The sequence below is a fragment of the Hemitrygon akajei genome, chromosome 31 (genome assembly GCF_048418815.1).
Source record: "Hemitrygon akajei chromosome 31, sHemAka1.3, whole genome shotgun sequence".
Classification (NCBI taxonomy): Eukaryota; Metazoa; Chordata; class Chondrichthyes; order Myliobatiformes; family Dasyatidae; genus Hemitrygon; species Hemitrygon akajei.
Genome location: NC_133154.1, coordinates 19,339,139 through 19,627,496, shown reverse-complemented (window position 1 = coordinate 19,627,496; position 288,358 = coordinate 19,339,139). Strand labels below are relative to the sequence as shown.

Below are 288,358 nucleotides of genomic sequence, written 5' to 3'. Positions count from 1 at the left end.
TTGAAATACATTGATGGTTAGTCTTGGACTCCAGTTCCAAATCTGCCAATGTGGTGCTGGTGACAGCAACACTGTTGGTTGGTAGAATGGCGAGGACAAGGATTTTCTAACTTTCCACTTTATTCAATCTCCACATCCCTTTATTCTACTGGTGCATCCCTTTATTTTACTGGTACACAGAAATTAATGATTTGGAGTCTTAAGATGATCTGCTGATTCAAAGGTTTCTGAGCGAGGGCACTCCTCTGCATCTTGCAAACGGCTTTGCACTTGATCTCTGACTCCCCATGTTGGTTTGGAAGCTACTGTTCCTTCCTCTATGCTGCCCAATAAATCTTGAAGTGAGACGTGTAATGGATTCTATTACACATGGGATTCTGATGAAAGGTAAGTTTTCTTAAATATTAAATCAGTTTCTTCAATCTAGAGTTACTGCCTGACCTGCGGAATGTTTCCAATAAATTTTTGCTTATATTTAGGTTTACAGCATCCTTAGCATTTTGCTTTTGTTATGATCAGACAGTAATGTTTATGCTTGTCTTTAAATTTTGCTAGCTATTAAGGATGTACTTACTTACTGTCCTTTATGCCGCGGGTGTGTAGGGCAGCAATGAAGGTCCTCTTCAATGAAAGTATTCTTCATCGCTGTTCCCTTAATAATTGTTTTTGACCAGTCAGGGTTGCTGGCCCTGAGCTGAACCCCTGAACCCTGGAGGACCAGTGGACCCCTCCCCTTTGAGCTGTTTGGGGGGTGACCCTACCAAGAGTTACAGCACAAGGTCCTGACTCCAGCCAACATAGCTCTCCGAGTTACTGAGGCACGTAAGCCTTCAAGCCCTATGACAAAATTGCGGTCCTCTTGAAGGTGCTGAGGATGTGAAGGGGGGAGAAATGCTTAAACATCTGAGGAAGGGAGGTTAGAAATGGATTTTCATTTGGCGCAGTCCTGTGCCAAAGTGTTGAAGGATATACAGAACTCAAGTCACCAATCAGCAACTGATTATCAGGATAGCTAAGTAGGCCAGTCCTGTTCCTGTGGGTCTTCATTACTTTGAACATGGACAAGGGGTCTATGAAAGGTTAAAGGAATAAAATTGCTGCAGAAAACTGATGAGGCCCACATACTGCACTTAAGGTGTTGTGATTCCTTTAAGAGTTCCCTCTAGAAAGGTAATGACACAATGCAGCAGAGGAATTTCGGGTCTAAGGGTTGCATAGGATCATAAACATAACGAATGCATATAAATGTCAAAGTAGGCTTGAAGAATTATGTAGATATGCATTGTGATCTTGCTTTTATATTAAGGGTTTAGAATAGTGCTTCTTATGCTTAGATTGATCAAGGACATTTTTTTAAAAAGAGAAGCCTCCAAGGACCTGTAATAATAGTCGGGGCAGTGTGAGTATAAAAATTATATTAAATAGAGTACAACGCATTGGAAAAACGTAGCAGGCTAGGCTTCATCTGTGAAAAAGGAGAAAGTCATGTTTCAGGTGCACAAGCCTTTATCAGAACTAGGAAAGAAAGATCTTAGAATCCTACAATGAGGAAACAGAGTCTTTGGCCCAGAGGGTCCATTCTGACCAAGCTGTGAGTTAGCATTCAGCAGGAGAGAAGGCCGGGGAGGACCAAGAAGAACAAAGGGAAAGTTTGTGCCACATTGAGTCAAATGGTTTAATGGTGGCAGTCACCAGAGCATTAGTTCCTTTCTATTTTTTAGTTAATGGTGGGACCTGAATGGCCGGCTGGACGTACGCGACATTGATAAGGAAAACTGAGCCAACATGCTAGAAGAATTTGCTGGAAAAACTAAGCAGATCATGCAGCATCTGTGGAATGAGCAGTAATTAACATTTCAAGTGAGGGATCCTTCACCAGACGTATGAGAGAGAAACATGGGGGTAACACTTCACTGCTAGACTAACATATTGCTCTCTCGAGTCTGATGTAGAGCCCCTTCATATGAAATATTAATTCAAAGTTCAAAGTACATAAATGTCACCATATACAACCCCGAGATTCATTTTCTTGCAGGCATAATAGAAAAAAATATAATAATAGAATATATATAATAAATATATAATATGCATAATAATAGAGTCAATGAAAGATTGCAACAACTTGCACATTCAACCAGTGTGCAAGGACAACAAATTGTGCAAATGCAGAAAGAAAGAAATGAGAATAATAAATAAATAAGCAAAAAATATCGAGAACATGAGATGAAGAGTCCTTGAAAGTGTGTCCATAGGTTCTGGGAACATTTCGATGATGGAACAAGTGAAGTTGAGTGAAGTTATCCCCTCTGATTCAAGAGCCTGAAGGCTGCAGGGTAATAACTGTTCCTGAAGCTGGTGGTGTGAGTCCTGAGGCTCCTGTACCTTCTTCCTGATGGCAGCAGCGAGAAGAGAGTGTGTCCTGGGTGGCGGCAGGGGCGGGGGTTGAGTCTTCCATAATGATGTGTCAATGCTTCATGTAGATGGGTTCAATAGTGGGGAAGGCTTTACTCATTTTTTTAATATCTTTCCACAGATGCTGTCAGACCCGCCGAATGCTTTTCACTATGTTCCCCTTTTTTTCAGAATTTCAGTATCTGCAGTAGTGTTGATTTTCATTCTGTGTCCAAAAGATGTTTGACGTGGGAAATGATGTCACAACGGGCTGAGAGTTATCATCTCTGTCCTTTCACTCTCATTCCCTTCCTGCCCTCACATTATGCTGGCCTCACCTTACACTCATAAAGTCAGTTTGACATTTAGAGAGCAGCTCAAAATATCAAAGGCTCAAAGGTTCCATAGCGTTCTCAGCATAGTCACATTCTTTCAGAACTAGTTTTTTAAAAATCAGCATATATAGGAATAATAAATGAGTAGGTAAATATTGTACAGAGGCAGGTACTTAATATATAATTTGATTTTATCTACAGCATTTATTGTCAAAGACTGAAGTATGCAGATACGTTACTTCCATCAGTACAGCAAATATAGACAATAGACAATAGGTGCAGAAGTAGACCATTCGGCCCTTCGAGCCTGCACCGCCATTTTGAGATCATGGCTGATCAATTCCTATCAATATCCGGTTCCTGCCTTGTCCCCATATCCCTTGATTCCCCTATCCATAAGATACCTATCTAGCTCCTTCTTGAAAACATCCAGAGAATTGGCCTCCACTACCTTCCGAGGCAGTGCATTCCAGACCCCCACAACTCTCTGGGAGAAGAAGTTTTTCCTTAACTCTGTCCTAAATGACCTACCCCTTATTCTCAAACCATGCCCTCTGGTACTGGACTCTCCCAGCATCTGGAACATATTTCCTGCCTCTATCTTATCCAATCCCTTAATAATCTTATATGTTTCAATCAGATCCCCTCTCAATCTCCTTAATTCCAGCGTGTACAAGCCCAGTCTCTCTAACCTCTCTGCGTAAGACAGTCCAGACATCCCAGGAATTAACCTCGTGAATCTACGCTGCACTTCCTCTACAGCCAGGATGTCCTTCCTTAACCCTGGAGACCAAAACTGTACACAATACTCCAGGTGTGGTCTCACCAGGGCTCTGTACAAATACAAGAGGATTTCCTTGCTCTTGTACTCAATTCCCTTTGTAATAAAGGCCAACATTCCATTAGCCTTCTTCACTGCCTCCTGCACTTGCTCATTCACCTTCGGTGACTGATGAACAAGGACTCCGAGATCTCTTTGTATTTCTCCCTTACCTAACTCTACACTGTTCAGATAATAATCTGCCTTCCTGTTCTTACTCCCAAAGTGGATAACCTCACACTTATTCACATTAAACATCATCTGCCAAGTATCTGCCCACTCACCCAGCCTATCCAAGTCACCCTTAATTCTCCTAATATCCTCATCACATGTCACACTGCCACCCAGCTTAGTATCATCAGCAAATTTGCTGATGGTATTTTCAATGCCTTCATCCAAATCGTTGACGTAAATTGTAAACAGCTGTGGTCCCAATACCGAGCCCTGTGGCACCCCACTAGTCACCACCTGCCATTCCGAGAAACACCCATTCACAGCTACCCTTTGCTTTCTATCTGCCAACCAGTTTTCTATCCATGTCAATGCCTTCCCCCCGATGCCCTGAGCTTTGATTTTACCCACCAATCTTCTATGTGGTACCTTATCAAATGCTTTCTGAAAATCGAGGTACACTACATCCACTGGATCTCCTCCGTCTAACTTCCTGGTTACATCCTCAAAAAACTCCAACAGATTAGTCAAGCATGATTTACCCTTGGTAAATCCATGCTGGCTCAGCCCAATCCTATCACTGCTATCTAGATATGCCACTATTTCATCCTTAATAGTGGACTCTAGCATCTTCCCCACCACCGATGTCAGGCTGACAGGTCGATAGTTCTCGGTTTTCTCCCTCCCTCCTTTCTTAAAAAGTGGGATAACATTAGCCATTCTCCAATCCTCAGGAACTGATCCTGAATCTAAGGAACATTGGAAAATGATTACCAATGCATCCACAATTTCCAGGGCCACCTCCTTTAGTACCCTAGGATGCAGACCATCTGGACCTGGGGATTTGTCAGCCTTCAGTCCCATCAGTCTTCTCATCACCGTTTCCTTCCGAATGTCAATCTGTTTCATTTCCTCTGTTACCCTATGTCCTTGGCCCATCCATACATCTGGGAGATTGCTTGTGTCTTCCTTAGTGAAAACAGATCTAAAGTACTCATTAAATTCTTCTGTCATTTCTCTGTTTCCCATAACAATTTCACCCAATTCATTCTTCAAGGGCCCAACATTGTTCTTAACTATCTTCTTTCTCTTCACATACCTAAAAAAGCTTTTGCTATCTTCCTTTATATTCCTGGCTAGCTTGTGTTTGTACCTCATTTTTTCTCCCCATATTGTCTTTTTAGTTAAGTTCTGTTGTTCGTTAAAAACTTCCCAATCATCTGTCCTCCCACTCACCTTAGCTCTGTCATATTTCCTTTTTTTTAATGCTATGCAGTCTCTGACTTCCTTTGTCAACCACTGAGGCCCCTTTCCCCCCTTTGAATCCTTCCTTCTCTGGGGGATGAACTGATTTTGCACCTTGTGCATTATTCCCAAGAATACCTGCCATTGCTGTTCCACTGTCTTTTCTGCTAGGCTATCCGTCCAGTCAACTTTGGCCAGCTCCTCCCTCATGGCTCCATAGTTTCCCCTGTTCATCTGCAACACTGACACCTCCGAGCTGCCCTTATCCTTCTCAAATTGCAGATAAAAGCTTATCATATTGTGATCACTACCTCCTAATGGCTCCTTTACTGCGAGATCGCTTATCAAATCCTGTTCATTACATAACACTAAATCCAGAATAGTCTTGTCCCTGGTCGGCTCTCGTACAAGTTGTTCCAAGAATGCATCCCGTAGGCACTCTACAGACTCCCTATCCTGTGGTCCAGCACCAACCTGATTCTCCCAGTTCACCTGCATGTTGAAATCCCCCATAACTACTGCGACATTACCTTTGCCACATGCCAATGTTAACTCCCTATTCAACTTGCACCCAAAATCCATGCTACTGTTTGGTGGCCTGTAGACAACACCCATTTGGGTCCTTTTGCCCTTACTGTTCCTCAGTTCTATCCACACAGACTCTACTTCTCCTGACCCTATGTCCCCCCTTGCAAAGGACTGAATCTCATTCCTCACCAACAGGGCCACCCCACCCCCTCTGCCCACATTTCTGTCCCTATGATAGCACATATACCCTTGTACATTCATTTCCCAGGTCTGATCTCCCTGCAGCCATGTCTCCGTTATCCCAACAACATCAGAGTTACCCATTCGCACCTGGGCTTCAAGCTCATCCGCCTTATTCCTGACACTTCGTGCATTCAGATATAGAATTTTTAACCCATTTCTCCTCTCTCTGTTTGAATCGCTGCCTATTGTGCTTAACCCAGCTCCCCGAACTCCCATCAGGCTATACGCCCCTAGAATTTTGTTGTCCTTCCTACATTTACTTATTCTTTCAACACATTTAACTCCATGTTCCGTCAGACCATCCCTCTGTACTCAAGTCCTCCTTATCACTTGTTCCGCCCCATCTTCCTCTACTACACACTTAATATTCCGGAACCGTGTAGTCCCCACCTGTCCTTTATTCTTCCTCTCGCTATCCTCTCTCACATTCTGGATCCCCGCCCCCTGCAAATTTAGTTTAAACCCCCCCCAAGAAGCTCTAGCAAACTTCCCTGCAAGAATGTTAGTACCGCTCCAGTTCAGATGTAAACCGTCCCTTCGGAACAGGTCCCACCTTCCCTGGAACAAGGCCCAATTATCTACAAACCTGAAGCCCTCCCTCCTGCACCATCCTCTCAGCCACGTATTAATCTTTATAATCCTCCTGTTCCTTGCCTCACTCGCACGTGGCACAGGTAGCAATCCTGAGATTGTTACCCTGGAGGTCCTGCTCTTCAGCTTTGCACCTGTATGTAATAATAAGGATTCTTTTATGCTCTCGTGCTGATCTCAAACTGTGCTAGGAATGAGAAAAGGATGCCTGGTTGGGCCTTAAGTTTCCCCGAGGTGACCAGTATCATTAAACAATATTGAGCGATCTTTTCCTGCCCTGCTGAATACATAGAACATAGAACAACATAGGCTCTGTGGCTCATGATGTTGTGCTGATCTTTTCGCCTACACTAAGATCAATCTCACTCCTCCCTCCCACATAGCCCTCCATTTTTCAATCATCCAAATGCCTATTTAAGAGCTTCTTAAAAGCCCCTAATGTACTCCTCCTGGCAGAGTGTTCCACACACCCTCTGTGTAAAAAATCTTACCCTTGACATCCCTCCTATACTTTCCTTCCTCCCTGGAAAAAGTCTCTGGTTATCCATTTGATCTCTGCTTCTTATCATCTTGTACACCTCTATCAACTCACCTCTCATCTTTCTTTGCTCCAAAGAGAAAAGCCCCAACTTGCTCAACCTATCTAAGACATGCTTGCTAATTCATACAGCATCATATTAAATCTCCTCTGAAGCTTCTACACCCTTCCTATAATCTGGTGACCAGAACTGAATGCAATATTCCAAGTACAGTCTAACTAGGGTTTTATAGAGCTGCATCATTATTTTACATCTCTCGAACTCAACTAATGAAGGCCAACAAACCATACACCACCATTGGTGGATCTCAAGATCCCTCTTTTCCTCCACATTGATAAGAATCTTGTGATTAGCCCTGTATTCCCCTTCAAATTCTACCTTTCAAAATGAATGACTTGACACCTTCATGAGCTGAACTCCATCTGCCACTTCTCAGCCCATGTCTGCATCTTGTCAATGTCCAGTTGTAACCTACGGCAACCTTCTACACTGCCCACAACACCACCAACTTTCGTGTCATCTGCAAACTTACTAACACCCCCCCCCCCTTCCACTTTCTCATCCAAATCATTTATTAAAAACCACAAAGAGTAACGATCCCAGAACAGATCCCTGTGGAACTGACCGGGCAGAATACACTCCAGCTACAACCACCCTCTGCCTTCTACGTGCAAGCCAATTCTGAGTACTGGCTACGATTCTGATCCTTGAGGCCAGTCTCATTTGCAAGCACCCTTTCCAGCCGTGGTCTGAACAGAATTCAACAGTACAGCATTAGGAGAGGCCTTCTGGCCTACAATGCTCTGTCAAACTAATTAAACTAGTTAACAAATGCCTAACTAATTCCCTCTGTCCACACAATGTCCATGTCCCTCTCTTCTCTGTATTTGCTTATCAGAGAGCCTTCTAAACACTTTGATTGTATTTGCCTCCACCGCCAACATTGGTAGCAATTCCAGGCACCAGCTCTCTATATAAAAAAACTTGCCCTCCACCTACTCTTTGATCTCAGCTCCTCTCACTTCAAAAGTGTGCCCTCTAGTCTGAGGCATCTTGACCCTGGTAAATAGATACTGGCCGTCTATTCCCTTTATGCCTCTCATAATCTTATAAGCGTCTCTCAGATCTCCCTTCAGCCTCTGCCACTCCAGAGAAAACAACCCAAGTTTGTCCAAACTCTCCTTACGTCATCTAATCCAGACATCATTCTTGTAAACATCTTCTGCACCTTCACTGAAGCCTCCACGTCCTTTTATAATGGAGCAACCAGAATAAAATGCAATACTTCACATACTGTCTTTGTAACATGGCTTCTTGACTCTTGAACTCAGTACTTTGGCTAAGAAAGGCAGGAATTCTTCACCACCCTATCAACTTGTGCAGCCATTTTCAGGGCGCTATGGACTTGCATCCCAAAATCCCTCTGCCTCTGTACATCAACACCATTAAGGGTTTTGCTGTTAACTGTGCATTGTCCCTTTACATTTGATCTCACAAAGTGCATCACTCATACACGCTGGTTCAAACTCCATCGCCTTATATCCGCAACTGATCTATATCTCACTGCATCTTTTGGCAATCTTCTACATTATCCCACAATGCCACTAGTCTCTATACTGTCTGCAAACTTATTAACTAATGCATCTACCTTTTCATCCCAGGGAATTTCTGTCACGAATAACAGGGGTCCCAGTATTGATCCCTGAAGAACAAAGCAGTGACAGACTTCCAGCCATAATAAATCCCACTAATCATTGCCCTCTATGTTCTAAGAACAAGCCAAATTTGAATCCAAGCCTCTTAACCTTCTGGATGAGCCTACAATGAGGGATCTTGTCAAACATCTTCCTAAAATCTAAGTAGATAGCGTCCACAGCTCTACTTTCAATCAGATAATCTGCTCAGATCCAAGTCATTGATAATCTAATTTTGGGCAATCCTTGGTGGACCATCTATACTTCTCCCGCACTCGCATATGAATGGCCAAACAGAGCTGAGCAGATCGATGGTTCCTCTCCTAATGTCACAATTGCTAGACTGAGTGTTGGACAAGCTGTTGTCAGCAGAGGAATATAGTTTGAAAAACAAGTTTTAACGTTGTTCCTTTGCCGAGAATTCGCTCATCTCCCATTTATTTAACCATGTACATGTCTGACTTACTGTGGCTGAATCAATATCCAACCCAAATGTGCTGAGTATGCCCTCCAAATGGAGTTATTGATTTATTTATTCATTTATGGGATATGGGCATCACCAGCTAAGCCAGCTTTTATTGCCCATCCTTATTTTTAAGAGTCAACCACATTGCTGTGGGTCCGGACCAGACCAGGTAAGGACGGCAGGATTCCTCTCCTAAAGGACATTAGGGTTAGCCACGTTGTGTCCTGCCACAGTGACCTGTCCTTTGTGCATAACATTCCCATGTCGTGGTGTCCTGCGGCAATGTGAGTTCAGGTGTGGACACCAGGCCCACCTGCCGGTGTCCTGCGGCAAGGACTGATCTCTTGTAGACAACAATCCCACCTTGTGCTGTCCTGCCACAATGACAGTTTGGCCGTAGACAATACCCCCAGCTGATTGTGTCCCCAGATGGGCTTTTACGACAATTTACGAAATTTCATGGTCATCAGATTTTTTAAAATTGAATTCAAATTCACCATCTGCCCATGTGGGATTCAAACTCATGTCCCCAGCGTATAACTGGGTCTCTGGATTACTGATCCAGTGGTGATTACCACTGCGCCAAATCGTAGAAAAGAAACGTGGGCTTTTGTAGTCAAGCATTCTCAGTGCGGAGACCAAGAGTGCAGTCCGCACTAATTATTAAACATTCCTGGCTGCAATATATTCACCTTTGGCCTTCCTTAAGTGCTATCGAGAAGGTGATGTTGAGGCAAAGCCTTTCTGGTGGAGACGCTCCCACAGTAATGTTGAGGTTGGAGTTCCAGAACTGACACCCGGTTATACTGAAGGGCTCGCAACATATTTAGAGGTCAGGCAGTGTAACTTGGAGATGAAGCTGGTGGCAGTGGAGTACCCATAGCCTTACTCTTCTTTCCTTCTTGGTGGTAGAAGTTGAAAGTTTGGGAGTACGTCCAAAATATGTAATGCATTGCTGCAGCCACTGTGCACTGTTTGATTATGAGAATGTTCGATAAGATGTCATTCAAGCAGGTTCCTTTGTCCTGGATGCTGTACAACCTTTTCAAATTGTTGCAGTTGCATTCATCCAGCAAAGTGAAGAGCATTCCATCAGACTCCAAACTTGTGCCTTGTAAACTTTGGAATGACAGGAATTAAGTCAGGATACCCAGCCTCATACCTGCTCTTAGAGTCAAGTATTTGTGTAACAGGTCTGACTGAGATATAAATGATTTAAGCTTATCGTTGTCATTGGTATACACACATAAGGTGTAAATGCCATGCAAATTTAGTTTCTTGAAGCAGCACAGTACACAAGATGAGGACGAACTTAATTTAATTTGTACACAGCTTACACATCTGCAAAGTAAACAACAAAATAAACAGAACAGTGCTGGTGCAGGATTGAGAAGGAGAAAACAATTATTGTTCCTAGGTAGGGTTAGGGATCTTCAGGTCAGTTCATGAACCTGATGGCAATGGATAAGAAGTTGTTGTTGAATCTTGAGGTGTAGGTCTTCTGGCTCCTGTAGCTCACTTTCAAGGGCACTTCATCTCATGTTCTCAATATTTATTGCTAATTTATTGATTATTATTATGTGTTTGCTTTTGTACCTGTACAGTTTGTTGTCTTCTGCACACTGGGTGAACACCCAAGTTGGTGCGGTCTTTCATTGATTCTGTTACGGTTATTATTCTATCATGGATTTATTGAGTATGCATACAAGGAAATGAACCTCAGGGTTGTACATGGTGACATATATGTACTTTAATAATAAATTTACTTTGAACTTTGACTACTACCCTTTGACAGTCCTGAGAAGTTGAGAATCTCTGATGATGGATGCTGCCATCCGGAGATATCACCTCATATATATGTCCTCAATGTGGGGAGAGCTGTAGGCACATAGCCCGCTGTAGCATGACGCCACTCTCTGTCAATGCTAACCCCCAGGATGTTGATGATGGTGGTGCTGGCAACAAGAGGACATTGAATATTAAGGGGAGCTGGTTAGACACTGCCCTGTTGGTGATGGTCGTTGTGTGGCAAGTTTGAAGTCTGCATGTTATAAGCTGCTAATCGGTCCATGTTTTAAATTTGTTTATTTCAGGCACGGTACTGTATGCTCAATTTGCTGGGGTGCTGTGAATGAACTGCACACCGTGCAGTCATTCTCACTTCTGACCTTATCATGGACGGAAGGCCATTGTTGAAAACATCGGCAGATTTTGAATCTGGGACAGTGTCCTAAGGAACTCCAGTCGTAATACTCCTGCAGTGATCCCCCAAAAGCTGCCGAGATGTCAAGGACAGTCACTCTTACGTCGTTCAGCTCTCTGGATCAAGGCGGGTAACGAGGTCTGGAGCTGAGTGGTTTCGGTAAAATCCAAACGGATGTGCAGTGAGCAGACTATTGGAGAGTAAGTGTTGCTTTGGTAGCACTGCCGATAAGCTTCTGTCACTTTACTGCTTCCGTTGGGCAGAAGCCACCCGGGATGAAGCTCCCCAGTCAGCTAACGTGTAGGAAATGGAGCATCATTCTCAGACAGGGGCAGCTTGGCCTTTCAAAACCGCTCTAATATTTAGAATGTGCTGATCAGAATCCTGGTGCACCACAGCTGACACAGATGCCTACTATAGAGGGCGACCTCAATCTTTACACTCTAGGCCAAGACCGTAACCCATGAGTGAAACGGCAAGGAAAATGGAAACAATCAATGCATTTCAAAGTTCAAAGTTCAAGGGAATTTATTGTCGACTTACATATACGACCCTGAGATTCATTTTCTTGCGGGCATACTGAGTAAGTCTAAGAACTATAGTAGAATTAATGAAAGACTGTACTCAACAGGGCAGACAATGTGAAAAAGACAACAAACTGTGCAAATACATAAGAGGGAGGAAAAGGGATGTTTTAGTTGAAGAATTAAGAGAATGCGCTCTTCCTGTTCCCAAACAGGGCAGTACAGAAGAGCATTCAAGTACAAAAGGGACCAGGCCTCTTTTGGACTAACTACATAAGAGAATATCGTTTCTCGGTTAAGGGGACCAAAAGTGTGAGCTATGTTCCAGATGTGGCCTCGCCAACACTCTGCCCAATCGCAACAGACCTTCCTATTTCTGAACTTCAACTCCTTTGCAATAAAGGCCAATACACCTCCTTCTCTCTTAACAACTTGTTGCAAAGCCCTGCTAAACTTTTGAGAGCCATGCACAAGAACACATAAAGCCCTCTGTATTTCTCTTATTTGTAGTTTCTCAACGCTTAGATAATAATCTGCCATTTGATTCTTCTTATCTAATCTATAACCTCATAGTTTCCTTCACTAAGCAACTTTTGCTGAGTTTTCACCCACTTAAATCTATCTTCTGCTGCAGAGTCACAACATTCTCTTCATAACCTGCCACCCTTCCTCCCATTTTTGTCTTCAGCAACATCACCTGCAAGTCATTAATAGAAACAGTAAGTAACTCAGGGCCAAGACCCGATCCTTGGAGTACTGTACCAGTCCAACCACAAACAAGAGACAATCTGCAGATGCTGGAAATCCAAAGCAACACACGCAAAATGATGGAGAAACTCAACAGACCAGGCGGCATCTATGGAAAAGTCGTCATTTCGGGTCGAGACCCTTATTAGTACTGTATTAGTAATGGTTTTCCAACTTGAAAAATGCCCATTTATTCCAACTCTGTTCAATGGTTCCATTTAATATCAGAGAATGTATACAGTATACAACCTGAAATTCTTACTCTTCACAGACACCCACGAAACAGAAAAAACCCCAAAGAATGAACGACAGAAAAATGTTACCCCCCCCACACCATACCCACACAAAAGTAACAGCAAACCATCAACCCTCCCCCATCTGCTCACCCCCACTTGTTCCAGCAGGCAACTTCAGCGCCCACCATCCACCAAGCAAGCAACAGCAAAGCCCCCAAAGATCTCATGATCTACAGTCCAAAAAACAACAGTCCATAATCCAGAACTTCAATATGCCACAGGCTCTCTCTCTCTCTCACTAACAAGCAAAAGGGAGACCAAACAGATCGCTGTTTCGATGTTACAATCTGAAGTGATGCTTGTTTGAGCTCATCCGGCTCGAGGACCAGCGGTCTCTTCGCCCTCCCATCCCCGTCGAAAGAAAGAGAGGGAGAGAGAGCGCGATCGCTCGAGTGCAGAGGCCTCCGACAGCCGCATTCACTGTCTCCATGTTCCGATCTCTGCGTCGTTCCAGTTGGCGACACCGGTGAGGAATCGATTAGTCCACCAGGGGCCGCCAGAGGCCACACCCTGAAGGCTCCAGGGGTGCACGTCTTCCTAGCCGCTCCTGGAGATAACGAAGATGCTAGGCGGCTTGGCGTGCTCCAGAAATGGGAACCCACTGCAGTTTGAGTGCAGCTGCAGATCACGAACTCCAACAGGACCCCAGCCACCAGGAAAAGAGACATTGAAGAGAAGGATTTAAACTGTTTCGCAGATGAGCTTGAAAAAGTCACCCTCTGGTGTCAGCTTAGCTCCTCCCCAGAAAACTCTTTTTTTTATTTTTAATTTCAACACATTTCCTCCAGAACTTTGAGTTCTTAATTTATGCATCAGCCTTATTATGAGGCACCTTGCTGAATGTCTTTTGGCCGACGTTGACAAGCACTCATCTTTTTCATTCTTAACAGTCACATCGTTAGTGTTAATTCTTGGATTGGCAAGGTGTTTTAAAGTCTCCTCTAAGAATGCAAATGATGAATTCTCTTGTGCTCTGAAAACGAGTGGAGTTTGGTGACCTAGACAATCTCAAAGTCAAAATCACAGGAGAAATAAGTAAGAAATGCACGATGACAAGGATAGGTATGCTTTTTGTTATAGGGGGAAATGTTTGATAAATCAGGGATATATCCCCTAATGAGACAATGGTATTTTAGTGGGTATTTGCAAATTAGACATCAACTATGGAAGACAACCAAAGGAATTCTCATCAATAAGTTAAAAAGACTCTTGAATGTTGTTCATATGTCCCTTACCAACACTGCTGCCTTTCACCTTTGGAAATTCTGACTCCACTATCGCAATGTTTCCCCTCGTATTTGGGTCAAGTAAGGTCAAGGGGATTTATATATTCACGTGGAGACTGAAGAGCAGCCCACAAAATGCTGGAGGAACTCAACAGGTCAGGAGGCATCAGTGGAGGGAAATGGATAGTCGATGTTTCAGGGTCAATATCCTTCCGTCTGTCAGAACCGGCTATCTTTGCTGTAACCGCTACTGATTCCCCAGGCGCTATGACAGAATGAATGGACTCTTCATTGTCGCATACTGCAAGTGTGTAATATCAAGTGCCGCTACGTCATGACTGGCTGAGTTTGAAAATGGCACCAGCGCTGCTAAACACCGCGTAGCTTGTTCTGATAAAGCTGCACAGTATGAAGACTGAACATTTGAATCCAGTCAAAGTACAGACCCATCGCCCAATCTCTGCCCACCTATGTATATATGATTTGCATGTCACGTGGCCCACACCTGAGATGCTGTATAATGCTATATTCAACACTATGTGAGTGTCCCTATATACTCCCTATATTCAGCCTCATTCTACTCCCTTCCCTAGCTGCCACTCTCCCGTTTCATCCCTAAATACATGCCTTATGCTCACAGACCCTACTTAACTCACCAATGGCTTAATCCAATTTATAAAGCCACTGTCAGAACTTTGAATGATTTTCTGAAGGAGGTTATGTTAGCATTGGTATCAGCGGCCTATAAACTGCATCGTTACATCAATCTGGACTGTGCAGGTCTAATGTATCTTTGCTTTCTGTGTCACAGTCTAGTCAGGCCGATTGCTGTAATCACCCTGAGTTCCTGTTACCAGGTCCCATTTGAAAATAATATTCCCTCCTTGATCTGCACCCTAGGAAACAAGTTTCCTCAAATCTACAAAACAGACTTACTGACGTGTTCAATCCCTCACGTAGCACCCGAGGACTCATTTCTCCCCACGTTCCTTCTTAAGCATCTATTCATTGCCCTGCGGCTGGCAGTGCTAGTAAATTCCCGGATCAGTTTCCCCCCCTGCCTCCTTCACAGCAAGAGATCAGCTCCCGACACCTGGCGCCCAGCACAAAATCAGCGCCGAATTCCCACCTGGTCTACACTGATCGGCACAGTTATGAAGAAAGCACGACAGCGGCTACGTTCCACTGCGAGTCTGGGGAGACTTGGTAAGTCCCAAATTTCTACAGATGTATTGCGGACAGCAGACGGTCTGCGTCACCGTCTAGTATGGGGACGGGGGACACTGTGCAGGATTGAACTAGGCTGCAAAGAGTTGTAAACTCAGTCAGCTCCACCACGGGCACTGGTCTCTGTAGTATCCAGGATATCTTCAAGAAGCCATGCCTCAAAAAGATGGTGTTCATCATTCAAGACCTTCACCACCCAGGACATGCCCTCTTCTCACTGCTACCATAGGCACACACTCAATGAAGCAGAAATGAAACAGCTTCTTCCCCTCTGCCAGCCGATTTCTGAATGGACGTTGAACCCTGAACACTACTTTACTAGTTTTTATTTTCTTTTTGCACTATTTATTTAATTTAATTTTTAAAAATATATACATCTTCCTATAAATTACAACAATAATTATGTTTTATTATTAAGTATTGTAAGGTACAGCTGCCACACAACAACAAATTTCATGACACGTGCCAGTAATATTAAACCTGTTTCTGATTCTGACTCTGATCTCCCACGCTTCCACAGCCATCGTGCGTGCATGGCCCTGCCTAGGTGGTGTGGCCACACCCTGCTCTGCGCTCCTTCCGATGCAAAACGCTCCGCCCGCGGTCCATCGTCTGCGGCCCCACCAGGGACCTGGGGACACCGCAACCTCCTGGCCACTGTGGGGCAGCGGAAGCTGAGACAGAATGCTGGAGAAACTCAGCGGGCCGAGCGGTCGCGGCGGGGGCAGAGGGTGGTGGGTGAAGCCTTCGGGTCGAGATGCTGCACCAGGGACTGAGAGAGAAGAAGAGCGGTGATCGGTGTGTAGCGCTACATATGGAGCCGGCAGGTGATTGGTGGAACCGGGTGGGGAGGGGATGGCGGGGAAACGGAGCCAAGTGAGGGTGTGCAGGAGGAGAGCATCAAGAGGTGGCTCCCTGATATTGGAAGCTTCACTGTTCATACCACTGGGTTGAAGGTGCAATATGAGATGCCTTTCTTCCAATTTGCATTCAACCTTGCTATTGCCATGGTCAATGTGGGATTTGGGAACAAAGTTAAAATGATGGCTCAAGTTGGTCATCAAAATCGACACCAACATGGAGGAGGCCCCATTGTGAGCACCAAATGCAGATTGGAGGAGTTCCTCGCTTGGAGGGACTGTTTAGGTCCTGGATGGTGGCAGTGGGATAGCTGAACAGACGGGTCTTCCCTTCTCCTGTTGCAGGGGAATGTGGTAGGGGTTGGGGTGGGAGAGATGAGTGAACTAGGGAGTCCAGGACAGAATGGTGTCTGCAAGAAGCAGATACGGGGTGGAAAAGAGGAAGATGTGAGAGGCAGCGGGGTCTTTGGTGCTGGAAGAAATGGTGGAAGATACTGTGTTATATGCAAAGGTTGGTGGTGTAAGGTGAGGTTCCAGGGAGTTCTCCTTGGGGAGAGGGTTGGTGAGGGCAGACATCCAGGAAATGGAGAAAATATGGACCAGGGCTCTATCAACTCTGGCAAGAGGAGGAAGTGATTCTTCTGGAAGAAGGAGGACATTGCAGTACGTCCAGAACGGACGGCTTTATCTTGAATATGGTAGGATAACAGGTGTTTCATTTTGAGAAGTGATTTTATAGGGCAGACGCAGCTGATCCCTCACAGATCCAGAGGCCTTCATCCAAACCTGATCCCTGATGCTGTCCTGGCGGAGTCTGCAAGCTCAGCTTTTCACTGCATGGGTTTCCTCTGGGTCCTCCTGTTTCTTCCCACAACCCCAATGATTGTGGATTGATGGGCTGATTGGCTGCCGTAAGTGTGTAGAATCTGGGGCTGGATTGTGGGTAGTTGATGAAGTAAATTGGGTATTGGATTACTTAAAAATGATCAGTGTGGGTGACCTCAGTCACATATCCCATTGCAAGCTTTAGTACTGCAATGTGCAAAAATACACATATATAGCTAGGGTGCCTAAGACTTTTGCACAGTACTGTACATGTCAACGTGGAGTGGAGAGTGAGTTTGTAAATCTAGCAGGAGCAACGAAGGGTTAGGAATGGTGAGGGTGGAGCACCGTGGGAGGGGTGTGGGACAGGGGACAGAGAAGGAGTGCCGGGGCAGAGAGTGGGGGCTGGTGCAGGCGCAGACACACCCAGCCCTGCGACACCAGTCAAGGTTATTTGATTCCAAATGTAGCATCTGTGCCCCCAATTTACCCCCCGTTCGCCTAGGGTGAACCGCCGTCGCCCCGCCAACAGTGCAATACTTCAGTGTAAACACTGTATAATGCCCCCCCCCCAGTACATGCTTGCAACACAAATTTTAAACAATACATCAAAGGCGAGTAAATAATTACAACTTTATAGTTATTTCTTAGTGATGGGTTAGTAGAAACAGATAACCTAAAGGCGCCAAATCAGTAAGTTTATCAGTTTGTCCACATAATACTTTAATATGTTGGAGCTCACTCCTCCGGTTCCATCCACAACGACTTTCCGAGCCTTCGGCCACCGTCCGAACCGCCGATGTCCAGTATCCGCTGCCCTGGAACCGCTGTCCGCTCCTCACATGTCCGTCTTCCCCGCTCGCCTCTCGAAAAAGACCGCGAACTCCCGCTCAGCTCACACATACAAGATAGCATAACAACTCTCCATCAGTTAGTTCTCTTCTTGTCTGCAGTTATAACCCAAACATTCCAGATACAGAAACCCATTACAACATTAAGCAAACTTACAGAGAAGCCATTTTGTTAGCCTGAACATTTAACACCACAGTTAATGGTACTGAGAGCCCTACACAAATAATTGGTTTATTGATCATTACTGAATGTCTCTCTGGTGCTTCCTGCTCCCGCCCAGTTTCCTTCTCCTTTTCCCAGCCTTGATTCCCCTCTCCCTGCCCCCTTCCCACTCTCAATCCACAACAGAGACCCAGATCAGAATCAGGTTTATCATCACTCACATATGTCATGAAATCTGTTTTTTTCTCTCTCTGTGGCAGCAGTACAGTGCAATACATGAAATTACTACAGTACTGTGCAAAAGTGTAAGGCTTCCTAGCTATACCTAAACGCCTTAGATTTTTGTGCTGTATTGTATATGGGCTTCCTACTATTGCATCTCTCTGTGACGAAGTGAACACTACTTCTTTCATCAAGGTGGGGTCCAAAACAAGGAGGATGGAATCTTAAAACCATTTCAAGGCCAGTCAAAGTGGTGCCAGAAAGTAGTTTCCACTGAAATGCTCGTGGGAATTTTGGAATGTTGTCTGCAAAAAAAAAAATCCTTTGAAGTTGAGAGTCCATTCCGCATTTCTGAAATGAGATTGGTGGATTTTTATTAGGACTTTGTGGGGTTGGGGGTGCAAGGTAGCATATTAGTTAGTGTAATGCTATTACAGCTCCAGTGACCTGGGTTCGATTCCTGCTACTGTCTATGAGAAGTTTGCACGTTCTTCCTGTTGTCGAGTGGGTTTCTTCTGGGTGCTCTGGTTTCCTCCACATCCCAAAGACGCATGGTTAATCAGTCACATGGGCTGAATTGACTGTAAGGGCCGGTTGCTTTGCTGTATCTCTGAACTTAAAAAAAAAACTTGCAGACTTTTAGTGGAAAAAACACAGCTCAGCTGACTATGAATCTAAAAGTGATGTAATCTTAAAATGGTCTATTTTTGGCACAGTGAAGGCTATCAATAGTTTTGTTTGGCGGATTAAAGAAAACGTTTCCAACCTCTTCTGAGGTGGATTGCAGTGTTCCATCCCAAAGAGGTCTCTGGTCCAAAGGTGTATGTTGGTGAACATCAATACTACAAACTAGATATCCCGTTTGACAAATAAATTGCTGGGAAGCAAGACACATAATTAAAACTGAGTGACTGTTTTTCTAATATCTAAGGATGGGACAGCATAACAGTTTTTGAAAATGGAGTAAGAATTCCCTGAGTGAACATCCTGCACATCCCCTTATTCCCGACCCTCCCCGTCCCAGCTTGTGTCTCCTCTTAGTGAAATTATTATATGACAGCAATAAAGCAAATCTTCCATACAACATCGAGACATGATAAAAAAGCCTCACTAGTGAAATAAAAATATGTAAATAATAGCAATGGTTATAATTAAGCAGTTGCTGCTCTTCAGAAGGGCCTGTCCTCTGTCATTGTGCTGTCTACTCTGTAGTGTTTCCGTGGGTTACATTTTGAGTGGTAATCTTTTGCTACGCCTGTTTGCCTTTCAATGGTTTATTATAGAACACATCGCAATCAAGGTTGAAATATACCCGCACAAACAATAACCTTCATTCCAGAAATAATGAGACATAACTTTTCAGGTGAGCAGACTGCATATCATTGAAAGGTCTAGTTCAGTGAGCGCTGTGGTGTCAATCAGACATAATATGAACCTAATTGCCCTTGCCAGATTTGCGCATCCAATCCCGTTTATGCTCATCCCCTGAGAAGTAGCACACCACATTTAGGCAACTGGTACTCTACGTACATTCGATCAGACATTAGCAGAGAGAGTGGGATCCTGAGCAGAACAGGGGGCCATTTAAAAACAAGTCTTGTTGGGAATGAGTCATGCTTCAACTGCGGGTGAAAGAGGGCAGGCTCGGAGCAAAGGGAGCTATTTAAAGACAACAATGTCTGGTTGAACCAATAAAAAAGAAGCAAGGTTTAAGTGGAGTGGCCAGTGTGTGAGCGCACCAGGCTTAGAGTGGTCAGGCTCCAGCATGAACAGCTGGAGACTCCAAGTAATTTTCTAGATTTAAAAAAATTCTCCTTCTTTGTCTGTTGGTACATAGTTAGTGCAGTGAGAATGGATCCAGTGTTAGTGGTGTGTACCATGTGTGAACTGTGGGAATTCCAGGAGACCTTCATTCTTCCTGATATCTGTATTATATCTGCATGAAGTGTATCGAGCTGCAGCTCCTTGGAGACGATGTTAAGGAACTGGAGTTTTGTTTCCCTGTTTATTCATTTTGGGAATGTGGGCGTTGCCAGATAAGCCAGCATTTGTTTCCCATTCCTAGTTGCCTTTGAGAAGGTGATGACGAGATACCTCCTTGAACCGCTGCAGTTCCTGAGGTGTAGGTACACCCACAGTGCTGTGAGGGAGGGAATTCCATGATTTTGACCCAGCGACAATAAAGGAACGGCGTTATGTTTCCAAGTCGGGATGGTGAGTGACTTGGAGAAGGATTTCCAAGTGGTGGTGTTCCCAGTTATCTGCTGTTCTTGTCCTTCTAGATGGTGGTCGTGGGTCTGGAGGTGTTACATTTGAACGCACAGAGTAGATAGAATAAGGTAAGTCTTGTCATGCAGGTAGAGATTAGCAAGTATGACAATACGGGCATCACTGAGTCATGGCTGAAAGATCATAGTTAGGAACTTAATATCCAAAGGTACATATTGTATTGAAAGGACAGGCAAGTAGGCAGAAGAGTGGGTAACTCTGTTGTAGAAATTGAAATCAAATCCTTAGAAAGAGGTAACATAGGATCGGAAGGTATAGAATCTTTGCGGGTAGAGTAAAGAAACTGCAAGGGTAAAATGATCCTATCGGAGTTACATACAGTGATGTGGGCTACAATGGGAGATAGTAAATGGATATAAAAAGGGCATTGTTACGACAGTCGTAGGGGATTTCAATATGCAGCTAAACTGAGAAAATTAGGTTGGTGCTAGATCTCAAGAGAGGGAATTTGTAGAATGCCTACAAGATGGCCTTTTAGTGCAGCTTGTAATTGAGCCCACTAGGGCAAACCACAATTCTGGATTAAGCGTTATGTAGAGACTCAGATTTGATTATGGAGCTTAAGGTAAAGGAACCCTTAAGAGACAGTGGCAATAATAGAGAATTCACCCCACAGTTTGAGAGGTAGAAGCTAAGTTAAGATGTATCAGTGTAACAGTGGAGTAAAGGGAATTACAGAGGCATGAGTCAAGTCAAGTCAAGTCAACTTTATTGTCAATTCGACCATAACTGCTGGTACAGTGCATAGTAAAAATGAGACAACGTTTTTCAGGACCATGGTTTACATGACACAGTTCAAAAACTAGACTGAACCACGTAATAAAAAAACACAGAGAAAGCTACACTAGACTACAGACCTACACTGGATTGCATAAAGTGCACAAAAACAGTGCAGGCATTACAATAAATATAAAAAGGGATGCAAAAAGTTTTTTCAGATCTATTAAGAGTAAAAATGTGGATACTGGACTGCTGGAAAATGACTCTGGAGAAGTAGCAATGGGGGACAAAGACACTGCAACCAAACTGAAGTATTTTGTGTCAGTCTATGCTGTGGAAGACACCAGCATAATGCTAGAAATTTGAGAGTGTCAGGGTGCAGAAGTGAGTGTGGTTGCTATAACCAAGGGGAAACTGAAAGGTCTGATGGTAGATAAGTCACCTGGACCGGATGGACTACACCCCAGGGTTCTGAAAGAGGTCACTGAAGAGATTGTGGAGGCATTAGTAGTGATCTTTCAACAACACTTGATTCTGGCACGGTCCCAGAGGGCTGAAAATTTTCAATGTCACTTCACTCTTTAAGAAGGGAGGGAGGCAGAAGAATGAGAACTATAGGCCAGTTAGCTTGACCTCACTGGTTGGGAAGATGTTGGAGGTGATTTTTAAGAATGAGATCTTCCAGGGTTCTTGGAGGGACATGATAAAGTAGACCAAAGTCAGCATGGTTTCCTTAAGGGGAAATCTTGCCTGACAAATCTCTTGGGATTCTTTGGGGAAGTAACAGGCAGGATAGACAAGGGACAGTCAATCAGTGAATGCTGTTTACTTGGACTTTCAGAAGGCCTTTGACAAGGTGTTGCACATAAGGCTGCTGAACAAGATAAGAGCCCATTGTATTACAGAAAAATACTAGCACAGATAGAAGATTGGCTGACTGGCAGGAGGCAGAGTGGGAATAAAGGGAACATTTTCTGGTTTGCTGCCGGTGACTAGTGGAACAACTTCTTTTCACATTATATATCAATGATTCGGATGATGGAATTGATGGCTTTGTAACCAAGTTTGTGGACGATGTGAAGATAGGTAGAGGGGGCAGATGGTGCAGAGAGTCTGAAGAAAGACAGGCAGATTATGAGAATGGGCAGACAAGTGGCAGATGGAATATAATGTAGGGTAGTGTATGCTCATGTACTTTGGTAGAAGAAATTAAGGCATAGACTATTTTATAAATGGGGAGAAAATTCAGAAGTCCGAGGTGCAAAGGGACTTGGAGTCCACCCGTAGGATTCCCTAAAGGTTAACGTGCAAGTTGAGTCATTGGTAAGGACGGCAAATGCAATGTTAGCATTCATTTCCAGTGGACTAGAATATAAAAGCAAAAGTGAAATGCCAAGGCTTAATAAGGTATTTGTCAGGCCACACTGGGAGCATTGTGAGCAGCTTCTGTCCGGCCACACTGGGAGCATTGTCAGCAGCTTCTGTCAGGCCACACTGGGAGCATTGTCAGCAGCTACTGTCAGGCCACACTGGGAACATTGTAAGCAGCTACTGTCAGGCCACACTGGGAGCATTGTGAGCAGCTTCTGTCAGGCCACACTGGGAGCATTGTGAGCAGCTTCTGTCAGGCCACACTGGGAGCATTGTGAGCAGCTTCTGTCAGGCCACACTGGGAGCATTGTGAGCAGCTACTGTCAGGCCACACTGGGAGCATTGTGAGCAGCTTCTGTCAGGCCACACTGGGAGCATTGTCAGCAGCTTCTGTCAGGCCACACTGGGAGCATTGTGAGCAGCTACTGTCAGGCCACACTGGGAGCATTGTGAGCAGCTACTGTCAGGCCACACTGGGAGCATTGTCAGCAGCTACTGTCAGGCCACACTGGGAACATTGTAAGCAGCTACTGTCAGGCCACACTGGGAGCATTGTGAGCAGCTTCTGTCAGGCCACACTGGGAGCATTGTGAGCAGCTACTGTCAGGCCACACTGGGAACATTGTGAGCAGCTTCTGTCAGGCCACACTGGGAGCATTGTGAGCAGCTACTGTCAGGCCACACTGGGAGCATTGTGAGCAGCTACTGTCAGGCCACACTGGGAGCATTGTGAGCAGCTTCTGTCAGGCCACACTGGGAGCATTGTGAGCAGCTTCTGTCAGGCCACACTGGGAACATTGTGAGCAGCTACTGTCAGGCCACACTGGGAACATTGTGAGCAGCTTCTGTCAGGCCACACTGGGAGCATTGTGAGCAGCTTCTGTCAGGCCACACTGGGAACATTGTGAGCAGCTACTGTCAGGCCACACTGGGAGCATTGTGAGCAGCTACTGTCAGGCCACACTGGGAACATTGTCAGCAGCTACTGTCAGGCCACACTGGGAGCATGGTGAGCAGCTTCTGTCAGGCCACACTGGGAGCATTGTGAGCAGCTACTGTCAGGCCACACTGGGAACATTGTCAGCAGCTACTGTCAGGCCACACTGGGAGCATGGTGAGCAGCTTCTGTCAGGCCACACTGGGAGCATTGTGAGCAGCTACTGTCAGGCCACACTGGGAGCATTGTGAGCAGCTTCTGTCAGGCCACACTGGGATCATTGTGAGCAGCTACTGTCAGGCCACACTGGGAGCATTGTGAGCAGCTACTGTCAGGCCACACTGGGAGCATTGTGAGCAGCTTCTGTCAGGCCACACTGGGAGCATTGTGAGCAGCTTCTCTCAGGCCACACTGGGAGCATTGTGAGCAGCTACTGTCAGGCCACACTGGGAGCATTGTGAGCAGCTACTGTCAGGCCACACTGGGAGCATTGTGAGCAGCTACTGTCAGGCCACACTGGGAACATTGTGAGCAGCTACTGTCAGGCCACACTGGGAGCATTGTGAGCAGCTTCTGTCAGGCCACACTGGGAGCATTGTGAGCAGCTACTGTCAGGCCACACTGGGAGCATTGTGAGCAGCTTCTGTCAGGCCACACTGGGAGCATTGTGAGCAGCTTCTCTCAGGCCACACTGGGAGCATTGTGAGCAGCTACTGTCAGGCCACACTGGGAGCATTGTGAGCAGCTACTGTCAGGCCACACTGGGAGCATTGTGAGCAGCTACTGTCAGGCCACACTGGGAACATTGTGAGCAGCTACTGTCAGGCCACACTGGGAACATTGTAAGCAGCTACTGTCAGGCCACACTGGGAGCATTGTGAGCAGCTACTGTCAGGCCACACTGGGAGCATGGTGAGCAGCTTCTGTCAGGCCACACTGGGAGCATTGTGAGCAGCTACTGTCAGGCCACACTGGGAGCATTGTGAGCAGCTTCTGTCAGGCCACACTGGGAGCATTGTGAGCAGCTACTGTCAGGCCACACTGGGAACATTGTAAGCAGCTACTGTCAGGCCACACTGGGAGCATTGTGAGCAGCTTCTGTCAGGCCACACTGGGAGCATTGTGAGCAGCTACTGTCAGGCCACACTGGGAACATTGTGAGCAGCTTCTGTCAGGCCACACTGGGAGCATTGTGAGCAGCTACTGTCAGGCCACACTGGGAGCATTGTGAGCAGCTTCTGTCAGACCACACTGGGAGCATTGTGAGCAGCTTCTGTCAGGCCACACTGGGAGCATTGTGAGCAGCTTCTGTCAGGCCACACTGGGAACATTGTGAGCAGCTACTGTCAGGCCACACTGGGAACATTGTGAGCAGCTTCTGTCAGGCCACACTGGGAGCATTGTGAGCAGCTTCTGTCAGGCCACACTGGGAACATTGTGAGCAGCTACTGTCAGGCCACACTGGGAGCATTGTGAGCAGCTACTGTCAGGCCACACTGGGAACATTGTCAGCAGCTACTGTCAGGCCACACTGGGAGCATGGTGAGCAGCTTCTGTCAGGCCACACTGGGAGCATTGTGAGCAGCTACTGTCAGGCCACACTGGGAACATTGTCAGCAGCTACTGTCAGGCCACACTGGGAGCATGGTGAGCAGCTTCTGTCAGGCCACACTGGGAGCATTGTGAGCAGCTACTGTCAGGCCACACTGGGAGCATTGTGAGCAGCTTCTGTCAGGCCACACTGGGATCATTGTGAGCAGCTACTGTCAGGCCACACTGGGAGCATTGTGAGCAGCTACTGTCAGGCCACACTGGGAGCATTGTGAGCAGCTTCTGTCAGGCCACACTGGGAGCATTGTGAGCAGCTTCTCTCAGGCCACACTGGGAGCATTGTGAGCAGCTACTGTCAGGCCACACTGGGAGCATTGTGAGCAGCTACTGTCAGGCCACACTGGGAGCATTGTGAGCAGCTACTGTCAGGCCACACTGGGAACATTGTGAGCAGCTACTGTCAGGCCACACTGGGAGCATTGTGAGCAGCTTCTGTCAGGCCACACTGGGAGCATTGTGAGCAGCTACTGTCAGGCCACACTGGGAACATTGTGAGCAGCTACTGTCAGGCCACACTGGGAACATTGTGAGCAGCTACTGTCAGGCCACACTGGGAGCATTGTGAGCAGCTTCTGTCAGGCCACACTGGGAGCATTGTGAGCAGCTACTGTCAGGCCACACTGGGAGCATTGTGAGCAGCTTCTGTCAGGCCACACTGGGAGCATTGTGAGCAGCTTCTCTCAGGCCACACTGGGAGCATTGTGAGCAGCTACTGTCAGGCCACACTGGGAGCATTGTGAGCAGCTACTGTCAGGCCACACTGGGAGCATTGTGAGCAGCTACTGTCAGGCCACACTGGGAACATTGTGAGCAGCTACTGTCAGGCCACACTGGGAACATTGTGAGCAGCTACTGTCAGGCCACACTGGGAGCATTGTGAGCAGCTACTGTCAGGCCACACTGGGAGCATGGTGAGCAGCTTCTGTCAGGCCACACTGGGAGCATTGTGAGCAGCTACTGTCAGGCCACACTGGGAGCATTGTGAGCAGCTTCTGTCAGGCCACACTGGGAGCATTGTGAGCAGCTACTGTCAGGCCACACTGGGATCATTGTGAGCAGCTACTGTCAGGCCACACTGGGAGCATTGTGAGCAGCTTCTGTCAGGCCACACTGGGAACATTGTGAGCAGCTACTGTCAGGCCACACTGGGAGCATGGTGAGCAGCTACTGTCAGGCCACACTGGGAGCATTGTGAGCAGCTTCTGTCAGGCCACACTGGGAGCATTGTGAGCAGCTTCTCTCAGGCCACACTGGGAGCATTGTGAGCAGCTACTGTCAGGCCACACTGGGAGCATTGTGAGCAGCTACTGTCAGGCCACACTGGGAACATTGTGAGCAGCTTCTGTCAGGCCATACTGGGAGCATTGTGAGCAGCTACTGTCAGGCCACACTGGGAGCATGGTGAGCAGCTTCTGTCAGGCCACACTGGGAGCATTGTGAGCAGCTACTGTCAGGCCACACTGGGAGCATGGTGAGCAGCTACTGTCAGGCCACACTGGGAGCATGGTGAGCAGCTACTGTCAGGCCACACTGGGAACATTGTGAGCAGCTTCTCTCAGGCCACACTGGGAGCATTGTGAGCAGCTACTGTCAGGCCACACTGGGAGCATTGTGAGCAGCTACTGTCAGGCCACACTGGGAGCATTGTGAGCAGCTACTGTCAGGACACACTGGGAACATTGTGAGCAGCTTCTCTCAGGCCACACTGGGAGCATTGTGAGCAGCTTCTGTCAGGCCACACTGGGAGCATTGTGAGCAGCTTCTGTCCGGCCACACTGGGAGCATTGTGAGCAGCTACTGTCAGGCCACACTGGGAGCATTGTGAGCAGCTTCTGTCAGGCCACACTGGGAGCATTGTGAGCAGCTACTGTCAGGCCACACTGGGAGCATTGTGAGCAGCTACTGTCAGGCCACACTGGGAGCATTGTGAGCAGCTTCTGTCAGGCCACACTGGGAGCATTGTGAGCAGCTACTGTCAGGCCACACTGGGAGCATTGTGAGCAGCTACTGTCAGGCCACACTGGGAGCATTGTGAGCAGCTTCTGTCAGGCCACACTGGGAACATTGTGAGCAGCTACTGTCAGGCCACACTGGGAGCATTGTGAGCAGCTACTGTCAGGCCACACTGGGAGCATTGTGAGCAGCTTCTGTCAGGCCACACTGGGAGCATTGTGAGCAGCTACTGTCAGGCCACACTGGGATCATTGTGAGCAGCTACTGTCAGGCCACACTGGGAGCATTGTGAGCAGCTTCTGTCAGGCCACACTGGGAACATTGTGAGCAGCTACTGTCAGGCCACACTGGGAGCATTGTGAGCAGCTACTGTCAGGCAACACTGGGAGCATTGTGAGCAGCTACTGTCAGGCCACACTGTGAGCATTGTGAGCAGCTTCTGTCAGGCCACACTGGGAGCATTGTGAGCAGCTACTGTCAGGCCACACTGGGAACATTGTGAGCAGCTACTGTCAGGCCACACTGGGAGCATTGTGAGCAGCTACTGTCAGGCCACACTGGGAGCATTGTGAGCAGCTTCTGTCAGGCCACACTGGGAGCATTGTGAGCAGCTACTGTCAGGCCACACTGGGAGCATTGTGAGCAGCTTCTGTCAGGCCACACTGGGAACATTGTGAGCAGCTACTGTCAGGCCACACTGGGAGCATGGTGAGCAGCTTCTGTCAGGCCACACTGGGAGCATTGTGAGCAGCTACTGTCCGGCCACACTGGGAGCATTGTGAGCAGCTACTGTCAGGCCACACTGGGAACATTGTGAGCAGCTACTGTCAGGCCACACTGGGAACATTGTGAGCAGCTACTGTCAGGCCACACTGGGAGCATTGTGAGCAGCTTCTGTCAGGCCACACTGGGAACATTGTGAGCAGCTACTGTCAGGCCACACTGGGAACATTGTGAGCAGCTACTGTCAGGCCACACTGGGAGCATTGTGAGCAGCTACTGTCAGGCCACACTGGGAGCATTGTGAGCAGCTTCTGTCAGGCCACACTGGGAACATTGTGAGCAGCTTCTGTCAGGCCACACTGGGAGCATTGTGAGCAGCTACTGTCAGGCCACACTGGGAGCATTGTGAGCAGCTTCTGTCAGGCCACACTGGGAGCATTGTGAGCAGCTTCTGTCAGGCCACACTGGGAGCATTGTGAGCAGCTTCTGTCAGGCCACACTGGGAACATTGTGAGCAGCTTCTGTCAGGCCACACTGGGAGCATGGTGAGCAGCTTCTGTCAGGCCACACTGGGAGCATTGTGAGCAGCTACTGTCAGGCCACACTGGGAGCATTGTGAGCAGCTACTGTCAGGCCACACTGGGAGCATTGTGAGCAGCTACTGTCAGGCCACACTGGGAACATTGTGAGCAGCTTCTCTCAGGCCACACTGGGAGCATTGTGAGCAGCTACTGTCAGGCCACACTGGGAGCATTGTGAGCAGCTACTGTCAGGCCACACTGGGAACATTGTGAGCAGCTTCTGTCAGGCCACACTGGGAGCATTGTGAGCAGCTTCTGTCAGGCCACACTGGGAGCATGGTGAGCAGCTACTGTCAGGCCACACTGGGAGCATTGTGAGCAGCTACTGTCAGGCCACACTGGGAGCATTGTGAGCAGCTACTGTCAGGCCACACTGGGAACATTGTGAGCAGCTTCTGTCAGGCCAAACTGGGAGCATTGTGAGCAGCTTCTGTCAGGCCACACTGGGAGCATTGTGAGCAGCTACTGTCAGGCCACACTGGGAGCATGGTGAGCAGCTACTGTCAGGCCACACTGGGAGCATTGTGAGCAGCTACTGTCAGGCCACACTGGGAACATTGTGAGCAGCTACTGTCAGGCCACACTGGGAGCATTGTGAGCAGCTACTGTCAGGCCACACTGGGAACATTGTGAGCAGCTACTGTCAGGCCACACTGGGAGCATTGTGAGCAGCTACTGTCAGGCCACACTGGGAACATTGTGAGCAGCTTCTGTCAGGCCACACTGGGAGCATTGTGAGCAGCTACTGTCAGGCCACACTGGGAGCATTGTGAGCAGCTTCTGTCAGGCCACACTGGGAGCATTGTGAGCAGCTACTGTCAGGCCACACTGGGAGCATGGTGAGCAGCTTCTGTCAGGCCACACTGGGAGCATTGTGAGCAGCTACTGTCAGGCCACACTGGGAGCATGGTGAGCAGCTTCTGTCAGGCCACACTGGGAGCATTGTGAGCAGCTTCTGTAAGGCCACACTGGGAGCATGGTGAGCAGCTACTGTCAGGCCACACTGGGAGCATTGTGAGCAGCTTCTGTCAGGCCACACTGGGAGCATTGTGAGCAGCTTCTGTCAGGCCACACTGGGAGCATTGTGAGCAGCTTCTGTCAGGCCACACTGGGAACATTGTGAGCAGCTTCTGTCAGGCCACACTGGGAGCATGGTGAGCAGCTACTGTCAGGCCACACTGGGAACATTGTGAGCAGCTACTGTCAGGCCACACTGGGAACATTGTGAGCAGCTACTGTCAGGCCACACTGGGAGCATTGTGAGCAGCTACTGTCAGGCCACACTGGGAACATTGTCAGCAGCTTCTGTCAGGCCACACTGGGAACATTGTGAGCAGCTTCTGTCCGGCCACACTGGGAGCATTGTGAGCAGCTACTGTCAGGCCACACTGGGAGCATTGTGAGCAGCTTCTGTCAGGCCACACTGGGAGCATTGTGAGCAGCTTCTGTCCGGCCACACTGGGAACATTGTGAGCAGCTACTGTCAGGCCACACTGGGAGCATTGTGAGCAGCTTCTGTCAGGCCACACTGGGAACATTGTGAGCAGCTACTGTCAGGCCACACTGGGAGCATTGTGAGCAGCTACTGTCAGGCCACACTGGGAGCATTGGGAGCAGCTACTGTCAGGCCACACTGGGAGCATTGTGAGCAGCTACTGTCAGGCCACACTGGGATCATTGTGAGCAGCTTCTGTCAGGCCACACTGGGAACATTGTGAGCAGCTTCTGTCAGGCCACACTGGGAGCATTGTGAGCAGCTTCTGTCAGGCCACACTGGGAGCATTGTGAGCAGCTACTGTCAGGCCACACTGGGAGCATTGTGAGCAGCTACTGTCAGGCCACACTGGGAGCATTGTGAGCAGCTTCTGTCAGGCCACACTGGGAGCATTGTGAGCAGCTTCTGTCAGGCCACACTGGGAGCATTGTGAGCAGCTTCTGTCAGGCCACACTGGGAGCATTGTGAGCAGCTTCTGTCAGGCCACACTGGGAGCATTGTGAGCAGCTACTGTCAGGCCACACTGGGAGCATTGTGAGCAGCTTCTGTCAGGCCACACTGGGAGCATTGTGAGCAGCTACTGTCAGGCCACACTGGGAGCATTGTGAGCAGCTACTGTCAGGCCACACTGGGAGCATTGTGAGCAGCTACTGTCAGGCCACACTGGGAGCATTGTGAGCAGCTTCTGTCAGGCCACACTGGGAGCATTGTGAGCAGCTACTGTCAGGCCACACTGGGAGCATTGTGAGCAGCTACTGTCAGGCCACACTGGGAGCATTGTGAGCAGCTACTGTCAGGCCACACTGGGAGCATTGTGAGCAGCTTCTGTCAGGCCACACTGGGAGCATTGTGAGCAGCTTCTGTCAGGCCACACTGGGAACATTGTGAGCAGCTACTGTCAGGCCACACTGGGAACATTGTGAGCAGCTTCTGTCAGGCCACACTGGGAGCATTGTGAGCAGCTACTGTCAGGCCACACTGGGAACATTGTGAGCAGCTTCTCTCAGGCCACACTGGGAGCATTGTGAGCAGCTTCTGTCAGGCCACACTGGGAGCATTGTGAGCAGCTACTGTCAGGCCACACTGGGAGCATGGTGAGCAGCTACTGTCAGGCCACACTGGGATCATTGTGAGCAGCTACTGTCAGGCCACACTGGGAGCATTGTGAGCAGCTTCTGTCAGGCCACACTGGGAGCATTGTGAGCAGCTACTGTCAGGCCACACTGGGAGCATTGTGAGCAGCTTCTGTCAGGCAACACTGGGAGCATTGTGAGCAGCTACTGTCAGGCCACACTGGGAGCATTGTGAGCAGCTTCTGTCAGGTCACACTGGGAGCATTGTGAGCAGCTTCTGTCAGGCCACACTGGGAACATTGTGAGCAGCTTCTGTCAGGTCACACTGGGAGCATTGTGAGCAGCTACTGTCAGGCCACACTGGGAGCATTGTGAGCAGCTTCTGTCAGGCCACACTGGGAGCATTGTGAGCAGCTACTGTCAGGCCACACTGGGAGCATTGTGAGCAGCTACTGTCAGGCCACACTGGGAGCATTGTGAGCAGCTACTGTCAGGCCACACTGGGAGCATTGTGAGCAGCTACTGTCAGGCCACACTGGGAGCATTGTGAGCAGCTACTGTCAGGCCACACTGGGAGCATTGTGAGCAGCTTCTGTCAGGCCACACTGGGAGCATTGTGAGCAGCTTCTGTCAGGCCACACTGGGAGCATTGTGAGCAGCTTCTGTCAGGCCACACTGGGAGCATTGTGAGCAGCTTCTGTCAGGCCACACTGGGAGCATTGTGAGCAGCTTCTGTCAGGCCACACTGGGAACATTGTGAGCAGCTACTGTCAGGCCACACTGGGAGCATTGTGAGCAGCTTCTGTCAGGCCACACTGGGAACATTGTGAGCAGCTACTGTCAGGCCACACTGGGAGCATTGTGAGCAGCTTCTGTCAGGCCACACTGGGAGCATTGTGAGCAGCTACTGTCAGGCCACACTGGGAGCATTGTGAGCAGCTTCTGTCAGGCCACACTGGGAGCATTGTGAGCAGCTACTGTCAGGCCACACTGGGAGCATTGTGAGCAGCTTCTGTCAGGCCACACTGGGAGCATTGTGAGCAGCTACGGTCAGGCCACACTGGGAACATTGTGAGCAGCTACTGTCAGGCCACACTGGGAACATTGTGAGCAGCTACTGTCAGGCCACACTGGGAGCATTGTGAGCAGCTACGGTCAGGCCACACTGGGAACATTGTGAGCAGCTACTGTCAGGCCACACTGGGAACATTGTGAGCAGCTACTGTCAGGCCACACTGGGAGCATTGTGAGCAGCTTCTGTCCGGCCACACTGGGAGCATTGTGAGCAGCTTCTGTCAGGCCACACTGGGAACATTGTGAGCAGCTACTGTCAGGCCACACTGGGAACATTGTGAGCAGCTACTGTCAGGCCACACTGGGAGCATTGTGAGCAGCTTCTGTCAGGCCACACTGGGAGCATTGTGAGCAGCTACTGTCAGGCCACACTGGGAGCATTGTGAGCAGCTACTGTCAGGCCACACTGGGAGCATTGTGAGCAGCTTCTGTCAGGCCACACTGGGAGCATTGTGAGCAGCTTCTGTCAGGCCACACTGGGAGCATTGTGAGCAGCTACTGTCAGGCCACACTGGGAGCATTGTGAGCAGCTACTGTCCGGCCACACTGGGAGCATTGTGAGCAGCTACTGTCAGGCCACACTGGGAGCATTGTGAGCAGCTAATGTCAGGCCACACTGGGAGCATTGTGAGCAGCTTCTGTCAGGCCACACTGGGAGCATTGTGAGCAGCTTCTGTCCGGCCACACTGGGAGCATTGTGAGCAGCTACTGTCAGGCCACACTGGGAGCATTGTGAGCAGCTTCTGTCAGGCCACACAGGGAGCATTGTGAGCAGCTACTGTCAGGCCACACTGGGAGCATTGTGAGCAGCTTCTGTCAGGCCACACTGGGAGCATTGTGAGCAGCTTCTGTCAGGCCACACTGGGAGCATTGTGAGCAGCTACTGTCAGGCCACATTGGGAACATTGTGAGCAGCTACTGTCAGGCCACACTGGGAGCATTGTGAGCAGCTACTGTCAGGCCACACTGGCAGCATTGTGAGCAGCTTCTGTCAGGCCACACTGGGAGCATTGTGAGCAGCTACTGTCCGGCCACACTGGGAGCATTGTGAGCAGCTTCTGTCAGGCCACACTGGGAGCATTGTGAGCAGCTACTGTCAGGCCACACTGGGAGCATTGTGAGCAGCTACTGTCAGGCCACACTGGGAACATTGTGAGCAGCTTCTGTCAGGCCACACTGGGAACATTGTGAGCAGCTTCTGTCAGGCCACACTGGGAGCATTGTGAGCAGCTACTGTCAGGCCACACTGGCAGCATTGTGAGCAGCTACTGTCAGGCCACACTGGGAGCATTGTGAGCAGCTTCTGTCAGGCCACACTGGGAGCATTGTGAGCAGCTTCTGTCAGACCACACTGGGAGCATTGTGAGCAGCTACTGTCAGGCCACACTGGGAGCATTGTGAGCAGCTAATGTCAGGCCACACTGGGAGCGTTGTGAGCAGCTACTGTCAGGCCACACTGGGAGCATTGTGAGCAGCTTCTGTCAGGCCACACTGGGAGCATTGTGAGCAGCTTCTGTCAGGCCACACTGGGAGCATTGTGAGCAGCTACTGTCAGGCCACACTGGGAGCATTGTGAGCAGCTTCTGTCAGACCACACTGGGAGCATTGTGAGCAGCTACTGTCAGGCCACACTGGGAGCATTGTGAGCAGCTTCTGTCAGGCCACACTGGGAGCATTGTGAGCAGCTACTGTCAGGCCACACTGGGAGCATTGTGAGCAGCTTCTGTCAGACCACACTGGGAGCATTGTGAGCAGCTACTGTCCGGCCACACTGGGAGCATTGTGAGCAGCTTCTGTCAGACCACACTGGGAGCATTGTGAGCAGCTACTGTCAGGCCACACTGGGAGCATTGTGAGCAGCTAATGTCAGGCCACACTGGGAGCGTTGTGAGCAGCTACTGTCAGGCCACACTGGGAGCATTGTGAGCAGCTTCTGTCAGGCCACACTGGGAGCATTGTGAGCAGCTTCTGTCAGGCCACACTGGGAGCATTGTGAGCAGCTACTGTCAGGCCACACTGGGAGCATTGTGAGCAGCTACTGTCAGGCCACACTGGGAGCATTGTGAGCAGCTTCTGTCAGGCCACACTGGGAGCATTGTGAGCAGCTTCTGTCAGGCCACACTGGGAGCATTGTGAGCAGCTACTGTCAGGCCACACTGGGAGCATTGTGAGCAGCTACTGTCCGGCCACACTGGGAGCATTGTGAGCAGCTACTGTCAGGCCACACTGGGAGCATTGTGAGCAGCTAATGTCAGGCCACACTGGGAGCATTGTGAGCAGCTTCTGTCAGGCCACACTGGGAGCATTGTGAGCAGCTTCTGTCAGGCCACACTGGGAGCATTGTGAGCAGCTTCTGTCAGGCCACACTGGCAGCACTGTGAGCAGCTTCTGTCAGGCCACACTGGGAGCATTGTGAGCAGCTAATGTCAGGCCACACTGGGAGCATTGTGAGCAGCTTCTGTCAGGCCACACTGGGAGCATTGTGAGCAGCTTCTGTCAGGCCACACTGGGAGCATTGTGAGCAGCTACTGTCAGGCCACACTGGGAGCATTGTGAGCAGCTTCTGTCAGGCCACACTGGGAGCATTGTGAGCAGCTACTGTCAGGCCACATTGGGAACATTGTGAGCAGCTACTGTCAGGCCACACTGGGAGCATTGTGAGCAGCTACTGTCAGGCCACACTGGCAGCATTGTGAGCAGCTTCTGTCAGGCCACACTGGGAGCATTGTGAGCAGCTACTGTCCGGCCACACTGGGAGCATTGTGAGCAGCTTCTGTCAGGCCACACTGGGAGCATTGTGAGCAGCTACTGTCAGGCCACACTGGGAGCATTGTGAGCAGCTTCTGTCAGGCCACACTGGGAGCATTGTGAGCAGCTTCTGTCAGGCCACACTGGGAGCATTGTGAGCAGCTACTGTCAGGCCACACTGGGAGCATTGTGAGCAGCTACTGTCAGGCCACACTGGGAACATTGTGAGCAGCTTCTGTCAGGCCACACTGGGAACATTGTGAGCAGCTTCTGTCAGGCCACACTGGGAGCATTGTGAGCAGCTACTGTCAGGCCACACTGGCAGCATTGTGAGCAGCTACTGTCAGGCCACACTGGGAGCATTGTGAGCAGCTTCTGTCAGGCCACACTGGGAGCATTGTGAGCAGCTTCTGTCAGACCACACTGGGAGCATTGTGAGCAGCTACTGTCAGGCCACACTGGGAGCATTGTGAGCAGCTAATGTCAGGCCACACTGGGAGCGTTGTGAGCAGCTACTGTCAGGCCACACTGGGATCATTGTGAGCAGCTTCTGTCAGGCCACACTGGGAGCATTGTGAGCAGCTTCTGTCAGGCCACACTGGGAGCATTGTGAGCAGCTACTGTCAGGCCACACTGGGAGCATTGTGAGCAGCTTCTGTCAGACCACACTGGGAGCATTGTGAGCAGCTACTGTCAGGCCACACTGGGAGCATTGTGAGCAGCTTCTGTCAGGCCACACTGGGAGCATTGTGAGCAGCTACCGTCAGGCCACACTGGGAGCATTGTGAGCAGCTTCTGTCAGACCACACTGGGAGCATTGTGAGCAGCTACTGTCCGGCCACACTGGGAGCATTGTGAGCAGCTTCTGTCAGACCACACTGGGAGCATTGTGAGCAGCTACTGTCAGGCCACACTGGGAGCATTGTGAGCAGCTAATGTCAGGCCACACTGGGAGCGTTGTGAGCAGCTACTGTCAGGCCACACTGGGAGCATTGTGAGCAGCTTCTGTCAGGCCACACTGGGAGCATTGTGAGCAGCTTCTGTCAGGCCACACTGGGAGCATTGTGAGCAGCTTCTGTCAGGCCACACTGGGAGCATTGTGAGCAGCTAATGTCAGGCCACACTGGGAGCGTTGTGAGCAGCTACTGTCAGGCCACACTGGGAGCATTGTGAGCAGCTTCTGTCAGGCCACACTGGGAGCATTGTGAGCAGCTTCTGTCAGGCCACACTGGGAGCATTGTGAGCAGCTTCTGTCAGGCCACACTGGGAGCATTGTGAGCAGCTTCTGTCAGGCCACACTGGGAACATTGTGAGCAGCTTCTGTCAGGCCACACTGGGAGCATTGTGAGCAGCTAATGTCAGGCCACACTGGGAGCGTTGTGAGCAGCTACTGTCAGGCCACACTGGGAGCATTGTGAGCAGCTTCTGTCAGGCCACACTGGGAGCATTGTGAGCAGCTTCTGTCAGGCCACACTGGGAACATTGTGAGCAGCTTCTGTCAGGCCACACTGGGAGCATTGTGAGCAGCTACTGTCAGGCCACACTGGGAGCATTGTGAGCAGCTTCTGTCAGGCCACACTGGGAACATTGTGAGCAGCTACTGTCCGGCCACACTGGCAGCACTGTGAGCAGCTTCTGTTAGGCCACACTGGGAGCATTGTGAGCAGCTTCTGTCAGGCCACACTGGGAGCATTGTGAGCAGCTACTGTCAGGCCACACTGGGAGCATTGTGAGCAGCTACTGTCAGGCCACACTGGGAACATTGTGAGCAGCTACTGTCCGGCCACACTGGCAGCACTGTGAGCAGCTTCTGTCAGGCCACACTGGGAGCATTGTGAGCAGCTTCTGTCAGGCCACACTGGGAGCATTGTGAGCAGCTTCTGTCAGGCCACACTGGGAGCATTGTGAGCAGCTACTGTCAGGCCACACTGGGAGCATTGTGAGCAGCTACTGTCAGGCCACACTGGGAGCATTGTGAGCAGCTTCTGTCAGGCCACACTGGGAGCATTGTGAGCAGCTACTGTCAGGCCACACTGGGAGCATTGTGAGCAGCTTCTGTCAGGCCACACTGGGGGCATTGTGAGCAGCTACTGTCAGGCCACACTGGGAGCATTGTGAGCAGCTTCTGTCAGGCCACACTGGGAGCATTGTGAGCAGCTACTGTCAGGCCACACTGGGAACATTGTGAGCAGCTTCTGTCAGGCCACACTGGGAACATTGTGAGCAGCTTCTGTCAGGCCACACTGGGAGCATTGTGAGCAGCTACTGTCAGGCCACACTGGGAGCATTGTGAGCAGCTTCTGTCAGGCCACACTGGGAACATTGTGAGCAGCTTCTGTCAGGCCACACTGGGAGCATTGTGAGCAGCTTCTGTCAGGCCACACTGGGAACATTGTGAGCAGCTTCTGTCAGGCCACACTGGGAGCATTGTGAGCAGCTACTGTCAGGCCACACTGGGAGCATTGTGAGCAGCTACTGTCAGGCCACACTGGGAGCATTGTGAGCAGCTTCTGTCAGGCCACACTGGGAACATTGTGAGCAGCTTCTGTCAGGCCACACTGGGAGCATTGTGAGCAGCTACTGTCAGGCCACACTGGGAGCATTGTGAGCAGCTACTGTCAGGCCACACTGGGAGCATTGTGAGCAGCTTCTGTCAGGCCACACTGGGAGCATTGTGAGCAGCTTCTGTCAGGCCACACTGGGAGCATTGTGAGCAGCTTCTGTCAGGCCACACTGGGAGCATTGTGAGCAGCTACTGTCAGGCCACACTGGGAGCATTGTGAGCAGCTACTGTCAGGCCACACTGGGAGCATTGTGAGCAGCTTCTGTCAGGCCACACTGGGAGCATTGTGAGCAGCTACTGTCAGGCCACACTGGGAGCATTGTGAGCAGCTACTGTCAGGCCACACTGGGAGCATTGTGAGCAGCTTCTGTCAGGCCACACTGGGAGCATTGTGAGCAGCTACTGTCAGGCCACACTGGGAGCATTGTGAGCAGCTTCTGTCAGGCCACACTGGGAACATTGTGAGCAGCTACTGTCAGGCCACACTGGGAACATTGTGAGCAGCTTCTGTCAGGCCACACTGGGAACATTGTGAGCAGCTTTGGGCCCTCATCTCAGAAAAGAAGTGCCGGCATGGAGAGGGTCCAGAGGAGGTTCAGGAGAATGACTCGGGAATGAAAAGGTTAACATATGAGGAGTGTTTGATGGCTCTGGGCCTGTACTTGCTGGAGTTTAGAAAAGTTTAGAAAAATACGGGGGGGGGGGGGGGATCTCATTGAAACCTATCGAATATTGAAAGGCCTAGATAGAGTGGGGATGTAGAAAGAATGATGTTTCCTATAGTGGGTGATGCACCATCAATAACTCTCGGATACGTGAGGCGAGATATAGGCTTTTATTGGCTGGAAGAAAGAACAAGCAGCTAGTGACAACCACACAACATCCTGGAGACTGAGGAAGGGTCTGTGCCTCCAATCGCCTTTATACCGGGGTCCGTGGGAGGAGCCACGGTCCGTGGGAGGAGCCACAGGAGCAGTCAGTGGGGGGAGGGGGGGGCGTGTCCAGACAGGTATATGTAGTTCACCACAGTGGGTGAGTCTAGCACCAGAGGCTCGGCCTCAGAATAGAGAGATATCCATTTAGAACAGAGATGAGGAGGAATTTTTAGCCAGAGGGAGATGAATCTGTGCAATTCATTGCTGCATTTGGCTGTGGATTGGGTATATTTAAAGTGGAGATTGATAGGCTCTTGATTAGTCCAAGGTGGGAGACTGGGATTGAGTGGGATAATATTCAGCCATTAAGGAATGGCAAAACAAATGTGATGGGATAAATGGTCTAATTCTGCTCCTATGTCTTATTGGCTGGAAGAATATTGGTTTTACATTGTCCTGGATACCTATTTATGCAAATCCCGTATGTTCATATGAGACCCATATCCCTTAATGCCCTTCCTATCTAAGACCTGCCCAAACACATTTCATATGTTGTATTTGTCTCTGGTACCACATACCAGATAATCACTATTCTATGTATGAAAGATTACCCCTGAGATTTCCTTTAATTTTCTCTGGTCCACACTATTTCCAGAATCAACTGCCCTGCAAGGCAGGTTCTTTTTATCTATTCCATCTAAGCCTTTCATAATCTTATAAGGTCCATCATGTCACCTCTCAAAGGTTCGAAGTTTCATTTATTATCAAAGCATATATCCATATACAACTCTGAAACTTGTCTTTTCCAGATAGCCACAATAAAAAGAAAACATGGCAGAGAGAAACATCAAAACCAAACCCCCGCACAAAAAGGAATGGCATCCCAATCATCATTCCCCCCCCTCCACCAAAACCCCCAACCACCGCCTGCACAAAACGGAACAGGAGCACTGACCCCCCCCCCCCAAAAACACCCTCCCCCCACAAAAAACACTAACAGAACACAACAGAGCATCAAAACCAAACCCCTCCCCTCGCACAACAAAACAGAAAAGGAATGGGCAATTAATAAACACAGAGTACAAAAAACATAACTTTGAAAAGGTCTACAGCCCATAAACACAACAGTCCAATCCATTAACTCAGAACTACAATACCATCCTACGATATCACTGAAAGAGAGGGACACCACACGAGGTAGAGAGGCCTACCTGCCTGCCACAGTGAGCCTCCTATGATCCAATGAGAATAAACACAGCCTATCTAATCTCTCCTTATAATTGCAGCCCTTCACTTCAGTCAAAGTCCTGTTGAATCTCTTCGGTATTTTCTTTTTTGCTACATGACCTTCCTGCAGAATGATGACCAGAGTGTTTAGTGTATGGCTATGAAAACAAAATTCCTGGAGTTTCCTTTTTAATCAGGCAAAATCTCATGCAATCGAGTGCAATATGAAGAAGGTTTTGCACACATAAAATCATGACATCACAAACATAAAAGCATGACATCACACACATAAAACGTGACATCACAAACATAAAAGCATGACATCACACACATAAAACGTGACATCACAACTCATATTCATTGCTTCAGCCTATGAAGAAAAGGTTTTTTCACTTTTCTATCCACTTTTGTCACAACTTTTATGGAGCTGTGGATTTGCATCCCAAGGTCTCTCAGTACATGCATTTTCCTGAGGTCCATGCTATTTGCTCTGTATGGCCAACCAGAATCTGACCCCTAAAGTGCATTACATCACACTTGTCTGTATTAAATTCCGTCTAGCACAGCACCACCAAACTGATCTGAGCAGCTCTACCCTAGACAACTTTCTGCACAGTCTACAGCTCCACCAGTTTTTGTGTAGTGCTCAGCCGATCACATAATCATATACAAAAACCAAATGCTGGAAGAACAGTGCATCAGGCAGCCTCTGTGGAGGCAGAAAAATTGTTGGTGTTTCAGTATGAGATCCTGCATCGGAACCCTGAGTATCCTTATATTCTCATTCAAATAATTTATACATATATATTACAGACTAAAGGCCCCAGCACTTCTGTGATACATTACTTGTTACAGCCTCCCAATCAGAAAAGCTCCCACCCACTACTACCACCTCTCTCCTATCCCCCAGCCAGTTTTCCAATGCACCCCTGATTCCTTTAGCCTTAACCTCTGGGTCAGAATGCCATGTGGGACCTTGTCAGAAGCTTACATGTAAACCATGTCTACCACTCTGCCTTCATCAATTTTTCATTCACTCAAGCTGTTTAGTACACTTGAAGACAGATTTCCAAAGATCCAGACAACTCATTGCTGTTGACGACAAAAATCTTGACTTCATTATTGAATTTCCCTGCTTGTTCCATCCTCAACTAAACACTGCTACAGTAGCTTTGTGTCTGGTATGACAGACCTTTCTCACAAGCTAGATATTTGTAGTGCAGCTTTAAGTCACAGAAAAAAATCATTTTTCTCAATAAAAAGTGGCTATTAGTTTCCCAACAAAAATAAATGCCAATCTTTGGTTCAAGGGTCAGTAAAGACGTTCCTCAGAAGCTTGGGCACTTGCAATAAGAAATGTGACTTCAGACCAATAAATATCCATAAAATTTTGTCTAGAGTTGATCTAAGAGATAGTTTAGAACATTCAAGACTCAAAGCATCAGAAGTTTTCAGTTCCACATAAATAGTAAACGTGAAAATGTTTGCAATCTTCAAAAAACATAATGAACAGGAGCAGGCTCTCCTGGATAATCAAGTCTTGACTTCAACATCAAACAATGCTCATTGTTTCCCTATTCTTGTCAGCTTTCATGTCATTTAAATGCCTGCTAATCTCTGCCTTGAATATATTCAATGACACTGTCTCCACAGCTGGGAGAGAGTTCCCAAGACTTACAGCCCTTCAAGAGAAGAAATTCTGACTCATTGTTGTTTAAAATGATTGACTCTATTCTGAAACAATTCTCTCTTGTTCAGATACCCCCGGAATCAGAATCAGGTTTATATCACTGACATACATCACAAAATTTGTGGCTTTATGGCAGCAGTACAATAGATAGAATATACTTTAAGTTACAGTAAGAATATATATATAATAAAATACAATTATGTATCTATCTATCTATCTATATATCTATCTACACACACACACACACACACACACACACACACACACATCTATAGTTGGCTGCGTGGACACAGTATGCCAAACGCCCTGCTCTACGCCTTACGTTTCTATGATTCTATATAGGCTCTGGGTTTACATGTTAGTCTGTAAATACCAGTTTACCAAAACAATACCCCCATGCATTGCCTTTGCCAGAATTCTTATTCAGAATAAAGAGCAGGTTGGATGCATTTCCAAGTTAACCTTACAAGAATTTATTTCCAGATCATCAGTGGTGTTAGAAATCAGCCACTGATCGTTCTACTGAGGTGGAATCCAGGCTTTTTCCTGGCCCGAAGTGTCAACGGTTCATTTCCCTCCGTAGATGCTGCCTGACCTGCTGAGTTCCGCCAGCATTTTAGTGCGTGTTGCTCTAAATATCCAGCATCTGCAGAATCTCTTGTGTTCACCAAACTTGTTCACTGAAACAATGAAGTGTTTTGAAGCAGGCTGTTTTTTCTTCCCAGACAGTGATTTGTTTCTCTATAAATACAAGTCACTGACCTGGGGAGCTGTACACGTCAATAGCTACGGGCTCTAACCTGCCAGAGCATTCTCAGCTTCAAATATGTGACTAATACTGCATGTGAGAACAAGGGCTCCTGGTATGTTGTTGTCAAGTTCTGCTGTCAGGATCTGGACTTATTCAAATTGACAGAAAGATGAAACAAAAGACAAAGAATGTTTATAGCTGCACCGCCTCAACATGACCATCGTCTCAAGACCTCAGTAAACTACTTTCAGACTGCAGTGACTCTTGACGTTTCGACACATTCCCAAGGATACGAACTTCACCATTGTCAATGAAAATTCCAAATGGATCTGACAGCATTCCAGGCTCCTAGGTAATTGCATTCAAAATGGATATTAGAAGGAAAGCTAGGAGGATTAAGGATGGGAAAGGCCTGCTCTTGGGTGGCACTTTCGAGAATCACAAAAAGCCTCACAGCCGATGGATAATTTTTGAAGCTGGGGTCACAGCTCAGCTCATCACAGAAACCAGCCCCCCCCTCCGTGGATTGTGTCTGTGGTTACAAAGGTGTATGGTGCATTGGCCTTCATCAATCGTGAAATTGAATTTAGGTGCCGAGAGGTAAAGTTGCAGCTATATAGGACCCTGGTCAGACCCCACTTGGAGTACTGTGCTCAATTCTGGTCACCTCACTACAGGAAGGATGTGGAAGCCATAGAGAGGGTGCAGAGGAGATTTACCAGGATATTGCCTAGATTGGGAAGCATGCCTTATGAGAATAGGTTGAGCGAACTCGGCCTTTTCTCCTTGGAGCGACGGAGGATGAGAGGTGACCTGATAGAGGTGTATAAGATGTTGAGAGGCGATGATAGTGTGGATAGTCAGAAGCTTTTTCCCTAGGGCTGAAATGGTTGCCACAAGGGGCAGAGGTTTAAGGTGCTGGGGAATAGGTACAGAGGAGACGTCAGGGGTAAGTTTTTTATGCAGGGAGTGGTGAGTGCATGGAATGGGCTGCCAGCAACGCTGGTGGAGGCGGATACAATAGGGTCTTTTAAGAGACTTTTGGATAGGTACATGGAGCTTAGAAAAATAGAGGGCTATGGGTAAGCCTAGTAATTTCTAAGGTAGGGACATGTTCGGCACAACTTTGTGGGCCAAAGGGCCTGTATTGTGCTGTAGGTTTTCTATGTTTCTACATCTATACTTCCCTCTGCCCCAGTAAAGCAATCGATATAGTGAAAGCCGCCGGCTATTCTGAATATTATTTTTTCTTCTATCAGGCTGAAGATACGAAATTTGAAAGCACGTACACTTGGCTCAAGGACAGCCTTTACTCTGCTGTTATAATACTATTGATTGGATCCTTAGTATGATAAAGAAAGACTTCTGACCTCACAATCTACCTCTTTACGACCTTGCATTTCATTGTCCAAGTGTAGCTGATACACTTTACTCTGTATTTTGTATTTTGTATTACCTTGTTCTACCTCAATGTCTGGTGTGGAGATTTGATCCGTATGTGAAGTGTGCAACACAAGCTTTATTATGCACTCACTTCTGCACTATTATCATGTCAAAATGTACATCTGGGTGTCAAAGTGGTTTTGTGATGTGTTTGGTGTGGTAGTGCTCGTCACTCTCACTTCAGTTTCCACCGCTGGCTAGCAGTCTTGCGAAGAGGAGAGCTGAATGTGTAAGTCCCTCCCTGCCCGTACACAGCCTCTCCAACAGCAAGCCTCAGGTAGTGCCTCCTCGCTGGGGGCACTCGGAAACTGAACTCCTTTCAGAGTCAGGCTGAACTACAGAGGACGGGAGGAGGTCTGGCCCCTGCACATTTACCACCCAGGCTCACTGGTGTGTGGACACGCCCTGGTCCTCCTGAACCAGATCCCCAGCTATGAGCAAATAGCCCCGCTGCCTTGTGGGCAGCCTCGGGAGAGACGAAGGCTACGGGAGTAAACCCAGACAGCAAATCCGGAGTGGAGTCCCTAAGGTGGCTGGACGTCATTGACGTCCAGTGGCTCCTGCAGCCAAGCTGGTGACAAACGTATTGCTTCATAAGCTTTCCTTTGGACTACACCGGTGAGGCCAAGAGGGGCATCTCAGGATCTCCATACCTTCCACCCAGGCTTGTGATGGTCATCATCACCCATTGTCCTTCAAGACAGACCGATGCCAACCAACCTTCAGGGTCTCTTCTTCTCGTGTCCTCAACATTTACTGCTTAATTATTTATTATTATTTTTCTCTTTTCTTTTGTATTTTTCAGTTTGTTGTATTTTTTGCACAATGGTTGTTGTCCATCCTGTTGGGTGCAATCTTTCATTGATTCTATTGTGCTTCTTGCAGCTGCTAAGAATGCTCGCAAGACAATGAACCTCAGGGTTGCATATGGTATCGTATATGCACTTGGAAGATAATCCTTTCACTATATCGCAGTGACAATAATAAACCAATTCCAAATATTTTAAGCTAATATATTCCCACAAAGTGTGAAATGAGTTGTTTATAGGTTGATTGGACACCATTGCAAACTCCCTGCAAGGCCTCCATAGTGGCTTTTAAAGGACACAGGAACCCTAAACAGAGAACTCTCTACTCCTGGTACTTACAGCATATCAGATATATATTATTATACATGTATAACATCATTGCATTAACAATACGGCTTATTACTATGTAATGGATCAATTCCGCACAGGGCCCTGTTCTTTTTAAGTCTGAAAGTAAAGATGGACACCATTTTTAAAATGATTAGAAGTGAAGGTATCCAAAGATATCCAATTCGATGAAAAAATATTGTGTTCTGCCCGATTAGGCTCTGAATTATTTTTCATAACTTTTGAACTCAATGCCTCAACCAATAAAGACAAGCATAAGAAACAGGAGCGGGAGTCGGCCATCCGGCCCGTCGAGCCTGCTCCGCCATTCAATAAGATCATGGCTGATCTGGCCATGGGCTCATCTCCACCTACCTGCCTTTTCCCCATAACCCTTAATTCCTCTACTATGCAAAAATATATCCAACCTTGTCAGACTCACCATATGCCCTCTTAACCACCCTGTAGGAGCCATGTATCTGTTCTCTAAGTGTGTTGCGTGGTTATTGTTTATTACGGTCACTAGTCACATTAGGGGGGGGGCGTGGTAAAAGCAAAGGGAATAAGTTAAATATTCTTCCTTACTTCATGGCAGTATGTAGCTTGGGATCGGTGGAGGTCAAATCTTTTGCTGAGATAACCCTCAATAATTCTTAATGGTATGTTTGCTAATTGCTTATAAAGGATCGAATAAAGGGTTCGACTTTGGGAGCAATCATTGGAGCTGTGGGTGCAACAGTCTGTACAGTCACAGGAAGGCAGCAATTGGTTTGTTTTGATTTTGGATTAGTTTTGCTGCCGCATTTCTGTCAACAAAAGTTTCAACAGTTATACCAAACGAGCATCAGCATTTGATATGTCTGAGAAATCAGAAGCACCACAGACAGCCTGGAGTAGTTTGTGGCAAACAACGACCCTTTGTTGATTCATGTTGCATGCTTTTGGGTTTGAAACACAGTTTTGAACAGTGATCGTTGCCGTGTCCAACTGGGTTGGGCTGAAAAGCTGTATGGTGGTGTTTGCCTGAACTGTTCGACCCTTGATTCTGTTGAAACGCTGAAGACTTGCATTGCTTCCAGTGTTGAAAGTTGAATCGAAACTGCCATTGTCTTGTCTGGTTTGTGCACTTGTAAGACAAAATGAGTTCAGCTGGAAGCAGTGACCTTGAAGCTAAGATTAAGAGAGAAACTTAATCCGGTGGGAGAGTGAAATACTTACAAAATCATAGGACAGTCTGTGACTACATACAAAGAAGATGAGTTACAGGATGACAATGGCATGTCTAATGTACATGCAACATGTTCTGCAGTTACCAGCAAAACAACCTGTGTGTTCGGTATCACAGCGGCACGCAGTAGAATGGTGGCTGATTTAGCGGAGTTATACACAAGGGAACAAATATCGAGGGATAAACACGCTCTGGAAAGAAAAAAATGGAACGGCTTTGAAGAAACCAGGAACAGATGGAGGAGCTTAAGTTGCAGGAAGAAATTGCAGCCAAGATGGCCAGAGCGGAAGTGCTGAGGGCTTCAGGTGCTGTGAGGGCTAATCATGCTCCAGCAGAGCACTACTGTGGAAAGTGAAACTGAGCCCAGAGCTGATGGACGGGATGCAGATTCGAAACAAGCCATGAACGCAGCAGTGAGTAACGCCCTTGTAATTAATGGGGGCTGGCGATCATGATTGTAAACTTCCTATAATTCCAGTTCAGCTGAAGTCTAAGAAGAGTAACAAGACTGGTTTTATCCTTTCTTGAATCAAGGGAGTACCGCAGCGTTCTGCACAGAGAGCCTCATGAACAAGTTCAAACTGACAGGAAAAAGAACGTGCATCCTGCCAAAGGGTCTCGGCCCGAAACGTCGACTGTTTACTCTTTTCCATAGATGCCGCCAGGTCTGCTGAGTTCCTCCAGGACATTGTGTGTGTTGCTTCTCTTATGCATGGTAAGTCAAGAGAAGATCGAGCACAGCGACACCATTTCAGGATTGGAAGTGGCTGGCTTAGATAATGAAAATATTATGAACTGCCTGACATATATACACAGGAACGAATGCCTGTCCGCATAGGGAATATTCCGCGTCAGTGAGATCCTCGGAGATGGTCTCACTTGAAGCATGTTTACTTGCCAGAAATTAAGTCAGAAATCGAGCTGCTGATAGGGGTGAATGTGCCTGAGGCACTGGAGCAAGCGATTTGCAGTGTTAACAATGAACTCTATACAATTAGCACAGTGCTGGGTTGGATTGTTAATGGATCATTGAAAGGAAACTGTGGGGATGGAAGAGACCACACTTGTCCAGAGCTGACAGTGAACGGGACCTCAGTTCTGCACTTGGATAAGCTTTGGCAGCAGAGATTCAAGACAGATTTTCCTGAATGCAGTCAAGAGGGACAACCTGGGTTGGTAGGAGAAGATCATAATCCAGGACAGACTGCTTACCAAAAGAGGACATTTGTGTAAATGTTGAGATTTTGTGTCTCCTGTGTTTGATAGCATGTAGTTGTAATTATTCTAGTATAATAATTAGGAAGCTGAGATGTAGGAGCCATGTATCTGTTCTCTCCCATGCATTATATTCTGTGTTGTGCATTTATTGTGGTAACTAGTCACGTTAGAGGTGGGCATGGTAAAAGTGAAGGGAATAAGTCACGTATTCTTGCTTATTTCGTGGCAGTTTGTAGCTTGGGACTGACAAGAGGTTGAATCTTTTGCTGACCGCTGAGATAACACTCAATAATGCATAATTGTACTTTGCTGATTGCCAAAAGAGGATCGAATAAAAGGTTTGACTTTTAGAGCAATCATTGGAGCTGTGGGCGCATCACACAAGTAGGAAAGTCCGTACAGTCGCAGGCAAGCGGCAGCTGTTTTGCTTTGTTTTGGATTACCTTTGCCACTGCACACTCTGTCACCCTGTGCAGCCACTTTCAGGGAGTTATGAACTTGGACCCCAAACCCTCTGCTCTGCAACACTGTTAAGGGTCTTGCCATTTTTACACTTGATCCACCAAGGTACAACACTTCATACTTGGACAGGTTAAACTCCGTTTGCCATTTCTCTGCCCTATATCCTGTTGTATTCTTTGCCAGTCATCTAGGCTATCCACAGCACCACCAATCTTCATATCATCTGCAAACTCACTAACCCACCCATCTACATTTTCATCCAGGTTATTTCTAAATTAGTTGAAACAAGCTCTGTAACTCCGAAGGTCTGCATCGCAGAAAGAAACTCTTCAACTCTGTCCCAAATCGGTGACCAACTCTGTCTTGATGCCATGCCCATCACTACTTAGTGGAATATTATTTCAGCATCAACCTGGTCAGGCACGCCCAAGATCTGTCCAGATGAAGGGTTTTGACCTGAAATATTTCTTGTCTTTTTCCCTCCATGGATGCTGCCTCACCTGCTGATTCCCTTCAGCTTTTTTGGTGTTGCTCCAGATTCCAGTAATTGCAGTCTCTTGTGTCTCTGAGAATCTGTATTGATTGTTACACATTCTTAGGATACTTCACCCCCAAGAGGACTACAACCTTACTGTGGTTTGGAGGCTTGCGTGCCTCAATGACCCGGAGAGCTATGTTGGCTGGAGTCAGGGTTTTATGCTTCGGCTCTTGGTAGGGCCACCCATGCCAAAACAGGTCAAAGGGGAGAGGCCAGACTAAGGGTGGTCCACCAGTCCTCCAGGTTTAGGGGTTTAGGTCACCTACCAACCCTGACGGATGAAGCAAAATTGTTATGGAAACAGCAATGAAGAATCCTTCTACCTCTGAGTAACCAACAACAGAGATGTAGGACCTTCAATGCTGCCCAAAGTGCCAGTGGTGTAAAGGGCAGTAAGTTAGTAACAGGCAGTAAATAAGTCCCAACGAAGGTTCACGAGTAACCTCAGCTATTTCTTGTAGTTGTTAATATGGCTTTTAGAAGATTGGAAATCTTTACCAAATTAGACGATTTTACCTCTGAGAGTAAATTCAAATCCTTACAGGACGGAAGAGAGCCAGAAAGCTCTTTTTTTTAATTAGATTAATTTATAGCTGTGCTGTATGCTGTCTTCATTTGCTAACTGCAGGGTTGTTTGTCGATAGGTCTTTTTGACTAGCTGACTGGACATTACAGATGTGCTGACACACAGCCAGGTGTTAGGTGTGTTCACACTGTCAGATTTCACTGGGCTTATGGCCCCTCAAAGCTTCTTAAAAGGCAAAAGCAGTATTTTGGAACTAAGTCAGTTTTATCAGTAGAGACTGAGAAGCACTCTTTAAAACTTCAGAAGATAGTGTGTTCACTCCGGAAACATAAACCATAATCTAAGAGCACACTGCCAGTCCAAGTCTGAGGGGGTCTCACTATCAGAGGTGTCATCCGTCAGATGAGATGTTAAACCTGAGTAATTAAAAAGGCAAAAATCCGATTATCTGAATCGCTGGTCTATGTGATTCTAAATGAATCTGAGAAATAGATGTTGCACATACAGTAAGAAACAGGAGCGGTGTTGCCCTCTGTTCCCCTGTGTCTATTTCTTCATTCATAGGTCAAGGCTTTTCTTCTGGTCAAGTGCCAGTTTCTTGCACTAGCTCTGTATCCCTTGGCTTCCCTAAATGCCTGAAAGAGTCTATCCATCCTGAATGCACTAATCGACTGAGCTTCCACAGCTCTCTTAAGTGGAGAATCCCAAAGATTCACTGCCCTCCTGGTGACAAAATGTCGCATTTCTTCCCTGAATGGGAAACGCCTATTTTGTGACACTGGAATATGAATATCACGTCTACTGTGTCAATCCACATAACAATTGTGCAGTTGTTAATAAAATTGCCTCATCCTAAAATCTAGAGAGCAGGGACACGGGTTGTTTAATCTCTCCTCATACAGAAAAGTCACCATATCCAGAATCAACCAGGCAAACCTTTGCTGCACTCCTATCGTAGGCATATCTTTCCCTGGTTATCATCGCGTGGCATTGCCAGCTACCTTTGGTGTTTTTGGCAAGGGCAATTTACATAGTTGTAGCGTGGGGCCGTGGCTCATTTGCCAGTCGAAAGCTGCTTGCACCGTATCGGCGTTGATTGGTGAGTTTAACAACTGTGGCCACTCTTTCCCCATGGTTGGCTTGCATGCCAGGGCATCAGCTTCTGGTTCCGAGCGCCTTGGGTGGGGTTAAGAGTAACACAAACAGGAGGTTCGCGCTCTCTGTTTTCCTTTGTCTCTCGGGCACTCTGCACAGAGCCATTGGGGAGGCACGCACTTTCAGCTAAATATCTGTTTGTTCAATATTTAGCTCTGGGGGAAAGAACTGTTTGGTCATTTTTTTACTATTTGTAAATAATGATTCATAGCTTATTCATAGTCAGTGTATTTTGTCTCGCTCACCAAAACTGTGAGCCTGCTTCCTCATTACAATAGTATCATCATTTATGCATCAGTGTGTCTGTCTAACAAAATTAGGTTAGATAGAATTTAATCTTTATTTTTTCATACCAGTACTCATCCTTGCCTGTATTTTAATGTGTGTTCATTTTTTTTACAAAACTGCACTTGAACCATTGAAACTGTAAAATGCAACAGTATGTTTTTTAATGGAATAAGTACATTTAATGCAGGAGCAATGTTTACCATATGCATCCCAAAATTCTTTTTCTACAAAAACATCCACAAAAACAGAGGAGTGCCCCAAAGAATGAATGACAGTCAAAACTCGGAGAGGCAGAGTGAAGTCAAGATGGCGCTAAACGGCGACTCCTTTGCTTGCATCTTCGGAAGCAGCTCTACTTCTATCTTTGAAATCTACTTTTCAAGGTTCCTTTGAAGACCCTGACCTGGAGTTACACTCTGACCTTGGTTTTTTGCAGGAATGGGACCCGCTCTCAGGGTCTCACAACCGGTTGCTTTTTGATATCCCAAGAAATACACTGGCTTTCAAATTTATTTTTATTACTAACGTAAGGTTTGTTGGGGAAAAGCTAAATATGATTAAAACTAAACAAAAATAATCTCCTTAAGCTTCCTGAGACCATAGTGGTTAGTGGACTTGTGGTTTATTTCCCACCGCTGTCTGTAAGGAGTTTGTATGTTCTCCCCGTGACCGCCTGGGTTTCCTCCCACAGTCCAAAGACGTACCAGTTTGGGGGATTAATTGGTCATTGTAGACTGTCCGGTGGTTAGAGTAGGGTTAAGTTAGGGCTTGCTGGTCAGTGTGACTCAAAGGTCGGGAAGGGCTTATCCTACGCTCTATCTCAATAAAGATCCCCAAAGGGGGAGCGATTTAAAAAAAAAGTTCTGCCAAATTTAACAATCCAGAATAAAGTTTAGTGCTAGAGAACGTGGATAGCCAATGTAATGCATTTTTTAAAGAAAGGATGCATATATTTAAATATATGTGATGCATATATTTAAGAAGGGATACGGAACATTACCAAAAAACTATGGATGAATCAGCTTGAAACCGGTAAGAGGAAAATAATAGAATCCTCACTGAAGCAAGATATTGAAAAAAATGTTCAGAAATCAAACTATAATAACATGGGTTTTCAAAGTGGAAACTCTTACTTGAGCAACCTCATAGGGCTCTTTGAAGTTAGAGAGAATAGGATAATGACAGAGGACGAGATTAACCCTGACTTGATTCTGTAATGTTTTGGTAAACAGAGTTGAAGAAAGTAATGGAATGGAGAGTTATCTAGCTGTGAAATAAAATGGGACAAAAGTTAATGGCTGTTTTTATTCATTTTCACGATGTAGTTGCAGGTGCTTGAGGGTATGTGGTGGTGAGCCAATTTTTGAACCACAGCAATCCTTTACAGTAGATGATTATTCTAAGACAGCATTTCAGTCGAGCTGAGGGATCTCCCAGGTGTTCTGGACAAACATTTACCTTGTAACCAGTGTGAAGTGAAATAGTTATCTGTTGATCTCACATTGAAGCTTCTGGGATTGTGCCATATGCAGACTGATGTATTGCCTTCATTAACAGAGTCACTCCACATCACTGGCCGTAAAGCACTTTGGCAACTTGTGAGACGGGCACCATAGGAATGCAAGTCGTTTGTTTTTTTGCACAATTTTTTAGTCTTGTGTTCACTTGCAATTGAATGAATGGTCTAGCGGGACCCAGATATTCAGTCCAACTGTTTCTAGCTGCAAGATTTATTATAAATCCTGTGCTCGATGCAGTCTTAAAACAGCATTTCACTTCCAAAGGCACTACTACCAGTGCTGGAATTACAAGGCAATAAACCTTCCCTGCTGTTTTCAGTTTTGCTCTCTCTCATCGTAGCGTGCATTAAACCACAGGACAGAAGATGGGTGTGGGAAGTTCTGTGCCGAGCTTAATGGTCTCAGCCGGGCTGTAGTGGAAGCCAGCCTCGGTTTAAAAAGCTGCAGGTTTTCAAACTAATTCTCCCTTCATCATAGGAACAAAGGAAATCAAACAGGAATAGCCATTCGGCCCCTCACTCATGCCCTGTCTTGAGTAAGATTATGACTGATCCTTTTGCTGCAGCAGTCTTTCCTGGACTATCCCAGGATTGGAAAATAAAGAGTGGAGCAATGCGTCTGACGCAAGTTCAATTATTTTCGTGTTCCTTTGTCTATCATCACACATTGGCCAACACTGCAAGATTGATGTCCCATTCACAGGCTGAGGACGTCTTGAAGCATTCTACCCAGTTTTGGAAATATTGCAACATAGGGAACAAGAGTATGATATTGTTGCACGGTACTCGAGTCAGCACAGAGGAAACTCAGTAGGATGAAGGCACTGGAGAGGCTAGATCTTACTTTCCTGGAATGGATGAGGTGAAGAAAAGACATGGTTGAAGTTATGATGGTAATAGATAAGAGCAGACTCTTCCTCCTTATAAGAGATGAATAAAACTCGAGGACATAGACTTAGGGCAGGGGTTCCCAACCGCCTGGGTTGATGATAAAAAAGATTGGGACCGTCTGATTTAGGGAAAGGGGAAGAGACACAGACAGGATCTGAGAGGAATCTTTTTATCCAGAGATTGGCGAGAACCTGGAATGCACTGCAAGTGTCACAAGCAGAGGCATTGACTACACTTAAAGGAATGTTGAAATGTTAAATTACCAGGCATAAAAGGCTATGGACCAGGTGCCGGATGCTGAGATGAATATGGATGGGGTTTCTCTGGTCACCACAGGCATGGCAGTCTGTTTCCATTGAAACTCGTATCAACCAGACTGTGAGATGGAAATCCACCCCTAGTTGCTGCTGCTAAATGGAGATGACAGCGTGATTACTAGGAGATGATTGAACACAACTTTAAAAGTTGTTGTGTTTTTTTGTTTCACGGACTCTTGGTTAGCCCCTCCCATTCCGGACGCAGCGATTCAGATTGACGGGCCCACAATACACCGCCAAGATAGGACGGCTGAGTCTTTTATAGCCAAAGGCTGGGGCGGGTTTGCTTCATGATAAATTCCTCATGGTGTACAAATGTGGTGGCGCTGTCCCAGTCTTGTTCACCAGATCTGGAAGACCTCGTGATCAAGAGTCACCCATGTTACCTGCTGCAGGAGATTTCAGTGATCATTTTGGTAGCGGTGTACATTCCACCTCAGCCAATGTCAAACAGGCTCGAGATGATCTGAGCGATGTGATCAACATGCATAAAACTGCAAACCTTCATTATGGGGGATTTCAACCAGGCCAGCTTGGAAAAGTCGCTTGGAAAAATCATCATCAACAAATCACATGGAGTACAAGAGGAAACAACACACTGGACCACTGTTACACTACCATCGCGAATCCCTACCGTGCTATTCCACACCCGCACTTTGGAAAGTCTGATCACCTGGTTGTACTTCTACTCCCTGGGTCTAGGCAGAGACTGAAGATTACAGTACCAGTAGAGAGGACCAGGAATTTACGGACAAGGAAGGCACAGGAGCGCTTACAGGACTGCTTGAGTCAGTGGACTGGTCTGTATTCAGGGATTCATCTTTGCATCTGGATGAGTATGTCACATATTTTACCGACTTCATTAAAACCTGTGTGGATGAGTGTGTGCCCACAAAAAGTCACTGCACATATCCAACTCAAAATCCGTGGAAGAACCAAAAGGTTTATAGTCTACTGAGGGCTAGATCTGTGGCACTTAAGTCTAGCAACCCATATCTGTACAAGAAAACCAGGTATGACTTGCGCTGGGCTATTTCAAGAGCTAAGAAGCAATTGTGAGCGACTAATAAACTCTTGTTGGGCTTCCAGCTGGGTACAGGTATCGATTATGACTGCCGTTTCAATGACAAATTCTGCCATCTTCATCAGGGATGATGCCTGGGCATGTCTAGTCTGGTGGTATTTATACCCCCGTCATCAGTCCCTCCTGATTGGTTGGTTCTAATCCAATCAGGTTTCCGCTCTCCCACCTTGCTTATATTTGAATTCCAGTTCTTACTTAGAGCAAGACCTTCGTCTTTGTGAAAATTCTTTTCCTCTAGTTTTATTTCAATGGCTTCCTTTACCAGGCAGTCCCAAAAGCCACTGGCATGGCAAGGTAGTGGTACTTCTCTATATTACTGAATAAATGTTGGATTAATACCATCCACAAGCCCATAAGAAAGCTCAAATCACAGCTTATGCAGGTGAAAGATGACCTGGGACTCAGGTTGGCTGGCATTTATAGGATTCCTGTAAATGTGGAACAGCGTATATCAGCCAGATGGGATGCACGGTGGAAACCCACATCAAGGAGCACAGGAGATGTATTCATTTGTTGTTCCTTTATTCAAAAAAGAGAGTAGAGATAGCTCAGGAAATTATAGACCAGTGAGTCTTACTTCAGTGGTTGGTAAGTTGATGGAGAAGATCCTGAGAGGCAGGACTTATGAATATTTGGAGAAGTATAATATGATTAGGAATAGTCACATGGCTTTGTCAAGGGCAGGTCGTGCCTTATGAGCCTGACTGAATTTTTTGAGGATGTGACTAAACATATTGATGAAGGAAGAGCAGTAGATGTAGTGTATTTGGATTTCAGCAAGGCATTTACCCCATGCAAGGCTTATTGAGAAAGTAAGGAGGCATGGGATCCAAAGGGACATTGTTTTGTGGATCCAGAACTGGCTTGCCCACAGAAGGCAAAGAGTGGTTGTAGATGGGTCATATTCTGCATGGAGGTCTGTGACCAATGGTGTGCCTCAAAGATCTGTTCTGGGACCCTTACTCTTTGTGATTTTTATAAATGACCTGGATGAGGAAGTGGAGGGATGGGTTAGTAAATTTGCTGATGACACAAAGATTGGGGGTGTTGTGGATAGTGTGGAGGGCTGTCAGAGGTTACAGTGGGACATTGATAGGATGCAAAAATGGGCTGAGAAGTAGCAGATGGAGTTCAACCCAGATAAGTGTGAAGTGGTTCATTTTGGTAGGTCAAATATGATGGCAGAATATAGCATTAATGGTAAGACTCTTGGCAGTGTGGAGGATCAGAGGGATCTTGGGGTCTGAGTCCATAGGACGCTCAAAACAGCTGCACAGGTTGACTCTGTGGTTAAGAAGGCCAATACGGTGTACTGGCCTTCACTAATCGTGGAATTGAATTTAGGAGTCAAGAGGTAATGTTGCAGCTATATGGGACCCTGGTCAGACCCCACTTGGAGTACTGTGCTCAGTTCTGGTCGCCTCACTACAGGAAGGATGTGGAAACCGTAGAAAGGGTGCAGAGGAGATTTACAAGGACGTTGCCTGGATTTGAGAGCATGCCTTATGAAAACAAATTAAGTGAACTCGGCCTTTTTACCCTGGAGCAATGGAAGATGGGAGGTGGCATGATAGAGGTATATAAGATGATGAGAGACATTGATCGCGTGGATAGTCAGAGGCTTTTTCCCAGGGCTAAGATGGTTGCCACAAGAGGACACAGATCTAAGGTGCTGGGGAGTAGGTACAGAGATGTCAGGGGTACATTTTTTACTCAGAGTGGTGAGTGCATGGAATGGGCTGCTAGCAACGGTGGTGGAGCCGGATACGATAGGGTCTTTTAAGAGACTTTTGGATAGGTACATGGAGCTTAGAAAAATAGAGGGCTATGGGTAAGCCTAGTATTTTTTAAGGTAGGGACATGTTTGGCACAGCTTTGTGGGCTGAAGGGCCTGTATTGTGCTGTAGGTTTTCTATGTTTCTATGTTACTTAAACTTCTACTTCCATCTACCTGCGCTGGGACTATAGCCGTCCATACCTCTACCATCCATGTACCGTCCAAACTTCTCTTAAATGTTGAAATTGAGCTCCACTTGTGCTGGCAGCTTGTTCCACACCCTCAGAAGCCTTCGTGTCAAGATTCCCCTCATGTTCCCCTTAAACTTTTCACCTTTCACCCTTAACCCATGACCTCTGGTTGTAGTCCCACCCAACCTCAGTGGAAAAAGCCTGCTTGCATTAACCCTATCTACATCCCTCATAATTTATCAAATCTCCTCTCAATGTTCTATATTCCAAGGAATAAAGAAGTAACATTCAATCTTTCCTCATAACTCAGGTCCTCCAGATCCGGCAATATCCTTGTAAATTTTCTCTGCACACTTTCCACCTTTCCTGTAGGTAGGTAACAAAAACTGCACACAATACTCCAAATTAGACCTCCCCAATGTCTTATACAACTTCAACATAACTTCTCACCTGCTGTACTCAACATCTTGATTTACAAAGGCGAAAGCTATGACCTTATCAAACTGTGCCACCACTTTCAATGAATTATGGACCTGTATTCCCGGATCCCTTTGTTCTACTGCACTCCTCAGTGTTCTACCCTGGTTGCTTCTACCGAAGTACAAAACCTCACGCTTGTCTGCACTAAATTCCATCTGCCATTTTTTCAGCCCATTTTTCTAGCTGGTCCAGATCCCTTTGCAAGCCACGATAATCTTTCTTGCTGTCCACTACATCCCCAATCTTGGTGTCATCTGCAAATTTGCTGATCCAGTTAACCACATTATCATTCAGAATCCCAGATCATTGATATAGATGACAAACAGCGAAGGGCCCAGCACTGACTCCTGTGGCACACCACTAGTCGCAGGCCTCCAGTCAGAGAAATAACCGTCTGTTACCACTCTCCGACTTCTCCCACAAAGCCAATGTCTAATCCAATTTACTGCATTATCTTGAATTCCAAGCAACTGAATATTCTGGACCAACATCCCATGCGGGACCTTGTCAAAGTCCTTGCTAAAGTCTATGTAGACAACATCCACTGCCTTCCTTCATCAACTTTCCTGGTAACTTCCTTGAAAAAGTCCATAAGATTAGTTCGACATAGCCTACTCCACATGAAGCCATGCTGACTTTCCTTAATCAGTCCTGTCTATCCAAATACTAATATATCCAGTCCCTTAGAATACCTTACAATAATTTTCACACTACTAATGTCAGGCTCACTGGCTTATAATTTCCTGGTTTACCTTTAGGGTCTTTCTTAAACAGTGGACCAACATTGGCTATCCTCTGATATCTCACTTGTCGTTAAGGATGATTTAAATACCTTTGCTGGGGCCCCAGCAATTTCTGCACTTGCATCCCGCTGTGCCCGAGGGAATTCCTTGTCAGGCACTGGGGATTTATTCACCCAAGTTTGCTTCAAGACAGTGAACACCTCCCCCTCTGTAATCTGTACGGGGTCCATAAAGTTGATGCCGCTTTGCCTCACTTCTATAGACTCTGTGTCCGTCTCCTGAGTAAATATAGATGCAAAAAAAATCATTTAAGATCTCCACCATCTCTTTAGGCCCCACACATGGATTACCATTCTGGTCTTCGAGAGGACCAATTTTGGCCCTTGCAATCACTTTACTCTTAACGTATCTGTAGAATCCCTTTGGATTCTCCTTCATTTTGTCTGCTAAGGCAACCTCATGTCTTCTTCTAGCTCTCCTGATCTCTTTCTTAAGTGTTCTCTTGCATTTCTTAAACTCCATTAGCATCTCATTTGTTCCTACCTGCCTATACCTGCTATGCACCTCCTTTTTGTTCTTAACCATGGCCTTGATATCTCTCGAAAACCAAGGTTCCCTACACCTGCTACACTTACTTTTTATTCTGACAGGCAGATACAAGCATTGTAATCTCAAAAGTGAAGTGAAGTATAACTTTGCCAGAAAACAGCCTGTCCCAGTCCACACTTGTCAGATTCTTTCTGATACCATCAAAATTGGCCTTTCGCCAATGCAGAATCTCAACCCAAGGACCAGACCTATATTTTTGCATTTTTACTTTAAAACTAATGGTGTAATAATTACTCGATGCAAAGTGTTCCCCTACACAAACTTCTGTCACCTGTCCTGTCTCATTTCCTAATAGCAGATTACGTATCGCACGTTCTCTTGTTGGCACTTCTATGTACTGATTAATGAAACTTTCCTAAACACATTTGGCAGACTCTATCCCATCCAGTCCTTTTATGGTATGGGATTTCCAGTCAATATGTGGAAAGTTAAAATCACCTACTATAACAACCTTATGTTTCTTGGAACAGTCTGCGATCTCTCTACAAATTTGTTCATCTAAATCCCTCCAAACTGTTGGGCGGTCTGTAATACAGCCCCATTCACGTGGTCATACCTTTCTTATTACTCAGTTCCACCCTTAACACCTCACTAGATGAGTTCTCTATTCCGTCCTGACTGAGAACTATTGTGACATTTTCCCTGACTAGTATTGTCCCCCCCCTTTAATCCCTCCTGCTCTATCATATCTAAAACAATGGAACCCTGGAATATTGAGTGGTCAGTCCTATCCCTCCTGCAACCAAGTCTCACTAATGGCTACAATATCATAATCCCAGGTGTTGATCCATGCTCTGAGCTCACCTGCCTTTCATTCAAATCTCCTTGCTTTGAGATATACACGTGCTCAACCTTTTGATTCCTGATTTTGTCTGAGATCTTAACATCACAACACTGTTCTGGTTCCCATCCCCCTGTAACTCCAGCTAACTCTCTGTTAGCTATTTCCTCTGATTACTACGCTTGCATAATGAAGGTCTCATCATTTATTTCCCTTCATTACCAGTAACTCTGGTAACCTTTACCCATCCCACGGTGCACTCTCGCAGTTTCAACAGATTGCGTTTCAACACAGTTTGCAAAGCAATTTAGAGTCCAAGGGTATGCTGACATCCTGCAATCATGTCAAGGAAATAAGGACAGGATGCTCCTCTTGACTGGTGGAAATTATTCATAATGGAAAGACTGTCTGTATGGACACCAGTTGATGAGGGGTTAGGCCTAACTCTGATGCAACATTGGTTGAGTAGTCCAACTGGCCAGCATTTGGTAGGTGGTCTCTTGGGTGAGATACTCAAAGCTGAAGACAGTGGGGTTGTCTTAGACAATTTAGGAACCTCAATACCTTCCACATCATGGAGGATCTCACTCCAAACCCTGCTGCCTGCATCCTGACTCATACCAAGACCAAGGAAAGCCAATTCACTCTCTGAGATCATGCAGACCTCAGTGGGGCATGGATTCAGTTTTATGTAGTTCCCACTCTTCTTCCTGATCCCCCAGGGAGTCTCCTACTTTTTCTCTCCATAAATTCCTTCAACACAACATAACCCAAAATCTTTACTTGTCAAATTCGGATCCCTTGAGCATTGATCTATTGACAGCCATGCCTTCATCTCTGGAGTTCTCTCTCTCTCTCTGGTCCTCTCCTCTCTTTGGCCGAGTATTAGGTAATCCACTGTGGTATTATCATATATAGTCCACAACAGCCCTTTAAAGCATCTAACATGTTAAAAGTACACTTTAACTAAATATTCATTTACAGGATGTGAACTCCAAGGCTATCATTTATTGGTTATGCTTAATTACCCTTGAGAAAGTGCTGATGAGCATTTGTCTTGGGTCATCTGCACCAGTACAAAAGAAAAGCTTGCTAAGCCACTTCATAGCCAGTCACATCATGATAAGTCTGGAGATACGTTGGACCAGACTAGGTTGAGGCCAGCAGATTTCCTTCCCTAAGGGACACAAGCGAACCAGATGGGGTTTTATGACAATCTGCTAGTTTCATGCTCACCATTACTAATGCTAGCTTTTTAATTCCAGATTTATGTAATTAACTGAAGTAATTAACTGAAGTTAAATTCCACAGCTGCTGTGCTGGGGTTTGAATTGATGCCTCCGGATATTAGCCCAGCCCTGTGGATTGCTAGTCCAGTAACACATGGCTCTGATGCCATATATAAAGTTCTCATAAGGTTGTCTGTCTTCTCATTTTTACAAGAACCCCATGTCTAAGTTATTAAGAGGATCTCAGATACGCTATGCATCTGTCCAACTACTCACCCTGAAGCACACAGCACAGGGATTTAAGAGGCACATGGAAAAGAGGACTCACAGATATTCAACTCACTCCTGACTTCTTTGTCAGATCCCATTAATGAAGTAATATCACATGTCGAAGTGCAGAGCGAGCTGATCAGAAAGGAGCTAAGCTATTCTATGGGGAGCAACTGTGAGGGCCCAAGGTTGCAGACTATTGTCTTATGACTGATGGCAGTCTCAGCCAGCTTGGAGAATTCCTGAGATAAATGAGCTCTGACAGAGATGGCCTTGTTGCCATGGCAACGTCCAACTTCAGCTTCATAACAGAGGGACAACTCTACCTGTTGCTATCAGGGGGAGGAGCAAATTTCTGTAATCCTGACAATACTGGCCTCTGCGGGTTCTCCATCGAACCCTTAACACTAAAGTGGATGTTTAACCAATCTAATTCTCCAGCCTCAATAAAAGGCTGAAAATTGAAAATGTATACAAGGTATTTGATTGAGACAATTAATCTTTCCATCAAAGCCATTCAATCTACCCAGCCTCCAAGTGAAGTATTTTAATTCCACCTGTTGGGGAGGGCCACTGGATGATGGGTCACATACCCATCAGACTGATGTCCACCATCATTTGGGCCCAGATTTCTGGCCAAGTAGGGGTCAGCAAAGTCTTTCCTTGCATGTGATGTAGGTGAATGGTCCTAACTTATCAGTCCTCCTTTGGTTATTTACTCCAGATTTACTCATCAATATAAGATTGCTTAGGAATAGCTAATCTGATGAAGCAGTTCCTCCCTGATCTCTTCCCAACCTGCCACATGTTTCAATCCCTTGCCTTTACCCTGTTGAATCCTTTATCCACTAAACCTCCCCCACACTGCAGAGGTACAGCTTGTAGAGCTGGTGTCTCACACCTCTAGTGACCTGAGTTTAATCCTGATTTTGGGTGCCGGCTGTGTGGTTTCCACGTGACCACATGAGTTTCCTTGGGGTGCCCCAGTTTATTCCCACGTCCCAAACACCTGCAGCTTGATAGTTTAAATGGCCACTATAAATTGTTCCTGGTGCAACCATGGGTGATTGAACTTGTGGGAATCAAGAGAGTTGAGGAGAAAGTGGGGAGATTAAAGAAAAAGGAGTTAAGATAAGATTAGTCTAAATGGTTCTTCATGGTCGATTGGAACAACGCTCTATCTCTCTATGACTCTGAGTAGTATTCACTACTTTTCTATACTAACTCCCTCCATATTCCACTAACCCCTAGATATAAACTTTCCATCAAAGCCATCCAATCTACCTAGCCTCCAAGTGAAGTATTTTAATTCCACCTGTTGGGAGGGCCACTGGATGATGGGTCACATACCCATCAGACTGATGTCCACCATCATTTGGGCCCAGATTTCTGGCCAAGTAGGGGTCAGCAAAGTCTTTCCTTGCATGTGAAGATGGAGTGCTGTTGACAAAGTATGAGTTGTCTAATTTTAATTCCTGAGGTAGATCAAGGTGGAAGGGAAAGGGACTGGGCCCACGATGAAGATAAATCTTTTACTATACATTTATTTCTTCACCATGGAAATATTCTCCAAGACTGAGCAGGAAAGACATATCCCAAACATTAACTAGGATGTTATACTACCCTTGCCATCCTCATCCCTTCTAGAAGTCCACTCGCATGCCAACCTCTGTCCCTGTCCCCAGCATCAGGGAGCTGCCATCTTCCTCAGCAAAAGCACAAGCAATAGCCCTCCAATGCATAGCTGAGCATTGACTCAATCAAGAAGAAGCCATGCCACCATCTCTACTTCATGAGGAATTTGAGGAGATTCGGTGTGTCACCAAAGGTTCTCGCAGGTTTCTATAGGTGTACAAAGGTGAGCATTCTGGCTGGTTGCATTGCAGCCTATGCGATGCCCAGGATTGCAAGAGGCTGCAGAGAGTCATAGACTCAGCCAACTGTACCATGGGCACTGGCCTCCCCACCCTCGAGGATATCTTCAAGAGGTGTTGCCTCAAGATGGGACGTCCATCATTAAGAACCCTCACCACCCTGGACGTGTCCTCTTCTTTTTACGGCCATCAGGGGGGAGGTACAGGATCCACGCTCAACAATTCAGTAACAGCTACTTCCCCTCTGCAATCAATTTTCTAAACAGCTCACGGGAGCCTGAAGACTCACACTCAACAATTCGGGAACAGCTCCTTTCCCTTTGCCATCAATTTTCTGAACTGTCCATCTATGAAGAACCAAGAACTCATTATTCCTTTTTTATTGTACCATTTATTGTGTAATTTATCATGATTTTTTATCTTTGTGCTGTACTATTGCTGCAAAACAACAAATTTCATGTCACAGAAGACAGTGATAGTAAACTTCATTCTTGCCAGCACTGAAAAGATGAAGAGCTGAAATTTGCAAAATGTGTTTTAATGCTGAGACTTCATTTTTTGTGCGTGTGTATTTAATATTGCAGTCCAAAAGAAACCATTTCCATTTTATCACATTGAAAATGCTGTTTTTGCAGCCTTGGGTACGAATTCTTCGTACTTACCTAGTTATTTTTTGGAGTTGTGCAGTACAAAAGGAGGCCTCTGCCCGTCATTCCAGTGTTCACTCCTTGAGAGAGCAAACATGTCAGTCTCACTCCTCTGTTCTCCACAGCGAATACTTCCTTCTTAAACATGAATCTAATTCCTTTTGAAAGTTGTTATTGAACCAGTTTCTACCATCCCATCAGAGAATATACTCCCAATCATAAAACATCATTCCATCAAAATATTTTCCTTCCTGTCATTTCTTGTTTTTCTTTTCAATCGTTCAACATTAAATCTGATTATTAACCAAGCCATTTGTCAAAGAGGCCCAGCGTATTGAAAATGGAAGAATGCAGAGCATGTTTCTGAAAAATATTCATTTTCTCATGGAATGACAGCGATCTATAATATAGCAGGAGGCTGTTCTGGCACTATTTGGAGTTCAGAGAATATGGGAGGTGACAGGACTGGATGAGATGGGATGTGGTGGGGATTGTGCAAGGTTATATAGTAGGGGTTCCCAACTTTTTTTAATGACATGTACCCTTTCTATTAACAGAGGAGCCTGTAGACCCCAGGTTGGGAACCCCTGCTACAGAGGGATTTGAGTTCAAGACTGGTAACTTTAAAGTCACAAAGAAAACTCTCAGTTCTCTATTTAAGTGCTGGCCAGATCTGCACCGAAATTTGCTCTTGTAGCCTTAGCAGCTTCACAGACAGTCTCTTCCATTCAGGGGTCAGAGCTGGCAACTACCCAGAGCCCTGCCCACATCCAGCTTGCTGGAAAACTCCAAATCAGAGAGGAAGGCATCCCTGCGACTGCCGCGTTCCTTTACTCTCCTTTGTTCGAAAGTAGAATCGGAATGATACAAATTCAGTTTAAAGAACTTTAAACATGCCTCTGTTTAAATAATTCATGCATATATAACTGGTTAGGACACTGAATAATTGATGCAGATTTTAATACTTATTCAGTCACTACGTTTGAAAGCGAGATATTCTAATTGTTAAACCTTGGACTTGTAGAAAATATTCAGGTTTGATTGAAGACACAACCCCGCTGATATGTTACATAAAGGGATATGTATCAATTTTCTCTTGCCATTATCAAGAGAGTGGAATCTTCTCCAACACAATAATCAGTGAAGCTTTGTAGCATCTTTGCTGACAGCATTTGCAAGTTGTATTGAGGTAACGTGAAGCAAGCTTTCCTTAAATAAGAAACTCTGAACTATTCTCCATAATATATTAACATTCAGGGCCATTGTATACCACGTAGAGCAGGAATTGGTTAAAAATATTCAAGGGCTGTTACTTACTGTGAGCCAGTTGAAAACTTTCAGCTTTAACCTGCAATCCTGAGCACGTGGGGGAACACAGCAGTCCAAGCAACTCATACAAAATGCAGGAGGAACTCAGCAGGCCAGGCAGCATCTATGGAAAAAAGTATAGTCAATGTCTCGGGCTGAGACCCTTCCGCTGGACCGGAGGGAAAAAGATGTAGATTGGGATACCATTTTGCCGAGCACCGGAGTCCGCCAGAAGAAGCGGGATCTCCCAGTGGCCACCCATTTTAATTCCACATCCCATTCCCATTCTGATATGTCAATCCATAGCCACCTCCGTCATCACGTTGAGGCCACACTCATGCTGGAGGAACATTGGTTTTAATTTCAAGACGGGACTCCAGTTTTAATTCAATAAACACAAGAGATTCTGCAAATCTGGAAATCCAGAGTAACAAACACAAAATACTGGAGGAACTCAGCAGGTCAGGCAACATCTAGGGAGAGGATTAAAGGACCAATGTTTCAGGCCAAGGACCTTCACAAAGGGTCTCCAACATTTTGTGTGTCATCTGCAATAGTGAACGTCATTTCTGAAACACATAGACAGACTTACGGTGTGGTGCAGAAGCCAAAGGATGGGAGAGAAGTAAAATTTTTTAGAAGAATTAAAACAAAAATTCCATGCGCTTCCAGAAAGATCAAGCAGAGGCAGAGGAGAACGGGCTATCGCGTTCTCCCGGGACAGGGTTTAAGTGGGTAACTAAAGGTGAGTAATAAAATTGTTCTTAGGACTGGTTGGATGGGCAATTAACCTGCACACAAGAATTAGGATCAGGGATTTGTAATGAACTCACTCTGGAAGAACTGCAGCAGCTCAACAAGATGGTACTCTGCCACCTTCTCAAGTGGATTGAGCAATAATGCTGACCTTACCAGTGATGGCACATTCCAAGAAGTGGGTTAGGGCAGCGTTGCTGGTGGAGGAAGGGAAGACCCTTTCTTTGAAGAAGGAGGACATCTCCTTAGTTCTGGAATGAAAAGGCGAATTCTGGGAGCTGATGCAGCAGAGATGGAGGAATTGAGAGAAGGAGATGGCATTTTTACAAGTAACAGGGTAGGTATATCTGGGTAGCTGTGAGAGCTCCTTACCTGCCCATCACCTCCCTTTGGTGCTCCTCATCCTTTTCTTTCTTCCATGGCCTTCTCTCCTCTCCATCAGATTCCCCCTTCCCCAGTCCTTTACCTCTTTCACAAATCGGCTTCCCAGCTCTTTATTTCACCCCTCCCTCTCTCCTGGTTTCACCTATCACCTTGTATTACCTTCTCCCCTCCCCCCCACCTTCTTACTCCGACTTCTCATCTTTTTTTCTCCAGTCCTAATGAAGAGTCTCGGCCCAAAATGTAGACTAACTACTCTCTTCCATAGATGCTGCCTGGCCTGCTGAGTTCCTCCAGCATTTTGTGTGTGTTGCTTAGATTTCCAGCATCTGCAGATTTTCTCTCGTCTGAGTTGCTTTCCTTGCCTGGTCTCAGCAATGGACCACATGCTGCCTCTCCTGGGAAATCACCTTCCTTGTTTTATTTTGAAAGAACTCTACATGCAGCAAGTGCCTTAACAAGTTGGCATAGCCTCGCTAATGCACCAGTGAGAGACCACAGGGAGCTTGCTAAAAGTGGCTGATAGTCCACACTCAGCTAGGCAACAGTGCATCTTTCCTACTTCTTTCTCTACCTCAGCAAGCCCGGTCAGCAAGGCCACCAACATATGGATGCCTGCACCTGCTGGGTCTGTTTTTACCACATTCGCTTTGGTACAAATACTAGGAAGTGCCAACCGCCTTGCAGCTTCAACAGTGCCAGCGCGTCGGGACATCAGAAGTCTGTGAATACCGTGGGTTCCGGCTGCCAGGGTTGTCCTCTGTTCATTATGGACCCCCTTTCAGGGCGACACTTCCTGTGTGACATGAATACTGCTGGCATCACCAATTGATGAGAAGACCAAGAGCAAAGAAACCTTACCAACAACAGCGGGACCAAGACTTGTAGGGCATGACGGGTGAAGCTCTGCTTCAGTGGGTGACGTTACCCATGAGACTTTGATCTGGCTAAAGTGGCTAGACCTCTGCTTGGTGCAGGTTTCCTGTATGCTCAAGGACTGTTAGTTGATCTTAAGAACTGCCAGCTCATAAGTGTCAAGGACTTTGGGTTATTCCCCTGCTCCCCCAGTAAGTTCCCCACAATGACTCTGTCAACATCGCAGATAAGTTTGCTGGGTGAGTTCTCAAACCTCACCAAGCCCAGATTCTCCACTACTGTCACAAAACACGGGGTCAAGCACCACATTTCTACAACTGGCCCTCCAGTCCATGCCCGCGCACATAGACTGGATGCAGAAAAGCTGGCAACCATGAAGACCAAGTTTGCCAACATGGAAAGACTTGCCATTGTACACTGGTCAAATAGCCTGTGGTCTTTGCCCCTCCATACGGTCCAAAGTCCAACGCTGGTTGCCGCCCATGTGGTGTTTACCGATGCCTTAATGAGGCCACCATCCCTGATTGTTACCCAGTCCCACACATCCAGGTGTTTTGAGCACGTTCAGCTGGAAAGTTAATTTTTTTCCAAAGTCGATCTAGTTAAGGGCTACACACGAGGAAATCTGCAGATGCTGGAAATTCAAACAACACACACAAAATGCTGGTGGAACACAGCAGGCCAGGCAGCATCTATAGGGAGAAGCGCTGTCAATGTTTCGGGCCGAGACCCTTCGTCAGATCTACCATCAGGTGCCTGTGTGCTTGAGGACATTCCAAAACTGGCTGTGATAACCCCATTTAGCCTCTCTGAGTTTCAGTGCATAGCATTTGAGCTGAAAAATGCAGCACAGACTTCCCAACAGCTGATGGACTCTTGTATTAAACTTAGATTTGTTTACCTGGATGACATGCTAGTCACCAGTGCATCCAAATCTGAACATGTATCTCATCTCTGCCACCTCTTCAATCACTTAAGCCAAGACGAGCTGATTGTCAACCCTGCTGAATGCCAGTTTGGACTGTCAGCCATTGGCTTTTTCAGCCATTGCATCTCCACTGAAGGTGCAAAATCCCTCCCATCAAAAGTAGCCACTACTATGGATTTCCAACCACCCCACACTACTGAAGAACTACAGGAGTTTTTAGTTATGGTGAATTTCTATCACCACTTCATTCTGTAAGCTGCTGGACTTGTGCTTCCTACTTAAAGACAATACCTCTAATCAAGTGTTTGACTGGTCAGTGGACATGACCAGGGCACTTGAGGATACCAAGTAAGCTCCTCCCAACGTGACCCTGCTAGCACACTCACTCCCCACTGCACCTATAGCCATTACTACTGACGCCTCAGACTACGCTGTGGGTTCTGTGCATGAACAGTTGATCGGAGGCATGTGGCAGCCGCTCGCCTTCTTCAGCCAGCAACTCCGTCCCCCGGAAAGGAAGCCTCTGTCTGGCAGTCCGCCATTTTCGTTTTCTTCTAGAAGGTCACGGTATTCATTGATCACAAACCCCTCATGCACACGTGACCAAGATATCAGACCCATGGTCTGCACGGCGGCAATGTCACCTGGCCTACATATCAGAGTTCACAACTGATAAACGACATATCAAGGGGAAAAATAATGCTGTGGCTGGGTGCCTCTCATGGCCAGCCATGGAGGCCATACACATAGGAGTTGACTATGCTGGTATGGCAACCAGCCAAGTTACCCGAGGTCCAGGCTTATCAAACAGCAGTCATGGGAAATTTTGGGGAAGCAGGGGTTTCTGTCCCATGTGATGTCTCATTCGATCACCCCTGCCCCTTAGTGCTCACAAACCGGAGGCGGACTCCTTACTTGGCCTCTCGCATCTGGGCTGGAAGAGCTCACAGGAACTGTTTGCACTAAAGTTTGTGTGGCATGGCCTCAGAAAAGACGTGCATGACTGGACTTCAGCCTGTGTGGAGTGCCAGTGGGAAAAAAATTTACTGTCATGTCCAGGCGCCCTTGGCACCTGTTCAGGTCCCTGATGACAGCTTGACCTTGTCCTGTGGACTTCGTCGGTTCTCTTCCCCCCTCCTGCTGTTTCACACGGCGCCTTACCACGGTGGACTGTACCACCGGCTGGCTAGAAGTCGTTGATGATGGCCACAGAAGTGGCTTAGAGATTCATCAGCTTCTGGGTTGTTCAGTTTGGCATCCCATCTGATATTTCTTCTCACTGTGGTCCTCAATTCATATCAGGCCTCTGGTCTGCGATGGCCCAGAACCTCAGCATTAGGCTACATCACACCACGGCATATCACCCGGAGTCCAATGGCCTATGCAACTGGTTTCACCACATCTTAAAGGCTGCTCTGAGAGCTTCCCTGATGGATGAGTGTTGGCATGATCATCTCCCGTGGCTCTAGCTGGGACTCAGAACAGCTCCAGAAGAGGACCTGCAGTCATCCAGGGCTGAACTGGTATACAGACAGCCATTATGAGTGCTAGGTGATTTTATTCTTGACACCATGACTGCCAGGTTGGCCTCTTAACATCATTCCACCCTCCTCAGTAAATTCAATTCCTTTGCACCTATTTCCACCTCTCATCATGACGTACAGCACTCTTGGGTTCCTGTTGACTTGAATTCTGCCTTGTTTGTTTTTGTCCACCAACATCCCCTTGGGCCCCCTTCACGATGGCCCATTCTGCATTGTGAGATGGAGCAAAAACACTTTTATCATATACCTATAAGAGGGGTAAACCAGAACGTGTTTTGGTAGATCACCTCAAACCAACCCACCAATATCTGGAGGATTCCACTACCATGCCCCTGCTGTCATGACATGACCATGAGTGTGCCAACGCACCTTTGGATGGGACAGAGGCCTCTGCCGTTCCTCCACCCATGGAACATAGAAATCGAGCTCCAGACAGGCTCACAAGGCCGGTTTCAGTGTGTTCTGAGGGTGGGGGCAGCCATATTGGGTAACATATTTGGTGGAATTCACAGCCACCAACATTGAGCTGGGGTTCACTTTAGGAGGCTGCTCCGACGTGATGATGTAATTACTGTACGTAAAGCACTTTTTCCACGCTCTGTGCTCAGTTTTCGGTGTTCAGTAATTGATTTGCTATGGTTTCTCTTAGGCATAAAATGTCCCCGCCATTTAATTTGTGAAAACCTATAAGTGAAGATGCCTTGAGGGAGGTTAGGGGAGAATAGCCAGGCGGGTTCAAGGAAACAGTGACTCAAATAACCACGTGTTACAACAGTGGCGCACAAGAATATCTCTGAATGCACAACATTGAAGTGGATGGGCTACAGAAGCAGAAGACCTCAGTACACTCATTTCCACTTTATTCAGTACAGGAAGATAGAATCGAATTGGATATGATAGGGATAATGTGACTGCTTTCTCAGGGACCAGTGTCCAACACTACTTGTCGCTTGCCAATCATCCCAACACAAGAAAGTCACTGTTGGAATTCCTCAGGACCAAATCGTCTCCAGTTGAGTCACCTATGACCCTCCTTCCATGTTTGATGAAGATTCCACAACGTTCAACTTTATTTGCAACTTCTCAGCAAAGCAGCTCTTCCCCACGAGCACAGGTCCTCGGTGGTTAGCCAAGCGCTTTACAGCACCAATTTCCCGTTGCTGTCTGTACGGAGTTTGTACGTTCTCCTTGTGACTGAGCAGGTTTCCTCTAGGCTCCGGTTTAGACGTACAGGTCAGTAGGTTGAGTTGGTCACTTGGGTGTAATCGGATAGCACGGGCTCATTGGCCAGAAGGGCCTGTTACAATGCTATGTCTCTAAAAATAGTTTTAGCCCCTTCATCTGTTTGGTGGCAAGTAACATTCACGCAACAAAAATGCCAGTCGATTTTCGCAAAAATAGGCTAACCTCTTGATATTCAACTGTATGACCATCAGCGTTCTAGGGTTCACATCACTAACCAGAGTCTCAACTGAACCAGCCAGCTAAATACAGTAGCTAAAAGAGCAAGCCAGCAGAATGAAAAGACCTTGGTTTACAAACCCAAAGTTCCCTCAAGATGGCAGCAAAGTAGAATAGTGAAGAAGGTCAATTGGAAACCGGCTCTTCTTTAGCTGGAGTGTAGACTATAAGAACATGGAGGTTTTTGTGCAACTTTCTAAAACATTGTTCAGGCTACAGCTGGAATGTCAAGTGCAGTTCTGGTCACATTATTGTGGAAAGGACGTGACTTCACTGGAGGGTGTTCAGTGGAGATTCACCAGGGTGTTGCTTAGGATGAAAGACTGGAAAGGCTGGATGTAATTTCCTTGGAGCAAGGACACTGAGGAGGGAACTTGGTAAATGGGTACAAGATATTCAGGAGAAAAGACAGGGTAGGTGGTAGAAAAACTTTTCCTTCAGTAGAGCTGTCTAAAACCAGAGGGAATAAGTTTAGGTTAAGAAGCAAAAGGTTTAGAGAGGATCTGAGGAAGAGTTTATCCTTCTTTGTGGCTGTAATCTGAAATGCAAACCGGAGAAGGTGGTGGAAGCAGGAGGTTGGAATCTGTCTGTCTCAAAGGACAATGGGGGATGACGATCATCATCACAAGTCTGGGCGGAAGGTATGGAGATCCTGAGATTCCCAGTGGTCAAGATCCCCCTCTCAGCCTCACCAGTGTAGTCCAAAGGAAAGCTTATGAAGCAATACGTTTGTCACCCGCTTGGCTGCAGGAGCTACTGGAAGGATGTTCAGTGACGTCCAGCCGCCTTAGGGACTCCACTCCGGATTTGCTGTCTGAGTTTACTCCCGTAGCCTTCGTCTCACCCGAGGCTGCCCGCAAGGCAGCGGAACTATTTACCCATAGCCGGGGATCTGGTTCACGCCTTGAAGCAGGTACTCTCACAAGATTTAAGAAGCATTTGGACAAGCACATGAATCACCAAGGCATAGTAGGCCATGGACTAAGTGCTGGTAAATGGGATTGCTATGACCTAGTAGTGAAGCTGTCGCCATTTTCATCAAAACTCTAACTTAAATCCACCGAGTCTGTGATTCCTAGTGGCAAGAATGGGTAAGAAGAATCCTCTTGAGGGAAATCATTCTGTGAGTTCGGTGAGTGAGGCAGGAGAAACAGAAGTTCTGCAGATGCTGGAAATCCAATGCACCACAAACAAAATGCTGGAGGAACTCAGCGCGTCAGACAGCATCTGTGGAAATGAACAAACAGTCGGCAATTTGGGCTGAGACCCTTCTTCAGGACTGGAAAGGAAGGGTGAAGACGCCAGAATAAAACGGTGGGGGTGAGAGGAGGGAATCTGATAGGAGAGGAGAGTGGACCATAGGAGAAAGGGAAGAAGGAGGAGACTGAGTGGAAGGTGGGAAGAGGTAAGGGGCCAGAGTGGGGAAATGAAGAAGAAGGGAGGGGGAAGGAATATTTTTTACTGGAAGGAGAAATTGATGTTCGTGCCATCAGGTTGGAGGCTACCCAGACAGAATATAAGCTATTGCTCCTCAAGTACACTTCATGGCTTTGCGATGGGAATCATCGGGGATGAAGATTCTTCTCTCCCACAGGGCCCTGCAGAAAATTTCATCATCCAGCAGCAGGCTTTCGGTTTAATGTCTCAGATCAGCACTTCAGAGCTGCACCCTGGATTTTATTATCATGGGGTTTGAGACCACAGTCTTCTGAAGAAACTGTGGTCCTCTCCAAGCCCCTGTGGCCTTTCAGCGGGTGACGAAAATACAACTTCCCATGCAGCTCAAAGACAAGGAAAGATCAGCGACCTTCTAATCCTCTTCTCCTTTTAAATCCCATTCCTATTCTCAGTGGCTCACGGCGAGCGATGACGGAAGCTGCTCCGGCTGCTGAAGCTGCCCGCTCTCTTTTTGAGCATCGGCACAATCCTTCAGGGATCAGGAAATTACCGTTCCGATCCCTGCGACCCAGACACTGTTTGGAATGACGCCAGTCTGACGACTGGAAAGACAAGACCCCTGCGTCCTGCTCTAGGAAAACAAAAATATCAGAGCGGGGAGTGGGGTTCTGGAAGAAGACCATATCAGCCCACCACTTCTCAGGTGGCCATAACAGGGGATTTGATTTGAGACTGTCAGATTGGAGACTTCAAGATTTATTTATTTAATATATTTATTTGTTTTTTTATTGAAATACAGCATGGAGCAGGCCTTCAATGATATGTATGTAACTTTAGATTCTATTGATGGGGACAACCTACCATGGGGAGCCACAGTGACCGGGTCTCTGGCACTGAGTCTGGAGCTGTGGCTCAGAAGAGCAGAGTGGTGAAGAGGACTACAGTGGCGATAGAAGATCCCATAGTCAGAGGAACAGAGACGAGGTTCTGTGGGCGCGATAGACATACCCGGATGGTATGCTGCCTCTCTGGTGCCAGGATCAGAAATGTCTCGGATCATGTCCATGGCATTCTCAAGGGTGAGCAGCCGGAAGTCTTGTAACCAATGACGTAGGTAGACAAGGTGAGGAGGTCCTGAAGAGAGATTTTAGGGAACGAGGGAGAAAGCTGAGAAGCAGGTCCTCCGGCATAACAATCTTTGGATTGCTGCTGAGGAGCTGGTGCGGGGGGGGGTAGGGATTCAGATTTATGGTTCATTGGGATCTCTTCTGGAGAAGGTGATGACCTGTACAAAAGAGGTGGATTACTCCTGTACCCAAGGGGGTCCAATATCCTTGTGGGCTGGTTGGCTAGAGTTGTTTGGGTGAGTTTAAACTAATTTTGCAGAAGGATGGGAACCAGAGTGATAGTGAGTTAGCCCTGACGAAGGGTCTCGGCCCGAAACATTGACTGTACTTCTTCCTACAGATGCTGCCTGGCCTGCTGCGTTCCACCAGCATTTTGTGTGTGTTGATAGTGAGGTAGTTGGTTTACAAACAGAGGCAATGTGTAATGAGATTCCCAGCAAGGAGAGGTTGACAATGGGGCAAAATTGCAATCAATAGGATGAGTTACAAGATAAAAGGTGGACAAAATTGATAAGGGTGAATACAGGACTGAAGGTGTTATACTTGAATGCGTGCAGTATATGGAATAAGCTAGATGAACTAGCAGCACAGTTATAGATTGGTAAGTATGATGTTGTAGGCATCACAGGATCATGACTGAAAGATTATTATAGCTGGGAGCTTAATGTCCAAGGATACACACTGTATCGAAAAGATAGGCAGGAAGGCAGACAGGGTGGTGTGGCTCTGTTGGTAAAAAATGAAATTAACTCATTAGAAAGAGGTGACATAGGAAGGTGTTGAATCATTGTGGATAGAGCTAAGGAACTGCAAGGGTAAAAAGACTGATGGGAGTTGTATACAGATCCCCAAACAAGGGTCTACAAATTAAAATAGGAGGTAGAAAATGCACGCCAAAAGGACAATGTTACAATAGTTATGGGGATTTCAATATGCATATAGATTGGGAAAATCAGGTTGGTGCTGGATTCCAAGAAGGGGAATGTCTAGAATGGCTAAGCAATAGCTTTTTAGAGCAGCTCATGATTGAACCCACTAGTTTATCAGCTATTCTGGATTGGGTGTTGTGCAATGAACTGGAATCGATTAGAGAGCTTAAGGTAAAAAGAACCCCTCGGGGAAAGTGATCATAGTATGGTTGAATTCACCCTGAAATCTGAGAAGGAGAGGCTAAAGTCAGATGTATCTGTATTACAGTGGAGTAAAGCAAGTTACAGAGGCATGTTGGCCAGAATTGATTGGAAAAGAATACTGGCAGGGATGACAGCAGGGCAGCAGTGGCTGGGATTTCTGGATGAAATTCTGAAGGCACAGGATATATACATCCCAAAGAGGAAGAAGTATTCTAAAAGGCAAGCTGAGACAACCATGGCCAACAAGGGAAGTTAAAGCCAAAGCAAGGGCATATAATAAAGCAAAAAATTATTGGGAAGTTAGAGAATTGGGAAGCTTTTAAATGCCAACTGGAGGCAACTAAAAAGTTAATGAGAAAGTAAAAATGGATTACAAAAGTAAGCTAGCCAATAATACTAAAGAGGATACTAGAAGTTTCTTCAGATACATAAAGTGTAAAAGAGAGATGAGAGTGGATATCAGACTGCTGGAAAACAATGCTGGAGAGGTAATAATGGGGTCAACAAAAGGGCAGGCGAACTGAATAAGTATTTTGCATCACTCTTCACTGTGGAAGACACTAGCAGTATGATGTCAGGAGTCATGAAGTGTGTGAAGTTACCATAACTAGATGAAAGGGTTCTTGGGAAACTAAAAGGTCTGAAGGTAGATAAGTCACCTGGACCAAATGGTGTACACCCCAGGATTCTGAATGAGGGGGCTGAAGAGATTGTGGAGGTATTAGTAATGATCTTTCAAGAATCAATAGATTCTGGAATAGTTCTGGAAGACTGCAAATTGGAAATGTCACTCCATTCTTCAAGAAGGGAAATAGGCAGAAGAAAGGAAACTATAGGCCAATTAGTCTGACCTCAGTGGTTGGGAAGATGTTGGAGTCGATTGTTAACGATGAGGTCTCAGGCCACTTGGAGGCACATGACAAAATAGGCCATAGTCAGCGTGGTTTCCTCAAGGGAAAATCTTGCCTGACAAATCTGTTGGAATTCTTTGAAGAAATAACAATTAGGATAAACAAAGGAGAATCAGTTGATGTTGTGTACTTGAATTTTCAGAAGGCCTTTGACAAGGTGCCACACGTGAGGCTGCTTAACAAGTTGAGAGCCCATGGTATTACAGGAAAGATACTAATATGGATAAAGCAGTAGCTGATTGGTGGAAGGCAAAGAGTGGGAATAAAGGGAGTCTTTTCTGGTTGGCTGCCGGTGACTCATAGTGTTACACGGGGGTCTGTGTCAGGACTGATTCTTTTTATGTTATATGTCAATGATTGGATGATGCAATTGATGGCTTTGTTGCAGAGTTGCAGACGATATAAAGGTGGGTGAAGGGAAGGTAGTTTTGGGGAAATAGGCTACAGAAGGACAGACAGATTAGGAGAATGGGCAAAGAAATGACAGATGAAATACAGTGTTGAGTAGTGTATGGTCATGCATTTCGGCAGAAGAAACGAAGGGGTGATTATTTTCTAAATGGAGAGAAAATACAAAAAATCTGAGATGCAAAGGGACTTGGGAGTCCTTGTGCAGAATTTCCTGAAGGTTAATTTTCAGGTTGAGTCTGTGGTGAGGAAGACAAATGTGATGCTTCATTTCCAGTGGACTAGAATATAAAAGCAAGGATGTAATATTGAGACTTTAGAAAGCATGGGTGTGACCTCATGGTGCATTGTGAGCAGTTTTGCGCCCCTTATTTAAGAAAGGGTGTGCTGAAACTGGACAGCGTTCAAAGGAGGTTTACGAAAATGATTTCAGACTTGTAATATGAAGAGTGTTTGATGGCTCTGGGCCTGTATTCACTGGAATTGAAAGGATGAGGGGCGACCACATTGAAACCTATTGAAAGGTGAAAGGTCTTGACAGAGAGGATGTTTCCAATGGTGGGAGTGTCTAAGACCAGAGGACTCAGCCTCAAAATAGAGGGGGGTCCTTTTAGAATGGTTAGGAGGAATTTCTTTAGCCAAAAGTGGTAAATCTGTTGAATGCATTGCCATAGGCAGCTGTGGAGGCCAAGTCTTTATGTATACTTAAGACAGAAGTTAATGGATTCTTGATTGGTCAGGGAATGAAGGGTTATGGGGAGAAAGCAGGAGATTGGGGTTGAGAGAAAAAAATGGGTCAGCCACGATGAAATGGTGGAGCAGACTTGATGGTCCGAATTCTGCTCCTATACCTTGTGGACTTGTGATCTTTCGGTCTTCCGGCCCTCTGGGCCACTCTGCCCAACGATCCCCCGATTTAATCCTAGCCTAATCATGGCACGATTTACAATGATCAATGAACCGACGGAGCAGTACAGCTTTGGACTGTGGGAGGAAACCGGAGCGCCCGAAGGAAACAATCGTGGTGAACGTACAAACCCCTTACGGGCAGCGGTGGGAAATGAACTCGGTTCACTTGAACTGTAAAGTGTTGTGCTAACCACTACTCTACTATGTTGCCCCGTTATTAGGCAGGGATGCTGTGGAACAGATGTGGGTAAATGGATACAGGGCATCATGATCAGCGTGGCAGTGATGATTGCACTCCCCTTTCACTGAGAAATGGGTGACATCTCTCTGTCCACTGTTAGTGAAAGAGAGTCTGCGGCATGTCGGACTGTCGGGTAGATAATAGTTTCTGTTGACTGCAGGTCACTATCTCTCTTTGGGGGCTTTGCTGTTACTTGATGGGTGGTGGGCATTGACGTTTTTTTTTGCCGAAAAGTGGGGGGGGAGATTGTTACTTTGCAGCTGTTTGTGTGGGGGACGGGGGAGATGTGGGCTTTGGGGTTCTAATGTTCTTCCCCATTTTCGCTGGGGTTCTTCTGTTTCCGGTGTATGCCTGCGAAGACTAACTATTTCAGATTGTAAACTGCATATATTCTCTGATAATAAACAGAACCTTTTGATGATCCATTGACAGCCACAAGGGTTAAACAGCTTCTTCTTTTTCCTTTCTAGGTTTGACTCCAAGTCCTTGGTAAGAAAACTGAATGGCTTTCATTTGCTTGATGTTTAATGTGGCTGTGTGCTTTTTTGGATAATGCGCTTAATTAAACTGATTGTCTGCAGCTGTGACAAGCTGTGTGAGCACAGTTTGATGGGAAGGAGCCAGTTAGATCCATCTTCTGCTCCGTTCACCCTCTCTCATCTGCTTTTTCCTTCCAGAGGTTGGAGTGGACCTTCAGCCTGTGTCCCGAGGTAATGTGTCCGAGAGTTTTCCAGGTTCAGAGAAGCTGGTTTTGACTTTGTCCAGCACCACAGCCCTTCGAGGTCTCCAAACCTCCAAATCAGCTCCCTTATCTTCAGTTTCTTCTACTACACAGTGGGTGATAATGCCTTTGGCTGCCTACCGCTTAATCTCTGCAACTCCCTTCACAAACCCTTCCCCCACTCTCTCCTTTTATCAGCTTTGACCACAAACATAAGAGAGAAAAAACAGGTTTTGGCCACTTGACCCTTCAGGCACACCTTGCCATTCAGTAAGGTCACAGCTTATCTTGGCTCCAATTTCCTGCATGATCCCCATAACCCCTGATTCCCCCACTGAACAAATATCTACCTCTCAATTATTCCACCTCCACTCCTCTCTCAGTCTGAGAAGTCAGAAATTCACAGCTCTCTAAGAGAAGAAATTCTTCCTCATCTCCAAATTATTGGGCAGTCTCTTGTTTTGAATCCCCCCCACCCCCGCGCCAGTTCTAGATCCTTATAGCAAGGGAAACAGGCTCTTTTTAAAAATTTGTTCACTGGAAGTGGATATTAATAGCAACAGCAGCATTTATTGTCCTTTGCTAATTGCATCTCACCTCAGGAGCCAGGTTACAGACAAAATCTGTATTTCTCATTACTGCGGTTACCAGTCTTCTTTTAAAAAAAGTGGCCATCAGATTTCTAAATGAACAATGAACCCATGTGCACTACCTCAATTTGTTTCTCTTTTTTTCACTACTTAGATAGAAACCTAGAAAACCTACAGCACAATACAGGCCCTTCAGCCCACAAAGCTGTACCGAATATGTCCTTTCCTTAGAAATTACCTAGGGTTACCCATAGACCTCCATTTTTCTAAGCTCCATGTACCCACCCAGAAGTCTCTTAAAAGACCATATCGTATCCGCCTCCACCACCGCCGCCGGCAGCCCATTCCACACACTCACCAGTCTCTGTGTAAAATACTTATTCCTGACATCTCCTCTGTACCTACGTCCAAGCACCTTAAAACTGTGCCTTCTCATGCTAGCCATTTCAGCCCTGGGAAAAAGCCTCTGACTATCCACACAATCAATGCCTCTCATCATCTTATACACCTCTATCAGGTCACCTCTCATCCTCTGTCGCTCCAAGGAAAAAAGGCCAAATTCACTCAACCTGTTCTCAAAAGAAATGCTCCCCAGTCCAGGCAACATCCTTGTAAATCTCCTCTGCACCTTTTCTATGGTTTCCACATCCTTCCTGTAGTGAGGTGACCAGAATTGAGCACAATACTCCAAGTGGGGTCTGACCATGGTTCTACATAGCTGTAACATTACCTCTTGGCTTCTAAACTCAGTCTCACGATTGACGAGGCCAATGCACCATATGCTTTCTTAACCACAGAGTCAACCTGTGCAGCAGCTTTGAGCGTCCTATGGACTTGGACCCCAAGATCCCTCTGATCCTCCACACTGCCAAGAATCTTACCATTAATACTATATTCTGCCATCATACTTGACCTACCAAAATCAACCACCTCACACTTATCAGGGTTGAATTCCATCTGCCACTTCTCAGCCCAATTTTGCATCCTATCAATGTCCCACTGTAACCTCTGACAGCCTTCCACACTATCCACAACTTACTCAATTTAATTTTCAAAATATATTTCTTATTGAAATTTATCATTTTTTATTATTATGTATTGCAATGTAGATTGTTGATTGGTCAGGGCGTGAAGGGATACGGGGAAAAGGCAGGAGATTGGGGCTGAGAGGAAAATTGGATCAGCCATGATGAAATTACGGAGCAGGCTCAATGAGCCAAATGGCCTAATTTTGCTTCTGTATCTTGTGGTATTCATGGTAATGCACTGCTGCCACAAAACAACAAATTTCACGACATACGCCAGTGATATTAAACCTGATTCCATGTTTATTCAATAAATCAAATTTAACTTCCACAGCTGCAATGACGGAACTCAAACTCATGTCTCCGGATCAGTACTCCAGAACTCTGTATAAGTCTAATAAATTGTAGGGAATGGTTGGTAATCCAATCTAACTTCAACAGTCTGGAATTCACATTCAGTAATGGAATTTATTTCCAGTAATGCTCATCGGCTGAGAGGCAAGAAAAGCACAACAGCGTCTCTTCCACCTTAGGCGACTGAAGAAGTTCGACATGACCTTCTACAGAGGCACCACTGAGAGTATCCTGACTGGCTGTATCACCGCCTGGTACGGGAACTACACCAACCTTGATCACTGGGCACTGCAGAGAGTCCCAACGCATCTGTGGATGTGAACTTTTGCGGACGTTTGCAGCAGCAGGTGTGTAAAGAAGACCTGAATGATCATCGGGGACACCAGTCACCCCAACCATAAACTGTTCCAGCTGCTTCTGTCTGGCCAGTGGTACCACAGCATTAAAGCCAGGACCAACGGGCAATGGACAGCTTCCTTCTACAAGCCATTAGACTTTTAAATTCCAGTGTCTGTAGATTATGGCAGAGTCATAACACAAAGATTTCTACTCCCTCATGTTGTGGGACGGATGTAAGATTTAAGTAAATTCAATTCAATAAATCCCTCAAGGTGTAGGTTTAAGGTGACAGGTAAAAGATTTAAGGGGGTCCTGAGGGGGCAACTTCTTTACGCAGAGGGGTATTGAGGGAGCTCCCAGAAAGAGAGGTTGTGGCACACATCGGTCCTCATTGAGGAGCCAACAGAGGAGAAGGTGAGCAGCTTCAAGTTTCTGGGCGTCCACATCTTCGAGGATCTATCTTAGGCCCAACACATTGACGTCATCACGAAGAAGGCGCACTGGCGGCTCTGCATGAGGAGCTGAGGAGATTTAGTATCTCGCTAACAACTCCTGCACTGTGGGGAGGATTTAGACTGGTTATATCACTGCCTAATACGGAGCCTCTAAAGCACAGGATTGCAGGAGGCCGTAGAGGTTTGCAGACTCAGCCAGTTCCATCACAACCCTCCCCACCACTGAGGATGTCTTCAACGGACAGTGCCTCAAGAAACGGGCATCCATTATTAAGGACCCTCAACATCTGGGACATGCCCCCTTTGCGTCGGGGAGGAGGTACAGGAGCCTGAAGATCCACACTCAACAGTTCAGGAACAGCTTCTTTTCCTCAGCCATGATTTTTCTGAACAGTTCATTAACTCATGAATATTCATCATTTGCAGCGTATAGTAATGATAATGTCGTATTGTATTGCTGTCACAGTACAGCAAATTTCACTGTGTATGTCAGAGATAGTCAATCCAATTCTGATTCTGATGGACAATAGCAATGTTTAACAGACATTTGGACATGTATATGGATAGAAAATGGTTAGAGCAATTTAGTACAAATGCAAGCAAGTGGGACTAGCATCTTGGCCACCATGGATGACTTGGGCCAATGAATTTGAACTTATTTAAATCTTACATCTATTCCACAACCTGAGGGAGTAAAAATCTTTGTTACAACTCTGTCATAATGTACAGACATGTGAATTTATGAGTCTAATAGCTCGTGGAAAGAAACTGTCCCATAGCCTGTCGGTCCTGGCTTTTATGAGTCTAATAGCTCGTGGAAAGAAGCTGTCCCATAGCCTGTCGGTCCTGGCTTTTTTGCTGCCGTACCATTTGCCAGACAGTAGCAGCTGAAACAGTTTATAGTTGGGGTGTATGCTGTCCCCGATGATCTTCCAGGCCTTCTTTATGAACCTGTCTCCATGCTGTATGAATCTAAATAATCAGATATTATTTTTAAAAAACCCCAGACCAGGGGTTCCCAACCTTTTTTATGCCGTGGATCAATATCATTAAGTGAGGGGTCTGTGGACCCCAGATTGGGAACTCATGTCCTAGATCATCTCAAATGTGACTTCAAACGCACCAATGTAGTTAACTCTTAAATGCACTATGAGATGGCAAACGCCCTTAGGAAGGGAGTAATATTCCCAGGGAGAAGACAATGTACTCTTCCTCAAGTTTGATTGTCACTATCAGCACAAATTTGGCAGGCTGAAGAGCTTGTTCCTGCACTGCATGTCCTTACACTGGGTCTCAATCACATAATGCAGGAGATCACAGACAGAGAGGTCCTGGTGAGATGCACCATTAAAGTCACAGGTAACCAGAATCCTGGAGGAAGGACACTGAGAGCTGGTGCTCCACAAGGTGACCATCATAATCAGGAATTGGTCTTCTCCAGTACAGAAGAGACTACTTTGAGAACTCAGAATGAGACACGCCAGATTATGTGAAAGTGAAAGTACTGTTCGAAACCCTGTCATCGGAAGGGAAGAGTAGAAGAGAAGTATTGCATCTCCTGTGGTTGCCCAGGAAAGGCCTGTGAGAAAGGGATCAGGCCAGGAAGTTGGGAAGGAAACTGTCACCTGGAACGTTGGAAGAGGAGAGGAAAGGAAGAGGAATCCAGAATAAAAGAAGCTGCAATGGGTGATCCGTTGAATGTGTAGGCGATTGCGAAGAAAAGCAAGGGTCAGAGGAACTCTTGTCCAGTTCTCAGTACAGTGGGACAGCTGGTAGAGACTCCAGCCCACAGCGCCGGGTCTCCTGGTTCCATTCTGACCTCAGATCCGCTCTGTGTGGAGCTTCTCTGTGACTACATGGCTCTCCACCAGCTGCTCTGGTTTCCTCCCCCAACTCAAAGACGAGTAGGTGGTGTGTATTTTGGCCACTGTAACTTACCCCTGGTGTGTAGGTGAGTGGTAAAGTCAGTGGGGAGTTGGTAGAATTACAGAGCAATGCAGCATGGATTGTGTGTCCATGTGTCAGTCGATGCTGAGCACGCTGCCCAACCAGCCGCGCTCAGTACCCTGCGCCTGGCTCGTATCCCTGTGAACCCACCCCTCCACATACAGTACTTCTTCAGTGAGACTACTGTCCCTGTCTCAACCGGTTCCTCAGGCAGCTTGTTACATATACTCACCCCCGTCTGCTTGAAAATGTTGCGCCTTAGGTCCCTCCTCCCCCCATCACCCCACTGTTTTGGACCCCCTACCATCCATGGTTCTCAAAATGTTAAGTATTTCTACAAGGTCACCTCTCATTGCAATGAGCCTTAGCCAACCGCTCCCTATAACTTAGGTCCCCTAAGCTGGCCCCATCCCTGTAAATCTTTTCTGCACTCTTTCCTGTTTAACCACATCTTATCTATATCAGGGTGACAAAAGTTATACGGGGTACTCTAACCGTGCCCTCACCAATGACATGATAATGACACCCCATGACTGCAACAAAAGGTCTCAACTTGTGTACTCAGTACCCTCCCTGACTAACGAAGGCCAGCATGCTAAACATCCCTTTTTCACCATACTGTCTATCTGTGATGCCACTTTCAACAAACTATGCACTCGTGCTCTGTTCCATTTCACTCTCTAGTGCCCTGCCACTCATATGCTAAATCCTATGTTAGTTTGACTTTTCAAAATGCACTATTTCACACTTATTTGTATTGAAATCAGTTTGCAACTTCTCGACCCGCTTCCCCAACTGATCAGGATCGCCCTATAATGTACCTTCCTTGCTCCCTACCACACTACTACTGTTGAAAATGTGGGGAGAATTAAAAAAAAATCAAATTCAAGTCCAGGTTTATTATCATCTAACTGTACATGTACACAACCAAACAAAACAATGTTCCTCCGGACCATGGTGCACCCCCCCACCCCAAAAACATACATCACGCACAGCACATAAAACAAAATATAACCACATATAAGAGAGCGTCCATTCAGGACCTCGATCACCCAGGACATGCCCTCTTCTCATTGTTACCATCAGGAAGGAGGCACAGGAACCTGAAGGCACACACTCAGCGATTCAGGAACAGCTTCTTCCCTCTGCCATGTGATTTCTAAATGGACATTGAACCCATGAACACTACCTCATTAATTTTATTTTAATTTCTGTTTTTGCACTACTTTATTTAATCTGCACTTACACACTTAAAGTAATTAAGGTTTCTTTTCTGTATTTATCATGTATTGCATTGTACTGCAGCCGCAAAGTTAACAAATTTTGCGGCATATATGCTGGTGATGTTAAACATGAGTCTGGTTCTGATTCTGATGAGACAGAGCTTAGCTTTTATCCATTGCTCGTGACCAATGCCTTCTTTCTATTCTCATTGCTTCAGTGGTGATAGGTGGCAGGTTAAATGCATATACCCTTTAAAAGGGTAGCACTGTATACCCAATAATGGGATAAGGAGGTACAGGAGCCTGAAGACACACACTCAGCGATTCAGGAACAGCTTCATCCCCTCTACCATCAGATTTCTGAATGGACTTTGAACCCATGAACACTACCTCACTACTTTTTATTATTTCTGTTTTTGCACTATTTTTAATTTAACTATTATATATATATATATTTGCTGTAATTCATATATTTATACTTTCCTATATTTATCATGTATTGCTTTGAACTGCTGCTGCTGCTAAGTTAATAAATTTCACGACAGATACCGATGATATTGAACCTGATTCTGATTCAAATCATTTAATAAAATATAAAATATAATTCGAAGTGTCAGGTAAGCAGAGAACAGTGAATGGGATGGAATGGACTCGGTGCATCGAAGGGATTGCTTCTATGACCTGGCAATTCTGACTTTCATTCCTGTAAATTGGGCTTTACGGAACTGCCTCCTTGTGACTTTAAGAGCGAGCACATTCTAATCTCTGCCCATGATGTGGCTCTGACAGAAAGGAGCTGTGTTATCCAGTGAGCCAAGAGCTGAACCAGGTCTGCTGGAACTGCGTGACCCGTTCAGCACCTGCTAACGGAAAAGATGCACTAGTTTCAAATCTCAAAGGCTGTTCATCAATGTCCCGCAAATCCGGCAACTGGGTCCCTGTCCTCATTTCCCGAGCAGCTCAGCCACCGTTCCTCCTGCCGCCTTCTCCTGTCTTTACACTGCTTAACTCTCAGGGCAGGCGCCGGGGGACGTGTGTCAGGCCCGAGAAGCCACTTAATCTTCACTGGGATGTTGCTGCTAAGCAGCGTGGCAGGAAGCTGTCTCAGAGGGAGGGGTCTTCAGTCTTGTATGTGGCGGCAGATGACAGATAGGCAGAACACAGCCCAAAACAGGGGGGAAGGGGTTGCCCCTAAATGTGCCTACAAACCCACCAATGTGGTTAACTCTTAAATGCTTGGTGGCTGCATACCTCTCCTGGGCACTGGAAAGTGCACTGCCCTCTCTTAAAGGGATTTTGCGCCCTTAAAGGAGAAGTGCACTGTTACTGCAGGAGAAAGGGGGGCTTGGCATACTGCAGTACTTCAGCGCCGTGCCCACCCAACTACGTCGCCACATTCTCAGGTTGATCAGCATCTGCGACCAGCTTGAGTTGGTGTCTGGGGCCAGAGCTAACCGCGCAGATATTGAGGCCATGCTCTTTGGCAACTAGCCCGACTGATCGACTGACCCCCTTCACGATCAGGGCTGACGATACGAAGGTGTTGGGGATCTGGCTCGGAGGGGCCGAGGCGTGCAACAAGAACTTGCAGGAGCAGACTAGGAAGGTAAAACAAAATTTGAGATCTGTGGAAACGATCTTCTCCGTCAACAACTGGGAAGGACTTGGTCATCTGGTGTGAGGTGTGAGGCGTAGGTGGGGCCTGCTCCTCCCTCCTCTGCCTCGGCCATTATCCAGTTCCTCAGGATGGAGCGAATCCAATGAATCATGATGCACAGAATGTCTGAAAATGGGGGCAAACATGTATCCAATGTTGCCCTCATCCCGATACCCACTTTCGAGTGAGGTTACATCGGAATATGCGTGGAATTAAAGTATATGGGCACCAAGTACCACTACCTACTGAGATTCTACTGGTCCCTGGTGTTGTGAAGGATGAGTCTGGCCCCTTTGCCCCACAATGTCCCATTCAACTGGACACTGCACCACAACACGTCCTTGGCAAAAACGTTCTTCCAGACCAAAACCTTTGACAGCAGGTCCATCAGGCAGTGGTCAGCACGGAACGTCCTGCAGATCCTGCAGGGGAAGGACTCGATTTGGTGTTTCCCCAGCAGACTTTCCGAACAAAACATCCGTCAGAATGCCTCATCGGCAAATCTCACCAAGACCTCATTTGGCTGGTGATGAGAGGGGTCCTCCCAATCAGGTCCTTCCTGTACAGAGGATACATCACCCTTGATGTGTGGTGAACTACATATACCTGTCTGGACTGCTCCTGTGGCTCCTCCCACTGACCCCTGTATAAAGGCGATTGAGGCCTGGCGGCTGGTGATGAGAGGGGCCCTCCCAATCAGGTCCTTCCTGTACAGAGGATACATCACCCTTGATGTGTGGTGAACTACATATACCTGTCTGGACTGCTCCTGTGGCTCCTCCCACTGACCCCTGTATAAAGGCGATTGAGGCCTGGCGGCTGGTGATGAGAGGGGCCCTCCCAATCAGGTCCTTCCTGTACAGAGGACACATCACCCTCGACGCATGCAGCCTTCAGGATGGTGGCAGTGGGGAAGAGATAGGCACCCATACCATTGTATTGGCAAAAATGGTACAGAGCCAGTCTCGGGGGTCTGTGTCCCAGTTCATCTCCAACAGCTGATCTATGGGTTGTTCCACAGATAAACACAGAGACAAACGTCAAGTGCTACCAGAAGATCCCTGGCTCAATGAAAGACGCTTTGGTTTGCCCGAAACCTGTTGGCCCGCCAACACATTGAGATGTCTGCAGAGGTGTTCTGTTGACGGGCACATTTGAGAACATGCTGAGGGATGTGCTGAAGCTTGGTGCAGATACCACAGTATGGGCTCCTTCCATTACTGCACGAGGAGGGGCAGAGAAACCCCTCGAGCATCGAAAAGGGCATATCGCCCCAGGAAGCCGCACGAATGGCATGGTGCTATGTTTGTTTTTCTCGAAAATAAAAGTTTGTACTATTGAATGTAATGCCCATGAATGTAAAAGTTTTGCTGTTCCTTCTGTTATATATTTTATTATGAGTAGGAATCAGAATCAGGTTTAATATCACTGGCATATGTTGTGAAATGTGTTGTTTTGTAGCAGAAATACAACATGATACAGAATAAAAAACTATGTATTACAGTTATATATATATATAGATATATACATATACACACACACACTATATGTGTGTATATATATATATATATATATATATATATATATAATTAACAAAAGCAGCAAAAATGATAGAGAATATACTGGGTTCATTGTCCATTCAGAAATCTGACAGTAGAGGCGAAGAAGCTGCTCCTAAAACAAACTGAATAAAGTTTATTTTAGAAAAAAGAAAAAGGGAGGTTTGTAACGTTGATGCACCTCCCACAGTAGGCCTATCTTGGCCACTGGTCAGAACCATCAGGGATGAATGTAGGGAATCACCCTGATCAGCCCTCAGTAACTGTGGTCAGGGCTCATACCTAGCACACAGATGGGGCAGAGTGCTGGCATGGACAGGTGCCAGGAATCCAGGCTTGGACCAGTGGTTGGAAACAGCCAGGCCCTTTTTTCTGTAAACAATCTAGTTCAGCATGGCAAGGGATCAAGGCCTAGGCCACCTTTCCCTATCTGAAGGCCAAGGGCCTGCCATTTCGCTTTTCTCCATCCATTGGGAAAGAAGATCTTCCCGCAGGCCGGCGAGGTCCCATTTTGAGGATGTCCTGGTGCTCTCTCAGTGCTGCCTGGAATTATTCTCTGAGACTTCGACCGGCTCAGTATCTGTGGTGAAGTCAGGACCAGTTAACAATGGTAAGCAGACTTCATCCCATCAAGTCTGTCTGTCTCACACACACACACACACACACACACACACACACACACACACACACACACACACACACACACACACACACACACACACACACACACACACACACACACACACACACACACACACACACACACACACACACACACACACACACACACACACACACACGAAACAAGTCGAGAAATTTCTCTCTCCCATCCACCTACTCCCCAACAGTTAAAGTTGGTCGAGCAAATCTCCTTGACTCTGAAGCACCCTCTTTGGGGAGCAGGCCATCCAGTGTATGCCCAGCTATGCAGTGGAACAGCAGCTGTCCCCCAGGCAGCAGTCAGTTCCACAGAGGCACTGGGAGTCAAATCCCACCTTTACCATTTAATGTTCTGATTCCTGGCCTCCTAAACCCATTCATTTAGACCAGCTGTCACCTCTGCCCCCTTTTCCTTCGCCCTCGATTTGGTATCATGTGCCTCTGGTCCGTCCCCTTCTGCTCTTTCGGACAGGTTAAATTTGGAAGGGAATGGCAGCAGACTGTTCGACCACGTGAGGCATCACAGAAAGTCCTGATCTTCTCCACTGATGTGCTGACTTTCTGTGTGATAGGCTGCATAATAATCAGTGACGGCCACACTGCCTCACTTGAGGGGACTCTGGCAGACATTAAGCCATGCCAACCATTAGCTTCAGCCACAACTGGGACCTCACAAGCCTGAATCTCATTGGACATCTCCCCTGCCCACAATATCATGGACAGGGAGAGGATAAGTTACTTAAAAAATTCACTCGTTTTTCAGAGAATCTCGAGCAGAGATGACAGACTGCCAGATGAAAAAGGATTACTGTGTTCTTTGTGTCACATTGCGGCTGGAATTACAGATTTATTCATTCAACTCAGCACAGCAGAAAACAATTTGTTTCCAAGCAAACTCATAAACTTTATGAAGCTTGTTTTTAAAATGTTTGATATCCATCGTACATCATACCTTACAGCCGTATGTAGATACTTTCCACAAGGCTTTGGTTTGCGACGATCTTTGAAGTATTTTTGCTGCAAGATTCTCTTTGCAAATCCCTCTGTCCTAACAGGATCTGGCTCAGTAAACCACACTCGCTGTAATTATGCCTTTCATCCAAGATACTTCCTTTAATGTATTTGTTCACAGGATACGGATGTAATCCAATGCCAACAGTCATTGTCCATTGCTAATTGGCCCTGAACTGAGGAGGCGATTACGAGTCAACCACAGTAGTGGGTCTGGACTCACATTTAGGTCAATGAGACATGATGGGAATTGGGGCAAAGCCATCAGCACTTCCACGTTATCGCTCTGTGGACCTGGTTTAACCCCAGCCTCAGGAAACTACACATTCTCGCCATGACTGTCGGCTTCCTCCGGGTGTTCCAGTTCCTCCCCTCGTTCCAAAAGTGACGTCGATCGATTAATTGCCTCCAGAAAATTACCCTTAGGAGAGGTAAGTAGCAAAAGGGCCGAAGGGGAATTGACAGCAATGCGAGAGGGTTAAAGGGACAAGGGAATGCTCTGCTGGCAGCCACCATGGACATAACTGTGCTGGATCGCCTCCACTTCCATAATAAGCAAGGACGTCAGTAAATCAGTTGCGAGTAGTTTCAAACGCCTGGGAGTGCTCATCTCGCACAATCTCTCATGGTCCCAGGACACAGCCTACACACTCAGGATAGCTCACCAACGCCTCTACTTTCAGCGGAGGCTGAAGAGAGCTGGACTTTGCACATCTATGCTCATGTCATTCTACAGAAGCACAGTAGAGAGTGTCGTGACAAGCTGCGTTACTGCACGGTACAGAAAATGCACTGCAGCAGAGAGCAAGGCTCTACAACAGGTAGTAAAAACTGCCCACCGCATCACTGGCACCAGCCTACCCGCCATCACGCCATTTGTATATACAGAAAAGGGCCGGTAACATCACAAAGGATCCCACCCACCCTGCTCATGGACTGCTTGTCCCACTCCCATCAGCCAGCGTCTGCGCCAGGACCACCAGCCTCAGAAACAATTATTTTCCCCAAGCAGTAAGTCTGATCAACACCTCCACCCGCTAGCCCTATTATTATTCTGTTCTTGACCTTAGTGTATTCTTTTGGGCTGCATTGGATCTTGGGTAACAATAATTTTGTTCCCCTTTATACTTGTGTAGTGAAAATAACATTAAGCAATCTTTTGGCTCTTGAATCTTTTACAGAACGCAAGTTTTGTTGAGATTAAATGCAGTTTTATTCAATTACACAAATTTAAATTTCTTTAGTAGTTGCCGTTGTGGGATTTGAACTAGCGTGTCAGGCTCAAGGGCCTACAGCTCCAGCTGCTTGTTCAGTAACTTAACCGTGTCACCACTAAGCTCAGGGCTTCACTCCGCGTGTAGAGAGCTTTACAGGGATTTCCTTCGTGCTGTTCACATCCAGCGCTGTAACGTTACTGGCAGTGTGGTGGCAAGTCAGACTGCAAGCACGAGGCAACCTCACTGTGGTCAGAGTATTCCAAGTTGCTCCACGGTGCAGTGATCAACAGGAGTTCGACACCAGGCCCGAGAAACTGGCAGTAAAATGCACTGCCTGAAATAACCATATAGAAACATAGAAACATAGAAAATAGGTGCAGGAGTAGGCCATTCAGCCCTTCTAGCCTGCACCGCCATTCAGTATGATCATGGCTGATCATCCAACTCAGAACCCTGTACCTGCTTTCTCTCCATACCCCCTGATCCCTTTAGCCACAAGGGCCATATCTAACTTCCTCTTAAATATAGCCAATGAACTGGCCTCAACTGTCTCCTGTGGCAGAGAATTCCACAGATTCACCACTTATATAACCATATAACAATTACAGCACAGAAACAGACCATCTTGGCCCTTCTAGTCTGTACTGAACACTTATTCTCACCTAGTCCCACCGACCTGCACTGTTCAAAGGAAAACTGGATAAATATTCAGGAAGACTGTGCAGAGAAGGGTGCCGAACAGGAAGCTCCGTCAAGGGGCTTGCACAGGTACAATGGGCTGAACAGTCTGCGATTCTAGGCTACTAGCCGTGTAAGTGGGACATGGCAGGCTGCAGTGCAAGCTCTTTCAGGGCACAGGGAGTACCTGGAGTAGAATCAGTTCTGTGATTAAAACTCAACCCTCGTCACTTTTCATTACGAGTGAGCTGCGCTCTTCTCCCAGTCAGGACTTTGGGAGTTAACAGCCAAGACTTTGCAGCCTCCTCAAGCCCCCTGAACCGCAGAGAGGAGAAATCAAATGGGGTTATTTTCCCCACTCACAATCCTGTGGTTCAGACTGAAGCCTCCCCAATGTCTTCCTCTGTTCCCATGGATTGCATGACCCACCCTGAGCTGTTGTCTTGGGATTTGCACAATCTGCTTCATAGTCATAGATCTGTATAGAACCTGGAACAGGCCCTTCAGCCCCTCGTGTTTGTGCTGACCATGATGCCACTCTAACTAATCCAGCTGCCTGCATATCTCTCCATTCCCTGCCTCTTCATGGGCCTGTCAAAATGCCTTTAAAATATTGCTATCATATCTACTTTCACCATTTCCCCTGACAGCATCTTCTAAGCACTTAGCATTCCCTGTTTCAAAGAGAACTTGACCTGTACAACTCCTTTAAACTTTCCTTCTCTCGCCTTAAACCTATGCCCTCTCGTATCTGGTATCTCCACTCTGGGGGAGAAAAAAAGACTCTGTCCCACCTCCTAATTTTATAAACTTACATCAGGTCCACTCTTCAACCTCTGATACTCCAGTGAAGGTGATCCAAATTTGTCCAGCTTATCTGCAATCCAGGCAACATCCTGGTGAACTTCTTCAAAAAGCCTCTACATCAGGGGTTCCCAGACTGGGGTCCATGAACCCCTTGCTTAACGGTATTGGTCCATGGTACAAAGACCTGCTTTATATGGTAGATGACCAGAATTGCACACAATACTCCAGTATACTCAGTCCCCCAAACAATTGAGACAAGTAACGAGTACTTCCTCAGCAGCTGTGTTGCCACTTTCAGGGGGCTGTGGACTCATACCTCAAGATCTCTCTGTGTACATCGGTTCTGTTAAGAGTCCAGCTATTTATGCTTTCTTCTTGCATCTGATCGCCCAAGTTCCCCTCGCTTTTGTCTGGATCAAGCTCTATCTGCCACTTCTCTGCTCAGATCTAAAAGTTAAGTTGAAAGTAACACTTATTATCAGAGTACAGACATGTCAGCACATACAACCCTGAGATTTGTTTTCCTGTAGGCAAACTTAGAAAATCTATAGAACAGTAACTGTAAACAGGATCAATGAACAATAACCTGTGCAAATGCAAATATAAATAAATAGCAATAAATAACGAGAGCGTGAAATGACAAGATAAAGAGTCCTTAAAGTGAAACTATTGGTTGTGGGAACACCAGAAATAGAATGAGTGTAGTTACCCCCTTTTGTTCCAGAGCCTGCTGGTTGAGGGGTAGAAACTGTTCCTGAACCTGGTGGTGTGAGTCCTGAGGCTCCTGTACCTACTGTATATCCCTGTTGTATCCTTGAACATCTTTCCCCACTATCCACAGCTCCACCAGTTTTCGTGTCACCTACAAACTTACTAATCAGACCACCCACATTTTCATCTGAATCATTAAAATGATTCATCTGAATCAAAAATAGCGTTAAGTCCTAGCATCATCGCAGAACACTGCTAGTCATGAACCTCCAGTGAGGTAAAACTCCTTTCCAACACTGCCTCTGTCTTCTAAGGCCAGGACAGTTCTGTATCTATCTTACCGATTCACCATCCGGCTTAATTTTCAAGAATCAAAGTACATTTATTTTCTAAGGATGTATAAGTTATACAGCCTTGAGATTTGTCTGCTTGTAGGCAACCACAAAGCAAGAAACCCAAAAGAGCCCAATTTTTAAAAAGACCAGCACCCGATACACAGAGAAAGAGAAAAAAAAAACACAAATTGTGCAAACAATAGAAGCGAGCAAGGGCAACAGCATTCCAAACCAAACTGAGCTTATAGACGCGAATCCCAGGAGTAGGCCCGAAGCCTCGGTCTCAGTTCATCACACCAGTGGCCGCAAAGCTCGCAGATGTGAAGCACAGCAGCCGGGGCAGTCTCACAGCCTCAGCGTCGGGGAGAGAGGAGTGAACATCACGGGAGAGCGAGCGAAATCGGCCCGACTCTCACACCCACTCCCAACAATAGGTTTCAGTAGGTACATTTAATGTCAGGGAAATGTGTACGATATACATCCTGACATTCTTTTTCTTCGCAAACAGCCACAAAAACAGAGGGGTGCCCCAAGGAATGAATGACAGTTAAACGTTAGAACCCCAAAACCCCCCCATACACAAGCAGCAGCAAAGCAATGTCCTCCCCTCCCCACCAGCAAAAAAAGCATCTGCACCCTCCACTGAGCACTCAAGCGTGCAGCAAAGCATCAGTAAAGACACAGACTTGCAGTACCGCGGCCTACTCGTTCACCCGGTATTCAACACACCACAGGATCTCTCTCTCCCTAATAAGGGAAAAAGAGGTGTCCCCGTTTCACAGCGAGAGGGGAGGCGTAACAAAGCAACTCACCGATTTCTGGTGTTAAAAGTCTGTTGCGTCACTTTTTCTGAGCTCTGTGCCCAAAGAACTGGAGTCTCTGGGCACACGGCCAGCAGCCAGCTCGCTTCCTTCGATCTTCCGTGCACTCCCACGACACACCAGGTGGCAGCGCCGACCTCGAATCCGCCCGGCTCCAGAGCCACGGAAATCCGGCACCCTGAAGGCGCGCTATCGAAATACACTTGGCGTATTGAAAAGGGGCCGGTCGCGAGGCTCTGTGGGCGGGTCCCATTCCCGCAAAGAACCGAAGTCAACGTGTAACTCCAGGTCAGGGGGGTCTTCAAAAGAACCCTGAAAAGGGAAAAAAAGAGATATCAAAGATAGAAATAGAAAGAAACACCCTGCCTTTCCAGTCTATCTGGGCCGGCATTTAAATTGTCCGAGCAGCAGATCTGAACCAGCATTTACAGTGATGACTATCTACACTATATATAACTACATTTTCTTTCTTGTGACTGTATATCTTCCTGCTGCCACAACTCTGTGTACTGTGTGTGACTGATGGGCCTGTGTTTAGCACTTTGGCCCGGCAGTAACACTGTTTCATTGGCTGTATTCATGTGCATGGTTGAATGATAATATTGGAATTTGAACTTAATCCCATTTGCCCTCATTAAGCTGATACTTAACCTTTCCAAGTAGCTGTCTGGATGACTTCTAAACATTGTAATTATTTAAAGGATAACAGAACACTCCATTGTTGCACTGAGGTCTGAGTGATCCAGTTCATGGAGGAAGGGTGCCCATTGTCCCGTGGGTGGGGACAGTCCACCGTAGGGTTGGAGGATGATTACGCTGACCACGCACTTGGTGCAGTTTTTGTACGGTTAACGCACAGCCCCATTCTCTGCCCGTTGTCCCGGCTCACGGTTACAGAGTACGCAACACCCGCCTCTGGTAGCCCCGGGGATCTGCGTACTGCCCCCCACACTTCGAAGGTAAAGGCACTCCCCGCCCGCGGCCCTGAGGGCTGCACGGTCCGCCTTGCGGTTGAAGGATAACCGTTGCCCCCTACACGCTGCCACGCAGTTAGCGTTACCGTATTCACTGATCAGCTGGGATCTGCACGGTCTGCCTGTTGGATCTGTGGTAACTTCTACTTTACAAAAAGACTACTCGACAACTTGAAGGCCAAAAGAGCATCTTTATCTGGGACGGCAAATGATATTTACAATACAGAGGCTTCCCGGTACCTCGTGTGGCACGGGTGGAGGAACTATATACAATGCATACTGGGAGTAAAAAGAGCGGAAGTAAAGACCCCACCAACCCCGGATCCCACCTCTTGTTACCAACAGCTTCCCGACTAGTATTAACTTACTTCTAATAATACTCACATTACAACAGAATCGCACCCTTCACACACTGTTCTGGGGTGCACAGAGCCTAATTAAATAACTGTGCACTCCATCTGTTGTCCTGCGATCTGCACCTCGTGGCTAAAGGGGAACTGTACCCAAAGTTCTGGGGTGCACAGAGTCAATTTTCTTATGCCACAACGGAGGCCATCACCTCTGTGTCAGATCAGTGCTCCCAGAATATTTTTGCCCATCCATCCCCCACTAATTTTCCTGTACCTTACTCCCTCGCATTCATAGAGTCATAGAAAAGTACAGCACAAAAAACAGGCTATTTGGCCCATCTAGTCCATGCAAACCATTTGAACTGCCTACTCCCATCGACCTGCACCGGGACCTCCATACCCTTCCCATCCACGTACCTAATCAAGCTTCTCTTAAACATTGAAATCGAGCTCGCATGCAGCACTTGCGCTGGGAGCTCGTTCCACACGCCAACGGCCCTCTGAGCGAAGGCTTTTTCCCTTCTTGTGAGACAAACTGGGTGAAGTGAAGCAGGAAATATGAACCAAGTGCCAGCCACTATGGGCACACTATTCGGGCAGTGCCCCGTATCCAGCCTTCCTCCTGTTCACCCTCTCCCTCCACCCCTGTGGCCTGCTCCAGCTGCAGTGGTACCTGGCTTCATGTCTTTTGTAAAGCGTCAGTTCTGAATGCTATTTGCTAATTTTTATTGTTTGCTCAATTCTCTCTTCAGACTGGGCATTTGATGGTCTTCTTTCTCTTAAGGGGTTCTTGTTTTGCGGCTGCCTGTAGAGAGGAATCTCGAGGTTGTATATAGTAAACGTCCCTTGAACTTTGAACTTATTGACCTACAGGCTGAAGACAGAAAGAACTGCGTTGCCCACTCCATATTTAGCAGCCAGGACCTGTCTCCACTGAGCATTTTTTATGGAAAGAATTGTTTGATGATTCCAGCTGATATCTGAACTGCCTTTCCTCTGTTCCTTTTGAATCAAAGCCTTTGATGGTGGGGCACAGCAGGAAGCAGTAAGAAAGCAGGAGTCGAGCAAATGCAGCACGTGTTGTTATTGAGAATTGGCAAAGGCCTGGCCTCTGGCAACCTAGCTTTGTTCCACGCCAGCCCCTTCCATCACACACTCCTCCCTTTCCAAAGTCTCTCAACCTCTCTCTACAACGTCCCCATGCTAGCATTTTCCCTTAGCCCAACATAGCCTGGACCCCAATCCTTTCTTCTCACAGCCTTCCAAGAAATCCCTGCACCCTCTTTGCTTTACTCCACCCATGCCAGTCCAACCTCCTGTCTCCAGCCCAACTCAGACACCCTCTTCCTTTCCCACAACCTCACAAACAAACTTTCAGCCTTTTTCCCTGCCCCACCTCTCATATCTCCTCTCAACTCAACCTTTCAGAAACACCCCTACCTCCACATCTCCTGCATTCCTGACCTCTTACCTTCCCACACCTGAACTCTGCTACATCCAGTCTTGTTGCCAACTGTTGGAATGTTTACAACCCTCTGGTCATTCCCCTCCAAGTACATGGGTTTAAGGCTGTAGGAGTGTGTGGGAGGGGTGGTAAATGGAAGTGAGGAGAGGCTGGATGACATGGTGAGGTTGATGAGGAATGGGATGCTAGGCTGCAAGAATAAGTGTCAGAAGGGAGTACGAAAGGGCAGGGCATCATCTGAATATGTTTCCAAGAGTCATTCTGAGTCAAGGATGGAGTCCAGAGGAGGTTCATGGGAAAGATTCCAGGAATGAAAGGGTTAAGATATGAGGAGCATTTGGTGGCTCTGGGCCTGTACTCGCTGGAGTTTAGATAAGGGCTGAGGTGGGTGTGGGAGGAATGAGAAAGTTGATGTTAATTCAGCATTGATTGAGAGACCTTCTGTAGAATGGCCACAGGGGGGGTCTGATGTGTGAGTAGCAGGGTCCCCATTGGAGTTTAGAAGAATGAGGAGGGACCACATTGAAACCTACCAAATATCAAAAAGTCTGCATAGGGTGAATGTGCAGAGGATGTTTCCAGCAGTGGGAGAGTCCAGGACCAGAGAGCGCAGCCTCAGAATAGAAGGACGCCCTTTTAAAATAGAATTAAGGAGAAATTTCTACAGTCAGAATGTGGTGAATCTGTGCAGCCTGTTGCCGCAGACATCTGTGAAGGCCAGGCCCTTGGGTTTATTTAAAACAGAGGTTGATTGGTACTCAATTAACAAGTGTGTCAAAGGTTACGGGAAGAAGGCAGGAGAACGGGGGTTGAGAGGCAAAATAAGTCAGCCATGATCTTTAGGTCTTTATTCTTTGGAGCGTAGAAGGTTGAGGGGGGACTTGATAGAGGTATTTAAAATTATGAGGGGGATAGATAGAGTTGACGTGGACAGGCTTTTTCCATTGAGAGTCGGGGAGATTCAAACAAGAGGACATGAGTTGAGAGTTAAGGGGCAAAAGCTTAGGGGTAACACGAGGGGGAACTTCTTTACTCAGAGAGTGGTAGCTGTGTGGAACGAGCTTCCAGTAGAAGTGGTAGAGGCAGGTTCGATTTCGTCATTAAGACAAATTGGATAGGTACATGGACAGGAAAGGAATGGAGGGTTATGGGCTGAGTGCAGGTCGGTGGGACTAGGTGAGAGTAAGTGTTCAGCACGGACTAGAAGGGCCGAGATGGCCTGTTTCTGTGCTGTAATTGTTATATGGTTATAAATGGTGAAGCAGTCTTGATGGGCCGAATGGTCTAATTATGTACCTACATCTTAGGGTCGTATAGTCACCCCGGGCACAGCAGATCAAGCTGCCCCCTCTGGTGCAGCGTAGTGCCCGCTGCTGTCGTTCACACTCGCACCGGCCGCTGAGCGTGTGCTCTGCCTCAGGGAGCGCTTCTTGCCCCACGGCTGGCTTCTTGCCCCACGAGGACTAAACAGCGGCAGCCGACTGCCAGGGCCGAGGCCTCTGCTGGGCCCAGCAGGAGGCCAACGAGAGCAGGCTCAGCCACTCGGCGTCTGCCCGCCGCGGCTCTCTGATGAACTGCCTGACTCCGGCGAACGCAGTCGGCACCTCTTACACAGAGTGACAGAGATCTGAACCGTACCCATCCCCCAGCCAGGCAACTCGATGCTCTCTCTGCCAAGGACAGATGGAAAACCTTTAGGTGTCAATGGCCTACTTTCTGTTGCCACTCAGACGAAGATTATTTTTATCTTCTCCAAGCCAAAAGGGAAAATCTCTTTAGCAAAGCGTGAAAATATTTTCCCTTCACGATTAAACATTTTTTCTCCAATGGGACTGAGGGCCCTTCCCCCATCCTCATCCCTTGCTGTCAGATCGTCAGTCTCTCACTCCTGGTGGTGGTGGGACGGGAGGGGGGTGTGGACAGAGCTGAGAGCCCTCCCTCAGGCAATCAGCGACAGTCGGCACTTGTTCCCTCTCTAATCCCTGACGCGGGTGCAGGGGCTGTAAACTGAAATCGTTAGCCCAGCTCCATCCAGGCAGGGAAGGAGAGGTGAGGTCTGGACCGTGTGGGCCGGGCGAGAGGAGTAGGATTGAAGGAACAGGGAATAGTGAGTGGGTAGGGAGCGGGAAGTGACACTGAGGGTGTGCGGAGGAAGGCTTTGGATCCGAGTGTGACAGGGGCTGTTTGAAGAAAGTGAAGCAGGGCCAGGGCTGGAGTTGTGAAAGTAGGTGTCAGAAAACAAGGGGTTTGCCCCGAGTGCGAGGAGCATAGGGGTGGTTGAAGAAGGTGGGGAATTTGGAGGGAGAGGGTGGGCGAGTTTAAGGAGAGGTGACCAGAGAGGGAGTGAAGTGGTGAAGTGTGAGGAGATGAGGTCTGTGAGTGTGGGAGGAATGTGTTGATGTTAATTCAGTATTGATTTAGAGACTTTTTATATGTCTGATGTGTGAGTAGCAGGGTCCCCATTGAAGTTTAGAAGAATGAGGAGGGATCTCATTGAAACCTACCAAATATTGTAAGGTCTATATAGGGTGAATATGCAGAGGATGCTTCAAACATTGGGAGATTCTAGGATCAGAGGGCGCAGCCTCAGAATAGAAGGACATCCCTTTAAGATAGAATTGAGGAGAAATTTCTACAGTCAGAATCTGGCGAATCTGTGGAATTCATCTGCGAAGGCCAAGTCATTTGGGTATTTTAAAAATGGAGATTGATAAGCACTTAATTAGCAGGGGTGTCAAAAGGGAGAATGGGGTTGAGTGGGAAAATAAATCAGCCCATGGTTGAATGGTGAAGGAGTTTTGATGGGCCAAATGGCCTAATTTAGAAGGTGGGGAATTTGGGAGGTGTCATGGAGAGGGTGGGGATAAGGGATGGGGGAGGTTAAGGAGAGGTCACCAGGGAGGGAGGAAGTGTTGAAGTGTGAGGAGATGAGGACTGTGAGTGCGGGAGGAATGAGACAGGACAGGTTGATGTTAATTCAGTATTGATTTATAGACCTTCTGTAGAATAGCCACAGGTACATCTGAGGTGTGAGTAGCAGGGTCCCCACTGGATGGTACACAGTGGAGTGGAAGTTTCCAGCATCCTCCTTTGCTGCACACTGGATCAAAGGAGAAAGAGTGGGGACTGGCTTCTCAAGTCAGTCAGTACGCTCAGGGCTGCTTATCTCTCCCAACATCATATTCCTGCTCTCTCCCATGCTGTCACACTTCCTTATGATGTGGAAGGAGGGTGATTTGGCCCATCAATCCTATTCCTATTTCCATATACCCCTTTTCCCTCACATCCCCATCGACTCCCACGGATTCTTCTACCGCTAGGGACAAATTACAAAGGCCAATGAGCCCATTAACCTGAGAGGTTTTGGGATGTAAGAGGAAATCCATGCAGTCACAGGGAGAGCCTGCAAACTCCACACAGACAGCATTTCTAGTCAGAATGGAACATGGGTGACTGGAGGCTGCTCAGTCACAGTGGCCGCTGTGTTTCACGGTGACAGATATAGCCTTTCAAGTCTCTTGCAACTAGGAATGAATCTATTTAGTAGCTTGGCCATCACAGCCTCCTTTGATAGAAGATATCCCATGCTTACAACTCTCTGAGTGAAGAAACTGCTTCTCGCCGCAGAATGACATCTTCTGCCCTGTAACCTAAAACTGACCCTCAGTCAGTGGGTTAGTTCCACAGTTCTTCTTTGTTTTGTGACTGTCTGTGGGGGAGATGGATCTCAGGGTTGTATTCTGCATACAAACTTTGATAATAAATGTACTTTGAATCTGCTGAGTCCTGTCAGTTTCCATTCACTCCAGTATTCTGAACTGGAGTGAACACAACTGAGTTCACCTGTCGGCATAGGACAGCTCCACAGTGGTAAAACTTTGTTCCACCAACTCTGTGGTGGCTGGTGAGGAGACCAATGGTAAGTCAGGCAATTCTCCAAAGACGATCTCATTGAAGGTCAGTATAATTGTAGCAAGACGCCCTTGGAAACAGAAGGGTAAAGTGGAACTGCAGGATAGGAGAGCTGAAGGATGGAGTGAGATAAAACCAGAAAGTGCTGGGAATACTTAGCGGATCAGGATGTACCTGTGGGAAGAGAAACGAAGTTCAGGTCAAAGGCTCTTTCAAAATTGAGAGGAGGAATAAAAAGCTCATTAGGGAGGGCAGAGGAGGCGGGTGTCCCTGATAGAGTAAATCAAGGGTTGCCTGGTCAATGAGTGAATGGGACCAGTTAGAGAATGAGAAGACATATTGAGGACTGTGGGAGCTGCAAAGCGCGGAGCAGGAAGACGTGAGTTTGATCTTCATTAACTGAGAGAGAGGCTTGCTTCTGAGCTCAAATCCATTTGTGATGAAAGGCAGTGTATGTGATCTCAGGGTGATTGGTGCTGAGTCTTGGCACCCAGAGGTGGGAGAGAGGCGTTGCTCAGAGAGCAGTAAAGTGGCAAACCTTTTATCACATTCAGGACGTTCCAGGCGCATTCAGTGACTTCTGTCTGTAGTGTGCTGACTGCCAACCAGAGGGAATCGTGGCAGCCAACATGTAAATAGCAATCTCCCACAACATAGTAAGGTCCAGATCCTTCATTCCAGTTACATTTAAGCAGATCCAATACCTATCTTGCATCCGTTCAGGAGTGAAGTTGGGAACAGTTTAACATTTGGACTCAGCAGAGTTCTCTCAGCACTGGTCAAAGTTCAAATTAAATTTATTATAAAAGTGCATATATGTCACCATATACAACCCTGAGACTCATTCTCTTGAGTGCATTCTCAAAAGAATAATAATCATTAGAGAATCAATGAAAGACTGCGCCTACTTGGGTGTTCAACCAGCGTGCAAAAGACATCAGGTTGTGCAAATGCAAAAATAAAGAAAGAATAATAATAAATAATAAACAATATAATCGAGAACATGAGATGAAGAGTCCCTGAAAGTGAGTCTGTAGCCTATGCCAACATTTCAGTAACACTTACAACAAGCTGGAGGAACTCAGCAGGTCGGACAGCATCTGTGGAAACGAGTAGTCAACATTTTGGGTCGAGACTGTTCGTCAATCCTGAAATGTTGACTGCTCGTTTCTGTGGATGCTGTCTGACCTGCTGAGTTCCTCCAGCTTGTTGTACGTGTTGCTTTGACCCCAGCATCTGCAGTGTACTTTGTGTTTGGGAACATTTCAGTGATGGGCAAGGGAATTTATCCCCTTTGGTTCAAGAGCTTGATGGTTGGAGGGTAATAACTGTTCCTGAACCTGGTGGCATGAGTCCTGAGGCTCCTGTAACACAGACAAAATGCTGGAGGAACTCAGCAGGCCAGGCAGCATCTATGGAAAAGAGTACACTCAATGTTTTGGACCAGTCCTGCCAAAGGGTACTCCAGTACTCAGTGGGTGTTGATTTCCAGCATCTGAAGATTTTCTCTTGTTCCCGTGGCTCCTGTGCCTTCTTCCTGATGGCGGCAGCGAGAAGAGAGCATGACCTGGGAGGTGGGGGGGGGGGGGTCCCTGTTCTTGGACGCAACTTACATCAGCAGAGAGCAGGACTGGCTATGGCTTCTCGAGGCTGCATTACTATCCCCAAGATCTTTGCCTCAGTTCCACCCTCTGCATGTTCCCTGTATTTATTGACTCCCCACGGCTGGGAGATGAGTCCACACCCAAAGACAACTCTAAGAACCATGGCCCATGGTGGAATGAAGGGGTTAACCTATGAGGAAAGATTGAGTCACCTGGGACTATACTCTCTGGAATTCAGAAAAATGAGAGGGGATCTTATAGAAACATTCAAAATTTTGAAAGGGATAGATAAGATAGAAGTTGTTTCCATTGGTAGGTGAGACTAGAACTAGGGGACATTGCCTCCAAATTCAGGGTAGAAGATTTAGGACGGAGATGAGGAGAAACTGTTTTTCCCAGAGAGTGGTGAATCTGTGGAATTCTCTGCCCAGGGAAGCAGTTGAGGTTTCTTCACTAAATATATTTAAGAAACAGTTAGATAGGTTTTTACATAGTAAGGGAATTAAGGGTTATGGGGAAAAGGCAGGTAGATGGAGCTGAGTTTACGGACAGATCAGCCGTGATCTTATTGAATAGCGGGGCAGGCTCGATGGGCTGGATGGCCTACTCCTGCCCCTGTTTCTTATGTTCTTATGAATCATCCAGTCATAAGGCATCAATCACTGGTCACAGAATGAGTGAACCATTTCAACCAACCTTGGTACAAAACTGGGAAAATTCAGATTGAGCGTCAGTCAGTAAACAAATTATAACAGCGTTTGCTCCAGGGTGTCTTATTTTAAACCTTGGTGAACACGTAAGGTTCCAAAAGTTTTTTTAAAAATCAGATGCTCGAAATCAGAAATAAAAAATTGAAACTGCTGGAGATGTTCAGATGGCTCAGCAGCACATGTGCAGAGGGGAAAAGTTAAGGTTTGCTAGAATTTTCCATTTGCTTATCGGCGATCAGTGAGAGCGCTGTTGCATCTCTTCCCACTGTCTTTTACAGAACATCTTACACTATATATTTCAGTGGAAACACAATGATTTAAAACCCTCCCGTTCCTTCTCGTGAGTAGATAAATATGTCAGGCTGATGGCTGAAAGATGAATGTTAGCCTTTACACCCAGGACCACCCTCAACTCTTCTCCAGACCATGGGAACCTGCAAGTTTTATATGCGATTTGGCTAAGGCTGAGAATACCATCAAGGAGCAGGCCTAGGACAGGCTTCAAACACACATAGCAAGTCATAGAATTAACGAATTGTACAGCACTGAAATGCGACCTTTCGGCCCACCTTGTCAGTGCTGACCGTGATGCCAATCCACATTAATCCCATTTGTCTGCATTGGGCCCCCATCCCTCCTTTGCTTTCCAAATGCCTTTTAATCATTGTAATTGCGGCTGCCAGTCACTTCCTCTGGCAGCTCATTCAAAGGATACTCAGTGTGAAAATCTTTCCCTTTATGTTCCTTTCAGCTTCTTTCCTCTCACGTTAAACCTGTGCTCTCTAGTTCTAGACTCTGCTGCCCTTAGGAAAAAAGATTTTGTGTGTCGAACCTATCTATGCCTCTCAAGATTTTATTAACTTCTATAAGGTGTATTCATTCTTTTTATTCAACGATGCAGCACGGAACAGCCCTTTCCGGCCTTCTGAGTAGCGCCACCCTATTTAGTCCTAGCCTAAACACAGGACAATTTACAATGACCAATTAACCTACGAATTGTCTTTGGACTGTGGGAGGAAATCGGGACACCTGGAGGAAACCCACACCTTCCACAGGGAAGACGTACAAACTGATGCAAGATGGGGGCAGAGTGAAGTTACGACGGCGCTAAACGGCGACTCCTTTGCTTGCATCTTTGGAAACAGCTCTATTTCTATCTTTGAAATCTCTTTTTGTCCTTGTTCTTTTGAAGACCCTGACCTGGAGTTACACTCTGACTTTGGTTCTTTGCGGGAATGGGACCCGCTCTCAGGGCCCCACGACCGGCCGCTTTTTGATATGCCAAGGACGCGGCCTGGAAGACGAGCGTGCCTTCAGGGTGCTGGATTTTCATGGCTCTGGAGACGGGCTGATTCTAGGCCGGTGCCCCTGACTGAAGCGTCGTGGGAGAACGCGGAACATCGGGAGCAGTGGGTTAGCTGCCGGGGGATTGTGTGTCCGGAGAGCTGCGACTCTCAGGGGCCGACTCTCTGGGCGCAGAGCTCGGAAAAAGCGATGCAACAGACTTTTAACATCATAAATCAATGAGTTGTTTGCTATGTCTCTCCTCTCGCTGTGAAACAGAAACACCTCTTTTCCCTTATTAGAGACAGAGAGAGAGAGCCTGTGGTGTGTCGAATACTGGGTGAACGAGTCGTCTTTGGGCTACTGCAAGTTTATCAATGCTTTGCTGCACTCTTGAGTGCTCGGTGGAGGGTGCCGATGCTTTTTTGCTGGTGGGAGTGTGGGTGGGGGGGGTTCGTTGCCTTGCTGCCGCTTGTGCGTGGGAGGGGGGAGCTGGGCTTTGGGATTCTAACATTCAACTGTCATTCATTCTTTGGGGGCATTCCTCTGTTTTCATGGATGTTTGTGAAGAAAAAGAATGTCAGGGTGTATATTGTATACATTTCTCTGACATCAAATGTACCTATTGAGACCTATTCAAACTCTTTACAGACTGAACTCCAAACTCCGAGGCCCCAAGCCATAATAGTGTTGCGTTAAGCTGTTAGGCTACTGGGGCACCCTAAATGTGAAGCATGCAGTTTTATTAAAATTTATTTGGGAATACAGACCCTTCTGGCCAAGTTACACCCAGCTGACCAACTAACCTACCAACATGTGCATCTTTGGAATGAGGTTGCCCCGCAGCCTCCTTCATTCCGCTGAAAATAAACCCATCAAGCGCCCCTCATAACTGAAGCCCACACGCCAGGTGGCACCCTGGTGAGCCCCTTCACTTTGTTGGCTCTCGCTAGCAAAATCCATGTTCCATGGAGCTCCCACACGCAGTCCCGGCTCCAATACACAGCCTGTGGACGCAAACGTACCGAAGTGCCTTCTTCGCCCCCCGACCCACTCTCAGTCCGCCATCAGAGTTCCTCGGGACGCTACCTGTCACTCCACGCGCGCCATCTGAATCTGACTTCCCAAAGTGAATGAATTACCTCACGCTCGCCTGGACTCCATCCCGGCGCTCTCCCGAGGCGGGAGCGGAGTAAACAGGGCGTCGCTCTGCCTCTCCTGGACTAATGGACTCCTGAACACGCCCCCTCGGCACAGTGTGACCTCAAAAAAAATAACAGACGGGAATAAGATGCGGTTAAAGGGGGGGGGGGAAACAATGAATTAGATTGAGGTTCTCTTTAATGAAGTCTGACTCAGCCAAGGAGTTAAACAGAAGCCCAGTTCAGAAGATAATGCGCTGTGGACTTGTTTGGTTTTATTTCCCTTTGACTTCAAAGGGCTTCAAGTAAATCATCTTCCCGGCAGGTCGCTGAAGATACTAATGAGGTGTCTTTACAACAGGAGCTTAACTCCTGACAGGGACGTGGATGGAGCTTTCCTCGTTCGATACTGACTGCTCGTTCAGAGGACTGTCGCCTCAGTGTTTGCGCTGTGATCAGTGGCTCTTAGGCGGGAACTGAATTTCACATTAACTGTTGTTCAATAGACCAGAGAGAAAGAGAGAGAGAGCGAGAGAGAGAGTGTGTGTGTTTATGTGTGTGTGAGAGAGAGAGAGAGAGAGAGAGAGAGGGAGAGAGAGAGAGACTGAGATAAACAAGAGGCTCTTCTTCACCAGCAAACTGCGGGAGTTCAACGTGAACGCTAAGTAGCCTCAATGCCCAGCTGAAGCTTTGGATTAACAGCTGAACACAGGTTTAATAAGCTCATGAATCGCTGCTTGGATTTATTTATGGTAAGTTTCGATTAACCTTAAAGATCTTAATCTTTGGAGATATGGTTTAAACTCTGTGTTGTGGAGAGTCGGAGTCAGTCTAGTGGCTACTATCTGATGTGAAGATACTTCATTTGATTTACTTCTTTGAGCTGTCCGAAGCACAGAATATTAGACTGTAGAGGAGCTGTTAACTACTTTCTATTGCTACGTCTCCCCTCTCTCTCTATCTGTCAACCTGACTGTCTCTCTCCCTCTCTATCTAACTGCCTGTCTGTCTCTCTCCCTCTCTCCCTCACTCTCTATCTATCTGCCTGTCTGTCTCTCTCCCTTTGACTTATCTGTCATATCTGTCTGTCTCACTCTCTCTCTCCTCTCTCACTCTGTACCTGTTTCTCTCTCCCTCCCTCCCTCTCTATCTGTCTGTCTCTCTCCCTTTCTCCTCTTTGTCCCTTTCCATATCTGTCTGTCTCTCTCTGTCCTTCCCTGTCTCACTCTCTCTCTCCCTCTCCTTTCTCTGTCTCCTTCTGTCCCTCTCTGTCTCCCTGTCTCTCTCCCCCTCTCGCTCCCCTCTCTTTCTCACGCTCTCTCTCTCGAACTTGAAAGAGGTGGTGGCAGATAGACTGGGTGGTGGGATGGAAGTCAGGAGAAAGACTGAATGCCTCAGTGTCGGGGGGAGTAAAAACGACGGGGGAGAGAGAGAGTCTGTGGAGACAGTGAATGGAGGAGGGTGAAGGAAGAGTAAAAGGCAGAGAGGAACGGGTGGCGATGAGGGAGAACAGACTGTGACTGGGGTAAGTGGGGACACGGAGCCAGAGTCAGTCTATGAGCAGGTGTCTGAAAGAAAGTGTGGCATCAAACCATCTCTGCGAGGAGCAATTCTGATACACAACTCTCCAGGTTGAGAGGAGAGAACATGCTCTGAGTCACCACTGAGTCATTGAATCAGCTTAGAAGGTCACCATTCGACCCAACGGGACTGTGCTAGGTCTTAGACTACCTGAAAATCCCAGTGCCCTTGCACTGCCCGGGGACTGCAAGCTTCGCCCCTGGGCTGCCTGAGCAGGACCCTTCTGCATGTTGCTTTCACACTGGCTCCCAGCATTTCTGCAGGCAGCGCATTGCAGATCACAACTCCACACACGAAAGGACGCTTCGTCGCCCAGCCTTTCGTTCAGATTGCCTTAGAGGGGCAAGGGGAGGGAAGCGCGAATGCCGATAGCTGTACGTTGTGGTCAGCCCGACAATCGGGCGTTTCAACCCCATCCCCTAATAACCGGCCAGAACGAGTCATGTTGAACTGTGATTTGACATGAAGGTAGGGAGCCTTGACCTCATATCGAGTACAGATTGTTCCCTCGAGGCTGATGAGGAGATTCCAGACTGAGGTGTTGACTGTGATTAATTAAAACAGTTCAAAAAGATCCTAAAATATTTATCTCGACCCTGAATACTCCTGGATCCTTTAATAGTTCCAACCCCCTCCATCCACTCTCATTCCTCCCATTCCCCTCCACAGGTGGAGGTTATATTAACCCCTCCACTTCCCCCTCATCTAGAGACCTGAGGGCAATGGGCAATGCAGAGCAGGGTGGTGTGTTACCCAATGCTGCTTGTACACATCCCTGGAGAGCTCATCACATCACCTCCCTCACCTCAAACCGCAGAATTTGTGCTTCTGATATTTTTACAATTAGCAGGAAAAGAAATTGTTATTTTGGACTGATCGGGTTAATTTCCTTCCATACATCCGTCGAGAGCAATGCCTTGGAGCTGAAACTCCAACTCAGAAATGCTTTGAGCCATTGCTAGGGTTGGGGACCCGACAGTGAGGTAGGAGGGATCTACTGGGACAAATCTGGTGCTCTTGCCCCTGCTCCTCACCCTCTGCTTTCCCTTTTGTATAAAGGGGTTTCCAGTAGCCACAGTAGTGCCCCCATAGGGTAGGGTGAGGGATTTCATCCAGAGTTCCAGACCCCTGCCCACCACACCAGCGTCTAGGACAGTCCTGCAGTCTCCCAGAGGAAGGATTAATTAAAGTAGATGGGTGCGCTAGTAAGATTGCGGGTGATATCAAAACTGGTGGAGTTGTGGATTGTGTAGAAGACTAGCAAAGAATACAGCTCGATATAGATCAGTTTCAGATGTGGGCAGAGAAATGGCAGATGGAGTTTAACCCAGATAAATGTGAGGTGTTGTATCTTGGTAGGACAAATGCAAGGAGACATTACACTGTTAAGGTCAAGGTCCTAAACAGTGTTGCTGAGCAGAGAGATCTTGGGATCCAAGTGCACAGTTCCTTGAAAGTGGCTACACAGGTTGACGAGAAGGCTTATGGAATGCTTGCCTTTATTAGTTGAGGCACTGAGTTCAAAGGTTAAGAGGTTATGTTGCAACTTTATAAAACCCTGGTTTGGTCACATCTGGAGTATTGAGAACAGTTCTGGTCGCCCCACTATAGAAAGGATGTTCAGGCTTTGGAGAGGGTGCAGAAGAGCTTTACCAGGATGCTGTTTGGTTTAGAGGGTATGAACTATCGTGAGAGGCTGGATAAACTTGGGTTGTTTTCTCTGGAGCGGCAGAGGCTGAGGGGAGATCTGACAGACGTTTGCAAGATTAAGAAAGGCACAGATAAAGTGGACAGAGAGTATCTGTTTCCCAGGGTTGAAATGTCTAATACCAGAGGGCATGCATTCGGAGGTGAGAGGGGGTAGGTTCAAAGGGGATGTGAGGGGTATGATTTTTTACTTAGAGAGTGGTGGATGCCTGGAATGTGCTGCCTGGTATGGTGGTGGAGGCAAATACATTAGAGGCTTTGAAGAGTCATTTGGATGGGCACATGGATGTGAGGGAGTTGGAGGGATATGGACATGGTGTAAGTAGGAGGGATCAGTGTTTGGGTGTTTTTGATTTGCTCTTTAGCTGGTTCAGTACAACATTGTGGGCTGAATGGCCTGTTCCTGTGCTGTACTGTTCTATGTTCTAATTTCCGGAGACTGAGTTCAAGATGCAACAAGACCGATAAAAAGATGATTGGGAAGAGCACAAGGAAACTGTATTTCCTTTTCAGTTCAATTTCTTTGAATGCTTTCATCTATTACTAACAAAAACACTGAGGAGGGAGGAGGAGAGAGGAAACAGGGCTGTTTGACAATGTGAGGCAGTCGGAGGACTCATCCAGTCAGAGCTGATGGTCCTGTGCGCTGGATGTGGGAAGTTCTGTTGATTGTCCCAGTACCAAGGAGAAAACCCCTCCAATAAATCCACACCTGCTGCAAACTGGAGGAATCAGGTCCCGCCCAAATGGACACAACAAGCAAACACAGATATGGCTTTGCACCATAAAGCAGTCCAGTCCATTGTCCCCATGGTAACACCATCTTGCTGTGCCCCCATCTCTCTCACGCTACCCCGTACTTTCCAAAGAGCGTCCAGCATTGTTGTTCTTGCTGTCAGCACAAAGCAACAGGCGGTGACCATTTTAAGTCTGGAGATTAGAAACATGGAATTGTTAAGGCAGAGAGGAGGCCATTCAGCCATTCAGCCGCTGTTGTACACCACCATTCCTGCTCTTTTGCTCACTGCCTTGCGAGCTATTCTCTGTCCAGTCAAACTCCCTTTCAAATGTTCCGATTGATCCTGTTGCCAACATCCCAGCAGCAGCAAATTCTCACCCTCTGCAAAAGCACAATTTCTCCTTCCCACTCAGCCAAAATTTTAATTCCGAGTTCCAGACCTCGAGTGCTAGCAAGCTAAGGATGGTCCGAGATGACAATCATCCTGCCGGTTTAAAAGCCAGCAATGCCCGGGATTACTCAGGATGTCAGGATAATGCTTCAGGTCCGAGACCTTTCAGGGGCCAGTCTGTCTCTTGTTGGAGTGAAAGGAAGGAAATTCTGGAGACCAGGCAGTCCAATTGGAATCAGTCTGTGGGATCTGGAAGAGGATTATTTGCTGATGTTAATGATGGTTCTCTCTGGCCCTTCCTAAGTTTATGTTGTGTTTGATGGCACCAAGCTTTGAGAACAGGGTATAGCCATTGTACGTGGTGTGGTAAGTGCTAGCATTGAATAGGGAATGTAGACCTCACACCCCCACCCCTCCCCAGAGAGTTGCTGAGGAGAATAGGGACGTCTCGTTTGGGGACACTGGGTAAGTCACAAGGGCACAGGGTGGCACAGCTAATGAGCGTCACACACTGTCTGAATGGAGTTTACATTTCCCTCGATGCTCTGGTTTCCTCCCATGTTCCAAACCGTGCTGGTTGATAGGTTAATTGGCACGGCAGATTGCCCTTAAGTGTGTAGTGGAATGTGTCTGGGACGAATTGATGGGTATGAAAGGAGAACAAAACAAACTCAGTTTAGGATCAGTGCAAATAGATGCTTGATGGCTAGCATGGAGTCAATGGGCTGAAGGGCATCTTTCATGCTGTATGGCTCCATGACATTGAAGAAAGGAATATAGTAATGCGGGAAATGGATAGGTAGACGGGCTGAGTAGCCTGTTTCTGTATATTCTATGCAATTCCACATAATTTATTATGCAATAAAAATCATTCATGGTCCCCTTGGGGAGCTCTGAATTTCTCCTCACAAAAAAACCTTTCCCCAGATGTGTGTGTAAACCACCAAAGGGGAATATAACAGACGGTTACTTCCAAAGCCTCATGCTTTGAGGAGGGGGGAAGAGGTAAGCGGGTCCACTTGAAACTAAAAATGGTACAGCTTTCTACCAGGCAGCGGATCAAATGCTCAGAAACAATCCCAGGCCAAGAGCTGAGTGGTGTTTGCTGTGATTAATCCTGAGATAATGGCTGTCTGCTTGTTGAAGATGGCAGTAATATTTTATGGGGCTCTGTCTGTCCTGACTCTTCCAGGGTTCAGCCAATGATGTGAGTTACCGTCTCTGCCTTCAGCACATTGAAACAGCAGGTCCAGAGCTCTGGCAGTGCTTCAAAGCTTCTCATACACGCAAAGAGAAAAGGGCTTCCGGGAAGCTGTCCTGAGGAGGGGACTATTTCTCAGTGCAGTGCACAGCTGCCTCTGTTTTGCTACAGCCCACAGACCTGCCCTTGACCAGCGGAAGCCAGCATCTCTGACCATAGGACGCCATCGCCAGCCTCCAAGCTCTGGATGAAAGCCTCCATGGAGCTGCGCTTCATGGTTGGACTGTGGGGTTACCTTCTGGCAGGACAGGCGCTGATGTGGGCCAGCACACACAGCGGCAAGGTGGGACAGTCGGAAGGACTTGCCGCTCACCCCGAAAACAGCACCAAGGTCTCCCCCTCGGACCACACGCTGCAGTCCACGGAGGTGCCCCAGAACTCAGACAGGTGTCGGGGTTACTACGACGTGATGGGGCAGTGGGACCCCCCATTCAATTGCAATGCGGGCACCTACCTTTATTGCTGCGGCACGTGTGGCTACCGATTCTGTTGTGAGTTTAAGCACGACCGCTTGGACCAGAGCACCTGCAGTAACTATGACACACCGAACTGGGCCAACACAGGGAAGCCACCCGTCAAGGTGGATGATAACAACGAAGACCCGACAAAGGACAAAACAAATATGATTGTTTACATCATCTGTGGTGTCGTGGCTATCATGGTGCTGGTGGGGATCTTCACCAAGCTCGGCCTGGAGAAGGCCAGGGGCCCACAAACCGAGATGAACATGTCCAGGTAGGAGCTCGGGCCTGCCTTCTGAGCCCGGTGGGTCGGGTGTGTAAGTGTGCTGCTTGTCTGTCTCTTGTATTGTTGCATCCGGGGCCTGGCATAGTGGTTAGCGTAACACAGCAGCGCCAGCTGTAAGATCGGGGTTGGGAATTTGTACTTCCCTCGTGTGACCGTACCGGCTTTCCTCCGGGTGCTCCGGTTCTCTCCCAATTTCCAAAAACGTACGGTTGGGGTAGTAATTTGAGGGAATGCTATGTTGGCGACGCTTGTGGGCTGCCCCCAGCTCACATCCTTGGACGGTGTTGGTCGTTGACACAAACGGCGCGTTTCATAGAAACGTAGAAAATAGGTGCAGGAGTAGGCCATTCGGCCCTTCGAGCCTGCACTGACATTCAGTATGATCATGGCTGATCATCCAACTCAGAACCCTGTACCTGCTTTCTCTCCATACCCCCCGATCCCTTTAGCCACAAGGGCCATATCTAACTTCCTCTTAAATATAGCCAATGAACCAGCCTCAACTGTTTCCTGTGGCAGAGAATTCCACAGATTCACCACTCTCTCTGTGAAGAAGTTTTTCCTCATCTCGGTCCTAAAAGGCTTCCCCTTTATCCTTAAACTGTGACCCCTCGTTCTGGACTTCTGCAACATCAGGAACAATCTTCCTGCATCTAGCCTGTCCAATCCCTTTAGAATTTTATACGTTTCAATAAGATCCCCCCTCAATCTTCTAAATTCCAGTGAGTATAAGCCTAGTCAATCCAGTCTTTCTTCATATGAAAGTCCTGCCATCCCAGGAATCAATCTGGTGAACCTTCTTTGTACTCCCTCTATGGCAAGAATGTCTTTCCTCAGATTAGGGGACCAAAATGACACACAATATTCTAGGTGCGGTCTCACCAAGGCCTTGTACAACTGCAGTAGAACCTCCCTGCTCCTGTACTCAAATCCCTTTGCTATGAATGCCAACATACCATTTGCCTTTTTGTACCTGCATGCCCACCTTCAATGACTGGTGTACAATAACACCCAGGTCTCGTTGCATCTCCCCTTTTCCTAATCGGCCACCGTTATCCACATTAAATTGCATCTGCCATGAATTTGCCCACTCACCTAACCTATCCAAGTCACCCTGCATCCTCTTAGCATCCTCCTCACAGTTAACACCGCCGCCCAGCTTCGTGTCATCTGCAAACTTGGAGATGCTGCATTTAATTCCCTTGTCTAAATCGTTAATATATATCGTAAACAACTGGGGTCCCAGCACTGAGCCTTGCGGTACCCCACTAGTCACTGCCTGCCATTCTGAAAAGGTCCCGTTTACTCCCACTCTTTGCTTCCTGTCTGCCAACCAATTCTCTATCCACATCAATACCATACCCCCAATACCGTGTGCCTTAAGTTTGCACACTAATCTCCTGTGTGGGACCTTGATGTTTCGCTGGATGTTTGGATGTACATGTAACAAATAAAGCAACTCTTTAAAAATCTTTATCATCAGTGAAGCGGAATTAACTGGGCCAGGCCCACAGGCCATTGGTTCTGATTCTGTCTCCTTCCAGCATTAGTGGGAACAGACACAGTAGCGCAGTGGTTAGCACAATGATTTACGGTTCAATTCCCACTGCTGTCTGTGAGGAGTTTGTACGCTCTCCCCGTGACCACTTGGATTTTCTCCAGGTGCTCTGGCTTCCTCCCAAAGTCCAAAGGCAAATGGTTGGTAGATTAATTGGTCCCTGATTAGGCTGGCATTAAAACTGCGGGGTTGCTGGGCAGCGCGTCTCAAAGGACTGGAAGGGGCAACTCAGCAGTGTATCTCAGGTGGAGACGAGAGGGCGTACAGGAGTGAGATATGCCGACTTGTGGAGTGGTGCCACAGCAACAACCTGGCACTCAACATCAGTAAGATGAAAGAGCTGATTGTGGACTTGGGAAGGGTAAGATGAAGAATGTTTTGGGAACAGCTTCTTTCCAACTGTGATAAGACTGCTGAATGGATCCTGACCCGGATCTCGGCCGTACCTTCCAAATATCCGGACCTGACTAGCACTACCTTACTTTCCCTTTTCTATTTTCTAATTATGATTTATAATTTAAATTTTTATTATATTTATTTTGAATTGTACTTCAGAGAGCACGAAGCGCAGAAACAAATATCACTGTGATGATTGTACTCTCTGGTATCAATTGTTTGGTGACAATAAAGTATGAAGGAACACATACTAATCCTCATAGAGGGATCAGAAGTGAAGGGAGTGGGCATTTTCATGTTCCTGGGTGTCAAGATCTTTAAGGATCTAACCTGGTACCAACATATTGATGTAGTTATCAGGACAGCGGCTATAATTCAGTAGGAGTTTGAAAAGATTTGGCATGTCAACATATACACTCAAAAACTTCTGTAGATGTACCGTGGAGAGCATTCTGACAGGTTACATCTCTGTCTGGTATGGAGGGGTTACTGCACAGGATGGAAAGAAGCTGCAGAAGGTTGTAAATCTAGTCAGCTCCATCTTGGGCACTAGCCTACAAAGTACCCAGAACATCTTCAAGGAGCAGTGTCTCAGAAAGGCAGCGTCCATCATTAAGGACCTCCAGCACCCAGGACATTCCCTCTTCTCACTGTTACCATCAGGTAGGAGGTACAGAAGCCTGAAGGCACACAGTCAGCGATTCAGGAACAGCTTCTTCCCCTCTGCCATCCAATTCCTAAATGGACATTGAAACCACTACCTCACATTTTTAATATACAGTATTTCTGATTTTCGCACATTTTTTAAATCTATTCAATGTATGTATAATGTAATTGATTTACTTATTTATTATTATTACAATTTTTATTCCATTATTATTTTTTTCTCTTCTATATTAAGAATTACATTGAACTGCAGCTACTAAGTTAAATATTTCAGTCACCTGCCAGTGATAATAAATCTGATCTGATTCTGATAACTAAGCTAAGTAACCGTGCATATAACTGTCAGTACAATCCTGGCAATTGTTGTGATGCTTTACCTGAGGTGTTTACACACACAATTTATCAAGAGATGCCTGGGAATTTATAATCAGAAATGTTGACAGGAAATGCACACAGTCATCATGCGTGTGGACAGAAGGAAATGTCCGTAAATTCTTCTATATGCTTGGATATTTAGGAAGGGTGACTTTACCCTCCTTTTTTGGGATCTGGGCTTCACTGGCAAGGCCCGATGAAGGGACTCGGCTTGAAACGTTGACTGCTCATTTCAACGGATGCTGCCCAACCTGCTGAGTTCATCCAGCTTGTTTGTACGTGTTGATTTAACCACAGCATCTGCAGTGTACTTTGTGTTCAGTATTTATTGTCCATGCGAGATTCTGTCATGTTGTGGAGTTGCATTAATCCCTCTGGTGAAAGTAGGGGGTTCCATGATTTAGACACGGGGCGCTGAAGGAATAGCGAACCCTTTCCAAGTCAGGATAATATGTTCCCTGGAGAGGAATCTGCAGATAATGGTGTTCCCTCTTCCAACAGGGGTGGAGATAGTGGGTGTGAGAGGTTCTGTTGCAGTAGGCTGAGCCAGCAACAGCGGTGCAGGTTGTGGATGGTACACACTGTGGCCATGGAGAACATTCTGACTGGCTGCATCACCATCTAGTGTGCGGCAGTGGGGGGGGGGAGCACTGCACAGGAAAGTTGTAAACTCGGTCAGTTAGCTCCATCGTGGGCACTAGTCTCCTCAGCACCCAGGACATCTCCAAGGACTGTTGCCTCAAAAAGGAGGCATCCATCATTAAGGGCATCCATCACCCAGGCATGCCCTCTTCTTGTTGTTACCATCAGGGAGGAGGTACAGGAGCCTAAAGGCACACACTCAATGATTCAGGAACAGCGTCTTCCCCTCTGCCATCAGGTTTCTGAATGATCATAGAACCCATGAACTCTACCTCACTACTTTTGTTTCCTCTTTTTGCATTAGTTATTTAATTTAACTTTTATAAAATTTTATATAAAATCTTATTGCGATTTACCGATTTTTATTACAGTATTATGTATTGAAATGTACTGCGGCCACAAAACAACAAATTTCATGACATATTACCACCAAATATTGGTGTTTAGGGCAACATGATCTCTGTCGCTGTCTCCATCTCTGTCTGTCCTTTCATGAAATATACTGTACCTGATATTCTGATTCTGTTCACCGATGGTGGAGAGGATCAATGTTTAGGCAAGTTACAGATCAGTTAGATCTCTCACACACACACACACACACACACACACACACACACACACACACACACACACACACACACACACACACACACACACACACACACACACACACACACACACACACACACACACACACACACACACACCCCCCCCCCCCCCCATCCCGGGAGGAATTCCGCAGGCCAGGCAGCATCTATGGGGGCGAAACCTTTGGCAGTGAAATCTCGAGTCACTTCTGGCTGAAGTTACAGTGTTATAGAGGGAAAGTTTTAACAAGGTCTTCGCCAGCTTCTCAGTTATAACTTCAGTGAAAATGATGTAAAACTCCAGGAAACGGTCTGTTTTTATTTCCCGGTATTCCTGCAACTCTCCCACCAGCCACTCTGGGAAAATTTCCCCTCAGAATGCTTCCTCCAAAGTCTCATTATCAACCTCCTCAGTCATGTTTGCTTGAGTGGCAGTTTGATTTTGCGCTGTTCATTCAGCGTACAATGTCACAAGCTGGACTGGGACCTAATATTTTTGGGAGTTGGGGTGTTAAGCAAGATTAAGGAGGTGGGAGATATCAATTGCTCACACTCTGGTCTGTCTTCACCCAACTTGTCCAGCTTATCTGACGAGCCAAACATTTAACAAAGGCAACGTCTCCATCACCAACCAGCAACAGGCCACTCAGCCTCTCAACCCTAAGAGTGCAAATCAGACAGGGGTCATTTAGCTCATCAAACCTTTGGAGAATCATCTCATTCCCTTTTTTATTTCTAAACTCCTGTTACTTTCATCCTCTATCTATCTCTATACTTAAAGGTAGTTGAGTCTACCGTCCCCAGACACAGCGATGTAGAGTATTACTATCTGGTCAGGCTACATATTAATGATAAAACATGCCTGAAAATCATGTGTTTCCATTCACTACTAAATGCCCAAGCCCACTAAGAAATCTAGCTATGCAGAATATGTATCTTCACCTTAAGAATAGCCCATATGGATTTCAAAATGGCCACATGGACCATGCTAAACATGAGGAAATCTGCAAATGCTGGAAATTCAAGCAACACACACAAAATGCTGGTGGAACTCAACAGGCCAGGCAGCATCTATAGGAAGAAGTACAGTCGACGTTTCGGGCTGAGACCCTTCGTCAGGCCTAACTGAAAGAAAAGACAGTAAGAGATATTCAGTTAGTCCTGATGAAGGGTCTTGGCCCAAAATGTCGACTGCACTTCTTCCTATAGATGCTACCTGGCCTGCTGTGTTCCACCAGCATTTTGTGTGTGTTACATGGACCATGGCTTTCATTTGTCTGTGGGATATATTTATCTATCTATTTATTTATTGACGTAGAGCGCGAATAGGCCTTTCTGGCGCTTTGAGTCGTGCTGCCCAGTTATCTCCCGATTTAATACCAGCCTAATCACGGGATAGTCTTCAATGACCAATTAACCTGCCATCCTGTTTGTGTTTGGACTGTGGGAGGAAAGCGGAAACCAAGAGGGAACCCACGCGGTCGCGGGGGAGACGCACTCCCTGGCGGGATCTGTGACGTGACAGTCTGGGAGAGTAAAAGGCGCTGGAGGGAATGGAATAAAACAGCAGAAGGAAGATGGAGCCTGAGAAATCACTCCTGATCTGCGAGTCATTGTTTTTTTTTTCTGTTTTGATTTTGATTGAGTTGGGCTTCAAAAGGGCTGAAAACTGACACATCTCCTGAGAGTAACCGAAAGTACTCAACCAATAAAACAACCTTGACCTGAACCAGAAATAAAAATTGTAAGGTTCAAGCTGTAATCAGTTTTCATCCATCCTTCTACATCAAATAACCTGCCCTGGAAGCAGAGCCCTTTATAACTTCAGCTAATATAGATAGATCGTGGCAAATTTTGAAAATGTTGACTCAACTGGCATCTGCAGCCTTTAAGGAATTTCAAATTCCCACTGGCTTGAAGGACTTCATGATTTTCTTGCTGAAGTGCCAAGTTCGAATTCTGAGATTGTTCCCTTTTGTTCCAGACTCCTGGTATCAATAGAAGTACCTTTCTCTGTGTCTGCTTTATCAAATCCGTGAATCATTTTTAATTCCTTGATTAAGTTACCCATCAGCTTAGCAAAGTCAAGGGAACACAGCCCAGGTCAGTGTAAGTATTAACTGTTTCTACACCAGTATCACATTGATTAATGTGGGGAGTACGTCCTTCAGGGTCCTGTGATTCTGCACAGAGGTGCAACAGCTGGTGGTGCTGCTACCTCTCAGCTCTGTTGATCCAGGTTCGATTCCAACCTCAGCTGGAGTGTCGTCCTGTGACCGTGCAGGTTTCCCCTGGGTGGGTTCACCAGTTTCCTCCCGTATTCCGTGGAACGAGTGAGAGATTAACTGGCTACTTTATTTATTTATTGAGATACAGCGTGGAATAGGCCCTACTGATCCTTTGAGCCAAGAGACCCAGCAAACCCACAGTTTAACACTAGCCTAATCACAGGGCAATTTACACTGACCAATTAACCTACCAACCGGCCTTTGGACTGTGGGAGGAAACCCACGCGGTCACGTGGAGAACGTATAAACTCCTCACAGGCAGCAGCGGGAATTGAACCCGGGCCGTTGGGACTGTAAAGCGTCGTGCTAGCCACTACGCTACCATGCTGCTCCAACTCACTGGAGTCACTACTCACTACTGTAACTCACTACTTTGACTAGGTTATTGGTAAAATAATCTAACTGTGGATTGATGGGCACGAGAGAGTAGGGGAATAAAAAGAAGGGAATTGGGACTGGTGGGTTTGGGAACTGGTCCCTTGCATTACTGAGTCATAGTGTTGAACGGCGCAGAAATGGGGCCCTTTGGCCCATCAAGTAAATGCTGACCATCAGATACCTATCTACACCAATCCCATTCACACGCACATCTCGATACTTTAATACTGTGAGAGCATGTGCCTCCAGTTTCCCTCAGGCAGGATGTTCTAGGCTGTAACCACACTCTGGGTGAAAAATTTCATCCACAGATTCCTGGCCAGTAACGTCATGAAGATCCTACCCACCCTGCTCGTGGACTGTTTGTCCCACTTCCGCCAGGGACAATCATGCCATCCACTCCTGGGCCACCAGACTCAAAGGCAGTCACTTTTCACAAGCAGTGAGGCTGATCAACACCTCCACCCACTAACCCATCCCTCCAAACCCCCAACCACCACAGCTTTGCCATTCCCCATCAGTCACCTTATGTACAGACTCTCTTGTGCCTCACGTCACTTTTATGGACACACAGTCAACCTACGTACATAACCTATCTTGCACATCCATCTTGAGTTTTTTGTGCTGCATCAGATAAGAGTAAAAATTATTTCATTCTCCTTTACACTTTTTCAAAGTTTCGAAGTACATTTATTATCAAAGAATGTAGAAATTATACAACCTTGAGACTTAGCTGCTTACAGGTAGCAGCAAAGCAAGGAACCCAAGAGAACCCAATTTAAAAAAAAGACCAACCTCTCAGTGCCCACAGAGAAATAGAAAAAAAAAACAAATCATGTAAACAATACATGTGAGCAACTATAGCATTGACTCCTTCGATCCAAATCCCCAGAGCAACCTGGAGTAGTTCCAAAGCCTCGCTATTCAGCATACTAGAAATGACATGATGTCCTCAATATCTTCCAAAATCCTCATTCCTTACCAGTACTGAAATTCATACCCATGGTTAGCACGAGTTCCAGAACAGACTGCCCAAGATGCATGTTTCTCCCCTTTAGCCTTTATGTGTTCATTTTACACCGACTTACACTGACCTCTAATTCCACTCTCTCTCCATCCCATGCTCATCCACTCCTCTCTGACCACACCCCCCTCCCTTGGCTCCAAAGCTCACACTCCTCAACACCACCAAACCTTCCTCAGTCCAGCCTCCACTGACGTGGCTAGCAGATGCACATTGCTGATAGGCATCCACTACTCCTCCAGGTTAAACACTCTGCCAGTCTCAAGCCGTCTGCCCACTCTAGTGCACACCTCAGCATTTTATCAGCAGATGCTCTGGGACGCCTCACGCGTGCAGCATGGAAAGGAACGTTTACTCCAGCAGTGGCTTCCGCTGCTCATTTTTATTAATTAATCAGAGATACATTGCACCAAACCAGGATGGCCAGTCGTCAACCTGGGGGCAGTGAACCGATCACCTGTTTTGTGGAACTGTTACAACCTGCCTACAGGCCCCAATGCCTCATTGTGCCAGTGAGGGGGCTGTTACGGCACACGCAGCCAGTTTACTTCCGGCCCTGCGGCAGTTTCGCAAAGATAATCAAAGTCACTCCGTGACAAGAAGAGCACAGGGGTCAAGATCTGGCTCCAGTGCACCAGTGCCCAGGCAGGGAGAGTCCTGTCCAGCAGTGACACAATAGCTTTCTGCTTACAGTGCTGGACTATCAAACAAACTCCTGAATTAACAGCGAGGAGACACGCAATCAAATCTACCCACAGCAGGGCGAGTGTTTTAGTCCAGTTTGGGACAGAAAAGGCTGTTGTATCTAATGACGTTTGTATGTTCTCTCCATGGCCGTGTGGGTTTCCACCAGGTGCTCCCGTTTCCTGCCGCGGCCCAAAGATGTTTGGGTGGGTCGGCTGTGGGCGTGCTATTCTGGTGCCAGACACCTGCAGGCTGTCCCCAGCATATCCTCAGACTGTGTCGGTTGTCGGCGCAAACGAAGCATTTCGCTCTAGATTTCAATGTTTTGTGACAAACAGGGATCATCTTCGGAAGGTTACTAACAAGAGAAAATCTGCAGATGCTGGAAATCCGAGCAACGCGCACCAAATGCTGGTGGAACTCAGCGGGCCAGGCAGCATCTATGAAAAAAAGTACAGTCGACAGTTTGGGCCGAGACCCTTCGGCAGGAGAGGGAGAGAAAAAGCTGAGGAGTAGAGTTAAAGGGTGGAGTGGAGGGGAGAGAGGGACACCAGGTGATAGGCGAAACCTGGAGGGGGGAGGGATGAGAGCTGGGAAGTTGATTGTTGAAAGAGACAGAAGGCCATGGAAGAAAGAAAAAGTGGGGAGTAGTACAAGAGGGAGGTGATAGGCGGGCAAGGAGATAAGGTGAGAGGGGGAAAAGGAGATTGACAGGAAAGGGGATTAACAGAAGTTTGAGAAATCGAAGTTAATGACATCAGGTTGGAGGCTACTCAAACAGAATATAAAGTGTTGTTCCTCCAGCCTGAGTGTGGCCTCATTACGACAGTGGAGGAAGGTTCTTGTTCACTGCCACCTCACTCACCAATGTACGACAGAGAGGGAAACCAGATGATCTTAATGTGGTCTCCAGACAAGGTGACTGATTTCTCTGCCGCTCTAACAGGGCACTTAATTTGTGGATCATTAGGGGTGTGCAATGAATGCCCTCTTAAATCCCCTCGTACCTTTAGGATCGCACGTCTAGGTGACGCTCCCACAGCTGAAGTTCCTATGACGTGGATGGATTCCAAGGCAGCGGGAGAAGACAGTGAGGTGTGCATCTCATTAGGATTGTGAGGAGGCTTGGGAAGGTGAGGGCTGTAACTGAGAACACCTTAGGTGCGGAGGGTTCCTCTGAAAGCAACTTAGCTGTGCATTTGGATGTTTGTCGGCATAGCAGTGCTTTTTATTTAGTTATTGAGATACGGTACGGAATAGGCCCTTCGAGCCGCGCTCCTCTGCAATCCCTCTACTTACATTGACCAATTAACCTACATCTTTGGACTGTGGGACCCGGAGCACCCAGCAGAAACCCATGTAGCACAACCTCATTACAGGCCGTGGCGGGAATTGAACCCAAGTCGCCTGTACTGTAAAGCGTCGTGCTAACCACTACGCTACCTTGCCTCCCCACTACTGCTCCTTGGAGTGTCGTGAGGTTCTGAAGTGCTCTCAGTAGAGTTTCTTGGCAAGTTCCGTCACAAACTTCACTTCGGGGCTTCTTGTATATCGTTGAAAATCATCCTAGAACGAAGGAGATCGCCTCCTTTTTCAAAGGAAGAGGCTTCCCTTCCTCCACCATCAACGCTGCCCTCAAACGCATCTCTTCCATTTCACGCATGTCTGCTCTTACCCCATCCTCTAGCCACACATCCAGGGATAGGGTTCCTCTTGTCCTCACCTACTACCCCACCAGCCTCTGTGTCCAACACATAACTCTCTGAAACTTCCTCCACCTCCAGCTGGATCCCGCCACCAAACACATCTTTCCCCCACTTTCTGCTTTCCGCAGGGATCGCTCCCTACGCGACTCCCTCACCTATCCGTCCCTCCCCACTGATCTCCCTCCTGGCGCTTATCTTTGAAGTAGAACAAGTGCTTCTCCTGACCCTACACCTCCTCCCTCACTACCATTCAAGGCCCCAAACAGTCCTTCCAGGTGAGGTGACACTACACTTGTGAGTCTGTTGGGGTCATATACTGTGTTTGGTGCTCCCGGTGAGGCCTCTTGTGAGACCTGATGTAGATTGGGAGACCGCTTCGCCGAGCACCTATGCTCCAACTGCCAGAACAAGCGGGATCTCCCAGTGGCCACTTCCCATTCCCATTCCGATATGTCCATCCATGGCCTCCTCCGCCGTCGGGATAAGGCCACGCTTAGGTTGGAGGAATAACACCTTATATTCCATTTGGGTAGCCTCCAACTTGATGGCATGAACATCGATTTCTCAAGCTTCCGGTAATGCCTCCAAACCACCCCCCCTTCACCATTTCCCATCCCCTTGTCCCTCTCTCATGCTAACTCTTTGCCCCCCCCCCCCCCCCATCGCCTCCCTCTGGTGCTCCTCCCCCTTTCTTCTTTCTTCCACTGCCTTCTGTCTCTTTCACCAATCAACTTCCCAGCTCTCTGCTTCATCCCACCCCCTCCAAGTTTCATCCATCGCCTGGCGTTTCTCTCACCCCTCCCCCCACCTTTGAAATCTACTCCCCAGCTTCTTTTCTCCAGTCCTGCTGAAGGGTCTCGGCCCAAAACGCCGACTGTACTTTTTCCCCATAGATGCTGCCTGGCCTGCTGAGTTCCTCCAGCATTTTGTGTGTGTTGCTCAGGGGGAGGGGCCATTTTCCAGTCTGACAGAATGAGTGCAATGCTTGTTTGTAGAGTCACCAGATGTTAGGTCACATCTGCCGTTGGGCACTCAGTGCTAGCTCTGGGATCGTGAGTAGGCTTGTCCCTTTGTTATTTACTCTGTCAAGCAAGTAATATGCTCTGCGTGCAGGTTGTACCATTAATGTGCCGGGAAGGGATGAGACACAAAGCAGATAGAGTGGCTGTCCTTCGACACTCAGAGTGCACTTACAATAGAATGCCATGACAATGCCCACTGCAGAGCCATTAGTCGCAAACAACTGATGTACAACTTGATGGCAGATGGTCCTCACTTCTGACCTACAATTAAATGGACTACGCTCCTGAGAATCTGTTGGCCAATCGATAGTGCATGCAGCCATGATCATGTTGAGTTGCTGGTCTGTGAGCCACAACCCAGATTGATTTAACTGACGGGATCTGGACAAGGCTGGCTTTATCATCCACCCCTAATGATCCTGGAAGCTAAGTTCACCACATTGATCTGGAATTCCGCATATGTGTAACACGGAATAAGGACAATGAACCTGCTACCTTGAAGGATATTAGTAATAAACTTTGAACATCGGTCTGAAAGTTCTTCACCATTACTGTTTCCCGCTTTATTTTTAGATGTACTTAATTATTTAGTTTCTGTGATTCAGGAACTAAATAGATCAGTAGTTTTTGGACTTCTGGATCAGTAGTCCAAATCATTGAATCCTTGTCCAGAAGGTTAAGCACAATGCTACTGTATCCATGCCAGTGAACAGATTCAGAGCTCAGAATTCAGAATCAGGTTCAATATCGCCAGCATGTGTCGTGAAATATGTTGCCTTTGCAGCAGCAATACAATGCAATAAATGAGAATAGAAAAATCAGGACTTACAGTAAATAGATTATATTAGTAGCAATAAAGAGCAGTGAGGTAGGGTTCTGGGATTCAATGTCCATTTAGAAATCGGATAGCAGAGGGGAAGAAGCTGTTCCTGAATCATTGAGTGTGTGCCTTTAGGCTCCTGTACCTCCTACCTGTTAGTAGCAATGAGAACAAGGCATGACCTCAATGACAGGGTCACCCAGGTTATGCCTAATATTTTAGGTCACCTAATATTTTATTAAGATGTTATCCTGGCAGCGCAGTGTTTTTGGCCTTGGTCTTGTTTTAGCTGGTAAAGGGTGTACAGTGTTCACTAATATTCTGCAGATGCTGGAAATCTTGAGCAACACACACAAAATGGTGGCGGGTCAGGCAGCGTCTATGGAGGAGAGGAAACAGTCAATGTGTCAGGCCGAGACCCTTCATCAGGACTGAAACGTACGGGGGAAAGGCAGAATTAGAAGGTGGGGAAGGGGAAGGAATACAAGCTGGCAGGTGATAGGTGAAACCAGGCGTGGAGGATGGTGGGTGGGTGGGGGAGAGTGGATGAAGTGAGAGATTGGAAGGTGACAGGTGGAAAAGATAAAGGGCTGAAGGAGAAGGAATTTAATAGGAGAGGGCAGAATACCACGGAAGGAGGAGGGGAAACAGAGGGGGGTGATGGTCAGGTAAGTACAAAAGAAGCGGTCAGAGGGTAAACAGAATGGAGAATGGACAAAGAGAAAAGGAGAAAGGGGAGTAATCACCGGAAGTTAGAGAAATCGATGTTTATGCCATGACATAGACCATAAGATGCAGAGGCAGAATTAGGCCATTTGGACCATTGAATCTGCTCTGCCATGTCATCATGGCTGATCCATTTCTCTCTCAGCCCCAATCTCCTGCCTTATCCCCATATCCCTTCATGCCCTGACCAATCAAGAATATATCATCCTCTCCCTTAAATATACCCAATGACCTGGCCTCCACAGCTGCCTTTGGAAATGAATTCCAAAGATTAACCACTCTCTAGCTAAAACAATTACTCCTCATCTCCATTCTAAATGGACGTCCCTCTAATCTGAGGCTGTGTCTTCTAGTCTTAGACTCCCCTGTGATAGGAAACATCCTTTCCACATCCACTCTATCGAAGCATTTCAACATTTGATAGGTTTTAATGAGATTCCCCTTCATTCTTCTGAATTCCAATGAGTACAGGTCCAGAGCCATCAAATGTTCTTCATATGGCAAGCCTTTCAATCCTGGAATCATTTTTGTGAACCTCCTTTGAATGGTCTCCAATGTAAACACATCCTAATTGCAGATAGAGTGCCCAAAGCTGCTCACAGTACTCGAAATGAGGCCTCACCAGTGCCTTCACATTATATCCTTGCTTCTTCGCGAAATGAATGCAAACTTTGCATTTGCCTTCATCACCACAGACTCCACCTGCAAATTCACCTTTAGGGAATTCTGCAGGAGGACTCCCAAGTCCCTTTGAGCCTCAGGTTTTTGAATTTTCTCTCCATTTAGAAAATAGTCTACTCTTCTATTACTTTTACCGAAGTGCATGACCGTACACTTCCCGACACTGTATTCCCATTCTCCTAATCTGTCCAAATCCTTCTGTAGCCTCTCTGCTTCCTCAATACTATCTGCCCCTCCACCTGTCTTCATATCGTCTGGAAATTTGACCACTAAACTATCAATTCCACCATCCAGATCTTTGCACATAATGTAAAAAGAAGCAGTCCCAATACAGACCTCTGCAGAATACCCCTAGTCACTGGCAGCCAACCAGAAAAGAATCCCTTTATTTCAACTCTTTGCCTCCTGCCGATCAGCCACTGTCCTTTCCATGCATGTATCTTTCCTGTAATACCACGAGCTCTTAACTTGTTAAGCAGCCTCATGTATGGCAGCTTATCAAAGGCCTTCTGAAAATCCAAGTACACAACATCTACCAATTCTCCTTTGTCTAACCCGCTTATTATTTCTTCAAAGAATCTCAACAGATTAGTCGGACAAGATTTTCCCTTAAAGAAATCGTGCTGACTTCGGCCTATTTTATCATGTGCTTCCAAGTACCCCAAAACCGCATCCTTAGCAATCAGCTCTAACATCTTCCCAACCACTGACTGGCCTGTAATTTCCTTCCCTCTGCCTTTCTCCTTTCTTGAAGAGAGGAGTGACATTTGCAATTTTCCAGTCCTCCAGAACCATGCTGGAATCCAATGATTCTTGAAAGATCACTACTAATGCCTGCACAATCACTTCTGCCACCTCCACCAGAACCCTGATGTGTAGACCACCTGGTCCAGTAACCTATCTACCTTGAGATCTTTCAGTTTCTCAAGTACAATCTTCCTAGTAATGGCAACTTCACTCAATTCTGCCTCCTGTCGCCCTTGAACCCCCAACATACCGTTCGTGCCCTCCACAGTGAAGACTAATGCAAAAACACTTATTCAGTTTGTCTGCCATTTTCTTGTCCCCTATTGGAGGCTAACCAGATGGAATATGAGGTTTTGTTCATCCAAACTGAGTTTGCCCTCATCACGGTAGTAGAAGAGGCCTTGTGCAGACATGTTAGAGTGGAAATGAGATGTCAAACTGAAAAGACAGGACACCGGGAGATCCCGTCTTTTGCAGCAGACTGAGTGAAGGACTATTCTGTCTGAAGCTCCACCATGGATGATCCCAAGCCTGCCTGCATGGGGGCTAGCAACCCCATCCTGTAAAACACCAGAGCTGCAGAAACAGCTCCAAAATCCTCATCCCTGGGAGAGGAAGGATCTTCAGAGATGGGCTACACCTGGGGACTGGCCTAGGACAGAAGAATCGGATGAGTTGCTGTCGGTGGCCTGTGGATGGGCTTGAGCAAGCAAGTAGGAGTGAAGTTGCTCGACGGAACGTTTCCCCAATCCTTGTCAGGCCTCACTAACGTTGAGGAGGCTAACCTGGAAGCACAAGATACAATAAATGACCCCGACGGAACCACAAGTGAAGCGTTGCCTCACCTGGAAGGCCATTTGGGAGAAGCTGTAGTACCTCCCCTGTCTCTGCAGGGAGAGTGAAGAGTGGATCGGGGAGTGGTGGTATTGGGGAAAATTTAAATCCCACTTCCATTTCCACGCCGTGTACTCAGGAGATGCTCCCCACTTTCATTCCTTGATATCAGAATTGCATGATGTCCACCCACTAAGCTTGTCCTCTGCGTCCGGTGATCCTGGGCCTCAGCGCGAGTGTTCTCAGGCCCACTGCTCCTCATAAGACAAATGGCTCTCCTTGTTAACTCATGCCCTGTTTCGCTCTGCCCGCTGCCCTGTTGCTGTTGCTGCGCTAGATACATACGCTGGTGAGTTTGTGACACAAGGGGTTGGTCTTCAGCAGTAGTAACAGAAGGTGATGATCAGGGGCTGGGATTTGGGGTTTCTCCCATCTTGGCCCAGAGATAGAAATGAGTTCAAAGTCCTCACCACCCACACTCAGGACAGCTTCTACCGTGCTGTTGTAGACTAATGGTTCCCTTGCACAACCAATTGGACTCTTGATTGCAATCTACCTTGTTTTATGATCTTATTCTTTACCTGTGCTTTCTCTGTAGCTGTTACACATTGTTATTGTTTTACCTGTATTACCCAATACACTGTGTAATCAGAATCAGAATCAGAATCAGAATCAGACTTTAATCGCCAAGTACCTATGCACATACAAGGAATTTACTTCTGGCAGATGTTGTCTCTCTGCTCATAACAATAATAATGATAAATATAAATGAAAATATAGATTATACATCCAGGTAGTGCAATCCAAGTAATAGTTAGCCAACAGTTAACCGGCAGTTAACTGTTCAGCAAAGTGACCGCAGTAGGGAAAAAACTTCTCCAGTGCCTATTAGTCTTAGTCTGGAGGGATCTGAAGCGCCTACCAGACGGAAGCAGATCAAACAGTCCATGTGCAGGATGGGAGGAGTCCTTTATGATGTTCCCCGCCCTCTTCTTCAACCTGGAAGAGTACAGGTCCACAATAGAGGGCAGGGAGGCTCCAATAATGCGCTCGGCAGTCCTCACTGTGCGTTGTAGTCTGGTTCTATCCTGCTGATCTGATCTGATCTGTATGAACAGTAGATAAGACAAGCTTTTCACTCTATCTCGGTACAAGTGACAATAATAAACCACCTCCAGTTCCTCACACAGCGCATGAGGAAACTCTATAATCTGACAAAACACATTCAAAGTATGGATACATGAGGCATCATTACACTGCATTATAAATGAAAGAAATCCCAAATACTTTTTGTCCAATGGCCTTTCTAGCCCAAACTGTGACTAACGTTGCACATCAGCGATTTTACTGATTCTAGAGTCATAGAGTCACATAGCTTAGCAAGAGGACCTTTGATCCCTGGGTCTGTGTAGACTATTAAGCACCTATTTACATAAATCTCATTTTATTCCCACTCAATTCCGATCATCTTGCCCCCAAATTCCACCAGTCACCTCAACACCAGGGGAATTTACAATGGACAATTAACCTACCAGCCCATACATTGTTAAGAGGTGGGAGGAACTTAGACCCAACCTGGAGAATCCCATGAAATCAGCAAGAGTGTACAAACTCTCCTCATGTCTGCATGACTGGTTTATGAAGGGGCTGATGAAGCACAGTGACGATTTCCAGCTGGCAAAGATAACAAAAAATAACGCTATTAATCACACCTTTTCACAGATATAATCATTGCAATCAAGAGCCTGTAATTTCCCTTTTGGAGCTGAGCTGTTGAACCACATGAATGACCTGGCATTTTTGCGGTGTGAACTGGAGTCTCGAGGGTGCAGGATGGTTCTGGTGTGGTCCTGTGTATGGGCTGAATTGAGGGGGCTCGGCCCGGGCACAGGAATGGGGAATGAGCCAATTTTGGCCATTTCTGGAGCGAACTTGGAGGCGATTTGATGCAGCAGAACCGAGCGGAGGTAAAGCAGAGACGAAATAGCAGGGCCTGGTCTCGAGAGTGAGGACGGACCCGAGGTTTGATCATATTAAACGCTGGGCCAAATTGGAAAGGTCAGGTTGGATATGAGCCAACTCAAGGCAGCAGGGCCTAGGCCTGAACACATATCGAAATGGCAGGGCCCAGGTCCGAGAGCGAGGAACTACCCAGGGTTGAGATGATTTAGGCGCTGGGCTAGATTGAAAGGGTCAGGGTGTTGAGGCGGAGGCGAGGGACGGGCCAGTTCAGCTTGCTGCTCTGCAAGGTTTCCTCATCTCTGTGCTGAAACGAGGCTCTGGCCTACAACTAAGAGGCTCCTGAATTGCCTGCAGTGATGAATTGTCTTCATGGCTGTGGACTCACTTTCGTGAACTTCAGTTCTGAACGTTATTTACTTACTTCCATTGTTTGCACAGTTTTGTTCCTCTACACATTGAGTCTATTTTCTCAATGGGTTCTATTGGATTTCTTTGATTTGTGGCCTGCCTGCAAGGAGACGAATCTCAAGGCTGTATTGAGCATACATACTTTGATAATAAATGTATTTTGAACTTTGAAACTCCAGAGGTCGGGACCGCTGTGAGGCGGAAGCTCTATCAGATGTGGCACTGCCCCGTCTGTTCCTGCAGTTCAGACAGTTTGCTTTGAAGCTCCTCTGCTCAGTACATGAAAGGCGATGAGATGGTACTGAATTTACGAGAACACATGAAAAAGAAGCAGCATCTCGCAACGCTTGCTCCTTCATTCAATAAGGACCCAGCCCTTTTTCTTTAACTGCAGTGCCGCTTTCGTGCGCTAGCCCATTACCTCGATTCCCTTAACATCCAAGCCTCCATCCATCTCCGTTACTAATTAGCTCAATAACTGAGCCTCCGTGCTCCATTGGGTAAACAGTTCCACAGTTTCACTGGCCTCAGGGAAGAGTGCATCCCAGGGAAGAAGTGAGGAGGGAATGTTTGGGATCTTGCTGTGCACAGAGGGCAGTTAGATAATGAGCTGATGTAGGGAAGGGAAAGCTTTGGCCTCAATACTGGCTCCCATTCTTACTTTATTAATACCTTTGTAACTCTGAGATTCGATAAAACACAGGCAAAACAGGACTGGTTTAGGAAGGCACCCCAGTCGGTATGGACAAGATGGGCCGACGGGCTTACTTCCATGCTATATAACTCCATCCCTCTGTGAGAGAGGGGCTTTGGGCTTACACCTAATCCAAAAGAGCGTGAGGTCCCTCAGAGCTGTACTGGGTATCAGCCTAGATGTCCAATGTTGTGATGTGGGACTTGAGCCCACAGTTATCAGAAGTGGAGCTGAGTGATTCTCCTCCTGGTGCCCAGAGTAGTCTCCTGGACAAAAACCTTTCATACTTAGATAGCTGAAAGTACAGAATCCAGAGAGCTCAGAGGCCATCAAGCACCAAGTCTGCGGCAGCTCAGTGCAAGTCAGTCCCAATCGTTACCTCTTGTTTTCTCCGGTATCTGCCGTGCTCTCTGTGACTGGGACTACAGATCCACCTCACCCTCCAACAGCTCCTCCCCCTGGGCCGACAGGCATTACTCCACAGGTGGGGAGAGAGGAGAACAGAATCTAATGTCACGAGATCAGTTAAACCCGAAGACCACCCAATGAGTCAGTCAGTTTTATTGCCGAATCTTGAGTATCCTGGTGGGGTAAATTGGGAAACTGGTTTATTATTGCCAAATACCAACGCACAGTGAAAAACTCTGTTTTCCATCCATACAGATCAAAGTCAGTCAAGTTTATTGTTATATGCACAAGTACGATTGTGGTGAAAGGAGGTGTAAGGGTCTCCCTCCCTCCTCTACCCTGCAGGTCACCCTTGGGCAAGGTGTAGCACCTGCTTACCCCCCCAGTCAGGGTCATGTGAAGCCATGGGAGCAGGTGGTGGATGGTCGTATGAGCAGCTGGTGCACATCACAAGTCCTGACAACGTGACCGCTGACGCCAGGCAGATAATCTCTGAAGGTTATTGATAATGGCTGGGGTCACCTGTCTTGTAAAGACACTGTCCAGAAGAAGGCAATGGCAAACCACTTCCGTAGGAAAAATTGCCAAGAAAAGTCATGGCATGGGACCATGGTCACCCACGTCAAACGACATGGCACAGGTGCAATGAAGAACTTACTTGCAGTGATTTCACTGACACAGAGCATCACAGATTAACAGCATTGACAAGAAAAGCATAAATTAAACATAAATTATACATTATTATTATAATAAAACATAATTAGATACTACCAGTGGTGAGGAGTGAGCTGACTCCACTGCTCTCTGCAGCTTCTGACATTCCTGTACATTTGAATTCCCGTAGCAGGCAGACCAGTCAGTACACTTGGAGAGGTTTGAGTGTTCGGTGATGAGACGTAACCCATTAACCTCCTCAGAAAGTTAAATCGCTAGTCCACTTTCTTTGTGATTGCTCCACCCAGGGCAGATCATCTGATATGCTACCGCACAGGAACTTAAAGCTGCTGACTCTCTGCATTGGTGTTCCCCATTGTAAACGGACACACATTCACCCTCCTTCTCCTTCCTCAAGTCGACAGTCATCTCTTCAGTATTACTCACCTTGATATGGCATCACTCAACCAGATGTCCTATCTCGTCACAGTAAGGTGACTCATCGCCACCTGTGATTCATCCCTCGACTGCGGTGTCATTGACAAATCTGAAGATGTCACTGGAGCTGAGTTTAGCCACGCAGTGATGTGTGTATACGGAGTAGAGCACGGGACTACGTACACTGCCTTGAGCTGCATCTGTGTTGATGGCCAACATGGATGAAGGGCTGTTATCAATCCTCACTGAATGGGTTCTGCCGATGAGTAAGTCAAGGATCCAACTGCAGAGCCCGTAAGAGCATAAGAAATAGGAGCAGGAGGAGGCCATCTGGCTCGTTGAGCCTGCTCCGCTATTCAATAAGATCATGGCTGATTTGGCCATGGACTCATCTCCACATACCTGCCTTTTCCCCATAACCCTTAGTTCCCCTACTATGCAAAAATCTATCCCTTATCCTAAATATATTTACTGAGGTAGCCTCCACTGTTTCATTGGGCACAGAATTCCAGAGATTCACCACTCTCTGGGAGAAGCATTTCCTCCTCATCTCCATCCTAAATCTACTCCCTCGAATCTTGAGGCTATGTCGCCTAGTTCTAGTCTCATCTACCAGTGGAAACAACTTTCCTGCCTCTATCTTGTCTATCCCTTTCATAACTTACGTAAGATCTCCCATGTCTTGAAGCTTGGTGATGAATTTGGATGGGATAATTGTGTTGAATGCGGAGCTGTAGCTGATAAGCAGCAGCCTGACGTACTGGTTCCTGTTGTCCAGACCGTCCACATCAGAGTGAACATCCAGAAAAGATTGCACCTGCTGTTCACTTGCTGTGGTGGTGAGCAGATTGGACTGGATCTAGGTCACCTCTGAGGCAGGAGCTGACACATGGCATAACCAACCTCTTACCTATGATTTGGGTAGATGGAGCTCGTCAGCCTGGGAAGGCAGTCCATCTAAGAGAGGGAAAACTCTGATTTCAAACCTCTGCTGCCTTGCGGCCATACCCACTCATGGGAAAGGCTTTGGGAGTAAACCCTGAGGTCAAATCCAGAGCTGGAGTCCCTAAGGCAGTCCGACATTGTCTTCAACCTCGTTCTGACAACTCCTGCGATGTCACTGGTGCCAAGCTGTATCGGCCCTTGCCCTTTCCTTGGACAACGTCGGTGTTGTGGAGAGGGGAGGCTTGCTGCGTGGGCAACTGCTGGTCTTCCATACAACCTTGCCCAGGCCTGCACCCTGGAAACCATTCCAGGTGCAGATCCATGGTCTCATGAGACTAACGGATGCCACCTATGATGGTCATTGATGCAGATCACCATGCTCTTCTAGGGCACTGCTACAACAGATGGCTTTTAAAGCAGGTAGGAACCTCAGACCACAGAAGTAAGGGGTTGAATAATTCCATAAATCTCCAGCCATTTGGTCTACCCATTTCTTTAGTACTCAGCTTGGTACACTGTCTGGACTTTCTTGAATTCACCCTCTTGAAAGATTCACGCTCTTCGGCCTCGGAGACTGAAGTGTGGGTTTGTCGTGGGAATCTCTATCAAAATGGGCAGGAAAGGCACAGAGCTAATTTGGGAGTGATAGATTGTTGCCACATAAGCTCCACGTTCTCGCCTTCTCGATCTTGATCTCCCTGGGTGTTTCATCACAACGGTGCATTGAGTAAGTAGAAGGGAAACCCACTATCAGAATGCGGAATAAGTTGTTGCCGTTTCTGAGAAAGTGCAGTGCAGGTAGACAATAAGGTGCAAGGCCACAAGAGAGAGTGTGAGATGACGAGTTCACTCAATAGCCTTACAACATTGGGTAGAAGCTGGTCGTACCGTCAGTCTGATGGTAATGTGCTTTCATGCTTTTCTATCTTCTGTCCAAAGGGTTGGGGGTACGAGAAGGGAGAATGCCCAAGGAGGGTGGGTCTTTGATTACTGAGGCAGTAAGAGGTGTAGACAGAATCCGTGGAGGGGAGTCTGCTCTCCTTTACGTGCTGAGTTTCATCCACAACCCTGCAGCTTCTTGTCGTCTCAGGCAGGATGGTTGCTCTACCAAGCTGTCATGTCATGGACGTTTTCCGCAGTGGTGGGGGTTGACAGTGGAGTAGACAAGCTGTGTAGGACCTTTAGGAGAAAGACATAACGGATCGCTACAGGCCATCCCATGGAGCAAATACATTTGCATTTACAGACATCCATAAATTGATTTTGTCAGTATGTTGGAAAATGCACAAAAGTCACTCGATATTGTAACCAACCCTCCACAATTGTAATGAAAGATGTCTGAAACATAGAACACTGATAAGAAAGAATGAAGTGGAGAGAGAGAGGAAACTGATTCTGCCATTGATAGGATAGAATGTGTGTATAAAAGGCTGAATTTTGAATTTAATAGTATGATAGTAGCTTAGCCACATATAAGAGGGTCCATTAGTTGGATGTATGTAACTGTGGGAATGGCCTCTGGTGGCTGCCTTTAGGATATTTTTACATTAAATACCAATCATAGCCATGGGAACTGAGGTAAACTCCTTTTGCTTTGCACTGCTGCCCACCATGGTGAATGGATGCCATTGGCTAAGCTACGAAGCCATAAGGACCCTTGACCCGTGTTGCTGCTTGGCTGTGATTGGTCCACATGGTGGAGGAGAGGCAGGTGAACATCCTCTGGGGTGCCAATACTCTCAAAGTAACTTGAGTTCCTACATCAATCAGATAAAAGACAGTCAACCAAAGCTTGACCTTTTACTCTGTGAAATGAATGATATGGCATGTTGGCACGGCAACCTCCTGCCTTAAAGGCTGCTGGGAAAACAGGAGGCTTTACTCCTTACAGAGTATCGACAGGCCTCTCATGTCTCCGCGTCTGAGAGTTTGGGGTGGATGGAAGTCCAGGGGGGTGGTGTGTGTGTGTGTGTGTGTGTGTGTGTGTGTGTGTGTGTGTGTGTGTGTGTGTGTGTGTGTGTGTGTGTGTGTGTGTGTGTGTGTGTGTGTGTGTGTGTGTGTGTGTGTGTGTGTGTGTGTGTGTGTGTGTGTGTGTGTGTGTGAACGCGGCGAGCATGCTGTGTTGACGCCAGAACGTTTGGCAACACTCGTGGGCTGCCCCCAGCACATCCTTGGGTTGTGTTGGTTGTTCATGAAAACGAAGATTTTCGCCAGAAGTTTCGATAAACAAATGAATCTGAATCTGAATTGCGGACGCCTTACTTGTTGAGATGAAGTTGAAGTGCTGGCTATTGTTATGAAGCTAAGCATGAACTCTTTTCCCTACACAATGACAGACATCCCACCTCTCCCGGAAGTTCCGGGAGTCTCCCACATATTGGTAGCGGCTCCACGACGCCCGCAAATTATATACAATATCCCGGAAATCGACTTTTTTGAGAGGGAGAGGAAGAGGAAGAATGAGAGGGAGCATCCTGATTGGTCTCTCTTCGTGCTAAGTAGACATATCAGTTTTCTCTGTGGGCGGGCTTTACAGTCAACCTCAAAAGTAACGACAGTGTTGCTCGCTGCAACAGTGACTTTTCTATCACCCACAGTGGGTTAAAATGTAAAAGACATGTTGAGGTGAGTTTAACAGGTGTCCTTTGTTCATTTGCATAGCTAACGTTATTTAAACTAGCTGGTTAGCTGCTCAGGAGCTACTCTATTGATGTCCTACATAATGAGGCCAAACTCCCTGTAGACTTGCTCAAAGTTGTAATAGAATAAAAAAACGACTCCATGATAACATAAGTACATATTTCAATGTCACATTTTCTGCATACACCCAACTTGGTTTACAGATTAGATAAAATCATTAAATAAAGTATTACATACACCCTTGGAGGTCGACCGGCTGTGGGGGAAGAGTATGGGGTTGTGGGGAGGTGGGGGTGCTACCTCCCTGAAATGAATTTTTGTAGGGCGGGATGTCTGCAATGAAACCCTGCAGGCAGCATGGTCCTGGACAAGCAGCAAAACAAGGAACCTGAAAGAACCCAAATTTAAAAAATTAAGACCAACCCCCAGTGCCCACAGAGAAAGAAGGAAAGAAAAACCAAAACAAATCATGCAAACATGAGAACTGAGAAACAACAACAGCATTCTGAACCAAATTGAGTCCTTGGATCCAAATCCCTGGAGCAGCCTGGAGTAGGCCCAAACCTTGGCATTCAGTTCACCATATTAGTGGGACAAATCGCAGCAAAGTTTGCGGACTGAAGCAGTCTCACTGCCTTAGTGTGAGAGAGGAGCTCCCAGACTATCTGGGCCGGCATTTCGATTGTCCGGACCTCACACTAGGTCCCAGCCCCGCCACAACAGATCTTCACTGCCAGAGAAACCATTCTCTACCTCTCCAAATTGGCTTGGCGGCCAGTCTTTTCAATCCAGTGCACTGAAGCCTCCACACCAGACAGTGATGCAGCCAGTCAGAATGCTCTCCATTCTGTATTTCTGTAGAAATTTGCTCAGAGTCTTTAGCAGCATACCAAATCTCCTCAAACTTCTAATGAAGTATAGCCACTGGCTTGCTCTTCTTCCTGATGGCATCAACATCTAATCTGAAAGTGTGAGCAGGTTCAAGTTCAAGGGCATCAACATCTCAGGGGTACCCTGGGCATTTCATGTGGATGCTTGCCAAGCCACTGAGGAGGAAGTCCCACGGCATTTAGCGTTGAAGGCAGGCATGGAAGGAGCTCTTCAAAACTCACTAACCAATCGCTTGGCCCTGCTTTAACTCCAACAACAGGAGCTCCATTCTGTTCCTTCCTCAACTAAATCTGGCTGAGTCTGGACTGCACTGACAAGGGTGGCAGTGGAGGCAAATAGGACAAGATGCAATTAAGAGGGTCTCAGATGGAAGAACATGGGCATTGTGTTGGCAGAAGGCATTTAATTAGTAGCTTAACTAACATGGCACAACATTGTGGGTTCCTGTGCTGTGTTTTTTTTGTTAAACCGGCCTTTTCTCTTCATACCTGAGAATCATTGTTTATGGAAAATCAATTAATAGTTTTAAGGTTTATAAATGATCCAGCATCAATTGTCCTTGTTAGGTGAGAGTTACAAGCTTCTAGTACACTTTGTGCAGCAGCATTTCCTATCTTCACTCCTGAACGTTTCAATGCTGGGTTTTGAACTCTGCTCCCAACCCGGACTCCTCAGCCAGCAAAAATAGTCTCCTCCAATTACCCCATAATAGCTCAAAATCCTTAAGCATGTCACCTTCTGAACTGCAGGAAACAGAACTCTCATCTGTGTGACCTCTCTGCGTAACCCGACAAATGCAAATTCCACACGTTCGGTCTATTACTGGGTGAATGGACAGAATGGCCTCATCCTCAGAATCAGAATTGGGTTTAATATCACTGGCTTGTGTCAGGAACTTCGTTGTTTTGAGGCAGCAGTACTATGCAACACATGATAATAAAAGAAAAATGATAAACTACAATAAAACATATAGTGGATTCCGGTTAATTGGAACACATTGGGATATCTTGGCTCAATCTCGGCAGCTGTCCCAATTGGTCAAAATGGAAATAGTTAAAAAGATATTAAAAAAAGAATGACTACCATCTAACTGAGTAACAAATTTTGTATTTAAATGAAATACAGAATAAATTAGAACACTACCAAAGCTAATAGAGTACTACAAAACTATCTATTAGTTCCCAATAGTTATCAACAGAGGAATTAATCCAATATATGCTGCTGTGTTCTTTTGATTGACTGTAAATGAACAAAATCATTGCAGATTCCTCATGCAGATAAACGCCTTCAGGCAATGTGTTAGACGACTGCATCCCCCAAATCTTCATTTTCATTGTAACATTCAAGGTGATTGTGGATGCCTTCAAATTCTTTGTAGTTCCCAACTTATTTAAGTAGAAATCCTTTTATTTTCACTCCTGGCCGTTTCTGGTACCTGAACGCTTAAAACTGCAGTGAGCAAAACAGTTCTGAATTGACTTTCTGCTTATCAATAGTGACAAAAATCGCTGCTTTTTGAAAAGAACACACGCAAGTGACGCTACTTAAAACTGTTCATTCTAAGCATGGTGCAATCTTTAATGCCACACGATGTGCACATGGCTGGCGCTAGTTAGAAAATGTACAGCAAAAGTTTCCTGTCTCAGTCAAGCGACATAGTGTCCCCAAGGAAATCCTGGCTATTTAATTTTGTTCTTTAAGTGTTGTCCCAAATAAACAGCTGCCCCAATTAACCAATGGCACAGTTAACCAGAATCCACTGCATATGTAAAAAAAATTTTAAATTATTGAAGTATTGCAAAGAGAGAGCAAAAACATAGTGAACTAGAGTTTGTGGATTTGATGTCAGTTCAGAAATCTATTTGCCGGGGAGAATAAGCGGCTTCTAAAACTTTGAGTGTGTGTCTTCTGGCTCCTGCACCTCCTCCCTGATGGTAGCTATGACAAGAGGCTTTGTCCTGGGTGATAGAGGTCCTTAATGACAGATACTGCCTTCTGAAGGTATCCTCGATGCTGGAGAGGCTAGTGACCATGATGGAACCCCTTCCTTCAGGTGGTTTCAGTTCCTTTCTACTGTAGCCACTTAAACTTAGTGCAGTCCCAGCAAGTGAATGAATTCACAGAGATTCCAAGCTGACAGAGAGCTTTAGGAGAGTAAATAATAGGTTTTTGCCCACACATCTGAGGGTTTGGATTTCAATGAAAATTTTTCCATCCTACAGTTTACAAAGTGGACACCGAGTTAGTAGAAACCTTTTGGTGCTAGAAGAGGAGGAAATTGGCAGGAGGTGGGACTTAGTTATAAGAATATAACTCTTATAAAAGTTAGGAGGAGTACTTCTCAGCCTGAGATCACCCTATCATTCAACAAACTGCTGGAGGAACTAGGTAGTCAAGTGGCAACCATGGAGGACAAGAGATGGTCCACATTTCAGCTGGGGGCCCTGACCCATTGAGTTCCTCCAGCAGTTTGGTGTTTGTTTCAGGCACCAGCATCCACAGCCTCCATTCAACAAGATCATGGCTGATTTACCCCAACCCTCACTTTTCTGGACTATCCCAGTATCTTGCAGTTCCTCTGACATCCATGGCCCGGGACAGATCATCTGAGATATTGACACGTAGAAATTTGAGGCTGTTCACCCCTTCCATTGCTGATCCCTCGATAAGGACTGGTGTATGTTCTCCCAATTTCTCCTCCCTGAAGCCTACAGTCAACACTTTGGTCTTGCTGATGTTGAGTACAAGTTTGCTGTTGCAACCCAACTCAACTCTCAATGTCACCACTCGATTGATGACATTGGGGTTTTTAATCATCAGAACTCAGAGAAGAAGGCTTTGCAGCTGAATGCCCCAGCTCCTCCCCTACGGAACTGAGGTTGTTGCTTGGTTCAACATGCCACTGAGAACTAACATCACAACATATAGACAAGAAACCAAGAGATCCTGCAGATCCAAAAAATCCAGAGCAAAACACACTAAATGCTGGAGGAACTCAGCAGGTCGGGCAGCATCTAGGGAGAGGGTTTCAGCCTGAAATGTCCACTGTCTATTCCTCTCCATAGATGCTGCCTGATCTGCTGAGTTCCTCCAGCATTTTGTGTGTGTTACCATACATACAAAGGACATGTTTCAGTCCAAGCAACACACACACAAAGTGCTGGAGGAACTCAGCCAGGCCTGGCAGCATCTATGGAAAAGAGTACAGTTGACATTTCGGGCCAAGTCCCTTCCTCAGGACTGGAGAGAAAAAGAGTTAGAAAGTAGCGGGAGCGGAGGAAGAAACACAAGATGATAGGTGAAACCGGGAGGGGTGAAGTAAAGAGCTGGGAAGTTGATTGGTGAAAGAAAAGGGGGGAATCTAATTGGAGAGGACAGAAGGCCATGAAAGAAAAAAAGGGGGAAGAGCACCAGAGAGTACAGGCAAGGAGATCAGGTGAGAGAGGGAAAATGGGATGGGGAATGGTGAAGGGGGGGGGGAACATATTTCTTGAAGGGAAAGGGAGGGCAGCGGGGAGGAGAGGAAGGAGGATATCAGACCCAACTCTAGTTACTGTGGGGGACGTTGTATACCAGCTTTAATATGGACTGGGCTGACATTTAAAAGCAATCGGAATCCATGGGCAGTGGCAGGAATAATTAGTAGAGCACTAATCGTTTGCAATCCCTGAGCCCAAGGCATTCACTGAGTTCCACTTGAAAGCACAGGGTTCAACCGTGTGCCAAGGATGTTGCTGTTCTTGTCTTGTAGTGACTGTGGCGTGAAATCTGTTTATCAATAGAAGAAAATAAACAGTACTGACATGTTCAGAGGAGCTGCAGGGGTGAGGAATGTCTTGGCGTAAATAATGGACAAGCACTTAGCATTGCCGTTGCTGCTCAGTGGTGTGTCCGATAGGAACAAAACCGGAAAATGGCCGGGGTATCTCGCAGCTACTGATCTGACCTCCCCGGCTGCGCCCATCCTGTGGCCAACGGCTCCACGTGAAAATGCTCCTTCGCGGAATCTGCTTTTCAGTGGGTCTAGATGCAGGGAATCTTTAAAGTGCTGCCTGAAAGCAGGGTTAGTCTCAGCAACTGCGGAAACAAACTGGATAAGTATCTGAAGGGGAGGAAATCTGGCAGATCCACGCAGCAGGAAGGTGGGACTAGCTGATAGGAACAGGAGAGACAGGAGCGGGATGTGGCCATTTGGCCCCTCTAGCCAATTCTGTCACTCAGATCATGGCAAACCAACTACAGCACCATCTCCTGTGCCGCCTGATATCCAGAAATTTCAACTTCTCAGCTCTGTCTGCAATCAGTGGCCAAGCCTCCGTATTAACCTCCAGGGTAAAGAGTGCCAAAGATTTACTGCCTCCTCTGTCAGGCCAACACTTCCTTCTAAAGTTCACTAGGTGGTAGTCACGCCCCCCTGCATGGTCTGCTCAGTGTTTGCCCTCTCTTCCACCTCCTCTGAGCCCCCAACCTCTGCCACTGAAGGCAAGGGCAGCAGTCACAGAGAACACTGCTCCTCCAAGTTCCTCTCCGAGTCACCCACCGTCCTGTGGTCAGCGAAAGTGGCTCGGATCCATCTTCCCAAGAGCAACTCGGGATGGGCAATAAATGCTGGTGACATCCTCGAAAAGCTGACAACTATCACTATCCCATCCAGAGCATCAGTCTGTGTGTTGATACCCCGTGACTAAACAGAGGCTTGAGGCAGAGTGGAAAGTCACTTAGCTTTCCTAGATGTCACTAACAGTGCCAACTCCTCCAGCCCTGATGCAGGGTCTCAGCCCAAAAGTCTAAACATTCCTCTGCCTCCACAGATTCTGCTCAACCCAGAGTCACTCCAGCTCTTTCTTTTGTTCTCCACATTCCAGTACCTGCCGTCTCCTGCATCTCCGGTTGTCCCTTACTGGCTCACTGTAATAACTTGCAGCCACCTCTGGCTCAGAGGAATTTTTTTTTTAACTTTCAGTCTTATTATCCTCCTTCCTCAATAAAATAGTAAGACCATGAGATATAGGAGCAGAAGTAGGCCATTTGGCCCATCAAGTCTGCTGTACCATTCAATCATGGCTGATCCAATTCTTCCAGTCATCCCCATTCCCCTTCCTTCTCCCCATACCCTTTGATGCCCTGGCTAATCAAGAACCTATCTCTTTCTGCCTTAAATATACCCAATGACTTGACCTCCACAGCTGCCCGTGGCAACAAATTCTACAGATTCACCACCCTCTGACTAAAGTAATTTCTCCACATCTCTGTTCTAAATGGACGTCCTTCAATCCTGAAGTCGTGCCCTCTTGTCCTGGACTCCCCTAGCATGGGAAATAATTTTGCCATATCTAATCTGTTCAGGCCTTTTCACATTCAGAATGTTCCTATGAGATTCCCCTCATTCTCCTCAACTCCAGGCAATACAGCCCAAGAGCTGCCAGACGATCCTCATATGGTAACCCTTGCATTCCTAGAATCATTCTTGTGAATCTTCTCTGAACCCTCTCCAATCCTTTCTAAAATAAGGAGCCCAAAACTGCACACATTACTAATGCAATCCTCTCCACCTCGCACCTAATCCCCTTTCCTCCCTTCCTGTCACAATGCTTGGGGAATGGGTGGGGAGAGAGTTAAAACATGCCTCGGTTCCAGTTTAATCCTGCCAAGGTCTGGGGGCTTCCAGATGACACACTCTGAAAACAACCTGTTAACGGTCTGGATGAAGCCTGGAGAATGGAGGCTGGAGGACTGTCCTGGAGTTGGAGGAGTGTGTTTTTTGTGTGTGTGTGTGTGTGTGTGTGTGTGTGTGTGTGTGTGTGTGTGTGTGTGTGTGTGTGTGTGTGTGTGTGTGTGTGTGTGTGTGTGTGTGTGTGTGTGTGTGTGTGTGTGTGTGTGTGTGTGTGTGTGTGTGTGTGTGTGTGTGTGTGTGTGAGAGAGAGAGAGAGAGAGAGAAGGGGCTTGTTTTGCTGTTCCGGTTTTGTTGTTTATTGTGCTCTGCTTCAGTGGGTTCTGCGTTGCTCTGCCAACCATTACGGGCATGCTGTGTTGGCACCAGAGTGTGTGGCAATACTTGCGGGTGCCCCCAGCATACCCCCAACTTGTGCTGGGGGCTGTTAACGCAAATGAACCATTTCACTGTATGTTTCAGTAAATAAACCTGAATCTGGATTTCAAACAAGAGAAAATCTGTAGATGCTGGAAATCCAGGTAACACACATAAAAATGCCGGAAGAACTCAGCAGGGCAGGCAGCATCTGTGGAAGGGTACAGCCGACAGCTCTGTCCAAGACCCTTTGGCAGGACTGGATCTGGAATTCCAGCATCTGCAGTATCTCTTGTATTTCTGCTAATGAGACCAATGTTATCCATGAGGACATTTCCCAGGGTAACTGAACAGATGCCGGGAAGTGCTCTTCCATCTCTGATTGTGGCCAGCTCCATAAATTTCCCCTCCATTGACCCGTTCAGTTGTGACCTCTCCCTCCCTTCGAACTGAATGCCCACCTTAGATAGAGTGGGCGCGGAAAGGACATTTCCTATCGTGGGGGAGTGTAGCACCAGAGGGCATAACCTCAGAAAACCTCAGATAGAAGGATGTCCATTTAGAACAGAGATGAGGAGAAATTTCTTTAGCCAGAGGGTGGTGAATTGGTGGAATTCATTGCCACAGATGACCGTGGGGGTCGAGTCCTTGGGTATATTCAAAGCAGAGTTTGATAGGTTCATAATTATCAAGGGTGTTAAAGGTTATGGGAGAAGGCAGGAGAATGGGGTTAAGAAGGCTAATAAATCAGTCATGATAGAATGGTGGAGACTTGTTGGGCCGAATGGCCTTATTCTGATGTCTTATGAACTTACATTGCCTTTCCCCCTGTGCTACCTACCAAGTTTATCTCACTGATTTCCAACAGCCTCTGTCAGTCTAACCTCAACCCTAATGCAGCATCGGGGAGCAGGTGGGGCTGAACCCACCACAGCAGGAATACTCCCCTCTCGATAGCGACTGATTGTTCGAGCCCTTGCTGGGTGATCTGCCAATAGTGAACCATTGACGCAGGAGCCAGTTGATCTACACCCTCAGCCTGCAACCTGAGCCGGTGTCTCACAGTTAATCAATGGCTGGACTCTTGCACAGAGCAGAGAGCCAGCCCTGTCGGGGACCGGTACAGAGCAGACAAGTGCCAAACTGCTCTGTGTCATTGAGGGCATGTCACTGAAGGTTTCTCGTGTCTGTGTTGGGGGGAGGTGACTGAGGCAGGATAAGATGGGGGTACAGCCTCCGGGTGTGACGAGTTTCGCCTGAAAAGGACATTGCAGAGTGTTGGCTGATGGACAATGTCTGGGATTGCGTGAGAAGATCGTCTCCCAGTTATCGATCAGTGGGGTCTCAATGCCTGCTTGCTTCTTCCTCTCTCAGTGATGAGAGTACAGCCCAAGGGCACAGCTATGCTCTGCTGCCTCATCCAGCAGTTATTATGCACAGAGGCCACTATTGAGCAAAAGAGATGTCTCCCATCTCTAAGTCAAAGTTGTGGAACCATCCAGCATGGAAACAGGCTGTTTAGACTGACCATCAAGCAACCACTTATACTGATTCTACACCAATTTAATGTTGTTCCTTCTGTTGTGACTGTCAACAAAAACCACTGGAGAGACACACAGTTAGTAGTATCAAAGTCTTTATTCAGCACACACAAGCTGACAGCATTTGGAGTCACTCTGGAGAGGGGCTCTCTGATCCAACATTACACCACATTTTAATATGTTGAAGATCAATGGTAACAGCAGGACATCTTCTATAGTTACAGTGCACTCAAAGTGTTTCCTTTGAGCTACATATAATTTTCAAACACCTAAATCTTCACACCAACACACTCAAAATGAGTGTTGATCATTGCTGTCTCTGAGCTGCATTCATGCATATGCTGACATATCAGGTCATTGGGGTTTTTCCTGGTCTGCAATCGACCCCAGTCTGCAGTTCCAGGAAGACTATTCTTCGGAGCTACATTTTAAACTCAATCTACAGTCCACATTCAGGTCTGAAGACTGGTTGCTGTTGAAATTAATCCATAATCCCAGAATACTCCCTAATGCTCTCCACATCCCCATAAAGTTCCCCTAGATTCTACCCCCACCTAGATGCTAGGGGCAATTTACATTAGGCAATTAACCTCTCAACGCATACTTGAGATGTAGGAGAAAACTAGAACACACAGAAACACGTATGGTTTCCTGGAAACCATGCAAACTCCACACAGACCGTACCAGAGATCAGGATTGAAGCCAGGTCACAGGAGCTAAGAGGTACCATTATGCCACCAATTTGTTTTGTAGCTCCTTCTCACCCACTACCCTCAGCTGCCAAGGACCAGCTTCCTCCATTCCACCTTCTGATGGATAGAGCATGAAATAAGGGAAATGGCAGGAAATTGCAAAAGAACTTCAAGAAACAAAAACTCTGGAGAAAATTCTCAGCAGGTCAGTCAGCGTCTGTAAAGGAGGCACAATGCTTTGGTTGTAGGTCATTGTTATCAAGGAGGCAACAATCTCAACAAAGTGGGAAGTTTTCCAGGAAGGAGAATAGTTTGACACTATTTATTGGCTAACCCCCCTCACCATTATCCCACCTACACCATATCTACCCGTGATCTTGAGTGTCTTGTTGTTCCTTTCCATGTCTTGTAGCAACATGTGCAGCAACCTTGCGGTTTCCTCAGCATTTTTCTGTTTTTTTTTAACGAGGCTGAGTTGCTAGCTCGATGGCCAACCCAGTACAGATCGAAAGCGTGCAAGGGGCTGGCCAGATTCAAACTCATGACCATTCACCTCAAAGTCCGGTGCTGATGCCACTACACCACCTTTATTGTCTGCCTCCCAGCAAACCCCTGCTCCCTGTCAGACGTATGGACCCTTCCCCCAGGTCTGAACATGACAGGCTGGTATTCTGAGGAGGGAATGGGAGGAGAGGTTAAAGGTCAGTTAGAGCAGAACATTAGAAAGAGAAAATGTTGGGAAGACAGAGTAGGTCAGACAGCATCTGATGAAGGATCTCAAACCAGATCTCGAAATGTGTCCTTTTCTACAGATGCTGCCCAGCCAGCTGAGCGCTTCCAGCATTTGGCAATTTTATTTCAGGTTTCCAGCATCTACACTATTTCTGTATATTCATGCCAGTCGGAAAGCCCTCGTTAGGATTCCAAACCTTCCAGAATTGTCCAGGAATTGTGATTCATTGACAATGAATCATTAGTGGGCCTTCATGAAGAAAGCTTGTACACATGGACCACAGGAACAGCTGTGACGGGGAGCGAGTGACGAGAAGATGAGGTTGCTGCTAGTTGGAGGAGAGGAGCATCAGTTAGTTCGGTATGGTAGCATAGTGGTTAGCCTAACGTTGTTACAGTGCCAGTGACCCATCTTCAGTTCCGCCCCTGTCTCCCTATGACTGTGTGGGTTTCCTCCTGGAGCTCTGGTTTTCTCCCAGATTCCAGAGAGTTACGGGTTAGTAGGTTAATTAGACAGGGTGTAATTGAGCATCGTGGGCTCATTGGGCAAGAAGGGCCTGGTATCATGCTGTATCTCTAACTAAAAACAAACAATCCTGTGGTGAAATCAGCAAACTAATCCCATCAGTGTGCATACAGCCTTCACCCTCCTCTCCCACACTCGAGCCCCTCCCTGAATTTGGGCGTGTTCGGGAGGAAGGCGCAACTTCTGAAGCACAAGGGGGAGGGAAGCGAGGGGTAGCAGACGTGACCTGGCAGGGTGCAGTCAGGCAAGGTTAACAGCCTGTGATTTACTTCCCACTACAAGGGTAGGCAGGCCATTCGGTGAGAGGGTTTCACTGCCAAAGGAGCTGTCCTACAGGTGAGCTGGGACAGCTGAGCTGCCTGCCCTTTACTCTGGATGTAAAAGTTCCCAGGGCTGATCTGTGAAGGCAATTATAGGACTTTTCCCTAAGGCTTGTTCGGCGACAGCTCTGTGGAATCGTTCTGTGCACACTGGTGCTGATTGCATTTGCCTGTATTGCAATGGTGTGTTGTGGCGTACTGGTTACAGAAGGCTCTGCGTTAAGGCAAGCGTTTCGCTGTTTCTGCAGCTGCTCTGGATCATGCTCCTGCACAGTTCCTGGTACCACGCTGGGCTGTTGGCATTGACTCACTGTCCAGATACATTTACAGGCACACTGTAGGTCATCATAGACTACTGTGTTTCCATGGAAACAACCAAGGCAGTTTCCAATAGCAACAGTGTGTTGCCGATCTACAGGCAGCGTTGCTAGGTGGGTGTCGTCTCCCCTGCACAATGTGACATCGCACTCCCACTGACTATCTGTGCCACAGCACAGCGATCCTCCTTCTCCCGGACCAAGAACAGGGGACTGCCGTAGGCATGTAAACAGCTGGAAGTGACGCCATTCCCAGAAGCGCTCGCTCCTTCCCGCTGGTCACAGCCAGGGTGGTGCACGATCCCACTCTCCCCGGGCAGTTTCTGGCCACCTCCAGCGGCCTGACACAGAGCACCCACTGCTACTGGAGAGAAAGTGTCGCTACAGCACCTGCCAGACTTTCAGCTCATCTGAGAGCGTTTCACAGCTACAAGAATTTAGTGATGTTCACACTGCCACGATGAAGGGGACAGCCGGCGCCGATTTTCACATACTTAGCCCCCTGAAAAGAACATCACGGAATGATGGTGCTGGGAGGTCGGTATGAATCAGGACACTGGAACTAACACGCCAGCTCTTCCTCAAGGTCTCCTCAGCTCACGAGAGAGAGCAGAGATCTAGCTTTTGTTCCATCTGTACGACAGCACCTCTGGCATACCTCCTCGCGGTACCAGTGGACAGCCTGCACTCCCTTGTTCTGGCTGCCCTCCAACCAGAAAGGCTCATTTTGAGATTTTAGTTAACACAAACCAGTCCTCAGACCATGGCAGCCAGCTCCCAATGGAGACAGATACTGATGAGGAAATTCACCACAGCTTTCAATATGCCAGCACGGCCTTTGGTCTATTGAGGAAAAGGGTGCTTGAAGACGGCAGTGGCCTCTGTCCTTTGCAGGTGGAAGGGTGAGCCTCTCCCAAACTGCCAGACACACCTTAGGCAGCGTCTGACCCGGATCAGCACCCGCAATTTGCTGAAGTGTCTCGGCCCGAAACATTGACCGTTTGCTCTTTTCCATCGATGCTGCCTGGCCTGCTGAGCTCCCCCGGCACACGGCCTTCCAGCATCTCCGGACTTTCTCGTGTTGGTGATGATCCTGTCCGGATGCTTGACAGCTTGGCCGGGCAACTGATCTGGCCAAGACCGCAAGGAATTGCGGAGACTTGTGGACGCAATCAGTCAGGCAAGCTAGCATCCCGCTCCATTGACTCCACCACCCACATCTGAGAGAAGCAACCGACATGATCAAAGTCACCTTCCACCCTAGCCTTTTACCCTACCATGAGGCGGAATCTACAAGGCGTGAGATCATGTGCCAGCAGACTCAGAGGGCACTTCAATCCCACTCTTACAAAAGGATCTCTCGTATGCTAAAAGATAACTTATTGATCTCCCTACTTACCTTGTTGAGGCCTTCGCACTGTACCTGTCTGCCTGCACTGCATTTTCTCTGCTTCCTTTTCTGCTGTCTTGCTGTGCTTCTGATCCACCTGGATCACACGAAGGCAAAAGCTTCTCCTTGTACCTCTGTCCACGCGACAATTGTCGACCAATTCCAAAACCCACATCAGCCGTCTCTTGCCCCACCTGTAGAAGGGTCTGAGTGGTCTGGTCACTTCAGAACCTGAATGAACCCTGAGGGACCGACCAAGGAAAAGCAGGACAGGCATCAGATGAATATGGGTTTCCCATGGTTCCCAGCGGGAGCAAAAACAAGAAGCGGGAGCAGGGAGGCCACTCAGCCCATCAGGCCTGTTCTGTCAGCCAGTAAAATAATCCTAATCTTCCATTGCACTCTATTCACAGCTTGGGTGGGACTACAACTGGAGGTCACGGGTTAAGGGTGAAAGGTGAAATGTTGAAGGGGAACATGAGGGGAAACTTCTTCACTCAGAGAGGGTGGGACGAAATGCCAGCGCCCGTGGTGCATGCGAGCTCAACTTCAGCATTTAAAAGAAGTTTGAATAGGTACGTGGATGGGAGGGTTGTGGAGGGCTAAGGTCCAGGTGCAGGTCGATGGGAGTAGGTCATTTAAAATGTTCATCACAGACTGGATGGGCCAAAGGGCCTGTCTCTACTATCCCGTAATCCATCCACCTCCCCCTTTGGAACGAACCATTATTTAGCCCTCAGGGATTGAGGATTACGAAGATTTGCCATCCTCGTAGTGAGTGGGACTTTGATCTTTGGATTTTATTCAGGGAGAGGAGATGGGAAGGAGCTGTTGGACTCCATCTTTGGCTGCGGTGTTTGCTTGCGGAGATTTGCCAGGGACTGCCTCACCAGCGCGCCTAAGCTCAGAGCACATCTCAATGGGTCAGGTGTCCGTACCGTGTGCAACCAGTAATATTCACACAGCTGGGGAGGGATCACGCCATGTCCTGGGGAACTGCGGAGAACCCATGACCATCCTTCTTTTCTTCTGTGTGCCTGTGACATTACTGCCTGAAGGAAACAGGCAGGCTGCTACCTCCAAGTGATAACTTCCCAACAGTGGGGCCCAGCACTGATCCCTGTGGCACACCCCCTACCATGGTTCTTCAGCCCCAAAATAAAACACCTTTCTACCCACACCCTCTGCTTCCAATTATGTATCTACTTAGCCAGTTCTCCCTGGATCCCATGTAGTCTAATCTTCCATGCTGGACCTCGTGTAAGGCCTTGCTAGGGTCCATCTAGACACTGTCCACTGCCTTGCCCTCCCACAACTGATATCCTCCTAGTTACCAACCTTCTACCTAACCTCCCATAGCAACCAGGTAGGATGGAGGAAACCAGATTGGTTGAGGACTAACCAATCAGGTGGGATGGATGACAGTGGGGTATATATGACACAAAGGTTGGAGGTGTTGTGGATAGTGTGGAGGGCTGTCAGAGGTTACAGCAGGACATTAATAGGATGCAAAACTGGGCTGAGAAGTGGCAGATGGAGTTCGACCCAGAAAAGTGTGAGGTGGTTGATTTTGGTAGGTCAAATATGATGGCAGAATATAGTATTAATGGTAAGACTCTTGGCAGTGTGGAGGATCAGAGGGATCTTGGGGTCTGAGTCCATAGTACGCTCAAAGCAGCTGCGCAGGTTGACTCTATGGCTAAGAAGGCGTATGGTGTATTGGCCTTCATCAATCGTGGAATTGAATTTAGGAGCCAAGAGGTAATGTTGCAGCTATATAGGACCCTGGTCAGACCCCACTTGGAGTACTGTGCTCAGTTCTGGTCGCCTCACTACAGGAAGGATGTCGAAACTATAGAAAGGGTGCAGAGGAGATTTACAAGGATGTTGCCTGGATTGGGGAGCATACCTTATGAGAATAGGTTGAGCGAACTCGGCCTTTTCTCCTTGGAGCGACGGAGGATGAGAGGTGACCTGATAGAGGAGTATAAGATGATGAGAGGCATCGATCATGTGGATAATCAGAAGCTTTTGCCCAGGGCTGAAATAGTTGACACAAAAGGACACAGGTTTAAGGTGCTGGGGAGCAAGTACAGAGGAGATATCAGGGGTATGTTTTTTACTCAGAGTGGTGAGTGTGTGGAATGGGCTGCTGGAAACAGTGGTGGAGGCGGATAGGATAGGGTCTTTTAAGAGGCTTTTAGATAGGTACATGGAGCTTAGAAAAATAGAGGGCTATGGGTAACCTTAGTAATTTCTAAGGTAGGGACATGTTCGGCACAACTTTGTGGGCCGAAGGGCCTGTATTGTGCTGTAAGTTTTCCATGTTTCTATATATACCACCAGCCTAGACATCATCCCTGATGAAGATGGCAGAGTTCGTCATCGAAACATCGGTTAAAATCTATACTTGTACCCGGCTGGAAGCCCGAGAAGAGTTTGTTTGTCATGTATGCCGGGAAAGCTCTGGGTCCTTTTTCCCTCAGAGCTGATACCCCATGAGTGTCCAACATCTACTCACGCTGGCTAACCCCACCCTATCATCCTTCTCACAGCAAATACCCTCCTAACTAGCCTGCCCCCCCAACCCATCCCCACTACTGCCCACCTTCATCATCAATCCCTGGCAGTCAAGCCACCATTTGACACTGATGCACCATCAATAACTCTCCGAGACGTGAGACGAGATATGACCACCACACAACATCCTGGAGAGTGAGGGCAGGGCCCAGGCTCCAATCACCTTTATACTGGGGTCTGTGGGAGGAGCCACGGTCAGTGGGAGGAGCCACAGGAGCAGTCAGCGGGGGGTCTGTGGGAGGAGCCACGGTCAGTGGGAGGAGCCACAGGAGCAGTCAGCGGGGGGTCTGTGGGAGGAGCCACGGTCAGTGGGAGGAGCCACAGGAGCAGTCAGCGGGGTGGGGGGGGGCGTGTCCAGACAGGTATATGTAGTTCACCACAGACACTCCCTGCAAACACACGTCACCCCAACCTCTCCAATCCACCACTCTCTCCATTGTCCACACATTTCTACTTTGCCGAGTGGAGGGCACCGCCAGAGGGGGTGTTGGAATCAGATACAATTGCTGTGCTCAACAAACACTTAAAGACTATTAAATAAGCAGGATGGAGAAGAATACAGGGAAATGGGATTAATGTAAATGGGCAAACAGATCGGCAGGGATGCTGGTTTGAGGGGCCCCTCTCTGTGATCTAAAGCTCTGTGACCGCTCCTCCCCGTACAATTGCCACCCACACACTGCTCCACAGCTCATCAATCCTATCTGGAGTTAAACTGAGAGCTGAAGCAAGCACTGTGACTCATTAACTGGGAGGTTTCATTGCTGCTAAACACTGAGATACGGCATGGTATGCAATATTCCTCATTGAGGAACCATCTCCCCGAAACCCAGCCTTAGACGATCCTGGTTTCTTTTTGTCATGTAACAATAGTTATTTCGTTAAGATGGACTCTCCTCCTGCTAACTGCACACGAACCGAATCCTCAGATCAGAATCAGGTCGTGAAACTTGTTGTTTTGTGGCAGCAGTACATTGCAATGCATAATAACATAAAACTGTAAATTATACTAAGTATATATGTTGAGCAAGATTGAAATCAACGAGGCTGAGAGAGGAAGGTAAGCAGGTGTTCAATGCCGTCTGCCTGCATTTCACCGGCCTCCCTCTCCCTCTGGCTTGCTGCTGCCAGAGTCTTGGGTCTTGGGCAAGGTTCGACTGGCACAGTACGTGGATTGGACTCGTTTATAGAGGATCTGCAGTTCATGTTACCTGTGTTTCAGATTTCCAGTTACTCCTTTTTAAATTTTGTACAATTTTAAGCGGGGCAGACTGGCCCTGCAGCCTGCAGCCAACGAATGACACGGCGCTGAATAGAACTGAACCAAATATTCCCAGACAGCTTCCACGACTCTGCAGTTTAAAACTCTGTGTGTTACTGGCTTGTTGTTTTGCCGTTTGTGTGATTTAGTGTTTTTCTGTGTTGTGGGTATTTGCTGTTTTCTTTGAACAGGTTCCTTGGTGTTTCCTTGTTTTGTGGCTGTCTGTGGGAAGAGAAATCTCAGGGTTGTATACAACATACATACATTGATAATAATGTGCTTTGAATCTGAATATATACGGTGGTTTAGTGGCATCAGTGCCGGACTTCCGAGCGAAGGCTCCCGAGTTTGAATCCAGCTGGCTCCAAAAACCTGGAGAGGGATGGGCTCCGCCAGGTTTCAGATGCCCAAGACACGCCGTACAATGAGCAATCACCAAAAAAGATCAGTGCAAAAAGCTCGTCATGACAGCGCCTCGACAACTCCACTGCACACACACACACACGCACGCACGTGCACACGCACGCGCACATGCACACGTACACACACACACACACACACACGCACACACACACCCACACACACACACACACGCGCGCGCACACACACACACACACACACACACACACACACACACACACACACACACACACACACACACACACACACACACACACACACACACACACACCAATATAAATTAAATAAGTAGTGCAAAAAAAACAAAGAAAGAAAAAAGAAGTGAGGTGCTATGCATTCTCCATTTGGAAATCTGATGGTGGTGGAGAAGAAGCTGTTCCTGAAACATTGAGTGTGTGTCTTCAGGCTCCTGTACCTCCTCCTTGATGGTAGCAATGAGAAGAGGGCATGTCCTGGGTGATGGAAGTCCTTAATAATGGATGCCGCCTTTTTGAGACCTTGCCTTTTGAAGGTGTCCTGGATGCTGGGGAGGTAGTGCCCGTGATGGAGCTGGCTGAGTTTGCAGCTTTCTGCAGCTTTTTCCAATCCTGTGCAGGGGCCCCTCCATACCGCACAGCAATGCAACCAGTTAGAATGTTCTCCATGGTACATCTGTAGAAATTTGTGAGTGTCTTTGGTGACGTACCTGCATCAAGATGTTAGGGTCAGGGTACATCCACAGAGATGTTGACAATAGACAATAGACAGTAGGTGCAGGAGTAGGCCATTCGGCCCTTCTAGCCAGCACCGCCATTCACTGTGATCATGGCTGATCATACACAATCAGTACCCCGTTCCTGCCCTCTCCCCATATCCCTTGACCCCGCTATCTATAAGAGCTCTATCTAACTCTTTCTTGAATGCATCCAGAGACTTGGCCTCCACTGCCTTCTGGGGCAGAGCATTCCACATATCCACCACTCTCTGGGTGAAAAAGTTTTTCCGCATCTCAGTTCTAAATGGCCTACCCCTTATTATTAAACTGTGGCCTCCAGTTCTGGACTCACCCATCAGCGGGAACATGCTTCCTGCCTCCAACGTGTCCAATCCCTTAATAATCTTATATGTCTCAATCAGATCCCCTCTCATCCTTCTAAATTCCAGTGTATACAAGCCCAGTTGCTCCAATCTTTCAACATATGACAGTCCCACCATTCTGGGAATTAACCTTGTGAACCTATGCTGCACTCCCTCAATAGCAAGAATGTCCTTCCTCAAATTTGGAGACCAAAACTGCACACAATACTCCAGATGGGGTCTCACCAAGGCCCTGTACAGCTGCAGAAGGATCTCTTTACTCCTATACTCAATTCCTCTTGTTAATTCCTCTTGACCCCCAGGACTTTGAAACAGCTCACCCTTTCCACTACCGATCCCTCAATGAGGATGGGTGTTTGTTCCCTCGACTTCCTCTTCCTTGAGCAACCATTCTCCTAATGATTGTTTTTACAACAACCTACCCACTGGAGGAACTCACTGGGTGAAGAGGCATCTGTGAGGGTGGGGAGAATGAAATGAAGTGTCAACGTCGAATCTCAATGCACCCCTGCGGCCACGTCTCAATGAGCTGCAGGCCCATCATGATGTGAAGGTCTTCTTCCATCATCCCTGCCTCCGTGCCTATTTCTTTGGCAGGGAATCCTCATCCCCTACCACCCCCTTCCACTCATGACCCCCTTCTCGAGTCTTCAACTCTTCCCTTCCTCTTAGACATCCCCTTCGGGCCTTTTACCCACTCTTGACCCAACTCCTTTCCCTTTACAGATGCTGCTCGACCTGTTGAGTTCCTCCAGCAGATTGCAAGCTTACATATGTATTAGATGTACAGGCCCTCCCGGCCCAACATGCCGCACTGCCTAGCAACCCACCTATTTAACCCGAGCCTGATCACAGGACAAATTACAATGAACAATTAACCTACTAACCGGCACGTCGCTGGACTGTGGGGGGAAACTGGCATGCCCAGAGGAAACACACGCGGTTCGTGGGGAGAACGTGTGAATTCCTTACAGGCGGCGCCGGAATTGAACTCCCAGCTCTGCAACGCCCTGAGCCGTAATAGCATTGCGCTAACTGCTACGCTACCATTGCTCCAGGTTCCAGTGCCTTCATGTCTATTACCAATATCTGCAGAAGAACAATTCAAACTGGAGGTTTCTTTCTAAAGGTACTGGTACTGGACATGGCCCAGAAGCTCCCAGTGATGGGAACAAGCCGATCAATCCTGCCCTGGAGAGCCTGCGTTACATTCAGCTAACATTGTCTTACTTCATCAGCGTGGGTGAGGTTGATGTTCGGCAGGGTATTTAATGATCTCCACAGGCGCTAGACTACTATCCAGGCCAATGTCACATGCCATTAGAAGTGAAATGCAATCCAGTGCAAGATGGTTCAGACTGGATGCTTCCATCTGTGAGAGATCCACAGCTGATCTCCAGGCGTAGAGTTTACAGCGCCGAGGACCCAGGTACAATTCCACTGCTGTCAGTAAGGAAATTGTACGTTCTCCCTGCTACCATGGGTATTTCCTCCGGGTGCTCCGGTTTCCTCTGCTAGTCCAGAGAAGTGTGGGTTAATAGGTTAACTGGCCACAAGGATGTGATTGGGCGTTGCAGGCTGCAGGACCTGTTACCGCGCTGTATCCCTAAATAAATTATTAAGTAAAAAGAACGGTCACTGTTCAGCCAGAGGGAATTCTGGGAAAATGTCTCAGCTCGAAGGCACAATAGGGCAAATTGGAGGAAGAATCATCTCTTCCTCATGTGTGAGGGAGGAGAGAGCGGCAGAGGTGGAAGGGATGATGAGGAGAAGGGCAGAGGATTGTTGACTCGTGTCAGGATGGACCAACCGTGTAGAGCAACTTCTCTCTGTACGTTTAAGTCATTCTGTTTCTTTGTAATATGGAGCCTCTCTGAACCCAGAAGCTTTGAAACACTCTGTTAAACTACATGGTATACGATATATTTATCTATCTATCTATCGGTGTCTGACTGACGGAGCAGAATTAGACCATTTGGCCAGTTGTTAATCCCATTCTCCTGCCTTGTTTCCATAACTCTTAACCCCTTCACCAGTCAAGAACCTAACAGTCTCTGCCTTCTGTACAACAGTGACTTGGTCTCCACAACCCTTGTGGCAACAAAGTCCACAGATTCACCACCTCCTGGCTGAAGAAATTCCTCCTCTTCCCAGTTCTAAAGGGAATTCCCTCTAATCCTAGACTCTCCAACTAATGGAGATGTTCTCTCCACGTCTGAGTGACTGTCTCTCTGTTCAAGTCAAGTTTATTGTCATTTCGACCATAAACTGCTGGTACAGTACACAGTAAAAACGAAACAACGTTCCTCCAGGACCCTGGTGCTACATGAAACAACACAAAACTACACTAGACTATGTGAGACAGCACAAGGCTACCCTAGACTACGTAAAACTACATAAAAACTGCACTAGACTACAGACCTGCACAGGACTACATAAAGTGCACAGAACAGTGCAGGGCAGTACATTAGTTAATAAACAAGACAATAGGCACAGTGGAGGACAAATTACAATATAATAATAAATGATGTAGATGTCAGTCTAGACTCTGAGTATTGAGGAGTCTGATGACTTGGGGGAAGAAACTGTTGCACAGTCTGATTGTGTGAGTCCGAATGCTTCAGTACCTTTTTGCCGACCTGTTGGTTTAACTGTCTGTGTGTCCACTTGACGTCTTCCTAATTCTTGTCTCTGGCCGAGTGACTGCCCATCTTTCTGTCTGACAGCCTGTCTGTCAGACTAGCCGTCTGAGTGACTGTCTGTTTCTCTGTCTGGCAGCCTGTCTTTCTATTCGAGTGATTGTCTGTCTCATTGTCTGACAGTATATCTGTCTGACCGACCATTCTTCTCTCTATTTGAGTGAATCTCTGTCTCACTGTCTGACAACCTGATGATCAATTTATCTGTCTGAGTGACTGTCTGTCTCTCTGTCTGAGTGACTGTCTGTCTCTGTCTGAGTGACTGTCTCTCTGTCTGAGTGACTGTCTGTCTCTCTGTCTGAGTGACTGTCTGTCTCTGTCTGAGTGACTGTCTCGCTGTCTGAGTGACTGTCTGTCTCTCTGTCTGAGTGACTGTCTGTCTCTGTCTGAGTGACTGTCTGTCTCTCTCTGTCTGAGTGAGACCTCTGTGGATATGGGTCAACCATGGATGTTACATCCTAGCTGTCTAAATACACAAGCCTGGGCAGTACGATATGGAGAGCGAGCTGTTGCCCATGTAGCAAGCTCCCCCTCTCTACACACCTGTTGAACCCAAAGGAACGGCAGAGACCGATACAGTTTGGTACCAGCAGCGTCACCGATGTTGTCAGTCAACATTGAACTCAATGTAGGATTGCTTTAGGGACTCATTTCCAGAATTTACCCTTGGGATTTCCTCCCGAAGCCTTGCCCATGAGTGGGCATAGCCACAAGGCAGCGGGGGTTTGAGATCAGAGTTTTCCTACTCCTAGATGAGCTGCCAACCACAGCCGATGAGCCCCATCTGCACAAAACGACTGGTTTTAAGGCACCAGCAACCCACCTTTGCCTCTTCTCCCAACAATAGAAATGTTTCCGCCGGGCTTCGTAGCTAAGCCACATGTGGAGGCCGGGGGCTGGACTCAGTCGTCAGAGGCTCTTTGAGTTGTATCGGGAGCATTTAATAGATAGTGGGAGCTTGTCCCCATTACCACCCCAACCACTCCCCCCCCCCCCCGCTATAATAACCTTAAGGTACCAGACAACCTGATTTACTTTGTAACAGCTTGAGGAGAACCTTATTCAGTGTCTGACCGCCTGTCCAGAATTTGTTGACACATTTCCTGCTGCCGAGGCAAATCTCCATCCAGGTTTTAGGATGGTCGGCTGGTCGTGAAGCAGCCTGTTCAGTTGAGAGTGTCAGATCTCTCCTTCAAGGACCAACAGTTACTGGGCCTGAGGCCTCCACACTCATGAACCCTGACCCCACTCTCAGTGCCATTCTGTCTGATTTATCTCCAGATGGAACAGGGGGACGTTGGTGTTGTCAGGCATTTATGTGGAGAGATCTTCACTCCGTTCCTGATTGCTTCCTTTCTTTCCTGGATAATGGCACAGGCTCTTCATCGAGTCAATAGACAATAGACAATAGGTGCAGAAGTAGACCATTTGGCCCTTCGAGCCTGCACCGCCATTTTGAGATCATGGCTGATCAACTACTATCAATACCCGGTTCCTGCCTTGTCCCCATATCCCTTGATTCCCCTATCCATAAGATACCTATCTAGCTCCTTCTTGAAAGCATCCAGAGAATTGGCCTCCACTACCTCCCGAGGCAGTGCATTCCAGACCCCCACAACTCTTTGGGAGAAGAAGTTTTTCCTTAACTCTGTCCTAAATGACCTACCCCTTATTCTCAAACCATGCCCTCTGGTACTGGACTCTCCCAGCATCAGGAACATATTTTCTGCCTCTATCTTGTCCAATCCTTTAATAATCTTATATGTTTCAATCAGATCCCCTCTCAATCTCCTTAATTCCAGCGTGTACAAGCCCAGTCTCTCTAACCTCTCTGCGTAAGACAGTCCAGACATCCCAGGAATTAACCTCGTGAATCTACGCTGCACTTCCTCTACAGCCAGGATGTCCTTCCTTAACCCTGGAGACCAAAACTGTACACAATACTCCAGGTGTGGTCTCACCAGGGCTCTGTACAAATGCAAGAGGATTTCCTTGCTCTTGTACTCAATTCCCTTTGTAATAAAGGCCAACATTCCATTAGCCTTCTTCACTGCCTGCTGCACTTGCTCATTCACCTTCAGTAACTGATGAACAAGGACTCCTAGATCTCTTTGTATTTCTCCCTTACCTAACCCTACACCGTTCAGATAATAATCTGCCTTCCTGTTCTTACTCCCAAAGTGGATAACCTCACACGGATTCACATTAAACGTCATCTGCCAAGTATCTGCCCACTCACCCAGCCTATCCAAGTCACCCTGAATTCTCCTAACATCCTCATCACATGTCACACTGCCACCCAGCTTAGTATCATCAGCAAACTTGCTGATGTTATTCTCAATGCCTTCATCTAAATCGTTGAGTCGAGTGCTGCCCCGTGTAGGTGGCTGTGAGAATCCCTTTCTCCTCTAAACTAAGACTTGCATTTACACAGCACCTTGAGATATCGCAAAAGACACAAATACTGGATGAATTCAGCAGGTCAAGCAGCAGCTACGGAGGGGAATAAACAGCTGGCATTTTGGGCTAAGACCCTTCTGGGCAGTCGACATTTCTGGACTGTAGTTGCTGTTGTAGAAAATGCAGCAGCTGATTTGAGTACCAAGGGATAAAAAACAGATGTCAGCTAGAAGTCAGGGTGGACATTGTCCGAATGAATCATCCTGTGCCAACGAACACTTGAGTGAAGGCACCCGCCCTTCACCATCTTTCACCACATGTTTCTCCATCCACAAAACCATTTTACTTGTGTGACGCTCTCCAGTCTGGGAAGAAGCTGACAACATCTCCTCAGTTCTCTCCAGGGCATCGCAAGTGGTGGTCATCCATCATTAAGGACCCCCACCACCCAGGACATGCCCTCTTCTCATTGCTACCATCAGGAAGAAGGTACAGAAGCCTGAAGGCACACACTCAATGATTCAGGAACAGCTTCTTCCCCTCTCTCATCTGAATGGACATTGAACCCATGAACACTACCTCACTATTTTCTTTAAGTTCTGTCTTTGCACTGCTTATTTAATTGAACTATTTAATGTAAATATATACTTACTGTAAATTGCCGTTTTTTCTATATTATCTTGCATTGAACTGTACTGCTGCAGCACAATCATAAAATTTCACGACATATGCCAGTGATATTAAACCTGACTCCGATTCTGACTTAAATGACATGAAATTTGTTGTTTTGAAGTAACGGCACAGTGGAAGACTTAAAAATGATTATAAATTACAAAATACATGAAGATTGCATCGTAAAGGAGTAGCCAGGTACGTCCATGGGTTTGTGGACGTTTCCATAATGAACGGAACAAGCTGGTGTAAGGGGGGAGGCTTGGGTGGCCCAGCGGCCATTTTGTTTAGCATGGCTGTTCGAGGGGGTTTGCTCTTCCCATGGGGCAGATCGTCTGTGGGAGCTCGGCGTTCGAAGCTGGAGGCTGACCCTCCAATCCAGTTTCTGGGCATGACCCCCAGCTCCGCAGCCCAGCTGTTCTCAGATCTAAGTTTCTCCCAATACAGAAGGAGGCCATTCAGCCCATTTAGGCTTTGTCAAGTCTTGGAGCTATCCCACTCACCCAGTGATTTCTCTTGAACCCTATTCTCTCCTACATTCCCCACGCATTCCCCCCCCGCAAACCACCAACAGAGTCTACCACCATCCACCTACGCACTTGGGGCAATTTACAACGGGCAGTTAACCTCCCAGGAAAAGGAAGGCAAAAACCAGAGGACATGGGATTAAGGTGGGAGGGGGACGATTTAAAGTGGACATAGTGGGTACTTGGAGGTGGTAGAGGTGGGAACACAAACACTTATTGTTGCTTATTGAGAGATATGGCATGGGAACAGGCCCTTCAGCCCAACAAGCCCGTGCCACCCAATTATACCCATGTGTCGACAAATTGACCGACTGACCGGTGCGTCATTGGGATATAGGTGGAAACCAGAGCACCCGGGAGAAACCCACGTAGTCGCAGGGTGGAAGAACAAACTCCCCACAGACAGCGGCAGAACTGAACCGGGGTCCCTGGTGCTGTAGTAGTGTTAGTAGATGCCACGGTAGCGTATCGGTTGGCGCAAGGCTTTTACAGCTCGAGGCATTCTGGAGCTCAGAGTTCAATTCCGGCACCGTCCTGTAAGCAAACTCTGTACATCGTCCCCGTATGAGTTTTCCCCTGGAGCTCCAGTTTCCTCCCACAGTCCAACGACGTACCGGGTAGGTTAACAGGATCATTGTAAATTGTCCTGTGATTAGGTCAGGGTCAATGAGGTTTGTCTGGGGCAACATGGCTTGAAGGGCCCAAATGGCATTCTCTGTACTGTATTGCTAAATAAATTATACCAATTAGTATAAAAGTCAAACACAAGGAAAGCTGCAGATTCTGGAAATTCAAGCAAAACACACAAAATGCCGATGGATCGCAGCAGGCCAGGCCAGCATCTATAGGAAGAAGTACAGACGACGTTTTGGGCCGAGACCGTTCGTCAGGACAAGTCATCAGCATAAAAGTCATTTGGTCAGGTACGTAGGTAGGAAAGGTTTAGAGAGGGTTGGGGGGCAAATGTGGGCATTTGGGATTAGCTTAGGTGGGTATGTTGGTCAGTATGGGCCATATGGGCTGAAGGGCCTGTTTTTGTGCTCTAGTACTCTCTGCATCCCAAAAATATTTGGGACTAGGGAGGAAATGGGAGCATGGAAAATCCATGCAGTCACAGGGTGAACTTGAGAGGGAGACCCACCGGTCGCTGGTGCTCTCTTCTCTCTTCGTCAGAGGGCAGAGTCGGTGAAAATCCCCCGGCCTGGGGACATCATCAGATGGTCCGATCCATTCTTGACGGAAGCCATTAAAACCCGTGAATGTTCCCTTGGCAAGCACTGTGTCTCATAGAGCGGACGCCAGAGAACTGCGAAGAGGTGGTTTACAATCCACCACGCCTCATATTAGCATATCTTCAGATTAGCAGAATTTACATATATAATTGGTATGCAATTACACTAAACATTAATGTTGTTGCTAATAGGATAATGATCATTCTCTGAATTTCATCAAAGTAAGATTCTATTTTATTGTTGGTGTAAGTATAGTTTCCAAGTTGTGCTTGTTTAGACATAGAAATCTGATCTTCCTAATTAGATATGTATTTTACCTTGTCCTATTAATGGACTGAATTAATAATTACTCCCTCTACATTTATTATTGGAAATTAATACATTTTTAGAAGTGTTTCATTAGCACTCTGTATTTTTCAATCTTGTTACAACAGCATAATTTTAAACTTAAGGAACAAGAGGCCCCTCATCCCAATGCACGCGTCAGCATTTCAAAAGTGCCTGGCAATTAGCCGCAATTCTCATTAGCCCTGCAATTTTCACCTTTTTCAGCAGTTTAACCAGCTCTCTTTTCAAAAGTTTCACCTCAATGTGTCTCCTCCAGCAGAGCTTGCAGACCTCACCGATTCCCAGCGTAGGAGCAATTCTGTGTTTACCTTGGGCTTTCTCCCCCCGTCCTTCCAGTTGCTGTCCTCCGGCTACCGACCCTTGGGAAACAGCCAACTTCAGAAAGGTCCGGCAACACTCGCAAAATGCTGGGAAAACTCAGCAGGTCGGGCAGCATCAATGGAGGGAAATGAACAGTTGACATCTCAGGCTGGGGCCCTTCCTCAGCTCCCCCAGGAATGTGTGTGTGTGTGTGTTGCTCAAGATTTCCAGCAACTGCAAAATCTCTCGTGTCTCTGACTTAAGAAATTTCAGTTGTTGTAAAACATTCTGACTTTATGACCTTTGAACCATTTTACCCACTATCCTCTCTCTCCCTCTCCATCCATCTTCACTTCGATCTATTCTCACACCAGCTCCCTGCCCATCTATCCCCAGACAAAAGCCGATATGTCTGAGTGGTAATATTACTCTTTTTAGTGTGACTCATTTTGTGGCCATTTATCTTCAGGTTCATTCACAGATGGATTGCAATATTGGGCTGTCACAGAGCGATGGTTGAAGGAAAACCAGGACTGGCATCTCACGTTCCAGCGCCTGGAATCTTCTTGAGTCATAGTAGGGAGACGGCATTACAGGGAGACAGGCTAAAAGACCCTCATGGTAGCGTAGTGGTTAGCATAACATTATTACCATGTCAGCAATCAGGTCTTGATTCCTGCGCTGTCTATAAAGAGTTTATACATTCTCCCCGTGACTGGGTGGGCTGCCTCGGTTTCCTCTCACGTTCCAAAGACGTACGGGCTAGTAGATTAATTGGTCACATGAGTATAACTGGGCGGTGTGAGCTTGTTGGGCTGAAGGAGCTGTATCTCTAAATAAATCAATAAAGAAGGCCCTAAGGAAATGCAAAAGGATAATCACTGTGTTGGGGGTCCCAGTAGTCAGTGGGAGGTAGCAGAGTAGATGTGGAGGCAAATCACGGAGGTGTGATAGAAATACTGAGGCATAATGTCTGCCCCTCCATTTCCTCCCTCGCCACCATCCGAGGCCCCACAGCTTTCTCAGGTAGGTGAGACATTCACCTGCATCTCCTCCAATCTGGTTTATCGCATTTGATACTCGTGTTGCGGCCTCCTCTATGTCAGTGAGACCGAACACAGGCTGGGTGACTGATGCACCATCAATAACTCACGCTGAGACGTAGGAAGCGAGGTATCGGCTTTTATTGACTGGAAGAATGAACAATACTACATCCTGGAGAATGAGGCAGAGCAACAGGCCACAGATGCCTTTATACAGGGGTCTGTGGGAGGAGCCACAGGAGCAGTCAGCAGGGGTCTGTGGGAGGAGCCACAGGAGCAGTCCAGACAGGTATATCTAGTTCACCACATTCACCCCCCCCCCCCCTTTGTTTTAAAAAGAGTCCCCAAGTATATTTACAGGTTAAGTCTATCAGGTGGTCGAATCTTTCGCTGCGATCTACGTAGCTCCGGCTGCAATTGCACAGGTGCCGGAGGTGGTGATTGCACCGGAGACGGAGAGTGGGCTGGTTCTGTCCCAACTGGAGGTGTCAGGGATCCCTCGCGTGTGTGCGAGGCCCCTGGAATAGACGCGTACGAGATGCCCGGTACATGAGCGTCGTGAGGAGTCTGGGTGTGGCACGGTGTGCGCGGTGTCACCTCGGGTACAGGGTTCATAGTTACCGTGGAGTGTACGGGGTAGTGGTCTGCTGCTCCGGCGGGCGCCAGGTCGCGGACAGAGACCGTGTCCTCCCGCCCATCAGGCAAGACCACGTAGGCATACTGGGGATTAGCATGCAGGAGGTGAACCCTCTCGACCAGCGGGGAGTATTTATTACTCCTCACATGTTTACGTAGCAGCACTGGCCCTGGGGACGTCAGCCAAACTGGTAGGGTGGTCCCAGTGACAGACTTCCTGGGAAAAGAGAATAGGCGTTCGTGAGGGGTGGCATTAGTGGACGTACACAACAGGGAGCGGATAGAGTGGAGTGCCTCAGGGAGGACCTCCTGCCATCGGGAGACCGGCAACCCTTTTGACTTAAGGGCTAAAAGTGTGGCCTTCCACACTGTGGCATTCTCCCTCTCCACCTGGCCATTCCCCCGGGGATTATAACTCGTGGTTCGACTAGTAGCTATGCCCCTAGCAAGCAGGAACCGGCGCAACTCGTCACTCATAAAGGAGGACCCTCTATCACTGTGGATATAGCAGGGATATCCGAACAGAGTGAAGAGCTGGCGCAGGGCTTTTATGACAGACGTGGTAGTAGTGTCGGGGCAGGGAACGGCAAAGGGGAATCGCGAGTACTCGTCAATAATACTGAGAAAATAGACATTGCGGTCGATGGAGGGAAGGGGGCCCTTAAAGTCAACACTCAGTCGCTCAAAAGGGCGGGTGGCCTTGACAAGCTGCGCAGTGTCAGGACGGTAGAAGTGCGGTTTGCACTCAGCGCAGATCTGGCAGTCCCTGGTCATCGTCCTGATGTCCTCCAGGGAGTACGGCAGGTTCCGGGCTTTAACGAAATGGTAAAATCGGGTGACCCCCGGATGGCAAAGATGTGCATGAAGGGCATACAGCTGGTCGAGCTGTGCGCTAGCACACGTTCCCCGGGATAGGGCATCAGAGGGTTCATTGAGTCTGCCAGGCCGGTACAGGATATCATAATTGTAGGTGGAGAGTTCTATTCTCCACCGCAAAATTTTATCATTTTTGATTTTGCCCCGCTGTTGGTTGCTGAACATGAACGCAACCGAGCGCTGGTCGGTCAGCAAGGTGAACCTTTTGCCGGCGAGATAGTGCCTCCAGTGCCTAATAGCTTCCACTATGGCCTGGGCTTCTTTTTCCACCGCGGAGTGCCGAAGTTCAGAGCCTTGAAGGGTACGAGAAAAAAATGCCACTGGTCTGCCTTCCTGATTAAGAGTAGCAGCCAGCGCGAAGTCAGAGGCGTCACTCTCTACTTGGAAGGGAATGGTCTCGTCCACCGCATGCATCGTTGCTTTGGCAATGTCCCCTTTAATGCAGCTGAAGGCCGCGCAAGCCTCGGCAGAGAGGGGAAATGTGGTGGACTTGACCAGGGGGCGGGCCTTGTCTGCGTAATGGGGGACCCATTGGGCGTAATAGGAAAAAAAACCCAGGCACCGCCGGAGGGCCTTGAGAGTGGTGGGAAGAGGGAGTTCTAACAGGAGGCGCATACGGTCGGGATCAGGGCCAATGACCCCATTTTCCATGACATACCCAAGGATAGCGAGTCGTGTGGTTCCGAACACACACTTGTCCCTGTTATAAGTAAGGTTCAAAGCTTCGGCCACTTGGAAAAATCGTTGTAGGTTGGCGTCGTGATCCGACCAGTCGCGACCACAGATGGTGATGTTATCTAGATAGGGAAATGTGGCCTTCAGTTTGTACTGGTCCACCATCCGGTCCATCTCCCTCTGGAAGACTGAGACACCATTTGAAACACCAAATGGGACGCGCAGGAAGTGATAGAACCTGCCACCCGCCTCGAAGGCGGTGTAGGGGCGGTCCTCTGGGCGGATGGGGAGCTGGTGATAAGCGGATTTCAGATCTATCGTCGAGTACACCTTGTACTGAGCTATCTGGTTGACCATATCCGCGATGCGGGGTAGGGGGTACGCGTCAAGCTGCGTGAACCTATTGATGGTCTGACTATAGTCCACAACCATCCTATTTTTCTGCCCAGTCCGAACAACAACCACCTGGGACCGCCAAGGGCTTGTGCTTGGCTCGATGATCCCCTCCCCGAGCAGCTGCTGCACCTCTGACTGAATGAAGGCCCTGTCCCCTGCGCTGTACCTCCTGCTTTTAGTCGCCACCGGTTTACAGTCGGGGGTCAGGTTGGTGAACAGCGATGGGGGAGGGATCTTGAGGGTGGAGAGGCTGCAAGTAGTGTCAGTAGCACAGCTATCGGCATGGTGCTGGGCGGGATGTGTGGTTCGGTGTGTATGTGCGTGTGGTAACGGAGTATATGGCGAAGTCCCACCAAACTGAGGATTCCTGACAGTGAGCGGTGGGAGGGGCCCGTCATATGCCATAGTCACACTTTCGAGATGACTCTGGAAGTCCAGCCCCAATAGCACAGGTGTGCACAGTCGAGGCATGACCAGGAACTCAAAGTTCCGATATTCTGTGCCCTGCACCACCAATGTCGCTACACAACCCCCCCCCCCCCCGGATGTCTGTGGAATGCGACCCAGAAGCCAAGGTGATCTTCTGACGTACCGGCCGTGTCACGAGTCCACAGCGTTGCACTGTGGCCGGGTCAATAAAACTCTCAGTGTTGCCTGTGTCAAACAGGCAGCTAGTCCTGTGTCCCTGCACCAGGATGTCTATCATCGACCTTGCGAGCTGGTGTGGAGCGCTTTGGTCGAGGGTTACGGTGGCCAGAGTTGAACGGGGCGAGTCGGGGGCTGGGCATGGTGACGCCGGCAAAGATGGCCGCTCACATCCGGGCATGCAAGATGGCGGCCCCCAGGTCGCACACGGGTAGGTAGGGGCGGGGCATGGTGACGCCGGCAAAGATGGTTGTTCACATCCGGGCATGCAAGATGGCGGCCCTTTTTCCCGCAGCTGGAGCAAATCGCTTCGCGAGCTGGACAACTGTTTCTAGAATGTTTCCGAAGCCCACAAAAGTAACAAAGTTTACTGCCTGACGAGGTCGGGGAGTTTGTGATACCGCGACTGGCAGCGGCGTTGGCGAATTCGCTCGCAGGAACCGGGAAATCGCGCGGCTGGACCGCATCGGCGTAGAGCTGGGCAGCCTCCAGCGTATCAGCCGTCTCTATCGCTGAGCGTAAGGTCAGATCAGCATTTTCCAGCAGCCGCTGGCGCACATACACTGACCTAATTCCGGTCACAAAGGCGTCTCGGACCTAGAGTTCCGCATGCTGTTCCGCTGTGAGTGTTTTGCAGTCACAAGTCCGCACGAGTGCCTGTAGAGCTCGGAGAAATTCAGCAGTCGACTCCGTAGGCCGCTGTTTTCGGGTGGCCAAGCGATGTCTGGCGTAGACTGCGTTCACCGGCCGCAGGTACTGTCTTTTGAGGGCGTCAAGCGCCCCTTCATAGGTCGAGAGGTCCCTGATGAATGAATAAACTTTAGGGGCGACTCTCGAGAGGAGAAGTCTGTGCCTAACAGCGGGGTCAGTTGCACGAACCTCCTCCAAGTATGATTGGAAGCATGCAAGCCAGAGTTCAAAGGCAAGAGCTGCTTCAGGGTCCTGGGGGTCCAAATCCAAACGTTCCGGGCGTAAAACGGTTTCCATGCTTTAACTTCCAGTCAATAAAATTGATGCACCATCAATAACTCACGCTGAGACGTAGGAAGCGAGGTATCGGCTTTTATTGACTGGAAGAATGAACAACACTACATTCTGGGGGAATGAGGCAGAGCAACAGGCCACAGACGCCTTTATACAGGGGTCTGTGGGAGGAGCCACAGGAGCAGTCCAGACAGGTATATCTAGTTCACCACAGTGACCGTATTGTGCCTGTGCTCACCAGCCATTTTAATTCGCTTCCCTTTGCCACACTGACCTAACAGTCCTTGGCCTCCTCCGCTGCCAGGGTGAGGCCCGACACAAATCAGAGGACCAGCACCTCGTATTCTGAATGGGTGGTCTAAAATTTGCAGGGTCAACATTGAATTCTCCAATTTCAGGTAACCTGCTCCTCTGTCCCTTCTCTCTCTCTCTCTCTCACACACACATTCCTCCTAATCCACCCAGTTCCTCCTACACCCACCCCAGCCTCCAATCTCCCCTTTTCCCTTCACCTCCTCCATCCACATCATCTGTCCATTGGGTCCCCTCCCCACCTTCTTTGCTTATTTCCATGTTCCATCTTCCTTTCCTATCTGACTCCATCATCTGCAGCCCTTTGTTACCTCCACCTATCAGCTTCTGTTGCTAGTCCCACTCTTCACTCCATCATCTATCATCACCTCCTCTGGATGGACCTATGGCTTGCCTGGTCCTACTCCATCCCTTCTCATCATTTCTCTGTACCGGCTACTTCTTTCCCCCCCACCCCCTCTCAGCCCAGGTGAAGGGTCTTGCCCATTTTCCTCTGCAGATCTTGCCTGACCTGTTGAGTTCCTCCAGCTTCTTTGTTGCCCCAGATTCAAGCATGAGTAGTCTCTTTTGTCATCAAGGAATAAAGCAAGATGGTCCTGTTTTTGGCAGGCCTTGAGTTCCCATTGTCGGTTCTCCAAAGTTCTCCAAGACCTTCATCTCCAAGCAGTCTCACCCTTACACCTGTCATTGGCTTTCAGCATTGGGCACCAACTGCAAAGCCAACACACATCTTGTTATCCAATTGAACAATTCTTGATTGTCAGCAGAAGTTCAGAGGTGGAGAGGATTAGCAACTTCAAATTCCTCAGTGTTATTATCTCTGAGGACCTGTCCTGGGCCCAGCATGTAAGTGCAATTATGACAAAAGCACAGCAGTGCCACTACATCCATAGTAGTTTATGTAGATTCGGCATGATATGCAAAACTTTGACAAACTTCTATAGCTGTGTAGTGGAGAGTGTATTGACTGGCTTCATCACAACCTGGTATGGGAACACCTTGAATGGAAAATTCTACAAAAAGTAATGGATACAGCCCAGTCCATTATGGGTAAAGCCCTCCCAAACATTGAGCACATCTACATGAAGCATAGTCGCAGGAAAGTAGCATCCATCATCAAGGGCTCCCACCACCCAGGACATGCTCCTGGGTGCTCCTTGCTGCTGCCATCAGGAAGGAGGTATAAGAGCCTCAGGACTCACACCACCAAATTCAGGAACAGTTATTACCCCTCAACCAGCTGGCTCTTCAACCAAAGGGTATAACTTCACTCAGCCTCACTTACCCCATCATTGTGGGGTTCCCACAACCTAAGGACTCACTTTCAAGGACTCTTTCATCTCATGTTCTTGATATTTATTGATTATTTAATATTATTCTTATTTATTTTTGTATTTGCATAGTTTGTTGTCTTTTGCACACTGGTTGAATGCCCAAGTTGGTGCGGTCTTTCATTGATTCTATTATCAATACTGTTCTATTATGGATTTATTGAGTATGCCTGCAAGACAAGGAATCTCAGGGTTGTGTATAGTGACCTACATGCACTTTGATAATGAATTCACTTTGAACTTTGAACTCTTGTGCCAAGTTCACAGTTCTTATCCACAGTAAGTGGAGCTATCAGGAGAGGACAGGTAACCTGCCTTTCTCTACAAGGGGCACTATTGTACCACTACATGGTACAAGGGGCACTCCCAGCATGAAGACAGAAGCCAGGAAAGAGAAAAGCTGACCAGCAAAGAATGAGATGGGCATTTACCTTTTTCACTTCAGAGTGCGAAGGATGTTACGTTTAGGACCATAGAGGTAGCTAGCAAGGAGACATTTCATGGCTAATAGAGGGAGCAAGTGATTAGAGGGTTGTGCTGATGGGAGTTAGGAAGGATAAGGCAAGGTATGGCTGAAGCTGTTGTGCTGAGCAACATATCTTTGTGCGGGGTGCACGTAAAATTGTTCAAAGTAAGTTGCAAAATGCTCTATCGGTTTTTATTCTAGAATTCAATTGGTGGGGAGTTTCAGGTTCTAGTTCTGTGTCTGCACTTACGTGAAGCACTTTAAGAATGATATGGAAGTGCGGAGGGTTAATCTGTTCAGAGACTTGGATCTGAGGGCACACGTCAAGCAGCCATTTGTGTGTTAGTGCCAGTTGGAAGAGATGTAAGGCCCAGACTGTCTCAGGAAGAATGTCTTCTAGATGTGCTGACTGTCTGCCTCTGTCCCCTGATGCTATGTAGTGCATCAAAGGATCCTTTGGATCTAAAGAAAAGCTAACACTGTACTGGAAAAGTAAATAAATCACAAGGCACAATCCAGAGAGGCTCCTGGGATCATATCCTCTAGTGACTGGAGTATATCTCCCCCATCACATAAATCCTATTCGTTGGAAACTATGTGGACCCCCACCCCGGCTGCCCCGACAGTCTCCTCCTGGTACTGAGAGAGCAGTGCCATCTTCCCCACTCTCCATTTGACAGCCTACTAAAAAGGTTAAGTGCTCAAAAATAACATTTTCCATTTTTTTTTACAATATTTGCAAAATTCTGACCATTTTCCTAGAGTTGCTGGGATTGTTGCAGTTGTCAAAGACATTTGCGAAGATTCAAAGTACATTTATTATCAAAGAATGTATAAATTATATAACCTTGAGATTTCCTCGCTCACAGGCGGCCACAAAGCAAGAAAACCAAAAGAATGCAATTAAAGAAAGAAAATAAAAGACCAACACGCAAGGGAAAGAAAAAAAAATGCAAATCATGTAAACAATTGAAGCAAACAACAACAATGTGAACCAATATTGAGTCCTCAGGTCTGAGTCCTGGAACCACCCAGAGTAGGCCCAAAGCCTCGCTTATCCGTTCACCATATTAGCAGGCACGGAGCACAGCAGCCCAGGCAGTCTTCATAGCCTCGGCGCCATGGAGAGAGGAGTGACCATTGCGGAGAGAGAGCAAAATCAGATCTTGCCTTGTAAACCAGGAGCCACGTCTACCTACTGGCAGTCAGAGCCATTGTGTGAGAGTGGCCAGCTACCTGCATTGCGATGGCAGCCACACCCATGAGATGGGAGCTGGGAAGGCAGCAGGAGACTGATCCTGGACATCACTAAAAGCACCAGCAGAACCAGCAGGACCACCTGCCCCGGCGTCGTGTTCAGGGAGCTTGCTGTGCTCGATTTACATGCTGTGTTTGCTACAAGACTGCAATCAGTAGCTGATGAAGGATTGGTTACAAATAATTCATTTAGTTAGTGACAAATTGCTTTCAGACATCATGGTATCCTTAAATAAATGCAAATCTGTCAGTTTTTCTAATAAATGATAAATGTGTGACAGCTTCATCAGGGCCGAGAGACTGGCAGGTCTGAGTGGATTGCTCTGGGCCCAGGGTGCACTGAGAGACCACACTTAGATTAGTTGTCACTGATTAATGGAATAAACATTTCCTTTCTTTTCTCACTGAAAACAAAACTGAAGAAGTCACAGCAGTAGGCACAGTTTTCACGGATGTCAGCAAGGCTTTTTATCCAGACTAGTCCCAAAAAGTTCAGGCTCAAGGAGTCTGAGGCATGCTGGCAAAATGGATCCAAAATTGGCTTGGTGGTAGTAAGCAGGGGCTGGTGGACGGTTGACCTTCTGACTGGAACCCTGTAACAAGTGGTGTACTGCTGGAATCAGTGCTGGGACATTCAGTGTATTTGATTTGGATGAGAACGTTAGTGTTCTGGATTTAGAAGATGGAAGGAAAAGATATAGTAGAGAGCGATGAAGGCTGGCTGAAGACACAGAGGAAGGTAGATCAGGTGGAAAGTTGGGCAGAATAGTGGCAGGCGGAATTTACTCCAGGCAAGTGTGGAGTCAAATTCTGGTGAGATATGTAGAGTAAATGGCAGGGACCATAGGAATGCTGGAATAATGGAAGACCCTGGTATGTCAGTTCATAGCTCCCTGAAATCAGCAATACAGGTGGTAATAGAGTAGTGAAGACGTAAGAGTTCAGAATCAGGTTTAATATCATATGTCATGAAATTTGTTAACTTTGAGGCAGCAGTACAATGCAATACATGATAACTATAGAAAAATTAAATTACAGAAAGTGTATAATTATAGAGAGTGTAAAAGGTGTTCAACAGATGTTGCCTGGAATGGAGGGTTTTAGTTACAAGGAGAGATTGGATAGGCTGGGTTTATTCTCATTGGAACATAGGAGCTGAGGGGTGACCTTATAGAGGCATATAAGATTATGAAGGTCCCCAACCCCCAGGCAAGGGATTGTGGAACTAGAGGGTACAGATTTAAGGTGAAAAGTAAGGAATTCAGAGGCTGCACCTGGAGTACTGCGTGCAGTTCTGGTCTCCTTCCTTGAGGAAGGATAATACTGGCTTTGGAGGTGGTGCAGAGAAGGTTCACCAGGTTGATTCCAGAGATGAAGGGGTTAGACTATGAGGAGAGAGTGAATCACCTGGGACTGTACTCACTGGAATTCAGAAGAATGAGAGGAGATCTTATAGATACATATGAAATTGTGAAAGGGATAGATAAGATAGAGGCAGGAAAGTTGTTTCCTCGGGTAGGTGAGACTAGAACTAGGGGGCATAGCCTCAAGATTTGGGGGAGTAGATTTAGGACGGAGATGAGGAGGAACTGCTTTTCCCAGAGAGTGGTTAATCTGTGGAATTCTCTGCCCAATGAAGCAGTGGAGGCTACATCAGTAATTGTATTTAAGACAAGGTTGGATAGATTTTTGGATAATAGGGGAAAGGCAGGTAGGTGGAGATGAGTCCATGGCCAGATCAGACATGATCTTATTGAATGGCGGAGCAGGCTCGATGGGCCAGATGGCCTCTTCCTCCTCCTATTTCTTATGTTCTTATGTTATGAATTTTAAAAGGCAGTCTGAGGGGTGAGCTTTTCACACAGGGTGCTGAATATTTGGAACAAGCTGCCAGAGGAGATAGTGGAGACAGATACAATTACAATGTTTATAATGTTTACTGTTACTGTCAGGTAGGAGACTTCAGAAGCCAGAAGGCACACACTCAGCGATTCAGGAACAGCTTCTTCCCCTCTGCCATCTGATTCCTGACTCATTTTTTTAATACTGTTTACAGTATTTCTGTTTTTGCACATTTTAAAATAATCTATTCAATATACGTAATTGTTTTACTTGTTTATTTATTATTATTTTTTTCTCTCCCTGCTAGATTATGTATTGCAATGAACTGCTGCTGCTAAGTTAACAAATTTCACGCCACAAGCTGGTGATAATAAACTGGATTCTGATTCTGAAAACAAACAGGAATCTGTATAGGAAAGGCAGAGGGGGTGTAGTTAAATGAGATGACATAGATAACTACAACACACACAAAATGCTGGTGGAACACAGCAGGCCAGGCAGCATCTATAGTGAGAAGCGCTGTTGACGTCTCGGCCCGAAACATCGACAGCGCTTCTCCCTATAGATGCTGCCTGGTCTGCTGTGTTCCACCAGCATTTTGTGTGTGTTGTTGTTTGAATTTCCAGCATCTGCAGATTTCCTCATGTTGACATAGATAACTATTACAGTCAGCGTGGATGAGATGGGCTGAAAATGCATCTTCGATGATTGGGCGACATGACATAATCAACTCAGGACAATTGTGTAGCAGAAGGCCTATGGACCATCATTGATCAACTGCCCACCGTAATCTCCAAATGTAGACCTTGCAACACTCTAATACAATATCCTATTGCCCTGTAATTAATCTCAAAATGTTTTGGTTTGGCAGATGGGGAACCAGTGAACATAGTAGGACTGAATTTTCAAAATCATTCACTAAGGCCGTTAGATCAAAGAATTAAGGAGCATGGTTGAGGGCTGATTAGAGGTCAGAAAGCCGAGAGTACAAACAGGAGAAAGTGCTTGTTGGAAACCCAGAGCAACACACACAAAATGCTGGAGGAACTGAGCAGGTCAGGCAGCATCTAATTATTAATGTCTCTGTCTGTCTAAGTAGACAATGGATGCGCCCGGGGTCGCAGACCTGGGTGATGAATGTGGAGATCCTGGGCTGCCCAGACATTACGATCCCACTCTCGGCTTCGCGGATGTGGTCCAAAGGAATGCGAAGCAGTACATTTTGCATCAGCTTGGCTGCAGGAGCTGCCAGGAGGTGATGTGATACGTCATCTAGGGAAATGAATAAACAGTCATGTATCGGGCTGAGACCCATCTTCAGGACTGAAAGGAAGAGGGAAGATGTTAGAATAAAAAGATGGGGGGGAGGTTAGCTGGATAGGTGGAGGCAAGTGGATGGGAAAGGTCAGGGCTGGAGAAGAAAGAATCTGGTAGGAGAGGAGAATGGACCATAGGAGAAAGGGAGAGGAGGGGACCCAGGGGGAGGTAATAGGCTTGTGGGAAGAGATTAAAGATCAGAGCAGGGAACAGAGAAAGGGGGTTGGGAGTGTGTTTACCAGAAGGAGAAATCGATGCCATCAGGCTGGAGGCTTTCCAGACAGAATATAAGGTGTTACTCCACCTTGGCACAAGAGGAGCCCATGGACCAGCGTAGAAACAGGTGCCTCATTTTTGGGCTGGCATGCTAGTGATAGAGTGGCACTGAGCCGAGTTGTTCACAAGGTGTGCTAAAGGCCCTGGTGAAAAGGCAGGGTGGACCTTATCCAGGTTCATAGATGATATATCGCCAGGTGGAAACTTGAAGAGTCTGCAGATGGATGTAAACAGGTGGGGCAACAGCAGGAAACTGGAAATGCCTGTTTGCTTTGGAATCCTGAAGCACTGGTTCCAAACGTGCAGGAACCATGGACAGATCAGAAGGCAAATGGAACTGAGAGAAAGGAGCTTATCTCACCCTGTGTGAGAAATTCCTCTCCCTCTTTCTCAGCTCAGTCGAGGGATCTCAGAACTGAACTGTTGACTTCTTCCCCTGACACCTGCTAGTTTATCTCCAGCAATTACTGTTTCTATTTTCAGTAACACTATGTACTTATATTGCAGGGATGGAGTACGGGAGTGAAGAACCTAGTGAGAAGTGAGAGTCGAGGGGAATGTATTTATTTATTTACTCATTGATTGAGCCTTCTGGCCCACCTGATTTAACTAATTTACAATGGTGAATTAACCTACATCCTTAGAATGTGGGAAGAAACCCATTTCCCAGCAGAAATGGAGAAAGTGGCTGGAATTGAACCCAGGTCGCTGGTACGGTGAAGCGTTGTGCTGACCACTATGTTACCATACCAACTCCAGCTTGTTGAGGCCACATCAGGAGTGTTGTAGTCTCTGTAGAAAGAGGTTTTGAACCTCTGAAGTTTTGAACAATAAGAAGCAACTCCATTGAAGTAAATCAGATTCTAAAGGATAGATATGAGAGAGTCTGCAGATGCTGGAAATCCGGAGCAACACATACAAAATGCTGGAGTTACTCAGCAGGCCAGGCAGCATTTGTGGCAACGAATAGGCAGTCAACCTTTCGGGCCGAGACCCTGACGTGTTGACTGTCTATTAATTTCCATAGATGCTGCCTGACCTGCTAAGATTCTAAAGGAAATCGCAGGTAGATGTTTCAAGAGGAGTGTTGGTCAAGGGTTTAGCCAGTTTGGACTGATATGCTAAATGGGTTTATTCTTATCAGAAGTACCAAGGTACAATGAAACATTTTGTTTTGCATAACATTCATAACAACCGCACATTGAGGTGGTACAAGGGAAGACAGCAACAATGCAGAATCTAGTGTTAGATTTACAGAGAAAGTGCAGTGTAGGCAGGAGGACAGTGAGACACAAGAGCTGTGCTGAGACAGATTCTGAGGCCAAGAGTTCATGTATTCATACTAGGGGACTGTTCAACACTCTTCTAACAGTGGGATACAAGGTGCCCTTGAGCTTGGCGGTGAGTACTTTCAAGTTCAAGGTCAGTTTATTGTCATTCAATGGTACACAGGTATACTGCCAAATCAAACGATGTTCCTCTGGGCTAAGGTACGCATCTCAGCACATCTAACTCACACGCATAACACACAAAGTAATATCACAAATAAACTAACAAGAAGTCAGATACACATACGATATAAGTTACAAAGTGAACAGTATAACGCTACTGGCGCCTCGTACGTGATGAGACCTGGGTGGCGGTAGGGAGTTCTGTAGTCTTATAGCCTGGGAGAAGAAGCTGTTTTCCATCCAGCAGTTCTTGCCTTAATGCTACGGTACTCCTGTCTGATGATGGGAGATAAAAGAGATGAGAGAGATCAAAGACCATTGACAATTAAGGACCCTGTGTACACAGTGCTCCTGATAAATATCTCTAATGGGTGGAAGAGAGACCCCAAGGATCCTCTCAGCAGAGTCCTCCCAAGCCTTTGTAGGGACTTGCGGTCAGCTGCCTTGTAATTCCCATACCAGATGGTGATACACCTGGTCAGGACACTCTCGGTGGTGCTCCAGTAAAACTTGGTTAAAATCAGGGGAGGGGGAGCCTCACTCACATCAATCTTCTCAGAAAATGGAGATGCTGCTGTGCTTTCTTGACCAGAGTGGTGGCGTTGATGGACCAGCGTCTGTCATGTTCGTTCCCAGAAACTCGGTGCTCCTAACTCTCCATAGAGGAGCTGTGGATGTGCAGTGAGGAGTGGAGAGCCTGCACCTTCTTAGCGTCCGTAATCATCTGTTTCGTCTTGTCCGAGTTGAGACTCAACTAGTTGTGCTCGCACCATTCTACCAGCCTCCTAGACCTTGGTAGCTCTTACTGATGGGAGGAGAAGAAGAGAGAATGCCTAGGCTGGGTGGACTCTTTAATTATGCTGCCTGCTTTACTGAGGCAGTGAGAAATGTAGACAGAATCCCCAAAGGGGAGGCTGGTTTCCGTGATGTGGTGAGCCATGTCCACAAATCTCTGGAATTTCTTGTGGTCATAAGAAAAGAGGTTGCCGTACCAAGCTGTGAAGCCAGACAGGATTCCTTGCCTTCTAATCTGTCAGTTAATCAGTTTCAGTTTATTGTCATTTAGAAACCACAAATGTAATGCAGTTAAAAAATGAGACAACGTTCTCCAGAATGATATCACAAAAGCACACAACAAAACAGACTACACTAGAAAATCCACGTAACGTTTGGTAATCCCCAAATCCAGAGTCTGAAGAAGCGGCTGCATATTAATATCGCGCTACCATCTTAGCGCGTTTCCCGGAAAGGAGCTCCAAATCCACCAGACAAAACAAGACTACCGAGACACACCAAGTCAGGAGACCAACTCAACCACCCAACAAACCAAAAAACTAAAGCTACCAGACCTACACAAAACCACATAGTTACATATAGTTATAGTTCGCATATAGTTACAACAGTACAGACAATACCATAATTGATAAAAATAGACCATGGGCACAGTAAAAATAGTCCAAAGATGTTAAAAGACTATAAGTTCGAAAGAAACCACCACACAGTTTCCACAAGTCCTCAGTGTCCCGATAGACTCGTTATCCCACGCAGGCGGCAGAAGGGAATACCCCTGCAATGGACTTCCACGGCGCCGCCTGACTCAGCCTCGCAGACGCAGCACACAATGAAAGCTCTGTCGGACCCAGCCTCGCAGACACAGCACACAGTGAAAGCGCCCCAACCGCAGCGGACTCTGAGTCCGTCGAACCTCCAAGCCTCCGACCATCCCCTCCGGCACAGCCTCTCTGAGCACCATCCTCTGCTGAGCGCACTACGACGGCCACCGGCAATGCAAGGCCGAGGACGGGGGGTCTGTTCTTCTCAGCAGAGACCTGGACCTCACAACAGCAGCAGCAATGAAGAAGGCCTTCCTGCAGATTTCCAGATGTTCCTCCGTGCTCCCACATCTCTTTTTCATCAGATTAGGATTGTGCACAGCACCCCGCTTAACAATTAACAGATAACAGCTCCGGAGTAGCAGCTGCAAACTGCGTTGCGCTGCCATCTTCTCCATTCTATGACAGTTGGTAAAGAATAATGGAGACATGTTAAATTTCAATAGCTTCCTGAGGAAGTAGAACATCTGGTGCACCTTCTTGATCATGACATCAATGTGGTTGGACCAGAAAAGGTTATCGGTGATGTTCACCGCGAGGAACCTGAAGCTCTCAACCCTCTTAACCTTAGCACTGTTGATGAAGACAGGAGTGCGTGCACCACTCCCATTCCTGAAGTTAATGACCAGCTCTTTCATTGATTGTCATTGATGGAAAGGATGTTGTCATGACACCATGTCACTAAGTTCTCTTTCCCCTTCCTGCACTCTGACTCATCGTCATTTGAGATACGGCTCACTCCAGTGGTATCCTCTGCAAACTTGTAGATGGAGCAACTGCAGAATCTGCCACACAGTCATGAGTGAAGGGGGGTAGTGAGGGGAGTGGGTAGAGTAGGGGGCTGATGATACAACCTTGTAGTGGACCAACATTGAGAACATTGAGAGGTGCTGCTCTCCATCCTTAATAATTGTGGTTGTTGACCAGGAATTCAAGAAGTTGCAAAGGGAAGGATACTATTGAGAGAGTGCAGAGGAGATTTACAAGGATGTTGCCTGGAGCATGCCTTATGAGAATAGGTTGAATGAACTCGGCCTTTTCTGCTTGGACAGATGGAGGACGAGAGGTGACCTGATAGAGGTGTACAAGATGATGAGAGATATTGATCGTGTGAATAGCCAGAGGCTTTTCCCCAGAGCTTAAATGGCTAACATGAGGGGGAGTAGTTTTAAGGCACTTGGATGTAAGTACAAGGGGGATGTCAGAGGTAAGTATTTCACACAGAGAGTGGTGAGTGCGTGGAATGCACTGCCAGTGAAGGTGGTAGAGGTGGATACAATAGGGAATTTTAAGAGACTCTTAGATAGGTACACGGAGCTTAGAAAAATAGAGGGCTATGCAGTAGGGAAATTCTAGCCAGTTTGTAGAGTAGATTACATGGTCGGCACAAATTTGTAGGCTGAAGGGCCAGTAATGTGTTGTAGATTTCTATGTTTATTTTAAAGGATTGGGTCCCAGGTCAACAAGCTTTGGGACAAATTTTCTTGGGATAATAGCACTGAAAGTGGATCCACAGACAGTAAACAATAGCCTGATTTAGGAGTTGATGGTATCCCAATACTCCAGAGATGAGCATAGGGTGTCCATTGTGAAGTGGTGTCCATTGTCGACCTATTTCAGCAGCAGGTGGATTGCAGTGGGACAAGGCTAGGAGGATGGAGTTCATGCATGCCTCTCAAAGCACCTCAGGACATGGATGTCAGAGCCACCAGGCCTCCATCCTTGGTGGGAGTGGTCATGGCTTTGGGTGGTGCTGTCGGTACATTTTGCAGATGTCCTACACTGTAGATGGAGGAATGTTCCAGTTGGTTGGTGGACTTCCAGTCAAGCGATTCTGCAGATGCTGGAAACCTAGATCAACACACACTCAAAATGCCGGAGGAACTCAGCAGGTCAGGCAGCCTCTGTGGAGGGAAATGAACAGGCCCCAATGAGGGGCCTCGGCCCAAAATGTTGACCATCCGTTTCCCTCCATAGATGCTGCCTGACCTGCTGGGTTCCTCCAGCATCTTGTGTGTGATGGTTTCAATCAATGGTACTTGAATGAGTTGCAAATGTTCTTGTCGATCTCAGTTCCGTGACTAAATCTGTTCAAGGTTGAGACCGACAGATTTGGGAAACTGAAGGAAATCCTAGGATACAGAGGCTGTGTGATAGGTGTAGGCTGCCCTGGACCTCGTGGAATGGTGTGGAAAAGCTTCAGTGACTGAGGCCCTCCTCCCACTTCAGTTCTACGTTTCTGCTGAAGTAAATTTATTGATTGAGATACAGCATGGAATAGGCCCTTCTAGTCCTTTGAGTCTCATCGCCTAGCAACCCCCGATTTAACCCTAGCCTAATCGCGGGGCAATTTACAACGACCAATTAACCTACCAACCGGAATGTCATTGGACTGTGGGAGGGAACCAGAACACCCAGAGGAAACCCACGCGGTCATGGGGAGAACGTACAAACTCCTTACAGGCAGCAGCGAGTAATGAACCTGGGTCGCTGGTACTCTAAAGCGTTGTGTCGCCATTAAATAATTTAATCCATGCAGTAAAAGTAACTCAGATTAAAACCCCCACTCCCCTCCCTTTGAGGTAAATAATTTTACCCCGTTAAGTGGGTCTGTTCCCACCCCCAAGATAATTCATGCCGTTTCGCTCCTGTGAAATCACACAGAATGTGACTCATAGACAGATGGGACACCAGTGTATTAAAATTGAAACGTATTTGCAGTTAATTATCACTTAAAAGTCACAGCCAAAGCGAAACATTTATTCATTAATGGAATGTGGAGATTAGAGTGGCAGGTCTCTGCACCACTAACAGTGGAGTTTAAGTCCAGTCCACTCCATTCTCTGCATCTTGTCGTTGTTGTGGGACAACAGAGCAATGGTTCCCACTCCATAGGCGCTAACAGTATGCGTGGTTAGCGCAACGCTGCACGTACATTTTTTAGCCTTGGGAAAATACACATGCAGAACAACAAATACTTTTTGGGGTCATTAATTCCATTATCTGTTTTAGATGTTGTAATGCAGGAAGAGGGTATAAAAATAAAAACAACAAAATGAATATTTTTTTAAAAACAGCTCCTGCCGTTACAATTTCAGTTTAATTTCAGACCACACCCTTGCAAAGTATGCACAATGAAAATAAATAAAATATACAAAACCAATACAATAGTGGCAATTCTAAAAAAAACAATACAAACAACATTAGAATTCCATCAACCCTGTACCTTATGTACACCAAAAAATATGAATAAATATATTTCATCTTAACTAAGAGATATACTCACTTTGGCACAGATGTGTGTAGCCTCCAAACACATATTGGCGAGACCCTGAAGACAGACAGACATACTTTATTGATCCCGAGGGAAATTGGGTGAGTTCTCCCTGCTCACGCTACGTGAACAGAGATTAACACATTCACATTTGGTCATGAAACAATAAAGTAAGACAGAGATAAACTTTTGCCAAACTTTTACAATATATTGCCTTGTACTTTAAATGACTAGAAAGTCTAATCTACTAAGCCGAAAAGGAACTTTACACAATCATGTGTCCAGTGCTGATACCTTACTCGCGAAAATCATGTCAAATCATGTCAATGTTCTAGATTTACAAACAAGTATAAACAAATTTGCATGAATATTATCAAATATTATTCACCTTTCCTCACCATACGACTAGCATTCAATGTTCTTTCTAGAACTTTGTAACTTCTCTTTCTACTCCACACATGCATAATGATGTCATCGTTTTCTCTTAAAGGCACAAGCAGCTGTTTTACCAGGGTGAATACATAAGTGCATGTTAACAATAAAAAAATTCAACAGTCACCTAGTTACATAAGGTACATAGACCATTACAGTACAGTATAGGCCCTTCAGCCCACAATGTCGTACTGACCTTTTAACCTACTGCGAGATCAATCTAACTCAGTGGAGTTTGTATGTTCTCCCCATGACCCTGCGGATTTCCTCTGGGTGCTCTGGTTTCCTCCCATGGTTAGGGTTAAGATTAGTGAGTTACTGGCATGCTGGCTTCCATGATGAGCTGAACTGCATCCACAACATCTCGCAGTCACACGCAGAGCTGTTGCCATACCAAACCGGGATGCATCCCGACAGACTGCTTTCTATGCATTGATAACAATCTGTGAGGGTCGCCAGCGATATGTAGAATTTCTTCAGCCTCCTGAGGAAGTCGAGGCGAATTTTCTTCCCGTGACATCGAGGTAGGTGGAAATCCTTTTGGCCAGAATTAGACCCCTCCCCGTTCTCAGCCACGTTTCTGAAGTTGCTGCAAAAGGAGTTGACTGGGCGGGGAGAGCTCTGGCAAGCTAGGATCATCCTGACTTCTGGTGTTGTGCCTTCTCTCTGTGGCCGTGTGGGCTTCTGCCAACTGCTTCAGTTCTCTCCTACATCCCAAAGACGTGCATGTCACTGTAAATTGGTCCTCATGTGGAGGCAAGAGATGGGTCTGTTTGGGAGAAGGGTCACAGGGTTGCAGGATTGATGGGAATGTGGAAAGAAGATGTTAAGGTGAGGAAATAGGACAGATGGGATTGCTCTGAGTCAGCATTGACTCAGTGGGCTGAATGGCCTCTTATGTGGTAAGGGATTATAGAAAACTCACTCTCTTATTGAAGACCACACGTCCGGCCTGGTCCTGGCAGATCCCTGGCACTAGTAGCTGCCCCAGGTACACAGACATCTCTATCTTGGTGTGAGCTGGAGCCAGACTATATGCTGGTGCTTAGCAGAGGTCACCCATGTGACGGTGTCAAGCAAAGATTTGTCTTCCTTTGACGTGACTGCGGAACCGTCTGGTGTATGGCGTCTGTTAGTCTCGCGAGACCTTGGATCTGCGCCTGGAAAGTCTTCTCCAGAGCACATGCCTGGGCAGGGTTGTATGGAAGGCCGGCAGTTGCCCAAGCAGCCAGTCTCCCCTCTCCACGACACCGATGTTGTCCAAGGGAAGGACAAGGGCCGATACAGCTTGGCACCAGTGATGTCGCAGGAGTTGCCAGAATGAGGTTGAAGACAATGTCGGACTGCCTTAGGGACTCCAGCTCTGGATTTGTCCTCAGGGTTTACTCCCGAAGCCTTTTCCATGAGTGGATATGGCCGCAAGGCAGCTAAGGTTTGAAATCAGAGTCTTCACTCTCTTAGATGGACTGCCTTCCCAGGCTGACGAGCTCCATCTACACTATCCTCTGGTGTACCTGGTGTAAATCTGATGCAGGCACCATTGTTCAGGCGTTAGGCATTTAGTGGGAAAACTGTTTAGTGAAAAGGAGGAAAAAAGGAGACCCTGGGTTTCTGTGGAGACAAAAGAGTCTGCCGACACCAGAATCCGGAGCAACAATCTATCTGCCAGATCAAGCAGCGCCTGTGGGGAAAGGAACTGCTGATGTTTCAGGTCAAAGCCCCGTGACATGGCTGAGAGCTGGAGAAGGAAGGTAGTCGGTGTAAGGAGGAGAGCAAAGGAGCTGTGGCAGGCGTTAGTAGGTGATGGGTGGATCGAGGAGGGGTAACGGATAACAGGCAGATGGGGCTGGGTGGGGAGAGGGACGAGGTGGGTGGGTGATCAGCGGAGGTAGGTGGAGTCACTAGGGTGCGGGGAGGATGAAAGCAGAGACAGAGGCTGGCAGGCGATAAGTGGGGACACAAAGGCTCCCTGTGCTGGAATTAAGATGGATGTGTGAGTAGTGAATTGGATGGAACCGTGAGGGAAAGGAAGAAATAAAAGGCTGATGGGGGAGGCTGGAGGAGGTGTATGGAAATAGGAACAAAATTGCGAGGACCGGAGGTGGATCAGAAGGAGAGAGACTGGAAAGCGTGGGGAGAACATACGAGGAATGGTTCACCTACTTACTGACCGTTACGCTGCTGGCGTTTAGGGCAGCAGTGAAGGTCCTCCATCTCCAGCAGTGTCCAGGACTTCCTTCATCATGTCAGAAACTTCCTCTTGGCTTTCACTACTGTCGGTCACACAGATCCCAGGTGGAGACTCAGGAATACGGTCACACTCAGATGTAGAAGGATCGCTGTCTCCGTAACAATTTTGTTTGGTCAGTTGGACTCCACTTGGAGTACCGTGCTCAGACCTGGTCGCCTCACTACAGGAAGGACGTGGATTCTCTGGAGAGAGTGCAGAGGAGATTTACAAGGATGTTGCCTGGATTGGGGAGCATACCTTACAACAGTAGGCTGAGTGAACTCGGCCGTTCCTCCTTGGAGCGATGGAGGATGAGAGGTGACCTGATAGAGGTGTATAAGATGACGAGAGGCATTGATGACGTGGATAGTCAGAGGCTTTTCCCCAGGGCTGAAATGGCTAACGTGAGGGGGCATAGTTTTAAGGTGCTTGGAAGTAGGTACAGAGGGGATGTCAGGGGTAAGTTTTTCACACAGAGAGTGGTGGGTGCATGGAATGCACTGTCGGCGAGAGTGGTGGTGGAGGCGGATACAATATGGTCTTTTAAGAAACTCTTAGATAGGTACATGGAGCTTAGAAAAATAGAGGGCTATGTGGTAGGGTAATTCTAGGTAGTTTCTAGAGTAGGTTACATGTTATGGGCCAGAGGGCCATAGATTTTCATGTCAGGGTTGCTAGCCCTGAGCTGAACCCCTAAACCTGGAGGACCAGTGGACCACTCTAAGTCTGTCCTCTACCCTTTGACCTGTTCGGCATGGGTGACCCTACCAGGAGCAAAAGCAGCAAGTCCTGACTCCAGCCAGCCTAACTCTCAGGGTCATTGAGACACACAAGCCTCCAAACTACGGTGAGGTTGTGGTCCTCCTAGAACTGGAAAATTCAATAGCCAGTCATTATGGTTGTAGACCACCCAGGAGGAATATGAGATGCTGTTCTATTGAATTTCTGTGGTATCTTTGTCAATTGCAGGACAGTGACATTGCGAATGTAACAGCTGGTCAGTACAAGACAGGATCCTTCCACACATCCCGAGGAAGTGGATTGACGGTCAGGCGCTGGTGGGCTTTCCCTGCTCCTCAAATGCTGACCTGATATCTCACACATTCACCCGAGAGGCAGAAAGGGCTTAGGTGAACGTCTCCTTTGAAAGACGATACCACTGACACTGCGACACTCCCTCAAGTCTGAAGTTGGAGCACAAATTCACAGTAACTTCTCACAGTATTTGAGTAGGTCTTGAATCCACAATGTCTGGTCCCGAGAGAAGCAGCTGAGGCAGAGATGGCGAGGAGAATCTCCCTCAAAATGCTTAATGAACAGTCCCCAGAGACCTAGCAGTGGCTTTCTATATCCAGATTCAACCCCAGCATCGGACATGTTTAAGGTTATTGCACAGGACCAGCCATTTTTTCAGACCTTGGTCCAAACATAGACCGATGAGTTATATTCCAAAGATAAAGGTTGGAGTGACTACAATTGACACTGAGGCAGCTCTGTTTAGTTGTGGAAAATCAAAGCAAAAGTGCAGATGCTGCAAATCTGAGATAAAACCAAAAAACACAGGGAAGACCCACGTCAGGCAGCATCAGTGGAAGGTGACCTGACCAATGTTTCAGGTACAGGACCCTTCTCCAGAACTGAGAACTTTTCCTTCTGCATTTTTGGTTTTTCATTTAGTCACTGATGCCTTCCTGTTCGTGAGACTTGCCTTGACTCCTCCAGTACAACTGTGACTGCAGTTTCTCGCTAAGAAGTGCTTTGGGAGTTCTAGAAATCCAAATCCTTTCTTGTGCGCTTTGGGAAAGGCCATGCAAATGCAGCTTGCTGTTGTCAACCGTTGTGTGAGTGACGTTTCTGACAGTCGAGGTGGTCTGACTGGCAGACCTGCTGTCTCGGGAGACGGGCTTCCAGTAGTCTTCCCCCAGCTAGGCTCCCCCAGGAGCTCTGCTCGCTCCGTCACGTGTACTTCATTTGCTGTTAATGCTGGCTGCCGCTTGAGCAAAACGGGTGCGACATGACAGGCCGATAAATTATTGACAATCGCTGTAAATTGAAGATGGTACTTCAATTACAGAAATGTGAATTTTTATTTGGTTCCCTTCCCTGCAAAACAGAAATACTGTGACAGAACTAATCAGCATCATTGTGAGTGAGCCACTTTCAGATGGTCTGTCAAGGGGACCTGACTAATTTATCAAACAGTTCACTGACTCTAATGCATGTTTGTAACTCACCACACGGACTGACAGTAGCATCCCACTCCATCTGAAAACTCATTCAATATACACGTTTGTAAAAGCAGAAAACACTGGAGGCACTTAGAAGGTCAGGTGGCAACAGTGGAGAGAGAGAGAGAATGCTTCAAATTTAAAAATCTCCACGTAAGGTCTTGACGCAAAACGTCGCCTCTATAGATGCTGCCTGACCTGCTGACTTCCTTCAGCATTTTGCGTGTGTTACTCACCTGCAGAATCCCTTACGCTTACCCTTCACCGTCGGTGTTTTTCTCTCTGCAGATGCTGCCCGACCTGCTGACGTGTTTCCAGTTTCTTTTTTTTTATTTTAGGGCTTCCAGTGCCTGCAGCTCCAGGTCACTCATTGAGAAGAGATTGAGTCGCCTGGGACTGTACTCGCTGGAGTTCAGAAGAATGACTGGAGATCATCTAGAGACATATAAAATTACAAAAGGGGTAGATAAGATAGAGGCAGGAAAGTGGTTTCCACTGATAGGTGAGACTAGAACTAGGGGACATAGCCTCAAGGTTCGGGTGAGTAGATTTAAGATGGAGATGAGGAGGAACTGCTTTTCCCAGAGTGTGGTGAATCTATGGAATTCTCTGCCCAATGAAGCAATGGAGTCTACGTCAGTAAATATATTTAAGACAAGTTTGGATAGATTTTTGCATAGTAGGGGAATTAAGGGTTACGGGGAAAAGGCAGGTAGGTGGAGATGAGTCCATGATCAGATCAGCCATGATCTTATTGAATGGCGGAGCAGGCTCGACGGGCCGGATGGCCGACTCCTGCTCCTGTTTCTTATGTTCTTATATAACTCGTTGCACATTGCCACACTGTCTCTGATAACCACCCTTTCCAAATTGTCTCAGCCTACAGCTGGAGTTACCCTGTACCGTCCTGTCACCTCACTATAGGAGGGGTATAATAGTGCTGGAGAGAGTGCCAAGGAAATTTAACAGGACGTTGCCTAAGACGAAGGACTTAGACTATGGGGAGAGATTGGACCGCTGAGGAATGGTCTGATAGAACAACGTAACAACGTGGAATGCTCTGCCCCAGAAGGCAGAGGAGGCCAAGACTCTGGATGCATTCAAGAGAGAGTTAGATAGAGCTCTTATAGATAGCTGGGTCAAGGGATATGGGGAGAGGGCAGGAACGGGGTACTGATTGTGTCTGATCAGCCATGATCACAGTGAATGGCGGTGCTGGCTAGAAGGGCCAAATGGCCTACTCCTGCACTTACTGTCTATTGTCTATTGTAACATTATGAGAGACGTAGACAGGGTAGATAATCAAAACCTTTCTCCCAGTGTAAAGGAAGTGAAAACAAGAGAGCTTAAGTATAAATTGAGAGGAAGGAGTTTCAAAGTTGATCTTTAGGGCATGTTTCTTGCACAGAAAGTGGCTGAAAACTGGAATGTACGGTCAGAAGCCGTGGTGGAATCAGACACAAAGAAGGGTCCCCAAAACGTTGACTATACTCTTTTCCATAGATGCTGCCTGGCCTGCTGAATTCCTCCAGCATTTTGTGTGTGTTCCTCAGATACAATTATTTTGTTTAAGGGACATTTATACCCACTAAAAGAGTCAACTAGGACTGGTATATGTGGGCAAAAAGGTCAGCCCAGAAGGGACATCCCTCTGTTCTGAGGCTGTGTCCTCTGGTCCTAGTGTGGGAAACATCCTCTCCACACCCACTCTATACCTTTCGGTATTCAATAAGTTTCAAAGAGATCCCAGAGTAGGGGAGATTCAAACAGGAGGACATGAGTTGAGACTTAGGGGGCAAAAGTTTAAGGGTAACATGAGGGGGAATTTCTTTACTCAGAGAGTGGTAGCTGTGTGGAATGAGCTTCCAGTAGAAGTGGTAGAGGCAGGTTCGGTATTGTCATTTAAAGCAAAATTGGATAGGTATATGGACAGGAAAGGAATGGAGGGTTATGGGCTGAGTGCGGGTCAGTGGGACTAGGTGAGAGTAAGCGTTCCGCACGGACTAGAAGGGCCGAGATGGCCTGTTTCCGTGCTGTAATTGTTATATGGTTATATCCCCCTCTCGTTCTTCTAAACCCCAGAGAGTACAGGCCCAGAGCCATTAAATGCTCCTCATATGTTAGCCCTTTCATTCTTGGGAACCTCCTGACGGGGAGGTGAGGAAGACGGGAAAGGGAAGGGCAGGTGGAACAAGGACTGGGATACTGGCAGCAAAGCTAAAACCCCTGCTTTCTGCTCCCGTGCTAAGTGCACTGAAAATGTACCACAAGGAGAGGGGCCCCAGAAAGGACTGTTCCACAGCTCTGGGTAAGTTTAAGGCTGGGAGCTTGGATCCATGTGAATTCCCATAGCAACATCTTTAAATTGTAGGAACTTGGTGGAATTAATGGACACAGGGGTGGTAGATGAATTTGTTCCATAAGGTGTATGAGGTTACTGTGCTGTTCTGTTACATCGCTGGGAAAGAACGGCTACCTTATCAAGTATTTTATAACTTACAGACAAAATTGACTAAAGAGAAGGTGGAGAAAGATTGGTTGGGCTTCTGTTGAAGGAACAAGTGAAATGCTGAAGCCAAAGATCTCTGCCTGAGCTGCATAGAGAACAGAATTATGAAGCTACGTGGCGGGGTTGTAGTGTGGAACTAATCGGTGGGCCTGCACTGGGGGGGGGGGGGTCATATCATAGAGATATAAAGTGGGACTGTAATCGACCTGTATCATGGAACAGCACCAACACAAGAAAATGTGGAAATCCGGAGCAACACAAACAAACTGCTGGAGGAACTCAGCAGCGCAGGCAGCATCTACGGAGAAGAATTAACAGTTGGTGTTTCGGACTGGGACCCTTCTTCAGGACTGGAAAGGAAGGGGAGAAGTCAGAGTAAGAAGTTGGGAGGACTGGAGGAAGAAGTACAGGTGGTAGGTGGTAGGTGAAACCGGGAGAGGGGGAGGGGGTGAAATTAAGAGCTGGGAAGTTGATTGGTGAAAGAGATGCAGGGCTGGAGAAGGGGGAATCTGACAGGAGGGGACAGAAGGCCATGGAAAAAAGGGAAGGGGAGGAGCATCCGAGGGAGGCGATGGGCAGATAAGGTGAGGGAGGGAAACGGAAATGGGAGAATGGAGAAGGTGGGGGGGGGGGTGCGGAAATTACCATAAGTTCAACAAATCGATGCTCACGCCATGAGGTCAAATGCTACCCAGATGGAATATAAGGTATTGCTCCTCCAACCCGAGTGTGGCCTCATCACGGCAGTAGAGGAGGCCACGGACTGACACGTCGGAATGGGAACGGGAAGTAGAGTTCAAATGGGTGGCCACCCGGAGATCCCCCTTTCTGTGGTGGACGTAACACGGGTGCTCGGCGAAGCGGTCTCCCAAGCCGTGTTGCCTCTCACCGAGTATACAGGAGGCCACACCGCGAGCACCAGATACAGTCGATGACCCCAGGACACTCCTGGGACAGTACCTCATTACTCGTGGCTGTAGTGCGGGTCTGTACCATGCGGGTCTCACTGTAGGGCTGTTCGGTCTGGCTGCACTGCCAGCTCTGGCCACGTGGCTTTGCTCTGCCGCTGTACTGTGGCGTATTGCGTCACCGGAGCATAATCAGGACTGTGGGCCCGTACCATGAAGCTCATCTCGTCCTGTGGGTTATGTCATGGGACTGAACGACTGACTGGCTCTGCAGCTCTGCTGCGGGCCTGTTCTGTAAGGCGATACCATGGAGCTGTTGTGTTGGACGGTACAGCAAGGAGTTGTTTCATGTCGGCCGTACCACGGAGCCTTTTTGGTGAATCCGCTCCTGATGCACCATCAATAACTCACGCTGAGACTTAGGAAGTGAGATATCGGCTTTTATTGACTGAAGAACAACACTACATCCTGGGAAAATGAGGGAGAGCAGCAGGCCACAGTCGCCTTTATACAGGGGTCTGTGGGAGGAGCCACAGGGGCAGTCAGCAGGGTCTGTGGGAGGAGCCACAGGAGCAGTCAGACAGGTATATCTAGTTCACCACATTCACCCCCCCTTTGTTTAAAAAAAAAAATTCCCAAGCATATTTACAGGTTAAGTCTATCAGGTGGTCGAATCGTTCGCTGCGATCTACGTAGCTCCGGCTGCAATTGCACAGGAGCCGGAGGTGGTGTTTGCTCCGGAGGTGGAGAGTGGGTTGATTCTGTCCCAACAGGAGGTGTCAGGGATCCCTCGCGTGTGAGCGAGGTCCCTGGAACAGACGCGTACGGAGTCTGTGTGGGGCACGGTGCGTGCGGAGTCACCTCGGGTACAGGGTGCATAGTTACCGTGGAGTGCTCGGGGTAGTGGTCTGCTGCTCCGGCGGGCGCCAGGTCGCGGACAGAGACCGTGTCCTCCCGCCCATCAGGCAAGACCACGTAGGCATACTGGGGATTAGCATGCAGGAGGTGAACCTTCTCGACCAGTGGTGAGTACTTATTACTCCTCGCATGTTTACGTAGCAGCACTGGCCCCGGGGACGTCAGCCAAACTGGCAGGGTGGTCCCAGTGACAGACTTCCTGGGAAAAGAGAATAAGCGTTCGTGAGGGGTGGCATTAGTGGACGTACACAACAGGGAGCGGATAGAGTGGAGTGCCTCAGGGAGGACCTCCTGCCATCGGGAGACCGGCAACCCTTGTGACTTAAGGGCTAAAAGTATGGCCTTCCACACTGTGGCATTCTCCCTCTCCACCTGGCCATTCCCCCGGGGATTATAACTCGTGGTGCGACTAGTAGCTATGCCCCTAGCAAGCAGGAACCGGCGCAACTCGTCACTCATAAAGGAGGACCCTCTATCACTGTGGACATAGCAGGGATATCCGAACAGAGTGAAGAGCTGGCGCAGGACTTTTATGACCGACGTGGTAGTAGTGTCGGGGCAGGGAACGGCAAAGGGGAATCGCGAGTACTCGTCAATAATACTGAGAAAGTAGACATTGCGGTCGGTGGAGGGAAGGGGGCCCTTAAAGTCAATACTCAGTCGCTCAAAAGGGCGGGTGGCCTTGACAAGCTGCGCAGTGTCAGGACGGTAGAAGTGCGGTTTGCACTCAGCTGCGCAGCCTCTATCGTATCGGCCGTCTCTATCGCGGAGCGTAAGGTAAGATCAGCTTTTTCCAGCAGCCGCTGGCGTATACACACTGACCGGACCCCAGTCACAAAAGCGTCTCGGACCAAGAGTTCCGTATGCTGTTCCGCTGTGAGCGCTTGGCAGTCACAAGTCCGCGCGAGTGCCTGTAGTTCTCGGAGAAATTCAGCAGTCGACTCCGTAGGCCGCTGTTTTCGTGTTGCCAAGCGGTGCCGTGCATAAACTGGATTTACTGGCCGCAGGTACTGTCTTTTGAGGGCGGCAAGCGCCTCCTCGTAGGTGGATATGTCCCTGATGAACGAATAAACTTTTGGGGCGACCCTCGAGAGGAGAAGTTTGAGCCGAACAGCCGAGTCGGTGGCACGAACCTCCTCTAAGTACGATTGGAAGCACACCAGCCAGTGTTCAAAGGCAAGAGCTGCTCCAGGGTCTTGGGGGTCCAAGTCCAGGCGTTCTGGGCGTAAAGCGGTTTCCATGTTGTAACTTTCAGTCAATAAAATTGATGCACCATCAATAACTCACGCTGAGACTTAGGAAGTGAGATATCGGCTTTTATTGACTGAAGAACAACACTACATCCTGGGAAAATGAGGGAGAGCAGCAGGCCACAGTCGCCTTTATACAGGGGTCTGTGGGAGGAGCCACAGGGGCAGTCAGCAGGGTCTGTGGGAGGAGCCACAGGAGCAGTCAGACAGGTATATCTAGTTCACCACAGCTCCATGTCACTGTACTCCTGCTCTGTACTATAGTGCTCTCTCTCTCTGGACTGTATCCTGGCGTTTAATGTCGGGGCTCCACCAGGAGGAAGTTGAGCTGTACTGTGGATCCTACCCTGTGGTTTTACTCTGCAGTTAAACTGTGGGGCTGAGTTCAGTGACTGTACTGTGTGTCTGTACCACAGCGATATACAGTGCAACACACACACACACACACACACACACACACACGAAAGCTGGAGGAACTCGGCAGACCAGGCCGCATCTGGGAAAAGAGTGCAGTCAACGTTTCGGGCCAGAACCCTCCGGCACGGCTTCGGCCTGAAACGTTGACTGTACTTTTTATCCAGCAGCTGCAGATTTTCTCTTGTTACAGTGGGACGGTGGTATGTTTGCACCAAGGGGTGGCACAGTGAGATTATACTGTGGGACTCTACCATGAGTCTTCACTGTGGGACTCCGTACCACTGTGCTGTACTGTGTGTCTCTGCCACAGGGCTGCTTGGACAGCCTCTATCACAAGTCTGTAGAACTGGGCTGTACCGTGGGGCTGGGCCACGGGGCTGAATTGTGGAATTAAAGCTTGGGTCTACTCTCTAGACCGGCAAGGTACCCTGGGCCTCTACAGTGGCCATCTTCCATGAGAATGTGAGACAGTACCGGAGCGGTGGGGGAGCTACAGAATACCGAACAGTACAGCACAGGAGCTGACCCTCGGTCCACAATGTCCATGCTGAGCACAATGCTGAACTAAACTGATCCCTTCTGCCTGTTCCATATCTCCCCCCACCCCTATTTCCTGAAACCTATGGAGCTGTACTACAGGGCTGATCTGTGCAGTTATACTGTAGGGCTGCACCATGGGGCTGTGTTGTACGTCTCTAACATGGGTCTGTAACGTGAGACTCACATAGTACAATGAGACTGTCTCATGGTGTTGTATCATCGGCTACACCATGCAGCTCTACTGTGGGGCTGTACTGTGGAACTGTACTGTGGGACTGTACTGTGGGGCTGTACATCAACTGTACTATGGAACTGTACCATCGACTGTACTGTGGAGCTATACAACAACTGTACTGTGGGGCTGTACCATTGACTGTACTGTGGAGCTGTCCCATCCACTGTACTGCGGCTGTACCATCGACTACTATAGACTGTACCATTCACTGTACTGTGGGACTGTACCATCGACGGTACTATGGGGCTGTACCATCGACTGTATTGTGGGACTGTACCATCAACTGTACTGTGGGGCAGTACCATCGATTGTACTGTGGGACTGTACCATCGACTGTACTGGGGCTGTACCCGCAACTGTAATGTGGGGCTATACCAGCGACTGTACTGTGGGACTGCACTTCGGTGTTGTAGTGTGGGGTTGAACCACATGGCTGCACCGTGGGGCTGCACCAGGGGTCTGTACCATAGAACTCTACCATAATGCTGTACTGTGGATTATACTATGGGTGTGTAGTGGAGCTGTACAGTGGGGATGTACAGGGAGCAGTATAGTGGAATTGTACTAAGGGGATGTTCACTGGGACTGTACTGTAAGGCTGTACATGGGGACTGTACTGTAGAGCTGTTCACTGGGACTGTACCAAGGACTGTACTGCGGATTGCTTTCGGTGAAGGAGAGGACTGAATGCAGATATGATGTATTTTTCAGCCCAACAGATTCTCCACTAATACTTTCAGCCTGCAACTGCTTGCGATTTTTGGTTTGTTCGCTTGTTGTACTTCTTCCAGCTGTGTGAGCTTCCAAACACATCACTCAGCATAGTCGCAGCACAATTCCTCTTAGCCCAGGGAATCTCCACACAAGACCCATTCGCAGCCCTGCAGAGCCTGCACTGCCTTGGTCACCATTTGACACTACGGTCTGGCTCCATACTTCTCACCCATAGCAAGGCCCCGTGATGTAGCTCCATGGTGTGGCTCCATGTGATAGCTCACAGTGCCTTTGCAACTCCATAACCCATCCCCGTGGTGTGGCCCCATGACGGAGCTCCACGGTACAGCCTCTTGTTATAGCTCCAGAATTATGGTCCTGTGATGTAGCTCCACATTCTGGCTCCTTGGGCCATCTCCACGGTCAGGCTGCACGCCGCAACTCCATAATATGGCTGGTTATACACCACTGACTTGGCATCTGTAATAAGGCTTCATGAAGGGCTTCTCCTCTACATTGCCTATAAAGGTAACACTGAACTGTTGGATGGGGCTCCATCACCTGCCCAGTGAAGGAGTGCAACCTGTGGACAAGATGGCCTGAGTTCTATCTGGTCAGCTGCTTGCTAGGCTTTTTAAAGGAAGTGAGCTATTCACTGACCATCTTCATAACCACCCAGACCATGTCTTCTTCTCACTACTACTATTGGGCATGAGGAATAGAAACCCTAGATCCCACACCCCCAGGTTCAAGAGCAGTTATTACCATCAGCATGGATAACTTCAATCAATATTCCTATGAACTGATTCTACAGACTCACTTTCAAGAACTCTTTGCAACACGTGTTCTCAGTATTATTTTTCATTTGCACAGTGTGCCTTCTCGTTTACATTGGTTGCTTCTCTGTCTTGCCCTCGGGTGGTGAGATGGCGATACGTCGCTACCAAACGAGGTGCAAGGGGCACCTTCCCTCTGCAAGCCTGCAGGTCATCCTGGGCAAAGTATAGCACCCACTTAATGTCCTCCCCCCACCCGATCAGGCTCAAGTGAAGCCATGGGAGGAGGTGGTGGATGGCCGTATGAGCAGCCGGTTGTATGACAGATTACAAGTCCTGGTTATGCGACCACTGACATCAGGCAGACAATCTCTGAAGAGTATTAATAATGGATGGAGTCACCCGTCTTGTAAAGACACTGCCCAGAAGAAGGCGATGGACACTTCTGTAGAAAAATTGCCAAAAACAATCATGGTCATGGGGTTAGCTTTTCATATATTCTATCGAACAGTATCACAGACAAAATGCTGGAGGAACTCAGGAGGCCAGGCAGCATCTATGGAAAAGAGTACAGTCATCGTTTTGAGCTGAAACTCTTCAGCAGAACTGGAGAAAAAAAAAGATGAAGAGTAGATTTAAAAGGTTGGTGGGGGGGGGGGGGGCAGAGAGAGAAACACAAGGTGATAGGTGAAACCGGGGGAGGGAGAGAAGAAGTAAAGAGCTGGGAAGATGATTGGTGAAAGAGATACAGAGCTGGAAAAGGAACAGTATTGTACAGTATGTCATTTTTCATCCGTAAATCCCTGTAAGAAAATGAATATGTGATAATATAGATGCACTTTAATAATAAATTTACTTTGAACTTTTGAACTTTAGCTCATGCATCTTTAGGAGGGTTTATTAGATTGCAAAAGATTACAAAACAGCCAATGTGACTCCCTTGTTCAAAAAGCAGAAAGGGAGAAGGTGGAAAGCTATGGGCCAGCTAGTTGAACATCTATCAGTGGCAAATCGCTACAGTCAGTAATCAAAAATAAAATAATTAATCGTTTAAGAAAGCTGAACCTTGTCATCACAGTTTTAGGAAAAATAAATCATGCTTAAATTCTTTGAGAATGTGGAATGTTGAAAGAGGAGAGCCCGCGGATGTAGCATATTTAGATTCCGACTGGCATTTGACAAGGTACTGCATAAGAGGTTGGTGCATGAAGTCAGTGACCAAGGTATCAAACAAAGTGTGTTTGAATTAACTGAAAACTGCATATCTCATAAAAAAAAAGAGTTAGAATAAATCTGTCCTTTTCAGACTGGAAGAGGTGACTAATGGAGCACCTCAGGGATCAGCTTTCTTCACTGTGAGTGAGCTAGAGGAGGGAACAGTGTGTAAGGTTACTAAATATGCTAGTGATGCAGAAATAGGTGGAAGGGCACTTTGTGATCAGGAAACTATGATTCTACAAAGGGATATGGATAGATTTATTGAGTGGCAAAAGATTGACAAATAATGTCACCGAGTCATAGAAAAGTTCAACACAGTAACAGGCTCTTTGGCCCCTCTATTCCATGCTGAACGATTTAAACTACCTACTCCCATCGACCTGTGCTGGGACTGCAGCCCTCCATATTCCTACCTTCCATCTACCTATCCAATCTTCTCTTAGATTTTGAAGCCAAGCTCACATGCAACACTTGTGCTGGTAGCTCATTCCACACTCACACAATCCTTTGAGTGAAGAACTTCCCCCTCATGTTGCCCTTAAACTTTTCCCCTCTCACCCTTAACCTATAACCTCTAGTTGTAGTCCCAGTCAACCTCAGTGGAAAAAGCCTGCTTGCTTTACTCTATCTACACCCCTCATAATTTTGTATGCCTCTATCAAATCTCCTCTCAGTCTTCTATGCTCCAAGGAATAAAATCCTAACCTACCAATCTCTCCTGATAACACAGGTCCTCCAGACCCTGCAATATCCTTGTAAATTTTCTCTGTACTCTTTCAACCTTATTTATATCTTTCCTGTAGGTAGGTGACCAAAACTGCACAAATTCTCCAAATTAGGCCTCACCAACATCTTAGACAACTTCAACCGTGAAAGTGTGAGATTCCACACTCCAATAAGAGGGAACAAAAGGCAGAATTTTAGCTAGATGGAAAGAGACTGCATGTGAGTGAGGCTCACACAAAATGCTGGAAGGAACTCGGCAGGCCAGGCAGCATCTATGGAAAAGAGTAAACAATTGATGTCTCGGCCTGAAACGTCAGCTGAACTTTTTTTTTCCATAGATGCTGCCTGGCATGCTGAGTTCCTCCAGCATTTTGTGTGTGTTGCTTGGATTTCTCTCTTGTTTGCATGTGAGTGAAGTTTAGAGGAACTCAGATGCTCCAGTACATGAACCACAAAGTTAGCAGCGAGGTTCAGCAAGCAGCTAAGGAGGAAGATGACACGTTGGCCTTTATTATAAAGGCATATGAATAGGGAGGTTTTGGTAAAGCTGACAGGATGTTGGTGAGGCCACACTTGGAAAACTGGGCACAACTTGTTCCCTTTAATTCAGAAAGGATATAGCAACATTTTGGGTGGCCAGGTGGAGATGCACCCCTATCAAACAAGGTTTAAGGCGCTCCTTCCCTCTGCTAGCCTGCAGGTCACCCTTGGGCACCCGCTTAGCCCCATAATCAGTTTCAGGTGAAGCCATGGAAGGAGGTGGTGGACGGTCATATGAGCAGCTAGTGCACATCACAAGTCCTGGTATGTGACCACCCACTGACGCCAGGCAGACAGTCTCTGAAGAGTATTGATAATGGCTGGGGTCACCCATCTTGTAAAGGCACTGGCCAGGAAAAGACACTGGCAAACCACTTCTAAAGAAAAATTTGCCTAAAACAATCATGGTCATGGAGTCCATGATTGCCCACTTCATATAACATGGCACATAATGATGATGTCATATGGTACGGCAAATAATGATGATGATGATGATAGTAACAATGGAGCCGGTTCAGAGGAAATTCACCAGGTTAATTCTTTGGACGGAAGGATTGTCCTTTCGAGAGAGACTAAGATCTGTATTCCTTGGAGTTTAGAAGAATGAGAAATGACAATATTCAAATATCTAAGATCCCAAGAAGGCTCAACAGGGTGGATGTTGAGATATTTTCTCTGGTAGGAGATTATCACTACAACGTATTTCAAACTGAGGTACATAGAAATGTCTTTTTGCGGTGGAGGGTGAATCACTAGAAGTCTGTGTCCTGGTGGATGGTGGGATCTGGATAAGCAGAAGTTTTTAAATGGAGATGGATGAAAAAAAGACAGATTGAGGAAGAGAGTGGTATGGAGAAATGGTGTTGAGGCTGGCCTAGACCAGCTATGGTTATATTGAGGCCTGAGGAGCCTGGTGGCCTACCCTGCTCCCATTGTCTAGCATTTTTGTCTGTGTTAGGCCAAATGTATCATTTCTCTTGGTCTAGGGAAGGGATGAATCAAATAAGATCTCAAGTCCCAAAGGTTTTCCAGGTTGTGTACAGTTTAGACCATAGTGGATGGCAGCCCAGTGCTGATGCTCACTACAGTCTCATACACACCACCAGGGCCCAGAACTGAAGGGCAGCCGGGAAACCCTTCCCAGAAGTGTGGGACATTGGGGAAAGATGGGACAGAAGGTGGAAGAGCTGCGTGACCGGAATTTGTGACTCAGTGTTCCCTCCTCTCCCTTCCAGGGCTCTCACTGATCTCCTGAAGCAGCAGGGCAACCCTGCCATGGATTGCATCGAGCGCGATGGGAACGTCGGAGCAGTGCAGGTGCCCATCACGGGAAGTCTCTCGCCGAGAATGTCGAGGAACAGCGCTGGTAGGTAGCCCCTCCTTCACCAACAACCACTTTCAGTGACGCCTGCTGAGGTTTCAGCTCCGAGATTAAGGGCCAAAGCAGCTCCTGCAATGTGCAGTAATGTACGGTCCTCACTGACCCAACATACCCCAGACCTGAGTCAGATATTCCTTCCGTATAACACTGGCCTCAGGGGTCAGCGGTGATCCAAATGTTCAACAAGTTATTCATGGGGGCTGTTCAATCTAATACAGGCGTCCCCCGCTTTACAAGTGTTCGCTTTTACAAAACACCTACATTAGTAACTTGTTAGCGCATTACAAAGAAGATTTTCGCTTTTGCAAAAGTTTTTCCCATATAAATTAATGGTTCTTCGCTCTACGCCATTTTGGCTTAAGAAAGGTTTCATAGGAACACTCTACCTTTGTAAAGGGGGGGGGGGGACACCTGTACCAGAGGGCATGCATTTATAAGGTGAGAAGGGGTAAGTTCAAATGAGATGTGAGGGGAAAGTTTTTATACTCAGAGAATGATAGGTGCCTGGAATGAGCTACCCGGGGTAGTGGTAGGGGCAGAAGTATTGGAGACTTTTAATAGACATTTAGATGGGCAATAAATGTGAGGGAAATGGAAGAATATGGACATCGTGTAGGCAGAAGGGATTAGTTTGGTTGGCCATTTGATTCCTAATTTAATCGGTTCAGCACAACATTGTGGGCCGAAGGGCCTGTTTCTGAGCTGTACCGTTCTATAAGCAGTTGAGTGTGGATGTGAGCCTGGGCGCTGGTCCAGATGTGGCACAGCGCCAGTTCGTAGGATCCAGATGTTTAACGATGAACGTGCTGGAGTCCAGATGTGCAGCCAGGAGCACGCAGCCGCCTCCTGCCCCGCCGGTTCAGATCTTCCGAATGTGTCGCCATCTCATTGAGGTCGCCCGCGGTGCCGGCATGTTAAATGCTGAAAACCAGCCCGCTTTCGTCAATGGGATCTCGATGTGTCACTCTGATGGAGCGCCATGAAGGTACACTGAATCGGAAACAGATTTAATATCACCGGCATATTCTCAGCAGCAGTACATTGCAATACACAACGATAAAAATCCATAAATTACAATAAGAAATAGGTACTAAAATTAAATTTAAAACAGTGCATAAAGAGAGCAAAGCGATAGCGAGGTAGTGTGCGTTCAGAACTCTGATGGTGGACGGGAAGGAGCTGTTTCTATTATGTTGAGTGTGCGTCTTCAGGCTCCTGTACCTCCTGCTTGATGAGAAGGGGGCACGTCCTGCCTATCGGGGGTCCTTAATGATGGACGCCGCCTTCTTAAGCCATCGCCTTTTGAAGGTCTCCTCGATGTTTCCAAAGAAGGTGCCTGTGTGTCAGGACTAGAGAAAGGGTAGCAGAGAGAGTATGCGGGCAGCGACCCGCCATCCAGCTTCACCACGTTACAACGAGATGCTCTTCGGCCAGTGACTTGCTGCTGTCAGTGCACAGGATATCAGACAATACGAGGCTCACTCATAAATGTGTTTGGGGGTCACTCCTCGGGTGGACAGAGTGCTGGGCCGGGCCTGTGGCCAGTACTCAGACCGGAGGCGGCTGGTGGAACGAGGTCTGCTACGTCCGGCACAGACAAAACTCGGTCCACCTCAGTCAGGGCAGGGTACCCCGACGCTGCAGCTCACGGGGAGTCAGATGAGTAATTACAGGATCAGCCGAAGTGTGGGCCTGAAGGAGTGTGTGGGTGCTTACAGGGAGTCATGAGGCGTGTTGTCAGTATTCCTAGGGGAACCCCGCGAAGTGTGTCAGCATTTACAGAGCGTTACCAGGGCATGTGTCCGTATTTACAACAGGTCCTGGGGAGAGTGTCAGTACTTACGGGGGGACCCAGGGATAGTGTCAGCTTTTAGAGACGGACCCAAGGGGTGTATAAGTATTTACTGGGCACCCAGGGGGTGTGTCAGTATTTACTGGGCACCCAGGGGGGGGTGTCAGTATTTACTGGGGACTCAGGGGGTGTGTCAGTATTTACAGAGGACCAGGGAGATTCTCAATATTTTCAGGGAGACACGAGTGTGTTAGAATTTACACGGGAGCAGTTGTGTGTCAGTATTTACAGTTATTTACAGGGGGACCAGGGAGTGTGTTAGTATTTACAGGGAGATCCAGGGAGTGTGTCAGTATTTACAGGGAGATCGAGGGAATATGGTAGACACAGGCAGTTTCATCAGTATTTACAGTTATTTACAGGGGGACCAGGGAGTGTGTCAGTATTTACAGGGAGATCGAGGGAATATGGTAGACACAGGCAGTTTCATCAGTATTTACAGGGGGACCAGGGAGTGTGTCAGTATTTACAGGGAGATCGAGGGAATATGGTAGACACAGGCAGTTTCATCAGTATTTACAGTTATTTACAGGGGGACCAGGGAGTGTGTTAGTATTTACAGGGGGACCAGGGAGTGTGTCAGTATTTACAGGGAGATCGAGGGAATATGGTAGACACAGGCAGTTTCATCAGTATTTACAGTTATTTACAGGGGGACCAGGGAGTGTGTCAGTATTTACAGGGGGACCAGGGAGTGTGTCAGTATTTACAGGGGGACCAGGGAGTGTGTCAGTATTTACAGGGAGATCCAGGGAGTGTGTCAGTATTTACAGGGAGATCGAGGGAATATGGTAGACACAGGCAGTTTCATCAGTATTTACAGTTATTTACAGGGGGACCAGGGAGTGTGTTAGTATTTACAGGGGGACCAGGGAGTGTGTCAGTATTTACAGGGGGACCAGGGAGTGTGTCAGTATTTACAGGGAGATCCAGGGAGTGTGTCAGTATTTACAGGGAGATCCAGGGAGTGTGTCAGTATTTACAGGGAGATCGAGGGAATATGGTAGACACAGGCAGTTTCATCAGTATTTACAGTTATTTACAGGGGGACCAGGGAGTGTGTCAGTATTTACAGGGGGACCAGGGAGTGTGTCAGTATTTACAGGGAGATCCAGGGAGTGTGTCAGTATTTACAGGGAGATCCAGGGAGTGTGTCAGTATTTACAGGGAGATCGAGGGAATATGGTAGACACAGGCAGTTTCATCAGTATTTACAGTTATTTACAGGGGGACCAGGGAGTGTGTCAGTATTTACAGGGGGACCAGGGAGTGTGTCAGTATTTACAGGGAGATCCAGGGAGTGTGTCAGTATTTACAGGGAGATCCAGGGAGTGTGTCAGTATTTACAGGGAGATCGAGGGAATATGGTAGACACAGGCAGTTTCATCAGTATTTACAGTTATTTACAGGGGGACCAGGGAGTGTGTCAGTATTTACAGGGGGACCAGGGAGTGTGTCAGTATTTACAGGGAGATCCAGGGAGTGTGTCAGTATTTACAGGGAGATCCAGGGAGTGTGTCAGTATTTACAGGGAGATCGAGGGAATATGGTAGACACAGGCAGTTTCATCAGTATTTACAGGGAGACCAAGGAGTGTGTCAGTACTTAAGACCATAAGACATAGGAACACAATTAGTCCATTCAGCCCTTTGAGTCCACTCTCCCATTCCATCATCCTGGATCCCACTCAACCCCACACACCTGCCTTCTCACCATATCCTTTGATGCCCTGACTGATCAGGAAACGATCAACTTCTGCCTTAAACGTAAGCACAGACTTGGCCTCCGCCACAGTCTGTGGCAGAGCATTCCACAGGTTTACTACTCTCTGGCTCAAAGAATTCCTCCTTACCTCTGTTTTAAAGGGTCACCCCTCAATTTTGAGGCTGCAATTTCTAATTCTGGAAACCCCCACCATAGGAAACATCTTCTTCACATCCACCCTATCTAGTCCTTTCAACATTTGGTAGGTTTCAATGAGATCCCCCTCCCCCCCCCACCCCCACTTTCTTCTAAATTCCAGTGAGTTCAGGCCCAAAGCTGCCAAACGCTCCTTAGATGTTAACCCCTTCATTCCTGGAATCATCTTTATGAACCTTCTCTCCAATGGCAACACATCCTTTCTGAGGTATGAGGCCAAAAACTGCTGACAATACTCCCAGTGCAGCCTTAGCATTATCTCCTTGCTTTTATATTCTGTTCCCATTGAAGTAAATGTGATCTTTGCACTTACCTTCTTTACCACAGACTCAACCTGCAAATTAACCTGCTGGGAGTCTTGCACAAGGACTCGCTGCACCTCTGATGTTTGAATTTTCTCCCCATTTAGATAATATCCACATTATTGTTCCTTATTACCAAAATTTATTATCATACATTTCCCGATACTGTATTCCATCTGTCACTTTTTTGCCCGTTCTTCCAATTTGTCCAAATCCTGCTGCAATCGCATTGCTTCCTCAGCACTACCAACCCCTCCACCTATCTTCGTATCATCCACAAACTTTGCCACAAAGTCATCAATTTCATAATCTAAGCCATTGACAAACAACGTGAAAAGTAGCAGTCCCAATACTGATCCCTAAGGAACACCACCAATCACCAGCAGTCAACCAGAAAAGGCTCCCTTTATTCCCACTCGCTACCTCCTGCCTGTCAGCCATTCTGCTATCCATGCCAGTATCTTTTCTGTAACGCCATTGGATTTTATCTTGTTAAGCAGCCCCATGCGTGGCACCTTATCGTACGCCTTCTGAAAATCCAAGTAAATGACATCCACTGCTTCTCCTTTGTCCACCCTGCTTTTTACTTCCTCAAAGATCTCTAACAGATTTGTCAGGCAAGATTTCCCTTGACAAAAACCATGGTGACTTTGACTTATTTTATCATTAGTCTCCAAGTTCCTCGAAACCTCATTCTTAATAGACTCCAACGCTTTCCCAGCCGCTGAGATTAGGCTAACTGGCCTAGAATTTCCTTTCTATTGCCATCCTCCCTTTCTAAAGAGTGGAGTGACATTTGCAATCTTCCAGTCCTCCAGGACCATACCAGAATCAAGTGATTCTTGAAAGATCATGACCAACGCATCCGTTATCTTTTCAACAACCTCTCTCAGGACTCTGGGATGTAGTCCATCTGGTCCAGGTGACTTATCTTCCTTAAGGCCATTGAGTTTGTCTAGCATTTTTTCCTTTGTAATACCAATGGCACTCACTCCTGCTACTTACTGGGGTGCCTGGGATTCTGTTTGTATTTAGAGGGGGAATCAGAGAGCGTGTCTGAATTTACTGGGAGAGCCAGGGAGTGTGTCAGTATTTACAGAGGGCCAGGGAGTGCGTCAGTATTTACTGGGAGCGCAATGAGTGTGTCAGTATTTACAGAGGGCCAGGGAGTGCGTCAGTATTTACTGGGAGCGCAATGAGTGTGTCAGTATTTACAGAGGGCCAGGGAGTGCGTCAGTATTTACTGGGAGCGCAATGAGTGTGTCAGTATTTACAGAGGGCCAGGGAGTGCGTCAGTATTTACTGGGAGCGCAATGAGTGTGTCAGTATTTACAGAGGGCCAGGGAGTACGTTAGTAATTACAGGGTGATCTGGGGAGTGTATCAGTGTCGTGAAATTTGCTGTTTACATTACAATATGATAAATAAGCTCTAAGTTGCAGTAAATAAAGTTGTGTGTGTGTGTGTGTGTGTGTGTGTGTGTGTGTGTGTGTGTGTGTGTGTGTGTGTGTGTGTGTGTGTGTGTGTGTGTGTGAGTGTGTGTGTGTGAGTGTGTGTGTGTGTATTTAAAAAATTAAATTAAATAATTATGCAAAAAGAGAAGAGTAGTGAAGTAGTGTTCATGGGTTCATTGCCCGTTCAGTTATCTGATAGCAGAGGGGAAGAAGCTGTTCCTGAATCACTGAGTGTGTGCCTTCAGGCTCCTGTACCTCCTTCCTGACGGTAGCATTGAGAGCAAGGCATGTCCTGGGTGATGGGGGTGCTTAATGATGGATGCTGCCTTTCTGAGGCATCGGTCCTTGACCATTTCCTGGTTGTTGAGGAGCATCACTCAGGACATCTTCAGCAGTTTCCTGGGATCGTTTCAGTATTTGAACAGTTCACAGGAGTGTATCAGTTTCCCGGGGTCCCAGGATGTGTCAGAATTTTCAGAGACTACCTCAAATGGTACATTACAAAACATGCCATTCAGTCCCCCAGTTCCATCCCGGCTTTTCTGCCCATCAATACTAGTCCAATTTGCCCTCTTTAGTACCATATCCCCCCTATTGCTTATGTTTTTGAGTTCCTGACTGAAAACTCCTTCAACATAGTAAATGTTCCTGAACCCAGCACCTTTTCTGGAAGCTTATTCCAAATATCGATCGTTCTCTTTGTAACAAAAAAATGCCAAACTACCTTTAAAATTGTTCCCTCAAACCTGTGCCTTCTCATTTTTGATGTCCCTGCAGTGGGAAAAATGCTGAGTGTCTAGATATCCTGCGCTTGCCATAGTATTATACTCCTTAACCAAGTCACCCTTCAGTCCTGTCACAAACACCAGTAAATCTGCAAACGCTGGAAATCCAAGCAACACACTCAGAATGCTGGAGGAACTCAGCAGGCCAGGCAGCATCTGTGGAAAAGAGTACAGTTGACATTTCGGGCTGAGACCCTTCAGTCTCCTTTGCTCCAAAGGATATCAGCCCAGTCTCTCCAGTCTCTCTACTTAACTGAACTCCTTCAATCCAGGCACCATTCTGGTGAACCTCCTCTGCGGTCTCTCTGGCAGAATCACAGTACGCTGATCGGAACTGCTGCATACTCCCAAGTACAGTCTATAACATAGTTATAGTCCTGCTGAAGAGTTTCCGCCCAAAACGTCGACTGTACTCTTTCCCAAAGATGCTGCCTGGCCTGCTGAGTTCCTCCAGCATTTTGTGTGTATTGCCTGGATTTCCAGCAACTGCAGATTTTCTCTTGTCTACAACAGTTACATCATGACATCCCAATCCTTCCATTCTACAGCCGAGCCATGCCAAATGCCTTCATTTAGTGCCCTATAGCTCTGTGCTGCCACTTTGAGGGAACTGTGACTTGGATTCCTTGACCTTCCTGTTTATCATCATTCCTTCCTGCCCCCATTCCCACCCCCATTCTGTTCCCCAAAACACAGTGCCTCACACCTGCTGAGATCAAATTCCATCTGCCAAAGTTCTGCCCAATTTTCCACTCGCTGTAGCCTTAGATAACCTACCTCGCTATCCAGACTACCAGCAATCTTCACGTCATTCACAATTTTACTAATCATTCTGCCTAAATTCACACCTAAGTTGTTAATATATATCACAAATAACTAATTTCCCAGCACTGATCCCAACGGTGCACTACTAGGTATCGACTTTTCTTTAACAGAAGAAAATCTGTAGATGCAGGAAATCCAAAAGCAACACACACGAAATGCTGGAGGAACTCAGCAGGCCAGACAGCACCTAGGAAAAAGAGTAAACGGTCGACATTTTGGGCCGAGACCCTTCTTCTGGTTCCATAGATGCTGCCTAACCTGCTGAGTTCCTCCCTTGGTATTGCCATCTGATCTCCAAAGCCCTCTAAAATACTCACATGGTCCTTGTAAATGCTGGCCTCTCCCAGGCCTGCCCTGTGTGCACAGGCACTCTAAGCAACTGGAATTAAATCAGTCCATTGAGGAGCACAGAGTAAATAGAAGTGGGCTTCAAACAGAAATTAGAAGAGCAAAAGGAGATGAGAAGGTAAGAGTAAGGAGAATCCTTAGATTCTATAAAAAATGTGAGAGGAAGAAGGTAGGCAGAAAACGAGTGGACTTCATCAGCAAGGAATCAGGATGGGACAGGGCCCTCGCTGCCAGATTGTACCTGTCCCTTCTCCCCCCACCTTCTTATTCTTGCTTCTGCCAACACCGAAAAGCGTCTTGACCCGAAATGTTGACTGTCTATTCATTTCCATAGATGATGCCTGTCCTGCTGAGTTCCTCCAGCATTTTGTGTGTGTTGACTTTTCTTCTTGGAGCCACTTTTTCACAGCTACCATCAGGCAGGGGGTTCAGAAGCCTGAACTCCCACAGCACCGGGTTCGAGGGCAGCTGCTTCCCTTCAACAATTCGGTCTTGAACCTACCGTCAGAATCCTATTCACCACTACAGTTTAACAGCACTCTGATCCTTTCTCATTACAATCAATTTTGTCGTTATTTTGCTCTCATTGTGTTTGTCCTTGTAAAAGCTGGCGTACAACTTATGTTTACGAGCTGCGTGCATGTGATGCCGTTGCATTTCATGTGTGCGTACATGTGCTGTGCATATGACAAAAGACTCAACTTTGATCTTCAGTCAGGAAAACATCCTTTAGGTCTTGCTGTTTGCCTCTTATCACCAAGCCAGTTCTGGATCCAGTTAGTGGCTTATATTGTATCCCATGTCACTAAATTTCTGATCCAGCCTAATACCATATACTAACCTCCAGCTTACCTGTGGGCAGCAAAGATGCAAAAAACCTCTGACAGGGTCTCAGCAATCTCCTGCTTTGCTTCCCACAGCAGCTTGTGATAGATCTCAAACATCCCTGGGTGTTTATCCATTCTGATCCCTCCGAACATCTGACATCTCCAGATTCTTAATACTGTCATGCTCCAGGCTATCACGTAACCCTCCCTGAATTCAGTAACCTTCACATCCTGCAGAATACAGAGTTGCAAGCATTCAGTCTGGACAGCCACACACACACACACACACACACACACACACACACACACACACACACACACACACACACACACACACACACACACACACACACACACACACACACACACACACACACACACACACACACACACACACACACACACACACACACACACACACACCTGGAGGAACACAGCAAGTCGGACAGCATCCATGGAGGAAAGTAAATGGTTGATATTTCAGGCCAAGACCCTTCATCAGGACCGAACAAGAAAGGGGCAGAACCCAGAATAAGAAGATGGAGGGAAGGGGAGTGGTAGCTACAACCTCGTCCCTTCCTGATGGATTCCAAAGTTCGAAGCACATTTATTATCAAAGTATGTATACATTATACAACCTTGAGGTTTGGCTCCTGACAGGCAGCCACAAAGCAAAGAAACCTCAGCAGAACCCACTATTTTTCTACCTATCCTCTTTCTCTAACATACTTTTAGAAGGATTCTCCTTACTCTTACCTTTAAGATGATGGGGGCATTGATCGTGTGGATAGCCAGAGGATTTTTCCTAACATGAGGGGGGCACAGTTTTAAGGTGCTTGGAAATAGATACCGAGGGGATGTCAGGGGTAAATTTTTCACACAGAGAGTGGTGAGTACGAGGAATGTACTGCCGGCGGTGGTGGTGGAAGTGGATACGATAGGGTCTTTTAAGAGCCTCTTAGATGGGTATATGGAGCTTAGAAAAATAGAGGGCTATGTGCTTGGGAAATTCTAGGCAGTTTCTAGAGTAGATTACTTAGGCAGCACAACATTGTGGGCCGAAGGGCCTGTAATGTGCTCTAGATTTCCATGTTCTACGTTACCTACCAAGGATATTTCACCTCCTTTTGCTCTTGTAATTTCTTTTTGAAGCCCGCTTCTATACACTCTGCATTCCTCAATGGACTGATTTCATTCCAGTTGCTTAGTGTGTCTGTGTTTACAGGATGTGCCTGGGAGTAGTCAGTATTTACAGGGAACATGTGAGTATTTAGACAGCTTTTGGACATCAGATAAACACCAATGAGGAACTCAGCAGGTCATGCAGTATTTACACTTACTTCCAGCCTGCTACACCGCTGGTGTTTAGGGCAGCAACTAAGGTCCTCCATTTCTGTCCTTGGCCACTCAAATGTAGAAGGATTCTTTGTTTACCAGTTAGAGTTGTTGGCTCTGAACTGAACCCCCAAACTGATGGAACACTCTTAGTCTGACCTCTAGCCTTTGACCTGTTTGGCGTGGGTGACCCTATCAAGAGCCAAAGCATAAAGGCCAGCATAGCTCTCCGGGTCACTGAGGCACGCAAGCCCCCGAACCCCAACTAGGCTGTGGCCCTCCTGGAGGAGGCAGCATCTACGGAAAAGAATAAGCAGTTGGCGTTTCGGGCCGAGACGGAGATTGTTTATTCATTTCCATAGATGCTGCCTGACCGGCTGAGTTCCTCCAGCGTTTTGTGCGCGTTGGATTTCCAGCATCCAAAGAATCTCTCGAGTTTATAAATACCAAGCTGTTATATAATAACTCCGAAGCAGCCCTTCAAATTAGTGATTACATTTCACCTTACTTCTCTCTTAGAAGGGGTACCTGACAGGGTTCCCCACTTTCCCCAGTGTTGTTCTGTCTAGCTTTGGAGTCTCTGGCAGCAGCTATCGGAGAGAATGAGAACTTTATAGGGGTATCTGTGGGAGGACAGGTTCATAAACTGATGCTTTATGCGGATGATATTTTATTATTTGTCGGTCCGTGCCATGTCTTTTTAACATTATAAAGTCTTACTCTAGATTCTCAGGTTATAAGGTTAATTGGACAAAATCAGAAGCACTACCGTTGACTGCATATTGCCCTGAATCTGCTTTTTACTCAGGCCAATTTCACTGGCCAGAGAAGGGTATACGATATTTAGATATTAACTTTCCCCCTCAGCTGAAGGATTTAGTAAAGGTAAATTTTGATCCATTATTGCAGAGAATTTCATGTGATGTAGACAGATGGTCATCATTGTATTTGTCAATGTTGGGAAAAGTAAATGCCTTGAAGGTGAATAGCATTCCAGAGGTTAATTATCTGCTCCAATCGTTACCAGTTCAAATCCTATTAACATATTTTAAGCAATTTGATAAAATAATTAAGGCTTTTATTTGGAATGGTAAATGCCCACGCTTAAACTTTAAGAAATTACAATTGCCAGTTGAAAGGGGGGGGGGGGGGCTTAGGTTTGCCAAAGTTAATATATTATTACTATGCCTTTACTCTTAAAGATTTAGCACATTGGTCTCTCTCTCTGGAGAGAGCGCCCCCTTGGTATCGTATTGAGTGCTCTGCTCCTCCTCCCATCCCTCCGTTACAATGTTTGTCTATCAAGTCACCTCCTGAGGCAAGGTCTCACCCAATTATATTGCATATGCATTTGTTCTGGAATAACATAGCCAAATTATTTAAATTTAATCCATATTTGAATGAAGCCTCGGGTATCTGGATGAACCCAAAGTTGTGCATTGATAAGTCCCCTTTCTTCTAGAGGGAATGGCAAGGGAAAGATGTAATTAAATTGGGAAACCTTTATAATGGTGATAGTTTAAAATCTTTTACTCAATTAACCCAACAGTATGATATCTCTAGGTCACAATTTTGGAGATACCTTCAACTGTGTCATTTGCTACATGCAACTTTTGGTTCTACACAGCAACCCCCACAAGTTGCTGCGATACTGTCTACTGTACTGGCTGCAGATGGTAAAGGTCACAAAGCCTCAACTTATTATTCAGCTTTAACACTAATTTCTGGGGACAAAATTCTGTTGGGTCTTAAAAGAGCATGGGAAAAAGACCTGAGTGTGACTTTTGAGACAAAAGAGTGGGACAAAATTTGCAAAAATGTCAAAATAATGTCATGAGACCTGAGGCTGCACCTTATTCAGTTTAAGATCCTACACTGTTTCTATTGGACTCCAGCAACGTTACATAGATTAGTGTTGAAAACACCCCTGAATGCTGGTGCTGTGAGGTGGATAAAGGGGACTTAGTACATGCTCTCTGGTCCTGTCCCAGAATTCAAGAATTTTGGATTATGATACATAAATATATTGGTGAAGTTTCAGGTATCAACTCCCTTTCTGCCCCAGACCTTTTGTCTTGGGAGACACACTTGGGTTACTTGGGGATAAACACTCTCAAAATTGGATCCAGACAAGTATAATGGTAGGAAGACACATTATACTTAGAGGTTGGAGGAACTTGGGGGGACCATAGTTTCAGGAGTGGGTCACAGAAATAGTCAAAGTGGCAGCTTTTGAACTCATGTTTTACAAACAGTTTGATAGACTGGACATCTATACACAAAAATGAGGCAAATATTTCAAGTCAAATCAAGTCACTTTTATTGTCATTTCGACCATAACTGCTGGTACAGTACATAGTAAAAATGAGACAACATTTTTTTCAGGACCATGGTGTTACATGACACAGTACAAAAACTAGACTGAACTACGTAAAAAAAAGCAACAGAGAGAAAGCTACACTACACTACAGACCTACACTGGACTGCATAAAGTGCACAAAATCAGTGCAGGCATTACAATAAATAATAAACAGGACAATAGCAGTAAGGTGTCAGTCCAGGCTCTGGGTATTGAGGAGTCTGATAGCTTGTGGGAAGAAACTGTTACACAGTCTGGTTGTGAGAGCCCGAATGCTTTGGTGTCTTTTCCCAGAAGGCAGGAGGGAGAAGAGTTTGTATGAGGGGTGTGTGGGGTCCTTCATAATGCTGTTTGCTTTGTGGATGCAGAGTGTAGTGTAAATGTCCGTAATGGCGGGAAGAGAGACCCCGATGATCTTCTCAGCTGACCTCACTATCCGCTGCAGGGTCTTGCGATCCAAGATGGTGCAATTTCCGAACCAGGCAGTGAAGCAGCTGCTCAGGATGCTCTCAATACAACCCCTGTAGAATGTGATGAGGATGGGGGGGTGGAAGATGGACTTTCCTCAGCCTTCGCAGAAAGTAGAGACGCTGCTGGGCTTTCTTTGCTATGGAGCTGGTGTTGAGGTACCAGGTGAGATTCTCCGCCAGGTGAACACCAAGAAATTTGGTGCTCTTAACGATCTCTACCAAGGAGCCGTCAATGTTCAGTGGGGAGTCAACAACCATCTCTTTTGTTTTGTTCACATTCAGAGACAGGTTGTTGGCTCTGCACCGGTCCGTTAGCCGCTGCACCTCCTCTCTGTAAGCTGACTCGTCGTTCTTGCTGATGGGACCCACCACGGTCGTGTCATCAGCGAACTTGATGATGTGGTTTGAGCTGTGTGTTGCAGCACAGTCATGGGCCAGCAGAGTGAACAGCAGTGGACTGAGCACACAGCCCTGGGGAGGCCCCGTGCTCAGTGTGATGGTGTTGGAGGTGCTGCTCCCGATCCGGACTGACTGAGGTCTCCCAGTCAGGAAGTCTAGGATCCAGTTGCAGAGGAAGGTGTTCAGGCCCAGTAGGCTCAGCTTTCCAATCAGTTTCTGGGGGATGATGGTGTTGAATGCTGAACTGAAGTTTATGAACAGCATCCGAACGTACGTGTCTTCTTTGTCCAGGTGGGTTAGGGCCAGGTGGAGGGTGGTGGCAATGGCATCATCTGTTGAGCGGTTGGGACGGTACACAAACTGCAGGGAGTCCAGTGAGGGGGGGCAGCAGGGTCTTGATATGCCTCATGACGAGCCTCTCGAAACACTTCATGATGATGGACGTTGAGTGCAACGGGACGGTAGTCATTTAGGCAGGACACAGAAGACTTCTTCGGCACGGGGACGATGGCGGCGGCCTTGAAGCACATTGGAACGGTGGCGCTGCTCAGGGAGATGTTGAAGATGTCAGTGAGAACATCTGCTAGCTGGTCTGCACATCCTCTGATCACTCTACCAGGAATATTGTCTGGTCCAGCAACCTTCCGTGGGATGACCCTGCACAGGGTTCTTCTCACATCGGCCATGGTGAGACACAGCACCTGGTCATTTGTAGGAGGGGTGGATTTCCTTGCCGCCACGTCATTTTCCGCTTCAAAACGGGCGTAAAAGTTATTCAGCGCATCTGGGAGGGAGGCATCACCCGCACAGTCAGGTGATGTTGTCCTGGGGGAACAATTTAGATATTTAGGTTTCGGGGGGGGTGGGTGTAGGAATAGTGGTAAAGCATATTGCTGAATGGCAGTCTTTTCTGTTATTAGAGGTCTAAATAGACATACATGGTTGTTATATTGATATTTATTTCTGCCATGTTTTTTATTTTATGGATAATTTTATGTTTTGTAAGCTATAATGTACATAATTTCAACACTGACTCAAGGTTTCGGGGAAAATTTGTAAAAGAATTCAATAAAATTTAAATCATAAAATAATAAACACCAAGGAATGATTCAGCATTTGGAAGTGCCTTTGGAATCCGCCTTCAATCCTGTGAGTGGTTTAATATACAAAGAAGCTCCCCGGATGGCCATTTTCACCCAGGACTCTGTCGTTATTTTGGAAGTGTCTCTGGAAGAGTGTCTGAGTTTACAGATGTTCCTCAGTTACGGGTTAGTGTTCCCAAAATAAGAAAGACCGGGTCATTTCCCTGTCTGCCATTTCAGAAGCCTGCTCTGCTCCATGGAGGTGAAATTAATTCCATGCACCTGTCATGCGTTATGTTTGCTCAGGGACGGACCCGGCGTTTATTGGGAAATGTAGCTGTGTTTTTGATCAGTCTTTTTAAGTGGTACCTGTGGACTGCTCACTCGAGTGTGCTGATTAATCGGGCTTTTACGACTCCTGCCAGTTCCTCTCCAGTAATTTGGCTTGCGCCAGTGTTATGAGTGTTTGGAGGCTTGTTCCAATCACCGGGATGAATTATTTATCCTGCAGGAGATTTTGGTTCGCATTTAAGTGGGTTCGCTGTTGTCTCGATTGGGCTGCTGTTGTTCGTTATAAATGACGGAGCTTTTGCATGTCAAAGCGTCACCCGGTGCCCAGTTTACTCAGCCGGGGAGAAGGGAGAGCCTGCATTAGCGTCGCATGTTTGAGTGGGTGATGGGTTTTGAAGTGCGGCCACTGCTTGTCATGCAGGTTTTCTCAGCGTGGGGAGATAGCAGAGACCGGTCGACGTGTGAGCGATAAATGTGGGCCATGCCAGCAGGGGCACTTCTTTCTTCTCTTTGCAATGATCTCCATCTGGGAGATTGGCAGGGCCTCATCTCAAGGCTCCAGCTGTTCACAGATACCCCTGTCCTGCAGCAGGTCCCTCAGAATTCCAGTGTGTACCCTGAACCCAGACATCTGTAAAGTCCCCAGTGTCATTGCCATGATCACACCTCCAGCAATCCCACTAGCTGTGACCACTTTGGAGTATCTTCAGGTTGAAGCGGGTGCTATATAAATGCAGCTCTGAATGCCCACTTTGAATGCAGATGCATTGATTGTATATTGCCCAGTCACTGACAACAAAACACACTTCACTTCTCTGAATCTTGCTGAAGGTCTATAAATCACTAAGTTGTTGCTTCATTCTGGCGCCTGTGCCTTAAATTATAAAGGAACAGGTCTACCTAGAGAAGAACAGCACAGGAACAGGCCATTTGGCCCACAATGTTGTACTGAACCAGCTAAAGAGCAAATCAAAAACACCCAAACACTAGTCCCTCCTACCTACACCATGTCAATATCCCTCCATCTTCCTCATGTCCACGTGCCTATCCAAATGTCTTTCAGAAGCCTCTAATGTATTTGCCTCTGCCACTATACCAGGCAGCACATTCCAGACATCCACCACTCTGAGTAAAAAACTCACCCCTCACACCCCCCTTGAACCTACCCCCCTCTCACCTTCAAAGCATGCCTCTGGTATTAGACATTTCAACCCTGGGAAACAGATACTCCCTGTCCACTCTCTCTGTGCCTCTCATAATTTTGTAAACCTCTGTCAGATCTCCCCTCAGTTTCTGCTCCCTGGATGGGAAGGTGAAACTCTGTGGTAGAGTCGTGTGGGGTTCAGACACAGCCAAAGTTTGCAGAGATTGCAGGGCACAATGCTGTGTATGGTCTCACAATCTCTTATTTGAAAGAGGCCACTCAGCCCATTGACTCTCAGTGCAATCCCATTCCCCACTCATATCCCCTGTAAATGATTCTGTCCCAGTTCCCATCAACCCTACCCAGATTCCATCACTACCCATAAAAGCCACAATGTTATACAACACGAACGAATGGCCCTCTGGCCAATTCTTGCCCAAGCTGACCAAGATGTATATTGCAACGCATCCCATCTCTCAGCACTTGGCCCATTCTGGTCACCCATGTACCCGTCCACATATGAACCTGTCTCAGCTAGTTCCTCCGGCCGGTGGTCCATACATCGACCACCGCTGTGTAAAAAAAAAAGTTGCCCCTTTCACCTCTGACAAAACTATGCCCTCTAGTTCCCGATTCCCCAACCCTGGAAAATAGACTGCTCATCCTAACTATTGTTCTCATGACCTTATAAACCTCTGTGAGATCATCCCACATTTCTACCAGCAGGAAGGAGGTACAGGAGCACTCAACGATTCAGGGACAGCTTCTTCCCCTCTGCCATCCGATTTCTGAATGGACTTCGAACCCACGAACACCACCTCACTACTTTTTGATTTCTATTTTTCCACTCCCTATTTAACTATTTTATTTTAATTTTTATCCCCTATTATTACGTATTGCATTGTACTGTTGCCACAAAGACAATAAATTCCTCGGCATATGTTGGTGATATTGAACCTGATTCTGATTCCTACCCTCCAAGGAGTAAAGGTCCTCGGGGTCAAAAACAATGATAATTAACCTCCCAGCCCACACATCTTTGGGAAGTGGGACAAAACCGGAGCACCCAGGGGAAATCCACATGGTCACAGGGGAACATGCAGACAGCGTCAGGTCAGGTTCAACCACGGGCTGCTGGAACTGTGGGTGACAGTGTATGGGGCTGTGCTTCAGCTTGGTGAAGCTGATGAAGAGGTTTATAATTATGCACCGAACGCAAATCAGTAACCAGACACACAGATTACTAGCGGCAGGGCAGGCGTAGGTGGTGGGGGGAGATGTTGTGAGTTCTCGCAATCTGGAGCACCTAGCCGGGAGGGGCCGCTGGTGGAGAATCAACTACAATGTGTAAAAGGGGAATTGGGCCAAATGCTTAAGCAGCAAAAGGCCAGATCAGCGAGACCACCCCCAGAGCTCTTTCGAGGATCCAGAAACAGACATGAGGGCCTGAACGTCACCTTGCCGTGCAGAATCATCCTGAGACACCCTGAGCAGCAGCAAGCTGGCTGTGACGGCTCACAGTGGCCTGCTGGTCCCAAGTTGGGGTAGTCAGCCAGTTGGCGGAAACCTTGGGCGTTGACGGTCCCCCCATACCCGACTGCGGTGGTTAGCGGCTGACAATTCTTCAGTATATGAAGGCTTCCGAGGAATTCCTTTACCCCCACACTGCCCGGTTACATCGAAACATCTGGAAAGCTTTCCAGCACACTCCTAGCTACATCTGGCACCATTTTGACCAAACAATAACATCTGTACAACGTTCCCATCTGGCAGTCCGGGATGATCGCTAGACCGACCATACCACAACATCACCATTGGAGTGCTGCAGCATCGGTCTGCTGCCTTCAGACTCTCCCGACTCCCAGGCACCATCCCCGTGGTGCCAATACACCACATGATGGCAGTAGTGAGAAGAGAGCATGACCTGGGTAGTGGGGGCCCCTGAGGATGACCCTGGGTAGTGTGGGGGTCCCAGCTTCTCACATCAGCCTCCCTCCCTCAGACAGCCACCCACACTCCCACTCAACTGGTGTCCCCTACCACCTGCCAGCCCGTACTCCTCCTCCTCTCCACGTACCTTCTCATCCTGATTTCTGTCCCCCTTCCTTTCCAGGCCCGGAGAAAGGTCTCAGCCCAAAATGCTGACTGTTCATTCCCCTCCACAGATGCCGCCTGACCTGCTGAGTTTGTTACCTCAGAAACCTTCCCGTGCCTTGACTAGCCCTTTTCTCCAACCCCGTGTCTTCACTTCAAATGAGCTGCCGCTAGGCACAGACAAGGGTGCTGCAGAGGTCTGAGTCTCCCTGGAGAGGCTTAGGGAGAGCCTCTTGTCATTCACCCTCACACCAGCGGATGAATGATGCTCCTGTAATAACTGTTACCCCGAGGAAGGCTGCCTTCCTTCGGAATGGCCGACGAACATTGGGGGCTGAATGTTCCAGCACAAAGACCCCGCCCCATCCCGGACATTCTCCCTTCTCCCCTCACCTGTCAGGCAGAAGATACAAAAGCCTGAAAGCACATGCCACCAGGCTCGAGGACAGCTTCTGCCCCACTTTATCAGACTCTTGAATGGACTTCTTTTGTACAATAAGATGCACTCTCGGTCTGACGGTTTACCTCATTATGATCTTGCACTTAGAAACAAGAGAACATCTGCAGATGCTGGAAATGCAAAGCAGCACACACAAGATGCTGGAGGAACTCTGCAGGCCGGGCAGCGTCTATGGAAAAGAGCAGAGCCTTGCACTTTGTTGTTCAACTGCATGGCACCTTTTTGGTCAATTTACACTTTTATTCTGAGTTGTTATTGATTTACCTCAACGTGTAACGATCTGATCTGTATGAACAATATCCAAGACACACTTTTCACTGTTTCTCGGTATGTGACAATTTCAATACCGATACCTGATAGGCCTTGTCAGAATGCCGGGTCCTTATCAGTCTGCCCCAAGTCTAATTAGCCAACCTCCCTGCATTTCAACGTGAAGCCTTCCTGCTCAATTTTCCTCACTCACCAAGCCATTGTCAGCCCACCCCCTTCCTTCCCTATCCTCTGCTCCAGGGAGACTGTGCACCGAACGTGGCCAGGTAACACTCCTCGCTGAGGCTGGGGCTAACAGGATCTCTCTCTCTCTCTCTGCCACCTTGGCTTCCGCGTTCCCATCCCTCCACTGCCCAGTATTGGGCTCGGCATTGCTTTGCTTCTGTTACACATAGGACAAGATGCGAGGCCGCAATGAGGTAGATTGTAAGCTGAAGAGCCCATCTTGTATGGGGGATTCATTCAGTCGTAGAACAGTGGGGTAGAGGCCTTTCTTGAGCCTGGTGGTGGGGGCAGCATTTGGACAGGGAAAAGCCTTCTGGCTTTTGAGTCCTCTGCCCAATGGGAGAGGGGTGGAGAGAGAATGGCCAGTTTGGGTGGGGCCTTTGATTCTGCTGGCTACTCTACTGAGGCAGCGAGAGGTATGGACACAGCCCACAGAGGGGAGGCTGGTTCCTGTGTGCTGACTGGCGCCTGCAACTCTCTGCAGTCACGTGCAGTTGCCATACCAGGCCATTGTAGATCCGAATAGGATGATTTCTGTGTGGTGCATCGATAAAAATTGCTAAGGGTCGACGGTGATGTGCCAGATTTCTTTAGCCTCCTGAGGAGGTAGAGGCCTTGGTGAGCTTTCTTGATCGCGAGCAGAGTACAAGTGTGGGAGAGGGGGCGACAGCAGCCTGTGTTAATTCGGTCTGATTGGTAATCCCCTCTATCAGTCCCAGAGCTGTAACATCCATCAGCATCAGCCAAGGAGCTGTTTTACGATTCAGTCATGTAGAAGTAGGCCCTTCAGCCCATTGAGTCTGTGCTGACCTATTTTCATGGATCCTGCACTTCACTCTCTCCACATACCCCTCTCCACCCAGTGTCAGGCACTCAGTGAGTCCAGGCAGTGTGTCAGTATTGATTACTGGTCAGAGATATGTGCAAGTGATCCAGGAGGTCCCCAGGACTGTGTCCCTGTTTACAGGGAATCCCTGGGAGTGTGTCAGCATTAACAGAGGGCCCCAAACTGTGTCCATATTTTACACACCTTTAGCAGCACAGATAAGTTGCTGGAGGAACTCAGCAAGTCAGGCAGCATCTGTGGAGGCTCTTGGACCGAAACATTGATTGTTTATTGCCCTCCATAACTGCTGCCTGACTTGCTGAGCTCCTCCAGCAATCTGTGTGTGTTACTCAAGATTTCCAAAAGGTGTGCTTATGATTACACACCTTTTCAATTTGAAAATGCTTCACATGTGTTGAACTTACCTAAAGCGGTCCGATGTTGCTGTGGCAACGGTGGCCATTTTAGCATCTTGTCAGTATCCAATACTTTTTTCTCTGGTTTATTATTATTGACATATACCGTGAAATTTATTGTTATGTGGCACGAGCACAATTTAAGACATAAGAATTACTATACGTTACAATAGATATTTGTGCAAAAGAGGAATAGTAAGGTAGTGTTCAGAGGTGAATGGACCATACAAGAAGAGATGGTGGCGGAGAAAAAGCTGTTCTTAACACACTGTGTGTGTCTTCAGGCCCCTGTACCTCCTCCTTGATGGCAGTAAATGTGAAGAGGGCATGACCCAAATGGTGACCTTTATCACTCAGGAGGCCTGTCTGAGTACCTCCTCACATTCCTCATCAGGCCAATGTCTGATAATGCTCCAATGCAGTGCACTGGGACATTTAACTATTTGAAGGCTGCTACATAAATGTAAGTGTTGGTCTGTTTGATGCCTCAAATAGCTGTTGACAGTCAGTACAAGCGTGGCTTGGTGGGTTAGTTAGCTGTTAATTGCCTCTTGGGCAGGTTTGGGGTGGGGAGGGGAGGGAACCAGTTATGCAGATGGGGGAAGATTAAAAAAGGGTAAAATTAATGTGAGTGTGTGCCTGATGGTTAACATGGAGTTGATGGGCTAAAGGGCCTGTTGTGTTGTTTCTTGTTAAGCCTTTACACAGCCACCCTGTTATGGACCCTCATGATCTTCCGTGCTTTAATGAAGGTCCCTCTGATTCTCCAGTAGATACAAACACTACCTGTTCAGTCCTTCCATATGAGACAAACAGTCCAGTCAACCTATGTCTGGTAAATGTTCTCCGACCTGCCAATATCCAGCCCCCGCACAGGAGACTTACACTCAAGAAACTTTACAGGAGACTTTAACCGACATTTGGATGACAAACTCTGCCATCTTCATCAGGGATGCTGCCTGGGCACGCCTAATCTGGTGGTATTTATACCCCTGTCATCTATCCCTCCTGATTGGTTAGTCCTCATCCAATCAGGTTTCCGCTGTTTACTGCAGCAACATCAGACCTCCTTAGGTAAGTTCAGCACATGTGAAGCATTTTGAAATTGAATTCTTACTTCGAGCGAGAACTTTGTCTTTGGGATGTGCGAGGAAGACCAGGTGGCCACCAGGAGAATGTGTAAACTCCAGACAGAGAGCGCAGAAGCTCAGGATTGAACCTGGTTTTCAGGGGCTGTGAGGCAGCAAAGTTGGAAGCATATTTATTAGTAAAGTACATACATGTCACCATACACAACCCTGAGATTCATTTAATTGTGGGCATACTCAATAAACATATGGAATAATAACCATAACAGAATCAATTAAAGACTGCACCAGGTTGGGCTTTCAACCAGTGTGCAAAAGATAACAAATGGTGCAAATACATTTAAAAAATCATAATAATAAATAAATAAGCAATAAATATCAATAATCTGAGATGAAGAGTCCTTGAAACTGAATCCATAAGTTGTGGGAAAATTTCAATGATGGGGCAAGTGAGGTTAAATGAAGCTATTCCCTTTGGTTCAAGAACCTGATGGCTGAGGGGTAATAACTGTTCCTGAACCTGGCGCTGTGAGTCCTGAAGCTCCTGTACCTTCTTCCTGGTGACAGCAGTGAGAAGAAAGCATGTCCTGGGTGGTGGGGATCCCTGATAATAGATGCTACTTTCCTGCGACAGTGTTTCGTGTAGATATGCCCTGTTGATGGATGCCTTTCTCCCATGACCATTCTTCATGTAAATGTGCTCAATGGTGGGGAGAGGTTTACCCGTGACGGACTGGGCCATATCTACTACTTTTTGTAGGATTTTCCATTCACGGGCATTGGCTTTACCAGCTTTGCCACATTGCTGTCCAAGTAGAGAGTATGCTTCCTTGTGTTGAAAATTAGAATGGGGTCATTGTTTAAAAGAAAAAAACAATGGTCCATTTCCGAGAAGTAACTGCTCTCGGGGAATCTTTGCAATACCCTTTGTCAAAAGTCAGCGTGATCACAAGGTTTGAATATTTCTAAGGCAGAGGTGTCCACAGCTGTCCCATCCATGGGGGGCTGCTGGTGGGGACCATTTCACTGGTTTTAAATATCTGACATGAAAAGACCGTTGAAATTGATGTAAATAATTCAAAAACATTAAAATTGGGAGTAAGCTATCCACAAAGCGCCATAAATCTCTAACCATGAAGATCAAGAGGTGCTCAAATTCAACGGGGCATCAGTGAAAGTCATAGCACAAGCAAACATGGCATTCAAAGAGAATTCCTAAAAGAGTGGTTTTCCCCCCACCATTCTGTAAACAAACATGTAGACCTCAATCTAATTTATGAGCCAATGCGGGCAAAATTCCAGACCACAACACTTGAAGTTCACCACACACCCAATCAGCGATGAAATTTCCTCCCCACATCACAACTGAGTTTTTGAAATGATGTCTAATCATTTGATTGAAAAGTATATGAAGGCCAAACATTCAAAGGACATACCACAATTAACAGCACAGGGATGATGCCCCCTTGCAAGGTGACAAAATGTTTGCAAGTAAATTTCCAACTCAGTCCAACCTGAGCTACACACCTACTGAATTATTTCTAACATTTAAACTCATAAAAATTAAAAAGGATAAATCTATTTTAAAACTCATTAAATTGCTGTTAATTAATAGAGAACATAAACAGTGAAATAAAAAATACTAAACAAAATAGACCTAGCCAGCCTACCATTTCATCGAAGGATGATAACTGTTCTCATGAATTGGCCTGTGTTGCTGAGGGGCCAGGTACGAAGTGCATTCTGCCCCTTCACGCAGCCATGTATAAAATGTTCCTGGACTCTAATGTAAGATTAAGTGTGAAGCAAGAGGTCAGGTGGGCTGATATCCAATCTCCACGCATTCCACAAATCCACAATCATGGCTTTTGTATGGAACTGCCACGTAACTGTTGGTGCAATCCGATTTAAATTGAAATGCAAGAGCAGAGAATCACAGACCAGAAAGCAGGTTTAAAGGTTAATTTAGAATTGGGCATAGAGTTAGCTAAAAGAAATGCTTGCAATAAGAGAGATGATGGGGGAGAATTTTTTTTAAATCCCTCAGAATTTTTTCCAAGAACTGCCCACTGATGTTAGATTATAAATTTCCCTGCCACCTTTCTTGAAAAGTGGGACGACACTTGCCATCTTCCTGTCATCTGGTGCCACAAAAATCCAGCAAAGATTTATAAGTCTCAGCCAAAGCCCCAGGAATCTCCTCCCTAGCCTTCGACTGCAGCCTGGGATAAATCCCATCCTATCTGCGGATTTATCCACCTTTACGTCTGCTAAGGCCTCAAGTACCTCTACTTTATTTATAAGGCCATGCTCTAAAACATGCCTCACCCTTTGATGTGTTCTCAATTTCTAAGTCCATTTCCTTTGTGAATACCAAAGAAAGAAAAAAATATCATCCACTCCCAAGAAGAAACTGCTCTTGGGGAGTCTTTTGCCCCTCACTTTCACCCCTGATTCACACACAAATTGCCCCTGTTGTCCTCTTTCCCTGGATATGTTTTTACCCTAAACAGGCCAATACAATGCCTTCATATTTACCTCCATCTGCCAGTGACATTTTGTGACCCATCACTTTCACCCTATATATGTTATACTCTTAACAGGCCTCACTGTCATTAGTTCCCTATACTTGTCAAGGGCTTTCTTTTTCTCTCTTTATCCATCCCTTGACATCCAGGGTTCCCTGTATTTGTTGCCCTGACATTCACCCTTACAGGAACATTATGGCCCTGAACTCCAGCTACGTACCCTTTGAACGTTCCCATTTTACACACATTCCTGCAGGTACGCTCTCCCAGTCTCCCTTTGCCAAGTCCTATCAGATCTGCCCACAGTGTAAGACCATTATTCCTGGTTGATCCCCACCTTCTTCCATAGCTACTTTGAGATATATGAAGGGCAAACGCCTCTACACTGATAGGCTAATTTTCCCAAGATCCAGTAAGGCTCCCTCTCTCGCTGGTCTGTCTACTGCGTCAAAAAATCTCTCCTGGACACAGAACAAAAATTCCTGTGCCATCTTTAATCCTCCCTTCTGTAACCTTGCTTCGCTTACCAAATCTACTCTGAAACCCAAACCCCCTCCTTGCTTTGTTTCGGTACTAGTTTGCATTTGTTAATGCTCCTGTGAGGTGGTTTGGGATGCTTCACACCCCTAAAGACACTATTAAGATGCGTGATAAATATGTAGATTCTCTAAAGGTACGCTGCATCTGGAGGTGAGAATATTTTAGGTATAAACACGAGATGTTAGAAAAAAACTGTGTGGAGGTTGTAATGGCAAAGTAAAAACTTTATTAGAAGACAGCATTTCAGCATGTCTTTTGATTTCTTTTCTCCACAGGAGCTGAATACCTTGCCGAGTATTTTTCAGCATCTCCAGTGTTTATTTCAGATGCCCGGGATCTGCAGGACTCTTCCCATCAGCGCAGAGAGTGAACCGATGAGGTTCGGAATGCTCTGGTTGGAAGAGTTCAGTCATCAACTCCTTGAGTCCAGTGCTGGTGGCTACCCTGGCTCTCTGGCCATGAATCTTTGCAATTCTCTACCCCATGGCAAATGATCAGATATGTCTATGGCTGTGGTAAATGGTAATCAGTGATCGTGGAGGTCAGTCAGGTCCGAGGCAAAGGTAGGATCGGTCATGATCTGATTGAATCAGGGAGCAAACACAAAGGAGCCATACTCCTGTTCCTGGTTTTTATGAGCTGTTTTCTTACGTGGAGAAGCTGAGGTTCTTCCCTTCAGAGCAGAAATGTTTAATGGGGGATTTGAGGGATGTGATGAAAGCCCCTGTGGAGTGGAGGGAAGGGAAACAGTGAACAAGGGATCGCGCCATTAAGGGAAGGATTGTACAAATGCCAGACACTTGGGAAATGCGATCTCAACTGGTTTGTTTCCAGTTTATTGGGAGTAAGCTCTCAATAAATCGCAATCAGATAATTGATTAGTTAATCTAGTCTAAATGAAGATAGGATAAGGGATAAATATTCACTCCGAGCCCTGGGATACTTGGAAAACTTTCCCCTGGGTGAGAGAACATGTAGATTGTGACCATGTGGAATGACAGATATATCTGAGGGAAAACTAAAGATGTAACTCTACAGCAATACAGCACTGGACCATTCTGCCCATTGTGACTATGCTAGCCCTTTGGAAAAAGCCTCTCTACTCCACTGTCTCCATGCCCCTTTTGAGGGTGAGGTAGATTTTTGGATGACAAGGAAGACCAAAGGTTGTACAGATTGAGCAGGGAAGTGGATCTGAGGCCAGAATTGGATCAGGCATGTGTTTAGTGAATGACAGATGTCGCTTTTGAGTCCATTTCCATTACTCTTCCAGACCAGGCATCCCACTTCCCGGCGACTCACTCTGCAGAAGTGTCCCATTCGAACCGCATCTGGGACTTCTGCCAGTCACCTTAAACCTGAGATTGCTGACATTTCTGCCACTGAAACCAATTTTTCATTGTCTTGTTTTCCAACACATCCCTCAAATCCCCCATTAAACCTCAGCTTCTCCACGTAAGAAAACACCTCATAAAAACCAGGACAGGAGTATGGCTCCTTTGTGTTTGCTCCCTGATTCAATCAGATCATGGCAGATCCTACCTTTGCCTCAGACCTGACTGACCTCCATGATCACTGATTACCATTTACCACAGCCACAGATATATCTGATCATTTGCCTTCAACAGTTCCGTGGGGTAGAGAATTGCAATGATTCATGGCATTCTGAAAGAAGAAATTCCTTCTTCTCTGTGTCTTCACCTTTGGACCGTGACCCAGTTTCCAAGCTCCCCCTACTTATCTTTTTAAAAATGTTCCCTATCAAGCTCCCTCTGAATTGGGAATAATAAACAATCTGCTGGAGGAACTGAACAGGTCAAGGGGCATCTGTGGGGGGTGGTGGGGGGAGAGAAAAAATTGTTGATGTTTCAGGTTGAGATCCCGCATCAGGACAACCTGATTCTCCCCCCCACAGATGCTTTTTGACTCATAGTGTTCCTCTAGCAGTTTGTCCATTGCTCCAGATGCCAGCATCTTGTATTTCCCTCAGAGTCTTAAATCTATCTATGAGATCTCCTCTTATCCTTCTGAAATCCTGAGAGCATGGAGTCTTTTCATTATCTGTTAAAAATAAGCCCCTCTTGTAGGACACAATCTACTGCCCTTCCCTCTTTAAGTATAAGAACAAAACAGCACACAAATGCTGTATAACTGGAGCTGGAATCTCCACCACTGACACTCCACCCCATTGAAATGAAGACTAACGTCCTATTTAACTTCATAGCAGTTCATTCTTCCTGCGAGCTCATTTTCTAATTCAATGAACATTAGGTTGTCATGGAATGTCAACATATATTGACATCACAACATTTAAATAATACTGATTTAAATAATTTTCACAATGATTCAATCAGATCACAGCCCATCCGACCACATCTTCCGACTTCACTTTCCTGCTCTCTCCCAAGGCTCTTTCACTCCCTTGTCTAATAGTGTTTTCAATGACTTCACTTTCACAGCTCATAGATTCATAGCCCTCTAAAGCAGGGGTTCCAAACCTTTTTTTAAAGTCATGGACCCCTACCATTAACAGAAGGGTCCGTGGACCCCAGGTTGGGAACCCCTGCAAAAAAGAATTCTATCTCATCTCCGCCTGAAATAATTCTGAAACTATTCAATACATAAAATAAATAAATATACTCATTTGTTTCCCTCGATATCTACTCCTCAAAGCTGGAGTCCTCTATCCATGGTCCCATTCTGATGAGACTCCCGATAGGTCTAGATGTCCAGATGGGCCATGGATTCGGCCTTGGACCATGAACCCTGTAAACGTTATGCATCACTGCATGCCTGGAAATGTTGCTGTAAGATCATTTGTTTTAATCTGACCCCGTGGCTGGGGCTGTCTCACAAGAGGGAGAATAGTGGGAGGGTGGAGGGATCGGCTGAACTTCGAGCTTCAGCCCAAGGGTGCAAGAACATTTCTGGCTTGTACTTTGCAAGCATAACTGCTGTGTTTTCAGCAAAAAGGACAGGTTTCAGAACGATCAGAATGGAGTCCAGTAGGGTATCCAGAGGGAATGGTCACCTGTTGCAGGGTTGGCAACATTAGGACTCAGCCATGGGTATGGATCCTGCCGGTGTTATTATTCCACAGACTTTGGCAATAATATCTGTAGCAGAGGTTCATCGTTGCTACGGCAGCCCTACTCAACAGGCACCTCACCTCATCAACTGTTGCCCTAGCAGGATTACTCAGTCCTTCCTATGCACCACCCTTCTTCCCATGGGCACGCAGTTTTTCCCTTGGGAACTCCACCCATCCTATGGCATCCAATCCTTCCTATGGGATCCCTCATATCCATTAGGAACATATCCTTCCCATGGGCACCAACCTTCTTTCCATGGGATTCAATTTTTACCATGGGAACTCCACCCGTCCTATGGCATCCAATCCCATTTTCCATGGGCCCTCTTCCCATGTACACCCACTACTTCCATACGGCACCATTACCATGGGCACCACACCCATCCCATGAATGGTAATCTTCAAAATTCGCAAATCTCTACAGATGTATCGTGGAAAGCATTCTAACTCGTCGCATCACATCTGGTATGGACAGGTTTGGGAAAAGCTGCAGGAAGTTGTAAACACAGCCAGTTCCTTCACGGGATCAAGCCACCCCAGCGTCGAGAACATATTCAGAACTCGATGCCTCAAGAAGGCAGCATCCATTATTAAGGACTCCTGTCATCCAGGACATGCTCTCTTCTCATTGCTACCTAAGGAACACACTCAACATTTTAGGAACAGCTTCTTCACTTCCACCATCAGGTTTCTGAATGAAAAATGAACTCACGTACTACCTCAGTATATTTTGCTCTCTTTTTACACTATTTAATTTATTTTTCATGCATATTTCTTCTTGTAATTTATAGTTTAATTGTCATATATTGCACTTGCTGCAGCCACAAAGACAAGTTTCACAACATACGCCAGTGATATAAAACCTGATTCTCATTCTGAATCACCCTGAGTAAATCATACCTATTCCATTATTCAATAAGATCATCATTCACCTAATCCAAGAGGATGACAACCCAGGGAGCTACGTTGGCTGGAGTCAGGGCTCTATGCTTTAACTCTTGGTAGGGTCACCCATGAAGGGTAGAGGCCAGATTACCGGTCCTCCAGGTTCAGGGGTTCAGCTCAGGGCTAACAACCCTGACTGGTAAAATTTTTACGGAAACAGCAGTGAAAAATCCTTCTACATCTGAGTGCAACAGTATGGACAGACAGATGGAGGACCTTCACTGCCACCTTAAACGCCCCCAGCCTAACGGGCAGTAAGTCACGGACAGCCCACCCACCATTGTTATGGGCACTCGCGCCCTTCCCATGCACAGCCCACCCACTGTAAGCCACCCCTCCTTACCAATGACATCCTCACCCATACCTTGGCCTCTTGTGCTCCAACACTGAACCTGTGTTCTGGTGTCTAGTTCTCAGTGCTCTTGAACGTAGAACATGGAACAATACGTCACATTACAGGTCATTCAGTCCACAATGTTGGGCCGACCTATATAATCTTCTCCATGATCAATCTAACCCTTTCTTCCTATAAAACCCAAAACTCCTCCAGTTTTCTTATATCCACGTATCTAAGAGTCTCTGAAGTGTCTCACCACTCCCCGTGCTATCTAGGCACCCCCCACTCTCTGTGTAAAAAAAAAACTTCCTCTGACATCCTCCACTGGCCTCAGCTCATATTAACTCACCTGAAATGACTGTCTTCTGGTATAGGCCATTGACGCCCTAGGAAAATGCCTGCCCCCCCACCCCCAGGTCTCGCTGTGTTCCGAGCTCCCGCAGCTAATGCTTTTGCTTACTCAGCCCATCCAAGGAGTGGCAGCCTCCTCAGTAAAAGGCCAGAGTCCTCTCACGCCTCACCTGACCAGTAAAGGCCATGCTCGATACTGGAGGCAGATTGGCAACAGCTGAGTTAGGGTTTCCCACCAAGTGGGATGATAATCCAGACACACAGGGTATTGCCAGGAAATGCTCCCTCATCCAAAGGGGAGCGCAAGTTCCCTCTGAAAGCTCGTCCAGACATCTGAGGTATGTGGGATCCAAGGCGTATTGGTAAACTCGGTAGGAGACAGAGGGCAGTGCGATCGGTGTCTTCTGAATGGAGGTCGAAAGTGAGAAAAACATTGGAATTGGAATTTTTTTTCATTCATTTATGGGACGTGGGTGTCGCCAGCTGCCAGAATTTATTGCCCATCTCTAGTTGCAATTGAGACGGTGGTGAGCTGCCTTCTTGAACCACTGCTGCCCCTGAGGTGCAGGTACACCCACGGTGCTGTTAGGGAGGGAATTCCGTGATCTTGACCCAGTGACATGTTTCCAAGTCAGCATGGTGAGCGACTTGGAGGGGGATTTCCAAGTAGTGGTGTTCCCAGGTATCTGCTGTTTTCGGCCTTCTAGATGGTGGGGCTGGAAGGCGCTGCCTTAGGAACTTCGGTGTGTTGTTGCAGTGCATCTTGTAGACAGTACACACAGTCCGTCGATGGTGGGGGGATTGGATGCTTGTGGAAGGGGCTGCCTTGTACTGGATGGCATCAAGCTTCTTGTTTTATGATGTCACATGTACTAAGAAACAGTCCATCCATGCAGTTCATTTTAAACTGTTTTTACATTCGGGTAGTACAAGGGAATAGCATTAAAAACACAGCTTTATTTATTTATTTCATTGCTGAGATTCAGCACAGAATAGGCCCTGGGTGCCATACCACTCTGCAACACCCGACTTAACCCTGGCCTGATTACAGGACCAATTACGGATTGCGGGAGAAAGTCAGAGGACCCGGAGAAATCCCTCTCATTCCACGGGGATGCAAACTCCTGACAGATGGCGTCGGAATTGAACTCGGAACTGGGACGCTGCGCGCTGCAACAGCGTCGCGCTAACCGCTACCGTGGTGCCCTGCGCCTTACGTTCCGGAGAAAGTGCAGTGCAGCTAGACAATGAGGTGCAAGTGCTGTGCCAAGGTAGATCGCGAGGTCAAGTGTTTATTATTAGCAAGAAGTGTGTTCAAGAGTCTTTTTGCCAGTGGGGTAGAAACATGAGCTGCAACCTGCAACGCTGATCGTTTCTCACTCCACGGGTGCTGCCTGACCTGCTGGGTATTTCCGGCACTCTCTGTTTTTGTTTCAGATCTGCAGAATTTTTCTCAGGTTAGCATTATCTGAGCAAGTGGAACAGGTTTACAGGTTGAACTGCCTCCTCCCCACACTCCTGGATATGCGGTAACCTCCTCTGCTCCCAGTGGGACCCAGCCAATGCTTTAAGCTCGTGGAAGTGGGTTTAAGTTCAGAGGACCTTTTTTTTTACCTGAAGGATACTGCCCAGAGAGGAGAGATTGCTCACATAAGCCAGGGACTGGTATGAACTCAAGATCTAGAGGTCACAGAATGATCAGTCGAAAACATAGTCAATACGCGCTGCTATTAGTAAGGCCAATACTCTCTGGGGGCATTGCTGGAAGGGATTTTATTCCCGGTCACCGGAGAGCATTTTAACCTTGTATATTAACCATGAGAATATCGGCCTGACTGGTGAATTGCTATCACATTTACTGAGATACAGAGAAAGCCTCTTGTTTGCGTGTCATCCAGGTAGTGAAAAAGGTCACCAAGGAAGGAAGGGGGCAGCGGAATAGAGAGCGCAGAATGACACACGCAAAATGCCGGAGAAACTCAGCAGCTCAGGCAGCATCTACAGAGAACAAATATTCAACATTTCGAGTCGGGACCCTTTATTATGGTCGGCTGGACCCTTCATGATGAAGGTAGCGGTTAGCGTCACGCAGTTACAGCACTGGCAAGGCAGAGTTGACTCCACCTCTGTCCGTAGGGAGTCTGTACACTCTCCCTGTAACCTGCGTGGATTTCCTCCCGGTGCTCCGGTATCCTCAGATAATCCAAAGACGTACAGATTAGGAAGATAATCGGTCCCATTAGGCCGGAAGGAGCTGCGTCTCTAACAATTAATTAATCGACGTGCGGAGTTCCTCCAACAGTTTGCATGCGTTGCTCTAGATTGCCAGCATCTGCGGGAATCCCTGGTTTGTATCGAACACAGTGTTGCCGGCATAGAGAACCTGCGGTGCAAGTAGATGAATAAAGTGCAGGCTCCACGACGTGGTGGATCGGGAGATCAAGATTTTGTAGCATACAAGAGGTCCATTCACAGTGGGAGAGAAGCCTGGTGGTCCACGCTCCCCACCCTCTCTGCCCGTAACTGCAACAGCCGACGGGAGAATAGAGGTGAGGAGCGCAGCAGCGTTGAGTACCAGCAGTTCGGAGCTCTTGAACTGGAAATGTTTCAGGAGAGTTGGCATTGGTTCTATCCATACGGAGAACACATGGCTCTCCGCAGGCAGTAGTCCTGATCGCCCGGCAGGGGGTTCACCTTGCACACAGTGCAGCACCTGGCTTGCTACGATTCAGTGCCACCTCCTTCGTGCTAACTGGCAGGCCTCCCGCTGGCTCCTGCTGTCACACGGCAGAGTGAGCTCCCCGCACCAGGGCCAGTGCGCTGACAAAATCACCGGGCTTTATATCCTCCCGTCCGCCGGCGGAGCCACTGCGGCCAGAGGGGCGGGCGGGCGCGATGAGGGGGTGGAGGCTCTGTGCCGTACAGGCACGGCAGACGTCCCCACGCCCCCCTCCCACCACGCCAAGGGGCAGCTCGGCCGCCCTCACCCTGCAGACCTCCTGGGACAAAAGACGCGGCTGCAGCAATTAACACCAATCAGGGGGCACTTCACAGCTAATTACCAGGCCAGTGGCGGTCTGCAAACTTGTGTCACTTCACCGGACTTGCCAAGGCTCCGCGAGGGGCCTGCAGTCTGCAGAAACATTGCTGAAAGATCCGACAATCTTCCAGCACTTCAGTTGTGGTAGGAATACTAAGAGGGGGTTTGAGGGTGGAAGATCTATCAAACAGAGGATGATTATAAAAGAAGGAACCCAACGAACAACATGCTGGAGGCAACTTTGCCAGCTCAGGCATCATCTGTTGGAGGGAAAGAATTGTCCTGTTGCACACTTTTGACCCGAAACATCGACAATTCCTTTCACCACACAGATGCTGCTCGACCCACCGTGCTGCTCTCCAGATTTCAGCATCTGTAATGTTTCGTTTCTCCATGGAATGTGGCCAGTCAGCCCAACGTGTGTATCATCTCATCCCACTGCCTTCTCCTCACAACCCTGCAAAGTTATTTCTCTTCCAGATACTTTTCCAGCTGCCCTTTGAATCTCCACCCACTGCATCGGAACATCCCCCAATATTCCAGTCATATGTTGAAAGATCGGAACGACTGGGCTTGTATACACTGGAATTTAGAAGGATGAGAGGGGATCTGATTGAAACCGATGTTGGGGGAGTCCAGAACCAAAGGCCACAGTTTAAGGATAAGGGGTAGGCCATTTAGAACAGAGTTCAGTAAAAACTTTTTCACCCAGAGAGCAGTGGATCTATGGAATGCTCTGCCTCAGAAGGCAGAGGAGGCCAATTCTCTGGATGCTTTCAAGAAAGAGTTAGATAGAACTCTTAAAGAGAGCGGAGTCAAGAGATATGGGGGAGAAGGTAGGAACGAGGTACTGGTTGTGGATGATCAGCCATGATCACATTGAATGGTGGTGCTGGCTCGAAGGACCAAATGGCCTACTCCTGCACCTATTGTCTTTTGACTCCTCCCATGGGGTCCCACCTGCCTAGCCCACACCCCCACTCTTACTTCATTTCATGTTCCACCTGACTTTCCCAACAGTTACCACCAACTGCAGCCCTTTGTTGCCTCCACCTACCACCTCCCAGCCTCTGTCACTATTCGCACACTCCCATCCTCCATCTGCCTAACCCTCACCACCCCTCAGACCCCAAGGACTCCCTGTTGTTCACTCAGTTGAAGCACTGGCATCCAAGACATATTGACAAACTGGATTTAAAATTGGCTCAGCGACAGAGGGCAGAGGGTAGTGGCGCATGGGTATCTTCTGACTGGAAGTCCTGGAACGACCTGTTATTTACCAGCCCTTGCTCTGCCCATTCCCTTCCCCTTTTTACACTGGCTCCCCCCTTCTGTTCCTTCAATTTAGGTGAAGCCTCTTAATTCGAGAGGTGACTGTCCATTTCCTTCCACAGATGCTGCCTGAGCCCTTGGGTTCTTCCAGTACCTTGGTTGTTGCACCATTGAATCTGCCTCTTCCACTCCCTCCAGATGCCAAGCACTCACTGCATCAAACGTTCTTCCTCGCCTTTGCTCCTTCTGCTAACCTCCATTCTACATCACCTGCTCCTTGATCCCTTGGCCAGCAGGAATAGTTTTTCTCCAGTCACTCTGCCTAAGCGTTGTAAGATCATAATACCATAAGACATGGGAGCAGAATTAGGCCATTCAATCCATCAAACCTTCTCCACCATTTCATCATGGCTGATCCATTTCCCTCCCAACCCCATTCGCCTGCCATCTCTCCGTAACCTTTCATGCCCTGACTAATCAAGAACCTATCAACCTCTGCCTAAAGTACACCCAATGACTTGGCCTCACAGCTGCCTGTAGCAACAAGTTCCACAGATTCACTTCCCTCTGGCTAAAGAAATTCCTCTTCACCTCCATCCTTCTATTCTGAGGTTGTGCCCTCTGGTCCTAGACTCTTCCACCATAGAAAACATCCTCTGCACATCCAACCTATCTAGGCCTTTTAACATAAGATAGGTTTCAATAATATCCCCCCATTCTTCTAAATTCCAGCGAGTAAAGGCCCAGCACCGTCAATCACTCTTCATACGATATGCCTTTCAATCCCCGAATCATTCTTGTGAACTTCCTCTCAACCCTCTCCAATGTCAACACATTCTTTCTTAAACAAATAGCCCAAAACTGTATGCAATACTCCAAATGGTACTCCCTTATGGTATTATCCAATCAGGTAACAGGGCATGCTTGCTGACCAATTGATGAGTGAAGGCAGGGCACTGTAGTCATTGATGGAGATCATAGAATTGGTGGTCTTGGTTTCTATACCTAAGGATATACTTGTGTCAGATGTGCTGGGTTGATTCCAGGCTTGTTCTGGAGAGAAACAATACAAAAGAGCTCCTTTAGTTCTATAAGTCCACACTGATTATACTTAATTCCCATTTCCCCACTTTTTACTCACCTCCACATCTCCATCAACTCTTCCCAAATTCAACCACTTGCCTACATACAAGTGGTGATTTACAGTGGCCAGTTAGACTTCTGACTGGTATGTTTTGGAGAGGAAACCGCAGCACCTTGGAAATCGCATGTTCCCACAGGGAGATTGTGCAAACTCCACACAGACAGCATTGGAGGTCAGTAGCACTACTCTCGCCCCATTCAGCCACCATTTACTGTGAGGAACGGTTGGATTAGGACTGGCTTTTGCTGGAGTCTGGAGGAATGAGAGAACTTTGTACTGAAGTATGAAGGTCCTGGGGCAAGTGGATGGCTCCATGCAGAGGGACGGTTTCCTCAGGCTGAAGAACCCACAGTGATCAAGCACAGCACCAGGAGAAAGGGAAATCTCTTCACTCAAACGGTTGCCAACATTTGGAGATCTCCACTCCTGAGGAAACAGGGCAGCAAGGGCACGTGCAGGAAGAATGGCTGCAGTCTCATTGTTCCAGTAAACCAGGGTTAAATCTGACCTCCACCCATGTACGTCTGCACATTCTCCTGTGACTGGAGAGTCAACAAACTGCAGCTGTTGCAACCTGGAGCAACAAAGAAGCGGCTGGAAGAACTGATGCAGCATTTCAACCCAAAATGTTCCTCCCCTCCCACGGATCCTATGTCTGGAATGTTGTTCCCCTCTGCACGGATTTCCTCCGGGTGCTCCGGTCCCCGTCCATATACCAGGCACCCTGCAAGTTGATGACTGCTGTATATTGCTCCTGGAGTGCAGACAAGAGGTCGAATGTGGGGGATTTGATGGGTCGTAGGGAGGATGAAATGGGATGAATATGAATTGGTGCCTGAAAGCACAGACTCAATGGGCCAAAGGGCCTCGTTCTGTGCTGCGCGACTTTGTGTGACTCTATAGTCAAGGCTGAAACTAGCAGGGTTTTGAACACTAAAAGTGTTAGTGGAATCAGGGAATGGGTAGGAAAGGGGATTTGAGTTGGAGGATCTTGGCAAGTGGTGGAGAAACTGAAGGTGCAACACTTTCCCGTTGCTAAACTTTTCAAACTCAACCCTGTGACGAAAGCTCCAAGGATGTGTCCATCAGGAGCGAGTGAACTCTGCTCTCAGCTGAAACCAGTTGTACAGAGGTTTAACTTCTGTCCGTTCTGCTTGGTCGTGTGCTGGGCTGCCCGCTCCGGCGAAGGACCCGCTCGGCCTGTGGCTGTTCTTCGGGAGGACTGAGCTCCAGAAACCCCTCCTCCAGTCAGGGTAGGGCTTCCTGTGAACAGCTGACTGTGGATGGGTGACCCTGCCATGCTGGATGCTCAGGGTAACCGCCGGTGCCTGGTTTACCTGTCTGGGCAGGTGGGTGGGTGTCAGCTGGCGGGTTCCTGGTATAAATTGTTGTGGTCAGCGTGGCTCCAGAACAAATCCATCCTTGGTGCAGCCTGTGGCTGTGAAATGACCAGAAGGTGGAATCTCGCTCAGCGGCTCCTTCCGAGCATGGTGGCACAGCTGTTAGAACTGCTGCCTTCATGAGCAGAGTTAGGCCATCTGGCCCACTGAGTCTTCTCCGCCATTCCATCATGGCTGATTTATAGAACATGGAACAGTACAGCACAGGAACAGTCCATTCAGCCCACAACGTCATGATGAACCAGCTAAAAAGCAAATCAAAAAACACCCAAAAACCAATCCCTTCTACCTACACAATGTTCATATCCCTCCTCCTTCCTCACATCCATGTGCCTGTCAAAACATTCCTTAAAGCCTCTAATGTATTTGCCTCTACCACCATACCAGGTACTACGAGTAAAAAACTTACCCCTCACATTCCCCTTGAACCTACTCCCTCTCATCTTCAATGCTCTGGTGTTAGACATTTCGACCCCGGGAAACAGATACTCCCTGTCTACTCTGTCTATGCCTCTCATAATCTTGTAAACCTCTATCAGATCTCCCCTCAGCCTCCGACGTTCCAGAGAAAACAACCCCAGTTTATCCAGCCTCTCGTGATAGCACGTGCCCTCTAAACCAGGCAGCGTCCCGGTAAACCTCTTCTGCTCCCTCTCCAAAGCCTCAACTTCCTTCCTAAGGTGAGGCAGCCTGACCTGTATGCAATAGTCCAGGCCAAACCAGAACTTTATAAAGTTAACACGAGGAAATCTGCAGATGCTGGAAATTCAAGTAACACACACAAAATGCTGGTGGAAGGCAGCATCTATAGAAAGAAGTACAGTCCTGGCCGTTTCGGGCTGAGACCCATTGTCAGGACTAAGGGGAAAAAAGAGATAGTAAGAGATTTGAAAGTGGGAGGGGGAGGGGGACACCAGAAATGATAAGAGAAGACAGGAGGGAGAGGAATAAAGCTAAGAGCTGGGAAGTTGATTGGCAAAAGGGATACAAGGCTAGAGAAGGGGGAGGATCATAGGACGGAAAGCCTGGAAGAAAGAAAGGGAGTCTTTCGGGTTTCCCCTCCCCCTGTCGCTTTATAAAATTATCCTCCTCAACCCCATCCTCCCGCCTTCTTCCAGTAACCTTTGACACCCTTACTAATCAAGAGCCTATAAACCTCCACTTCAAATATACACAAAGGGACATCCCTCTATCTGAGTCTGTGCCCTCTGGTCCTAGACTGTCCCATTATAGGAAACATCCTCTTCCTCTCCATATCCACTCTAGGTCTTTCACAGGTCCTGTGACACAGGTTCGATTCTGACCTCGGGTACTGTCAGCGTGGAGTTATTTTATGCTTTCAGAGATTTTATTCCTACTGTATGAAGTAAATATAGTCAGGATATATCTTTCCTGGGGGTCTGCGATATACAAGCCCTTCGGCCCACAGAAGCTCTGCTGTCCATCAGTACCAACTTCTCCACAAACCCCTGTCTAACCCTTTTCGTTTTCCTGACGTCCAGTCATGTAAAATTTATTATCAAAATACACACAATATATGTTACCATGTGTTAGCTTGAATTCCATTTTCTTACAGGCCTTTACAGCAAAATAAAGAAATATTGAATTCATGAAAAACCAAATACGAACAAAGACTGGCATTCCCTTTCCATAGAACCACAGAACATTACAGCACAGAAACAGGCCTTTTGGCCCTTCTTGGCTGTGCTGAACCATTTTTCTGCCTAGTCCCACTGACCTGTACCTGGACCATATCCCTCCATACCCCTCTCATCCATGTACCTGTCCAAGTTTTTCTTAAATGTTAAAAGTGAGCCCGCATTTACAACTTCATCTGGCAGCTCATTCCACACTCCCACCACTCTCTGTGTGAAAAAGCCCTGCCCCCCCAATGTTCCCTTTAAACTTCTCCCCCTTCACCCTTAACCCATGTCCTCTGTTTCTTTTCTCCCCTGACCTCAGTGGAAAAAGCCTGCATATTGGGGCAACTTACCACGACCAATTACCCTTTCAAGAATTTTCAGGGCTGGAATTATGAATCAAGATTGTATTAGTTGTCACCCAGCTTTCCTTTTGCATGGATATGGGGAGAAAAATCGCTTATTCTCGCACAGGTATGATTGGGATGGAAGTAGACATGGGTGGGGAGCAAACCTCACACTGTGGACTCTTCGTCTCTAGATGGATATTTAGCAAAACATCCCACAAGTAACCAAGGAACCTTTTGTTTTGTGACATCAACCTCATCTTCTATGGCATTCATTGTATCAGAAATTCACGACACTCCCTCATGATCTATTAACATTGCTCATGTCTCCTCTTTAAATTAGGGAACAAGAAAGGAACGGTCACTTTGATGTGGTTAAAGGACTTCACAGTTACTCGGTGGGAATTCAAAGAACAGAAAGTAGGCAGATCTTAAAGTGTGTAAAGGTAATGGGGTTATAGGAAGAGAGGGGCATTGTATTCAGTGCCAGTGATCTGAGGTCAATTCCCGCCACCGTCTATAAGGAGTTTGTACATTTTCCCTGTGCTCCAGTTTCCTCCCACACTCTAAAAATGCACGGGTTAGGGTTAGTAAGTCGTGGGCAAGCTACGTTGGCGCCAGAAGCATGGCGACAATTGTGGGCTACCCCTGGGACATCCTCGGACTGTGTTGGCCATTGATGGAATTGAGGCACTTCACTGTACATTTCGATGTACGTTGACAAATAAAGCTGAGTTTAAATCTAATCTGTAATGGGGAATTGAATTTTCGCAATATTGACTGGGATTGTCTTAGCACAAAGGACTTGGAACATAGAACAGTACAACACTGGAACAGGCCCTTTGACTCCAGATGCTGTGCCAGAATAATTAAATTACTAATCAAATGCCCAGCTAAATTAATACCATCTGCCATAAAAATGGCCTTCCATTGCCTATCGAAGACCCTCGTGAACGCCTCTATCATATCTGCCTCCACCACTACCCCGGGCATCACATTGCGGGCATTCACCACTCTCTGTGTGAAAAAAAGACCTTTCCCGTCCCTTTCACCTTAAATACATGCCCTCTGGTTTTGACATTTGGACCCTGGGAAAAAGATACTGACTGTCTACTTTACTCAACCTTTCCATAATCCTATAAACTTCTCTCAGGTCACCCCTCGGCCTCTGATGCTTCAGAGAAACCAGCCCAATTCTGTCCAACCTCTCCTTGTAGCACATTGCCTCTAATCCAGACTGCATCCTGGTAAAGTTCTTCTGCAGTCTCTCCAGAGCCCCCTCATTCCTCCTGCAATAGGACAACGAGATGAACGTTTAGATGGGGTGAACTCAGAAAGCATATCCACTAGGGTTTTTTGAAGCAGTATGTATACAGTCCTACAACAGAGTGAGGTGGACCTGCCCTCGTCTTAGGAAACGACTGGTGTGTCTGCGGAAGAGCCCTTTGGGAATACGGACCATAGTTCGGTAAACTTGCAGGTGTTCTTGGAGAAAGTTAAGGCTGGACCAGGAGATGGGGCCCTGAAGGTGGATTCTGATGACGTAGGTTAGGACCTGGTTGAAGAAGTCTGGGAGCAGTTGCTGGAGGGGAAAACAACAGCTGATAAATGGGAGGTGTTTAAAGGTAAGAACTCAGAGTCAGCAGGTCCCACTAAGGATAAGGAGCGAAGATGGTAAGTTTAGGGAAGCTTGGTTGACAAAGCAAACTGAAGATATGATCAGTGAAAAGAAGGAGGTGTATGGCAGGTATGGCAACTTGGTGTTGAGGAGTATTGGCTAATTATTGTCTCACGTACCAAGGTACAGAGAAAAGCTTGTCTTGCACTTTTTTCACCCGATCAATCCATTGCACAGTGCAGAATAAAGTGTAACAGGTTTATCATAGGGAGCATTCTGACTGGCTGCATCACCGTCTGGTATGGGGTTGGGGGGGATATTGCACAGGATTGAAATAAACTATTGTAAACCTAGTCAGTTCCATCGTAGGCACCTGCCTCCATAGTATCCAGGACATCTTCAAGTAGCGATGCCTCAAAAAGGTGGCATCCATCATTAAGGACTCCCATCTCCTGGGACATAACTTGTCCTCATTGCTACCATCAGGGAGGAGGTACAGGAGCTTGAAGGCACACACTCAACGATTCAGGAACAGCTTCTTCCCTCTGCCGTCAGATTTCTGTATGACATTGAACCTGTGAACACTACATCACTACTTTCTTATTTTTACACATATTTTTCCTCACTCCTTATGGGTGGTGTCCATGTACATTTTCCCCAAATCTCAGAGGCCTGGGAGCTTGGGGACTCAGCACAGTATCCTTGCTGCTCCTAGTAGTGTGCTCTTCTGGACCGAGATCACAGATGTTGTTCCCAGGATTTGTTGGAGCCACTCTCCCAGTCCAAGTGTCACAGTCTCAAGTGCTCCTATCACCACTGGGATTACTCTGGCTTATCCTTCCACATCCTTTCTATCTGCTCTTTTGAGCCCTGGTACTTCTGCAGCTTCTCATATTCTTTCTCCCTGATGTTGCTGTCATTTGGGATTGCCGCATCTATGACTATTGCTTTCTTCTGTTCTTTGTCCAATATTACTATGTCTGGTTGGTACCTGCTTATCAGTTTGTAGTTGGAAGTCCCACAGATCTTAGCTCTGTCATTCGCCACTCCCTTCTCAGATGTTTCCCAGTTGGACTTGGGAGTGTCCAATCCATTCATACAGATGTTTCTATACACAACTCCTGCAAGTTGGTTGTGCCATTCAGTGTATACTGTCCATACCTGCATCTTGCACCCTGCTGCTATGTGCTGGATGGTTTCAGCGGCTTCATTACACAGCCTGCGTCTTGGGTCCTGTCTGGTGTGATAGCCCCCTGCTTCTTTTGTTGTTGTGCTCAGCGCCTGTTCTTGTGCAGCCATGAGCAGCACCTCTGTGCTGTCCCTCAACCCTGCCATTTCCAGCCATTGGTAGGACCTTCTTACGTCAGTCTCCTCTGATATCCGGCAGTGTACATCCCGTGCAGTGGCTTGTCCTCCCGTGGCCTCTGGTCCACTGGCTTTACTTCACCCACTTCCATTTCTATGTCCCCTGCCTGCTGTCTGAGGTATTCTCCTAGCATTACATCCTCATGGATGTTTCCCATTTCTTCCAGGACTGAGTCCTTGACACTTCCAAATCCCCATCCTCCTTTAACTGGCAGGTTTACAGTCACTTGATGTTGGACGTTGGGTGGAATTCCCATGTATTATTAGTAGTTTCCGAGCCTTGATGTCAGCCACTTCCAGTTCATTCCTTGGCCAGCGTACTATTGCCACTGGGTATCTGATGACTGGTTGGGACAAATATGCTGATGGCCCTGATCTTGTTCTTCCTGTTCAGCTGGCTCTTTAGGACCTGTCTCACTCTTTGGAGGTACTTGATGTTACAGCCTTCCTTGTGTCCTCATCCTGGCTTCCTTGTACCTGCAGGCTTCCCAGATACTTGTAGCTGTCCTGAATATCCGGTATGTGGCCTTCAGGTAACTCAACTCCTTCAGTCTTGATGAGTTTGCCTCCTTTCACGACCATCCAGCTGCAATTTTCCAGTCCAAATGACATCCCGATGTCTCTGCTGCGCACCCGTGTCGGGTGGGTTAGTGAGTTAACGGCTCTTTCGTTTCTCCGACATGAGAAGTGGAATGCTACTTCAACAGCAACCCTCATCAAAGAGGATACATCAAGCGTGTGTGGGCCGTCTATCAACTAGGAAGACCATCGTCCGCATGTACTGCTGCTGCAAAGGCAACGAAGCCGGAGACATTACACCCGATTCTGACTCTGAGGAGCCACAGGGTAAGTGCAGTGCAGGTAAACAGTGGTGGACGTATGGAGCAAGCTGCCAAAAGGTGTGGTCGAGGCAGATACAAAGTAAACGTCGGAAAGGCCTTTGGACAGGCACTTGGTTGAGAAAGCTGGCTCAATGTGAGCAGATGGGATTGGTGTAGGTAGGCATCACAGTCAGCATGGAGGCAGTGGGCCAAATGGCCAGCTTCTCCATGGTAACGGGTCTATCGTTCTGCAAAAAAATGTGCCCGTGAGGTGCCTGACTGTGAGGCTGTGACTCCGGGCCCACCCTCTCAGCAAAACCCAGGAACAGCAAGAGGCTTTTAAAAGAGATGTTTGAATAGACATATTGATATAAGGAAGATGGAGGGATGGTGCAGTTTGGAAGGATTAGTGTCTGGGCGTTCTGATTTGCTTTTTAGTCGGTGCAGCACCACATTGAGGGCCGAATGGCCTGTGTGTACTGCTCTGTGTTCTGTATTCTAACCGGCCTTGGCGAAGGCTACACCAGGCTTTGCAGGTTGGAAAGTCATGAAGTCGTACAGCAAGAGAACAGGCCTCTCAGCCCATCTTCGTCATGCTCACCGTGATGATTGTCCGTCCTAGACCCATTTGTCTGTGCGTGGTCCACATCCCACAAAACCTCTCCTGTCCTCCTATCTGTCCAAGTGTCTTTTAAACATTGTAATCAGAGGCTGGGTTGGAGCCACAGCACCTCATTGATGCACAGTGGCCAGAAAACCCTCTTCGACATCTCCCCACTTGACTACTGTCAGTATTCCACCAAACGTCAGTGTGTTCCCCCAGGGGTGCTCTGAGAGAGGTCTGGGCAAACTCCTCAGGTCTTTGCCCCCTCCTGCTTCACCCTCCACCCCCAGGTGTTAGCCCACAGCTAGCGGCTTGCAGATGTGCAGAGGTCATGGCTGGGAATCGGGATTTGGGCCTGTTGCCCGTGTTATAAATAGAACACAACGTCCTGCAGTAAGTCCATCGTCTGCAGGCTTCTCTGTTTAGTCAATGTGGCCAATTGCCATGCAGATAGAGTAGCCTGTTCAGTTATTCCCTGCAAGTGTCGGGTGACCCTTGTGCGAAAACCGCAGCCAGTGACACACCGGTGCCTTGTGCTGGGGGAAGTGGTGGTAGACCGGAGGAGGACGATTGAAGGATCGGCCAGACACGGGAGGGACAAACGCAACGATCACAGAGGCAAAACGAGAATGTAATCCACTATTTTTATGTTGGGACCTCGTAACACTTCAGGCACATGGGTCCTGAGTGGCGGAAGAGGGAGGTGGGACCTGGTGGACTGATCCCTCTGATCTTCCTGACCTGGAACAGATCAGGGACCTGCACTGGGTTCAGGGGCACAGTGCAAGTCATTCAGGGTTCTCTTCACGAAACACTACAATAGGGCCTGTCACCAACGAGCTGCCAAACAAGGCAGCGTACACATTGGGCAGACAGCAGCCATTCAGCCCGCGCGCCTGTACTAGTCCCTCGAGGTTGCATTCCAATTGGTGTCCCTCCCCTGTTCTTTCTCCACAGCCCTTTCCCACCGCTCAGGACCAATGCGCCTGAAGCATTACGAGGTCCCAGCATGAACGCAGATGATACTCTCCTAGTGTTTGCCTGATCTCGCAACCTTCCTCTTCCGGCCTACCGCCGCCTCCGCCCTGCGTGATGACGGTCAGATGCACTTGTTTTTAGGGTTTACCAGCCAGGACGCAGAGGGCGGAGGGGGAGTCGGTGACTGTCCTGGAGCTCAGGGCAGCGACCCGGGTTTCTGAGGGGGCGGGGGGGGGCTTGGTTTAACAGCGCTCCAGCAATGAGCAGCACCCCGTTCACCCGTGGAGACTCGAGCTGAGCTCAGGCCTGGAGGCTGCTTGCTGGGCCACAGCTCCGTGCAGGCAGGGAGGTGATCGTCAGTAGAGGCAAAGCGAGGGGCTGAGGGAGGGTGAGTCTGGCGTACCCTCAAGTGACGCATACTCAACATCAGCAAGACAACTGGCAGATGGGGTCTGGGCTCCCGGAGTAAACCAGTCCCCCCCGCCCCGTCCATCCCATGCTCACGAAGCTCTTTGAGAACCTCACTCATCCATGAAGGATCCATCTGATTCTCCTGCCACTGAACTTTGGGGGTGATTAACCCGATAACTCACATATCTATTCTGGAGGGAAATTGGAGCACGGGGGGGGGAGACTCCGCGCAGACAGCACCAGAGGTCAAGATTGAATCTGAGAGGCTGCAGGTCCAGCTGGGATCCAGGGGCCCTTGCGGAGTGAGAAGTCCCCAACTTCAGAGCGGAGATAGAGTCACATCGACAGTACGTGCATCCTCATTTAAGGAGGGGTGAAGGTCCATTGCAGTGAGTCAAGTGGGTTTCTGAGATGAACGGTTTACTTTCAGAGGACCGAGCAGCTTCAACATTCGTCCTCTAAAGTTTAGGGAGAGTCCAGAAGAAGATAATGAGAATGATCCCAGGAAGGAAAGGGTTAATTTATGAGGCACATTTGATGGTTCTGGGCCTGTACTCATTGACGTTTAGGAGAATGGGGGAGGGGGTGGAGAATCTCATTGAAACTCATCAAATATTAAAAGGCCTGGTAAGAGTGGATGTGGAGAGGATGTTTCCAATATTTGGGTGTCTAGGACCAGAGGGCACAGCCTCAGAATAGAAGGAGTCTCTTTAGAACGGAGATCAGGGGGAGTTTCTTTAGCTAGAGGGTGGTGTATCTGAGGAATTGATTGCCACGGACAGCTGTGGAGGCCAACTCATTGGGAATGTTTAAAGCGGAGGTCGATAGGTCCTTGATTAGTCAGGGTGTCAAAGGTTACGGGGAGAAGGCAGAGAATGGGGTCGAGAGGGAAAATAGATCAGCCATGACGTAATGGCAGAACAGATTCAATGGGCCGAATGGCCTAGTTCTACTCCTATGACATGGCGTTGCGGTCCTCTGTGCCCAGCTCGCCCTGACTGGTGGGTTAGCCTTGGGAACCCGTTAGGGACAATACCCCCCCGACAGTCTGGAAGGGAGGACGAGGGGAATGGAAGGCAGCTGAACCTGACTGGAGCAGGCGAAGAGCCCGCTTCTCGGAAGCAGCCTGCAGAGTGGGTGACTAAACGAGGTACGGCCCGAGGGCTTTGTCACACTCGTCAGTAGCACAATCACCCAGGCCTGTCAGTTTAATGGGAGGTACAGGGAAACAGCCTAATTACCACCCCTGCCCTGTGAAGCTTAATTGATTAGCTTCCCTGTGAAAATGTTGGCTCCATAATTACATCTGAGCTGACACATTGGATAAGGGCTCGGCTGTAGATGTGCCGCCTTCGCTGCTGCTCGTACAGATCTGCCTGAAGCCCTCTTCCTGAATCCTACCCTTGACGCGCTCTATAAATAACTGAAGCGCAGGAACTTTAACCCCCTCACATCTGCAGAGTGCGGCTCACTGCTCGCCGATGGCTTGTTGCTAAGACTGCACCGGACTCTGCAAAGGAACTTACAGCTGTCGGTGCTCCCCCCCCCCCCCCCCCACCACTCCTCCTAAACCCCTCCCCATCTCTTTCTTCACTCACCATCGCCGCAGAAGCAGAATCAAGTTTACTGTCACTGAAGCAGCTCGTGAAATTTGTTGTCTTGCAGTAGCCGTACAAAGCAAGGCATAAAAATTATAGTAACAGAGGAATTTGTTGGGGAAAGAATTGATCAGTTGGGAGGTAACACACACACACAATGCTGGAGGAACTCAGCAGATCAGGCAGCATCTATGGAAATGAATAAATGGTCCACTTTCTTTATTCTTCAGAACTGGAAAGGAAGAGCGTAAGATTATAAGATACAGGAGTAGAATTAGGCCATTTGGGTTTGCTCTGCCATTTCATCATGGCTGATCTGTTTTCCCTCTCAGCCTCAGACTCCTGTCTTCTCCCCGTATCCCGGCATGCCCTGACTAACCTAGAATCTATCAACCTCTGCCTTAAATATGCCCAATTACTTGGCCTCTGCAGCCGCCTGTGGCAACGAATTTCTCTGGCTAAAGAAGTTCCTCCTCACCCCCGTTCTAAACGGACGCCCCTCTATTCCGAGGCCCTGAAGAGAGAAGACACCAGAATAAAAAAGGGAGGGGTGAGGAAGAAGAAGGAGGAGGATAGCGAATAGATGGCAGGAAAGGTAAAGGGCTGGAGAGGAGAGGGAACTATCTGAGAAAGGGAAGGAGGAGGGGACCCAGGGGAGGTGATGGGCAGGTGAGAAGAGGTTAGAGGCCAAAGTGCAGAATAGAAAGGGGGGGGGAGGAGGAGTTTTTAATTGAAAGGAGAAATCGATATTCATGCCATCAGGTTGCTCCTCACATACAGTAGTTGAGGTCATTTCTGATGACAAGGCACAGGACTGGTCTTCCTCGATCGGTACTGGTATTTGTTCGTTATTGTCACACGTACCAAGCAGGTGCATTGAGCCAACATGCAGTTACTAATAACAATGCAAGATAAAGTGTTGAAAATTACTGAAAAGTTAAACGATAAAGTGCAAGATTATAAAGAGCTAGACTACGAGTCTTATTGCCTGTTCAAGAAGAGTCTGATGCCAGAGGGATAGAAGCTGCTCGTGAGCTTGGGGGTACACGCTATCAGGCTTTAGTATCTTCTGCCGGAAGGGAAAGGGTAGAAAAGAGAATATCTGGGGTCGCTGGGGCTCTCTGATCATGCTACCTGACAGCAACAAGTGTAGACAGAGTCCACAGAGGGGAGGCTGGTTCCTACGACATGTTGAGCTGCGTCCAAAACTCTCGGTAGTCTTTTGCGGTCATGTTCAGAGCAGTTTTCATACCAAGCTGCCATGCTTCCAGACATCGTTGTTAAGGAAAGATATCAGCAGTTCAGAGAAATTTTATTAGACTAGTTTGTGGAATGGGCGAGCTCCCTCACAAGGAAATTTTGGACAGGTTAGGCTTGTATCACTGGAGTTTAGGAGAGTGAGAGGGGTCTCCCCTAAAAAATAGCCAGGTAAGTGTTTGTGGTCTGTTCAGAAATCTGATGGTGGAGGGGCAAGAAGCCGTGTGTGCTTTCAGCTCCTGTACCTCCCTGATGTTAGTGATTACAAGAGGGCATGTCCCAGGTGCTGAGGGTTCGGAATGATAGGTGGCATTGCATCTTGGTGATTTCCTCAGTGATGGGGAGGGTTGTGTCTGTGATGAAGCCGGCTGAGTCTACGGCTCTCTGGCGATCCTGTGCATCGTATCAGACAGTGATGCAAACAGTCATCCCGTAAACGAGATCAGTGTTTTTAACAAAACGGCTTGTGTAATGGAGACACAGGAAAATACAGATGCTGGCATCTGAGGCAGAAGTCAAACTTGGAGGACTGCCACAGGTCAAGGTCAAAGGTCTCCAGCCAAAATGCCCTCTGTCCGCTTTCCTCCACAGGCACTGCCTGACCCGTCGAGTTCCTCCAATAGTTTGTTTTTCTTTGCAAAACAGAAATGATCACCTGTTTGAGAGGAGCTGTTTTCTCTTAGGAAGCCTCTAGGATTCATCCTCAAAGGCCAGAGTGTGAGCGGAGAGTTGGAATATTTCCAAGGCAGAGGTAGACACCTGCTGGATGAGTGGTGGAGAGGGGAGGGGAGGGTACAACAGGTCACCGAGCTTACATCAGATCAGCCACGCACTCCTCAAATGGCGAACAGGCTTGAGGGACCGAGTGGCCTGCTCCCATTCCTCATGGGTACATTTCTGTGCCTGCGTTCGCTCCCTCACCCCGTTTGTTTCATGTACTGGCCAAAATCTTTCTCAGACCAGCTCTGTGCACCGGCACAGTCCTGATGCTTTGTACGCGTATGTGTGAGTGTGCACGCACATGGGAGAGAGTGTGTACGAGAGAAAGTATTGTGTGTACTTGAGGCAATGTTTCGCATGTCAGTGTGAGGAAGTGTCTAGTTGTATATGTGTGTGAGTCTGTGAGAGAGACCATTGTGTGTGAGAGTGCATGTGTCTCAGAGAGCTTGTGCGCGTGTCTGCATGTGCGTAGATGTGTGCATACACACGCGTGTGTAGATGTGTGCATACGTGTGTGTGCACGTACATGTGTGTGTGTGTGTGTGCAAACTTGATCATCACTATTTTGGACTCCTTTGTTAGAGTCTTAGAAAAGTACAGGACAGAAACAGGCTCTTCATCCCATCCAGTCTATGCCAAACCTACGAAAATCGCTTACTCCCATCGCCCCGCACTGGGACCACAGCCCTACCATCCACGCACCTATCCAAATCTTCTCTTAAACACTGAAATCGAGCTCGCATGCACCACTTGTGCTGGCAGCTCATTCCACACTCTCACCACCCTCTGAGTGAAGAAGTTTTCATGATGTTCCCGTTAAACATTTCACCTTTAACCCACAACCTCTGCTTGCACTCTCACTCAACCTCAGTGGAAAAGGCCTGCTTGGATTTACCTTACCCATACCCCTCTATCAAATCTCCTCTCAATCTTCTACATTCTAAGAAATAAAGTCCAAACCTATTCAACCTTTCCTTATAACTCAGGTCCTCAAGTCCTGGCAACATCCTTGTCAATTTTCTCCGCACTCTTTCAACCTTATTGACATCTTTCCTGTAGGTAGGTGACCAAAACTGGACACAATACTCCAAGTTAGACCTCACTAATGTCTTATACAAATTCAACATAACATCCCAACTCCTGTACTCAATAATTTGATTTATGAAGGCCAAAAGCTTTCCCTGCAACCCCACCTACCTGTGATGCTAGATTTTCTGGTTCACCACGTGCTGGGGTTGATGTGAAGGGCAGGGGGTGGGGTTGAAGGAAGTGGTTCCGGGGATGAAGGTTTAGACTGGAGACTGGAGCAGAGAAGGTCCAGAGAAGAAACGAGAGAGGAGAGTGAGCACTGGCTTGCTTGGACAGAGGAGGTCAACAGAAGCTCATGTGGTCACTCAGTTATTTGAGAACCAGGGAGACACAAACTGAGAGTGCAGACCCATGGCAACAGGAGGGATGTGAGGTAGGGAAAGGTGACACTGAGCGTTCACGGGGGGGGGGGGGGGGGGGGGGGGGGGGGGGGGGGTGGTACAGACTGAAACAACCAGCAGGGGCAATCGGAGAGGCAGGATTCAGGAGGATTTGCCGAAGTGGGAGAAGTGTTGGAGGAGGCGATCCAACTTGCTGCACCTGCTCAGGTGCTCGGTCCCTAGCCCCGCCTGGCCTCAGTACCGCCTGCTGGGGCCGCCCAAGCGGGAGTCAGCGGGGACTCGCCGGAGGAACGGACGCCCTCCGCGGCGACTCACGTCCACTAGCTGAGTGCTCGAGGTACTGGAGAGCAGTGGCAGCCCCTGCTTCACCGACCATGCCGTGTGCTTGCTCCGCAGACCCTCCCCACCTGAACAACGCCTTAACCTCGCCGGCGCTCTCCCAGATGGGACTACCGCACCCGCACGGCAACGTGCTCCAGCGGGTGGCCAGCGCCCCCCTGCACTCCGCCGACTACAACAAGTACGCGACGCTGAAGGCAGTGGGTGAGTAGCATGTCACAGGCGTGAGAGAGACGTTGGGAGTTCCTCAGCACCGCCACGCGAAAACGCTGGCCGGGCAGCATCTATGGAGGGGGGTAAACAGTCAATGTTTCGGGCTGACCCTACCATAGACCGGAGCCCCTGGGATGAGGGGGAAACATCGCGGTCACAGGGAGAACGTGCAAACTTCACACAGGCAGCACAGAAGCCGGGTTTCCTGAGCACATCATAGCTGAGACGCTACGATCGATCTCAGTCTGAGAATCTCCGTCCGCTCCACGGCATGGGGAGCTGGGCTGGCGGGGAGGAGGGGGATCTCCAGAGCATGTGCTCTTGCATCTGTCACCGGGGGCGGGGGGGGGGGGGGGGGGGGGGGGGGGAGCTGAAGTTCTGAGTCCTCAGTCCAAATCCCACAGCTTCCTCTTTTCCATACTCTTCATCACCCAGGAAACTGACCAGAAAGTGGGAATTTTGGGTCACCACAGGCCACCCATTTCAGGTGGGAAACGCTGAGCTCCAGGCTCCTATGAGTTTGTCTCATCGCATTCCCATGGTGACTATGATTGGTTTCAGTTTCTCCCCCTTTTCACTGCTGGATTTTTAATAGGATGCTTTTAGTGTGATGAGAAAGCTTCCCCCATTTCATCAACCCTCATTATTAATTCACCAGCCTCATTGAAGTTAACCTCCCTTCCTTTTTAACATTTGGGGCAGCATAGTAGCATAGTGGTTAGCACAATGCTTTACAGTACCAGCGGTCCGGGTTCAATTCCCACCGCTGCCTGTAAGGAGTTTGTAGGTTCTCCCTGTGACCGCGTGGGTTTCCTCCTACAGTCTAAAGACCTACCATTTGGTAGGTTGATTGGTCATTGTAAATTGTCCCGTGATTAGGCCAGGTTTAAAAGTGGGTGTTGCTGGGCAGAGTGGCTCGAGTAAATCAGCGCTTGCCGGTTCGATATTACTTACTAGCTTAATCACACAATGTATTTTCCCCCCTCTATTTTGGTTTCTAGAATGTTCCCAATCTTCAAGCCAGCTGCTGATCTTTGCAACGAGCTCTGTCATTTCTTTCACATCCGTAACTTCCTTTTATCCGCAGATGGATCACCCTTCTCACGCACTCTCTCTTTCTCTACGGAATACATATTTTGTAGAAAATTATAAGCTATATCATTAAGTTGCCAACTTACCAATTAATGAGCTTCTCGGTCCAGCTTCTGCCGTAGTCACTAGCCTCATGTAAGTTTGAGACACCAGTTTCAAACCGAGACTTTGATTCTCAAACAGAATAAGAAATTCCATCGTGTTACAATCGCTCATACTTGGGAGTTTATTTCACTGTTCATTAATCTGATTTATTATGCATGCCGAGATTTAAAACAGCCTGTTGCTGTTGGATCCGTAAGGTATCGCTCTAAGAAACTGCCCCGAGTACAGATTATGACCTCGTAAGTATTCTTAGCTGCTTTTGACTAGCCTGATCTTTATGAAGCTTGCAAGAGCCCCGTAATTGTCACAGCACCTTTATCGAGCTGCCTTTACATTTTGATTGATCTCCCATCCTATTGTGTGCTGGGGCTGATTTCACATCCCATAAAACCGTCAAATTAACCTACTAACTCGCACAAGTCTCGGGTGTGGGAGGAGCACGCAGGGGACACGCCCTGTGGCCGGGGAGACGTGTACAATCCATGCAGATATGGTAGCGTAGCGGTTAGCACAATGCGTTACAGTACAGGCAACCCGGATTCAATTCCCGCCTCTGCCTGTAAGGAGTCTGTAACTGTGACTGTAAGGGTTTCCTCTGAGTGCTCTGGTTTCCTCCCACGGTCCAAAGACCTACTGGTTGGTAGGTTAATTGCAAATTGCCTCGTGATTAGGCTCAGATTAAATCAGGCGGCGCGAAGGGCCTATTCGGTGCTTTATCTCAATAAGTGAGTAAAGATAGTCCTAAGAATTGGAATTACAACAGGTCACTGGCGCTAATGTTATGTTTTGTAACTTCTAAACATTAAACTAATTCAAAGAAAGAAATGGGAGTCAGAAAATGTGGGTGTAACTTCGTCTTTACTTTAAGCAAGGCTTGCTAGCTTAATCACACAATGTATTTCTTCCCCTCTATTTTGGTTTCTAGAATGTTCCCAGTCTTCAGGCCAGCTGCTGATCTTTGCGACGAGCTCTGTCATTTCTTTCACATCCGTAACTTCCTTTGTTATCCACAGATGGATCACCCTTCTCACGCAATCTGTCTTTCCCTACGGAATATATCACGTGGTAGTGTGATGATGTATGCAATCAATGTATTTTTACGTATAACTTGTAATTAATTATTTAAATGAACAAGAGTGCTTAATCAAAAACATATTTACAAGATTGCTCAAATATTATTGAAATATTCAGTACAGAATAACTGGTCTACCAGCTGTGCTTTGTGTCGCCCCCTACAGGCTACTTCCTGCACTCACTCTGATCTCCTGTTGCTTATCTCCCACCAAACTGGTGGTCCACCATGATTTTCTGAGCTGGGTCATTGCACAGCCCTGCACAATTGCCATCTACTCTTAGCCCTTAAACTTCTGGCCTACCACACCCCTGGCTCGGCCACCAGCTCAGCAGGGAGCTCACTAATGGTTTGGTCAAGGTAGGCTTTGGAAATGGGCTGATTCGGTTGCTAGGCAACTGATGTAGAATCCTGAAAAGACCAAGCAATCAGAGTGTTGGGCCTGGTAAATCAGAAATTTGATTTCAATCACAGACTGAAGAGATCCAAAGTAACACACACTCACAATGTTGGAGGAATTCAGCAGGTCAGGCAGCACCTAGGGAAAGAAATAAACAGTCGACTTTTTGGGCTGAGACCCTTCATCGGGAGGGGAAAGGAAGAGGGAAGACGGCAGAACAAAAAGCTGTGAGAAGGGGAAGGAGGATAGCTAGAAGGTGATAGGTGAAGCCAAGATGGTGGGAAATGTAAAGGGCTGGAGAGGAAGGAATCTGATAGGAGAGGAGAGTGGGCCATAGGAGAAATGGAAGGAGGAGAGGCACCAGGGGAGGTGATACACAGGTGAGAAGGAGTAAGAGGCCAGAGTGGATAATAGAAGAAGAGGGAAGGGGGAGGGAATTATTTTTGCCGGAAGGAGAAATCGACATTCACTGAGGTATCACTGAGATATCAGGGTAGGTTGTCTCTGGTCACTCACATGTCAGATTCCCATTCCCGTTCTGACATGTCGGCCCATGACCTCCTCTCAGGCCATGATGAGGCCCCTCTCAGGTTGGAGGCTACCCAGACGGAATATGAGGTGTTGCTCCTCCACCCTTGATCCACTCTCCTCCACATGTCAGAACGGGAATGGGAATCTGACATGTGAGTGACCAGAGACAACCTACCCTGATACCTCAGTGATTACTGACGTCCCACACCCAACACCTCAGTGACCAGAGATGCCCCACCTTTTTATTCTGGTGTTTTCTCTGACTGTAAGAGAGGAAGATGGGTGCTTCAGTAACAATGAATGGTGTGTTGTCTCCCTGATGCCAGGATCAGGAATGTCTCGGAGCAGCTACAGGGCATTCTGAAGGGAGAGGGGGAACAGCCAATGGTGTGGTACATGTCAGTACCAATAACACAGGTAGAAAAATGGACAAGGTCTTGCAATGTGAACTTAAGGAGTTGGATAATAGATTATAGAGCAGGGCCACTAAGGTTGTAATATCTGGATTATTCTGACCTTATAACTTTGAAGGTGGATAGGTGAGCTATGTGTATATTCCATTAGAAGTTGGAGGAGATTTGCTACGTCACCAAAGATACTCGCAAATTTCTACAGATATACTGTGGAAAGCACTTGAACAGCCTGCATCACTGTCAGGTGTTGATGGGCACTACACAGGATCAAAATAAGCAGCAGAAAGTTGTAAACTCAGTCAACTTCATAATAGGCCTAGCCTCATCAACGTCCAGGACATCTTCAAGGAGCAATGCCTCAGAAAGGCTGCATCCAACATTAAGGACCCCCATCACCCAGAACATACCTTGTTCTTTATTGTTACCATCAGGGAGGAGGTACAGAAGCCTGAAGACACACATTCAACGATTCAGCAACAGCTTCTTCCCATCTGCCATCAGATTTCTGAGTGGACATTGAACCCATAAACGCTACCTCACTACTTATTTATTTCTGTTTGTGAACTACTTATTTAATTGCACTTTAAAAAGATATATATACTGTAACTTAAACACGAGGAAATCTGCAGATGCTGGACATTCAAGCAACACACACAAAATGCTGGTGGAACACAGCAGGCCAGGCAGCATCTATAGGGAGAAGAACTGTTGACGTTTCGGGCTGAGACCCTTCGTGAGGACGGCGACGGGTCTCGGCCCAAAATGTCAGCAGGGCTTCTTCCTGTAGATGCTGCCTGGCCTTCTGCGTTCCACCAGCATTTTGTGTGTGATACTGTAACTTACATTTTTTATTATTATGTATTACAATGTACTGCTGTCACAAAACTATGAATTTCACAACACACAGCAGTGATATTGAGCCTGATTCAGATTCTGATAAATGCTTGGCTAAAGAAATGCTGTAGGAGGGAGGTATTTAACTTTTTAGATCACTGGGACCATTTGTGGTGCAGGTGGGGCTTGTACAAACAGGACGGGACGAGGTGAGCTGGAACAGATCAAATACTCTTGCTGGGAGGTTTGCTCATGCAGTTGGGGAAGTTTTAAACTAATTTGGCAGAAGAGTGGGAACAGCGGGCATACAGCTAGGAAAGAGGCACAGTGAAATATTGCCGGAAATCTGGATCAATGTACTCGGCAGGAAAGCCCTGGGCGGGCTGAGCACGGCAGAGGGTGGCTACGTTCAGAATCAGAACCAGCTTTAACGTCACTGGCTTATGATGCAATGCATAATAATAAAACTTATAAATTAGAAGAAGAAAGATATATTGAAAATTAAATTAAGTAACCAATGCAAAATGAGAGCAAAAAAAATAGAAAAAACTTAGTGAGGTAGCGTACATGGGTTCATTGTCCATTCAGAAATCTGATGGCAGAGGGGAAGAAGCTGCTTCTGAAATGGTGAGTGTACGTCTTCAGACTCCAATACCTTCTCCTTGATGAGAACAGGGCGTGTCCTGGGTGATGGAGGTCCTTAATGATGGATGCCGCCTTTCTTGAGGTATCTCCTTTTGAAGGTGTCCTTGAAGCTGGGGAGGAAGCTGTGATGGAGCTGGCAGAGTTTACAACCTTCTGCAACTTTCTCTGCTCCCGTGCAGTGGCTGAATTGCAACTATCTCAATGCGACGCAAGGCAAAAGACCTAGAGTGCTACTCAACACGCAGGATTATTGTATCGCAGCAATCTCCAGCTTTCTCAATACTGCAGGGTCTAGAATCTGAGGGTCTGGTTGTGGGGAGAAGTAAAAGAGAAGGTGGCACTGCTAGAATGAAGGAGGACAACTCTTCAAATGAGGCTGTATGTGTCCAGGTTAGTAGAAAGGGGACAGTCTCCTTGCTTGAGGCCTCCCAAAGGCCAGTAGGAGATAGAGTAGATATGCAGGGAAATCACACCAAGGTGTAATAGCAACAGGGATCTGGTAACTAGGACTTTCAGCTTCCTAGTGTTAGTCGGGATTGCCTCCGTGTCAAAGGTTTCGGTGAGGTGGGTATTCTTGTGCCTGCTCTGGAAGGGACAGTGCCGGACTGATCTCGGGGAGTCAGACTGGGCAAGTAAATTATATGTCAGTAGGTGACCATTTAGGAGACTATGACCATAATTATTAAGCTTCAAAGTGATAAAGATCATCTGCAAGTTGTAGGGAAGACTGGTTTCCATATCTCTAACCCTGACCCTAACCCTGGCAGTTATGTACTGGGAAAAGCTACTTGTGGGTCAGTCTACAGCCAACAAGTAGAAGTCTTTTTGTGGATGCCTACCCATACTAGCCCCAGATGCCCATATTTGGCCCATATCCTTCTATTTCTTTCCTATCCAATTATCTGTCCAAATGTCTTTTAAAAACAATTGTATCCGCCTCTGGCAGTTTGCTCCAGATAACTAACCCCTCAGATCTCTTTAAGTTTCTCCCCTCTCACCTTAAGCCCATGCCCTCTTGACTCCCCTGCCCCGGAAGAAAAATTCTATCAGTACTTTCCGTGCACCTCAAAATGTAATAAACCTCTCTAAGGTCGCCATGCCAGCCTCCTGTGTTCCAGTTTTGAGGGTGAAATAGTGAGAGCTCAAGTCCAACATCTCCGACAGGGTGGAAGGCAATACCAGCATGTCAAGGGACAAGTGTTTGAGTAAGAAAAAGAAGGAAATATTTGGCTGGTGTAGAGCATACAAACTGGGCAGAGGAGAGAGTGCGGAGAGGTGCTTAGGAGAAGAATTAGTTGGCTAAAGTAAGGCCACAAAATATCACTGGCAGGTAAGGTGAACGAGAAGCGTTGGCACTTTATCAGGATTTTAAGAGGCAGGGAAAGGTTGGGGGATGCATAGGAAGTGGGCAGGGTCTTCAGCGGATCTTTCTCCTCTGTATAATGACATTGGAGATTGCTGGGAGTGAGACATGGATATTTCAGAGCACTTAATCATCCATAAACAGAGGGTAGTCAATGTCTTAGCAGATATAAAGGTGGATAGATCTCCAGCGCTTCATCAGATGAATCCTTGGTAGCAAAGGGAGGACTAGCTGAGGACCTGAGATATTTTAAAATCTTCATCAGGCACTGGCTAGCACTTGGGCCGAAGGGCCTGTTTCCCTACTCTATGCTACTTTGACTCGATGATGAGGAGCCAGAAGACTGAATGACAGCTAATATGGTTGCTTTATTCTGGAGGTGTAGCAGGAATAATCCAGATAACTGCAGGCCGTTGAGTATTACATCAGGATAGGGAAACTATTGGAAAAGATTCTGACAGACACTTAGAAAGGGATAGAACATGCAAGGTCAGCTTGGTCTTTTTGGTGATCCTGTCTAACTAAATTGATTTGACTTTTTCAAAGTGATTACTTGGTATATTGAAGCAACACACACAAAATGCTGGAGGAACTCAGCAGGGCAAGTAGCATCTATAGTAAAAAGTACAGTCGACGTTTCAGGCGAAACCCTTCGGCAAGACCTGATATGTTGATGCAGCCAATATTGTTGAGTTCTACATGGGACTTTTGTGGGGCATTGGGCATCTCACGTGGAAAGCTGGTGATAAAGGTCAAAAAGGAGAAGACACTAGATGGATAGAACGGTGGCTACAGGCCAGGTCTGTTGGGGATGTATCCCAGACTGCTCTGTCTGCCTCATGGGACCCAAGGCAAACTGCATCTGAGCTTACCTGGAAATGGGAGACAGAACGTGATGGTAGAGGGGTTCTTTTGTGACCACCTTTGACTTGTGGCGTACGTCAGAAATCAGAACTTGGTCCATAAGACCATAAACATAGGACCAGAATCAGGCTAGTCAGCCCTTTGAGTTTGAGCTGCCATTCAGTCATGGCTGACTTATCAATTTCCCTAACGTCTGAAAACCAACCCCCTTTGTTTCTCCACTGCCACCTTCTCCTCTGTCTTTCATTCCCCATTGTGGTGGCCCTCTTACCCCTTCTCTTCTCCTGCCCCCGCCCTTACGACCTGCCCATCGCCTCCCTCTGGATCCCTTCCCTTCCAGCCCTGTCGAAGGATCTCGGCTCGAAACACTGACACTGATTGCCCATTTCCCTCCAAAGATGCTCTCTGACCATTTGTCTTCCTCCAGCCTTCTGCTTTGACTTATTTAGAGATTCGGCACGGTAACGGGCACTTCCTACCCATTGAGTCCACGCCGCTCAGTTGTACCCATGTGACTCCGTTAACGTTACATCTTTGGAACGTGGGAGGAAACCAGAGCACCAGGAGGAAACCCATGCGGTCATGGTGAGAAGATATCCATATAGACTGCGGAGGAATTGAACTGAGTTGCTGGTGTAATAGCATTACACTAATCACAATGAGCACGCTTGCCCACCTAGTCTGTACTGAAACAAGTTTTGCGTGTGAGGTCTATACACACTAGCCGCCTCTGATCCCGCCTTTTCTCCCAGCAGAGACAGCCTCGGACGAGTTTTACTCGAAGCGGTACCCCGTGATGGATCTGCCCGTCTCGGGCTCCGCCTTCCCCGCGGTCAAGGACAGGCAGTCGGGCGAGCCGTGCGCTTTCCTGGCCGTCACGCCCCGGCAGAAGACCAAAGCCAGCAAAACGAACACGCACCCTCTGTTCAGCTCGGGCTACGGGGGTTGGGAGCAGGGGCAGCCCCTGGGGCAGCGGCAGGCCTACACCAGCAAGAGGCAGTACAGCATCGAGCACCTGCCCGAGATCTTCAGCCCCCCGCTGCATTACAAGCAGCCCCAGCGGCACCTCTCCACCAACAGCAAGACCGAGGTGACTGTGTAGCTGACGCGGCACCAGGGAGCGAGTCTGTTGTACCAAAGGCCACAACAAAGAGCAAAATGGAGGAGAGCAGTGGTGGGTGGGAGTTGCGTAGGTGGCGGGGGATGGACGGATTGACACGGCGGGAGAAGCCCGGGCTCCGGGCTCCGGGCTCTGGGACAGGATGGTGAGAGGGGGTCCAAGGGAGGGAGCTGGCTCTGCAATGGAGGGGACGGGAACTGTGAGGACACATGGGGAAAGAGGTGCAGCCCTCCCCTAGGGCAGAGCAGTGCTGCACTGGGTTACAGTGATGCACTGGCCAGTTCCAATGATGCACCGGGTGGGCTACAATTATGCAAGTGGAGTTATAGTGGTCGCACTGGGGATTTACAGTGATGAGCTGGAGATGTCTCACTGGGGGCGGGGTTTGAATTTGATGGTTGGCCAGATGTGGCACTGGGCCTCTGATTAACTTGTTTACCTCTGGCCTGCCAGTGTCCTTCTGCCCAAATCCCCCACTGCAGCCTGCAATTCCCACCCCTGCCCGTCACCAGGGTTCTCTTACCCTTTTGTTCCTCATTTCCCAGCTCGGGTGCACCTCAAACTCTCATCCTGTCAACGAGCGAGCGGCGAGGGCCGGGAGACCCCAGCCTCACCAGGGCTGCCCGTAGCATCAGGGCGCAGGGAGCAGCCCCAAGTAAGGCAACACTGGATGGGCCTGCTGAGAGGGGTGGGAGAGCAAAATCCAGTGGAGGCCAATGGTCTGAATGGTCTGTTTGTGTATATTCTTTGTAACCGCCTGCTACAACGTTCAGACCCCTCCTCCTCCACCAGATCCCGGCAAGGGAGCAGAGAAACCTCTCACCAACATCTCAGTGGTCCTCTTCCTACTATTCACCTGAATTCTTCAGTGCCAGGAATTCCTCGTTCACAGTTTTCCAAGGATTCACATCCCTCCCTACCTCGATCCTATTTGGCTGCCCCTTCCCTAAGGGCTGCTCGCTGGGTTCCAGAATTCCCCATTCCTAAAATCCAGAATTTCCAGAATGTTCTCTGTGCCAGGTTACAGCTGACTGTAAACTCCTCATCTTGCAGCATCTGCACACCTCCATTGTCTAGGAGTTCCTCTTGTCCTCAGCTTCATCTGATTAACCCCAAGCCCCTGCACTGAAACCACTGCCTCCTCGAAGCTCCTTCCACACCGCGTCAACGTTAATCCTTGCTTGCGATCCCCTCGTGCAGGAAGCTGGTGGGCCTCGCCTTCCCAAAGAGAAGTGGGAAACACTGGAAACACTCACCAGGCCGGGCAGCGTCTGTGGAGAGAGAAGCAGAATTAATGGTTCAGGTTGAAGCTTCTTCGTCACAACTGGGCAGGAGAGGAAAGCTAATTAGTTTTGAAGTTACACATACAAAACACTGGAGGAAATCAGCTCATCAGGCAGCATCTATCGAGGGAAATGAACAAAAGCATAGTTTGGACTGAGACCCTTCATCAGGACTGGTGAAAAGACGAGATTTTGTTTCCTTCCATAGATGCCGCCTAACTCATAAAGTTCCTTCAGAATTTTAATAAACCTGTTTCCTGTCTCCCAGTGATGACAAGCGGTCTTTGACCTGAAAAGTTAACTCTGTTTTCCCTCTCCACAGATGCTGCCTGACCTGCTGAGTGTTTCCAGCAGTTTCTGTTTTTATCTCAGAATTCCAGCATCTGCAGTTTCCTTTTTTTCCCTGTTTTCATTTTCTTCCCCTGCCCTGTTGTAGGGAGACCCATGGGGTCAGACACCCTCATCATGTATGGAGTGCTCAGTCCTTGGAGATGCCTCAGGAGTCCAAGGGGAACTCCCTTCCCAACTTGACACAACTCAGTAAGGCTCCCGCCATTTCAGGAAATGCACAAAGGGAGAAGGTGCTTGCCTCCGCAGCTGGGGAAGAGTGTGGGAGGGCTACCCACATACCTCGATCAGCTCAGGAATCAGAGGAACCCCACAACTCGCAAAACCACTTGGCGCCATCTTGTCCTTGATGGTAAAAATGACCACCCCACCATCTTCCCTGGTGATGCCCGTTCGGGCACACGTCGAGCACCATTTAAGTGTCACGGAGTAACCAGGCCCTGTGGCCCGGTTGGTGCTGACATTCAAACCTATTCACACTATTCTGGCCAGATTCCCATCAACTCCCCCCAACCCCAGATTCTAACCTTTACTAACCCATGGGGGCTGATTTACAACAGCTAATTAACCCCCTGACCGGCATGTCTGAGAGATGGCGGGGGGCACCCAGAGGAAGCCAACACAGTCACAGGGAGAACATGCAAACTCCACATAGACAGAAGAGGAGATGGGGACTGAGACTGGGCAACTGGGGCTGCGAGGCCAACAGCACTACCCGCTGCTTCACTTTTTGAGAGCTACTGCCCCCCCCCACCAGCACCAGTGCACAGCTCTTCCCTGCAACTGGCACCCCCCCCCCATGAGGACCTCTCGTCTCCTCGCAGCCCTTCCGCGTACAGCTTCCGCCACCTACCCAGGGGTCCCGTTGCACAGGGAGGAGCGGACCCATTCTCCACCCGGCGGGAGTACCCAGACATTCCACGGCATCTCAAGGGTGCCTGAGACTAGGCCGGTGCTCTGCTTCGAACCCGAGCGTGGGGGCAGCACTCTCAGCGAGGCAGGAGCCACCGTCCTGTCAGAGGGAGTTGGTAGCTGGACTGTTTTGTGGTGGCCTTTGACAATGTTGAGCAAAAAAAAAAGACAAATCTGTAATGTATATTTTTATTGAACTAAAAACCTGAATCCTCATCAACAGGGATATAAGTAATGATTTGTGGAACCTAGATTGTAGAAACTGTCAAACTGTTTGTACAGTAATATATATGATTATTTAAAATATTGGGGGGCTGGGATTAATGTATTTTCAACACCCTGAAACCTACCAGTGGGACTCTCGCCAACATTAGTATCCCACTTTCACTGCTGCCCAGATCAGAAAGCAGTCATTTGATTGGCTGGTGGATTGACCAATCCCTCCCTTTCCCTAGGCACGCAGAGAACAGTAGAGCCCGTGTGGCCGATTGGAGCTCTTCCTGATGGGAGAATCTGGCCCTGACTTGCAGGCCAGGTCCTCCTCGCGCATGAGTGCCCTCGTTATCGAGGATGGTCCGCGATTTGGCTTTGGTTTCTGAGGGATGTCGTCCTTCCTGTCACAAGAAAGCTTCAGGGCCGGGTGTGGCACACCCGCCAGCCTTCAGCTGTGACAGGGACAGTGGAAACCCGGCAGATTCTAACAGAGAAGGCTGGAAATACTCAGTGGGCCAGAAACAGAGGTTACAGATTGATATAAACTGGAAAGGCTGGTTATCTGATATTGTTTAATCCAACGTGGAGTTTGGACGTTGGACTTTGATGGGACACTCTAAGACACAGCAGTGAGGGCAGGAGTGGAACGGGGAATTAAAGAGAAACCCTTCTCAATCCTTCAAAAATTATCATTGGGGAAATTCTGTTAGAGAAAGTCCTCATACACCAACCCCCTACCCACCAGAAGCAGCCCTTTCCCCACAGGACTGTAACCCCGGCCCCCTTTCTCCATGAAAGCCCAAAACCCTGGAGGGCGGCTGAGACAAAGGCCCAGTGCTGAGATCTGGATCTCCCTCCACGCTGAAATGGGACCGCACGCTGTAGTTTAAATGCTCCCCCGATGAGCGTTTGATGGCAGGAAGCTGTAAATTGAGAGTGCTCCCGGCCTTTGGCCAATTGGGTCTCGACTTGACAGTATTTGGGATCAATGCCTGTTTGGTCACCCTCTCAGTTCCAGCTCTGAGCTTGTCACTCTCATTTCGTTATTTATCCTCCTATAGTAAGAGGAGCGAGAATTGGCCGTTCGGTGCCCTGAGCCTGTTGTGTCACTCATTAGGATTATGGCTGACCTGACTACAGATGCTCCACCTTCTCACCTCGTCCCCATAGCCCCCAGTTCCCCTGTAGTCAACATTTGCCCATCTCCGCCATGGATATACTCAGTGACTCTGCCTCCACAGCTCTCAGGAGAGAAAATTCCGGAGGTTCTGGACTCCGAAAAGAAATGCCTCCTCTTCTCCACCTAAAGTGGCAACCTCTTCCTCTAAGGCTTTCCCCGTGCTTCTAGATCCCCTCCTACCTCCCAGCCTCCGAATCTTCCACCTAAAATTGCCTCCTATTCCTCAACCCGCAGGGAGTTTTGGCCAAAGCAACTCTCTTATTCCTGGGTCCCTTCCCACCATCCCAGCAATCACCCTGGAGAAATTCTCGGATCAGTACTCAACCGCCTAGGAGCTTGGCAGAAGGATTCACCTCCAGCCTGTCATTGGCTAGCATGCACACAATGGGCAGAACAGCCTAAATCTGTGTGGATGTTTATATAATTCTTTGAACTGGTGCACTCCTTTTTTCTCCATTTAAAGTGATAAAGAACTTTCTCCCTAGCACGTTGCTACAGGAGAGCAGAGTCCACAGCAGGGAATGTCGCCGTGTGGGATTGTGGTAAAGAGTGGGATGAACCAGTTACTACGCGAAGGAAACAGCGAATGTTGGAAACATCCGGCGGGACGGGCAGCATCTGCAGACAGATAGAACTAACCTTCCAGCCTGACGACCTTTCACCAGAACCTGTCCATTCTGATGACTCTTTTCAGGCTGAAACCTCAACCCAGTTTCTCTCGCTACAGATGCTGCCTAGCCACGGAGAGATTCCAGCATTCTCTGTCTTTATCAGCATCTGCAGTTTTTTTTTACCTATGAGCTATTGGAGATTTCACTTAGTTGGCCCAGGACCCAATTTCACCCATTTTCTCACCTTTTAGGAGCACCTTATTGGCATGACACAGGCCATTCAGCCCACTGTTGGCTTCTATCAGAGTGATCCCCCCACCCCCCCCCCCCAAGTCTCTTCCTGGTGGACCTGCATCCCATTCTCTCCCCCATGTCCATCCATTCCCCTTTGGTGCTTGTTGGCCTCGGGCACCTCCTCAAGGCCACCGAGGTACCGAGGTCAGAAGCAGGATGAGTAATAGATGGCAGGTGTTGTTGATCACATCCAAACCAAAATTATTGGATGTGATGGGAATCCCGGGAATTAGGGATGGGATAGGGAGCTGGAGTTGAAGTGGATAACTAGCCGTGATCTTGTTGAATGATTGAACAGGGTCTGGGGCAGAATGGCTTTCCTCTGCCCTTGATTACCCCTGTTCATTGTTATCTCCCCTCATGGTTACCCTTGTTTCAGGCTACATCTGTCACTAGTAACCACTACCTCTGGTTACCTCTGACCCTCGTAATCTCTGCTGCTGGTTACCTCTGCCTTTGGTAACTTCTGACCCTGGCAATCTCTCTTCCTGTTTACCCTTGCCTCTGTTTACCTAGGCTCCTGGTAACCTTTGCCCCTCATTACCTCCACCCCGGTTACCTCTGACCTAGTTATCCCTGCCCCTGGTTACACCTCCCCCTGGTTACCTCTGTTCCTGGTTACCTCTGCCCCTGTCCCTCATGCTAGTTGTTCTGATTCAAAGGTCTTGCCTGGGAAGGTAAACACAACATCAAGCCGCAAAAAGTAATTACAGGGCTGTGAGAACTGAGGTGGGAGTGTCAAATCTGAAGGGTGGCTCTACCAAAGTGCAAGTAAAGGAGAGATGGGCTGAAGGGTCTCATTTGGTGTCTGCAGTTCTAAGTGTTCACCAGAATTGTGCTGGACATCTCCCAATCACGATTCTCCATTCACTTCCCAGCAGCCCCGGCCTTGGGCCCGCTCCCCAGTGCGGGGCTATCCCCATGGCTACCAGTGAGGAGGAAGCCTAAGGCTAGAGTATGGGCTCCCTGCAGCCTGGGCCCTGAATGCCCGCAAATTATAGGGAGGGAGGGAGGGCCCAGTCAATGCGGTGCGCCAAGACCAGAGTTTGGTTTTTAATTTTACAGAGGAAATCCAGCTGGTCACTCGTCCGTTACACTGCTCCACAACTGTACAGAAGAGCAAATTTTCTTTCAGTGTACCCTTCCTCCTGCTGCCTGTAAATGTACCGTAGATTTATGTCACTCATTTGATGAAAGCAGCCTCCATTCCCACCAGGCAAATGTTCTCTTCAATGTTATCAGGGGCAGTTCTTTACGTCGCCCTCTATTTGCCAGCTGGAGCTCTCCAGTGCTGTAAATTCAGAGCTTTCAACTTCCTCACACCATCCTGAGTTGTAATTATAAAACAGGATTTTATAAATAAATCTGGTTTTGTACTATAGTAAACTTTCTACATCTGGGGGCTGAGATGTGTAGACAGTGTGTCTGCACAGTGTGCTGTTGTCTACGGACCCACCATTAGTCTGACTGCAATCCCCACCTGGTTCAGGGTGGGTCAGTGTGTCAGTGAGGGGCGGGGGGAGACCTGACCCTCCTGCCTATAGCCAGGATGGCTGCAGGTGATGGCTGGTTTTTATGTAGTGGGGTTTGGGCTAGGCCTGTATGATCAGTGATCTGTCGTTCCCTCGTGCTCTCTTCACCGAGATCCCAACTGCATTGGGTCAGGCACTGGCAGTGGCTAGCTCCTTTGCCCTGATAATCTACCTGGGAGCATGGAGCATGGAGCATGAAACATGGGAGCAACTGGCCAGAGGCATGGGGAACCCACTGCCACCACGTGGACTCAGCCAGTTTTGCATTTTGGTGCCGATCCGATCCGTAAAATGGCTGCCCACCATGGAAACCGGAGTGACGGCTAGTTTGTGGCAGTGAGCGCCATCGTCCCGCTTCTGTCCAGCAGCCACGATGAGGGCCTGCTTCAGAGGAGGCTCCTTCACCAGATGGTTGCTGTGGGTAACCAGAGAATGCCACGTTCAGGCTTGCCTGGTTGCGACAAACCTTCAGGATGTGATAGTCCTCAAGTCCCAGAAGGACTGGCAGATGGGGAATGCCCCAGCAGATGCCCCCACTCACACTGGCATGACATTTCCAGGTGGGATTTTACCATCCCACCTCCGAGAAAGTAATGGCATTGCGTTGGAGCACCTTCTGGGGTGATTTTTCAGCCTGCTGGTGGGATGAGCCCATCTTCACGGTCATCCAGTCAAGGAGTCCTCCTGCTTTCTGGAACCCAGGAACAGTCCTCCCCTCAGTGACCTGGTATCAAATCCAGCCAGGTCGGGTTCCCCAAACTGTTCTTTGTCCCAGTTTTCCTGAGTTTGGGATTCAACCGTCTCCCTGCCCTGACACATGGGTGGGCGGATTAATGGTGGAACCATTGGGAGACACAGATTGATTAGATGATGGACCAAGCTGAGAATGTTTAATAAAGTGTTAATTATTCTATGCCTCCCAGTGCTGTGTTATTATTACACAAAAAGACGAAACAAACAGAAGACCATCAGTCCATAATATATAGAAGTAAAATTTGTGCATTGAGTCTTCTCCGCCATTCAATTATGGCTAATTCTTTTCAATCCTTTTTTCCTGCTGACTCTCCATAACCCTTAATAATCAAGAACACATCAATCTCAGCCTTAAATACATCGAGTGCTTGGCCTCCACTGGTTTCTATGACAAAGAATTCCACAGATTCACTGCCATTTGAGTGAAGAAATCCCTCCTCAGCTCAGTTCCAATGGGATGTCCCTTTATCCTGTAGCTCTGCCCTGTCATCTCGGTCTCTTGTGCAGATGGAGGCCAGCTCACGGTGGCAATGTCAATGGTGACCAAATATTCAAGGATTCAAAGACTCAAAGTACGTTTAGTATCAGCCATGTATGGAGCATATAACCCCAAATTCATCTTCCCCACACACAGCTACAAAATAAAGAGAAAAAAAAACTACGGAACCCGTTCAAAGAAAAACATTAAAACCGCAACGTACAAAAAAAAACCTAATTGTGCTAATGGCAAAAGAACGAGTGAAAAACACAGGTCCCGGGGGTGGATAGAGACCATCATCACAAGGCCCAGGGAGAGACAATTGAGGCCACAGTATGTGTGAGTGGCTGAGTGTGTATGTGTGCGAATATCTGTCTGTGTATACATGAGTGTAGTCAGCGGTGGAAGCTGAAAGTGAGAGCAGCAAGCACTGCCCACTAGGCCCAAAAAGGGGAGCCAAGTGAAGTCTCTCCCTGCCCGTACACAGCCCTTCCAACGGCAAGCCTCACGTAGCACCTCCTGGCTAGTGACACACGGAAACTGAGCTCCTTTCAGACTCAGGCTGAACGGGGAGGAGGTCTGGCCCCTGCACGCACAGCACGCAGGCCCACCGGTGTGCGGACACGGCCTGGAAAGAGGAAGTTGTAGGTGATGGGTGAAACCGGGAGGGGGGAGTGGGGTGAAGTAAAGAGCTGGGCGGTCGACTGGTGACAGAGATAAAGGGCTGGAGAAGGGGAAACCTGACAGGAGAGGAAGAGAAGGAAGGGGGAAGGAGCACCAGAGGGAGGTTATGGGCAGGTAAGAAGATGAGGTGAGGGAGGGAAATGGGAATGGGGAATGGTGAAGGAGAAGTGGGGGAGCAACCACTGGAAGTTCAAATATCAATGTTCATGCCATCAGGTTGGAGGCTACCCAGATGGAATATAAGGTGTTGCTCCTCCAACTTGAGTGTGACCTCATTGCGACAGTAGAGGAGGCCATGGACTGATGTGTTGGAATGGGATTGGGAAGTAAAATTGAAATGGTTGCCCTTTCTGGCAGATGGAACATAGGTGCTCGGTGAAACGGTGTCCCAGTCTACATCGGTTCTCACCGATATACACGAGGCCACTCTGGCAGCACCAGATACAGCAAGTGACCCTAACAGCCTCATATAATTCCATGTCCAGTACATAATTCTCCCTAAACTCCAACATCTGTAATGGGATCCCACCACCATGCACATCTTTCCCTAACCCCCCACTTTCCGCTTTCCACAGGGATCACTTCCTACGCGACTCCTTTGTGTATTCGTCCCTCCCCACTGACCTCCCTCCTGGCACTTATCCTTGCAAGCAGAACAAGTGCCACACCTCCTCCCTCACTACCATTCAGGGCCACAAACAGTCCTTCCAGGGGAGGTGACGCTTCACCCGTGAGTCTGTTGGGAGTCATCTACTGTACCTGGAGCTCTGGGTGTGGTCTCCTGTAAGCTGGTGACACCCGACGTAGACTGGGGGACCATTTCACCAAGCACCTACACTCCGTCTGCCAGAAAAAGCTGGACCTATCCTCCTCATAGTTTTGCACACCTCTATCAGATCACCACCAAACCTAGAGGCTCAGCACAGACATAGAATCATTTATACACACACACTCACACAAATAGCCCACCTAGCCCACGCCAACCTGATCTTCTGCGTGGTCCAATCTACCAGCACCTGGACCACATCCCTCCAAAAGCCTCCCATCCATTTATCTATCCAAGCTTCTTTTAAGTGTTAGAATGGAACCAACATCCCCCACTTCCTCTGGCAGCTCGTTCCACACTAACACCACCCTCTGAATAAAATTTCCTGTTAGATTCTCCTTAAATATTTCACCTTTCGCCCTAAACTATGACCTCTAGATCTAGTCCCACCCAACCTACTGGGTTAAAGCCTGCATGCATTCTGTCCATCTATACCCATCATAATTTTGTTTCCGTTTGTAAGATCTCCCCTCATTTTCCTGCAATTTACGGAATAAAGTCCAAACTTATTTAATCTATCTGTCACGGTCTGGTCCGTGAAGTCCACATTCCGGTTCACAGTCCAGTCCGTGGATTCCATATTCCGGCTATTCTTTTTTTCCCTTGTTCCATTGGGCGCCTTAATTGAGGCACCTGATTTTCGTTTCGGGCTGGCAACATAAATAGCTCCGGGGTCCAGTGATTCCTTGCTGGACCGTCCTTGTCAGTAACCCCGTCAGAGTCCCCCTCACAACCCACACCCAGAGTCCCGGCTCTGTGTTCAGTGTCCAAGAAGAGTCCCGGCTCTGTGTTCTGTAACCTGTGTCCAAGAAGAGCCCAAGTCAAGTCCAAGCCAAGTCCGAGTTCTAGTCAAGAGCCAATCTAGACCCAGGTACCAAGTCCCTGCCAAGCCCCGAGTTCCGAGTCGTGACCTGAGTTCCCTGTCAAGTTCAAGCCCCAAGTCCAAGTCCAGGTTTTCCGGTTTGTCACTCTACATCTACGTTCATGTTATCGTTTCGTCCTCGCTCCTTGGCTTCCCTAGCATTCTTAATAAATATAGTCCCGTTCCTAGTACTTCAGTGTCTGACTTGCATTTGGGTCCGCTGCCAACGACAACGCCAGCGACACTATCTCTGTAACTCAGATCCTCAAGTCCCAGCAACATCCTTGTAAATTTTCTTTGCGTTCTTTCAAGCTTATTGATAGCTTTTCAGTAGTTAGGTGACTAAAACTGCACACAATACTCCAGATTTGGCCTCACCGACATCTTATGCAACTTCAACATAACATCCTAGCTCCACGGTGGGCTGAAGGGCCTGGTTCTGTGCTGTACATCGGTGTGGTTCATGGAAACCAAACCCATTCCATCCAATCTCTCCTCGTAACTAAAACACTCCAGCTTGGTGAATTGCTTCTGTAACCTCTCCTGTACAGTCACCTTCTCCCTATTTTGTGGTGACCAGAACTGTCTCTCAGGACTTTTTCCAATTGTTTCCCTTGACCATTCTGTAGTTACACAGTCAACCAAAAACATGACAGTGCAGTTCCCTCCACAGATGCAGTCAGACTCATCGAGTACCCCCTGCATCATGTTTGTAACAGACTTTTCTATCCTAGTCACCTGGTACCTAACGAGGTCACAGGCATCTTTTGCAGGTCCCCAGCTATCTCCACCTTCGCTTCCCATAGCATGGGTAACACTTCATCCAGCCCTGGGGACTTATCTGACCATACGTACTCCAAGGCATCAAAAACCTCCTCCTTCCTGATGCCAATGCACTCCCACGCAAAAGCATCAACCCCACCCCACCCTCACATACCATGCAAGCAATAGCATAGGACCCCAGACCATAAACCTGACTCCATCAAAATCTAATGCCATCCCAACACTTCCGCATCTCAGGCAGGCTCTTTCGCTCACTCGTGAGGGAGAGAGCGATATCACTCCTGCAGCAGACAAGAGGGAGACTAACAGCTCACTGTTTCGACGTTGCCCTCTGCAGATCGCTTATTTGAGTTCCCTCTACTTGGGGGCTTTTTCGACAGCAGCACGTACTGTTGTCACGACGTTTCAATCTCCTGCAACACTTCAGTCAGTGACACCAGCGAGGAATCGGGTCATCCTCATGCCTGCACCCTGAAGGCGCCTGGAGATACCGAAAAATGCCAGGCCGCTCGGTGAGTTCCGAGAACGAGGACCCACCGCCACGGAGAACCGCAGTTTGAGAGCAGCCATAGATCACGGACTCCGGCCACCTTGTAAAGGAAGAAAGAGACATTGAGAGAAGAAATTAAACTGTTTTGTGGATGAACTGAAAGAAGTCGCTCAGGTCTGCTAAAACCTCCAGTACTATTTTAGCTCCTCCCACTCTCACTAACTCCTGCTTAAAGCTTGTTGGATTTATTTTTCAACCTATATGCACCCCTCCCCCATCCTTCACTGGGACTTGTCTTATGTTATTAAAGCTAGTCTTCCCTGATTTAGGACCCTAACTATCTGACCTTCCTTATTCATCTCCACAGCTACATTGAAAGTTACAGAAATATGATCATTATTCTCACAATGTTCACTAACTCTTTCCCCATTTGTCTCTTCCACTTCCCGACCTTCAGTCCAGTTTTGAGGCAGCTGTTTCTTTCCCTCTCACACCAGTTACCATCTGAAGCACAAAGTGCCACTTCAACTGCCCTGGCACTTTGTCTCTCTCACAGATGGTTACACATTACCAGCACAGCAGACTTTCAAAACTCCCGGTAAACTTAGATATCTCTGAGCTTACAAAAATGGAGAAAAACAAGTAAAAAATTTATTCTCTTAAAAACCCATCTTTTAAAAATGTAAGAGGACCTAAATAATTAATAACTAGCTCTTAAAATGAAACACATTTAAATATTTTTAAATTAACATTAAAATAATTAATTAATTCAAACTGATGTTAATTTCATGAAGAATGTCTTTTTCTCTGCCAGTGTTAGAAATGGGCTATCCTGTCTAGATGCCCAGTGACAGGAATGGGCTATCCTGTCTAGATGCCCAGTGACAGGAATGGGCGATCCTGTCTAGATGCCCAGTGACAGGAATGGGTGATCCTGTCTAGATGCCCAGTGACAGGAATGGGCTATCCTGTCTAGATGCCCAGTGACTGGAATGGGCTATCCTGTCTAGATGCCCAGTGTTAGAAATGGGCGATCCTGTCTAGATGCCCAGTGACTGGAATGGGCTATCCTGTCTAGATGCCCAGTGTTAGAAATGGGCGATCCTGTGTAGATGCCCAGTGACAGGAATGGGCGATCCTGTCTAGATGCCCAGTGTTAGAAATGGGCGATCCTGTCTAGATGCCCAGTGACAGGAATGGGCTATCCTGTCTAGATGCCCAGTGTTAGAAATGGGCGATCCTGTCTAGATGCCCAGTGACAGGAATGGGCTATCCTGTCTAGATGCCCAGTGTTAGAAATGGGCGATCCTGTGTAGATGCCCAGTGACAGGAATGGGCTATCCTGTCTAGATGCCCAGTGTTAGAAATGGGCGATCCTGTGTAGATGCCCAGTGACAGGAATGGGCTATCCTGTCTAGATGCCCAGTGTTAGAAATGGGCTATCCTGTCTAGATGCCCAGTGACAGGAATGGGCTATCCCAGGGAGATCCCCAGCACAACTACCAAGACACCACAGGAAGTTACCGTTCAACCAAAGTCCCGAAGTCTGAGCCGCATGGACACGGGACTGGACGGCAGTCACAGGGAGCTCAGACGTTCAAGCCCTCGGAGGTGGAGCCCTCGTTGAGCTGCTCCTCCTCACAGACCAGGACGTGCCACCGGTTTGCAGGTTCTGCCTCCAGGAGGCTCTCTGCCCTCATCCGTAATGCTCTGAGTGACTGCACCTTGCTAGTCCCAAGAATTCCCGAGCATCCATGTTAAAAACGGTCACCTTGCTGCTGAATTGAGTCACACAGCAGGGAAACAGGTCTTTCAGCCCATCCAGGTGCTGCTGGCCATCTACACTAATCCTACATCAACTGGATCTTATTCTTTATATCAACTTCTCTGAGATTCCACCGCTCATTTAATTGGACAATGTTAATTAGAAGCTGTAAATTGCCCCTAGCGTGTAGTTGAGGGGTGGGTAGAACCTGTGGGAAATGATGGGAATGTGGGGAGAGCAAGTGACAGGGAAAAGTGAGGGGGGGCACTCCCAAGCAACAGTGGTTTCCTCGTGATATGAGAATCGATCAACAGACCATTTGCCGTCTTACAGCTCTTGCACAGTGTACACAGCAGAGGAGGTGATGAATGTCATAAATGTATGAAGAGAGATAAATCTCCGGGGCCAGTCTATCTTCTGAGAACATTGTGGGAGCCCTGTCTGAGATATTATACATCATAGTTACCACTGGGTGAAGGGTCGAAAGACTGGAGAGCAGCTAACGTTCGACCTTGATTTAAGAAGGACACCAAGGAAAACCTGGGTAAGCCAGCCTGTTGTCACCAATACAATCTTCTATGCGGTGGTGTGCAGGGACAATGGCATCAACAAGGGTGATGCCAACACACTCAATAAACTGATTAGAAAGGCTGGTTCTGTTACAGGAGTCAAACTGGACACACTGAGGCTGTGGTAGAACAAAGGACACTACGGAAAACCCTGGCAATTCTGGACAATGTTTCTCACCCTCTGCACGTCACCTTGGCTGAACAGAGGAACACCTTCAGTAATAGACTAAGACAACTGCGCTGCTCCAAAGAGTGCAAAATGAGGTTATTCTTACCCTTGGCCATTAGGGTCTTTAATGAGTCAACCTATAGCCGGGGAAGTGATGACCCCCTCCTGTTAGACTGTTTTTGGTAACTTTTTCTACTTCTCTTCTAATATTTGTATATCTGTGCACTTGTAATGCTACTGTGACACTGAAATTTCCTTTGGTATCAATAAAGTATCTATTTATCTGTCTATCTATCTAAACCTAATATCTGTGATAGATAAGTCACCGAAAGGGATTTGGAGGGGTAGTATATACTGTACATCCACTTGGAAAGACAGTTGGTTACTGTAGCTAGCAGGTGTGGCTTTGTGCATGGGAGATCATGTCACACAAATTTGAATGAGTTTTTTTTGGTGAAATATAATCAAGAAGATTAAGGAGTGCAGGAGTCTACATGACCTTCAGAAATGTCTTGATAAGTTTTGTAAAGTAAGCTGCTATGGAAAGTTAGATCATATGGGACCAGGGAGAGCTCGCTAATTGGATACACAATTGACTTGATGGTAGGAAGCATATCTTGATGGTTTTGTAGACTGGAGGCCCATGACTCGTGATGTGCCTTAGGGTCAGTTCCAGCATTGTTGCTGTATGTCATCTATATTGATGGCTTGGGTGAGAATATATGATTATTCAGTTTGCAGGTGACACTGAAATAGGTAAACACAAGGGATTCTGCAGATGATGGAAATCCAAAGCAACACACACATAAAAATTCTGGAGGAACTCAGCAGGTCAGGCAGCATCTATGGAAATGAATAAACAGTCGACATTTCAGGCCAAGACCCTTCTTCAGGACTAAAATGGATTGTGTCTTAGACAGTGAAGATGATTACTAATAATTACAAAGACATTTCGATCACCTGGGTAAGCGGGCCAATGAAGGGCAAACGGAGTTTAATTCGGATAAGTGTGAGCTGTTACATTTTAGGATGGCAAATGAGGGCAAAATTCTCACAGTGCGAAGCAGGGTCCTAGGTACCTGGAAGTGTAAGCATATGATTCCATGGAAGTGTTGTCACAGGTAGACAGGATGGTGAAAAAGCCTTTTGGCACTTCATCAACCTGGACACTAAATACAGAAGTTGGGAGGTTTTGTTGCAGTGTACAACACACTGGTGGGGCCACATTTGAAATGTTCTGTTCTGTTTTGTCATCACTCTGCTAGAGGAAGGATGTCATTAACTTGGAATGAGTGCAGTGAAGATTGACGAGGCTTTTGCCAGGACTTGAGGGACTGATTTATAGAGAGAAGCTGAGCAAGCTAGGACTTCAATCATTGGAATGTGAGAGATTGAGGGCAGCTGGTAGCTGATTACACATAGATAACACCCTTCATGTGAAAAGGTTGCCCCAATAGTTTCTCTTAAATCTTTCCCCTCTCACCTTCTTTCTTGATACCCTCACTCTGGGAAAAAGACTGAGTGTATTCACCCTGTCTATGCCCCTCCTGTTTTTATGTACCTCTGTAAGATCACCTGTCAGTCTCCGATGTAAGAATTAAAGCCTTAGCTTATCTCAGTCCCTCAAGTCCTGTCGGCACTCGTGTAAATCTTTTCCACAGTCTTTCTAGTTTAATATCTTTCCTATAAGAGGGCAACCAAAACTGTATACAATACTCCATGTGTTTCTTCAGCAGTGTCCTGTACAACTCCATCAGAACTTCCCAACGTTTATACTCAGCGCCAAAAGCCTTCTTCGCCAACTTGCCCACCTGCAACTCCACTTTAGTGGACCAAATACTCGCACTCCACAGTCGCTCTGTCCGACAACACTCCCCAGGGCCCTGCTGTTCACTGTGGAAGGTCTACCTGGATTTAACGTTCCAAACTGCGAAATTTTGTACGTATCTGAATTAAACTCCACTTGCCTCTCAAGCCACTCATTCAGCTGATCAAGGTGCCCTTATAATTTATGATAATCTTCGCTTTCCACTATACCACCTATTTCAGTGCCTTCTGCAAGCTTATTAACCATGCCTTGTGCTTTTTTATCCAAATTATTATTTAGATGACCAAAAAAATGGGTCCAGCACCAAGTCCTGAGACAGAATCATGGGCCTCCTGTGCAGAAAACAGCCATCTATCGTTACAAGTGCATATCCAATTAGCCAGCCTAGAATGGATCCCCTGTGATCTAACCTTTCAGAGCAGGCTAATATGTGGAACCTTGTAAAAACCCTTTCAGAAGTCCATCAGACCAAGTCTACCCTCTGTATTCATCTACTTTCTCAATCAAGTTCATTAGACAGTACCAATAACCAACCCCTTACCTTACATCTCAGGATCCTCTCCAGGAACTTAACTACCATAGATGTTGGACTTACTAGTCTATAGCCCCAGGTTTATCTGTGCCACCCTTCCTAAGTAAACACAACATTCATTACTCTCCAGTCTACAGGCACCTCCCCCATGCCCAACAATGATTCAAGTATCTCAGCCAGGGCTCCCGCAATTTCTTCTCTAGCCTCCCAGAGTCTTCATGGAAATACCTGGTCAGGTCCCGCAGGTTTATCTAGAACCTCCTCTTCTGTAATGTCAACCAATGAAGGCCTCCGTTAGTCTTCATAGACCATGGATCTGCGCCTTGGAAAGTTTCCAGGACACAAGCCTGGGCAAGGTTTTTTTAATGGAAGACCGGCAGTTGCCCAAGCTGCAAGTCTCCCCTCTCCACGCCACCGATGTTGTCCAAGGGAAGGGCATTAGGACCCATACAGCTTGGCACCGGTGTCGTCGCAGAGCAATGTGTGGTTAAGTGCCTTGCTCAAGGACACACACGCAGCCTCAGCCAAGGCTCAAACCAGCAAACTAGCAACCTAGATCACTAGACAAATGCCTTAACCACTTGGCAACGTGCCAACACCAATAATGTGCCAATGAATGTAGTTTAAACCCACCTGAGTAGCCTACCAGGGTATTGGCCCCTTGGAGCTCAAGTGTAATCCATCCTTCTTGTACAAGGCACCTCTGCCCCAAAAGTGCAAAGGTTTAGAATTTCTGTCCCTTGCACCAATTTTTCAGCCACACACAATCTCCTACACGCTCCTATTTTCACACCCACTAGCTCGCGGCTCTGGTTGTAATCTAGAAAATACTACCTCAAATCCTTTTAAAATTCTTCCCTAGCACCCTATACTGACCGATGTCATTTGTGCCAATACGCACAACAGCTCCTGGCTGCTGGCCTTCTCCCTGCAGACTGAGCTGGGACACCGCCTGCCCGGCACTGACAGGTCGAGGCCGCGAGCAACTATGAGCACGTCGGCAAGGTCACCTCTCTTCTCCCTGACCCCCACAGGCTGCTGGCCGCTCCCAAACCGTCTCTCTGCACCCAGCAGACGAACAAGAGCATTGGATTCCTCTCTCTGTGTGCGTTGGGTGAGCACCATTCATTCCGTTGCTGGGATTACGGGAGCAGGCGGGGAATGGTGGCGCAGAGCAGATCCAAAGAAATTCCCAAGACGGGGATCAACCGGAGTTTGGGTTCATTAGCTCCGATCAGTCATGGGCTAACGAAGGCTTTTTAAGCATTAATTATTTGCAATTTAGAAACCACATGTAAAGCCAGAAAGAAGGAGAGGCATTGAATGAGACAATGAGACTGTGCCTGAGGTACATGGAGCTTCTAATGAAAGAAATAATCTGCTCTCACATATTTAAGAGGATTAGTCTTGTTTAAAGGATTCTGTAACCGCTGAGTAGGATTCATGTTGAATAGGATTGCTTGGTTTGATCTTTTGTTCTTATCATACACTGTCCTTTAGTTGAGGGTTCCTGCCTGCAATAGTGACTTAACGCTGATTGTTTGCATAAGCAATTTACTTACGCACTGGCGTTTAGGGCAGCAATGAAGGGCCTCCATCTCAAGACTTCCTTCATGATGTCAGTAGCACTACCAGCAGTCGTGGAAGTCCCAGGGGGAGACTCAGGAATACCGAGATGCGGAAGGATTCTCCGTTACTGTTTCCCGAACAGTTTTGTTTTGCCAGTCAGGGTTGTTAACCCTGAGCTGAACCCCTGGACCTGGAGGACCGGTGGACCACTCTTAGTCTGGCCTCTTGCCCTTTGACCTGTTTGGCGTGGGTGACCCTACCAAGAGCCAAAGTATGTAGCCCTGACTGCAGCTAACATGATGAAGATCTCCAGGCCATTGAGGGACTCAACCCTCCAAACCGCGACAAGGTTATGGTCCTCTTGGAGGACTTGCATAAACAAGCAGCAACATAAAAGAGCTGAAGATACCACCACGGTCAGATCAATCCCAATGGAGTGTTTCCACCTGAAACATCACCAATTCCTTCCCTCCCCCAGAGATACTGCTTGAACGGCTGAGCTCCTCCAGCAGATTGTCCAGGAGGGAGATCGAGAGCCTAGTGGAACAACATTTCCGTAGAGTTAGCAAAACAAAAGAGTTGGTTTGACTTCAGGAAGTGGGGGGGGGGGGGGGCACTTGCTCCTGCTTACATCAGGATGCTGAGGATGGGAAGGTTGAGAGCTTCAAGGTACTAGGAGCAGACGTCAATAGTAATCTGTCCTAGTCCAACCACGTAGACGTCACAATCAAGAAAGTTTGCCAACGCCTCAACTTCCACAGGAAGCTGAAGAAATTTGGCATGTTCTCATTGATGCTCACCAGTTTCTATAGATACCCAATAGAAAGTATCCTATACAGATGTTTCACAGTTGGTATGGGCTAAGACAGGAAGAAAGCGCAGAGAGTTGCCAACACAGCTCATCACATTATGGAAACCTGGCTTCCTTCCATGGTGGCCACTGTATTATATGCACACCTGTTCGTTGATGCAATTATCTAATCAGCCAATCATGTGGCAGCAACTCAATGCATAAAAGCATGCAGACTTTGTCGAGAGGTTCAGTTTTTGTTAAGACCAAATATCAGAATGGGGAAGAAATGTGATCTAAGTGACTTTGACCGTGGAATGATCGTTGGTGCCAGATGGGGTGGTTTGAGTATCTCAGAAACTGCTGATCTCCCGATTTTCACTCACATCCTCTAGAGTTTACAGAGGATGGTGCAAAAATAAAAAGAAAACATAGAGTGAGCAGTTGTGGGCGAAAATGTGAGAGAGGTCTGAGGAGAATGGCCAAACTGGTTCAAGATGACAGGAAGGTGACAGTGACTCAAATAACCGCGTGCTACGCAGTGGTGTGTAGAAGAGAATCTCTGAAAGCACAACAGGTTGAGGGTATTTCTCACTGCCTTCGTAAAGCAGCCAAAAGAATTAAACATCCCTCCCACTCCAATCATTCCCTCTTCTTCAGAACCCCACCAGACAGGAATCAGAGTCAGGTTTAATATCACCGGCACATGTCGCGAAATTTGTTAGCTTTGTGGCAGCAGTGCAATGGTAATAGAGAGAAAAAGAAAATTGTGAATTACAGAAAGGATACGAGGGGTGATTGATAAGTTTGTGGCCTAAGGTAGAAGGGGTCAATTTTAGAAAACCTAGCACATTTATTTTTCAACATAGTCCCCTCCTACATTTAAACTCTTAGTCTAGCGGTCGTAGAGCATACGGATCCCTCCTTTGTATCTCACCCCAATCCATCCAAACCCAGGATAATCTTTCAAAATCAGAGATGATCTTCATGGTACACCGTGCCCACACCCGTCATGCGTCATCACGTCAACAGCTGCAGCTGGGGCTGTGGCACCTCACCGCTGTGGGATCTTGCGGTGTTTCCGATGACCCCCACCCTGGTCCCTGCACCTCACCCTGTACTTGACTGACTGCGAAGTGTCTGTGTCTCCTGAGGGTCAACAACATCTCCCCGTGACACGGGAGATTCCGCGGATGCTGGAAATCTCGAGCAACCCCCACGTGTACAATGCACTGGAGAGACTCGGCAGGTCAGGCAGCGTCTATGGAGAGAAATAAACAGTTGACGTATCAGGCCCCAATGAAGCTGGAATATCGAAAGGTCATGTCCCTCCATAGACGAGCACGTTCAGCATTTATTCAGTATCTCTCTGTTTTTCTATTCCTAGATGGTAATTTTTTTGAAATTTTACAGTGACGTCTGCCTCATTGTAGGTGATAATCCCACTGTGAGTAATTTCCCCAGCCCTCCTCTCAGTGAGGGTGTCTGCCTCTCTCAGTGTATCTATCTGCCAGTCATTTCTGGTGCTGGAAACTATGCTCTGTTCCCACCCCCACCGTGACACAGGGACGTCAGCTCGTGTTTGTCTGACAGAGTGGTGTCTCGGGGACTAACGAGTCTCCTACTGGGCCCAGTGACAAGATCCATTACCCTCACCCGCCGTGCACACAGTCGCCCGGGCAGGGGAGCCGGTCTCATCTCTGCCGAGCTGCTGTGCAGTGGGCAGCGACAAACCGCCACTCAGCCACGGCCTCTTCAACAAACCCGGCGGGTTAACGAGGCGGCCGGGCCCCCTTACAGGACACACGTCGGGCATTGTCTGTGGGAAGCCATCGAATTACGTGGCCCAAGGTGGGACTCCGAGGAAAGGCCCTGTACACCTGCCAGTGTAGTGATACAACAGTGAGTCATTATAGAGCCTGATATTGGCCCATGATAGAGTCTAATCGTCAAAGGTAGGAATGGCCTCATATCGCTCTCTTTGGAGCAGCGCAGTTGTCTTAGCTTATTACTGAAAGTGCTCCTCTGTTCAGCCAAGGTGACGTGCAGAGGGTGAGAAACATCGTCCAGAATTGTGGATTTTCCGTAGGGTCCTTTCTTCTACCACAGCCTCCAGTGTGTCCAGTTTGACTCCTATAAAAGCGTCAACCTCTCTAATCAGTTTATTGGGCCATTGATGCCATTGTTGATGCCATTGCCCCAGCACGCCACCACAGTGAAGATTGTACTGGCGACAACAGACTGGTAGAACATGTGAAGGAGAGGCCTGCGTACTCCAAATGACCTCAGTCTCCTCAGGAAGTAGAGGTGACTCTGGCCCTTCTTGTACACAGCCTCTGTGTTGGTGCTCCACTCAAGTCTGTCATCCAGGTGCTTGTAGATCCTCAGCATCAATAGTAACAGGGAGCAGTGCAGGTTTACCCTTCCTAAAGACCATCATCATCTCTTTTGTATTACTAATGTTGAGCTACAGATGATTCCTCTCATTGTTATAATGATTACAATGAACGTAGATTACAAGATCCTGTCCAGGGCTGTCGCCAACAGGGTCAAGTCTGCACTACACACAAACCTGTGCTGTACCGGGCAGGAAGATCTCAGACAGCCTCGCGCTGCTGAGGGACACCATCGCCTACGTGCAGGACAGGGGGGTGGACGCCTGCCTGGTCAGCTTGGACCAGGAGAAAGCCTTCGACAGGATATCGCACACGTACATGGCGGATGTACTCTCCAAAATGGGATTTGGAGAGGGAATCCGGAATTGGATCAAACTGCTCGACATGGACATTTGTAGCGCAGTCCAGGTTCCCCATCAGGTCTGGAGTCAGGCAGGGCTGCCCTCCCTCCTGTCTTGTTCGTGTGCTGCATAGAACCCTTTGCCGAAGCCATCAGGAGGGATGGGGGCATAAGAGTGGTGACGCTGCCAGGCAGCGGAGGGACACAAGTGTGTGTATGTGACAGTGTGTATGTGTATGTGTGTTTGTGTCTGTCTCTATGCATGTGTGTGTGTTTGTGTCTGTGTGTGTGTGACTGTGTACCTGTGTGTGTGTGTGTGTGTGTGTGTCTGTGTGTGTCTGTGTGATTATGGGTGTGTGTGTGACTGTGTCTATGTGTGTGTGTGTGTGTGTGTGTGTGTGTGTGTGTGTGTGTGTGTGTGTGTGTGTGTGTGTGTGTGTCTGTGTGATTATGGGTGTGTGTGTGACTGTGTCTATGTGTGTGTGTGTGTGTGTGTGTGTGTGTGACTATGTGTGTGTGTGTGTCTGTGTGATTATGGGTGTGTGTGTGTCTATGTGTGTGTGTGTGTGTCTGTGTGATTATGGGTGTGTGTGTGTGACTGTGTCTATGTGTGTGTGTGTGTATGTGTGTGTGTGTGTCTGTGTGATTATGGGTGTGTGTGTGTCTATGTGTGTGTGTGTGTGTGTGTGACTTCATCACAGGCCCTTTGTTCACTACACCTGGGTCACTCACCCTGTCGGTGATGCTTTCCACATTAACTATGGATCAAACCCGCTGAGTAGATCGAAGCCGACAATTAATCGAGCACGGACTCTCCTCGTGAGAGGAAATCTCGTCTAGCAAAGCTCTCAACCACTGAAGTCCAAAACGAGAATCGATGCACTCCGTCAATAAAAAATACTAAAAACATTTTAATTGTGTTCCCAGTTTGCACACCCCCCCACCCTCCTTCAGTTTACAGAAATGTTAAGAGCAAAAGGATTGCAAGGGACAAAATTGGTCCTCTGGAAGATCAGAATGGTAACCCATGCGTGGAGCTGAAAGAGATGGGGGAGATCGTAAATGGATTTTGTGCATCTGTATTCACTCAGGAGATGGACACAGTCTATAGAAGTGAGGCAAAGCAACAGGGGGGTCACGGACCCCATACAGATTACAGAGGAGGAGGTGTTTGCTGTCTTGAGGCAAATTAAGGTGGATAAATCCCCAGGGCCTGACAAAGTGTTCCCTTGAACCCTGCGGAAGGCAAGTGTAGGAGTTGCAGGGCTCTAAAAGAGATAGTTAAATCATCCTTAGCAACAGGTGAGGTACTGGGGCATTGGAGGATAGCTTATGTTGTCCCACTGTTTAAGAAAGGCTCTAAAATAAACCAGGATGTTATAGGCTGGTGAGACTGACATCAGTAATGGGAAGCTAATTGGAAGATATCCTAAGTGACCAGATTTACGAGTATTTAGATAGACCTGGACTTATTGGAAATCAGCAAGGCTTTGTGCTTGGTAGGTTGTGTCTAACCAAACTTATAGAGTTTTTTGAGAAAGTTTGCAGAAAAGTTGATGAAGGCAAAGCAGTGGATGTTGTCTACATGAACTTCAACAAAGCATTTAACAAGGTCCCACATGGGAGGTTGGTCTAGAAGGTTCAGTCATTTGGTAGTAAATTGATGAGGTAGTAAATTGGATTAGCCACTGGCTTTGCGGGAGAAGCCAGAGAGTGGGAGGAGATGGCTGCCTCTCTGACTGGAGGCCTGTGACTAGTGGAGTGCCGCAGGGATAGGTGCTGGGTCCTTTGTTGTTTGTCATCTATATCAATGATTTGGATGATAATGTGGTTAACATGATCAGCAAATTTTCAGATGACACCAAGACTGGGGGGTTTAGTGAATAGCAAGGAAGACTATCAGAGCTTGCAGTAGGATCTGGACCAGCTGGTAAAGTGGGCTGGGAAATGGCAGATGGAGTTTAATACAGACACATGTGAGGTTTTGCACTCTGATAGAACCAACAGAGTAGGTCTTACACAGTGAACCGTAGGGCACTGAGGAGTGTGGTAGAACAAATGGATCTGGGAATACAGGTCTGTAATTTATTGAAAGTGGCATAAAGTTGTAAAGAAAGATTTTGGCACAATGGCCTTCACAAATCCAAGTACTGAGTTTACAGGAGACGAGATGTTATGTTAAAGTGTACAGGATGTTAGCGAGGCCTAATTTGGAGTATAGTGTGCAATTTTGGTCACCTACCTACAGGAAAGATGTTGAAAGAATGCTGATAAAATTTGCAAGGATGTTGTTGGGTCTACAGACCTGACTTATAAGAAAAGATTGAATACATTAGGACTTTATTCCTTGGGAAGTAGAAGACTGAGGAGAGATTTGATAGAGGTATACAAAACTATGAGGGGTTATAGATAGGGTAAAATGCAAGCAGGCATTTTCCACAGAGGTTGGGTGGGGGTACAACTAGAGACCATGGGTTAAGGGTGAAAGGTGAAGAGTTTAAATGTAGCATGAGGGAAGACTTCTTCACTCAGAGGGCCATGAGAGTTTGGAATGAGTTGCCAGCCAATATGAGTCTTTATGACTCCATGTCATGTAAAACTCTGACAAACTTATACAGATGTGTTGTGGAAAGTATACTGACTGGTTGCATTGTGGCCTGGAATGGAAACACCAATGCCTTTGAACTGAAAAGCCTACAAAAAGTAATGAGGGCAATCAAGTGTAAAACCTTCTCCACCGTTGAGCACATCAACACTAAGCAGGTCACAGGAAAGCAGCATCCATCACCAAACAGGCCATGCTGTCTCCTCATTGCTGCCCTCAGGAAGGGCTTCAGGACTAATACCACCAGGTTCAGGAACAATTATTACCCCTCAACCATCAGGCTCTTGAATCAGTGGGGATAACTTCACTCACCCCATCACTGAACTGCTCCCACAACCTATGGACCTATTTCAAGGAATCTTCATCTCAAGTTCTCAATATTTATTACTTGTTTATTTGTTATTATTTGTTTTTTTGGATTTTGCACAGGTTGTAGTCTTTTACACATGGGTTGATGTGTGTGGTTTCTCATTGACTCTATGGTGGTTCTTTGTATCTACTGTGAATTCCAGCAAGAAAATGGATCTCAGAGTTGTACTTTGATAATAAGTTTACTTTGAACTTTGAGGCTAGTCCATTGGAATTCCAATTGAGAAGAGTGAAGAGGAGGGAGCTGGTCCACTGGGATTCCGTTCGCTGGGAGTGAAGGAGAGGGAGTTCATCCAATAAGCATGAAAGAGTTCAGACAAACTTTACACAGATGTTGCCAGAACTTGAGTATCTGAGAGAAAGGCTGAACTGGCTATGACTTTCATCCCTGGAGTATAGGAGAATGAGAGGAGTTTGGATAGATCCATATAAAATTATAAGGGTATAGATGGGGTTGTTTCTCTCCTGAGGTTGGGTGAGAATAGAACAGGAGATCTGGAGTTAAGGGTGAAAGGTGAAATATTCAGTGGAGACCTGAGGGGGAACACCTTCACTCAGAGAGTGTTGCAAGAATGGAGTGAGCTGCCGGAGGAAGTGGTGAAGGCAGATACAAGTTTGGGTAAGTACACGGACAGGAAGACTATGGAGGGCTATGGTCCAGTTGTGTATTGAGGCAGAATAACAGCTTGGCATGGTTTAGATGGGCTGAAGGGTCTGTTTCTGTGCCATACTGCTCTATGACTCTATTGAAATTCCATTCGATGGGAGTGAATGGGAGGGAGTTAATCGATTGGAATTTCATTTGGGGGGGGGGGGATGATGAAAGGAAATTGGTCCCATCGGAATTCTACTTGATGAGAGTGACTCAGAGATTGGTCCCATTGCAGTTGTTTCAAGTGAGAGTGAATGGGAGGAGACTGATCCATTGAGATTCCATTCAATGAGATTGAAGAGGAGGGAAATGATCCACTGGAGTTCTACTCACTGGGGGGAATTTAGTGCAGTGGAATTCCCCGTAACTGCGGTGAGTGTGTGGGGACTTGTCCTGTGACCTGACTCCACGGAGAGGCTTACCAGGGTACAGTAGAACACGTTGGGATAGGAGCACTAGGACCCAGCAGGTGTCTGCATGGAACAGGCACTCTGACAACCTGTTCCCATGCTATTTTTACAACTCATTTCACTTTATATTTTACCAAAAAAAAAATCTAGTGCTAATGCTGTCACTAGAAGTAATTTTCATTGTGTGTGAGAATGTGTGAGTTTGCTGATAATTAAAATTTAATTTCCCTGGATAATCGCAATAAAACTTTAAAGAGTGAGAACGCAACTTTGCTCTGCTCTTCCTCTCCGAGCGTGTGAGCATGTGCAGGTGCAGTCAGAGGGACCATTTCCTCCACTGTTAGATCACTTTCACCCAAGGCTGATCTGAAAGGAGAATGCCAATCATACAGCACAGAAGGGAGCCACTCTGCCCATCACCTTGGGCTAGCTCTTCGAGAGACCTGTCCAACCTGCCCCATTGCCCTGCTCCTTCCCCTTCAGCTTCCAACATTTTGATTTCCACTTTCCAACAGGGAATATACCCCACATTGAGCGGAGGCTTAGTCTCAGAGGATGCCCCTTTCCCAGAGAATAACAGTCCCAATGGGAGAAGCTCCCAAATCCGGGCACGGATGCCAATTCACACACAAAATCCTGGAGGATCTCACCAGGCAAGGAAAGGTCCATGGAAAAGACTACAGCCGACTGTTCACTCTTTTCCATAGATGCTGCCTGCCCCGCTGAGCTCCTCCAGCATTTTGTGTGTGTGTGGCTCGGATTTCCAGCATCTCTAGATTTTCCCTTGCTTGCGAATGGATGCCAAGCTCCTGCAGCAGGAGCTGGGATTGGACTCCATCCCAGGAAGCCAGGAAGCAGAAATCTGCTATCATTAGCCCAAGCCGATGGGGGTAGACCCGATCTTTCCAGTTATCACTCTTCCCTCCGCCCCGGATTGATCCAGGCATGGTTCAGAGCCCTGAGTTAGGTTGTCAATAGGTATTTGGAGAATAGTTCAAGTAATTCTATAAAACAGAATAAAAAGGAAGAAGGAAGTGTTGGAAACAGAGACCAAGGTATTTTGCAGATGACACAAAGGTTGGTGGAGTTGTGGACAGCATAAAGGACATAGCAAGACGCAGATATGGGCAGAGAAGTGGCAGATGGAGTTTAATTTGAGCTCTTTGGGAAGGTCAAAGGCAGAGGGGAGGGTATACAGTTAATGGCAGGACCGCTAACAGCATTGATGAACAGAGAGGTCCACCACTCCTGAGAGAGGTCATGGAAGCAGATTGGGTGATAAAGGGGGTCCTAGGCATGCTTGCCGTCATCACTTACAGCATTAAGCATAAGAGTCGGGAAGCTCTATAGAGCTTTGCTTAGGCTGCGCCTAAAGTACTACGTGCTGTTCTGGATGAAAGTGGAGGCTTTGAAGAGATTCCAGAAGAGGTTCGCCAGGGTGCTGCCTGCATTAGAGGGTATCAACTATAGGGTCATTTGGTTGTTCTGTCTGGAGCGGTGGAGGGTGCAGGGCAACCTGATAAAAGCTGGTACATTTGTTAGAGGCATAAGTAGGAAAGAGTCTCAGAATCTGTTGTCCAGGGTCGAAGTGTCAAATACTCAAAGGCTTAAACTTGGAGGGGAAAGTTTAAAGGAGCTGAGTGTGGGGCAACGTGGAGAGCGGTGGGGGCCTGGAAACAGATACAACAGAAGCCAGTAAGAAGCTGTTAGATAAATGGATGAATATACCAGGGAATGAGGGAGATGGACCATGAACAGACATAAGAGATTTAGTTTAACTTAGCATTATGTTCAGCACAGACATTATAAGCATAAGACATAGGAGCAGAATTAGGCCATTCAGCCCATCAAGTCTGCTCTGCCATTCCATCATGACTGATCCTGGATCCCACTCAACCCCACACACCTACCTTCTGGCCATATCTTTGATGCCACAGTCAATCAGGAAACCATCAATCAGCCTGTATCGTGCTGTAGGTTTTCTATGTTTCCTCTCCACACTCACCCTACCTCGTCCTTTCAACATTTGGTAGGTTTCAATGAGATCTCCCTGCATTCTTCTATGTACTTGCCATGTACGTGTGTGATATCCTGTCGAAGGCTTTCTCCTGGTCCAAGCTGACCAGGTAGGCGTCCACTCCCCTGTCCTGTACGTAGGCGATGGTGTCCCTCAGCAGCGCGAGGCTGTCCGAGATCTTCCTGCCCGGTACAGGAATGGGCTGAAGGGCCTGTGCTAAGCACTCTCACGTTCTTATCGGGTCTTGGTGAGATTCTGTTGGGGCAGGAGTCTCAGAGGCCAGGGTTCATCCAACCTTTTTTATGCCACGGACCCCTATCATTAACCAAGAGGTCCGTGAGCCCCAGGCTGGGATCGTCTGTCAGAGGCTGATGTCTGAAAGTCCTTCGAGAGGGTGAACCCTCGCAAGGCATCAGGCCCTGATGGTGTACCTGGTAGGGCACTGAAAACCTGTGCCAACCAACTGGCAGGACATCTTCAATCTCTCACTGCTGCAGTCTGAGGTTCCCACCTGCAAAAGGGCATCAATCATTCCGGTGCCAGAGAAGAGCAGGGTGTGTTCCGTCAGTGAATGTTGCCTGGTAGTACTCACACCTGCTGTGAAGCTGTGTTTCCAGGGGTTAGCTGTGGTTATAATTCACTCCTGCCTGAGCAAGGACTTGGACCTGATGCACTAGGTCTACAGCAGACTCAATCTCACTGGCTCTCCTCTCTGCTTTGGAAAATCTAGACCATCGGCCTGTGACCCACTGTGCCAACATCTGCAAATGCCAGAGCACACAGTGGGAGCACCGGCTGTACCAGAACCTCGCCCCTCAGTGTCAGCTCTTCACTGTGTAAACCCAGACACTGAGGGAAAGAAATATGAACACAGGAGATCCTGCAGATTGCTGGAAATCTTGAGCAGCACACACAAAATGCAGGAGGAACTCAGCAGGTCTGGATGTCGGATTCCAGCAATCCCCGAGGATGGAGGTCAGGTCAGCGGGCGCTGAGGATGAAGATCTGCGATTCACCCCTGCGTGTTGTTCTGCTGAACATTGTGGGCATGCTATGGTGGTGCCAGGAGTGTGGCAAATGCGGGCTGCTTTCAGTACGTCTTTGGACCGTGTTGGTTGTTGACACTGCTTCAATATACATGTGACTAATAAATCTAATCTAAACTAATCAAAGCATGCACTAGGCTACTAGTTATCAATTATATCCCACCGCCCAACACCATTGTCCCATCAGCACTGGTAACCAAATTTCAAAACATGGGCCTCTGTACCTCCCTCCGCAACTGGATCCTCGGATTTTTTATTGGGAGAGCACAGCCAATGTGGATTGGTAAGAAGACCTCCTCCTCCTCCTCACTGACAATCAACACCGGTGCACCTCAGGAATCCGGAGTTCAGCCCTCTGCTCTATTCTCTTTACACCTATGACTGTGCGGCTAAGCACAGCTCAATCTATAAATTTGCCGATGACACTACTGCTCACTGGCAGAAACTCGGGTGACAATGAGGAGGCTATAGGAGCCAGGCAGATCAGTTGGTCAAGTTCAAAGTTCAAAGTAAATTTATTATTGAAGTGTGTCTATGTCACCATATACTATCTTGAGATTTATTTTCTTGCAGGCATTCACAGTGAAACAAAGAAATACGATAGAGTCGAAAAACTACACCCAAAGACTGACAAACAACTAACGTACACAAGAAGACAAAACTCTGCTAAAAATTAAATTTACTCTAATTTACTGAATCAGACGAAAATAGCGTGTCAAATCAGAGACAACCGAACGAATCATACCTTGACACACATTCTATACATAGACAACTTGAAATGATACGCTCCTTCGTCAGTAAAGCAAAGGCAATTAGAACTATTTTCTAAAGGTATAAACATGAACTTTGGGATGGATAATTGCAGAACATTAAACATAAAGAAAGGTGCAATCGAGCTAGTAGAGTATAAAACGGAGCAGCAGGATACAATACAACCAATGGATGGATATGAAACATAGAAGTATCTGGGATATCACTAAGCAAAGAAAATAGATGACGTGACAATAAAGGAAAAACTTCTGACAGTGTTTACTTCAAGGCTTAAGAAAATCTGCCAAACAGAGCTCAACAGTAAAAATATAACAAAGGCAACAAACGCTTTTGCTATATCCATATTCTGTATTGTTTTGGCATGATATCTTGGTCCGAAACTGACCTGGAAACTTTACAAAGAAAAATAAGAACTGAAATCTGAAACAAGGGTTTGAGTTGAGAGTTAAGGGGCAAAAGTTTAGGGGTAACACGAGGGGGAACTTCTTTACTCAGAGAGTGGTAGCTGTGTGGAATGAGCTTCCAGTAGAAGTGGTAGAGGCAGGTTCGATTTTGTCATTAAAAAAAAATTGGATAGGTATATGGACAGGAAAGGAATGGAGGGTTATGGGCTGAGTGCGGGCCAGTGGGACTAGGTGAGAGTAAGCGTTTGGCACAGACTAGAAGGGCCAAGATGGCCTGTTTCTGTGCTGTAATTGTTATATGGTTATATGGTAAATGACAACTTTTAGAAAACACTAGAACAGGCTAAGGTTAACACTACCAAGAGCAGCAGGAGGAATCGGAATCAGTATCAAGTTTAATATCACCAGCATATGTCGTGAAATTTGTTAACAGTAAATGCAATACATGATAATAGAGAAAAACGTGAAGTGCAGTACATATAGAGATGAAAGATAAAAATACAAAAGGAGTGCAGTAGTGGTCATGGGTTCAACGTCCATCCGGAAATTGGATGGCAGATGGGAAGAAGCTATTCCTGAATCATTGAGTTCATGCCTTCAGGGTTCTGTACCTCTTTCCTGATGAGGAGAGGGCATGTCTGGGTGGCGGGGGTCCTTAATGATGGATGCCACCTTTTTGAGACATTGCTTCTTGAAGATGTCCTGGATACTGGGGAGGCTAGTGCCCATGATGGAGCTGACTGAGTTTACAAGTCTCTGCAGCTTGTTTCAATCTTCTGCAGTAGTACCCCCCTCCCCTCCATACTAGACAGTGATGTGACCAGTTAGGATGCTCTCCACAGCACATCTATAGAAATCTGCAAGTGTCTTTGGTGAGATAACAAATCTCCTCAAACTCCTAATGAAGTATCGCCACCATCATGCCTTCTTTGTAGATACATCAATATGCTGGGCCCAGGTTGGATCCTCAGAGATATTGACACCCAGGAACTTGAAATTGCTCACTCTCTCCACTTCTGATTCATCTACGAGGACTGGTGTGTGTTCCCTCAACTTCCCCTTCCTGAAGTTCACAATCAATTCCTTAGTCTTCCTGACATTAGATGCAAGGTTGTTGCTGCGACTCCACTCAACCAGCTGATCTGTCTCACTCCTATATGTCCCCTTGTCACCATCTGAAATTCTGCCAACAGTAGTTGTGTCATCAGCACATTTATAGATGGTATTTGAGCTGTGTTTAGTCTCGCAGTCGTGAGTGTAGAGAGAGTAGAGCGGTGGTGCACCTGTGTTGATTGTCAGCAAGGTGGATTTGCACAGATTCTGCTCTTCTGGTTAGGAAGTCGAGGATCCATTTGCAGAGTAACCATTAAAGAATAACAGACATCAAAAATTTAGACAATCGTCAGATCAAACCCATGCCTCAGGTTTTACCAGCTTGAGCTAAGAAAAGAAATAAAAATGAAATAAGTAAATAAATAATACTGAGAACGAGTGTAGAGCAGCATACACAAAATACTGGAAGAATTCCGCATCCATGGAAATGAACAGACATTCAACATTTTGGTTCGAGACCCTTCTAGACCCTGCTGAATTCCTACAGCATTTTGAGTGTGTTGCTTTGGATTTCCAGCATCTGCAGAATTTCTTGAGTTCGTGAGTTGTTGAGCCCTTGAAAGTAAGTGCATAGGTTATGGGATCAGTTCAAAGTTGTGTGATGGTTAAGGGTAATAATTGTTCCTGAACCTGGTAGTGTGGGACCTAAGGCTCCTGCACCTCCTTCCAGTTGGCAGCAGCAAGAAAAGAGCCTGGCCTTGACGGTGGGGTCTTTGATGATGGATGCTGCTTTCTTGTGGCAAAGCTTCTTGAAGATGCTCTCAATGGCGGGGAGGGCTTTGTCTGTGATGGACTGAGATATACCTACTACTTTTTATAGGCTTTTCCATTCCTGGGCATTGGTGTTTCAAACGCCAGTTATGATACTTTCCACTGTGCATCTATATAAGTTTGTCAAAGTTTTAGATGGCATACCGAACCTGTGCAAACTTCTAAGACAGAACACGCTTTGTTGTGCCTTCTTTGTGGTCGCAGGACAGATCCCCCAATATAGTAACCCCCAAAGAACTTCAAGTCACTCACCTCCCCCCACCTCCAATCCCCTAATGAGGGCTGCCTCATGCACCTCAGATTTCTTCCTCCTGTAGACAATAATTAGCTCTTTGGTTTTGGTGACGTCGAGTGCGAGATTGTTGCTGTGGCACCAATTCAGCCAGGTTTTCAATCTCCTTCCTATATGGTCGTGTTGCAACAACTACCTCAACACTCAACATTAGCATTACCAAGGAACTGATTGTGGACGTCAGGAAGGGGAAGATGGGAGAGCACACGCCGAACTGCATTGAAGGACCAGCGGTGGAAAGAGTGAGCAGCTTCAAGTTCTTGTGGGGCAGCACCTCAGACAATCCATCTTGTGCCCAACACATTGATGCTATCATGAAGAAGGCACACCAAGAGCTATACTTCATGAGGAATTTGAGGAGATAGAGTTTTTGTTTTCCAGTTTAGAATTAGATATTTGAAAATGTAGAGGTATTGGATTCCCATGAAGGGAGACGTGCCCTCAGCACCTACTGTATCAGATGTTTATGTTTCAATAAGATTATGTCTCAATCTGCACATCCAGTGACTATCAGCCTCCCAGTTCAAGCTTCCTCTGTTCCTCAACCCCTTCATCCCACAAACCAACCTAGTGAACCTTCCCTAAATGAGTCCGCTACTGTTCCAGCAGACCCCCTCTTGCCCTTCTCCATCACCTGGGTTAGGCCTGGGGTAACTAACTGCCATGGGACTTGGAATGGGTGGGAAAAGGCTGTGGAGCGGTTGTCCACTACTCTTGGTCCCACGTAAAGGTACTCTTGCAATTTGGTAAACACCAGGAAGTCTGCAGATTCTGGAAATTCAAACAACACACACAAAATGCTGGTGGATCACAGCAAGCCAGGCAGCATCTATAGGGAGAAGCACAGTCGACGTTTCGGGCCGAGACCCTTCGTCAGGACTAACGAAGGGTCTTGGCCCGAAATGTCAACAGTGTTTCTCCTTATAGATGCTGCCTGGCCTGCTGTGTTCCTCTTTCAATATTTTTATTAATGTATACAAGAATATATAACAAAAACAGAGTATATATATATATAAAAAAACTTGCTAACAGAATACAGACAATAGAAAAATTGAACTGTATAGGACTGAGTAACATACATGTATATAGTACTCCGGTAATGATTACTAATACTGCAAATTTATAGAGTATACATTAGGAATTTTATGTATATAAAAAAAATCTAGCCCCCACCAAGAAAACCAATGGGTAAGAACAAGGAAAAAAATATTTTTTTAAAAAGTGTCGCCAGGTTGTTAACAAAGAATAACATAATTAATAACATCTACATAGAAAAAAAACCTTTCACAAGTTAGAGTAGTAGTTCATAAAAGGACCCCATGTCTTATAAAAGTACTGTACTGAATTAGAAATAGAACACCGAATCTTCTCCAAACTAAGATGAGTCATAATGTCTTCGAACCACTGCATTTGAGTAGGAGAGACTGCTTCTTTCCATTCAAGCGAAATCCGTCTTCTTGCCATAAGTGAGATAAAAGCTAGAACATACAAGTCTGAGAGAGTTAAAGTTATATCTTGAGTTCCGAGAATACCAAAGAGAGCGATAAGAGGATTAGGTTCAAAGTTAGTGTTAAAAAGTTGAGAAAAAGTAGAAAATACATCTTTCCAAAATTTTTCTAAGCTGGGACATAACCAGAACATATGAATTAACGAAGCATTGGCTGAATTACGTTTGTCACAAGTTGGAGAAATATCAGAATAAAAACTGGATAATTTCTCTTTAGACAAATAGGCTCCATGTACCACTTTAAATTGTACCAAAGAATGGCGAGTGCAAAAAGATGACTTATTCACTAATTTCAAATGGCATTCCAATCTTCATCAGAGATTTGCATATTCAGATCATACTCCCAAGCTTGCCTAATCATATATAACAATCACAATCACAGCACGGAAACAGGCCATCTCGGCCCTCCTAGTCCGTGCCGAACTCTTAATCTCACCTAGTCCCACCTACCCGCACTCAGCCAATAAACCTCCACTCCTTTCCTGTCCATATACCTATCCAATTTTACCTTAAATGACACAACTGAACTGGCCTCTACTACTTCTACAGGAAGCTCATTCCACACAGCTATCACTCTCTGAGTAAAGAAATACCCCCTCGTGTTTCCCTTAAACTTTTGCCCCCTAACTCTCAAATCATGTCCTCTCGTTTGAATCTCCCCTACTCTCAATGGAAACAGCCTATTCACGTCAACTTTATCTATCCCTCTCAAAATTTTAAATACCTCGATCAAATCCCCCCTCAACCTTCTACGCTCCAATGAATAGAGACCTAACTTGTTCAACCTTTCTCTGTAACTTAAGTGCTGAAACCCAGGTAACATCCTAGTAAATTGTCTCTGCACTCTCTCTAATTTATTGATATCTTTCCTATAATTCGGTGACCAGAACTGTACACAATATTCCAAATTTGGCCTTACCAATGCCTTGTACAATTTTAACATTACATCCCAACTTCTGTACTCAATGCTCTGATTTATAAAGGCCAGCGTTCCAAAAGCCTTCTTCACCACCCTATCTACATGAGACTCCACCTTCAGGGAACTATGTACTGTTATTCCTAGATCTCTCTGTTCCACTGCATTCCTCAATGCCCTACCATTTACCCTGTATGTTCTATTTGGAATATTCCTGCCAAAATGTAGAACCTCACATTTCTCAGCATTAAACTCCATCTGCCAACGTTCAGCCCATTCTTCTAACCGGCATAAATCTCCCTGCAAGCTTTGAAAACCCACCTCATTATCCACAACACCTCCTACCTTAGTATCATCAGCATACTTACTAATCCAATTTACCACCCCATCATCCAGATCATTTATGTATATTACAAACAACATTGGGCCCAAAACAGATCCCTGAGGCACCCCGCTAGTCACCGGCCTCCATCCCGATAAACAATTATCCACCACTACTCTCTGGCATCTCCCATCTAGCCACTGTTGAATCCATTTTATTACTCCAGCATTAATACCTAACGACTGAACCTTCTTAACTAACCTTCCATGTGGAACTTTGTCAAAGACCTTGCTGAAGTCCATATAGACTACATCCACTGCCTTACCCTCGTCAACATTCCTCGTAACTTCTTCAAAAAATTCAATAAGGTTTGTCAAACATGACCTTCCACGCACAAATCCATGCTGGCTACTCCTAATCAGATCCTGTCTATCCAGATAATTATAAATACTATCTCTAAGAATACTTTCCATTAATTTACCCACCACTGATGTCAAACTGACAGGTCTATAATTGCCAGGCTTACTTCTAGAACCCTTTTTAAACAATGGGACCACATGAGCAATACGCCAATCCTCCGGCACAATCCCCATTTCTAATGACATCTGAAAGATCTCCGTCAGAGCTCCTGCTATCTCTACACAAACTTCCCTCAAGGTCCTGGGGAATATCCTGTCAGGACCCGGAGATTTATCCACTTTTAAATTTCTTAAAAGCGCCAGTACTTCCACCTCTTTAATTGTCATAGGTTCCATAACTTCCTTACTTGTTTCCCACACCTTACACCATTCAATATCCTTCTCCTTAGTGAATACCGAAGAGAAGAAATCGTTAATATTATATAAAGAAAGCTGCTTTTATTCCGAAGAGTTTTTTCAACTCTTTGGACTCAATTCTCTCTTCTTACACATGGAATAATAAACAACCCCGGCTGAACAAAGTCTTTCCTCAAAGGAAAAATAAAGATGGTGGTCTAGCTTTACCTAATTTTAGATTCTATTACTGGGCAAATAATATAAGGAATATCACATTCTGGTCATATTATATCAAGAGGGACGACTGTCCCTAGAAGCTCAATCAGTTAAAAATGTCTCAATTATTTCTCCTCTTGGATCTTCTCTTCCTTTACTCTTCAGTAAAATTACTGATAACCCAGTTCTTAAACATGCTTTGAGAATCTGGTCACAATTTAGGCCTGCTGTGTTCCACCAGCATTTTCTGTGTGTTGCTTGCAATTTGGTGAAGCCTCTTTGCCCCTCTCCCTCTTCAATTGCCAGCAACCTGCAGCCAACCTCTAACCAGCTTAGATGGGAATCTTGGTCACCTCTCGTCTTCCTTCACTCCAGCTCACTCAGCCTGTGCTCTCTAATCCAGGGAGCATCCTGGTAAATCTCCTCTGCACCCTCTCTAAATGTTCCACATCCTTCCTCCGGTGACCAGAACCGAACACAATATTCCGACCGTGGTCTAGCCAAGGTTTCACAGACCTGCAACTTTACCTCTTGAACTCAATCCCTCAACTAAAGAGCAACGCACCATACGCCTTCTCAATAAACCTATCAATTTGTGTGGCAATCTTGAGGGATCTACGAATGTGGACTATTCTTCCACACTGCTAAGGATCCTAATATTAAACCTGCATTCTGCCTTCCAAGATGGATGTCTTCACCTTTTTCCAGGTTACACTCCAACTCTCTCTCCTCAGCCAAGCTCTTCATCCTGTCAATGCACCCACCGTTATAATCTGCGACAACCTTCCACACTACCCACAATCCCAGCACCCTTCATGTCATCTGCAAACTTACTGACCCACCCTTCCACTTCCTCAACCGAGTCATTTATATAGTTCACAAAGAGCAGGGGTCCCAGAACAGATCCCTGTGGAACACCACTGTTCTCTGAGCTCCAGGCAGAATACCCTCCATCTACAACCACCCTTTGCCTTCTTTGGGCAAGGCAGATCTGTATCCACACAGTCAATTTTCCCTGGATCCCATGCCTCCCAACTTTCCGAAGAGGTTTTCATGGGGAACCTTATTAAAAACCCTACTAAAATCCATATACACCACATCCACTACTCTACCTTCACCAATATGCTTCGTCACAGCTCAAAGACTTCAATCAGGCTCATGAGGCATGAGCTGTCCTTCACAAAGCTATGCTGACTATCCCTAATCAGACTGTGTTTCTCCAAAAGCTCATCATTCCTGTCTCAGAATCAGCTTCAATAATTTTCCCACTGCTGATGTAGGATTCACTGGTCTATAATTCCCAGGGTTCTCCCCGCTCCCTTTCTTGATCAAAGGAATGACATTTACCACCCTGCAATCATCTGGTACTATTCCTGCGGCCAGTGAGGAGGCAAAGCTCATTGCCAAAAGCACAACAATCTCTTCCCTCACTTCCCTCAGTAATCTGGAGTGCATCCCATCTGGCCCCAGGACTTACTTATCCTAATTGTTTTTCAAAAGTTCTCTTTCTTAACAATGACAT

General features: G+C 47.3%; 1 protein-coding gene across 3 annotated transcripts; it reads left to right on the top strand.

Annotated features, from left to right (window-relative positions):
- The first annotated feature begins 103,796 nt into the window (after positions 1-103,796).
- On the top strand, positions 103,797-256,165 carry LOC140719398 (protein shisa-9-like). 3 transcript variants are annotated; one of them, XM_073034025.1, is made up of 5 exons: positions 103,797-103,938; positions 108,797-109,600; positions 194,119-194,249; positions 242,869-243,015; positions 251,099-256,165. In XM_073034025.1, the coding sequence occupies exons 2-5, from the start codon at positions 109,053-109,055 to the stop codon at positions 251,443-251,445; spliced, it is 1,173 nt and encodes a 390-aa protein (XP_072890126.1). In that variant the 5' UTR covers positions 103,797-103,938; positions 108,797-109,052; the 3' UTR covers positions 251,446-256,165. The 3 variants fall into 3 exon arrangements, with proteins under 3 accessions (XP_072890126.1, XP_072890124.1, XP_072890125.1); XM_073034023.1 differs by having other exon boundaries at positions 251,096-256,165; XM_073034024.1 differs by lacking the exon at positions 103,797-103,938 and adding an exon at positions 104,649-104,711 and having other exon boundaries at positions 251,096-256,165.
- Positions 256,166-288,358: the final 32,193 nt, after the last annotated feature.

Excerpts from the sequence above, each read along its gene's own strand:
- LOC140719398 (XM_073034023.1), top strand. The coding sequence starts at position 109,053 with ATGAAAGCCTCCATGGAGCTGCGCTTCATGGTTGGACTGTGGGGTTAC. Across the intron at positions 109,601-194,118 it reads ACCGAGATGAACATGTCCAG|GGCTCTCACTGATCTCCTGA; the intron begins GTAGGAGCTCGG and ends TCTCCCTTCCAG. Across the intron at positions 243,016-251,095 it reads CGCGACGCTGAAGGCAGTGG|CAGAGACAGCCTCGGACGAG; the intron begins GTGAGTAGCATG and ends CTTTTCTCCCAG.